Source organism: Topomyia yanbarensis, chromosome 1 (genome assembly GCF_030247195.1).
Source record: "Topomyia yanbarensis strain Yona2022 chromosome 1, ASM3024719v1, whole genome shotgun sequence".
NCBI classification, from domain to species: domain Eukaryota; kingdom Metazoa; phylum Arthropoda; class Insecta; order Diptera; family Culicidae; genus Topomyia; species Topomyia yanbarensis.
Genome location: NC_080670.1, coordinates 187,644,107 through 187,932,464, shown reverse-complemented (window position 1 = coordinate 187,932,464; position 288,358 = coordinate 187,644,107). Strand labels below are relative to the sequence as shown.

The 288,358-nt window shown below is 40.4% G+C and overlaps 9 protein-coding genes and 1 long non-coding RNA gene across 18 annotated transcripts in view; 5 read left to right on the top strand and 5 right to left on the bottom strand.

Moving 5' to 3' along the window:
• The window catches only part of LOC131684659 (protein doublesex-like), a 238,200-nt gene extending 201,534 nt beyond the window's left edge, over positions 1-36,666 (top strand). Inside the window, exon 4 of one of the 2 annotated variants that reach the window (XM_058967723.1) lies at positions 36,337-36,666. In XM_058967723.1, coding sequence (XP_058823706.1) covers positions 36,337-36,451 — 115 coding nt within the window. In that variant the 3' untranslated portion in view covers positions 36,452-36,666. Of the gene's footprint in view, positions 1-18,437; positions 19,216-36,336 lie in introns of those variants that run through there. The other variant, XM_058967730.1, reaches the window with a different exon arrangement.
• Positions 36,667-71,730: 35,064 nt separating this feature from the next.
• LOC131684582 (negative elongation factor D-like) lies at positions 71,731-73,879 on the top strand. Its single transcript, XM_058967588.1, has 4 exons — positions 71,731-71,935; positions 72,008-72,732; positions 72,794-73,154; positions 73,216-73,879. Exons 1-4 carry the CDS (start codon positions 71,861-71,863, stop codon positions 73,816-73,818), a joined length of 1,764 nt encoding a protein of 587 aa, XP_058823571.1. The 5' UTR covers positions 71,731-71,860; the 3' UTR covers positions 73,819-73,879.
• A 52-nt stretch (positions 73,880-73,931) lies between these two features.
• Positions 73,932-86,934, bottom strand: LOC131684643 (trimeric intracellular cation channel type 1B.1-like). Of its 4 annotated transcripts, XM_058967703.1 has the most exons (5): positions 86,802-86,934; positions 86,565-86,666; positions 75,030-75,473; positions 74,806-74,972; positions 73,932-74,735 (listed from the first exon to the last, which is right to left on the bottom strand). In XM_058967703.1, the coding sequence occupies exons 3-5, from the start codon at positions 75,411-75,413 to the stop codon at positions 74,459-74,461; spliced, it is 828 nt and encodes a 275-aa protein (XP_058823686.1). In that variant the 5' UTR covers positions 75,414-75,473; positions 86,565-86,666; positions 86,802-86,934; the 3' UTR covers positions 73,932-74,458. The 4 variants fall into 4 exon arrangements, with proteins under 4 accessions (XP_058823686.1, XP_058823666.1, XP_058823676.1 ...); XM_058967683.1 differs by lacking the exons at positions 86,565-86,666; positions 86,802-86,934 and adding an exon at positions 85,422-85,567; XM_058967693.1 differs by lacking the exons at positions 86,565-86,666; positions 86,802-86,934 and adding an exon at positions 85,180-85,387.
• Positions 86,935-91,196: 4,262 nt separating this feature from the next.
• Positions 91,197-93,793, top strand: LOC131684672 (synaptobrevin homolog YKT6-like). Its single transcript, XM_058967753.1, has 3 exons — positions 91,197-91,378; positions 91,660-91,819; positions 91,907-93,793. Exons 2-3 carry the CDS (start codon positions 91,695-91,697, stop codon positions 92,379-92,381), a joined length of 600 nt encoding a protein of 199 aa, XP_058823736.1. The 5' UTR covers positions 91,197-91,378; positions 91,660-91,694; the 3' UTR covers positions 92,382-93,793.
• Positions 93,794-96,955: 3,162 nt separating this feature from the next.
• Positions 96,956-116,161, bottom strand: LOC131684591 (longitudinals lacking protein, isoforms H/M/V-like). Of its 5 annotated transcripts, XM_058967633.1 has the most exons (7): positions 116,021-116,160; positions 109,034-110,117; positions 108,852-108,974; positions 108,673-108,777; positions 108,552-108,605; positions 106,974-107,193; positions 100,638-100,897 (listed from the first exon to the last, which is right to left on the bottom strand). In XM_058967633.1, exons 2-7 carry the CDS (start codon positions 110,085-110,087, stop codon positions 100,882-100,884), a joined length of 1,572 nt encoding a protein of 523 aa, XP_058823616.1. In that variant the 5' UTR covers positions 110,088-110,117; positions 116,021-116,160; the 3' UTR covers positions 100,638-100,881. The 5 variants fall into 5 exon arrangements, with proteins under 5 accessions (XP_058823600.1, XP_058823591.1, XP_058823582.1 ...); XM_058967617.1 differs by lacking the exons at positions 100,638-100,897; positions 106,974-107,193 and adding an exon at positions 96,956-97,868 and having other exon boundaries at positions 116,021-116,161; XM_058967608.1 differs by lacking the exons at positions 100,638-100,897; positions 106,974-107,193; positions 116,021-116,160 and adding exons at positions 98,076-99,040; positions 114,618-114,735.
• Positions 116,162-116,236: 75 nt separating this feature from the next.
• LOC131684620 (transcription factor grauzone-like) lies at positions 116,237-118,485 on the top strand. Its single transcript, XM_058967643.1, has 5 exons — positions 116,237-116,543; positions 116,603-116,934; positions 117,000-117,393; positions 117,459-117,655; positions 117,718-118,485. Exons 1-5 carry the CDS (start codon positions 116,421-116,423, stop codon positions 118,262-118,264), a joined length of 1,593 nt encoding a protein of 530 aa, XP_058823626.1. The 5' UTR covers positions 116,237-116,420; the 3' UTR covers positions 118,265-118,485.
• A 1,337-nt stretch (positions 118,486-119,822) lies between these two features.
• Positions 119,823-123,503, bottom strand: LOC131684686 (uncharacterized). The gene is made up of 4 exons (XR_009304676.1): positions 122,784-123,503; positions 122,311-122,679; positions 121,689-122,255; positions 119,823-120,925 (listed from the first exon to the last, which is right to left on the bottom strand). It is a non-coding gene; the product is annotated as an uncharacterized LOC131684686 (long non-coding RNA).
• Positions 123,504-132,768: 9,265 nt separating this feature from the next.
• LOC131684573 (transcription factor grauzone-like) lies at positions 132,769-145,682 on the top strand. Its single transcript, XM_058967577.1, has 8 exons — positions 132,769-132,944; positions 133,000-133,329; positions 133,388-133,968; positions 134,056-134,527; positions 134,591-134,787; positions 134,844-135,377; positions 143,800-143,905; positions 145,563-145,682. Exons 1-6 carry the CDS (start codon positions 132,822-132,824, stop codon positions 135,373-135,375), a joined length of 2,235 nt encoding a protein of 744 aa, XP_058823560.1. The 5' UTR covers positions 132,769-132,821; the 3' UTR covers positions 135,376-135,377; positions 143,800-143,905; positions 145,563-145,682.
• Positions 135,532-137,006, bottom strand: LOC131684638 (zinc finger and BTB domain-containing protein 24-like). The gene is made up of 3 exons (XM_058967668.1): positions 136,788-137,006; positions 135,891-136,711; positions 135,532-135,828 (listed from the first exon to the last, which is right to left on the bottom strand). Exons 1-3 carry the CDS (start codon positions 136,923-136,925, stop codon positions 135,675-135,677), a joined length of 1,113 nt encoding a protein of 370 aa, XP_058823651.1. The 5' UTR covers positions 136,926-137,006; the 3' UTR covers positions 135,532-135,674.
• A 12,442-nt stretch (positions 145,683-158,124) lies between the features above and the next one.
• LOC131684565 (zinc finger protein 1-like) lies at positions 158,125-271,807 on the bottom strand. Its single transcript, XM_058967565.1, has 5 exons — positions 270,383-271,807; positions 225,224-225,330; positions 224,597-225,151; positions 172,028-174,482; positions 158,125-159,553 (listed from the first exon to the last, which is right to left on the bottom strand). The coding sequence occupies exons 1-5, from the start codon at positions 270,459-270,461 to the stop codon at positions 159,354-159,356; spliced, it is 3,396 nt and encodes a 1,131-aa protein (XP_058823548.1). The 5' UTR covers positions 270,462-271,807; the 3' UTR covers positions 158,125-159,353.
• Positions 271,808-288,358: the final 16,551 nt, after the last annotated feature.

The following is a 288,358-nucleotide window of genomic DNA, read 5'->3' as shown; positions in this document are numbered from 1 at the left end:
GAAACGACCAACCCCATGCTTAACTAAGTCATCAACAGTCAAACTCGATTCTGTGATGACCCCATCAATTTCAATTTCTTTTGAAGGAATATACGCTCTATATTCACGCGTAAAAAGCTCGCAAGAAGCAATTGCATTGGCTTGTTTGAGACTACCAACGACAATGCGTATTTTATCTTTATTAACTTTGACGATCTCTTTTACATCCGAGAATCGCGAAGTCAAATCTTTAGAAATTTGAATGATATTTAGCGCCTTTGCTTTACGCCTAATAAATACAATCCATGGTCCCGTTGACGACTCTGGGTAAATTTTAATTCTAGTCGGATTTACATTTTCAGCATAAGGCTTAGGGGGAGGGTCTGTTACTCGTTCTCCCATCTCTTCATCCATTTTACCTAGTAAGAAAAACTATCACAAAAAGGAATGAAAAATATACCTGTTATCTGCTATCTATTAGGTGACGAAGACACCGATAGAACACACCTCATGTATTACGTTGTAAACTCGGTGCCCGTTGTTTGACAATGTGACACTTGCTGTCCTTCTTCGTCGCGTTGCTTCTTCAGTAGAGAAATAGTCCTACCTGCAACACTTCAAAACTCTCTCCGATTAAGCTGCTCGTCGGTATCACCACCACAAGCGCGCTCTCTCCGTTTCCACCACCTCGGTAGACAAATGTGGCTATCTGTGGCTTGCTGCGAAAATCCCACTGTCGATGCGGCACTTTTCGGTGCCACTTGTTTTCCTTATTCGTCGTACCACTTCTGCGGTAGACAAATAGAGCAAATGGGCTACCTGTGACGCTTCCCTCTCGTCGATTAGAATTGCCCGACGACACCAATACACTATATTTTTTTCTGTGTGTATAGGCACGATCACTGTCGATTTCTGCCACCGCGGTAGGCAAATTCGTCTACCCGCGGTTTGCTGTCAAAACACCACTTGTCGAGGATGCCGTTGACCACGCCTCCGACGTATCAACTGTCGACTCACACTTAACAAACTGGTCTCTCTCTCTCTCTCTCTCCCACAATAACGCATACAGCGTCTCGCACTCCGTCACTCTCTCGAGAACAAAACCTTCCACCTGGAGGCACAACCGTCTCGGTCGGTTGCAAAAACTGTTATGTCTGTTTAGCTTTGATTTATACAATTGATCCGTAATGATAATTTTACTAGAATTGCTCTTCACAACTGTTGTTACTAGACTGTTTTAAGTTCTTAGTTTTATAGTACCGTTATTTGGTAAAATCAGTATTGATGCAGGTAAGGTACAGTTAACCAGGATAATATGCCAAACGAATACCAAATTCGTTACTGATACTTTTTGCATGTATCAGGCAACTAGCAGTTGGGAAATTGGAATCTGAGATGATTATGACTTTCATTGGTTTAGTGTTCATAAAAATACACTGAAAAAAAATTCAATTTGGACAAGAAAGTTTTGTTTGAATAACTTTTTTTTACCTTAAATGCCCAACCTGAATTTTTGACGGTAGGTAGGGAACATAATTACCTATCTTCGAACAAAATTTTGTTCAAATCATGGCTGACTTCCACCTCGAGTGGCTCTACTCACTGAGAAGCCCAAAAAATAGTATCAAAATCGTTGAACGCGGGTCCAACGATGGACGTCTGTTAAACGGTTATTTGGAAGTCGTCCGACGTTGGTCCAACAAATATCCATCATTGGATGATTTTAAAGCCAAACGTTCTTAGGGGATGGTCACCAAATTACTGGCAAAAATCGTTCCGGCAGATTTCTTCGCGTATCTTGTGGATTAGCAGAACTAGGGCTAATTTGGTTTCGTTCGCGTTTTCTGGCAAATTTTGATAGGAACAGAGCCCCCGCATAACTCGGAAATAAACCGTGCAAAGATCCTGGCAATTCCTACCTTGTAGAATTTAGCACAAATCGAGCAAAACATCTGACAAAGATGTGGCAGAAAGCGTATAGAAATCTTAGCCGTACATTCCTGGCTGGATTCTGGCTAATACTGAGCAGCATCGGTTAGTTTGACCGCTTCTGTCAGAAACGGTTGTTGCATTCGAGCGAATTCTTTGCCAGAATTCTCGCACAAATCGCCCAAAATACTGGCAGAAATGCAACCAGAATCAATTTCGCTTTGCTTAACTTTTGCCAACTTTTTGCTTGCCACGGTGACTGGGAATGCGTGTCCGAATACCCTCTAAGAACGGTTGGTTTCAAAATCGTCCAATGAAGGACGTTCGTTGGACCAATTTGGACAACGTCCAAATAACCGTTCAACGAACGTCCATCGTTGGACCCGTGTTGAACGATTTTGAAACAATTTTTTGGACGTCTCAGTGGGTACGCTCAGTCACCGCCCACTGAGACGTCCAAACAATTGTTTCAAAACCGTTCAACACGGGTCCAACGGTTGACGTTTGTTGAACGGTTATTTGTACGTTGTCTAAATTGGTCCAACGAACGTCCTTCATTGGACGATTTTGAAACCAACCGTTCATAGAGGTTGGGGAGGGGTTTGCTCGGATACCCAGGGGTGCCAACCTTCCAGATTTATCTGGATTCATCCAGATTTTCAAGCCTCGTCCAGACAAACAGATTTATCTTTGTCTGATACAGATTTCAGGGCATTTGTCCAGATTTATCCAGACATTTTAAAAAATAACAAAATAAGTTTCAATAACTCTTCCTTGATACATAAACCACTTTTTAAGAAAACTGGAAACACAACATACCACAGTTTTTTCTCTGAAATTCAACAAATTTTTTGCCGAATTTTATCAGCTAGAAGTTCCAGCAGTCCAAGATTCTGGAAACTCTGAGATTCAAATTTAATCAATGTACTCTATACTGAAAATCAAGGATTCTGGCGTTTCCAGATTAGCAGCGCAATCACCGAATTTTTAGTAAGCCGATATAATTACTAATATACAAACATGTTTCATTACTAAAATGTTACAAATACAGCCCATCGGTGAGGAATGCACCTTTTCCTAAAGAATTTGGGTCATCCAGACAATTCCAGACTTTTAAAAAAAATATTACAGATTTTTTGGAAAAACACTTGACATCCCTGCCTGAGTTGGAGGAGATAAGTATTATACATCTTTAAAAAATAAATTTCAATTTTCGTCAGAATTTGGTTCAATCGTGATTGTGAGGTGCATTCTAGAGTATATGTATGAGTAAAAACAAGCTTTAGAATTATTTCATCTCTTTGTTTCGAAATGCGCAACATTTGATAAACAAATCCAACGATCGACATACGGTTTGTTTTCAAAATATAATAGGAGTCATTTAAAGTGCTGCCTGTGGAAGCGGTTGCCAAAATTCTAGTGTTGAAATAATTATAAAGGGAGTGTTGCAGTTTTGACTGATTTTCACTCTTCGTGTCTTTCCCTATTCTCTTTGGTGCAGACGGGTTTTTCATTTTAAAGACAATTTTTTCGGATGTTTTGACTGATTTGACAGCGGTTATTCCTCTACCCAGTCAAACTAGTCCGGAACCGATTCGGACTTCCAGCATGAATTCCAGCTCAAATGCATCAACCGATATAGTCGGAATCGGTTGTTTTCTTTGAGCAAGATTCCATACAGAATCCATGCAGGATTTCGAATCGGTTCCGGAATGGATTTGACGGATAGTTGGGATAGATTGGTGTGGCGGCGCTAGTGTTTATCATATATTAATTCAAATGTTTACACACGTTTTTTTAAATATTTTTGTTCGATCATGGATGTCTGTTCTCTGTGTATTAACGATCATGTTGTCAAATATCAAAGCTGGACAATTTTGGTAGTTGCTAAAACAAGAAAAAACATGGATTTTGTTTATATAGTCTTGCTTTTTGTTCCGTGCTGTAGTGTTAAGGACGTCACATAGCTTCCGTTTCGGATTCGCTCTGGACAACCGCGATAACTTTTTTTTTGGCAAGAACCGGTAGGAAAAACCAAATCAAAACCGTTAATAGCCACAAGGCGAAACTGTCGGGACCGTTGTTGTCTTACTACCGTCCTCGTGGCAGAGTTCTATCAGTCCAAAAAAAAATCTGCCAGATATTGTTTTCATTACCCGCACCCTAGGGGGATCATTCTGTTGCAGCGAGTACCGGAGAACCCTTATAAAAATAGTCTATACACGTACTATAACCCATATGGTAAAAGCATCCAACATATATGGTTTGAATGATATCCTGAATCCTGTCGTTAAGCTATTTAACCATAAGACCAGCTATTTCCCGATAGGTGTCCTTATTTTGTTCCGTTTCAGTCGGAATCATTTGAACAGAGTATTTTCATCGTGTGGTGGTATTTTACATATACCTTTACCCAACAGACCCAAACATCGTTCTCTGCTAGACTTGCCAAAAATCCTCACAAGCACTAAGGTTTCAAGGCTCGTTTACGTTCAATGGACTGTAAAATAGGCGAATTATAGCTGCAGGGTACTTGTGCAGCGGCAATTTTCCGTTCAGTGCAAGTTGGTAATGGGATATTTTCTGCATTATCTCTATCATTTGCAATTTATTCTTCCCATAGCACATCACATCACATCAGAGAACGCTATGGACCGAACCGAGCGTTCCTACAATCTTGCATCAGAAAACAGAGAAAAAAAAACTGCACTTTTTGAGCGTACGAGCTGTGTACGGTTCAACGGTTGGTCGGTTGTTTTCGTAATTGTATAGAGTACACTCCTAAAGTGGGTGGTAAAATATTTCAATTTTGACTGGTCTTCGAGTGTTTTGTTTTTGTAGTAGCTCTCGGACCAAAACTAGGATAAAAGGGCAAATTTCGAGATTGGCTTATGTCCAGTGTAGAACATAATAGAGGGAAATAGTTGCCTTCCCCAGTAAGAGTATAGCCGCACATACCAACCAGCTTCTGTGCTGTGTTGGTAGAGACGAGCAAGGCCAAGGGAAACAACATCAAAATAAATTTAATTTTATCAAATTGATACGGCCACTTTGCTCAGCACAACTTTGAAATAAAAAGCAAAAATAACTATTTGGCTTGGGGGAAAATTATCCGATGATAGCGATAAAGTGAAATGGATGAGGAAATTTTCTGTATCACTATGCTCCGACCGTTTCGAACCAGAACTAAAACGATGTTGGAGAATTTTCGGTTTTCTGCATTCGAACACGATCTTGAAATATGTAAACGGAGTTCTTCCACCGTTTCTAATAAAAGCGAGTGGTTTCGGAAGGCAGACAAAAAACCCTCATCAATTGAGGTTTGAAGTGTGAATGGTACCGATGGCGTGCGAATTGATTTGATTTATCTCCGGAACTTACTTAACCGGCATTACAGCTTTCAATCAATGACGCGGGGATTCTTCCGCATTTCCGTGCCATTTCCGAATCACCAAAGTGGACCTGTATTGCAATGTTTCTGCGTGCACGAATTGATCGATCTCCCCCACGTTATGTTCTGTGTGTATTTGTGTATATTTGGTGTGCGTTGGTAATAGATTTTCGTGCGTCGCTATTTCCAATTATGATCAAATTCCTGTGAAGCGATGGGAAAAAATGTTCGGCAGTAGTATATTCAAAATAGTGCTAGACCGGGCGTATAATTGGGATCCAATCGTGATTTTAATTTATTTTTCCGCTATGCGGAATGGTTTTTGAAGGCTGGCGTAATTTCACAGAACGCGGGTAGCAAAACGCGAATCACACAATTTTCTGTTGCGTGTGCGTGTGTGTGACGAGGCGACGTAATGCGGAAATGAAGCACGGTCGAATGCGGTATATTGCTTTCATTGAGTTTTTTGTTTGTTGGTCATGAAAAATTAACGCAACTTACAATATGGAATCACAGAGAACAGACATCCATGATCGAACAAAAATATTTAAAAAACGTGTGTAAACATTTGAATTAATATGCGATAAACACTAGCGCCGCCACACCAACCTATCCCAACTATCCGTCAAATCCATTCCTGAACCGGTTCGAATTCATGCTGGAAGTCCGAACCGGTTCCGGACTAGTTTGACTGGGAAGAGGAATAACCGCTGCCAATTCTGTCGAACTCAGCCACAAAAACATGACGACAGTAGCGCACCTGGTTTGGATATCCCAACTACTTTGGAAACCGTTAGAGATTTTACACGTCTGTTCTCTGTGATGGAATGGTTTTATACAATTTATAATACATGCTTGTCGGATACAGTGGTGCTGCTAAAGAATGGCCCTGCCTATTAAAATCAAAAACATTACAGGGGTGTTTTCGTTTTTTGAGGTATTGAATTGAACTTATTTCTGGAATGAATGATTTCTGAAAGTGGAGGTAAATGGAGTCATGAGTTCGTTTTGCGGTTTTCTGGTGTCTGGATCTTGTTTTCTTCTGTACAGCTAAATCTGAAATCTATCCACTATCCGAATAATTTATCTCCTTGCTCACAAATTCTAATTTCCTAGTCCCGAGTACTTTACTTTCTGCACTCTAAAAATGGTTTTTATTCTGCCTTTCCGCTTATGCTGTGCATGCTGTGCTTTCCGTCATCTGTCAGCATGACAGCTACTTTGCTGCATCTGTCAATTCGACACGAGTGCAACCTTGCAAATGCCAGTGATGCCAGAACACACCTGTTTACTGAATCAAACTGTGGAAATTGGGATTTCCGATAATCTGTCCATATGAAGGGTAGATTTTTTTATGTTTCTTGAAAACCACAATCTTCAATCAGAAAAATACCCCTCGATGATGATTCAAAAGGTTAACGCTCTAAGTTAAACGCAAATTGTGAGTTACTCGGGGATTCCACCTTTTTACTTCAACCAAAATCCTTGAAATCAGCATAAATAATACAGCTGATGCTCCCACAAATGGTTTCCCATTAAGACTGAAAGACCTCTACAATTAATGTTGATGACTTTTGAAACAATGTAGACTGAACCAATAAACAACTCCTAATCGACAGTCACTTCAAAGTTGTTAATTTGATAATCCATAATCAACGCACTCTTCTTCTTAACTCAATGTTGTTCCCGCAAATTCGCAACTAAACTCTTTCTTACGGAAGAACAAAATCGGAAAATTTGCGGCGGCACGGTTCCCTGGTTCATCTTCTACTAGAATATTAAAGGGACAACTTTCTGTTTGAATTATTCTCCGTTGTATTTATTCTCGCCCTTCCGGTCGCGAAGACAAACAAGCCGTTCCAAAAGAATATAAATTTTCGATTTCGCGATCGCCACGTATTTGACGTTTCCATTATCTGCGAGACGATTCACGATTCTTTAATAAATCAGCCGGACGAGGCAGACAAATGTCAAGGTGAATCAATTATGCCACCGAAATCCCCATGGTTACCGCCGAAATTATTTTCGAACAACAATAAACTTTCGAAAAATAATTGACTGATTTGGCCAACACAGGGCTCCGCGAAACAGCCATCAATCCTGGCGCGGGTTAATTAACACAGCTCATTTTCCACGTTCAAATATACATTAAACTCAGCGGAAAACTTTTCCCCGTCCACGGAAAAATGATAAGCATCTCCGGCAGAAGCAGATGATAATAAGTCCTGAAATACGCCTGATAAGCCGTCGAGATAATGACAAAAGAGAACGACCGACCGACAACCAAGCACCGGCAGCGTACGGCGGCAGTGTCTGTTCAAAGAGACCGTGTTCTGCAGAAATAAAACTTTACCGAACCGTGCCCGCCTGGTCGAATCTGCTTCAGAAATTGAAATTAATTTTACGATTGTTCGGTATCAGATATGCATTATTACGGTGAAAGAGAATGGCTTCATAACAATAGATGAGAAAAAATCACGCGCGGAGGATTCATTATTGAAAAAATGCTTAGTTTCAGATAGGCGTTCGCTGATATTGTAGGAAAATAGTTGATATTTTATTGCTGTTCACCAGCAGGACACAAAGGCATACCAGTCAGAATTAAAGTGAAAACTAAATAGCAGAATGTCTGCCACGTCCGATGAAAGCTGCGGGATCAGTTGCCTGGAGAAGGTTTGTTATAAAGATTTTCTTATATCATTTGCGGGTTGTTTTTTTTCCAATTTTCACAAATTATAGATTTTTGAAAATATTTCCACAGAGAACAGACATCCATGATCGAACAAAAATATTTTAAAAAAACGTGTGTAAACATTTGAATTAATATACGATAAACACTAGCGCCGCCACATCAACTTATCCCAACTATCCGTCAAATCCATTCCGGAACCGGTTCGAAATCCTGAATGGATTCAGTATGGAATCTTGCTCAAAGAAAACAACCGATTCCGACTCTATCGGTTGATGCATTTGAGCTGGAATTCATGCTGGAAGTCCGAACCGGTTTCGGACTAGTTTGACTGGGTAGAGGAAAAAACGGCTGTCAATTCTGTCGAACTCAGTCACAAAAAAACATGATGACAGTAGCGCACCTGGTTTGGATATCCCAACTACCTTCGAAGCCGTTAGAGATTTTTACACAAGTTGAATGCTGAAGATGGACGTGTGTTCTCTGTGCATTTACGAGTGACAACTCTCTTGTTCGTTTGGAATGATATTGACAGATAAATTGGAATTCCAAACGAAACATGGCATCTCTTTGTAATTATAGTCTCTTTAGTTTCTACCCTCTAAAAACGGTTGGTTTCAAAATCGTCCAATGAAGGACGTTCGTTGGACCAACGTTGGACGACATTCAAATAACCGCTCAACAGAAGTCCAACGTTGGGCCCGTGTTGAACGATTTTGAAAAAAAAATTTGGGCCTCTAAGTGGGTAGTGAAAATCGGTTGTGTCACTGGAGTCCGAATACTAACCAGGAATTTTTTGTTAGGGGAAACTTTGCTACTGCAACCACTATTCAGGTTATCTTTTGTGGCTGCTCCTATTTGCTCTACATGTTACATATTACCCGAATCCAATGTAGATGGAAGCGATTTGTTTTTATGTATAATGTAGCTAAGGATCCGTTAAGGATAGGTACGCCATACCTCGTGAGGCGTCATAAGATGCCTTCCGAAGTATCGCTCCCTTCGATGACATAGTATTGCACAATGGCAGAGAATATGTTCTGAGCTTCAGGGCTTCGCTCCTAACTGCGGTCATAAATATAGGTACAACTCCCTTGTTACATACATTGACATCATTTGACGACAGATATTCTAGTAGGTACTCACCTTTGGTATTTATATCCGTGCTGCTTTCCCATAGCCGCCGGGGCGTCCACTGTTATTACAACGACCCGTTTAATGAATCCAGTAATTTGGGGGCAATCCTACGTCCTCTTTATTGTACCGACGGCTAGTCACAGGCTGTGTACCGTTCGACGTTCCAGTGGCCTTTTCTGGTCCAATATTTGCTTCGGCTCTTGCCGTTTGCGCATCTTCGCCTATGGGAGGTTTTCGATCATCTCCTTGCGTTTCAGTTCGTGAGCCGCATACGGTAGGGTGCTTTTGTGTATTGCTCGTGAGATGGGCTGCCACCGATGCACTCGTTACCGTTGCTGCAGGCTTGCTATGATCAGAAGTCTGTCGTGAAGTGTTCCGCGTTGAGTCACCCACAGGAGCTTTTACAGTCCATGCTTGCCAAGAACGTCCACGTTCGGCGAAAACCGGGCCTCCCTTCAACTGGCACATTCTAGCCTTTCCGAATACGTAGTTCAGCTGGTTGTGTTGGGAGGTTATCAGTTTCACTGAAGCCTCATCTACCGCCAACAGGACCTCTACTGTTTTGAGGACCGTCGTTCTTTTCACGACCCTCCAGCACTCTGTGCAGAAATTGTCGCTCCGATTCTGCACCAGGTGGAGGATGCTCCCATCGGACCTTTCGAAGCTGTCAGGGAAATACCCCCCTGCGACGCTTCATCGGCTTCTAATGAAGCGCCTTCCCAGGGCTTGATCGCAGCTGTGGCATCCTGCAGCCACTTAGTTGTATCTTTGTCTACACAGGCGAATTTGAGATACACTTGTTTGTAGGTGCACTAAACTTGGGTTTCGTATTGTTTGAGCTGTGCTCCATGATGTCATTGATCAGCGCGCATCGGGTAGCATTCAGCTGTTCATGGCTGAGGGTATTCTCAGGATACCCAACCGGGATAATGGCCATCGCGTGCGACTTGGCCATTTCGTTGAAGGTTGGGCGCTGCTCAGTTTTTAGTGTCCGTCTGGGATCCTGACCCTTGATATTTTTCGGTTGCGGTTCCTTCCTGCACCCATTATTGTTCGCCGACTCCGTGTCCGTCGAACGCTGTTGCTTGGATGGTGTCTTCCCTATTAGGATTTTTGCCAACTCTAGCGCTTCAGCGGGTTTGTGGCCGTTTCTCAGCAGCCTCCCATAGTGTTTCTTCGTCGCTCCGCTTAAGTGATGAGTTCTTCCTGTTCCTCTTGTTTTATTCTAGGAACCCTCCGACCCACCGTTTGCTTCGCCGGACTGGTCTGTGTCCTCCCTGGTTACTGCCCGATCGTCGTCTCTATCTGGTGAGTTGAGAATGGATGAAGTGCAGGACACATCATCCTCCAATGAACCGCTATTCAGCAGCTCTCCAAGTTTGCTTTCCACGCAATCTTTTTCCTCTTCCACCGCCATCGCCGCAATCTCCTTCAAACTCATGTTTACAGTGTCCTTAGTGTTTTCCGTTTTGTTCCCACGAATAGCTAGGGAAAAGAAAGTCAACCTTGTCAGAGCACCGCTTGACAGGGTAGGGGCAAAAAAACTGTGGGGTGCGCCCTGGTGCCCCACAGGCTCTATGCGCGTATTGGTATTTGTCAATAGCTCGGATCCCAGTCCTAGTTTTACGGTTCGGGTTTCGGGTATATTTTTCAAATGTCTTCACATGTCGTAAAAAATGTCTTCATCACCGACCATGATTCGGCATCAATTTTTTATTTTGAGCCAGAATTCTGTCAGAAATTAGTCAGTTATCCGAAAAAATAGTCTTCGAAATGAAAAACTAGTCTTCACAACCTTTCAAATGTCTTCAAAATGAAGACATGTTTACACATCTGGCATCACTGATACTAACTCGAACCAACCTAAGAGAAGAGACGACAACAGGCTTCTTGCTCTTCTTAATTTTATCTACCAGGCCCTGTCGTAATTCCAAAGACAACAAGCATCCATCGTTGCCAGATTCCATTTGCATGATTTTCACAACTGCTGAAAATAATTGTACCTCAAATATCGACCCTCAGTCAAGAATTCACAATACTAACTGCATTTAAAAATTGAATTTTAAGTTTATTTGTGTCTTTCTTAACAATACGCGTAGTTATATCGTCATTCAGGGTATTTATTCAATTTGCATGAAATGTTCATGTATATGAAATGTAGCCAAAATAAATTCAGCAGCACTGTTTTTCATCCGGTTTGAAAATATTATGAACGCTCTTGACTGGCAAAACGACCAATCAGAAGCTGGTTCAATATTGAGGTTAGGACTGGATCATATTGGCTACGCGATTGTCTTCTCTTCTCTTAGGAACCAACCACAATTCCGGCCAATTTCCGACAGAATTTTACTGAGACGGTATTAGTAACTGCTGTCAAAAATCTCGTTTGTCCGCTCGGACGTGCCTGGCGGAATTCCCTCCAAGTTGCCACCCAGTTAAGTCAGAATGGACTCCAAAGCAAATGCAACAACTGGTTCCTACTCAATCGGTTTCAGAATCAATCGTTGCATTCAGGCTGGAATTGGCTCATTAAATGAGAAAAAAAAGTCGTTTTTTATTACTTACATCGATAAAGCTGATTTTCGTGATTGCAACAATGTTTTTTTCCAGCTCAGAAAACGTGAAAATAGTATTAAAATTTAAAATAAAGAAATATGTTGACAGTCTGGATTTGACACTATAGGAAGGATTTGACATATCGAATTTCACGACAAATGATGCCCTGTCAGAAAAAATTAAGGCATGTTTTCTCGGTTTTCCCGCAGGGTTATTTTTATTTGACATAAACACCATCCATTGCATAGTTTTTCATATTGGGTTTTGTCCTGATAACCCACTGAGACGTCCAAAAATTTGTTTCAAAATCGTTCAACACGGGTCCAACGATGGACGTTCGTTGAACGGTTATTTGGACGATGTCCAAATTGGTCCAACGAACGTCCTTCATTGGACGATTTTGAAACCAACCGTTCTTAGATGGAAGCCAGATGTAAACAACCGCAGTTTTCCTATATATGGTTGCCAAGTTTACATAAGATTTATTTTAAAAAACAAAAAAATCGTTTTTACTTATTACAACGAATTTTTTTTTTTGAAATAATGTTATATTATGTATATTAGACCTAAAATTTATCGAATGGAACGGAAAACTATATATAGCTTAATGACCCAATTCATACTGGCTCCATTCAAGATTCCGAATCAAATTCCGAATGGTTTGACCGGGCAGCAGCGGAATAATGTCAGTCAAAAATTTTACCGGCTCAAAGCCAACAATCGTTTCTGGCAATATTTGATCATTCTAGTTAGACTGTGGCCACGAGGAAGAAGAAGACACATGACGTATCCAAACGAGCATGAAATTTGAAGTATTTCTATTGTGAAAATGTCAAATTTCATGCTCGTTTGGATACGTCATGGTCACACTCTAACGGCCAATTTCTTCACCGGATGAAAACCGGTTTTTACTGAAAACCAATTTTCGGGTTGCTGGTGTCCAGTTAACCGAAAACCGGGTTTCAGCGAAAACCTGTTTTCATCCAAGTGAAGAAATTGGCCGTAAGAGTGCTCTAGGAATCCATACTTATTTTCGTTCAAAATTCCGAACCGGTTCCAGAATGGGTCCAACTGCGCAGTTGAACGGTTATTTAGACGTCGTCCAATCCCACTGAGACGTCCAAAAAATTGTTGCAAAATCGTTCAACATGGGTCCAACGATGGACGTTTGTTGAACGGTTATTTGGACGTTGTCCAAATTGGTCCAACGAACGTCCTTCATCGGACAATTTTGAAACCAACCGTTCTTAGAGGGATGTTAGTCCAACGAACGTCTTTCCACAGAGAACAGACGTCCATCTTCAGCATTCAACTTGTGTAAAATCTCTAACGGTTTCGAAGGTAGTTTGGATATCTAAACCAGGTGCGCTACTGTCGTCATGTTTTTTTTGTGGCTGAGTGCGACAGAATTGACAGCAGTTATTCCTCTACCCAGTCAAACTAGTCCGGAACCGGTTCGGACTTCCAGCATGAATTCCAGCTCAAATGCATCAACCGATAGAGTCGGAATCGGTTGTTTTCTTTGAGCAAGATTCCATACTGAATCCATTCAGGATTTCGAGCCGGTTCCGGAATGGATTTGACGGATAGTTGGGATAGGTTGGTGTGGCGGCGCTAGTGTTTATCGTATATCAATTCAAATGTTTACACACGTTTTTTGAATATTTTTGTTCGATCATGGATGTCAATTCTCTGTGGTTGAACGGTTATTTAGACGTCGTCCAATGTTGGTCCAACGAACGTCTTTCTTAGGACGATCTTGAAACAACCTTTCCTTAGTGGGGATTTTGCGTAGGGCCTCCCTCTAAGAACGGTTGGTTTCAAAACCGTCCAATGAAGGACGTTCGTTTGACCAACGTTGGACGACGTTCAAATAACCGTTCAACAGACGTCCATCGTTGGGCCCGTGTTTTACGATTTTGAAGCAATTGTTTGGATGTCTAAGTGGGTTCTCAGTGGGCTTCTTTGTCTTTTATTCCTGCGCACCCCTGGTGGTGCAAAGGGCCGTTGTGAAAGATAGCCATCCTGGGCGAGTGCTCGCCATCGCCTTGACCTACTGCCAGGTCAAACTTTCGTCGACTTCTTTTATTTCCTTGTTGAGGCCGCGCCGCCATGAGCCTCTGGGTCTGCCTCTGCTGTGATATCCTGCTGGGTTACAATCTAACGCCTGCTTGCAGATTTTGTTTCCGCCCCTGCGCAGAGTGTGGCCGACCCACCTCCACTTTCGTTCCCGAATTTCTGTCGCTATCGGCTTCTGGTGACATCGACGATGGAGCTCAGCATTAGAGATCCAGTTGTGAGGCCACCATGCACGAATTATGTACCGCAGGCATCTATTGATGAAAAATTGCAGCCGTTGCGTGTTCTCCACTGATACGCATCAGGTTTCACTGGCATATAGTAGTACAGATTTCACGTTTGAGTTGAATATTCGGGTTTTGGTGCGTCGACTAATCTTATTGTTTTTCCAGATATTTCTTAAACTCGCAAAAGCAGCCCTCTTGATCCTTGCTCCTATGTCGATCTTGGTGCCTCCGTCAGACGCCATTTGGCTACCAAGATACTGGGAGCTTTAGACACTCTCCACTGCTTGCCCAGCTACCGTAAAGCTGGAAGGTTGACCGTTTTTTATCCAACGATTTGGTCCTGTTGATGTTGATTTTGAGACCTGCCGCTGAGGAGCGATCGGCAAGATCATCAAGCTTACTCTGCATGTCAGAGCGCCGTCATCAGCCAATTCGAAGTCATTCAGATGCTCCATAGTAATAAGTGGCCACATCAACCCACGATTTGGTTCACGGTCGATCGCTCCTACCAGGATCTCGTCGATTACGATGAGGAACAGTAGCGGTGATAGAATACATCCTTGCCTAACGCTAGTCACGACCCGGATGGGGTCAGACAAGACACCATCGTGCAATATTCTGCACGAAAATGCCTCGTACTGTACTTCAATTAGACCGATGATTTTCTCAGGGACTCCCTTGCGTCTCAGGGCTCCCCACATATTTTCGTGATTGAGACGGTCGAAAGCCTTTTCGTAGTCGATGAACACTAAGTAGAGAGACTCGTGGAATTCATTGACTTGCTCCAGGATGATACGGAGCGTGACAATATGGTCCGCACAGGATCGTCCGGCACGGAATCCTGCCCGCTGCCGTCGGAGAGTTGCGTCAATCTTCCCGTGTATCCGGTTCAGGATCACTTTGCGGAGAACTTTGAGGACGATACACAGTAACATGATCACCCTTTTTGGGTACCTTCACTAAGACGTCTTGCATCCAGTCGGCCGGAAAAGTCGCGGTGTCCCAGATAAAACCTCAAAATTTTATTTTGGATATTTCACGATTTAAAATTTTACTCTGTTTGTAAATAGGTTCACTAGAGTCTTCTCAAAATATTAAGTCTTGAAAACGAAAGATAGATTTTTACAGAACTTCAAATGTGGAGTAGATGATCAATTCTGTAAAAAAATGAATTCAATCCTATGTTATGCAAATGAATATATCTTTATAGTTAAGATTCCGATTACAGTCAAACTGGTTTTTATTTGAAAAGTTATTTGCTGGACTTATAATTGCTATCCGATTTAGTCCACACATGCCTTTCTTCTCGCTCATGAAAAACAAATAATAAATCATACATTAAATTAAAATTATAGGGTAAGGTGGGGTAAATCCGACATAGTAAATGGTTTTGGCTGTAAAATACTCATTTCTCATCGGATCAAGTCGTTTTATATACCAAATTAAAGGTTGGACTCCTGGGCAACTTTCTATATACAGTGTTTTATTCGAATTTTGGGAATTTTTTGAGATACAAGCTTTTAACGAAAATGTTCATTTTTGCTGTTTTCAAAAATGGTGGGGTAAACCCGACCCCCTATGTTTTTGGTTTATTTAGCGCAGATATTACCCAAATTTTATGGTTTTTCAATGATAAATCAATGAATGTTGTGTTATTGAATTGTAACATGAAGAAAATGGAGTTCAATGTCAATCTTGGAATGCTAAAATCACGAGCAGTAGCATGTAATGATATTCCCATTTGCATCGGAGCAATTGCTTGACGAACACCATAATCATCACGTTTTTGTGGCCTTCATTTGTAATAATGAACCATTTTTCATAAAAATAATATAAAATAACAATAAAAATATATTTCAATTTGATAAATTAACATTTTCTTAGCAAAAAAGCGGTCGGATTTACCCCACTATTTAGAGGTCGGATTTTCCCCACCGCGTCATTTTTCATTACGATGCAATTAAAAAAAGTTATGAAAAAGGTTGAACTAAATTCATCTACACACTTTGTAGGACTTTATTCAAAGAATTTAAATCCACTTACATTTTTTATGCAATCACTTTAACAATCAGAAATATCCTGTAGGCAATAATGCACAAAAGTCAAATAAAAAGTTGTAAAAACACACTTTTTGTCGTTTGAGCATCACAATGTAGATTAATAAAATGCTGTCATGCCACCATTATGATTATTTTCGATGCTCTACACGACACCATTGATATTAGTTCGCGTAGTGCTTCTGATTTTCGGTAACAGAGGGGGGTCGGGTTTACCCAACGGTCGGATTTGCCCCACCTTACCCTAATGTTTAAAGTGGCTGTACTATTTTTTAGAAACAATTCGGAAAGATCACTTGTAGCTAATGATACTTGAAAATTAGTGTACTTTCCGAAAATGAATATCTTTTTTATTTATTTTATTTATATATTTACTTCCAAAAACTTAAGACTGCTGTCTTTTATGTTCAAGTACTAAGGTAAGATGAGTGCGCCAGATTATTCACAATAGCAAAAAAATATCAAAGCATTACAAAAACTATATATAAAAAATATACTAATTCCCTAACTAAAATACTCTAAACATGCTTCCTTAAATCCCTGTTTTGCCCCTTTTTGCCCCGAGGTATGAAAGAGGTGATTTTTCATTATATGTCTGAAGGAGGTGCATGGTAGTGTTTGATTCCCCAAGGTTCGAAATATAATTTATGAACGTCTCCCAGTATTCTCAGCAATTGAAAAAAATGTGTTTTCTGTTAAAAATTCACACCATTTTTTTTGAAAATTAATTTTAATTTTTTTTTTTTGCAAAATGCACTTTATATTCGTAAATGTTGAATTTTCGAACCACCCTAAGTGCCAAAATCTTGAGGTAAAACAAAATAAAGAAATAACATCAAATATTAATTCAGCGCCACAAAATTACCTCAATGTAAAGTTTTCATCAAATTCGGAACACTTGAGGTTTTGTCCGACTTTTGTATGGAAGGTGATCACTGTGCAGCGTTTCAGCTGCCCACTGAGACGTCCAAAAAATTGTTTCAAAATCGTTCAACACGGGTCCAACGATGGACGTTCGTTGAACGGTTATTTGGGCGTTGTCCAAATTGGTCCAACGAACGTCCTTCACTGGACGATTTTGAAACCAACCGTTCTTAGAGGGTGGTCAGCACGGTCGGTTTACAACTGTCCAGACGTGTCTTTCACGGGCATCATAGCATCACAGAGAACAGACATCCATGATCGAACAAAAATATTTAAAAAACGCGTGTAAACATTTGAACGAATATACGAAAAACACTAGCGTCGCCACATAACTTATCCCAACTATCCGTCAAATCCATTCCGGAACCGGTTCAAAATCCTGAATGGATTCAGTATGGAATCTTGCTGAAAGAAAACAACCGATTTCGACCCTATCGGTTGATGCATTTGAGCTGGAATTCATACTGGAAATCCGAACCGGTTCCGGACTGGGTAGAGGAAAACCGCTATCAATTCAGTCGAACTCACCCACTGAGACGTCCAAAAAATTGTTGCAAAATCGTTCAACACGGGTCCAACGATGGACATCTGTTGAACGGTTATTTGGACGTTGTCCAAATTGGTCCAACGAACGTCCTTCATTGGACGATTTTGAAACCAACCGTTCTTAGAGGGCAGCCACAAAAAACGTGACGACACCCAGTTAAACTCATTCCGAAACCGGTTCGGATTTCTGAATGGAGTCAGTATGGATTCCAAATCAAATGCAACAACCGATTCGGAGTCGAAATCGGTTGATGCATTTGATTTGGAATCCATAATGACTCCATTCAGAAATCCGAACCGGTTTCGGAATGAGTTTAACTGGGCAGTAGCGCACCTGTTTTAGATATCCCAACTACCTTCGAAACCGTTAGGGGTTTTTACACAAGTTGAATGCTGAAGATGGACGTCTGTTCTCTGTGGTAGCATTAATCTTTGTCCCACTAAGGCGGCGTGAGATATCGTAGAGGAGAAGGATGTCGCCAGTGTCAGTGGACTGGTAGAGACAATCTAGAAAACAAGATGCTTGTTGTCGTCTTTTCTCTTAAGACTAATTTGTAGTTTTGGAAAAGGGTACCGGGACTTCGCATGGGATTTGTATCAGTATTTGATCCGGGTAAACTTTCCGCGAATATCTCTCCAAACAGTCAAACTAAAAACTGCAGCCTCTAAAAAATACTAACAGTAAGCTTCATTTAAAATGCACATGGTGCCGAAATCCCGTGACACGTTTCCCGACCTGTAAACTAGTAACTAGTGCTAAAATAGTAAATAATTAAACTGGCTCCCCACATTTTATTTTGCGTATATAACTAATTAAATGAGCTCGGAAAAATGCTTCAAATGAAATACCCCAGCACTTCCAGAAACTCTCCACAACAAAATGTCACAGTGTGCTTGGATTATTTGTACGTATTCTGTTTCAGGAGAAAAAGAAAACCATTCCACAAAATCAAGAACACTACATCCCAAACTTCCACACAACAAAAAACGTAGCTATAGCAAAAGCAACAACTCAAGTGAGACATGTTAGTGTATATTTCGAATAAGAGAGAAAACATAAAATCTGCTAAGTAATGTTTTAGATGGATATTTAGGTAGATCTTTGTAAAAACAATAAAAAAACAAAACCCTTGAACAAAGACCAACCAACAACCACTAACTAACCAGCAAGCAGATAACAAATAACTATAGTGAGTAATGATAAAAAAAACATTAATTTCGTCTTCTCCTGCGTTTAAAACTCAAGGCGAATCGGAACGATTCGCTTTTGGGATCGATTTGTTGAAGAGACACGTGCCGGTAGTTACCGAAAATACAGCAAAGTGTATATTTCACCGGCAACAATGAATCATCATCATCATCAGGCTGCGATTTTGTGTGTAAGAAATACAACAACAACAAACAAAAAAACAATTAGGAGAATTAAACAAATCTCACCAAAGCAAATGATTGAGAAACTTGAAGTACTACTACTTTAAGGTTAGAGTTTTCCAAATACCAAGCATTAGCACAAAGTACGTGGCAAGCTCGTTAGAAGTTTGAACACACAATAATGTACGCGTGAGAATAAAATAACTGCGGTATGTGGAAAAAAATTAGCAAAAGATTAAATTTTATATTCCTCTTCAATGTGATATTGATAACGAGAGATAGTGAATTAGTTGTTATATGAATCAGATTATTTCAATAAAATAGATAATATAAGTCGTATAAAAATGAACAAGTATTTTATTTACGTCGAATCGAAATACAATTTCAGATAAGCATCAATATTATAACGATGACGACTCCAATCGAATCATCGGAAAAATGTACTTTATTTCGAATTAACTCAATTTCCGACCATCAAACGGACATCTTAATACAACCAGCAGTAAACATTGGCTACAAAATATGGCAACCGGGAATTATCGGCTATAAATCATTATCATTACCAGTGTTTAACTTCTCCAACCGCACAACCACAACGCTGTACTCGAGTTTTACTGGATGATAAAAGTAACAAATTATACTCACTTCCAACGACTTCCAGCAGCGAAATAATCTCGATCTCGGAGCCTGCTTGACCTACATTGCCCCGCAGGAAGCCAAAGGGGTTTTAGCCGCCCACGCCAGAGACTGCGGCTGCCTACGCGCGTGCTGGCTGCTGCCAGAACCAAGCGCGCCCTCACCTCTGCTGCTCTCTGGCTTTGATAATAATTCCACCAGTGTCGGGTCGGTTTGATATCATATAACCGACCATCGTGGCGCGACTAGCGCTAATACGCCAACCACCGAGCAGCGCTGCTTGCAGATGACAATTACGAATGGTATAGACAATACCATCCGCCTCCATTTAGTTGCGACCTTTCCGATTTGCCGCTGCATGCTAGAGCGGCGGCGGCGGTGTGTAATAAAAAGGGCGTAAAGGGTGTATTCGTACAAAATGGTACACAGACATAGTTGCTTACTGACGCCTTTGGTGGATTCTCTTGAAATTTTCAGCAAATGAGGAACCAATTGTCATGACCTTTTAATTTGATTTCTTACAATCGCTTTTCTTCCTTTCAACAGTCGTACGTTCTTAGAAGGATTTGAGTATGTAAGAAACGACGGTGTTGGCGATTCCATTCCAACCTTTATAGCGATCCTTTAATGAGGTGTTTGTTGTAGTTTCATTGTAAGTAAACACAACTTGTTTACAACCGGCTAAAATATATGATCTGCTATGAAGCTTGCCAGATTTACACATGACGTTGGCTTTGATGGTTTTCAGTTTTTTTCCTGACACGGCTACAAAGCTGCATACACATTATTTTTTACGAATATACCCTTTATAATCGATCGCTTTTCCTATAATAGTTCGCTACTTTGCTTTCTAGATCAACAGATTTCATTCATCATACGAGATACTCGTGGGAAGTGACTTCTTAATGGCATGGTTTGGTGGATTTTAGCGGTTGCTATTTAGAAGTATATAATTCCAGTTTAATTCTCCAAACATTGAGCTGGAGATATTGATTCACACTTATTTGCACAATTCCGCAAAATTTTATATGAAACTAGGAATTCATATTTTTGAATTGCCAGTCCGGCATTTTACAATCTTGAGTTGACCCGAGACGGGACTCGCGGATGTTTTTCTTCCGTTTTTATTGGCGTTGGTGGGAGCGACGAGCTGGGTTCAAATCTCATTGGATGCTTCTGACCTTTCCCTATTTCCAGGCTTGTCCATGGCTGCGATTCTAACATGATTGGTGTAGCTGTAGGTCAACCGGTTATCATTTTTCCAAGCGATGTATATTGCACATTACAAATTAAACCACTGGAATAATTTAAGATTGTATTGGCATGTGATTTGAAAATACGAAATATAGCTCCGGCTTTCTACATTCAAGTTTTTGACAACTACGAGATCAATGCAAGTGCCTCCAAATGTAGTCGCTTGTGAAGAATCAAAAATCAGACGAAGCTTAAGACAGCTCCCGAAACATTACCGCTGACCCACTGCCGCTACATTTTCGACTATCACAACAGAAGCAATTGATTCGATAACAGCTTTCCATTATTAACCCGCACGGAGCAAACGAATAAATCTGCAGTAGCTTCTCTGCTAATCCATCAACAAAGAACAGATTGATTAGACTGCCGAAAATCGATAGAGGCTTCTTCTTACTGTCCGTATTGATGTGCAATTTGCAGCCACACACTACTGATACGGTCGGCCATAAACGAATAACGAATTTTCTGACAACTGTGTTGATGTACGATCCTAAATCTTTTTTTTTTAATTTACTTTGCAATTTCATCATGAAAAAATATTCGCATGAACGTTTCCAAATTTTTCCGGATTATCAGCTTTTGTCAGAAACGGTTAAACTAACCGATGCTGCTCACTTTTAGCCAGAATACAGCCAGGAATGTACGGCTAGGATTTTCTGTACGCTTCCTGCCACAACTTTGTCAGATGTTTTGCTCGGTTCTGATGACAGATTTGGTCAACGACAACAGAAACAACGTGTGAAGTTGCGGATAAAGCAACGGTAAAAGGAAAACACGCGCGAGAACTGGAAAAAGAACAAATTTATCGTAAACGTATTATACACACGTGTTAACGCAACAACCGCATGGAACGTTATGACACATTGGTTTACTTCTCTGTTTTTGTGCTCGAGGGGGAGGTCAAAGGTATACAGTTACTGTAATGCAAGGGGCACTTGGATGCGCAAAGATGTAATTATTGTAACTCTCCACACTCCTCCTCAATAAGCGACTTCTTCATATCTATTTCACTAGACCGAGCATTACACAAAACATCGCGTGCTTCTGCGGTCCCAGGGGCTTTGTTAAAACGCTACCATAAGATCGGTCGGGCAGAACTCCAGGACGATTTGCTTCGTAGCACACAACTCCTGCACAAAAAGTTCGTTTGTGTCAGTATGTTTTGATCGATGGCTGCATCGTTCGGTCTTCACGAATGCCAGACAACCTTGGTTGTCCTCCTTCAGTACAGTTGGCTCCTCCTGATTTTCGCCGAAATCACGTAGAAGTTGTCTCAGCCAGATGGCCTCTTGACAGGTTTCGCAGAGCGCCACATATTCAGCTTCCATAGAAGACAATGTTACGGATGATTGTCGCCGACTTGCTCTCGAAATAGTACAACCTTCGAATGAAAACACGAATCCCGAAGTTGAGCGTCATCTATCGACGTCGCCGGCCCAATCAGCGTCCGAATAGCCGATGAGTGGTTTAACGAGGAGTCCACCCATGCAGAGGTATAATTCCATGGTAGCTTTTGCAGCCGTCCAATCGGACTCCCTTTGGGGCCGAAAACTTTGCCCTAGAATGGCAGTACTATTGGCTATATCCGGCCGTGCAACAACAGCTAAGTAAAGAAGTCCACCAACCAGATTGCGATACTTCGTTGCATCCTCCAGGACTCTTCCGCCAACCTTAACCTTCAGGAATCCAGGATCCATTGGTGGGCTAGCTGTTTTTGCTTCGTTCATTCCGTGTTTCATTACTAGCTTGTCAATGTAACGAACTTTGTAAACACCACCCTCACGAACCATCTCCATGCCCAGAAAGTATCGAACATCACCTAGACACGTTAAATCGAACTCATTCCGCAAACTGTCGAAAATTGTCTTAATTTCCCTCTCATCCGTCGAGCCGACCAACATGTCATCGACATAAACTAACAGAAACACTTTCACTTGCCCTGTATCCTTGATGTACAAGCACGGATTGGCAGACGATGGTTTGAATCCAAGTTTAACGAGAATGTCATGAAGCTTTCGGTTCCAACAATGTGCAGACTGTCGCAAGCCGTAGATACTGCGCTGAAGGCTGCAGCTAGCTGCTCCTTTCCCATAGCTTCATACCCCGGTGGCTTCCGCATAAAAAGCTCCTCATCCTTAACATCAATATGCTTAATCGCTAAGCCATGCTTTGCAGCAACAGCCAAAAATGTGCGTAAAATTGCTTGTCGAGTGATCGGTGCGAATACCTCGTCGTAATCAACACCAAATCGCTGTGTATATCCCTGCGCCACTATTCTGACCTTAAACTTTACTTTATTAGACCGATGAAATGGATCGACTTGATCCTAACAGTCAATTGGCACTTGCTCTGCTTGGTGGATTCACCTATATCAGCTACTGCGATATCCACCTTGGTGCGACGAAGATTCAGGGAATTTGCAGGCTTGTTGGTGATTAAGTTGCACATGGATTCTAAATCTAGGAGTGCACGTACGTTTCATTGCCGTTCTGATCTACGATGAGGAGGCAAACCGTTTCCAGCAAAACTGTGCTGTACTCAGCCTGGACCGATAGGCTCACTTGGCTGCTCGGCTTCATCGAACTGGAAGGGCCAGCGGTGGCGGACGTCGAGGGAATCGACTGGCTTACCGCGATGACAGGAGTAGATTGCGTTCGACGGTGCCAACTCATGCATTTCATGGCAGTTACGGCTGGAGAACACGGAGATACAGTTCCTGGCTTGGTGTCCAGTACGGAAGCAATTCCAGCATAGGCGTTTCTGGGAAACCAGCTTACGACGCTGGCAGACGGGCATCTCGGAAAATACTGGACATTGGAAGAGGAAATGCTTCTCTAGATAGACGAGACATCGCAGAGTACTGCGGTTCGATTCAACGGTAGCTGTTCTGTATGCCACCTTGAACGGCTTCGGGGTTGGTCGAACCGGTCATCTTGGCTGTAATTCTATCAGCATATCGTAGGTCACATCGTCGTTGTTGCTGGTTTTCTCCTTCCAAACACGTAGCGTAGTTGGATCCAGCTTGTAACAAAGGAGCGTGACGAATGAATAAAAATTTAAAGTCGCGTTAATAAAAAAAATGTAACAAAGAAGGTTGACTAACGGTGTGGCCCAATAATCGACGGGCTCGCCTAACTATGCCAAATCCCTCACATGCCGGTGGAAATCGTCAGCCAAAGCTTGAATTTCTTGGGGACTTTCTTGATTGACCAATGGGGGGTCATACAGAGCTCGGAAGAGCTGACGCTTCAGGAATGCGTAGTTGTCCGCTTCAATGTCTATGGATTCGAATGGTTTCCGGGCTTCTCCGTCCAGCGACTGCAGCAGGTACTGCAGCTTCATAACCGGAATATTTGCATTGCTATGGATCATAGACGTATACGTGTCACGGAATGCGAGCCAACGCGAGAAATCACTGTTAAACTTGGGAAGATCGATCTTGGGTAAGTGTAGATGGAACGATGACGAAACATGAGCAAATACTGTCATTGTGCTCTTTCAGCATGGTTGGGTTGCACGATTGGACAACAGAAATCCTTTAACCGCACAATAACGCGTCTCGAAATCCATTCTCGCTTCCAGGGAGAGGGGGTATCCAACATCTCCGGCTTATCGTACAACTCGATCTTTCCTTATACCTCCAGAAACTCCTTGTAGATCCGGTCCAGTGAATCGAGGCGAATTGGAATTTGGCAGGCATCCCGATCGCAGTCGAAATTTTCCGCATAGTTCTTCACTGCCTTCTGCACTACAAGGATCCCTTTCCGTTGGATTACGTACTCTGACAGTTTCTTTTCTGTCTTAGTCGCCACTGTTGTACCACTTCACTGATCTTCACTACTACCACATTAAATATCGAAAACGGGAAAACGGTACAAATTGAAAAATCGGACTCCTTCCTTCCTTTTCGCGGAACGACCGAAAAATGGCACGCAAATCGATCGAAATATTCTTCCCGACGCGAGCGTACCAACCTACGCGAAATTGCCACTCACAACCATCTTAGCAAAAGCATGCAATTTTTTCGAAAACAAATTATCCAAAAAATTCTGTTCCGACTTGGCGCTAATAAGCCGCGATGGTAAAAATCGCACTGAATTACAGCGAATTCCCAGTCAAACCATTCGGAATTTCATTCGGAATCCTGAATGGAGTCAGTATGGATTCCAAATCAAATGCAACAACAGATTCTGAGTCGGAATCGATTGTTGCATTTGATTTGGAATCGATAATGACTCCATTCAGAAATCCGAACCGGTTCCGGAATGAGTTTAACTGGGTTATAGCATCGAAAATAGGCACGTTCGGGGGGTTGGGACGGGCAGTGTCTACGCCATAGCATCGTGTCAGCAGAAAATACCAATTGTGTACTCAACGCACTGATCCAACTGGTTGAGGTTTCCTCCCATCCGGTTCGAAGGACCAAATGTTGGGCGACTTACGTTGGTGGTTACATATTTCGGAGGATTTTCTTCGTCACACCTTTCCCTCCTTCAACAGGGTTCTGCTACAGTGAACAGACATTCATGATCGAACAAATATATTAATAAACATTTGAAATAACATACATAAAACACTAGCGCCGCCAGACCTATTTATCCCAACTATCTGTCCAATCCATTCTGGAACCGGTTAGAAATCCAGAAAGGATTCAGTATGGAATCTGGCTCGAAGAAAACAACCGATTCCCACTCAATCGGTTGATACTGAATTCACTCAGAATTCCGAACCGGTTCCGGAATGGTTTGAGTGCCGGTTGGTTTCAAAATCGTCCAATGAAGGACCACAGAGAACAGACCATCTTCGGCATTCAACTTGTATAAAATCTCTAACGGTTTCGAAGGTAGTTTGGATATCTAAACCAGGTGCGCTACTGTCATGTTTTTTTTGTGGCTGAGTGCGACAGAATTGACAGCGGTTATTCCTCTACCCAGTCAAACTAGTCCGGAACCGATTCGGACTTCCAGCATGAATTCCAGCTCAAATGCGTCAACCGATAGTCGGAATCGGTTGTTTTCTTTGAGCTAGATTCCATGCTGAATACATCCAGGATTTCGAACCGGTTCCGGAATCGATTTGACGGATAGTTGGGATAGGTTGGTGTGGCGGCGCTAGTGTTTTTAGTATATTAATTCAAATGTTTACACACGTTTTTTAAATATTTTTGTTCGATCATGGATGTCTGTTCTCTGTGGGTGAACTGATTAAGTACGATTTAGTATTATGTGAACGTCAACATGTGTTGAATACATTTCTTTGTTCACGATGGACGACGTCGTGAATAGTTGCAGCCGCGAACAACGATTTCATGCTCAACTCGCAGTTTAGAGTATTTTGTCAGAATTGTATATGGAGGCGAACGTTCGTTGCGAACTGCGATGACATTACGCATCGATTCCGTCTATCGCCGCGTTTACAGTTCCGGTGAATATATTCCACTGCGAGCATATTTCATTGTGAAATATTTAAAATAATCGGGGAATATGAATATTAATCCATATTGATTCAATTATATTGAATAATTCGACGAGGACATTTCAAATGGGTCCATTAGCAAAACGTAAACAAATCCGGTTAATACTTACTTAAAATGGACATTAACAAAGCTTTATACATACCTTAAATAAGCCGATTATGAAGTCTGGCTGTTGGCGAAATTATAGATTATCGAAAAAGCACATAAGCAAAATAACTTGTTTTGTTTATGTTCCCTTTCACTTCCCCTAAAAAATTAACGGTTCATAATATTTCAGGGTCCCTTTTGTTTATTGAGATATCTGACGTTTAAAATACGCACACTGAAATCTCGCATTTTTATACTACCGCCCTCTCCTCAAGCCCAGAAGCGGTTTGTTTGCCTCCCAATTCGCCGCGTAAAAGTTTTATTTTCCTCCCAATTTAAACGTCAAAGCAGCACAATACCACAGAGAACAGACGTCCATCTTCAGCATTCAACTTGTGTAAAATCTCTAACGGTTTCGATGGTAGTTGGGATATCCAAACCAGGTGCGCTACTGTCGTTATGTTTTTTGTGGCTGAGTTCGACAGAATTGACAGCGGTTATTCCCTACCCAGTCAAACTAATCCGGAACCGATTCGGACTTCCAGCATGAATTCCAGCTTAAATGCATCAACCGATAGAGTCGGAATCGGTTGTTTTCTTTGAGCTAGATTCCATGCTGAATCCATCCAGGATTTCGAACCGGTTCCGGAATTGATTTAACGGATAGTTGGGATAGGTTGGTGTGGCGGCGCTAGTGTTTTTCGTATATTAATTCAAATGTTTACACACGTTTTTTAAATATTTTTGTTCGATCATGGATGTCTGTTCTCTGTGATTCAAATGTTTACACACGTTTTTTAAAAATTTTTGTTCTATCATAGATGTCTGTTCTCTGTGACAATACCAACTCAGCTGGATAAGTCTATAGCAAATGATTATGTGACGTTTATTTTGATCCCTTTCTTGGTGTCGGGATGTTTTTGCGTTTTGTTTTGTGTATAATATACACAAAACAACAAAACGGAAAAAAATGTTCATGGCCCCTTTTCTTATTGAAAAAGACTACTTGAAAAGGGTACAAAAACATCCCAACACCAAGAAAGGGATCAAAATAAACTCACTTAATCATTTGCTATAGACTTATCACAGAGAACAGACATCCATGATCGAACAAAAATATTTAAAAAACGTGTGTAAACATTTGAATTAATATACTAAAAACACTAGCGTTGCCACACCAACCTATCCCAACTATCCGTCAAATCGATTCCGAAACCGGTTCGAAATCCTGGATGGAATCTGCATGGAATCTAGCTCAAAGAAAACAACCGATTCCTACTCTATCGGTTGATGCATTTGAGCTGGAATTCATGCTGGAAGTCCGAATCGGTTCCGGACTAGTTTGACTGGGTAGAGGAATAACCGCTGTCAATTTCAATTCTTTTCTGATTTTTAAATTTAGAAAACCAAATTAAATTCAACCAACAAACTGACAGTTATCCTACTAAATGACGTATCTGCAAATATCTCATTCGCCTCATTGTTAACCGGGACAGCACCCCACACAGCATGATCTGGTACTTTTGCAATCCGCTAGCAGCCTGCCATCCCAAGTTTCATATGCAAACTATGGTATAGATCTGATAAGGCAACCTACAGAGTCGTGCAAGTCAATGGGTTTGGATGTGTTATTGTCCTAAAAGGAAACAAACTAAAAAATGCCTTTTTCAATAGTTTCGGGCCTAAAAATTGAAAAAGGACTGAGATATTAACTCACGGTACTATTCTGCATCAGAATATGCCTTAATCCGCACACCCCTAAAGGTCCCTATTGGACGATTTTGAAACCAACCGTTCTTAGAGGGCAGCCACAAAAAAGATGACAGTAGCGCACCAGGTTTGGATATCAAGTTGAATGCTGAAGATAGACGTCTGTTCTCTGTGGTCACACCTTTCCCTCCTTCAACAGGGTTCTGCTACAGTGAACAGACATTCATGATCGAACAAATATATTAATAAACATTTGGAATAATATACAATAAAACACTGACTCGAAGAAAACCAACCGATTCCGACTCAATCGGTTGATACTGCCCACTGAGACGTCCAAAAATTGTTTCAAAATCGTTCAACACGGGTCCAACGATGGACGTTCGTTGAACGGTTATTTGAACGTTGGTCAAATTGGTCCAACGAACGTCCGTCATTGGACGATTTTGAAACCAACCGTTCTTAGAGGGTGAATTCACTCACAATTCCGAACCGGTTCGGACTTCCAGCATGAATTCCAGCTCAAATGCATCAACCGATAGAATCGGAATCGGCTGTTTTCTTTGAGCAAGATTCCCACTGAGACGTCCAAAAAATTGTTTCAAAATCGTTCAACACGGGTCCAACTATGGACGCTTGTTGAACGGTTATTTGGACGTTGTCCAAATTGGTCCAACGAACGTCCTTTATCCCAGTAAATGAAAAGGCGGCTTGGCGGGTTAAACTATATGCTGGCGATCGGTAGGCTATTGAAACCTTGTTCTAGGCTACCCGCAGTAACTTGCCGTTTACTGTAAAAGTAGTGTGGGATTGGACAATTTTGAAACCAACCGTTCTTAGAGGGTTCCATACTGAATCCATTCATGATTTCGAACCGGTTCCGGAATGGATCCCAGTTAAACTCATTCCGGAACCGGTTCGGATTTTTTAATGGAGTCATTATGGATTCCAAATCAAATGCAACAACCGATTCCGACTCAGAATCGGCTGTTGCATTTGATTTGGAATCCATGCTGACTCCATTCAGGATTCCGAATGGTTTGACCGGGATTTGACGGATAGTTGGGATTGATTGGCGCGGCTAGTGTTTATCGTACATTAATTCAAATGTTTACACGAATTGTGCATGGACTTGATAAGCATATTAATGTTATTATTGTTCGATTTCGATCAATTGAGTAAGGTACTAAAAAAAATATTTTCGTGTGCTTGATGTTCACGTTCATTGTCACCGAGGGTGTAAATAGGCCTTTAGTGTATATGCGTTGATGAAAAAAAAATGTAGTTGATGATAACTTAATAACCTTTATTCAATAACAACTTATAACAATATTTACAGATTTTACAAATAAATAACGTTTTCTTCTTCTATATACACCCATTTGATATTCACAGTTACAAACTTTGAACTTATTTGTTCACCTTATCCTCGGCATCTCACGTACATTTTCATGAGCATAATTTTCGAAATAACTGATTAACCTTTTCACTTTGTTGCCTTCTGCATTGGGCTGAATCCTTTTAACGACACCATGTTTTGGGCATGTCCCATCGGTTATTCGTGTTGATCTACTGTTCTCTACAGCATGCGAACGCATAGCTAATTTTGGGATCACTCCAACGATTTTGGGAGTCGCATCTGCTAATGGAACTCTAGTACCATTAACCGGTATCCGCTTCGGTACCATTCCAACAATTTTTGGTTTATGTTCCAGTGGAATTTTACGGTCAGATGGCACTTTGCTTTTCCAGTGATGATGCCCGACAAAAGTTTGATAATCCTGCCTCAACTGAAGCATTTTAATTTTGTACTCGAAATCGTATTGTGAATAGTTTTGTTTTGAATTATTGACACTCGATCGCACTGTATGATTTTTACGTTCTTGACACATTGCTACCTGTTGCGCGTTATAACTGTTGTTTACCTCAGGATAGAATTTGTGAATGAAACATTTTCGTTTGTGGGTCAGGTATTTATTCCGATTTTTGTGGGTAAAATTTGTCAATTTCGCAGCATTTCCAACTGATATAATGGTTTCTACCTATATGATTGAACAGTTGTAGAGTATGTTTATTATGTGCATAGATCATGGTAGCAAATTATTAATGAAAGCGAGGCTGTGTTAGTTTTTGCTGTATTATACTAAACGAATTGTACCTATATTTATTTCCACACATCTTTACATTTTGAGCTTTTTACGAGCCATAACGGCATGTTCAGGAGCGTTTCAGTTTTAGATTCATAATTTTGACAGTTCTATAATATAAAACTGAAATTTTTTAAAACTGTAACTTGCTGTCCCCAACAGCAGTTTTAGCGGGTGTTCTATTCAGTTTAAAATTCATGTCTCGCCATGCCTTCAGCGTTACTGCAATCAAATTTATTTTTCCCCGGTATATCGGGTCTAAGTGTCTGTGCTGAATACTTTCCATGTATTTAAAACACAGTTCTAAACGTGTTTCAAAATCAGCAACAAATAGAACGGAGTCGTATAACAGTTTTAAATTTTAAAACAAAACTGTTCGAAATTATAAAACAAAACGCTCTGCTGGGGATGTGAATGTTTCAGTTTCAATTCTACTTTGAAACTCCTATACAAAATAAAACGCTCCTGAACATGCCCTATTAGCCATTATTATTGTATATCACTTTAAAGACGGCTGGGTTCGAGTTTTTAGACCCGAAACCCGGACCCGACGGGTTTTGAGTTGGGTTCGGGTTCTACAAATTTAAGCTTCTCGGGTTCGGGTCGGGTTCCGGGTTTTAAAATTTGAAATTCTCGGATCGGGTTGGGGGTTTTAAAATGTTGAACTTTCGGGCTCGGGTTCGGGTTTTAAACAAAACAACCCAACCATTTCTTGACGCTGTTTGTGTCTATACACAAAACCCAGTCTCTTTATACTTCGTGATGCGAATGGAAGACACATATAACCGTGCCAAATGGTAGCACCTTTAAATCGCTAGAATTCGACGTATTTTCTGGTACTCAAATATAGTATTTTTTAATTCTTGTATAAAATTCTGTCTCTTCAGATTCGCAAACTGTCTGAATTATTTTATGTTTTAAAAGAACATTCATGAGCGAGCATTCAACAATACGTGTTTCACATCTAAAATCTCTTTGTGATTTATTTTTCATGATAATTAGTAATTAGTAATCAAGTCAACAGGAATTTATCGGAGAATATTGGTTCAACTTTCTGTTTTAAAACATTAATTTCGACAGGTGCTTTAAAACCGATACGTAGGCCGCGGTCGGAGTAAACGCGTAAAACTCGGCTAAAGCGTACAGCAAATAGCATCTAAAGCAAAGCGAGTTGAAATCTACGGGAGGTAGAAACAATTAAAACCAATCTATTGATCCGCTCCTGATTGTTCATTTTGACAATCGCGAGAATTCGAAACATGAGTGTTGCGAGTGCACTGAATGATAGTACTTCAAATTAAAATTTGTCGAGTTCGGGTCGGGTTCGGGTTTTCAAATTCGGGAAATCGGATTCGGGTTTTACAAAATTTTCATTCTCGGGTACGGGTCGGGTCCAAGTTTTCTAATTTTAAAATTTTCGGGCTCGGGTCGGGTGCGGGTTTTTCAAATTTTATAATTTCGGGCTCGGGTCGGGTTCTTCAATTTTCAGGCTCTCGGGTTCGAAAAAATTGATACCCGACCATCTCTATACCACTTGTGTGACACATAATTTTTTTTCTTCGGTCAGTCGTCACACATACTAAGGCTGTCCGCGACACAAATGTATTCTATGTACACACTTAAAATCCATTACCTACCAGTAGGTAATTTTAATTTGCTATCCTTATTTCACTGCCGGAAAACAAGGGAGAGGAAATGAATGATTGCCTGGCGCTACTTTCGTCAGAAATCCAACTCGCTTACGCAAAAAAAGAACAAATGGCGTCTGTGTTCTTAGACATAAAAGGAGCATTCGACTCTGTTTCCATTGATGTTCTCTCAGAGAAACTACATGAATGTGGTCTTTCATCAATGATAAATAATTATACAATTTATTGTCAGAAAAGCACATGCATTTTTCATATGGCGATTTGGCAACATTCAGAATAAGTTACATGGGTCTCCCACAAGGTTCTTGTTTAAGCCCCCTTCTCTACAATTTTTACGTGAATGACATTGATAATTGTATTGTCAGCCCATGCACTCTAAGGAAACTTGCAGATGATGGTCTCTGTTACAGGACCAAAAGCCATGAATTTACAACAACCACTGCAAGATAGTTTGGATAATTTATCAAGTTGGGCATTGAAGCTAGGCATCGATTTCTCTACGGAAAAAACAGAGTTGGTTGTTTTTTCAAGGAAGCGTGATCCAGCTCAGCTTCAGCTTCAGTTGGTTGGTAGAACGATAGCCCAAGTCATGACCTTTAAATATCTCGGAATTTGGTTCGATTCTAAAGGTACATAGGGAGGCCACATTAGGTATCTGATAAAGAAGTGCCAACAAAGGATAAATTTTCTCCGAACAATAACCGGATCTTGGTGGGGTGCTCATCCAAGTGACGTGATAAGATTGTATCAAACAACGATACATTCAGTAATGGAATATGGGTGCTTCTGTTTCCGTTCAGCTGCAAACACTCACATTATTAAATTGGAACGAATACAGTATCGTTGTTTACGAATCGCCTTAGGTTCCATGCAATCGACACATACGATGAGTATTGAAGTACTAGCGGGAGTTCTTCCCTTAAAAGATCGATTCTGGGATCTCTCCTCTCGTTTACTTATACGTTGTGAGGTTATGAATCCATTGGTAATTGAAAATTTTAAAAGACTTGTCGAGCTTCAATCCCAAACCAGATTCATGACAGTGTACTTCAGTCACATGTCACAAGAAATAACGCCTTCTAGTTATGTTATGACATGTGTTAATATACTAGATACTCCCGATTCCACTTTATTTTTCGACACGTCCATGCAAGAGGAAATTCGTGGAATCCCGGATCACCTGCGCTCTCTGGAGATCCCCAAAATATTTATAATTAAATACCAACACATTGACAGCCATAAAATGTTCTACACTGATGGGTCACGAATCAATGAGGCCACTGGCTTCGGTATTTTCAACAATAACACCTCGATCTCTTTCAAGCTTGCAGAACCTGCCTCTGTTTACCCAGCCGAGCTAGCAGCAGTTTACTATAGTCTGGAAATCATTGATACTTTACTTCCGAGCCATTATTTCATTCTCACAGATAGCCTCAACACAATTAAGGCACTAAGCTCATTAAAGCTTGACAATCACGCTCCGTTCTTTTTGAAGAAGATACGAGAATACTTAACTAAATTAACAAATAAATCTTATCAAATTACCTTAGTGTGGATTCCCGCTCATTGCTCCATACCGGGTAATGAGAGAGCGGATAATTTAGCCAAAATAGGAGCACTGGACGTTGACATCTATGAAAGACCTATTGCCTTCAATGAATTTTATAGCGCTTCTCGGCAGAGGACGCTTACTAGTTGGCAAACATCATGGGACAATGGAGATCTGGGACGGTGGTTGCACTCAATTATCCCTAAAGTATCAACGAACACACAGAAAAAAAATATTGGTAAAAGTAAGAGTGTTCCGCTCATAGCAAAAAAACAACTAACGCCTACTATCAGGTTGAAAGTAAAACTTTTAAATTAATCAAGAATAATAATCAAAATAAAAGTTTTCCTTTTAAGCTAATGAAGAATAGTATTCAAAATAAAAGTTTTATTTTCAAACTAAGAGTATGCGTTGGTTCTTTTTTGCTAAGAGTGAAAAACTTATTTTTACCAACATTTTTTTTCTGTGTGAAGGCATGGTTCAAAGGATTGGATGTAAGTCGAAACTTCATTCGTGTAATGTCTAGGCTTATGTCCAACCATTATAAATTGAATGCGCATCTCCGCCGTATTGGGATCGCAGAAGATAATCAATGTGCTTGCGGAGAGGGTTACGAAGACATTGAACATATTGTTTGGTCTTGCACTGAATATCGTGAAGCCAGATCCCAATTAATAGACTCCTTACGAGCCAGAAGAAAACCACCGTATGTTCCTGTTTGTGCTATCCTCGCTTTACGAGATCTTACATACATGGGCCATATTTATCATTTCCTGAAAACAATAAATATTCAAATATAATTATCCCCACAATGTTTTGAGTTTTTTCCCTTGCTACCCACAAACAATTTAGATTTCTTTGCAGTTAGTTAAGTTAGATAAAATGATATAAATAAAGAAAAAAAATAAACAAAAATTAGAGAAAAACTATCAATAGGTTTACAATGAAATTCAAGAAAATAGAGTATAAATAAAAATATTCAAAATGATGATTATCCTCAGTGTTAGCATTAGAAAGTGAATTTTTATTATAACGTGATAGTCTTAAGAACTTTTGTAACTTGTTATATAAAAAAAACCCCGGCGTAAAAAAGCTTTTGCAAATGCCGTATCAAATAAACGTTTTATGAAAAAAAGGGGGAGGAAATGATTTTTTTACTCAAAATTAATGGGATGAAGTTTAGTCGGCTTTGGAGAATATCTCATTATTTTTGGGTAAATTTGGACTCCCTCACTTTCGTTTTCCATTGGAGGTAGTAGGATACACAGATTTAAAATTACCTACGCCTAGGTAATGCAAGTTTTCTGTGTAGGCAGTCCCATTTCGATCGCAATGCTGAGAATCAGTTCTATTTTTCGAGTACTATCTCAGAGCAGATTTGGAACAACTCTACTATTCTGTTTTAAATTTTGTACGATTTGAAACACGAATATAACACTGTTTCAAATATTTTTCACTGGTATGTGTGTCGACTGATAGCAGAAAAAACCATATGTGTGACATAAGTGATAAGCAATGACAAAATCAAAGAAACAATATTTAGCACAAATGGCTGAATCATCGCTTGCAGCTCAAATGCAACAACCGATTCCGAAACCGAATGAGTCAAAATCGATTGTTGCATTTGAGTAGGCATCCATACTGGCTTTATTCAGATTTTCGAACCGGTTTCGGAATGGGTTTAACTGGGTATTCATGTTTCAAACCGTAGAAAATTTAAAACAATAGTCGAGCTGTTATAAATCTGTTCCAAAAAAGTGCTCGAAAAAGAAAACTGCATCTCAGTGTTGCGATCGATCTGTTTTAGTTGGTGATGTAAAATGGATTAGCCGATATAGAATAGTCCAGTGTTCGCTAAGAAATAGATGTTTCAAAATCGTTCAATACAGGTTCTTGAATGGACCAACATTTGACGACATCAAACAGATCGTTCATTCCCACGGATACGTCCGAAAAATTGTTTCAAAATCGTTCAACACGGGTCCAACGAAGGACGTCTTTGGAACGGTTATTTGGACGTCGTCCAGCGTTGGTCCGACGAGCGTCCGTCATTGGACGATTTTGGAACCAACCGTTTTTAGGGGGTTCCATCATAAAAACTAGAAAAACTCTAGTAAGAGAACTGCGGAGAGAAAAACAGCATTTTTGGCAACGTATGCCTGACATAGTATGGCAACACGTCCAATGTTATAACCCGGTCAAACCATTCGGAATTTTATTCGGAATCCTGAATGGAGTCATTATGGATTCCAAATCAAATGCAACAACCGATTCTGAGGCGGAATCGGTTGTTGCATTTGATTTGGAATCCATAATGACTCCATTCAGAAATCCGAACCGGTTCCGGAATGAGTTTAACTGGGAAGGATAGGCAATGTTCGATCCCTCTAAGAACGGTTGGTTTCAAAATCGTCCAATGAAGGACGTTCGTTGGACCAATTTGGACAACGTCCAAATAACCGTTCAACGAACGTCCATCGTTGGACCCGTGTTGAACGATTTTGAAACAATTTTTTGGACGTCTCAGTGGGATTGGATTCATTTTTTGACGCTAAACGCGAATCCAATCGATCCAAAATGGAGTCTCCGCAGTTCTCTTTCTAGAGTTTTTCTAATAAAAACCCAAAATAGTCCCGCTAAGAACGGTTGGTTTCAAAATTGTTCAATGAAAGACGTTCGTTGACAACGTTGGACGTCAGTTGTCTCAAAAGCGTTCAACACGGGTCCAACGATGGACGTCTTTGGAACGGTTATTTGGACGTCGTCCAACGTTGGTCCAACGAACGTCCACCGTTCATAGGGGGTTGAACAAACTTCGAGTCCCAGTAAGTTCAGCCGGAATAAAACTTTGAAATGCAAGTAGTTTTTCTAGGATTAGAATTAAAATTTAAAAATACGCAAATTTAATCTAAACCTTTTCTAATCCCACACTACTTTTGCTAGAGATAGCCTAGAACAAAGCTCCATTAGCTTACCGATCGCCAGCATCTCGTTTAACCCGCCTAGCCGCCTCTTCGTTCACTTGGGAATGCTGCCTTGCCGGTCGTGCCTGATATAAAACCGTAACGTTTCCAGCAGGAAAAACCTAAAGAAAACCGCTAAACAAAGTTTACTGTTTACGAGTCGGAGTGCTGACTGGTTCTAGTTCGAATTTCGGCTCCAGCGACACAACCGATTCTAGCCAGAATTGGTTGTCATTCGAGACGGATTACTAACTAGAATTTCTCAGTTCTGGCTGTTTAACCTCAACTGCTGTCAAAATATACTGTTAAGTTCTATCGATGTATATTTCAAAAGAAAAAACTTTATTAATAATCTTTGCAGTCTAATAATATTTCTTATTAGACTGCAAAAATATTTGAAATTTTCCAATGGAAGATACATATTCTTCCATACATTTGAGCAACGGAAAATTCCAAATGCTAATATACCCTAGATTATATCAGTATTATTACCAAACATACCCTCGCAATCAGAAAGAGACAATGTGTCACATCATTGTCTCTTTCTGATCACGAGTACACACCTCTTATTGTAACTATAATATTCAATATGTATCATTTAAAAGAACACACGAGTAGAGAAAGATAAATAACGATGCGTTTACAACTACTAATGGTAATTTGAATCTGTTTACCTGTCCAATATCAGATGTCCGCCGAAGCAAAAAGAAACGAAGAACGGCTCATACACTGCATTCCATAACTCTTTTTGGGTAATCAAAAAACCGACTCTCGTAACAGGTAACTGATTCTAGGTGCACCAATAGAAACTAGAATAGAGCCGTTATAACACGAAAAACTGCCAACATTCCATCACTTAATCCAGTACAACCAGTAAGGTTGACATAGATATCTGTAATACGACTTCAGTTTAGTGGAAAAAAGTTACAATGGTCGCGCAAAAGCTACTCAACCAGTATCATACATTCGAGGGCGTCGCCAACACGCATCGAGTCACCGTTTCGGGTCCGGACTTCGACATGAGAATGAAGCTGCTGCAATTGGTATACCGACGCGCAGTTGTGAATGATTCCGCTGTACCGTCTGCTCGCCATTCGATGCCAGTAACAACCGGAAATGTGTGCATAACACCTAAGAACCGTCCAATCAGTGAACCTGCACACCGCCCAAGGATCTTGGCCGTTGAACGGAAGCCGACGGTTGACCAACGAGCATCCAGCAGTAGATGGCGGATCAGTGTCAAAAGTGCCACTTTACCTTCCCAAGCTCCGAAAGTCCTATCAGTTGCATTGAAACCGGAACGTGAACATGCCAAAACAACTAACGATGCAAGTGCTTTGGAAAGAAGCGAAGAACACGTGACGGAGCAAAACAAGGTAAAACGATTGGTCAAATACTTTGAAGATACCAGTAGCAGTAGCACCTTGAGTAGCACTGTGCCACGCAATACAATGCGATCAATTAATAAACATCAAAATATCATCCAGAAACAAGTTACGACGCCCGTGATCAAAGTGCAACAGTCAGAACAACCGTTGGAAACCATGGTGACGATGGAGGAAAAACTCATACCTCAAGATGATGAAATCAAGGCTGCACTGAAACAACGTAAGAAGGTGAAGGAGCTTTGCAAGTTTTTCGAACAGAAGAGTCAAAATTGAATCAAATCGATAGTATATGAGAGAGTACTATTTCGCGATTGTTACGATTGCATGTGTACATAAATCGTTGTAAGTTTTATTTTTTTAAACAAGGTGTTTTATTGGATTGACATTCCCTATACGAAGCCCTTACATGTGCAACAAAAGTATAATTACTAAATAATTACATTACTGGAATTGTATGAGAGCTCCGTTATTACACGCTTTACGTGTTAACTTACTGCTCAGTAATTATATTACTAACACCTCGTGTAAGGGCACCTATCGACTTATTCAACTGCGTTGGTATTGAGATAAATGTTGTAAATCAATGTACCACTATTGCCATCCATGCAACTGTTAGCTACGCGTGTTTGATAGCTGCATTTTATTTGTGTTGCATCGATCACGGCACCACCTACAATCGTTTGCCGAACGTGTTTCAAACGTCTGATTTATTCGTAATTTCAGTTGCGGGAGTTTACACACATTTCGAATCGAGTCTAAATCTGTTATTTGTGATTGTGTGTTTGCTAGTTAAAAACTGCACACAAATTCATCCATTTTGTTTCATACTTTTTGTTTGACTTAGTTGTCAACTTACCGATTACCAACAATCCTAGAAAGGAGTTTCGAAATTGGTTAATACTATATAGGCAATTTTCTCGTTTATGCTTATTTTGTTGTATAATATCGACAGCTTAACATACCTATAAAATAGAAAGAAAGAAAAACGAGTCAAATGCTATCTTTCTCTCGTTGAAAGCTCAGTAAAAATTACTGAATACCTCAAACACAGAGAGAAGACATCCATGATCGAACAAATGTATTAATTACATTTTCTGTGAACTTTTGAATAAATATACGTTGAAACACTAGCGCCATCACTCCCACTTATCCCAACTATCCGTCCAAATTCATTCAGCAACCGGTTCAAAATCCTGAATGGATTGAGTATGCGCACTGAGACGTCCAAAAATATGTTTCAAAATCGTTCAACACGGATCCAACGATGGACGTTCGTTAAACGGTTATTTGGACGTTGTCCAAGTTGGTCCAACGAACGTCCGTCATTGGACGATTTTGAAACCAACCGTTCTTAGAGGGCGGCTTCGGAATGGTTTGACTGCCCTCTAAGAACGGTTGGTTTCAAAATCGTCCAATGACGGACGTTCGTTGGACCAATTTGGACAACGTCCAAATAACCGTTCAACGAACGTCCATCGTTGGACCCGTGTTGAACGATTTTGAAACAAATTTTTGAACGTCTCAGTGGGTGTGTAGAGGTATATCCCAACTAGAAAAACTGTAGTAAGAGAACTGCGGAGAGAAAAATAGCATTTTTGGCAACGTATGCCCCGGCATTGTATGGCAACACGTCCAATGTTATAAGGATACCCAGTAAAGCTCAGCCGGAATTGAACTGGAATTCTGGCTGGTTCCAGTTCGCACACGGGCTCCAGTGACACAACCGATTCTAACTAGAATCGGTTGTGTCACTGGAGCCGGAATACGAACTGGAACCAGCCAGAATCCCGGTTCATTTCCGGCTGAGCTTAACTGGGTAGGCAATGTTCGATTGGATTCGTTTTTTGACAGCTACCCAGTGAGCAAATTTTCTGACAGAGACCGCTCTACTAAATTTCTGTACACGCTCGTAAAAAGTTACTCAAAAATGAGTTTAATCCCACCCATTTCCAGATAAAGTGGAACAACCCTTAAATTGAGTAATTCCGGAGTTACTCAAATTTGAGTAAGCCAGCCTGAACCAAAAACTGAGTAATTATTACTCGGTTTTTGAGTACAATATTATCTACACTAAACCCAAAAGTGCTTCACTAGTACTCAGATTTTGAGTTCAACATTGCTCAAATTTTGAGTTCAGTACAAATTTAACAAAACCAAAAATTAAGTAATTATTACGCAGACTTTGAGTTGAACATTACTCAAATTTTGGGTTCAGTAGAACTTCAACAAAACCAAAAATTGATCGATTTTTACTCATATTATGAGCAGAAGCTTACCCAATTTTTGAGTAGACAACAAAGCCAGTTGTAATTCCTCAGTTTTTGGGTAGAATATTACCCAATTTATGAGTGCAATATTCCTCTAAGAACGGTTGGTTTCAAAATCGTCCAATGAAGGACGTTCGTTGGACCAATTTGGGCATCGTCCAAATAACCGTTCAACGAACGTCCATCGTTGGACCCGTGTTGAACGATTTTGAAACAATTTTTTGGACGTCTCAGTGGGATTTCATTAAAACCCAGTAAAGTTCAGCCGGAAATGAGCCGGAAATGAGCCGGAATTGCAGCTGTTTCCAGTCAGTATTCCGGCTCCAGTGACACAATCGATTCTAGTTAGAATAGGTTGTGTCACTGGAGCCGGAATACTGACTGGAGCCATCCGGATTATGACTTGCAATTCTGAATGGTTTCTGTAAGAAGAAATGCAACAACCGATTCCTATTTAAATTGGTTCATGATCGATTGTTGCATTTGAACTGGAACTAAACCGGTTTACATCCAGTGAAGAAATTGGCCGTCAAAATTTTGTTTTGGATACAACACAATGCAGTCTTTCTTTTCTTATGGAATATTTTTACAATAATAATTAAAGAAACTTCTGTTTATTAAATTTTATGGTTTTTAGTAAGTATTGTATAAAAAAGTTGTCCTTTTATTTGTTGTCAATACGTGCGCGGGAAACTTCAATAAAAGTTTGGACGAGTCTATTCACAGTTGTCCTCTGACTGTGCGGAATTATATTATATATGGCACATGCCAGAAAGTCCCAAAACATTCTAAAATTAGGTGGCACCTCCACTCCGAGAACTGCGTGGCATTTGAATAAAATTTCCACTGCATGAATAGAATTGTTAGTCTCGAATATAACTTTTTTCTCACAAATGACGGCATAATTTCCTCTTTTCATCGGGCTTGCTACGCACACCATGTGTAGTTTGGAATCAGTTGCGGGGGATGCCATGTATGTATCTAAGCACTCCTAATGATGATATAAAATCATTACATCTAACCTTATGTATATTATATTGCATTTACCCCAATCCAACGAATTAAAATTGAAGCCGAATGTTCTTCGCCTACAGTTGGACAGCCTACCAGCGTTCTTTTTTGTCCGCGAATTGGCATATGAGAAATTATTCTCAAGCATCCTCGAATGTGATCTGTGAATAGTTTTACAAATTTAAAATTTTATGACAGACCTTTGGGCTAAATTAAAAAAAATTATATCTCACCATCTTCTACTCTAGAGAATCTGGACGGTGAATAAGATAGACACTGAGAGAAGACATCCTCGATTTTGAGACCTTCTGTTCTGTTAGGATACAATCTCTCAAGCATTTGACGAATCTAGAAAAAGTGATATGATATAAATATTCATATGTTCCGTGAATACCATAAAGTGAAATAGTAAATAATAAAAAATAAACATGTTACCACCAATCCTTCATATGAACACAGGTGTGGAAACATATCCAAGATATCATTAACGGGTTTCTTTTCTTTTAATAACAGTTTGAGGACTGGAAAGCATCGGTCCATTTCATCACAAATATGTTCTGCTACTGATGCCGATGCAAGCATTACTCGGAGCAATTGAGCCCGCTCTACAAGTTCAGTTGAAACGGACTCTTCTACAGGCATAGTTCCTCGATTATATTTATGTTTTTCTGCAGGTAGCTGTTTGATGACATTCCGGATGCGATGAAATATCATGCCAGTATGAGCACCCTTTTCCTTGCCTCCGTTGCGCCAAAAGAAAAATGACTAGCATGAAAATAATTATAATTATATTAGAGAAATTAAATAAGCATAGAATAACAAACCTCATCAGGAGCAGTTGGTGTGACTCGCGTATTACTAAGTTGTGGAAATAATTTTACGATTTGAACAGCTGCCGCATGCTGTTGATCAACAGAAGGATACCTGCGCATTTAGAGATCATTGGTTCGTTACTCCGAAAAAGACCAAAAAGATTCCGTGAAAGATTAAGTTCTAAATTTCTTAAAAAAAATCTAAATGGTAAAAGTATGAACGGTATTTGATTCGTAATTCTTTGCATGCTGGGACACATCTATTATTTTCTGAAGAAAATCGGTCAGTTTATTACTGTTTTAAAAGTCTGTAAATGTCTGGACCAGGCATACGCAGAACTTTTTTTTAATCACCGATATCATACTTTTTGATCTGCCTCTCGTTTCTTCTGCTGCAAATTTTGTGTATTGGACGTATTCGGTCTATCCACTCATTGAATATTTACTAGAAGTATATGCTAGAAAATGCATGAAAATTCTCGACAAACATATGATTACGGCCTAAAAGCCAACTGTCAAAATCCACTTTGAATGGAAATTCCGGACAAACCGTTACACGCCAATCACAGATGTTGGTAGTAAACGAAAGAGAAAAGTTTTCTCTTTCATAAACTGTTGTGAGCTGTGTTCGACTAGTAACGGTTTGTCTGGAATTTCCATTCAAAGTGGATTTTGACGGTTGGCTTTTAGGCCGTAATCATATGTTCGTCGAGAATTACAGCAAAAGAGACGGGAATGAAAGTATGCTAATTCTGCATATTTTTGTTTCTCAGTGCAGCAAATCTGTCCACAGTCTGTAAATCTGGCATCGCTGTTGCTCGATTCAACGACATTGCGGCTTAGTTAGACCCTTTGGTCGATTTACGATTGAACTGTATATGTAAACAAATAAACACGCTCGCTATAAACAGAAATTGTATACCTTTAAATTCTGTTGGTTTAAATGTTTAAGTTATTATAATTCGTCGTCGTCGGTCGTCTTTATAATTTTGTGCCGGAACATGACGAATTACTTTTTCTAAGTACCACCGTCAAAGACGCATGTACGTTCTTATGCCGAAGTTTATAAATCGAACCAGATTGAAGATGTGAAAAGAATGGTCAATATTGAAATCAGGATGCGAAGAACTGATAACTATGTGGTTTCCTCTAGCAGTTTGTACTGTGTTTCATACATTTCTTTACATTTATAATCAGAAGTGAAGTTGTTTGGCCGTGCTTCATTACTATGCATACTTCATAGTTTCATAGGCTCAATGAAGTAATAATGCATGATACTGATTGACTACGATGTTTTTTGAAATAGAAGCTTCACAACGAAAGGCATTGCTTTTCTCTGCTCATAGACAGTGTTAGATCACCTGCATATTTGCTCGAAGGACTACTAAGGGCCGATTTCTTCATTCTCGCCTAACGTCTTAACCAGGTTTAAACGTACTGGTGAACCCGGTTTAAAATTTAAGCGAGGATAAAGAAATTGGCCGTAAGCCCTATAAATATGTATAGGCATTGCGCATTTCGCCGCAAGGTTGCTCTAGCGGAGAGACTCGTGCGGTTCAATGTAAACAATTCATTCTATCACACTTTAAGGAGTGTTCATAGTTTGATGCACTAGTAGAGTAACAAATAAAACTTTCTACTTGCCTTTGACCGTCCATTATTTGAGTCTCCATTTGCTTGCATGCGACTCGTGTAAGATGATTTAAACCGTCCTTATCTGGTACGATCCCTTGATCCAAAATTGGATACAAAATTTTCATTCGGAGTTTTGCGTCATCTTCGAATGTCGAACGGTTAATCTGAAAACGTTAAATATGTATAGTACGACAAGCGCTTACAGTAATTATAGTAGAAAGTTTACCAAATTTTGAACATTAGTGGAAGTCTCATCAATTTTATCTTTGGTCGGATTAGCTTCAGAACTATAGTTTTTTATTATGTTAAGAATTGTTAGACGGGATCCTTTTTCGATTATCCCCATTTCAACTAGGTCGGCATCGTTGAGCAGAACTAGGTTCTGATCGTTTATTTTTTGGGCTGAAAAGAGCGAATAAGTATATATAAAGGTTTAAAGTGACATCTCAAGTTGTTTGCACTACCTTCTTGATTGTTGTTTATTTTATTATAAATTTATTTCCAAGTTTATTTCCCTACTAACTATCTACATATTTCAAACTTATATAGTAGTTTTCTTCTGAATCTCCGTATATACTCCATAAGTTGTATGTTTTTTTCGTTTGCAAGTTCTTGTGTGATATGCGAATAACTTGACTGTCAGTTTTGAGTTTGTAACTGTTGTATTGTAAACAATATTCGCATTCGAGATGCTGTATTAGGCAAACAATTTGATTATCCGATTGCAATATATCTATTATCAAACCATAGGACATTTCGTTGCATACTTGGTATTTCGCTATCAGTCCCGGCCGAAAGCTTGTGTTATTTATTTTCATATGGTTTATATATTTTATTGAATCTGGTAGATCCCGGATCAGGAGTAAATTACTTAGAGATTTTTTGTGTATGTGCTTTGACGAAACGATATCTACCGTACCGATTTCGTATGAATGGTCAAGAATAGTGGTTATCTGTGCTAGATTCAGGCGCTTAGCAAAGCTGTTTGTTAAATTGATGAAATTGTTGCATGTCTTCGCTTGGGATTTCGACTCCTTGAATTTCGCTTCGAAGCGTAAGCAACTATGATTAACAACTGGCCCATCCTGACGAATTATGTAGGGATAATGAGAGATGTGATGGAATTTATTGGTAGGGTTGATGGCAGGGAAGCAGGATTTGAACAACTTGTAAAAACATTCGATTTCGTTTTCCAGATCGTTAATCTGATTCAATGTTAGCTTATTGGAGAAACTATAATAAGTTATTTTCATGAGAGCTCTAAGCAATGATGATAAATTTGAATTAAATCCGAGAATCTGGTTGAACATAAAAGGGAATGCTCAAAGGAGAAGCCAACATTGCGAAGCTGACTGAGGAATAGCATGTCCACGTGCTTTTAACTTCTCGCAAGTAAAATTAGCGGTAGGTTTATCAGCCGATTCAGTTATACCGTATTCGTAATGCTGTATAATTTGGTTGACTTGACTAATCGTTATCACTTTATGGATATTTACAGCTTCGTTCAAAACACATTTGATTACGACCATGACGACGCCTTCCAAAAGATCATGCATTGGATCAAACGTGTTATTTTCCGCTATGTTGAAATATTTAACTTCATTGAGTGCTGATTTTCGAATGATTCCGCATTGTGAAGGTGTTTTAGTTCCGCTTTGAAGAGCATTTAAATCACCTTGTATGCTTTCTTCAGTGCGATGAGGGAAGGTATCACCAATGTTTCCACAATGAAGTGCAGTACGCGTCGCATAGCACATTCTACAGAATAGACTTGATTGGGGCCCCATTAACTCGAAAATTTCATGAATTGCCAGCGTGTCCCCCAAAACATGCACTAGAACTGCCCTCATCGTAAACTTTTCACTCCCATATTGTACTACAACACCATCATCTGATTCAAGCTCACGCAAATCTTGAATCAGCGGTTTCATAACGTTATTGTAGCCATATTTTTTACATCTCTTGAGCGAACTGTAAGCGTTAGATATATCCTGTTGGAGGATGAATTAATTGCGGGGTGGAGATTCTCAATTTTAACACTGAAATTGGTAAGTTTTTTTTTTTGATTTGCGTGATCCCAAAGGGTTCAGATATTCGACATCGTCCAGATGAAGCGAGAGTCGTAATGCATCGGGAAACCGTGTCAGGAACGGGTGTGTTTTGAAACGTTGACCATCTTTGAAACCGCACAAGATATCGTCATTCACTGCTTCTTCTGCTATCATCTTGCGAGCTCCGGGATTCTTCATAACCAGTGCTAAAATGCTGGTTAGTGGAATATAGTGAGCAACGTCTTTCACTATTTGTACACTTTTTCTTTTGCCTAGTTTGGTAATCGCAGGGACAGTTTTAGTGATTCTAGTTCTTCCCAAGACTTCTTCCCTAGGGTTTGGCACAGCACAACCCGCAACTCCAGACAAATATGCTAGGTTGTCTTTTGGAGAAGCTACGTCTGCAAAAATTCCATCCAAAGATGCGTCGTTTATAAATTTCAAAGCGTCGGTATCGTTTAATGGGATCGACTTCGATTTCAAAAATTCTCTGAATAGATTCAACATGTAACACTCGTAATCTTCTATAAGATTCGAGGTAATCTGTAAGAACTTTTTGATTTTTGTCTCGGGAAGAGATACATCTTTTCGCAAATCTGTGGCGAATTTACTAATTTTCTTAGTAATTTCATCCAACGACGGCGCCGTTTTAAAGAATATGGTATTCGTTATTCTCAACAGATAATCATCATCTACGAGCATATTTTCCGGATGATTATTTTGAATTTGTTCAACAGCGTCATGGTCGTATGAAATATTTGTAGAATTTTCTGTAATTAGTGGATGAACACTCTCTATGTGCCGTTTCAAGCTCTTAAACCTCTGGTACAGTGAACCACATTCTGAACAAAGGAAAGGTTGAGCGGCTGCTTTGCTGGTGTTCAAATTGTGTACCAACCGGAAGTGTTCCTTCAATTCATCCACGTGTCCAGGAATCATCTTCCCACAATTTGGCACATGGCATGAGAAACCTGAAACCTTACACTTTTTTCCAGTATATATATATATATATATATATATATATATATATATATATATATATATATATATATATATATATATATATATATATATATATATATATATATATATATATATATATATATATATATATATATATATATATATATATATATATATATATATATAATATAACGTGAATATTACCTCGCAACTTCATTGCAGTTTCAGCATCCACCTCTTCCGAAATCTTCTGCCTAGCTTCAACTATTATAAATATTTGAACAAATTTTTATTTGTGAAAAAGTTATGAGCGATAACTAAACGAGCGTGTACCTACTAATGGAAAATGGCGGATGACGCTTGGAATTTTTAACTTGGCGAGAAACGGCTTTTCCGTTTGGTAACTCCAAAACGGTTTCTTGTGTAATACCCAAAAATAGAGTCAGAGTTACTCAGAGATATTATACATGACAACTCAATTTTTGACGTTTACGAACATCATTCAAAACTGAGTTAAAAGTACTCAGAATCTGAGTAACTTTTTACGAGCGTGTAAGGCTTGGTTTGGCAGCCCTGTCAGATTTCTGGGCGTATCCTGTTGGGTTAGTTGAGCTAGGGTGAACTCGGTTTCGCTCCCGTTTACTTGCAAATTTTGACAGGAACCGAGCTAAACCCATGCATAACTCGGACATAAACCACAGAGAACAGACATATAAGCTGGAACAAACTTTCCCGAAAACCCTGTGTAAACATTTAAATGAAAATACGTTGAAAATCACCATCGCATACAGGTTCGCATGCATGAGTCACCATTGTATCCAAGTTTGCACACAAGTCCCGTGCAGCGATTGCTGGCCGATCGAAGCGCCGCCAAATGGCAAGTTGCTACTTGCTGTTGTCATTTCAAAGCGACAGTTTTATTTCTTACACAAGTTGAAAACTTTACTTGTATGTCAGTTCTCAGTGCATAAACTGTGCAAAGATCCTGGCAATTCCTACCTGGTAGAATTTAGCACGAATCGAGCAAAACATCTGACAAATATGTGGCAGGAAGCGTGCAGAGATGTTGGCCGTACATTTCTGGCGGGATTCTGGATAAAAGTGAGCAGTATGGGTTGGTTTAACCGCTTCTGTCAGAAACGGTTGTTGCATTTGAGCGAATTCGTTGCCAGAGTTCTCGCACAAATCGCGCAAAATGCTCTTAGAAACTCTGCCAGCATCAATTTCGCTTTGCTCAACTCTTGCTAACTTTCTGCTTGCCTCACCACCTTCTTTGTTTAATTTTCGCCATATTTACATTTTTTAAATATCCCATTGACCTTTCTATTCCCGTTAAAAAGAAAACCCAGTTAAACTCATTCCGGAACCGGTTCGGATTTCTGAATGGAGTCATTATGGATTCCAAATCAAATGCAACAACCGATTTCGACTCAGAATCGGTTGTTGCATTTGATTTGGAATCCATACTGACTCCATTCAGGATTCCGAATCAAATTCCGAATAGTTTGACCGGGAAGGTGCTGAATTATTTCGTGATGAAAACAAAATATTTTGCGCTGCAACAATTGGTTGAGGTTGGGTATATCGTGATGAAAACATTCCAATTTCCTTTGCATATGTCGTGAACGATTTTGAAACAATTTTTGGGCTTCTCAGTGGGTTCTTTATTTTCACACGGTTTTATACTAAAGGTTCATTCTTGATTAGTTTTTCAACAAGCTTCATTAAGGTTTCAGTTTCATTTTTCGGTTGGGAATTTGCATTTGTTTTATATATTCAAATATATTTGAAGCGGGTTTTACAAAGCATGTTTCGTCCTTGCGAATTTTATTGGCTGTCGCTCATAATTCAAATTTCGGTACAATATTTCATTCGAACCTAAATTGGAACCATCAATCCAAAGCATACTCTACATCGCTTCGGATAATACCAAACAAGTTTTTGACGTAGGACTTACGTCTTTCTTTACTATACTGGGTGTCATTTCAAAATTTTCAAAACGGATGCGTTACGTACACTTTGAACCTTAATAACTTTTCTCCTACTAAAGGAATTACTAATATTGTTTCATAAATCGAAAGGAAAACGTTCAACGCTTGCTATTGATACCTTGTTTGCTATGTAAAACTTGTTTAAAAAGTTCAAAAACTACTTTTAATGCGAATCAACATTAATGCTAGAACCTATAAATATGGGTGTCACAGTTTTTCTTAAAGCCAGACGTGTCTAAGCCACAGAGCAGAACACACGTACGTGTGCTGCTCAACGAGAAGCTGCATTTGGACTATCAACCAAATCATAGCTACTGCCTTATCGCTGCCAACCAAATTTATCGCTCTCAGAAGTGGACAGAGTTACTAATTCACAAGCTGCTCTTCCAGTGCCTGGTCCGTGAGATTGCACAGCATTTCAAAACCGATCTACTCTTCCGGAGCTCGGCCGTAATGGCCCTCTAAGAAGCCAGCGAGGCCTGCCTGGTTAGTTTGTTACAAGATACCAATCTGTGCGCTATCCATACCAAGCGAATAATCATCATGCCGAGCGGGAAACGGCGAAATAATATTCACAACAAACGGTTCTTATTAGGACCACAAAATCGTTCTCAGAAGAATTACAATTGAAATTTCCATTTCGTGCTTTGGAAAATAACTTCCCTCTTATCGGGTTAGTTATTTTCTATAATAATATCCGAAAAATGTACGATAAAACTAATAAACTGACCAATTGGACGGAAGCAAGAAAATACCTACAAAAATTTGAGTCAGAAAAGTGACATTGACGGAAAAATGCTTCGATCGTTTCTAAGTGTTTGGCAGCTGAAGTTGCCGATTTGTTTTCCAACGTCAATTATTTGCGCTGTGTTGTACGGAACAAACAGATTTTTGCGCGATTCGTTGGGAAATAATCAAAACAATTGTGTAGTAGATTCCGTAGATTTTACCATAAATTTTGATAGATTTTGTAAAAGCATTAATTAGCCTGCTTTGATTGGTGGTTTTTGATAATCTTTCAAGAACATTAGTAAATATGGCAACCCTGCTACTAAGCGAAAGCTACACCAAAAAGAATGATGAAAATATTGCCATTTGTCGCACAAAAGGATGGACTTCCATCTGCACTAAGAAGTTTATAAAAGAGATCGCATTGCGATATACAATGCTCATTCGATGTGAGCTGCGAAAGGGGTTCATGTATATACGCAGCAGAAGCGAATTCGGGGGCAAGGTTCGAATCGTTAGAAAGGATTCTCGTCTGGTATCACCAAAAATAGTTATCTGCAAACCGTTCTTATTAGGATGAAAACATAATGGAGAAAGAATTGAATTAGAAAGTTCCATTTAATAACTTGGATTGAGTTTGCGCCTGTCAATTCTTCTGTACATGTACCAGTGATTCATATAAGCAAATGTTTATCAAATTAATCTACAAACCCGAAGGTTTTTGCAAGTCCTAGAAAATCAGTGAATGTGGCAATCTCATTCGACATGAAATTTCCGTAAACATTCATTCAAAAAGTGCATTGGTTCAAATTATCCATGAATGTCATATGATATGCCCAAGTTTAGTCCTACGTCAACACCGCGGTTATGTCCCGGACATTACCCACTCCTAGTTTTTTCTTTGTGCCAATCATGTTAGTTACTAAATTTATCCGATAGACAGTCCAACCCCCGCCCCACAAACTTTAAAGACATTGATTGCTTTCAAGGTTTAAGGGGTTACACCGCCCCTCCTACACATAAAACTTCAATTGAAATAAGTACAAACTCTCTCTCTCTCTCTCTCTCAATATCGTCTCTTCTGTGGCAACTGTAAGTCTCAGTAACAGAACGATGTCGGATGACGTTGAAAGAAGAAGGTTTAACAGTTTCCAACAATGAGATCCTCATCGTCCTCGGCACAGAACGGAACTGGAAAGCAAAAACGTGGGACAACGGCAAATCAAACACAGGCTTTTATATTTTATTTGTTTAGTCATTTTATGACTTGTGCAAATGTTACTCCAATCGACATTTGCTCTTATATATACTGTATGATTCGAGATAGTCGCGCTGCAGTGTTGCCACTTTGAGGTTATGTTATATTTATAGTGACTTGAACATCACCTTAATTAAATTCATTCTTTGACAGAACACACAAATAAGTCATAAATTTCGCTTTTTTAACAACATATTTCTATCTCATCAATTGCAGACCACAGTTCTGTCACAGAGAACAGACGTCCATCTTCAGCATTCAATTTGTGTAAAAATCTCTAACTGTTTCGAAGGTAGTTTGGATATCCAAACCAGGTGCGCTACTGTCGTCATGTTTTTTGTGGCCGAGTTCGACAGAATTGACAGCGATTATTCATCTACCCAGTCAAACTAGTTCCAGCTCAAATGAATCAACCGATAGTGACGGAATTGATTGTTTTCTTTGAGCAAGATCCCTCTAAGAACGGTTGGTTTCAAAATCGTCCAATGAAGGACATTCGTTGGACCAATTTGGACAACGTCCAAATAACCGTTCAACAAACGCCCATCGTTGGACCCGTGTTGAACGATTTTGAAACAATTTTTTGGACGTCTCAGTGGGATTCCATACTGAATCCATTCAGGATTTCGAACCGGTTCCGGAATGGATTTGACGGATAGTTGGGATAGGTTGGTGTGGCGGCGCTAGTGTTTATCGTATATTAATTCAAATGTTTACACACGTTTTTTAAGTATTTTTGTTCGATCATGGATGTCTGTTCTCTGTGGTTCTGTATTGCCAAAACTCAGCAAATGGATGGTATAATTGAAGCCAACAACTTTAATTTTTAATGCGGCATTGTAATTAAATAAGAAAACTATTTGAATGTTGACAGCATTAAACGCAAATTTAATTGGAATCTGCTTGAGATAGCTTTTGCTGAAAGTGTTCGGTTTCAACAAAAGCTGTCTCTGACAGATTTCAATTAAATTGATTGTAGACCATTGTATGCAAACCATAGAAACTATTTTTATTCCACATTAGTTAATATTCTAAAAGAAACTCTAGCTACAACGTTCGCAATCTGGATGAATTAAAACTAATGGCAACATCTATTACAGCGAGTGTAGATGCAGAACGCTCGTTCCTGCAATTCGCGAGACGGGGAAAGTAAACTTTATCTGTGATGGAAAATACGGTAGCAAACTGCGAGATATCGGCAGGGTAGGTAAGCTAGTTATGGATCGAGCTATATCTTCAAAAATATATTTGATTAAAAATTTACTAGTAACTACTAGTAACTACAACACAATATAAGAAATTTAACATTGTAGTTGACAGAAAGTAATCGTTTAATGGTGAGTGTGGCCATAATTGGCAAAATTGCCATAATTTATTACCCTACCCTATAACGGGTAGCATTGTAGCAAGTAAAAAACAATCGATGCTCTCTTTACAATGTTTGCACTCTTCTATACAGTACCCCGTTAAGCGGACGTGGGCTCGGATTTGGATTGCTGCTACGGTTTTACTTCACCCAACCCGAACAACAAGCGGAGTCTGGGGCCACATAAGCCGGTGGTTTGTTGTTGGTTTCATACAATTTCAGAAGCTCCAGTCCCCAAGTTGATTGGTCATATGATACTGATTGTGAAGTCATGATAGTATGGAGAAAAAGGACACAGAGGCAGCGGGAGCAAATCCGTTGTTCATCCGTTGGATCCATCGCGTACTAGCTATGTATGCTCAATGGCAGAACCCTTTACCCGTGCTCGAGCGACCGAATGTGGGTCAAGTTTTATGCGCTGTCTGTGCCGAGATTGTAATGTTTTATCGGTGGGAGTTCGTCTAGGAAACGATTACTAATTGCTGCTTACTGCACAATAAGTGGAGGAAGGCAGCAGTTTGGCTTGGTTGACGAAAAAAGTTTAATGATTTTTCGGATGGTCGCGTATCCAACAGTTACTAGTTTGAGTTGGATCTCAGTCAACACTGTGTGTATTGAATCGTTTGCCCAGTTGTCTCATTTGAGCAATATTGGAATCATAATTATGTTCGCGAAACGATTTTTAGGAAACCTTAAAGCCCAGAGAACAGACGTCCTTCTGCAGCATTCAGCTTGTGTAAAAATCCCTAACGTTTTCGAAGGTAGTTGGGATATCTCCACCAGGTGCGCTGCTGTCGTCATGTTTTTAGTGACTGAGTTCGACTGAATTGACAGCGGTTATAACTCTACACAGTCAAACCATTCCGGAACCATTACGAACTTATGAGTGGATTCAGTATGGATTCCAGCTCAAATACGTAAAACAAAAATGAAAATTACATAAAATGGGGCTATACATTGAATTCAACCATATTGATCACAATACTTTTCCAAGGTCACCAATGCTCACCCATCTAGCTAAAACCTCTGTCAAGTATATCCTTAGTTTCAAACAAAGGCGTGTTTTTATTTTCATAGATTGCCAATAAAAATCGTTTTGGAGTTGTAAGGGTTCGACGCATATATTGTTCCCTTTCAGAGTGATGAACTTTAACGATTTATGTAATCAAAGATGAATTTAATTCTTCATTTAGCGACCAGATTCTTCGACAACATGGAAAGCACATACCATGAAGTAACGGATTTAGTTTAAATTCATACCTGCGGGCAAAATTTAGTTCAGTCATCGAAACAGCATCAGTCACGCTCAATTGTTGACAGGGAGTATTCAGTTGAACGATACAAAAATATCACAAAATATAGCCAACATTTCTTTTAAATTGAAATTCATCCCGCTTTTTCATTCAAATACCGCACACTGTGCATCATCAGCTTCGCTCGAACCCGCTGCTCGCTCACGGATTCAGATTCGCGGTTTCCTCGTCCCAATAAAAGCAGACGGGCCACAGGAAAATATTTATCGACTGGACCCAAACCAAACAGTGGAGAGTGGTAAAACGTGGACGGGGAAATATATTGATTAGGATAACAGAAGAAACATGATTTGTGAATATTCGGTGGTCATGGTTGGCACATGTTCCAGCCATTTCTATCGAATATTGTTTATGTTTGATATCGCTATTCTCTCGCGTCCAATCTGGTTGAATGTTTTATTGACCAACTCTTGCGTTGATTCTGTGCTCCACTTGGAGTATCTGGTTTAAATTTGACCATAGAAATCTGCTTAAGGGAAGAACTTTTTCGACTGTTTGTTTTACGCGACTGATGCGGTTTTTGATGCACCCTGGGGTAGTTCGGTGCACTTTTGAGCAGATGTACGAACAACGTTATTATTTCATTGACACTTTTGGTCGAAAGTGTATAACCACTCCACAGTATAGGTGTACGACCACCGTGCACAAACCGAGCTTCCGGCTAAAATGAAACAACCTATTGGAAGTGGAATTTCTGATGAAACCAGCCAGTTTTTTCATTCCAAATAAAAATGCGGTTTGGGTTTTACTGGGAAATATTGCAGACAGTATATTCATTGGAGTGTTACGAACTTTACGCACATTTAATGCAATACACATTGCTATATTTTTAAAATAATGGGGTGCAATATAAAAGCGAGGTCACATAGCGATGCAGTAATTCTTTCAACAAGCGAGTAACACAATTTTTATATGAGATGACGAAATGAAACATTACCCAGTTAAGCTCAGCCGGAAATTAACAGGAATTCTGGCTGGCTCCAGTTCGTATTCCGGCTCCAGTGACACAACCGATTCCAGTTAGAATCGGTTGTGTCAGTGGAGCCCGTAAACGAACTTAAAAAAAAAACAGCCAGAATTCCAGTTCATTTCCGGCTGAAGTTTACTGAGTAGTCTAAAGGAGACCCTCTAAGAACGGTTGGTTTCAAAATTGTCCAATGAAGGACCTTCATTGGGCCAATTTGGACAACGTCCAAATAACCGTTCAACAAACGTCCATCGTTGGACCCGTGTTGAACGATTTTAAAACAATTTTTTGGACGTCTCAGTGGGGACAGTCATTAGTCGCCCCAAATTTTTGACAAAACATATTGCGCACTTCCTACCAACCTGGAGTTCGCACTTTCAAAGTGCGAGTGTACTCAAAACTGCGAGCTGTCAAAACACATATTTCAAGTGATAGAGATGTTACTTTGATAGACAGACCAGTCGAACTAACCAGTCTATGAGAAGAATTTGAAAGAAGTATAGTAAGTGCATAGTGCGGTTAGAATCCAGTTTTTAGTGCCGCAAGCAATATCCAATTCGCAATTTAGAAATTTACATATATACATATTTTTCGATGTTTTACAGCATTTATTACCAAATGCGCCAATTCAATTCGTCGCCTCAAAATGATTGGATGGCGCGTTTCCAATGAAACGTACAATACCGCCCAGTCACCAAATTTTCTGGCAGAGCCCGGTCAAACCATTCGGAATTTGATTCGGAATCCTGAATGGAGTCAGTATGGATTCCAAATCAAATGCAACAACCGATTCTGAGTCGGAATCGGTTGTTGCATTTGATTTGGAATCCATACCCTCTAAGAACGGTTGGTTTCAAAATCGTCCAATGAAGGACGTTCGTTGGACCAATTTGGGCATCGTCCAAATAACCGTTCAACGAACGTCCATCGTTGGACCCGTGTTGAACGATTTTGAAACAATTTTTTGGACGTCTCAGTGGGTGGGAGACCGCTCTGCTAGATTTCTGTCAGTCTTGGTTTGGCAGCCCCGTCAGATTTCTGCGCGTATCCCCAGTTAAACTCATTCCGGAACCGGTTCGGATTTCTGAATGGAGTCATTATGGATTCCAAATCAAATGCAACAACCGATTCCGACTCAGAATCGGTTGTTGCATTTGATTTGGAATCCATACTGACTCCATTCAAGATTCCGAATCAAATTCCGAATGGTTTGACCTAGAAAAACTCTAGTAAGAGAACTGCGGAGATAAAAACAGCATTTCTGGCAACGTATGCCCCGGCATTGCATGGCAACGCGTCCAATGTTATAAGGATAGGCAATGTTCGATTGGATTCGTTTTTTGACAGCTAAACGCGAATCCAATCGATCCAAAATGGAGTCTCCGCAGTTCTCTTTCTAGAGTTTTTCTAGTTTGACCTGGTCCTGTCGGGTTAGTTGTGCTAGGGCGAACTCGGTTTCGCTCGCGTTTTCTGACAAATTTTGACAGGAACTGAGTAAAACCCTGGCATAACTCTGACATAAACTGTGCAAACACAGAGAACAGACATCCATGATCGAATAAAAATATTTAAAAAACGTGTGTAAACATTTGAATTAATATAAGATAAACACTAGCGCCGCCACACCAACCTATCCCAACTATATGTCCAATCAATTCCGGAACCGGTTCGAAATCCTGGATGGATTCAGCATGGAATCTAGCTCAAAGAAAACAACCGATTCCGACTCTATCGGTTGACGCATTTGAGCTGGAATTCATGCAGGAAGTCCGAATCGGTTCCGGACTAGTTTGACTGGGTAGAGGAATAACCGCTGTCAATTCTGTCGCACTCAGCCACAAAAAACATGACGATAGTAGCGCACCTGGTTTAGATATCCAAACTACCTTCGAAACCGTTAGAGATTTTACACAAGTTGAATGCTGAAGATGGACGTCTGTTCTCTGTGGTGCAAAGATCTTGTCAATTCCTGCCTGGTAGAATTTAGCACGAATCGAGCAAAACATCTGACAAATATGTGGCAGGAAGCGTACAGAAATCTTGGCCGTACATTCCTAGCTGGATTCTGGATAAAAGTGAGCAGCATCGGTTGGTTTAACCGCTTCCCTCTAAGAACGGTTGGTTTCAAAATAGTCCAATGAAGGGCGTTCGTTCCCAGTAAAGTTCAGCCGGAAATGAACTGGAATTCTGGCTGGTTCCAGTTCGTATTCCGGCTCCAGTGCAACAACCGATTCTAACTAGAATCGGTTGTGTCACTGGAGCCGGAATACGAACTGGAACCAGCAAGAATTCCGATTCATTTCCGGCTGAGCTTAACTGGGTTGGAGCAATTTGGACGACGTCCAAATAACCGTTCAACGAACGTCCATCGTTGGACCCGTGTTGAACGATTTTGAAACAATTTTTTGGACGTCTCAGTGGGTTCTGTCAGAAAGGGTTGTTGCATTTGAGCGAATTCTTTGCCAGAATTCTGGGTGACTGGGCAGGGCGCTAGTGTCGTCATGTTTTTTTAGTGGCTTAGTACGACTGAATTGACAGTGGTTCCGTCACCGTGACAAGCAGAAAGTTAGCAAAAGTTGAGCAAAGCGAAATTAATGCTGGCAGTTTCTGCGAGCATTTTGCGCGATTTCCCTCTAAGAACGGTTGGTTTCAAAATCGTCCAATGAAGGGCGTTCGTTCGACCAATTTGGACAATGTCCAAATAACCGTTCAACGAACGTCCATCGTTGGACCCGTGTTAAACGATTTTGAAACAATTTTTTGGACGTCTCAGTGGGTTGTTCGAGAATTCTGGCAACGAATTCGCTCAAATGCAACAACCGTTTCTGACAGAAGCGGTTAAACCAACCGATGCTGCTCACTTTTATCCAGAATCCAGTCAGAAATGTACGGCCAAGATCTCTGCACGCTTCCTGTCACATCTTTGTCAGATGTTTTGCTCGATTCGTGCTAAATTCTACCAGGTAGGAATTGCCAGGATCTTTACACAGTTTATGTCCGAGTTATGCCAGGCTTTTGCTCGGTTCCTGTCAAAATTTGCCAGAAAACGAGAGCGATACCGAGTTCGCCCTAGCTCAACTAACCCGACAGGATACGCGCAGAAATCTGACAGGGCTGCCAAACCAAGACTGACATAAATCTAGCAGAGCGGTCTCTGCCAGAAAATTTGGTTACTGGGAATGCTTCAACCGATTGAGTCGAAATCGGTTATTTCCTTTGAGCTGGAATATATACTGAACTCGATCAGGATTTCGAACCGGTTCCGTAATAGGTTTGACGGTTAGTTGGGATAGCTGGTGTGGCGGCGCTAGTGTTTTACTGGATATTAATTGAAATGTTTTATGTTATGTTAATTAACAAGTTATGTTAATATATTTGTTCGATCATGGATGTCTGTTCTCTGTGGATTTAGGTTCCAACAGACCATCATGTGTACGGTGCATGGTACAACGAGTATGAGTATGTCGTATCATAACTTCGCTGACACCATTCAACGCACCCGGAGCCTATAAAACAATCGCGTAAATCCATTCAAGCTTGTCATTTTTTTTAATGTATAAGCAATGAAATAAAAACGGTATCATTCAACACAAGTTCATTTCAATCCTATATGAAACGAATTACCCATAGACACAATTTCGATGATGATGGTTGAACTCTTAAACGTCCGATGTTGTAAATAAAATAAAACATTGTGAAAAACTTCTCAAAATGAACGTGATGACTAATAAAAATCAATGAGACAAGTTTAAATTTTTTTAAAGTCATGATTTGCTCGTTTAAGGGTTCATTTTCATTTGAAATCATGCATAATAATTTAAATAAAGCCTTATTGGAACGATTCAATCCTATAGCCGTTGGCTTCTGTAATTGCTACCATCGGGTAAAAAAATCTCGCTGGGTGCTTTTGCCTTATGAAGCCTTTGTTTCGCAAATATTGTGGTATTTTGTTTTTGTTCAATTATCCTAACGTAATAACGCACTATGAATAACGTAACTCAAAAAACCGATGAAAAAAGTTATGTACCAAAATTGAGTACGTTTACCCCTCGTTTTAATTGCCAACAATTCATTTGTGTTACTTAAACACAGCCGCTCAACTGAATGACCACTCAATCAGGATTAATAACGACCAACCAAACCTTTTTCCAGGCAAATTGCAGAAAAGCCCATTATCATTAATGGTGGTCAATCATTAAATGAAATAATTTATGGGCCGTTTGAGCGAGGTGTTGACAGAATATTTCAACTGGCGCGGCAAATAAATTTGTTGTCGCGTGTTATGAATGAGAATTTCAAATTCATCGATTTTTGCATCCAATTCCTACTAGCGCGAATGCTGGCTGGCTTCTGCCGGGTATTCCGGCACAAATGACAATCGATTTTGACTCGGAATTGGTTAGGGACCATTCATACACCACATAGACCAAAATTTCACACTATTTGATTCCCCTCCTCCGTCGTAGACTTCAGTAGACTTTTACGTCGTTGCTTTTACCGGATTGTGCATGCTGATGAAGTCATGAAATCACTTTTACTACAGAGGACAGACGTCCAACTCCAGCGATAAAGTTGTGTAGAATGTACTTAGGATTTCATCACCAGGTGCGCTATGTCCAGGGTGGTCAGATAGAATTCCTTAATATCGGTAGGGTCACTAAAAGTTTATCGGTAGGCCGGGTTGTTGTCCCAAAAACGTAGTGTTGACATCGTTGACATAGAATTGTAAAATACTGAAAACACAGATCTCAGACCAAATCCAACCCAAGAAAGGAAAGTTGAGTAGGATTGGTCCAAAATCAATAAAAATCGGTAGTTTTCGGTAGGTATAATAAAATATCGGTAATTTTGCCTTGATCGTCTGTGAATCGGTAGGGAAGACCAAAATCGGTAGGACTACCGATAAATCGGTAGGTCTGGCTACCCTGGCTATGTCGTCATTTAATTTAATGACTGAGTTCGACAGCGAGTCACATAGACATTTCAAAATGGCCGACATTATCATACCTCTACTTACCCTCTAAGAACGGTTGGTTTCAAAATTGTCCAATGAAGGACGTTCGTTGGACCAATTCGAACAACGTCCAAATAACCGTTCAACAAACGTCCACCGTTGGAACCGTGTTGAACGATTTTGAAACAATTTTTTGGACGTCTCCGTGGGTACTCACTGAGAAGCCCAATAAATTGTTTCAAAATCGTTCAACACGGGTCCAACGATGGACGTCTGTTGAACGGTTATTTGGACGACGTCCAACGTTGGTCCGACGAACGTCCTTCATTGGACGATTTTGAAACCAACCGTTCTTAGGGGGCAGTCAAACCATTCCGGAACCGGTTCGGAATTCTGAGTGGATTCAGCATCCCGGTCAAACCATTCGGAATTTGATTCGGAATCCTGAATGGAATCAGAATGAATTTCAGCTCAAATGCAATAACCGATTCTGAAACCGATTGAGTCGGAATCGGTTGTTGCATTTGAGTTGGAAACCATACTGACTCCATTCAGAAATCCAAACCGGTTCGGAAATGAGTTTAACCGGGATGAATTCCCAGTCACCAAATTTTCTGGCAGAGACTCTGCTAGATTTCTGTAAGTCTTGGTTTGGCAACCCTGTCAGATTTCTGCCCGCCTTGAACTAGAGCGAGCTCGCCCTCTAAGAACGGTTGGTTTCAATATCGTCCAATAAAGGACGTTCGTTGGACCAATTTGGACATCGTCCAAATAACCGTTCAACGAACGTCCATCGTTGGACCCGTGTTGAACTATTTTGAAACAATTTTTTGGACGTCTCAGAGGGCGGTTTCGCTCGCGTTTTCTGGCAAATTTTGACAGGAACCGGGCAAAACCCTGGCATAACTTGGAAATAAACCGTGCAAAGATCCTGGTAATTCCTACTTGGTAGAATTTTAGCAGCAATTTCAGCAAAACATCTGACAACGATGTGGCAGCTAGCGTACAGAAATCCTGGTCGTATATTCCTGGCTGGATTCTGGCTAAAAGTGAGCAGTATAGGTTAGTTTAACCGCTTCTGTCAGAAACGGTTGTTGCATCTGAGCGAATTTTTTGTCTGAATTCTCGCACAAATCGAACAAAATAATGTCAGAAACGCTGCCAGAATCAATTTTGCTTTGCTTAACTTTTGCTAAGTATCTGCTTGCCACGGTGACTGGGTTGCAGCTCAAATACAACAACCGATTGAGTCGCAATCAGTTGTTTCCTTTAAGCTGGAATCCATTGAGGATTCCGAAACGGTTTCCCAATGGATTTGACGGTTATTTGAAATAAGTTGGTGTTGCGGCGCTAGTGTTTACACGTATAATGTGTACACAAGTTTTTTTTTAAATATATTTGTTCGATCATGGATGCCTGTTCGCTGTGCTAGAACGTTCAATAATTCCGAATTCAATTTATAGTTGAAGCAAATTTAACACGATATCGTCATCATAACCGTCTTTTTCCTGCGTCCTACGACTGTGATAACCATAGTGAGCTGTGTTTGAGGTGATGATATGTGGAAGCTAGGAACTCACGCTTGTTGCTAGGCACCGACGCGCTTGTTTACATTGAGAAAAAAATGGAATTCGAAGTGAAAATTCAAACACACAAATGAGAGTTTTCGGACATTTTCCTTGGGTTATCTGCACATTGGCAGAAAAATTGATGTTTAGTTAGTAAATGATTAAAGTTTCGCGGGTGTTTTTCAGTGGTGTGTGATTAAAGTGCATTTGAAAAAGTGCTCTGAAAATGAGAAGAAGAAAAATAAGTCTTTCGAAAAGAAACCCCAAGTGAAGAGGGGAGATATTTTCGCACAAAATAAGAGCTACAGATGGAATTTCGTCAAAAACTCGGGTTGATTCGTGGTACACCGGCAAGGCTAGTGTATTGAAAAACGTATTTTTATATTTGCTCATGTCATATGCATGGTTAGGCAGGGGAGAGGGGTGTGTGCGGCGTAGGAGCTATGTTGTGGCTCGGATGTATAATGTCCTTAATTTCAGTACCGTTGCCAACATCAATCTGATTAGTTGATCTCTACGACACGATAAAAAATACACACATGTCACAAGTTACAAGTAGCTACGGTCACAGATCGCATACATGCCTTTGAAGGGCAAAGTTTTCAACCAAGCTTTGGGAAATTTTCCATCCAGATTTAACCTCTCAAAAGCGACAGATTATCATCGTCAATTAGATTCATCTAGCTTTTCAAGAAAGAGGAGCACTGCTCGTAAAAAGCATTCTGCGAATATACGATAACTGGGGATAATTCCCTATACACAGGCAACTGGAAACGTATGACTATTTTAATTAAAATCATATTTCATCAATTCAAAGTACAAAATCACTTTGACTTGTTGTATGTGTGTGTGTGGTACGCTGGGGACGTGTTCGCTCTGCTGCTGATCCGAACAGAGTTTTAACTAACCTCAGTTTGACAGAAGGGGTGTCTGGAAATGTTCTGGTTGAAACAACACCCGGAAACGATTTATCAAATTGCTTGCTAGATTGGGTTATCAATTCAATACAACAAATTTCTATAATTAAATTGCTTGTGATTTTGATCTCAATTATAAACATAATTATGGTTTTTTAACACAGTGTTTTAAGAGAAAATTAATATTTAAGGTTTCTATTTATTTCTATCTTAATGCTATTAAGATAAAAAATTATGTCGTGCGTGTTTTGCAAGAAGCTTATTTTCGCAGCTATTTTCTGAATTCGCTTTCTACATCAGATAATCTAACAAAATATTGCGAAAATTTTCTGAAAATGTCGAAAATTCTTATGAGCGAATATAATCAAAGTAAGCGACAATCGCACTTCATGCAGTTCTCCTTCAACAATCTACCACGCTCTCCACGTAGATTGCTTTAGCGATGGAGACGGTCGTACTTCATTCGTTAAATGCAATATGTATTTCCTTCAGTTGAAGTTATTCTATAACTCATTTCTCTGTGACCTGATTAATCCACGGACTTCGCTGAAAGAAACAAATTAAAAGGGGTTTCTTCAATACCTATAATATCCGGCTCAAATCCGTACACAGCATCAGACCACTTGGCACCACATGTATTCTCATTCAACGAGAAATATGATTGACTGATAGCCCGGTTGCGTTACTCCGGAACACGCTGAAAATGTGTCCCATTTGCATAAACATGTCTATGAATTGCTGCTTTCGGTGCGCCCCAACTTCATCAAAATAATTTGTCGCACATCTGTCGCTGGCACTTGGAACACGACAAAAATCCTAACATATTTAACCCCCCGAAGTGTGCGGAAACCGAATGGTCGTGCCTGAAGGTGAGACCAGACCAACAGAAACAGCACGATGCCGAAGGATGTCAACCTTTGTTCTTTTGCGTTTTCTTAGCAGCTGCTCTAAACACCATCACCATGACTGACTTCAAGCACATTTTGTCAACAGTTCCAACTTGCGAGTATCGGTATTTGTGTTGTGTGGTTGTGTGAGCACGACAAATGAACTCCCCTCGAGTGATATGAATGACAGGCGACAGATTTGAATACTTAATAATTGAGGGTGTGATATATTTACTTTGGACTGAATATTTCAGTTTGGAATACTAATGTAAGTAGGCTAGGAAATAAGAAAATCTGTTTTAGTTAGAGCTTTTTTCTTCCGTGCAGCAGACTGCACGCTATTTGATTGTGGCAAATGATACCGGAACCGCATGGCGAATGTTCGAGGAGAGAATTATGATGAATCGTTTTGGTGGCACCAGGCACCACGTCGTCTTGTGCCATTTTTTTCCCCGGTTTGTTACCACTTGCCGTCATCCGTTCCGTAGAAAGGGATTCTTTTCCAACCCGATTCCGGGATATTTCCCTTCTGGCAACTCTGTCATGTGTAGGATTTTGCTGCCATCCATTAATCCCTTCGAGATTCTTGATTGAACTTTTGATCGAGATGATTTCGTGACTTGTTAGCACAATAGGAGATTATACCATCAATGCCGCTGGGCAGCGTGCTGTTGTAGGCCATGGTATTTACATTTGCGAAAGCGATGAAATGTTAGACTGTTGTTGTATGATAATAATAATGGTCACTGTGTACATTTTACTACAATACAATCATGATTATCTGGTTGGATCACAACTTCTGTCCAACTAACGAAATTGATTCGCTAGTTTTCAACGACTGATAGATGTCAAGAACTGGCCAAAGATGATGCTTTAGTAGTGAAAGCGTCTGATCACATCTCGAAATCTTGTCATTTTTATTACAGTCGTGATTCGCTGGTTGGACACTTTAACTGGACCGCTTTTTAATTGGACCTTCGCTGGTTGGACCATTGTCCAACTAAAAAGCATCTGAACGCCAAAATCTCATGTCAAATTTACTTTGACAATCAATCTGACAATATTTATAGATGTGAACAGATGCATTTACACTGCCAACATCTCCTTTGGAGAGTTTTTGACATTTGTCAGTCGGTCCAACTAGCGAATCAAATTCGTTAGTTGGACAAGGCTGTGGCCCAACCAGCGAATCACGAGTGTATTATAGAATTTTGACATTCAGACGCATTTTAGTTAGAAAATGGTTTCAGCCGGAATTCCGACTCAAATGACACAATATGGACTTTAATGTGGAGTTGACACCAACTAACGAGTTTGACTCGCTAGTTCCCGGTCAGCGTGGCAAGCAGAAACTTAGCAAAAGTTGAGCAGAGCGAAATTGCCCAGTGAGCAAATTTTCTGGCAGAGACCGCTCTGCTAGATTTCTGTAAGTCTTGGTTTGGCAGCCCTGTCAGATTTCTGCGCGTATCCTCTCGGGTTAGTTAAGCTATGGCGAACTCGGTTTCGCTCGCGTTTTCTGGCAAATTTTGACAGGAACCGATCTAAACCCTGGCATAACTCGGACATAAACCGTGCAAAGATCCTGGCAATTCCTACCTGGTAGAATTTAGCACGAATCGAGCAAAACATCTGACAAAGATGTGACAGGAAGCGTGCAGAGATCTTGGCCGTACATTTCTGGCTCGATACTGGATAAAAGTGAGCAGCATCGGTTGGTTTAACCGCTTCTGTCAGAAACGGTTGTTGCATTTGAGTGAATTCGTTGCCAGAATTCTCACACAAATCGCGCAAAATGCTCGCAGAAACGCTGCCAGCATCAATTTCGCTTTGCTCAACTTTTGCTAACTTTCTGCTTGCCAAGCTGACCGGGTGATGCTGGCAGTTTCTGCGAGCATTTGCGCGATTTGTGCGAAAATTCTGGCAACGAATTCGCTCAAATGCAACAACCGTTTCTGACAGAAGCGGTTAAACCAACCGATGCTGCTCACTTTTATCCAGAATCCAGCCAGAAATGTACGGCCAAGATCTCTGCACGCTTCCTGCCACATCTTTGTCAGATGTTTTGCTCGATTCGTCCCGCTCGGACGTGCCTGGCAGGATTCCCCCCAGATAGCCGGCAGCGAAATAAAAACTCTGGCAGAATTTCTGGGGGTCTGGCTGGCAGAGCGCTGCCCAGCCGGCCGGCTCAAATGCAACAACCGTTTCTGGCAGAATTTTTCGCCTTACGGTTATTAACGGTTTTTTCTGCCGGATTTCTGCCAGGCACGCACCGGCAGGACCGGTTTTGTACCGCTTCAGGTTTTGCTTGTATTTTTTCTTAATTTTTTTTAAATTTTATGTAAATTTATAATAAAAACATGTCTGGAGACATGAAATCCATATTACTTACCTTGTTTGAAACCTAAACCTTTGTTTCTTCCTATTTTTTCATCTGCCAAAACTATCCTTCTTGGAAAAATGTAAATATGGCGAAAATGAAACAACGATAAACAAAACAGAACCGGTGAGGCGAATCTGCCTGCCATAACTGGAAGGAGTATAGCTGAATTCTGGCAGCGCCATTTTGATAATTTTGACAGCTGCCGGAATCCTGGCGGATTTTTGCTGGCTGCCCGTTTTTCTTCCAAGCGGGGTGCTAAATTCTACACGCAGAAAAAAATTAGTAAATATAAACAAATTTTGGTTTTAAATAACAATTTTCCCGTTTGATATAGTGACAAACAAAGATTCAGGTTTGATTCAATCAATACTGTTGGTTGAAATTACCAACTAATTCGTCTGTTAGCTTTTCAGTAGTTTCAACAAATATTTCGTTTGAAACAACAAAATCATGTTAGGTTTAACCGAACAAACAACTTTGAAGGAACAAAAACAAATCTTTTGTATCAACCAAAGGAGAGAACAACTCAAATTTAGTTGAAATTAAACAAAGATTCTGTTGGTTTTTAACAAAGGGATCAGTTAGATTTAACAAATTTTATTTTGATTCAACAATGTTTCTATTTAAAATGTAAACAGAAGTATTTGTTGAACTAAACCAAATACATGCTTTTGAAAAACGCCCATTTCAGTTTGAAACAGTCATTCGCCACGTTTTAGATTCAACAAAACGTTTTGTTGATTCAAAAAGGCCTGATTCTTCTGCGTGTACCAGGTAGGAATTGCCAGGATCTTTGCACAGTTTATGTCCGAGTTATGCCAGGGTTTTGCTCGGTTCCTGTCAAAATTTGCCAGAAAACGCGAGCGAAACCGAGTTCGCCCTAGCTTAACTAACCCGACAGGATACGCGCAGAAATCTGACAGGGCTGCCAAACCAAGACTAACAGAAATCTAGCAGAGCAGTCTCTGCCAGAAAATTTGCTCACTGGGTTGGACCGACTGATAGATATTAAAAATTCTCCAAAGGATATACCAGTAGTGTAAGTGCACCCAGTAAAGTTCAGCCGGAAATGAACTGGAATTCTGGCTGGTTCCAGTTCGTATTCCGGCTCCAGTGCAACAACCGATTCTAACTAGAATCGGTTGTGTCACTGGAGCCGGAATACGAACTGGAACCAGCCAGAATTCCGGTTCATTTCCGGCTGAGCTTTACTGGGCATCTGTTTACATCTTCTATTATTGTCAGTTGGATTGAAAAAGTGATTTTGGCATATTTTGATATTCAGTTGCTTTTTAGTAAGACAATGATCAAGTTGGCCTAAAAAGTGGTCCAGTTAAAAAGTGACCAACCGGCAAATCATGACTATAGAAGAGTAGGAATTGACACCAAAAAAAAAAACAAGACAAATCACAGCGGCACAGACAAACATTTCATTTTAACTGCGAATTTCACAGAAAACAAAGCAATTTTAATGGCACGTAACAATTATAGACACTTTACCAATGCCAAAAAGTTATTCAAATATTTGCTTGCAAATGCTTTACATTCGAGGGCGCTTCACATCACAACCTCCAGAATCAGGGGAAAGGCGCGGTAGATTGTTTTTACTAAACGTCACGCGGAAAACATTTTTTTAATCGCCGCATTCGATTTCGTGACGTGACGAAATTTTTTATTTAATTTTCCCGCCCGCCTGCGGAAGCTGAACCAGCGTTGGAGATTCGGTTGGGATGGCGAGATAGACCTGTTGCTCCCTATACCATCACCACCATGCCGTACATTATTCGGCAGCAGCCGCTCGCTGTCAAATGTGTAGATAAAGTTTTTAATTTGCTATGATGTTTCGTAAAGGGATCCGACGTTACTGCTAGGGCTGGGCGGAAAAGTTCACCATCGTTTGAGTTGAGTAGATCAAAAATTTCATCGTTTAGCACGCTTAAGGAACACTTTTCAGGTCTTTTCAACATTAAAAATGATTAACTCTACTATGTGGGGTCATGTGTCGTTTTTAAATGAAAAAGTTTCCTGCGTAACAAAACCATCAAAGGACGTATTTAACGTATCTGTATTGAATTTACTCAGATTTAAGAACCGGTTTCGGAACGGTTTGACTGGATGGCTAACAATTAGGTAATACTTTCATGAAAATATTAAAGAGATTGCGCTGCGTTAACGTGAATTAAAATGTATGGGAAATATATTAAAACTTTTGATTTTGGAGAAACTATAATATTGTAATTGTAAAATAGATGCATATTTGATGCAGAAATGATAGGGGAGCTGTTTGTAGAAGATTATCACAGAGAACAGACATCCATAATCGTACAAATATATTAATAAAACGTGTGTAAACATTTGAGTTACTATACTATAAAACACTAGCGCCGCCAGACTTTCTTATCCCAACCAGGGATGCGAATGGTACCGGCACAGAGAACAGACATACATGATCGAACAAAAATATTTAAAAAACGTGTGTAAACATTTGAATTAATATATGATAAACACTAACGCCACCACACCAACCTATCCCAACTATCCGTCAAATCCATTCCGGAACCGGTTCGAAATCCTAAATTGATTTAGTATAGAATCTTGCTCAAAGAAAACAACCGATTTGGACTCTATCGGTTCATGCATTTGAGCTGGAATTCATGCTGGAAATCGGAACCGGTTCCGGACTAGTTTGACTGCCCACTGAGACGTCCAAAAATTTGTTTCAAAATCGTTCAACACGGGTCCAATGATGGACGTTCGTTGAACGGTTATTTGGACGTTGTCCAAATTGGTCCACCGAACGTCATCGGACGATTTTGAAACCAACCGTTCTTAGAGGGTGCCCTCTAAGAACGGTTGGTTTCAAAATCGTCCAATGAAGGACGTTCGTTGGACCAATTTGGACAACGTCCAAATAACCGTTCAACGAACGTCCATCGTTGGACCCGTGTTGAACGATATTGAAACAATTTTTTGGACGTCTCAGTGGGTGGGTAGAGGAATAACCGCTGTCAATTCTGTCGAACTCAGCCACAAAAAACATGACGACAGTAGCGCACCCGGTTTGGATATCCCAACTACCTTCGAAACCGTTAGAGATTTTTACAAAAGTTGAATGCTGAAGATGGACGTCTGTTCTTGTCAGAGATGCCAGATTTGCAGACAAGTCTGCAAATTCGCAGACTTTTAATTTAAGCTGCAGATTTATTAGATGACGCAGATATTTGCAGATTTTTTTAGTTTGGTCACAGAGAACAGACGTCCATCTTCAGCATTCAACTTGTGTAAAATCTCTAACGGTTTCGAAGGTAGTTGGGATATCCAAAACCAGGTGCGCTACTGTCGTCATGTTTTTTGTGGCTGAGTTCGACAGAATTGATAGCGGTTACTCCTCTACCCAGTCAAACTAGTCCGGAACCGGTTCGGACTTCCAGCATGGATTCCAGCTAAAATGCATCAACCGATAGTCAGAATCGGTTGTTTTCTTTGAGCAAGATTCCAAACTGAATCCATTCAGGATTTCGAACCGGTTCCGGAATCGATTTGCCGGATAGTTGGGATAGGTTGGTGTGGCGGCGCTAGTGTTTATCGTATATTAATTCAAATATTTACACACATTTTTTAAATATTTTTGTTCGATCATGGATGTCTGTTCTCTGTGGTTTGGTTGCAGATATTTGCAGATTTTTTAGTTTGGTTGCAGATATTTACAGATTTTTGAATATAAAGGCTTTTGGTTACACTAGCTTTCCTGGCATTTGTTCTTCCCAGACTAAAATTATTATTGCAGACATTTGAAAAAAGTACCTGGCATCTCTGGTTCTTGTAGCGTATACGTTTAAATTCTGTACAAGACCTAAGAGTAAGCATGAATCTAGCGTTAGCAATAGTGTAGACAGTCTTTGCAATTAATGTCTTCACCGGCTGACTGTAATCGCCAATCACTAAGCCCCCCGTATGACAACAAGTCAATGTCACGTCCGTTCAGGGGAAACGAAAATGTTGCCAACACCACCACATAAATGCGAGCAAACCAGAGCAGAACGGAAACAGCAGAATTCTACTGGGACTGTGCTGGTGACAAGGCACTAAGCAGACGTCACATTCCGCCTCGAGGATCGGCCGCATTTTCATCCAGTCGAGGAAAAAACTCGAGCAAACGCGAAGTTGGCCGAGTATTTTGGCAATTAGCGTTGCAGAAAATTCGATTCTCCGCGAGAAGTAGGCAGCGAAGAAACAACCTATCGATCTCGGTTTCAATCGGCGACGGAACCACACGGAAAACGTCGGGACAACCTATAGCAGTAGGCTCCATTCCAAGAAGCATTCAGACGACGGCGAAAGTCAATTCTAGCGTGGATCGAACAAAAATCGGTGAAGAAATCGAACATTCCCGTAAGGAACGCACGACAAGCAGGACATCAGGTCAAGTTCGGGTTCGATCTCGTAAGACAGCACTATTTTCGGAAGAAGGAAGAGGCTACTGCACAAGATTGATTTGCGCTTTCCGTGCGCAGAGTTAATTGCGAAGAGGAAATATCCAATAAAACGGAACAATGAAACTAGGATCGTCCAGGTGAAGGACGTGGCCGGTAGGACGAATTCTTGAAGCTCTCCGAAGTCGGAAGTTCGCAGCAAAAAACCTTCGAGTGGGAAGGTTTTTTTTCTTTAATTGCCAGACTCAGCGGAAACTGCGAAGGAGTGATTTTCTTCTGCTACACGCAGTGCACCCTACGAGGCAACGGTTTTGTCTGCTAAACAGAACGGAGACAGTGACGAAGGGAGGTTCTCCAGCTGGAGTGAAAGCCATCACGGAGTGACTGAGAAACACAACAGTGTCAGTTGCACCACTGGAAGATCGCCGTTGAAGTTTTCCTTCGAAGAGTCACGGTGTCGGTATTCGTCAAGGAGGTGGAAATGTTACGGAGGACCGAAAGGTCACAATGGCACAGGAAGGCTATGCAAGTCAGGGAAATAGAAGGATGGGCCCATCATACGTGAGTAGTAGTAGCTAGGAAGTTAAAACATCAATGGTTAAGCAGGAGGGTGTTGAATAAATGTAATAAGTGCAGATTTGGGTTCATGTTTTGTTGGTTGCGTTCAATTGCGAGTTTCGGCCTGTAGACCGGGTACCCAAAGCATCCCAGCTTAGGGGGAGTAAACCGAACATTCTCTGTGATTTTGGGTTTACGATCGAACTGAGTCTCAGTCCACTTCACATACACCTTAATGCAGTCAATGGCTTCTGCTTTGCTCTTCAACAGGTAAGTCACAGTAAATCTGCTAAAATCTATTATGTTCATCACGTACCTGTTACCATTCGGCGTTACATTCCTCATCGGCCCACAGAGGTGCGTGTGAACGATGTCCAGAATCTGCATCGACTTGCGTTCCGTAACAGGCGGGAAAGGCAATCGAACCGATGCTCTCGCTGCAGATTCTCTAATCTTCAAGCAATATACACCACCATACCGACATCCCGTCGTAACAACGGTACTACTTGGGTTTACAACCCAACAACCATCACTGTTGAACGCAACCCGGTAAAAAAAATGCGGACGAACATAGTCAGGCGATTTAAACAGTTTGACGTTTGACTCAATTCGCCTGTGCTAATTGCCCCTAGGAGCACATGCAATTTGCGAATGCGATTTAAAGGCAATTTCAATACTTAGACAAATTTTCTGGCGGCTGAAATGGACTTGGTTGTTTTTTGCTTTTTTCAAACATGGCGGTTCATGTTTGGCTTAAGCTTAAAATTGTTTTTTTTTTTAATAATTGACGTGTTCTCGCTTGTATTTTGTTTGTTTAGTGCACTTCATTTAGCCAACGAATGTGGGAAATTGTGAAATCGTGTGGAAGTATATAAACTCATTCTTCAATTTCGTAACTGGAATCAAGCTCGAAGCAAGTCCTGGCACATATTTCACATAATTAATTGAAATCGTTATCACTTTTTCTTCGTAATCGACACCAAAAAATGACGCCACTAGCTTCGCCCATTATTTGGGTCTTCTTTCCGTCAGCCAGTGTGATCCAACCAAATTTTTTGTTTACTTTTTGGCTCGCTTTTTGGGAATTTGCATGAGAAACTCCCCTTGGCCACCCTCTAAGAACGGTTGGTTTCAAAATCGTCCAATGAAGGACGTTCGTTGGACCAACGTTGAAGGACGTCCAAATAATCGTTCAACAGACGTCCTTTGTTGGACCCGTGTTGAACGATTTTGAAACAATTTTTTGGACGTCTCAGTGGGCATGGACTAACAGAAATCTGGCAGTACGAATTCTTCCATCGTACTGGCAGATTTATGGATTTGGAATGGCTAAACAAAACTAAATAAATTTAATTAGTAAATAAATAGAAGTTAAATTCCTGCTGGGATTGGCTCATTACCAGGCCTTTAATTTATTGCCACTCATAATTTAGTCGAACTCAAAGAGAATAGGGAAAGAGACGAATAGTGTGAAGCCAAAAATACCTTATTGAGCAGACCAATCGTGCAATGTAAATAAACATTACTCATGCCTGAGTTGGAGGAGATAAGTATTGTACTTCTATCAAAAAAGAAATTTGAATTTTCGTCAGAATTTAGCTCAATCGTGATTGTAAGGTGCATTCTAGAGTATATATATGAGTAAAAATAAGCTTTAGAATTATTTCATCTCTTTGTTTCGAAATGCACATCGTTTGATAAACAAATCCATCGATCGACATACGGTTTGTTTTCAAAATATAATAGGAGTCATTTAAAGTGCTGCCTGTAGAAGCGGTTGCCAAAATTCTAGTGTTGAAATAATCATAAAGGGAGTGTTGCCGTTTTGACTGATTTTCACTCTTCGTCTCTTTCACTATTCTCTTTGGTCGAACTAAATAAGTGTGTATTTTACGCTATCCCACTTTTATCCGACGTCCTTGAACTAATTTTGACAACTCGTCCAAAATAATATACGACGCGCTTATGATTTCATTTGGCTAGTTTCTGTGCTGTTTTATATTTTTACATATAATTTAAAACAATTTACATTTATAGTATAAATATAGTGTAAAATATGAGCGCAATGGGTGAGGAGTTCGAGGAAGAAAGTTGGATGAACCGCGGTGGTAACCAGCACGGCGAAGAGGAGGTAAACATGAGCACTTGCTTGTAGTATGTATCTGGTATTTATTTTGTTCATTCATTTATCATTCCCAATCAGGCCGATGGACACGACGAACCGCTGGAAAACCCTCAAGAGGTTCTCACCGAATGTCTGGGAAAGTTTGCCACCTCTGACTACATTATGGAGCCAGGAATCTTCGCTCAGCTTAAAAGATACTTTCAAGCGGGCGGAACACCGGAACAGGTCATCAACCAACTATCGGCAAACTATACGGCCGTGGCTCAGATGGCAAATCTTCTCGCCGAGTGGCTCATTTTAGCTGGTGTACGCGTTACCGATGTTCAGGCGATGGTCGAAAACCACCTGAAGGATATGATCCTCAAAACGTTCGATCCGAAGAAAGCGGACAAAATTTTCACCGAGGAAGGTGAGACCCCCGGATGGTTAACGGAAATGATCGAGCATCACACGTGGCGGTCACTGATTTATCGGTTAGCCGAAGAGTACCCGGATTGTCTGATGTTGAACTTTACCATCAAGTTGATTTCGGACGCTGGCTTTCAGAGTGAAATCACGTCGATTTCCACAGCTGCCCAGCAGATTGAGGTGTTTTCGAGGGTACTGAAAACGTCGATTGCCAAATTTTTGAACCACCCGGAAGACTGGCAGAATGCGATACACGAGTGTGCCAAAATGGTTTGCCACGGACAGCATACCTACGTTTACAGTCAGGTGTTGATTCAGGTGCTGTCGCAGGAACCGAAGGGAGGGTTCATTATGAAACGGTTGGCGCAGGAAATTACGAAATATGCACTGAAAAAGTTTGTTTTATAATTGAAATCATTTATTGGGTTATTGCTAAATTTGTTTGTTTTATTACAGCAATCACAACGTTACCCCCATTACAATGGCTCTGAACGGGTCGGCCCGGCATCCGCAAGCTTGCGAAGCTCTAACTTCTATGCTGACTAGAAACGCATTGAATCCGGCCGACATTACGGTTCTTTACCGTAACTACTCATCGCCGGAGCCACCACCAATCGATCTCATTCGCAATCCGCAATTTCTAGACCTGTTGGTTGATTCACTTTTCAAAGTTGGAGTGAAGATCAATCAGGAGCACAAGTCGAAGTATATCTATCTGCTGGCGTATGCGGCTAGTGTTTGTGAAACGGCTGGGAAAAAGGGACAGCCAAAAGGACAACGTACCACCAACAAGGACGAGCTGAAAGCAACTATTCAAGTAACTGTTTAGAATAGAACGTCGATAAAATCCGTTGTTAACGTTTTTCTTTTACTCGTAGGCTGTCGAAAAAGTGCACGCCATATGCAACGTGAACCGCGGATCCACGGAACTAATCGCTGAAATTTCCACACTGTACAACTGCATTCGCTTTCCGGTGGTCGGTGTGGGTGTGATTCGATGGGTGGAAAATACCGTTACTGAACCCTCCTATTTCAAACTGTGCACTGAAAGTTGTCCGCTGCATCTGGCCCTTCTGGACGAGGTCGCCTGTGTTCATTCGTCGTTGCACGACCAGATCCTTCGCCTGTTGATCCAACTGTTTGAATCCAAGCAGGACGAGCTGGAGATTCTGGTTCAACTTGAAATGAAGAAAATGTTGCTGGATCGTATGGTAAATCTGCTAGCCAGAGGGTGCGTCGTGCCAGTTGTGAAGTACATCCGGCAGTGCTGTACCCGTGGCGATACAGATATATCGCTGATTAGATACTTTGTGACCGAAGTGCTGGAGACTATCACGCACCCGTACTCGCCGGAGTTTGTGCAGCTATTTTTGCCAATGGTGGAGAACGAAGAAATCACCGGTTCGATGAGAGGTGAAGGCGATAACGATCCGGTTTCGGAGTTCATTGTTCACTGTAAGGCCCATTACACGACGATCTAGACCAGTGAAGTGAACAGTAAATCTACGTGGTTAAGTAATGAATTTTACGATGAACATAAAATATTGAATTATGAATTCCGAATGCATTTAGGTTAAAATTGAACATTCAACTGTCTGGATTGAATCATTTGTATATTTCACTCGCATTTTGTTTGTAGTTTGAGTCATTTTTGCGTCTTACCTAATACTAATTTACTTGTTCTCAAATTTAAAAATGGTCTCAAAGTTCACCTAAATATTGCCACTCGAATTGCTAATTTGTTCGAGATAAAGGACAACCGAATCTCACCCACTGTGATTTGATTGTGCTTTTGTCTTCCCTTCCATGTTGACTTTTTCTGCGTTGAAAATCAGGTTACTCTTATGAAGTATGATAGTTAAAAGCTGCCTCAAGTCGTTCGTCCATGTCTTCCTTCTCATCAATCTCACTTTGTCACTTCTATCGAATTTGGTATCATCTGACTAGAATGCATCATTCTATTTGTTCTTATATCTAAATTGTTGCGTAGTTGTGTCGAAAGTGCATCGATCTGTGCTTTGAACGTTAAAATAAATCGCGAAAAAAGGCGCATCTAAGCTAAATAAAGTTTTTCAAAAGAAAATTGCCCGATATTCAAACCCCCCCTCCCAAGTTGTGCGTTTAATTAGATTTCTTAGCGTCCTTCGATTCTTCCTTGGCTTGTCCGCGACCTAGGATCTTAGCCAAACTATCCCAGATGCCACCGAAGAACAGTGCACAGCTCAGGTTTTCGAAGGGTACGAACGGATCGTGAATACCCAGTAGCAACGACGACAGCTTGAAGTACACAAGGAAAATGACAATGCCAAAGTAGACCAGGGCGTGCGGTGCTGAGATCAGGTCGGTCTTTTTGTCCAGAACGAAGATGATGGATGCAATGAGCGAGGCTTTCGTGTAGCTAAAATACAGTAAGAAGAGTATATGTTAAAACGGACTCTTTCAAAATTGGTCAGGGTAAAAATACTAACAAACTAGGCTGCAGGAATTCCATAGCGGTTGGAGTCCATACACCACGAATCAATCGCTCGAGCAGCTTGGTGAAGCCAGCTCCATTGCCCTTCAGTGTGCCAATGATGATCATGATGATAAAAGCATTCGGGTACAACTTCGCAGCATGTGTCACGCCATCATGTATCTGATAAGGAAAAGATATAAATTTTGAACAATGCAAAACTGGCACATCGCCACGTACCTTCTTTGCACGATAGATTTCTTTCATGGCACTGGCTACCAATTTAACCGGTAGGAACTTTGCCACCTTGTATCCAACGTCGAAGGGAGTGTAGAAAACGATATACCAACAAGCGGTAGCCACCAGCAGCTGTGGGGTGTTCTTCAACGGCGCCAGGATTGGCTCGCCGAGCAACCCATTGGCGACCATACCACCTGCGAAAACGACCAGCATAGTCGATAGCCAGCAAGCGAGCGGGTGTTTGCGGGAGAATGCTTGCGCCCCCGCACCAAGATCCTCTTTTACCGACAGCGCACACAGTAGGCTGTGGGCGATGTCAAAGTACGGGAACATTTTCAGCTTTATCACCTGATTGGCGATATCCAGGAATGCTTCCGGATCCATTTTGGGTGTCGGTGTGTTGGCCGGTTCGGGTCAAAAAACTCCTCGCGCGCAGGAACTTATCTGTGGAAGATTTGTTTGCCTATATTTATTGGAGACTTTTTTCAACGGTTACAAATATATAAATAAAAGGTGGGAACATCAGCTAGCGGCCGGAGGGCGCCGCGGAACGTAACACATCTTTTTTTTCGTCACCGTAATGTGACAGGCTACTGGCTAAGGCCAAGGATGGCCCATCTCGAGGTGTACAGTTGTCTACATTTTTTTCTACGCCTGCGTCGGCTGTTACTTTTTTCGAGCAAATTTCTTATCTTTGGTGAGCATGTGGCCAGAACGTATTTTGCTAAGATTTTTGTTCTCCCTTGCGTTATGTGCTTGAACCATGTCGTCTTGAGTGGTTGGGGTTTAATGGTTTTATACCAGAGTCTTTGCGAAGCAACTGGCATGTTCCGAGTGAGTTATTGCTGTCTTCCGAGGCATCACTCGGAACATGCCAGTTGCCTAGTTCATACAAGACGTATGACGTTTCGGATTTAGGATTGAGCGTCTAACTAGTGCTAATTTTGGTGCTAGTTTAGATTTATCCGCACTAAGATGGTGCTAGTTACTGATGAGGAGAATCCGAAACGCCAAAAACTAATTTTAAGTTAGGTATTGTGCCCTCCTGCACGAAAAAACTATTTTTTGCATAGCGTACATTGTTACTCCGCATTCTAGTTTGTTTTGTATTAGTGCGTTTCCCACTTTGATCGGGGTTGCCGGATTCGAGTAGCTTTGTCTTCTTACTAGTACCTTCAGTAACGGCAGCTTCCTTTTTCACAAGCGTCCTCAATGTTCGATGTCTCATTTTCCTATCGATAGTGTAGTATTTGTGATTTTCTGACCGTTGAGCTCGATTTTGAGGTAGAGATTAAAAAGAACTGGCGACAGCGGGCATCCTGTGGCAAACCTTGATTGACTGTGGTCTAAATTTTTCCTTGTTCCGTCCTCAGGACCAGGGTTCTCTCCTTCAGGTAACTGTATATTCATGTAATTAGTTTTCCAGGAATCTTTTGTTTCACCATAGCATTTCCGTTTTGACCGAGTCGAACGCTTTCAAGGCATATAGGAATACTACCAGACATTCAAGATTTTGTTTCTTTGCTTCTGGGACTTTGTTTACTACAAAGTTTATGCATGTGGTTACCGAGCAGTTGCTCCTGAACCCGAACGTGGTTTCCGACATTAGCGGGTTGATTTCTGGAACTGAGACTAGCCTGCCTTTCACTGCAGAATTTAACAACTTCAAATTGACGCTCACAAGAGCAACTGGTCTCTTTGAATTCGGGAGGCAAGGGTCTGCTCCGTGTTTAAGGATCGGTTTGATTTGTTATTCGCCATCTTTCCGAAATTCTCTCCCCTGCGACAGCATTTCGACTACCTACTTTGAGAATCTCCATATTTTTCAGCGCAAACTAAAAATCCTACTATTTTTTTCGTCTGAACTACTGGGCAGATTAAAGGGGAAAGAAAAAAGTCAAGCAAGTTTGAATTTACGTAAAGGTAATTATTTCATTAAATCAAACTTATAGTATTTTGGTATTATATTTTTCAGTGAAATAAACTAGCATAAGTCGTAATCAGCTGGTTGAGTTGGGCCACGGCTCTGTCCAACTAACGAATTTTATTCATTAGTTGGACCACAGATAACAGACGTTTAGGCTAGAACAAAATTTCTACAAAAACCTGTGTAAACTTTCAAATTGATAAACGTTGGAAATCCGTGTTTCACTATTGCCATCTGCGCAACTGTTTGCTATACGTGTTTGACAGCTGCTCTCTAACTGCATTGCATCGATCATTGCGCCATCTACAAACGTTTGCCAAACGTGTTTCAGACGTCTGATTTATTCGGAATCTCAGTAGCGGGTATTTACACACGATTCAAATCGAGCCTAAACGTCTGTTATCTATGGTTGGACCTACATACATCTGTTCACATCTCAAATTATTGTTAGATTGATTGTCCAAGTAAATTTGACATGAGATTTTGGCCACAGACAAACAGACGTAACACGAGATGAATTTTCATCGCCCACAGAAAAAAACGGTCGATTTGAATTATGAAAAACCCGCTTGTGAAGCGATTTTGACACATAGCCATAATGCGTCACTTCGTTACCACAAGCACCCGAAAACCAAGATAAAGAGAAAGAAAGGTGGGAGCATTCGTGACTTTTGAATGTATTAGTTTTATACACCTCAAATTGAACATGGCGTCCGCGACCCATAAAATAATTAAACATAAAGATCCGAACAAGCATCCTAATTCTTCTGCGCACGATGAAAAGAGAGAAAAGGCTGAACTTCACCACGGATCTTCCGATTCGAAGACTTAGTGATACTTTTTTATCTCGAAACTACCGATAAAAATAATTATGACTGAACCGAATCAAAACCTCTGTCCACAGAAAAGCCCACCATGTTATTTGTTTATGTTTTTCTTATTCATATTCGTTTGTTTTATCGAAGAACAATGATAACATTGGTCCAGAAATGTGAAATGTATTCCTGTCGAAGAGTCCAAGGCAAGAATTGTTCAAAATCATCTCGTAGTTACCTGCACGATGTCGATCGGTGAGCAGATACATTTTAAGATCTTGCCAATTTAACTGGTTCGGTGTAACGAAACTACCCGGATGTAGATGCAATAGATTCGAATTTGCCGGTCCCCGGAACTTACGGAGAGTTTCAACGTTGGCGGAGTGCAGGAGCTATGGAAACTAAAGATACGCTGAGACCATATTCAATCTGGATATATTTAATGATCAGTCGCAACCCATCAAGCGATAAAACATCAAGTCGTGGGATTATTATGAACGATAATAACTACATATTTAGGTTGCGTCAGGATACAGTTCCGTAGAAGACCAAAGATCAAAGATTTCGTTGAAAGGGAAAGTAGTTTCATGTACTCGTATGCAGAATCATCGTGGCGAAGCATCAGTTTAGAATTTTATTAAATTAAATTCTCCCATAGATCAATTCGCATCAACGATTTCATTTTTAGTTTTCCGTAAATGAAAACTCACTCATTTACGGAAAACTAAAAATGAAATCGTTGATGCGAATTGATCTTGATATTGGCAAGGAAATTTTAGAAGTTGTGTCTCTGCGATCTTGATCCAATGACCTCGATAACAGCCAACTTTTTGAAAATACGCTACATAGCCTTGTTTTTATAGTAAAAGTAAACGCCAGTTTGAAAAATAAAATTAAGAGTTTCTAATGTCTCCTGGATTCCAAAAGAGCGACGGCAAAGAAGAGTACAAAGAGACAAAAATCAATCATACGACCAATTAACGATAAGAATTGATTTCTTCACAGGAAAAGAAAAACAATTTTGGCGTTGCCTAATTTCCTGTAACAATAAATGGTTGAGTTGGATTTTAAAAATGCAGACGTAGCTCTGCATTCTTTTAATTTGTCAATTGTAATTATTATGATGTGGAAAGTGAAGTACGTGATATAGGCGATTTTCCTATTTCGCTCTTCAAATTTAACAACTGCAACAATGCTCCTACCTTTCATCTAGCGGTGTGGGCATTGTTGCCAGGACTTCGGTTGAAAAAAAATTATTTCCCATGGTTGCAAGAATCATATTTTGTGCAATCGGTTCCGAACTAGTTTGACTGGGTAGAGGAGTAACCGCTGTCGCACTCAGCCACAAAAAAACATGACGACAGTAGCGCACCTGGTTTAGATATCCAAACTACCTTCGAAACTGTTAGAGATTTTACACAAGTTGAATGCTGAAGATGGACGTCTGTTCTCTGTGCATAAATGTATGGTGCAATTTTCCAAGAAGAAAATATGTGCTCTTGAAGAACAGCTCATGAAAGAAAGAATGATGTATTTCATTACTTATTCAACGAATATAAGAATATTGCTGCTTCAATATTGATTATCACCTATATTTTCAAGTTCTATTATTATAGTTTAGAGGCCATCAAAATAGAACTGCGAAAACTGTCTGATACGAGGAAGAGTTTATTTGTGTACTGTGACGAGGTACTGAAACGAAAAAGGTATCGTCACAAACGTAAAATCTGTAGCCTAAGGCTAATGCTGTGTATAACATTGCAAGTTTCCATAGGCTCCAAAACTTAATATTTTTCATTATTTGGCTTTTTTAAATATTTGATCCAACTGTATTGGTTATACATATAATAGGTTAGAAATATGCTTGTACCAAACTGTTGACTTAACCCTAAAACTTGCGTTTTCCATCCTAGAACGTTGCACTGGAGTTATGTACCCCACGCGTGTGATCGCAATTTTCGCAGGTAAAAATGCAAACAAAAGAAATGTATAATACATCATTTTGGTTTGAACCAAATAAAAAGTGAAAAAATCGCGGGTTTAACTTTTTCACTAAAATTACTGTAACTTTGCGAATTTTCAACCGATTTGAAAAAATAAAATGATTCTAAAAGTTGAAAGAATCATCTTGAAAGGGTATAAAACGGAATTTCGCGATTACTTTTATCATTTTGTAAATTATGCCTAACATCCATTATCCGGAATACGTTTTGTTTATCGGCCCATTTGAAATGTTCTCGTCGAACTGTGTTTTAAATACATGCAAAGTTTTCAGCACAGACACTTAGGCCCGATGGAATGGAGAAAAATAAATTTGAATGCAGTAACGCTGAAGGAATGGCGAGACATGAATTTTAAAATGAATAGAACATCCTCTAAAACTGCTGCTGGGGACAGCAAGTTCTAGTTTTAAAATTTTCAGTTTTGTATAATAGAACTGTAAAAATTATGAATCTAGATCTGAAACACTCCTGAACATGCTCTTAAGGTTCAAGTTACCTTTTTTAAGCATGTGTTAGAATTGAACGCTTGGTAGTGTGCGTAGGAAAATTTGTGTTCAGCTTTGCCACCGAATTATCCATTTAAACCTTTTTAAAACTCTAAAAGAAGAATATCAGTCGATTTATTAGATCATCACGATTCAATTCATGCAAAATACCTGCTGGAAAAACCATCGGCTTAGCTAAATGGTGCTTTTGAAAAAGTGGCTGTGGTTTTTTTATTGCGCAGTTGTGTTGCGTACCCTAGCTCGGTGTGGTAGTGTGATAAAAAATCACAGCCACTTTTTCAAAAGCACCATCCAGCTAAGCCGATGGTTTTTCCAGCAGGTATTTTGTATGAATTGAATCGTGATGATCTAATAAATCGACTGATATTCTTCTTTTAGAGTTTTGAAAAGGTTCAAATGGATAATCTGGTGGCAAAGCTGAACACAATTTTTCTTACGCATACTACCAAGCCTTGAGGTAACTTGAGCCTTAAGCCACGTCTTTGAATTCAGCTGTCCGATTAGAATACGATTCAGACGATACATCAGCTTCCGTCAACGTCAACGGAACGTCACCGTTCCGTCAGGATAAAATACATGCAGTTAAATGGAGGCATTCACACACAACATCAACGGCACGGAACGTTTTGACGTACGGCACGTGTGAACGAGCGCAAGAGAAAAGTATTTAACTTATCCTGACGGAACGGTGACGTTCCGTTGACGGAAGCTGATGTACCGTCTGAATCGTACTCAGATCTTCTCGTACTCCTGATGCTAGTAATAGGTCTGTTCCAGTACCAGGAGAAACTGGAAGTACTCCGGAGAAAATCGTTCCTGTACTCTCTTCTTCTCTTTTTTCTTCTTCTGGTAGCAAACCGGAGTAAAAAGGAGCAAAGATTTTTTGCTCCTGTTTACTCCGGATTGACTTCCGTGTACTGGAACAAACCTAATGTTTCCACTAGTATTGTGTTGTATACCTGCTCTTCATTGTTTACCGGTAAGTGAACCCAGCCGTTCCAGCTGCGATTTGCTTTTATTCCTCTTTGGGTTCTGTTACCGGATCTCTTCACTAGCAGTCTTGTTTTCTGTGCTTCGATGTCTTCCATTCTAGGGAATTCCTCTTATGACACTATGTCCAGTAGCGAATACCTGTTGGTCCGCTTCGGGTAGTGCGTTTCTGCTTCGACATAGGTCATTCTCTGCGTCCTCATTGTTCTGAGAATGTTTTCCCTCCGTTTGCGTTCCTTGCATTGTCCGTCGTTTTTTGCTGCAGTTTACTTCTTGCAAGGATCTCTTCTGGATGAACCTCCGAGCATTTTTCAAATTTGTTTCTTCCTCTGCAGACCTTCTGCGAGTGCGTAAACCTCCAGGAGTTGTGGCACTGTTTTACAGGAAACATACAGCTCCACTCTCAATAGAGTTCAAAATTTTCCGCCTTTGACAGTGAACATGATGTTGTTTGTTGGCATTAAGCTTACTCCTGTTTCCAACGGGGCTCGGCGCTTAATCCTTGCGGTTAAGTTGTTCTGAATTTCCTCTTCGGCGTACTCCTTGGGGTCTCTTTTGACGAAGCAAAGCGTTTGCGATGATAGGTTTGTTCCAGTACCAGGAGAAACTGGAAGTACTCCGGAGCTAACAGGTAGAAAATCGTTCCTGTATTATCTTCCTCTCTTTTTTCTTCTTCTGGTAGCAAAACGGAGTGAAAGGGAGCAAGAATTTTTTGCTCCGGAGCAACAGGGAGTAACTTCCGTGTACTGGAACAAACCTGATATCGAACCTGGTGCCAACAATTTCCTATTGTATTTGTCGAATTGGATTTTTTCCAATAGAGGATACATTTCCTTCCGCTCTGGAAGGATCTTGAACCGCGATCGCCCTAGTTTGACGATGTCCTTTTGCTTGGGGAAGCCTTCTAGGGCCAGTGTTCTTCCAACCGCGACCGGAGGGTTGGGCATCTCCTTCTCAAAATCGAGTGGTTCGAGAAACGCCACTTTGGATAGCGTCTGGAGATTCGTCGTCGAGCGATTCGTTCTAGCGTTTTCCTTCCAAACTGAGGTGTTGTTTGTTATCCGTTTGCCCGCCATAACAGCCGTTTGGGAATCTGTCACGCTGTTAGAAGTCAAATCAAAACTCGTCGAAGAAGGAATATGAGCTATTGCAACAGAACAAGATCATTCAATGGCAGCTAAAAGCAGACGAGTGCCAGTTGGATGAAAAACGAAAGCACGCCCCAAAAGGAGCAGAACCTACGTGACATCAAACTGAAGGAAGAGCTAAAAGAGCGCTAAAAATTATGCAGCAACAAATAAGAAAGGAATCCTTTAAAAAGTCGCAAGAAATCATCCGTCAGTGGGTGCAAAGGAGAAGCAGAGACAGTTGTTTCAGATATGGGAAGCAGGGTGCAAAACTGGTTGGATTCCCCGACAAATACTGTCGATCCAGACCGCGAAAATATGCCCAACAAAGGATTATTCAGCAATTCCAAAAGTAACAGTACTCTCAAAGCATTCGCGCCGTCTAAAACTACTTTATCCTTCCGCACCGGTTCGCAGTAGTTCAACGCAAAAAATCCCACACCGCGCCGACTGAAACCCGTTCCGCCGCTGCAAAAATTACCGTACTTTCCCTGTTACCGAACAAAACTCTAACACTAGAGCAGACTGCCATCCGGAAGGCGGGATCCAATTGTCCGATCGATGATGAATAAAATTCAGCACGTTCCGGCTTTAATGCATGGAGTGCCATCAGAAACATCTTAATTGCTCATCCCTTCCCACCGAACACGTGGGCGTAGCGGTTAGTCACATGTTTTCTGGTGACCTCAAGTGGACACTCTTTCACATCGTGCATGTCGTTCTATCAAGCGACAAAGACCGTTTGAGCACTTTCACATTCATCGATGAGAACTCTTCGTATACTCTATTGAAAAAATCTGCTGCAAGTTCACTGGCGGTCGAAGATCAGTCCGAACCACTCACGTTTCAATGAACCGAAAATATGAGGCGGATCGAGTCGAAGTCGCAACGTGTGCAGGTTGATCTGGGATGAGGCACTCAGTACAATTAACTGCCTGATCCTGCCATCCCACAGTGGTCGGAAACGCCAAAAACGCGAACTTAATTCACTAGAGGCCAAACCATCGAATATATTCACAGGGTGTCTTTGGAAGAATTGTTCGTATGAACCATTTTTTGTTGGGAAAATCATCCGACAGTAAAATCCTTATAACGGAATCGGTAGACTGTCGTACAAGCCCCAGAAGCAGCTGGAAATTAGCGAGACTTGTCATCGAAGATTCCCAGCTCTCACACGCAGATACAAGTGGTTTCGCGACGTTGAGAATCGTGCTATGTTATGCTAATCATCATCATACTAATCAGCTTTATCAGAAAGCCAGATGTAAACATTTTCAGCCGCTCTTCATTTTGTTTCACTGAATCGCACACCGGCTTAAAATCCACATGGTGATGGTGAGCCCGCAAGTTATATTCCCGGATTTCATCCAGAATTTGTGCCAGGATCTTTATGCCTCGACAATTATTGCACTAGAGTTTGTGTTCGGGTTGGAGGGATCACGGCGGAAAACTTTTCATGTTCAAAATCCCGTGCTAAAATCCGTAATCAAATTTTGAAGGGGTACGGTTGACGTATAAATTGAAGATCAACGAAGACACCTAAAACGAATATTACTTCAATAAGTGGAAGAAAATGCCGAAGATGGTAATTACTGACCATTTTTCACTATTCATAGAGGTAAACTGTTTTATTAATAGGTAAAAGCTAACCGTCGGTAAAAGACAACGGATCTTATGACAATGTGACGCTTATGAGACGCACGCAAAATATAAGCTAGAACACCAAAGGCACCAACTACATAATTTAAACTTAACCGTCGCACTAACACAACAACATAAGATTATAATGCGAGGCGGAGAAAATGTCAGAGGACTCACCCACGTGGTGTTAGGGCCTTTCCATATTAAATTTGAGCTAAAATTCAGAACCACGAAATAATACTCTCGTTGGTCTCTGTCCACAATGAGTGCTAATCAGCGACGTCACATCGGCATCCTAGCCCTAGACATCGAGCCCCCGATAGTTGGACTAGGACAACCACCGTATCGTCCCTTCCGAAAACGGGACCAGAACATATTCAACTTAAAAAACTTGAACGACCTCGGTTGGGATTGAATCTAAACCACTAAGGATAGAGGCAGAGCCAAGATTAGAAGATAAGATTTGAAAACTGTGGTTGTTGGAATAGGATTGACCAACAATTCGGACAAACCGGCTCAGATCTGAAAAAACTAGAAAATACACTATATACGTCGAGTGTCACTTAAAGCTCAGATTACCCCATTACCGACGAAGCGGTCAGGCTTAAAAAATCTCCCGAATTCGATGTACGTTAAATATAAATTAATGAGTCACGTTGTTTTGAGCACCTATCCAACCATTGATTGCTGTACGTATGAAGTAAAGTTTTGAAATCATTTTAAATTGGATCTGACGCTGCGTCTAAGACACAGTATTCTAAACGTGGCTTCAAAATAGTTGGCAGTTGTACACACAAGCTTTAGGAAGCAGCACATTTCCCCTTTGCACCATAACACAGTCATCATCAACCGAGACAGGTCTGACAGAGACAGTTTGCTGTACGATCACCTCATGAATGTGAATAAAAAAAAAATAACACAAACATCTAGACGGAAAATTGACCGTGAAAATGATTTCACCTCACACTTGACTTTCGTGATTGTTTCGTAGCAAAGCCACAATTTACTGACCCCTGCCCAGTGTGCGGGCTCGCCAACTGAGGGGGGCAATTATTGATCACGCAAACACATTTTCAAAAACTCCAACCAAAAATGCAGGGGTTAAATGGTTTCCCTTTCATTGAGCAGATGATATACGCACTCTTGAAATACACACACACGATTATCCCGGGTGGTCTAAACTTATTCAGCTGGCCGGGGATCACCAGAAAGCTATGACGTTCCGCACACGTCCACACTGCCCGAACTCCAGGGGCGAAAAGAGCTGAAAACTATTGCGGGATCCTCGATCACGGTCCCGCTCCCCTGTCTCAGCTAGAACATTTTTTTTGTTGCTACTAGCTACTTTACCAAACTGCCACAGAGTGAAAATAAGTAACGTACTTCTCTGGATATGCGAGAAAAAGCCTCTTGGGAAGGAGAAAAATTTTCCTGCTACCGCCTGCTAGACGAATTTTCCTTACACTGTCCGTCACCACGCATACGAACGCACACCGCGAGCACCGTAGCCCGGCGACGGTGTCTTCTGGGGGTGCTATATTTAGAATTGTACGGATGAAGAGGTTACCGCCTGCAAAGATAGCTCCTGTTCGTGTATACTGCACCGAGAACTTCGTTTGATATTTACACATGATCGTTTGGAGGGAGAGCGTCCGAGGTATGCTCGCGAGAAGGTATAAAATCTCTGGGAAGATCAATTCGCTCAATCTTATATGTTGTTTGATCTTGTGTAACATGGTATTTTTGTTACACTACCACTTGAGAACTTAGTGACCATTTGATTTTATTATTCTTGTTTAACATAGCGTACATTACATTATAAATTTTAGTAATGAGGTGCTCGTTCACAAACTGTGACCTTTCAACCCTATTGTCCACTAAATTGACCATCATTTAATTTTTATAAGATATAAGCACCGTAAAAAATTATGTGATTGGCTTTAAACAACTAAGTTGTGCTACTAGGTTCATCCGGACACGACAGTCCTCAGTAAAGACAGAAATTGTACTGAACTAGCATAAATACAAACTATGTGTAAAAAGTTATTGACGGTTGCAACACATTAACTTGATCATCATGACACTCATCAGACGTTTTTCTAGCGTTCTTCGTATGTAGTTCAATATTCTGACGCTCCAAAAACACTTGATGCTTGTTTTGGTGATCATACTTGCTGGGCGGTGTTTAATAGCAGAGCTGTTCTCACGTGATGCCGTTACATGTTCAGGGTGCTATAAATGGTTACCTAGCACATTTGACCGGATTCCACAAGGATGCTGGTTATAGTCCTGCATCTGAGGCGATTTTATCGCACAAGTCATTCTCATAGGTTTTTATAATTGATAGGCCATCTGTTTTCCGTTGAACATTGTCAAGCAGATTTTACTATGCTTTCTTGGGATTTCTTGTTTAGAATAACCAGCTTGGAAATATTAACCCTTCTCGTATGTAACTCTGTACCTGAATTGCGCTCATTTCTACCGTAACCACTTGATTAAATGGTTTAAAGAAATAAAAATACTTACCAAAGCCGTTTAGGCCGGTTTGTGCGATGTAGTATAAAAAAGGTTCCCTCTAACAGCCAAATCCCTTTATGAGCGAAAATTTACTGATCATCTGGGTTGGTGCTGATTGATGGAAAAATCGTGTTTTAATATTATGTAGCATGTATGTATACTGTACTTATAAGTAAATATAATGATCAGATTAATATAAAATAACGAAACAGATTTTAATAGAAGATCATGGGGATGTTTACTTACCTCACATAAAAAATAAACAGTGACAAAGTGAAACACATGCTACCGAATGCTCAAGAACCAACAACCCCGCAAACATAAACAGTGAGCATGCGTTGAACCTAGAGCATAAAAGGGCCAAACGTGTGTTTTAAATAATTTTTTACACTGAACTCAACTACCATGCAGCTAAAATATTTTTGTTCATTTCTCGACAAACATAGACTTATCCAGCTGTGTTGGTATTGTGCCGTTTTGACGTTTGAACTGGGAGGAAAACAAATCGTTTGCAGGACGAATTGGGAGGAAAACAAACTGCTTCTGGGTTTAAGTGGAGGGCGGTAGAATAAAAATGCGAGATCTCAGTGTGCGCCCGAACAGAAAGCAATATCGAAATTGATCGTAGGAACGTTGAATTTACAACAGTTTTATTTGTTAACAACAAGTTTTCTTGTGACATCAATGTACTTATCCTTCATGCCTCCAAAATCTACAACGGAAAAACAATGTAAATCGATGTTTTTGACTTCAGAATGTATGGGAAAAGATCAATCTTTCATTGTTACATCCCTTAACGACCCCCCTTTTTCCATGTAAAAATCGGGTTTACAATGAAATTGGATGAACAAATAACAAATGTGATTTTATTTCCATTATAATTTTCCAGAATAACATTGTTTTTCGTTGCAATGTAACAATAAAAAATGCTGTAATACTGTTGAGCATTTCTATTTGGGTATACGGCGCAAATTCGTTATTTGGATCACGACTGCGCCCCAACAAGCGAATCGTATCCGTTAATTGGGGCAACTGACAGCTGACAAAAATTATCCGAGGGAAACGCTGATAAACAAATAAAAAAATAAACAGTTCGGTTCACGAAAGTTAGCTGTTTCCTCCTAGTTTAAAGTTGATCTTTGCGATAAAGTATGTCATTAGTGTTTCTTACGCGATTAATTCTTTTTTTGAATAGTTCCTTTACATAAAACAGTAAATGGATACACCGCCGAAAAAAGCCGCATATATGCTACGTTACCACCAGAGTCGGAAAATGTTTTTTTCATTTGCCAAAATCAGGCGAAAATGACGAAAGAACGAAGCTTCTTTCCATACCACTAGCACTTTGCGAAATCGAAAATGAGACAACAGGCTAGGACAAAGCAAGCATGTAGCAGAGCGTTTTCATTATTCTCTCCACACGCTCGTTTTCGCTTTGAGATTCAGAATGATATTGGTACATTCGATATTGAACTTACTGCTGGGGAAACGAACATACACTAGCAATGATATTTATTTGTCGATGCTCGATTCTGTAGATTTGCGAGCTAATGATGGTATTGTAAGACGGAAGCCTGGTCGGTGTACATATTTCTTATTTTAATTATGTTCTCGTTGCATTATTAGATGGACATTGCATTAATTTCATTTAATGAATGAAAGTCGCAAATTACTGACCATGCATCAAAACGAAATTGCAACTTCGGATTGTCATAGGAAAACGAAAGTCGCTGCTGCTGCTACTCGTTTTCATAGAATCGAGAGAGGAGGGGACATCGCCTTTATTGTTTTATTTTTTCATGCAGTTAGCGACGAAAGAGGCAGGGAAAGGACGAAAATGAATTCTCTGAATTTCGTCGTTCATTGAATAGGTATGAGAATTTTAGGCTCTGGTTACCACTAACTAAAAATCATTGGATAATGCGACTGAATACAGCAGAGCTGACCTCCAATGGGGTTTTCGATTGATTGACACCGGTGTAGTGGAATGCACTGAAACTGCACCGTTTCTGCACTTTCTAGCAGAAGTGCAGAAAACTGGATATGTTCCAATGACACTTCTGCTAGAAAGTGCAAAACCAGTGCACTCCAGTACACCGGTGTCAATCAATCGAAAATCCCACAAGAAGTTAGCAACTAATGGGATTTTCGATTGATGTGCACCGGTGTAGTGGAGTGTACTGGTTTTGCACTTTCTAGCAGAAGTGTCAATGGAACATACCCAGTTTTCTATACTTCTACTGGAAAGTGCAAAAATGGTGCAGTTCCAGTGCACTCCACTACACCGGTGTCAATCAATCGAAAATCCCATAACACACAACGACACAAACTAATTGATGCTGATTGAAAGAAGCGCAACATATAACAAATTTATTTCTCTAAAAAAATACCGGAAGATGAATTCAAAAAATAATGTTCCATTGGATTTCAAAGTATGTTTTTTCTATATCACCACAGAAATCAACCAATGAGCCCCTTGAAATCGATAACTTTCAAACGTCAATCACTTTTTGACTTTCAGTTTTGACATAAGAGTGTCTTTTAGTTGGGGCATGCCCCAACTAGCGGGCACCCGACTAACGAATTCGCGCTGTACTTGAAAAGAGTCCAATCCAAAAACATCCCAACAACAAGAAAGGCATCAAAATAAACGTCACATAATCATCAGCTGTAGACAAAAGGGTTCACCCGCATGAACTAGAAGTTAACGTCTCGCCAAAAAGGGTTTATGAAAGAAGGCACAAAACCAGTGCGATGTTTCACAAGGGACCAAAACATTTATCTGAAAAAACCGTTCAAAATACAATTTTTTAATAAATCTGGTATATTATCCGGAAAAAAATGGTCAATTGGGTCATCTATATATAGTTTTCCGATCCATTCGATAAATTTTAGGTCCAATATACATAATATAACATCATTTCAAAAAAAATGTCGTTGTAATACGTGAAAACGATTTTTTTATTTTTCAAATAAATCTATAACATCATTTCAAAAAAAAATTCGTTGTGATACGTGAAAACGATTTTTTTATTTTTTAAAACATAGACAACCATACATAGCAAAACTGCGGTTGTTTACATCTGGTCTATCAAGACAACACCCAAAATGAAAAAAATATATGCATTGGATGGTGTTTATGTCAAATAAAAATAACCCTGCGGGAAAACCGGGAAAACATGTATTCATTTTTTCTTACAGGGCATCATTTGTTGTGAAATTTGATATGTCAAATGCTTCTGATAGTGTCAAATCGAGACTGTCATCATATTTCTTTATTTTAAATTTAAATTTTATTTGCATGTTTCCTGAGTTGGAAAAAAAACATTGTTGTAATCACAAAAAGCAGCTTTATCGATGTATGTAATAAAAAAGATTTTTTTTCTCATTTAATGACCCCATTTAAAAGGTCATTATGTTGTTTGGTCCTTATATTAAGCTCCTGTTCATAAATGGAAACATAAAGTGCGAGGTAATTTTTCAGACGCCATTTTCTCAACAGGAGCATATTGTATTTAATGACTTATGAAATGTTGACGTCGATTTATTTTAATTGAGGGCCAGGGGTGCTAACCTTCCAGATTTATCTGGATTCGTCCAGATTTTTTAGTGTCGTCCAGACATACAGATTTATGTTTGTCTTATCAAGATTTCAGAAAATTTGTTCGGATTTATCCAGACAATTTGAAAAATTACCAAATTAGATATCAGAATGCATTGTTGATTTTTAAACCACCTTTTCGAGCTACGCTTTTGAAAACAAGGATTTTTAGAATAGTTGGAAACACGAAATTAAATGCATTTCTCGAGTACTTTTTCAAATGGACGTAAGTAACATTGAGAGCCTCTCTTTGTTTACTTTCTCTTTCGTTTATTACGACGTCATTACAACACTTTGTACTAATTTTCCAGTACATAACGAAAGCCGACGGTTTTTACTACAATATTATGCAAAGCGTAGAGTAGTAAATGTTGAAATGGCCGAGTAATGAACAGAAGAGAAAGACCTCAAAGAGAATCTCTCATTGTTACTTACGTCCATTTGAAAAAGTACTCGAGATTTCTTTCCATCAAAATAGAAATTCGTAATGCATTTTGCGTTGCGTGCAATGTATTTTGGGTTGCGTGTAAGACGTCAAAACCCTACAAAAAACAGCCCTACATTCAACAAAACATCGAACAAAGTGGATCATCGTAGGACGATTGTTAAGTAATCTTTTCTGCGAGGGAGTGCAAAGTTGATGCAAAAGTGGAAATTAAATGCATTTTTTTCTAAGTTGATGCAAATTTGTTATACATTCCTAGAGTGATCTGCCCCTAGTCGCAACCTCAAATTCAATCCTCAGCTTTTTCCAAAAATTAGGCAATCCAAACAATCCCAGACATTTTTGAAAATTATTACAGACTTCTTGGAAAAACACTTGGCATCCCTGTTGAGGGCCAATTTCTTCACCCTCGCTTAGTGCTTAAGCGAGGTTTAAACGTACTGGTGAACCTGGTTTAAAAGTTAAACGATGATGAAGAAATCGGCCCTGAGTGTGTGGAATATGGTACTGTTACGTAAATTTCAATCCACACTACGCCCTTTGCTAAATAATGTAGACTCCTGACGTTTGTAAATGACTTTTTGATTTCTTTTTTGTTAATGTTGAAAGTGTTGTCAAAAGCAGATCTGGTTGAAAGGATTAATAGCAGCCACCCAACCAAAGAGAGATAAGTTTTAATTTTTTGTCTACTATAGAAACATAACGGATTATTTCCTCTGCTGATAACGTAGTCAACTGATTGCTCTCAACAGTTCCACGCACGGATCTGTATATGAGGTATGTAAGCAATAATAATGTAATGTTGCATCGATGACAAAGACGATTTTGAAGCTAAGTGAAAAGGAAAGTGCGTAGGAGAGACAAATCAACAAGGACCAGTCTGGTGGGCGCTCAATTATCGATTTTTAATCTTTATAATACGTAGAATTACAATCGATAATTTGATGTCTAGGGGAATGTTCCTTGCTGGTTTTTCTCATCTACGCACTTTCCTTTTCCATAAGGGACATGGTTGTCCATCGATACTGTGTGATGTTATTGACCGCATCTTATTGTAGGTACCTGCACGAAGATCGACCCGCAATACATTAAAATGGTCAAACTATACGCGATCAGTGTGTTCTATAAAGCACCAAACGATGCTCGAGTGCTAAAATCGACTTACGACCTACAGAGTTTTTCCTTTTTTCAAAGAGGATCAGTTCAGGAATTTATCAGGTAACTATCCTTTTCATATAAGTTTGTCACGATGCTATTTAACTTTTTTAACCAATTTACAAGTTATTAATTCAAAATTCAATCCAGTTTTGCCAGCAAAACACTCGTCGAGCGGACACAAGCAGCGGCACGCCAGTCGGTCAAGCAGGATGTCTACATGTGCCACGTCTACGTCCGAGCGGACAATCTCGGTGCGGTGATAATCTCCGATCACGAGTACCCCCATCGGGTAGCGCATACACTGTTGACCAAGGTTTTAGACGATTTCAGCGCCAAAGTTAGTTCAGATCAGTGGCCTTCCGGTAATGAGTCTTCGATCGATTTCAAAACTCTACCGGCTCTACTCAGTAAGTATCAGGATCCACGCGAAGCAGATGCACTGACGAAAATGCAAGAAGATTTAGATGAAACAAAAATTATCCTCCGTAATACAATCGAAGCCGTGCTGGAACGGGGTGAAAAGTTGGACGATCTGGTGTACAAATCGGAATCCCTTTCAATGCAAAGCAAAGCGTTCTACAAAACGGCTAAGAAAACTAACTCCTGCTGTAACTTTGGCTAAATCCTAAGCGTCGCGAAAGGCAACTTCCACTCAACCCACCAATTGTGCTGAGGACTAGACGATTAACTTTTAAAACACGATTTGGTCAGTGCATTTTCCATGTGCGGGTTCTCCGGAGTGTATTAGGATCAGCATGATTTTATAAATTATTTTATGCGTTTAAATGTTCTGCGGAGAGATTTGCCTAAATGTATTGCAAATCGTTCCATATTTGCTGAAGCAGAAGCGAATTCGTTTTGGGTAACATCTGAGTATTTCCGGTGTTAAAATTCTTCGATACAATGTCCTCGATGGTTATATAATGATCGAAAATGCTGAGTGGCAAATTAATCAATTACATTAGCAACTGATTGACATTCTAAACGAAAAAAATGAAACTATTTTCAAAAATATATAACGAATGATGGAAGTTTCACGGAGAAATAATTCTAATTTTAAATTGCATTATTTTTAAGAGCATCTCACCAGTGCTTTATTTGAGTGAGTTTAATCAGAGTAAATTATGATATATGAGATTCTCTGCATAAGCACAGACTAAACACGACGACTGATTATTCCACAGAAAACACTCCATATGGCATAATATTTATTGCAAGACAGCGACATTTGCGTTACGACGTAATGATTTTTCGAACAAATATGGTATCAGTCATTATTGAGAATGTAAATCTCATTCATGAAAAGTGGTAAAATATCCAGGAAAGCATTCAAAAAGATTTTGAACCATACAAATAAAACGAAATGTAGAAAATCTATCGGGGAATTTCTACTTACAAAATGCGTTATACCAAGCGTCCATGTCATTTCTTCATAACTATTATGCCATAAGAGGCACACCAGAAACAACAATTGATAAAACCAAGGAAAGTTTAAGCGGCGAGTAGGGATTCCATTCACCGATTACTCTAGGGTAATTTTGAAAGGAATCGTGATACAAAAAAGGTAGATATTTCAGTGATAAGTATTATTGTTGAAATGGATTGATCAATGACTGAGTTCCGAGTTCGTTAAACCGTGATATAGCTATGGGAACTTAACCAACATTATATTCTTTGTTGAGTAAATCCTGTCATTGAAAGATTTCTATATGTAATCACCGTAAATTACCAATATTGTTTCCAATTGGCCAAAACGAGCTCTATGGACAAATTATGATATACCCACTATTAGACCCAAGAACATTATATCTTACTCATTTCAAATCTCGCGATTTGTATCTGGCCGCTTTCAAGCTACTATAGAAATGAATTGAATCATCACCTAAAGCCAGCCATTGGCAATAAGGCAAGGTTAGGCATCACGTGTGCAATGTTCAGATGAAAAGGCAAACAATAAACGAAATGCAACAATAAAGCTATTAGTTTAAATGTGAAACGTTAATATTGTAAGAAAAATACATCAACATAGTTTAACCGCAGTCTATATGTTTTGTGAATTGAAATCAGAAATCTAGAACCTTCGAAAGTTCGTATATTTGGCACGACTCAATATGTGAGCCACTGGGGGCTCGTTGTGTTTTCATAGCGCCGCTTTCTTTTGCACACGAGTTTTTCGCAAGAGCCTCACTTGATCCGTGAAATGGTTCGTCCTTTGAGCCATTTAGTTCTCGACTGATCTATTGCATTCCGTATCCATATATTACGCCGCTTAGAACCTCTGCGCTCTTGAGTCATTTTGCCCCGAACTCTGTTCGGCAAATTCCCTAGCTTCGGATACTTTGGATGCTACTGTCTTTGACTGCTAGCTATGGAGGAAAGCAGTGCTCTGTAAGCTTATTCTCCAGAGGAGAGTGGCTGGGGTTTTTGTTTTTTTGCAGTTATCTACGGAAGCAAAGTGCTACAACAAATTAAATCAACAAAACCGTTCACGAATTCGCATGAACTTACATTACCGTTCAGGCTAGAGCCTTGTTTTCTCTTGCTGTGTGCAGAAGCCGTCTCCACTCCACTCGGTCCATTGCTGCTTGTCGTCGCAGTCTTCGAAGGGTCCGCAGGTCGTCCTCTATCTGATCGATTCACCGTGCTCGCTGTCTTCTTGTTCCTGTAGGGTCGCCCTCAAGAACCATCTTCACCGGGTCGTCGTCCGGCATTCTTACGTCGTGTTCAGCCCACCGCAAACGTCCTATTTTTGCGGTATGCGCGATGGATGGTTTTTCCAGCAGCTGATGCAACTCATGGTTTACTCGCCTGTGCCACGTTCCGTCTTCCATCTGCACGCCACCATAGATGGTACGCAACACTTTTCGTTCGAAAACTCCAAGAGCGCGTTGGTCCTCCACGAGCATAGTCCAGGTCTCGTGGCCGTAGAGGACCAGCTTCTTGTAGATAATCAACTTCATGCGGTGGCGAATTTTCCGGAGTCCAAAGTAGGTACGATTTCCCCCCAAGATCCGTCTCTGAATTTTTCTGCTGGTATCATTGTCGGGGGTTACCAGTGAGCCCAAATACACGAATTCGTCGGCCATCTCGATTTCGCCACAGTCAATCTGACCTCGGGATGGGAGGTTCACATTGTCGTCTGTAGAACCTCTTCCTCTCATGTATTTTGGCTTCGAAACGTTGATGGCAAATCCAATCCTGCTGGCTTCAGCTTTCAGTCTGATGCACGTTTCCGACATCGCCTCAAAGTTCCATGCCATTATGTCAATGTCGTCGGCGAAGCCAAGAAGCTGAACGGACTTCCTGAAGATCGTGCCACTTGTGTCTATCCCCGCTCTCCTTATTACACCTTCTAACACAAAGGGACTCGAGAGTGTCCCTGATACTCGAACAACGCACATCACCCGATCCATCGTCGCTTTGACTAACCGTGTTAGTTTATCCGGAAAACCGTACTCGTGCATTATCTGCCATAGCTGATCTTGATCGATTGTGTCATACGCCGATTTGAAATCGATGAACAAATTATGTGTGGGCACGTTGTATTAGCGGCACTTCTGCAGCAATCCAACTTGTCACCCTTTTTGTAGATTGGACAAACGACACTCTCCATCCACTCCTCCAAAAGAATATTCTCCTTCCAAATTTTGGCGATTACCCAGTGCAGCACTCTAGCCACTGTTTTACCACCGTATTTTAATAGCTCGCTGGGTAGTTGATCTACACCGGTAGCTTTGTTGTTTTTCAGCCGACCGATCTCCTCCTTGACTTCTTGGAGATCAGGGGCCGGCAGCCTATCGTCTTCTGTGCGTGCTTCAGGATCCGTTGCCATACCGCCTTCGTCCTCTGCTGCTTCACCGTTGAGGTGATCGTCCTTCTACCTCTTAATCATCTCACACTTGTTCGTAAAAAGGTTGCCGTCCAGGTCCCTGCACACATCGGCTTGCGGAACGTAGTCTTTGCGCGAACTGTTCAGCTTCTCGTAGAACTTCCGTGTATCGTTGACGCGGTACACTTGTTCCTTCGCTTCGCGATCTTGTTCCTCCTGTTGGCGCTTCTTTCTCCGGAGGACCGAGTTTTACCTGTTCCGTGCTTGTTTGTATCGCTTCACATTCTGTCTCGTTCCGTGCTACAGCATCCTCGCACGTGCTGCATTCTTCTCCTCTGCTTACATTCGTCATCGAACCAGGCGTTTCCTCGATTCGGAATCGCTGTACCTAGTGCCGCTGTAGCAGTACTTCCTATGGTGGAACGGATCTCCCTCCAGCCATCTTCAAGAGTAGCTGCGCCGAGCTGTTCTTCCGTGAGTAGTGCTGCTTCTACTAGGTAATGGTCCGAATCTGAATTCGCACTGCGGTAGGTACGAACGTTGGTGATATCAGAGAAGTATCGCCCGTCGATTAGAACGATGCGTTGGTCAGGTGATCTCCAGATGGCTTTGTGGATATCTTTGTGGGGGAAGAAGGTACTTCGGACTACTATGCCACGGGATTCAGCGAAGTTCACGTATCGTTGGCCGTTGTCATTCGATACGGTGTGCAAGCTGTTTGGCCCGATTACCGGTCTAAACATTACCTCCCTTCCTATCTGAGCGTTCATATCACCGATGACGATTTCGACGTCCCGTTGCGAACAGCTGTCATACACCTACTCCAGCTTCGCATAGAACGCTTCCTTCTTGTCGTCGGGTCTCTATATCTGAATGTTCTAGACTGCAACTTCATGAATGAGTCCGGGCTTTGGAACGTACCGATTTTGATTTTCTTCAAGACGGTCGATAGTTGACAAACAATAAGACCAGCAAATTAGACGAGTTCAAGATCAAGGTCAAATTTATTACGCGATGTCCAACCATATGTGTAAAAACCAGAGCCTAGTGCTAGGTGCTAAATATTTTTGCGGAACATATCTTTCTATTTCTATAAATTTGACAATCCTTCGTGACGGGGGTCGAACGTACAACGAGAGCTGTATGAGATCAGCGCTTTACGCTCTTAACCGCCAGACTAAAGGGATGAGGTTGTGCACTATACCACAAGTGCGACCCAGTCTCAAATCAGATATTTAGCCCGTATTTAAACTAAATGGACCACATCAAATATGGAAACCGAAATGGAGGTCGAGCTGATGCGACTATGTAGTATCTTTTTCAGATGAAACAAGAACATTTCTTTCGAATAAACTCGACGGTCGGTGTCGCATAAAGAAGGAAAGCTTTATACTTACGAATAGTTCACTACAGTTATCGACTTAAAATATACGAAAATTTCAGCTACACTGATATCGTTTCTGCCTAACGCTAAGTTAGTTTACAATTTAAAATGGTGACCATAATACCTATAGAGCTAAGAAAATCAATCGATGGACAACTGTAGCTACTTTTGTAACTAGTAGTGACACAATACATGTTACTAACGAATTTCTGTCGGAAACGAGCTTCAAACACAGTCATCCAACTTAATAATAGGATTTGAAGGGGGCACGTTTCCTCATAAAATTAGGTGTCCATGCTAAAAAAAATCTACCAACATACCGTTGAAAATTTAAAGATTCGGCTTCTCTCAGGTGCAATAAAATTGCGATGTACAAAGCGTGTCTCAACCATTCGGTTATTCCGATGTACCTTTCTCCCCGTCCGTTTGCTGGTCATGCTCCGTTTCAGATTCCAATGTTTTACCGGAAGGGAGAGCAGTAACCACAACCGGATCTCGCTGATCTCATGGTGTTCCACCGGAGCTTAATTGTATGGACTTGCGAATGTTTGCCGGCGATATCGTGGTCTGGCTGAGCTTTCGCAATGCCACCGGGACTGCCGTTAAACCGCTACTTACGGTTGTCGTTATAGCCGTAGTCGGAGTGGATGGTGTACTATCGGTAAGTTCCGCCTTAACCGGCAGAACCATCACCTTGTCCCGATGATATTTGCTCTTGTGGGTTGACAGTGACCATTTAGTTTTGAACACGGCATTGCACATCACGCAGCTGTAGGATACCTTGTTGTCTCCGTGTTTGGCCAGCTTGTGCCGCTTCATTGCATTCATCGAGCAGAACTGCCGGTGACATTCGGTGCAGGTGTGCAGTTGTTTGCTCTCCGACGAGACGTTAGATGCTGTAATTGTAAAACAATAGTGGGAAATGTTTAAAGGAACTATATGTATATAAATTACTATTAGCCAGCGGGAACATTTCTGAACAAGAGATGCTCGGAGAAGAAACGTATTTACCAGGGTTTTGTCTACCTTGGATGAAAGTCTATGAGAATGTGGCTTAAACGTTTTCAAAATGTGTTAATATTCATGAAACTTTATTACAAATTCAAGATCATTAGTGGTTATAATAATTGGTTTCGACCAAATCGATCTCCGGAAGCATGTTTAGAAAGTAGTGATCTAGTTGACAGACATCATTTTGTATAGTTGAAGACGAACGAAAAAGTACAAAGCTTGTTTTTGGAATCTATTAAGATGGTTTATTTACAGCGTTAATCAAGAGATTCATTCTATTATAAACTATTCACTAATCATGGATCTAGTACCTATATAACATTAAGAATAATTTACGAATATCATACATAGACAACACTCCACAAGACTTCTATTCTCATGTATCGAACTCATTAATCGCTATGCCGTAACGTATTTCTGACTACTTATGCTGATGTACATATCCCGATGAGCAATTTCGCTAAAAGGTACAATTTTCGACAACAAATCGCTTCAGGTGACAATCAGAATCACGATCCTTAAAACGTTTTGTGATGCTGCAGCGTATCAAATTTACTTTGTAACTAATTGCACCTAATGGATTATACATTTTGTACCACAAATCAATTCGTTCCATCCGTTCTAGATAAACAAATTCCTTAGAACTGCAATCAAAACAGCTTCATCGTGGTCGCAGCCGCCAGCTGCGCCGCGGACAGCACGGTCAACCCGGCTGCCGATGAAGCATCCACAGATATTCCCGGGCTGTTGTTTTCCTCCAACACCGAACCCAAGGTTAACGAACTAGTTCGCGGCGAGAGGGCTTCCCCGCTGACTGCTGTTGTCATCGATTGTTGCTGTTGATGCGGCGGCTGCTGCTGCTGCTGCAGTTTGTTCTCGTGAGCCATGCGCACGTGCTCACGCAAACTGTACTTATTCTTAAACTGTTTGCTGCAATGATCACACTTCTTCGGTTCTTGATTCGTGTGCTGCGTTCGCATGTGCCTCCACAGATTGACCGAGGTAATTACCAATTTACAGATTTGACATTGGGACCATTTGTTTGTACTAACAATATCTAGAAGTAGAGAGGAAGAGAGAACAAAGAGAATGGGATAGCACTATTTTCATTGGTTTTTTTTCCATTGCTTCTAATTTAGTTTTAAGTTGTGCTGCAAGATATGATTTTTTAGCTAAATCTGGTCGCAATTTTTTTTTTGAATTATCTACTAGCACGATGAATGAGAATTCAAGGGTCAAACTACAGCACAATTGAAAATAATAATCTAGTACTTTCTCTGTTAACTCTTTCTCGTAATAAAAAGCATTTACAAATGAGTCTGTCGACGGGGCACAGCAAAACGCAGCCGACTATCTTTTAAAGTAGTCGTCAAAACAATACCTATTAAATACGTCACCATTATGCGAAGTCCATTTATTTATTTTTTCAAATGGTGCTTTAAAAAAATCGATTTGCAGGCCTGTGTTATTTTTAAAAATGGTTCACGCATACGTATTTCATAGAATGTATTTCCGTAATTCTTCTCGTGTATTGTTTAGTACTTAGTATTGTTATCATCAAACACCGCTATGTACACTGGTTAGCCCGTCGGAGTGATGCAGCACTGTTCCTCCTTGGAGAATCCATCGGCCGGCAGCAGTTCAACTTTGGGGGCTACTGTTTTGTCGTGTTTCAGCTTCATGTGTCGCTTGAGATTAGCCGTCCTGGACAATACCGCTCCGCAGATTGTACACTTGGTGAGACCCCGGTGGATATGGTTATGCATTGTCAGCGATTTCCAGGCTGCGAAGCTTTTGTCACAATCTTTGCACTTGTACTTTTTCGGTTTCATTTTTTGCTCAAACACTTCTGCGAAATAGAAAGAGAGAAGAGGAAAGAAGAGGTTGTATTAAATTCACCGTTCTCTTTCATACTGTTCTAGTACAGCGAGTTGTACTTCGGTTTTTGGCACCACAGAAAAAGGGGGAAACAAATTGGATTTACTACCGAGTGGAACCGTGGGCATATCGAGTTTCATTCGAAAAGGTTACAGTGAAATCTGTTATAACTTCACAATTGTTTGCGGAGACAAAATAAATGAAAAAAAATCGAAGAAGTGTTTGAGCAAATGTGAAACTGGAAAAATACATCGATCTAGTACCCAAGTAAGTCACCAAACAAAGTTTGGCTGTCACACACAGCAGTTCTCGAGAGCATTAAATCCAGCAATCTGTTCCCCTTTTCTAAATAAATAACAGTTGGTATTTTACAGTATTTCAGTTAATGAAATTGAAATCATAACATTTCCGATTGCAACAGATCCATTAGTAGTACTAGATTACCCTTAGCTTAGCGTATGCCAGTCACATTTTGTTGGTGCATAATTAGTAATCTCCAAAGAATCTTCTGGGACTCTTATTAAACTGCAATTTATTAATAAATAAAGAGTAACTAAAGCTAGGGGTATTTTTACGATCACTAATGGAGTGTTGTAAAATCCACGAATTCACAACTCTCAATTAAAATTTCGGATCTATACATTGAGGTTATGAACAGTTAGCCTAAAATGTCATATGTTTTATGTATGCTTATATAAATAAGATAAACTATTTGTCTATAAAAAGTAACTGATTTATTATTGATCTTTCTATTGCATTGCTAGAATAAATAGTCTCTAATAACATTATGATCAGTCTGCTTTTTGTTATATACAATGCATTTATTAGGTCTACAAAAATAGACACGCCTACAAGATTAAAGAAATTGAAACAAAATGTTTTACATTTTCAATGCTTCTATGAAGCGTTTCTGAAGTCATTACGATTAAACTATACTTGATAGCATTCATTCTTCCTTCAGGACCGCTCATCATCTTACGGCTTAACGTTGAATCTTGTGGCAAACGGTGGTCAGCATTTTCATATCAACTCGCAACTATTGAGAATAACCGTAGATTTAATAATTGCACTCCGATAAGTAGTATTGTAGACAGACGTACTAGACACCAAGAAACTGTTTTTTGTGTGTTAACATAAGAAAATCCTCTAACCAATTAGTAACGAACAAACAAGAATCCCTAGACCTCTGCATTCAATTGTGATTCAAAATTGTTTCAACTACCGGTCCTTGGGTCAAGAAAGGCTCTTGTATTGATACATAGAGTTTCTTCGACAAACTTGTCGACACCCGCCCATAGGTTAGTGTAAATTGCATACGTTTCATTCTTTCCACTATGTTTGCAGTGATTTGAGATGTTAGACATAGGGCACAAATCTCCGATCAGCATGGGGATTGTGCAATTTGAGCCAGACGCTAGACATAGGGACAGTTTGTAGTGATCGAGCATCTGAGCATGAAATCCCTCTTGCATTGTTAGAAATGTATGAAAAGAAACCCGATGACAACTTGTTTAAAAGTTTTAAAACAGGTCATAGCGATTTGATTCCACGAGAGCTACTGAAGCCATTTTTTTACTTTTTTATGCGAAATATCCTTCGATAAAAACAACTAGAAAAGATGAAGAAGCAGGTAACAGATACGATGCTTCAAAAGAACGCTCGATATTCCATCGGGTTCGCCAGTGAGATAACTTCAGCTAGCGGGATGGTCGGGTAATCGCCAGCGTTCAGTTGACCAAAGGTCTAAAAGTCTGTGTTTGCAAAGGGGCATTTGTGGCATGTTCAGGAGTTTAAACTGGAACTTGTGGTAGAAGATACAACAGATTTCATCGTTCCGATTTGAGTTCGAAAAAAATATTTTTAGGAAGGAAGAGAGCCTCTTGCTAAAAACAACGATTTTTAGCTAAATTTATAAGATTTAAGTAACTTTGCTGACGGTTTCCAATCAAGGATAAATTTATTCTCTAATAAAAGTTTTCTTTATCCACATTTTGGAATACACTTTTTCTAAATGTTGTTCTAGCCGCATTGACGGCGTTCATAACACATGTAACAAAACACGCTTTTTTCTTGAAGCTTTTTCGTTTCGTTGTTCGTGGTACTCGTACAGAGAAGGCATACTAGCGCCACTATCAAATCGGTGGTACATATATGAAACAAGCACTATCTGTCAAGTTGTCCCTGGGTTGATTGTTCCAAAGCCCAATAACCGGCAGACGGTCAGTCATAGCCATCAGGACCATTTGCTTTGACTAGATTGTTGTATTTTCTCCTTTCTGCCAACATACATGACATATGATGACGGCAATTTTGCTGACAATTTAATACGTTGAATGGATAGTTACTATAGTCATAGCACAGAGAACAGACGTCCATCTTCAGCACTCAGCTTGTGTAAAATCTCTAACGGTTTCGAAGGTAGTAGGGATATCCAAACCAGGTGCGCTACTGTCGTCATGTTTTTGTGTGGCTGAGTTCGACAGAATTGACAGCGGTTATTCCTCTACCCAGTCAAACTAGTCCGGAACTGGTTTGGACTTCCAGCACGAATTTCAGCTCAAATGCATCAACCGATAGAGACGGAATCGGTTGTTTTCTTTGAGCAAGATTCCATACTGAATCTATTCAGGATTTCGAACCGGTTCCGGAATCGATTTGACGGATAGTTGGGATAAGTTGGTTTGGCGGCGCTAGTGTTTATCGTATATTAATTCAAATGTTTACACACGTTTTTTAAATATTTTTGTTCGATCATGTATGTCTGTTCTCTGGCAGCTCTTATTCCAGGAAGAAAACACTGGCATCCCATACAAATGTTCAAGCTCTAGCTTAACAGTTTCATTGTTGATGTCGTCAGCAAGAACTTTACATGCACGAATCCGATGATATGATGTGGTTTCATACTTGTACGAATATGTTTCATACTTGAACGAATATGTTTCGATTATATCACGCCTAGTTATATATAGGAATGGATGTATACATGTATAAAACAATATATAAGTAAAAGTATATATAGTCATTTAAATATATACATACTGATTTACATATCCATACTAAGATACGTACCTATACATATGTACACACACAGATACATGCATACATATATGGATATATAAGCGTGATATAATCGAAACATTACTGTATTTTCGTTTCTCTACGCTCGATAGCACAAGGAACATCCGAAAAGAACATGTTATGTGACGTCATGCTCGATTGGTTCCGGCGTTTGACATGTTCAATTGGCTCCGCACAGTGTCTCCGCCTAACTATGAGTATAGTAACTATAGTTGAATGTGGGTAATCATAAATATAAGGTAAAAGATAAGAGCGCACATTCGAAAAGGCGGGCGAAACGTGAAAGCATCCCATCCGCGTTTGGTTTGACAGTCGCCTGATGACGGCATTTGGAGCTATCAAACAGGAAAAACGGAATGGTTAGAAACTGTTGAAGCTCCCTTTCCGAGTGTCCAGCTCGATAACATTCGTTAAAAAAAATTTTCGAGTTTGCATCAAATCTCGACGACTTCATGCATTTTAAAGTCATTTGGCATCAAAAATGCAAATTCGATTTTGAAATTTTCCTTTACTCCCCCCTTTGAACAAAAATCGCCAAAAAAGTCAATTCTCGTTAAAAAAAATTTCGAGATTGCATCAAATTTTGACGCTTTATGCATTTTGAAGTCATTTGGCATCAAAAATACTAGCTCGATTTTGAAATTTTCCCCCCTTTGATAAAAAAAGTCCAAAAAAGTTAACTTTCGTTAAAAAAATTTCGTCAATATTTTTTTTCGAGATTACATCAAATTTTAACGCTTTATGCATTTTGAAGTCATTTGGCATCAAAAATACCAGCACGATTTTGAAATTTCCCCCCTTTGAACAAAAAAGTCGAAAAAGTTAACTTTCGTTAAAAAATTTTTTTCGAGTTTGCATCAAATCTCGACGTTTCATGCATTTTAAAGTCATTTGGCATCAAAAATGCAAATTCGATTTTGAAATTTCCCTTTGAACAAAAATCGTCAAAAAAAGTCAATATTCGTTAAAAAATTAATTCGTTAAAAATCACTAAATAACAAAATATCAAATACAGGTTGGAACTGAAATCAATTTTTTAAATTTAATATCTTGCATTTATTTGATTTTCACTGGAAGGTACACGATGGTGAGACTATGAAAGGGGGTGCATGTGACGCAAATTACTCATCCTGAAGCAAGTGGACAAGCTTCTTCGTATGCTGCTACTATGAGTGAGTTTGTTGTATCCACGACTTCATTCAAATAACCTGGAGATTCAGTGATTGGAATATACCCATTAAATCTAGTCGCTAAGCCCTTATTCGTTAAAAGTCCCGGCTGGTCGAATTGGGATTACGAAATGAGACAATATCTAAGGAAACATGCAGTATTTATGATCAGATAACGATTGGGCGAGCTCGTTTGGAACAAACCAGTTCGCCAACTCATCGAAATTCTATCGGAGCAGAGTTACATCTAAAACATCTCTTCCCAGAAAATGTAAAATACACGCGTTTGAACGGAGCTGAAAGTCGAGTACGCACTCGCATTGATCCTACCAATTGGGCTAATGCGTTGAATAGTTACGACAGACACTGCTTTTACTATTGTATCCAAATGGTTTGGATGAATAGAGGTGCTGAGATGAGTTAGGGCACAGTAACCCTAGCGAAAATCTCACCCTCAAACCATGTAATAAATCCCTTTATTTATTCCTATTTTTTCCCTCAGTAAAAAAAGATTACGCCACGTTCTAGCTTATTCCGCTTTCACTTGTATCACGGTCATACCACTTCAATATACGTTTTAACGACATTCAATTAGCTAGAGATTACTGGGTAGGGAAAGTTATGAAACTTAGAGCCATAGTACTCAAGTGAGAGCAAGGATGTGAAGTAAACAGATCGGAAAACTAGAAGTGGCAGGGTCATTAGAACAGGCTTAATATCGTGCGGGCTTAATTTTTGCCTTCTGATAATGAGGGTCGAGCTTAGGCAGAATAACTACGAATCACTCGAGTTCACTATCATGTGTCCTTGATAAAGGTAGACGTATCTATCTTTACCGTGACAACCGGCAAAAATTAAGCCACGCAAGATCACCACTGAAAACCTGTCGACGACATTCGTTTCATAACTTTCCCTACCCAGTAATCTCTAGCTAATTGAATGTCGTTAAAACGTAAAAAAAAGAAAATGTGACTAACATAGTCGAAATAAAAAAAAGGGAAAAAAGAAAAAGAAACTGATGGGATTCCATCGGCAGCGGTGGGTAGCCGCTGTAGACACAGCCACTGCCTTACACAATGTAGCAAACCCGCCACGACTGTGAGAACAGTGACAATAGTCTAATAAAAATCTATCCCGGCATTCAAAAGGCATACAGAGATGAACAGCAGCAATCATCATTCAGATTGATGCTAATCGTCGACAGGTTTTCAGTGGTGATCTTGCGTGGCTTAATTTTTGCCGGTTGTCACGGTAAAGATAGATACGTCTACCTTTATCAAGGACACATGATAGTGAACTCGAGTGATTCGTAGTTATTCTGCCTAAGCTCGACCCTCATTATCAGAAGGCAAAAATTAAGCCCGCACGATATTAAGCCTGTTCTAATGACCCTGCCACTTCTAGTTTTCCGATCTGTTTACTTCACATCCTTGCTCTCACTTGAGTACTATGGCTCTAAGTTTCATAACTTTCCCTACCCAGTAATCTCTAGCTAATTGAATGTCGTTAAAACGTAAAAAAAAAGAAAATGTGACTAACATAGTCGAAATAAAAAAAGGGAAAAAACACTTCAATATATTTTGTTTGATCTGTCGTTTTCGAGTATTTTTGCTGAAAACGAGTAAAAAAATATAGTGAAGTGCTTCTATGCCCTATTTATTTTGACACTAGTCAATAAAATGGAAATCTCCGTCGAACTACGAAATTGACAATTCGAATCTACGGATCCGCAGAAATCGACTAGTTTAGTTGGTGATGTTTCCCGTTTCCTTCGTATTTTCAAGTTTTTACAACGGACTTTTTATTATCCAACGGATTGATCCCCTGGTGAATATAAAACTTTTGAGCATGAGGTTTCTATGGAGACGATTATGCACAACATGAACGGATCGAAACGTGCGAATGCGCGCACGAGAAATGCATTCAACGTACACGGATAAATAAAACAACCTATAGAATAAGTTATTTTAACTTACTTTTGAGTTGTGCGTCGCTTTCGCACTTTTAGTGTTGTCAAAAACAAAACGTATACTCAAAATTAGGCAAATTCAACTTAAATTTGAGTATACAAAACCTATCAATGAGTTGTAATTTTTGCCGTGGTCAAATGGAAACTACCTTCAACACGGTTTACCTAATTTTACCTTCCTCCACGATACCCCGAGATTGAGTCAAAAGAACTCAATTTTAGGTAGTTTTTCGTTTGCGTGTATACTAACGAAACGGTGACGTTATGTTGACGTTCTTTGCCGTTCACGGAAGCGGATGTATCGTGTGATTGGTACTGATAAACAAGGTTATCCGAGCGCGCGGAACCTGTCTTAGTTTTTTCACCCTTTAGACGACAACCCCAAAAACACGAAGTTATCGTACTTTTCATGTACTCTCATGCAAACAGCTATCACATTTGTCACCCTGAACTATTGTCTAGTGTCGAATATTGGAGTTCCATCATCTGCACCATCAGAACGTTTGGTTGTCGTTGGCAAATAACTACGGTATGTTTCTTTTTTAAGATAGAATCAAATCGCTAAGGATGGAGGAAGCTTAAAATGTGAGCGACCGTTAGTTACAAAAATACCCTAAAATAAATTCAATTGTTATGACACGCTAAGACTTTAGTTTTCGATTATCTTGGACATAATAAAATGTTAGTTCAGCATAGACGACGCTTAACCGGTTTTTATACAACGCAACAACTTTAGGAAATCCCGAAAGAAGAACGGAATGACGAGTTAACTGTTTAAACTTGTTAAATGAAAACCCGTAAGGTAATATAAAAGCCACAGGATTGCCACTACGCATTCGAACACATACGTTACACACAAGTTCATCCCATTCTCACTCTCTCTCTCCCAGCCTTACTTCAAATTGCTGATGTTCTTAATGTTCAGCTTGGCATCCAGCTTGAGCGTAATTTTGTGTATCTTGCTCAGATGAATGCGCATGTCATAGCTGCGTGAGAACGAACGCAAGCAGACAGGACATTTGGTTTTTCCCGAATGCAGATCCTTGTGCAGGGTTAATGACATCGGGTGCTTGAAGCCCTTCCAGCAGATACTGCAGCGGAAACGGAGCTCAGCGTCTGGAAGATAACAAGAGAGAGAGAGAGAAGAGCACAGGTTAGACGCTTGCCTGGCAGTTCAGCAATAAAACAGTTGCCATTCGAAATGGAATGAAGGGACAAACACAACGGATGAAGAAATTTTGAGTAAACATGAAGCTATGTCAGTTTGAAATTAATGGTCAAATTGTCCCTAATGTGTTGGGTAAGCTATAAAGGTGTTTCAGCATCCTGATTCAAACCGCCAAACAAGCTTATACGGTCGTTTTAATATTTTTTTCGACTTGAATGTAAGCAAAACCAGACTGCTAAAATAACCTTAAAACAGCTTATCTTCAAGTGTAAAAACAATAACCTAATAACATGACGGGATTAATCACAACTGATGAACGAAAATAGAATAAAACAAGTGAGTGATCCGAGTGATAGGAACAAATGCTTCTTAGAGTTATACGAAACAATAACAAAGGAATCTTTAAGAAATATACTATGAAATTAATGAACAATAGTATATGTGCACATACTTGATCGTTTACGTACCTAACGAGCTCCGGATCGAATTCACGATAATTTTATTCTATTTCCATTCTATAATCACTCGACAGTTACCGGAAAATATCACTAAATCTTAATATTATCACTCGTGTAAAGTGTGCACATTATGCGAGCATCTTTCATAAACGGAATTTCACGCAGCATTGAGACAAAACTGGCAAACATGTTTTTAAATATAACTTAACGGGAGAATACCGGCGTAACCTTTAGTAATGATGGTCTTATAAAATGCAAATTTCCGACATATAAACAATAGTTCTCAAGTAAAACGAAATCGAACAATTTATAATCAAAATCTTTTTTCCCGAAACACCATCATCGATCATGCATTAAACGCTGAGAAATTATCAGAACGATACGTTAGAATTTCGACATACCCCACGGAATGTGACTTTCTATTTCAATAAACTTTGCAGCTGATTATAATCGTATAGGGTCGACTCAAGGAATAATTCAAGTCAACTTGAAAGGCCTTTTTTGATTGTGGTTTTAACACACACGACCAATATCTTACCCCGGATTTAAGTTTTGAAGATTTGTACACAAATTCCAAAATAAATGAAAATCACAGAACCCCAACCAGTTCAATCGGGAAAGTTACTGTCATTCTGCACATAATTGTCCCATGGATGAACATAGGACAGTTATGCGTAAATCAGCAGTTAATCACCAATGTGCTCAAATCCCGAATAGTTGCCATTTTAATTTATAGTTTAAAAATTATTGCCATTGCGAATTGTGATTAAATGGTTCAATTCGATTGGAAACCCTTTTCAAATATCCGAAGCATCACACTGAAATGAACAAATAGTTAAAACACTCACCTTGTAACAAAGTAGCCTTGGTCTGATCATCTGTCGCTCCTTGGAAAATCCTACCTGAAAAAACGACAAACGGAATAGATGAAAGTTCAATTCTAATCTGGCTTCATTAACCGAAACTTACTCATATCCATATCCGATGCTTCCATTTCGATACCGTCCTGATTCATATCCTCATCATCCTCGTCCTTATCTTCCATGTTCTCGCCGACCAGCTCGTAGCTTTCCTCTGGAAATAAATCACATACAAGAAAAAAAACCACTTACAATCTAGATCCTTCAATTCAATCTAGTTTCAATTACCTTGTATGTAGGAGGTATTGTTCGCACTCGAAGCATTAATTGCCTCGCTACAATCGATGTATTCCGGTATTTCCATCTTCAGAGTCGCACCACTGGCCTGGGCTGCTTCCACATAGGTTTCAACTGCGAAAACATAACAGCATTAAGTAGATGTTACAATTCTCCGGGCTAGACCAGAATACCTTGCTCTTGTTCCTGCACCCGATGCTCAACCGATTCCGCCTTAGCCGTCGTAATGTGGTAGGTTTCCGTGGACGTCTCGTAGATTTCCGTGTCGCCAGATCCGCCCGCTGCACCCTGGGGCACTTGAGTCGTCACAACAGTCGTAGTCGGGCCACCCGATTGGTTCGGGGTGGACGTAATAATCTGTTGTACTTTGATCTTCTTTTTCTTCGGTTGACTGACTACACTCTCCACCACTTCCTGCAGGGTTGTGGCTTGGGTCTGCTGCTGCTGGGGTTGTGATTGCTGATGATGCGTTTGGACATGCTGCTGCTGCTGTATCTGTGGTTGGTGCACCTGTACTTGCTGTTGTACGGTTGCAGTTTGTTGTGGTTGAACCTGGATCTTGGCAGCAATGGTGTGCTGTTGGGGTTGGGAAATCGGGACGGTGATGGTGGCTCCGGTAGCAGTCAAAGCCGGCATTTCGGCGGATGCAGCTTTGATAATGGTTTTGTTCAGAATCTGGGGAGCTGTCTGAATTTGAGCCTGCAGCAACTTTGCAGGTTGATGTACGATGGTTGAATTCGACGGCAGAGTAAGATAAACGGACTCGGCCGTCGTAATCGTTGCTTTGTCCAGCAAACTTTGATTCTGCGTCTGAATGATTTGCTGTGCCAGCGAGGATGTTGGCTGCTGGGTTTGCGGCTGTCTCGTATCGCCACTGTTGTCGGTTAAACCGCGGATCGAGAGCAGCTCAGCTGTATGCAGGAACGATGGTAGCGATTCCTGGACTACGCTGACCTCTCCCTGGTACATGAATTCCACAATCGACATCAGGTCGGTGTATTTCACATTCTTGAATATGATCACCGGATGTTGACAGGGGTTCTCTTTGAAAATCTCCTTGAAATAGGCGCTACATGCTGATAGCAAGATCTTGTGAGCCCGGATTTTTCTGCCCTCGCAGCAGAGTGTTACGTCCACGAGATCTTCCTCGTAGCGGAGCGAATCGAACGCGCCGGTAATGTAGTTGGTGTAGTTATTCCACCGAAGTGAAAACTGCTGAGCCGACATTCTGATGTGGATGTCGGACTCGATCTAATGCTGGAAAAAGATGGAACGAGAATGTAATTATTACTTGAATTGCAATGCCGTCGGTGTTTCTATAAATGTGGAGCAAATGTTTGCTTTATCCAAGGCAGAATTCCCATGAACATAGACAAGTTTGTACCTGTGTACAAAATTGCGTGCACGCGTTCAACTTCGAACATGCCGTCTCGAGATGCACAGGTACGCCTCGAACATCGAACTCAAGCAAACGATGTACAAACTACAGTTCGAACATACGTGTACGTACGATAATGAGTGAGAGAGAAAACTGGTGCCACGAACCAATGTGTACGCACACCGTGTACGTACATGGGGTTCGGTTGTGCAGGCGAACATGTGCACGTGTTTTGGTACGAAATAGCTTGTTTGAGTTCGTACTCGAAGGGTGGGTTTAATATGAGCACAGAACCAGAGCGAACATTGTGTACAATGTCCATTTGGAAAGACTGATCCAGGGTCATCAAATTGGCTGAAAGCAAATTGAGGACATGTTGAATCTCGACCGAGGGTTTGTATAAGGTGGAATGGTGAACCCTGATACATTGTCGCAAGGCATACTATTCAGGGAATTTGTGAAGACCAAGAACATATGATGCCCGCAGACCGAATTAGTTTCGCCTTCAGAAGAAGCATGCAACCAGACCCATCAACCAACAGGTCGAGGATTCCGAAAGATTGGTAATATCACTATATCAACCTACACTGCTATTATGGGACGCAACGCAGTTGGTACTATAGAAGTCCTAGATTCTCCGCCACAGCAAAGCCCTCACGCCAGCGTTCAGTCGCCGTCTCGGTCCTGCGTGAGCGGGCGGTGAAGGTGTTTCCTAAGTTGCCATTCTCGGCAGTACTATTTGAACTGTAACGATACAACATCTGAATAGTTCCGCGCTTTTAGCTAAGCTGCTAGCTTTCATCGTAGGCTACTACTGTTCTGTTCCTGCTCTCCGTATCGCACCATCGGTGTTCAATGCATACTGAGACGCACTACTGTTGACATTATTCGTTTCCTCCACCAGCTCTGCTCACTAGGGGGAATTCGGGCAGTGGTAACGACTTGGTGGAACGAACGATACATAATGTGTTATCTCTTGTAGGTATGCGTAGAGTGTCAAAATATTAGATCACAGTAGAGGGGTCGGCAAATAGGATTTGTAATGTAAAGGGTAGGAAATTGACATTCCCATCCCGTCAATTTGCGAAATCCATCATCCCTAGATTTGCTCGATGTTTATGAAAAATTCCAATGCATATAATGACCCATGGTCATTATATCCGCCATCTGATCGGTTATTGGAGCGTACTGCAACCCAACGCGTCCTTCTCCTTTCGCACGAACATTTTTTCACGTCAACATGCTTCAATCGACCCACTCCGCGCTTATCCTCTGCTACACGAATCGTTGATTGGTTGTACTCGAAGTATATAACTGGTTTCTTCGTTTTGATTTTTAGATCTCCCAACAGTCGCAAAAGTCATGTTCCATGACACACCGCTGTACTTAACGAAACATGCTCCTCCTCGGTGGAAGATAGAGAAATCGTCAACTGCTTCCGAGTAAGCCAACAAACGGTACTGCCACAAATGTCGTTTGTCTAGTCTGCGTCTGCACAGGCTTCCAGCACCGATGCGCCATCATTCTCTTGGTAAACCAGTTCGAGATTAAGCGTTCCTCGAACATATCGCACAAATCTTTTTACTTCGATAAGCTCTATCGTGAGTTCCGACGAACTCACGATAGGGCTTACCGGTCTGTTCTGCTTGCTTTCCTCGCTTCAGGCCCAGGCGACATTCCATCGACGACGAGACAGGCCTACAATTCCGCAGATTGAACCGGCAGCAAAGACTTTCCATGAACCCGCGTTGATACTCAAGATCTGCTTCCTTATGTCTCGCTCCACCTTCATTCCGAGAAAGTTCTTCGCTTCACCATCAGACACTCCAAACTCCCCGAGGGAACGACGTTCTACTGCCTTCACCAGCGATCCGTTTACATAAAGGCAATTATTACTGGAACCACTCCTGAATTCCACCCCTTACATAAACTGATCCAATCGTAGATTCCAAACTAGTGCTGACTGTTTTTAACCAGAAAGGGCGCAGTTCAGGAGACATACTAAGTCGTCTGCTGGTGGCATCATATAGACTTCTTCAGTTATTATTCCGTTAAGAAACACAGTTCGTCCATCCATTTGGTGTTCGTGTTATTTTTTCTGGTATGCTACCGCTATAAACACTCGAACCGTGTCTAACTTGGCAACTAGAGAATACGTTTCAGAATAATCGAATTAGCATCTTTGAAAAAAACTCGCGCCACTAGACGAGCCTTGAAGCGATCACTCATGTCATCGACAGATTTCTTAACTTACATAAGATCGGCTTTCTTCCCTCTGGCAGTTTCATTGACGTTGACGTCATTGACGAGAAAAATTGGGTAAACACCAAAATTTCTCATTCGGACGAAAATGTTTGGTAAAACCGGTCTTTGCACTTGAAGGGCACAAATCCTTACTTATTACTTGGGTGCGTTTCGACTTTGTCTCATCAGAAACCAACACTAACTTTTTGTCGGAATAGATTAGCGCCGGCTAATGCTCAATCGTTACGTCGCCAAATCCAGTTCAACTACCATTTGTTTTGTGATTGTAATTGTTGTTTATTAGCTTATGATAGCCACATTTGTTCGACTCTAGCATTCATAGACACTCTCACGACAAGGATCTCGAAGTCATCATGGATTCTAACGTTCAAACCTACTCCATACACTGTCTTAAATCGCTTCCATTGTGCGTTGTTCCGCTCAACGCTAGAATATTGTTCTGCTGTTGGAATTCCGTACTCCCACAATGGTCCAACACTGGTTCATATGCTTTGCACTTCGACATTGTGAGACAGATTTCAACTGTTGAACTACGAAACCAGGTGTCAACTAATATACTCTCGAGCCCTAATCGTCTCGCACTTACTGTCTAGCAATTGCTCTACAAGCCTTGAACACCTGGATCTTCGAGCTCTACGCAATGATTCTCTAATGTGACTACCTTTCAAGAGAACCAACTATAGTCGTCGGAGCGCGAACTTCAGCGTATTTTGAACAGTACTGCATTTGATTTCCACTTATCGAGGAAAATGATTAATTTTTGTCTCTCTCTCTCTGAATGTAACTAGTCTATCCCTAAAAGGCGGTGTTTAAAAATTTCTGTAGCTACATTTCTCTGAAAAATACATATCATTGACTTGCCTACCATCATACAACAGAGACGTTAAAATATTGGTCCTTGCTGATGTGTATGAGGAAATGAAAGAAAACCCGGCCTTCGTGATATGTAGTCTTCGATTTCACCCGACAAATTTATAACATATAATCAGCAAGAATTATTAAACCAATTTTGAATGAATAAGAAAAACCGATTTCGGAAAACGAAATTTAAAAAAAATATTAGCTCGTTTCGCAACCCTGCTTTCGTTGCACACGGAAGTCCAATAACTTCAAAAATAAAGGTAATGATTAAAACTTTAAATTTATAAAATGTCATTAATTCCGGCCTGATTTAACATCAACCTTTAGGATGCCTAGCTGGGGGCACCCTAAGATTCAAGAAACCCAATAGTTTATTGTCAAAGCCATGAATTGATCTTCATGAGAGTGGTGTAAACAGCATGCGAAAAAACTGATTTTGCCGTTTTCAAAGATGTCCGCTTTTGGAGGTTTTCTCATTTAATGTATTACTGTTTTGGTGGCATCCAAAGGGTAAAACATATCGAAACATATGGAAAATCACCCCAAAGCCAAGGTTCGAACCTTATGCTATCCCTGGGCTATGATGTACAATGTATAAATGTTTCTGCATCGGGCCGAAGTCCCAAGGGTTGCAGGTTGGTATACTGCCTCTGGGACTCCTCTATAATTAAAATAAAGAAAGGCAAACAGGTTCTTCCCGCGACTGTGATTTTCAAATTTTGAGAAAAATATTGCAAATCAAAAAAAAACAACTTTTCTCCATTAAGGAGAAAATTGAGTAAAGACATTTTCGCGCATGAAGGGCACAAAGCCTAAATCATAAGCTGTTTTATGGAATTCTAGCCAAGCTTTTTTTCCTTGGGGAGAAATATAGCAATGCTTAACGCATTGGCTGGCCAAACCAAGCTTCGATTTCACTGGTTCTCAACAGCTTAAATCTTTTCATGCGGGAGATCGCAATTGACTAGATGTTTGCGTTGGAGTCTCCGCCTTTGAAGCTAGTGTCGAGCCGGCGCTAGCTTACTTTTGTAATTAAATTAGTGTCGCATTCTGAGGAGACGAAGTCGAAACGCAAATTCCATAACAAATTGAAAAAATTTGCGTTATTTCTAACATAGACATATAGCGCACTCGTCCTGTTTAAACGTTAATATCGCGATTAAACAAAAAACTATTCCAATCAAACGAAGAATCAGCAATTCAACATGCTGGGAAGTTGATAGTAATAGAATTAGCCTTTTTATTTTACTTACATTACTCCTATGCCTAACTATGGATTGCAACCCAAATAAAAAATAATAATGATTGTTCATTGAAATAACTAAAACTGACATCGCTGATATCAACAAAGCTGGAAGTGTCCACTTCAGAGAAAAAAAATCGATAACCACCATTCATAACAAGAGTCGCTCAAAGGAAATGACACCAGGCAAATCAAAAAATGCGCACAAGCACTCAAATTCAGCCCAGTATCGCTAGCAGTGCAGCCTAGCACACGACGAAAAAAAATCGCTTCGAGAAGATGGACTCCACTCACGAGCAAACGCAAAGCGATGTGGCGAGACCGCGCGACACTCCCGCCCACTTCCCCATCCACGAACCGAAATAACAGGCTTGTGAACCAGTGTTGCCACATGCACAGATTTATTGCGTTTTAAGTAAAATTTAATTTTTTTTATCGAAATCGGTTTTCTCTGGACGAATTGCTTTTCCTAATAAACATCTTATGAGTCAAGAGCCTAGCAACCTGTTCAGGATATCATCCAAACAATATGTGGAATCGTATGGTTAAATCACGAAAATTGTAATACGCACCACCACGCCAAATGGATCAGACATGAATCGCCGAAACCCGGTGCCATCCCAAAGAAACTCCTTCTCCTGAAAATCGCATTTGTTTCGCCTTGTTTTTCGGGTTTCAAATCGAATCCAAGTGAGCTGCGTACAAGGCAATCGTCTTACCAACTACGCTATGTTCGCCCCTAAGGTTGGACAGAGAATGCGCAAAATTCGCAAACGAAAAAAGCAGTTTTTTTTCCACACCGTATGTCAGATCTTCATAAAAATCAATCAGCGTATGTAGCATGTTGTTACAGTACTGCTGATTGATTTTTATGAAGATCTGACATACGGGCCCTATTCTCAGTCACGTCACCTAGTGACTAGAAGGAAATTTTCTTCTAGTCACTAGGTGACGTGACTGTGGGAATAGGACCAACGGTGTGGAAAAAACTGCTTTTTTCGTTTGCGAATTTTACCCTTTTTCTGTCCAACCCTAATGCCTTCTGAATTTGACATCTTGATTTATGAATTATCTAATAATGAAGCGTGTTTAGGAATTTCAAAACTTTTGCAAATCGCGATTTAAGAAAAACTATATTTTGGTGCAAATCATGTGGAACTGCAAATACCATTCGTTCGCAAAAGCGTGCAATCGAACTGTTGAATAAGGTTGAAAATGCGGCAACACTGCCCGGAACATTTCATCGATGGAACCGAGACGGGGAATGAGAAACCACGGGGTACGAGAGTGAACACCAGCAGTGGGAAAACCTCAGAGCACAGCGAAGAGGTTGAAAATTACTGCTGCTTCAGCTTTTGCGATGGGACCAAATTTTCGAAGCATTTTCTGCCTCAACCAACAACGGGTACTTACCAAATTATATTGCAAAATGTTCTGCAACCTTTCGGGCGCACTTTTGCACTATTTTCGGCCGAAAAAAGACAACTTTTGCACTAATTTTCAGAATCAAATAGGACCAGCACTCACGAGTCACTTGTTTGTGGCATCAAAGGCGGAGAGAAAATTTTTCCTCGTTCCGTGAACTTGTCAAGCAGCGTCACGCAGCTCAAGCAAAATGAGCGCTCGCAGGTAGGGCATCACAGGGTGGCTTTTAAATATTTTTAGCTTAAAGTTGCTCAATTGTCGACCACAAGAACTGTCAGATTACTGTTTGTTTATTGTCTACTTATGTCGCGGAAATTGATCAACCTATATCATTAATTAAAATTATTTTTGTATGATAAATGTTCTGACTCTGATTTGAAAAACTAAAATGTTTAAGGGTGCACCATGCTGCATGATTTGCAGCGAAAGATCCGAACGATTTTTATCTATATCAGACAACTTTGACGGTCAAAAAATCGAATCCATCCTGATGAAACACTTTTGGTTTAAGGTAGGTTCGTGCATTATTTACGCAACATATTTTATCTTCTACTGTAAACTATGCTAAAGACCGCAGATTGCCAGAACCAGTTCGTGTGCTCTAGTTGCTGGAAGAGGATATCGGACTTTCATCAGCTATACTGTGCGGTCGAGACACGCTGGTTCTATGTTAAACCAGCTTTACTGTTCCGTTGCGAAAAGTGTGACCACTCAAAGGCCTTCAGCACTGAAACTGACCTGCAGTTACACATTCTGTTGCTTCACTCTAAGGATACCGACAAAGTACACAACTGCGATCAATGTGATAAATCTTTTGCCACCGAATGGCAGCTTTCTAGTCACAAAGCATGGCACCAGGATGTGGATAATTTGAATATTTCGTGTACTGTATGCAACAAACAGTTTAGTATTTTCAGCTATTACGAAGGTTGTTATCTGTAACTTATATTAACTTGTTCGATTTCAGATTTGCATCAATGCACACCCGAAATGCTCATGTGCGAAATCAACATTTGGATTATTCGATAGCCAACATGGCAAAGGTAGTGATGAATCATGAAGGGGACGTAGCTGATAGTACGCTGATAGCGACAACAGAGACAGAAAAAGAAACCGCTAAGAAAATACAAAAATCGGCTGAAACAATAGCGCAGGAGGATGAATTGATCCGACAATTTTGCAATTTGTCCTGTAAAAGGTGTGAGTATGTTGGTGAGAATCTCTATCAACTTTTGAAGCACTATACAACCGATCACCAAATGCGTGGCTATGCGGAGTGTTGCGGAAACAAGTTTACCAAAAAACCTCGCTTGTACAACCACTGTCAATTGCATGTGAATCCGAATATGTTTCAGTGTGAGGTGAGGACACCTGACCTAAATTACTTTATATTTAATCGTTTATTGATTTTACTACACCCTGATAGATATGCAGCAAAACCTTCTCTCAGGGTGAAGCGCTGGAACAGCACAATCAATGGGTACACACTCCTGACTCTGCAAAGCCATTCAAATGTGATATTTGTGATGCTGCATTTTGCAAAAGTTTTCAGCTCCGGTTTCATATGAAGTACCACATTGCCAAAGAACAAAAAAATTTCCAATGTAAAGATTGCAACAAATCGTAAGTGTTATTATTCACTTGCGATCTTCATTCATATGGCATGTCTTTTAAATTTATTCCAGCTTTGGCACCAATCTTTTACTTCAAGCTCATCGCCACAACCATCACGGAGCTTTCAGCAATTGGGCTTGTGATATTTGCGGCAAAGGTTTCACGCACAAGGCACTGCTGGAAAAGCACTACCTTCTGCATTCGGAGCAAGGCGCTGCAAGTTTAATGGTACAGTGCGGACACTGTAGCAAGTGGCTGAAGAACAAGGACACCTATCAGAGCCATGTGAAACGATGCCTCGCCAGTGGCTCTATTACTTGTGATGTTTGCGGGAAAAAACTAGCGAATGAGCCAGCCTTGGCACGACACAAACGAGTCATACACCGGCATCGTCCAATGCTTGCATGTAGTTATTGCGGTAAAGCGTACAAGGAAATTCGGCGATTGAGAGAGCACGAAGCAAACCATCGTGGGGTTGTTTTGTACACGTGTCCTTACTGCCCGAAAACGAGTAATTCAAGTTCAACCATGCACAACCATAAGAAATCGGCTCATCCAGAGCAGTTTGCCGCTAGAAGGGCGGAACAAGCATGCATACAGTCGGATACATTGTTGTAGTATATAGCATACAAATTTTAAGATTCACAATATATCTGTAAAACGTATGTCCAATTTAAATTCCTTCATTCATCATCATGCAGAATTTATATTTACCGCCCTAACCCTTACTTGACCAACTTTTTTCTATCATTTATCGGATTCCAAAGCTAATTCGACACATATCCTTCATTAGGACCTAAGTCGCAATGTACTGAAATGGAGAAAAATCAGTTTCAATATTCGGTGATGCTTTTCTAGATGTAGTTTTTATTGTAGGTATAAATTACTTTATGATCATGTTTTCCCTGAAGCATCTTTAGTTAAACCTTATGACAATATAACAAAGAATTTAATTCCTATGTGCTTTTATTGGGTAGAAACTAAAAAAATGCTTACGCTCAATTTGTATTCCAGTCGTAATTTCGCCCTTCAGCAACCACCATTTGCGAAAGGGGTAAACCGTGAACGTAATTTGCAGAAGGGCGCGGTAAATGGGCTAAACTGACTCTGTCTTGCTGGGTAGGGCTGGGTAAATGGGCGAGCTTGACAGTATACTTTTTAATAGGGCTCAGCAAATGGGCGCATAGAAACCCAATGCAAATGAAAGGGCGCGTGCATCTTTTCTTCAAATTTCATGAAAATATCGAAATATTCGAATGTTTATGTGCAATAACTATCGAGTAGACATGATCATAGTAGATATTGCTTATCATTTATAAAATAGAACTGCCGTTTAAAGAATAATTTTATGAATAACCGTACGCCCTGGTTCTGTCTAAAATGTAAGTTTAGCCTTTATATTCCATATGAGAAGAAGGGCCTAAGTCGAAATCTCGTAGAAAATGCATGTTTCGCCGTTTTGTTTTCTTTAATTACAAATCGAGCTAAAAACCATTTTAACTAATTTTCACTTCAATCTTGTAGTATTTTTGTCGCATAATGTCATAATAGCGAAAACGCAGTTTGTTTACATTTGCGATTTAAGCCCTAATGAAAGATCTATGTCGAGTTGTCATAAAAATGCATTGAGATATCTGACGTTTAAAATACGCACACCAAGATCTCGCATTTTTATACTACCGCCCTCACTGGAATCAACACAGCGGGGAAAAAAGGCCAGCAGGAAAAACGATCGCTGCGCCACCTACATGTCAAAAATTAAACTACAAAACCACGCCTTTTCCCGCTAACTTCACACACTCTGGCAGGAAAAAATAATATATGCTCCGCCTTTTCCCGCTAACTTCACACATTCTAGCAGGAAAAAGTAATATATGCCCCACCTTTTCCTGCTAACTTCACACAATCTAGCAAGGAAAACAACAGTATGGCCCGCCTTTACCTGCTAACATCACACAATCTAGCAAGGTAAACAAATATAAGGGCCCGCCTTTTCCTGCTAAGTTTACAGAATCTAGCCAGAAAAATAAAAAATTCCTGCTATCTTCCACAACATGGTAGAAAAAATTGAAAAAAAATCTCGCAAATTTTCCTAACTTTGTGTTTTCAAGAGTACCTAAATGTATACTGCTGGTTACATACTTTCATTTTTCACGCAGATGAACGGCGCATTCCATCAAATTAGCGGCAGAAAAAAATTAATTTAGTTGTTAGGGGGCAAACAAAAAAGATAACAAATTAGACATTTAATGATACGACGGATTGATTTTTGGAAAAAACGTAGTTCTAGATAATCAAACTGGTGTTAAAGAAAATGGGTCGTTAGACCAAAAGGCATCGATTCAATTGAAAAATATATGCATTATATAGTATTTTGGCGTTTTATTTCTGCAAATATACTGGGTCCATATGGAAGAGTTAATTTTTGTTATAACTAGTTTCTTTTTCCCTCTCGTGAGGCTTTTTCCTACAGCTCAGTTGGTTACATGTTAAAGGTGGTAAAATCATGAAGCACTTCAGCACCAATATCTTCCTCATTGGAGTCCAACCTATCACTGACATTCACATTCGAAATTGATTAATTCTTAATACTTCTTTAGCAGCTTTCTAGTTCCCTCTTGAGCGTTCCCCGTAATTCGGATTGCTAGACGGAAACTTATATTTTCATAAACCTCATTAGAGTACAGTTCGAACGCAGACCCTATCATCCAATGCAGCGACCAAAACAGGCGTAGGCTTTCCATGGCTTTCTGGCTTACTGTCAGCAATCATTGCACTACGGCACACAGTGGGACGGAATCAAAAAAAGCCGGACATTGATATTTGGGACGAAATTATTGGTTAAGGCACTTTAATGTCTTCGGAAAGATTTCTTTATTTTTTAAGTAGTTTAATATAATGTTGGGAAATTTTTATTTAAGGGGGTATATACACAGTTTAATATAACATTATATTCAACTACTTAAAAAATAAAGAAACCTTTCCGAAGACATCAAAGTGCCATAACCAATAGTTTCGTCGCAAAAATTTAAATGTCCGGCTTTTTTGATTCCGTCCCACTGTGCGGCACTGGAAAATCGAGAGAAAAAAATATTAGAACTCCGACACATATCTTCTCGATTCTCAACTTACTGTCAATGATAACCGCGTTATTCTAGACAACTTTGCGCAGCTCTGACGGTAGTCGTATAACATTCGTTTTTGGGACACTGGCGTATTGTGCAGTACTAATTAGACTCTCCTTCCTGCAGTACGACCGCTTCATATTGCTCGACGAATCTGGAAGTAATCACCAAGGTTACAGGTTACTATGCATCGATTATTTCAAGCTTTTGCATCTAACGGATGTAGTTTTTTCGAACAAACCCTGCTGATCATTATTTCTATTTATAACAATTTTAAAATAATCTATAGGAAATAAATGTTTGGCAATGAAATAACCATGCTTCTAACAAAACAAAAGAAAAAGCTGACAGTTTTCGGATCGGTATTCTTGCGAGCCTGATCTTGCTTCTGGTTATCCTCCTTGTCACAACTTTTTTATCATAGTCATCCTGTTTACTATTCCTCTTATTGTTTCGTCACGTAAGACTCAGCTGCAAGGCCAAGGGAGTGGTATCTTGGGGGCGCTTGAGCACAATGTCTTTTATGTTGAAATCCTGTATGTAGCTGACCATCACCAAAGTCGCTAGATTCATCATACTCCTTAAGCAATTTATCAGTTCCTTGCTGAACCTTCCCCAACCCTAGAATGGTAAAGGGTAATGCGCTGGTTTCATATACAGCTCAGCGTATATTCAAGCTCTATCCAAGAAGGATTTTTAGTGACAAGAGGCGTGACACTCCCAATATATTATATCTTAAAAAATTATGTTTTGGTAGAAATATAATTTTATAGACTATTATGATTTCAATAAGTTTCGAAGTTCTATTCGAACTTATCCTAATTAAATAAGAAATCTGGATACCGCAGAAGCTAAACTATTTATGAAACAGTGGGTATGAGTAAATATGTAATTATACTGATCGTCAGACAACTTACTATTTTTCTACTCTTCCAAAAGGTTGAACGAACATCGACGGAATTATACATGGAAGGTGAGCACCACGTTTCGGTCATAAGTCGATAAGTAAATGTTGTTCACGAGGACAAAAATGTAGCTTTGAAGGCATGACACTCGGTTGCGATTCGACAATATTAACAGCTGCAGTACAGGTTAAGCTCAATTCGCGTGAGCATCGAACACACCCTTTGCAGCACTATGGCGTCGAATTTTATGTTCAATCGCAGAAGGGGCGACAAATCTAGAGGTTTCGTAGAAACCGTTTTACCGTGACGGGAACGAACAGATCTTTCCTACTCGTTATATCGCAATCGAGGTCCATTCTTTACAGATGGTACATAGACGAGGGTCAAGTGCAATTCATCTTCATCTGAAAAGAATAGAGACTTTTGCGCATCGTTTGTTTTTATGCGCTCGTAACCACTTCGGTGTGCATGATGAGGTTCTCCAAACTCTTCGTCATCAGAAAAGGTAACAGCTTTGGTGCGAATCTTTTTCACTAGTATTACATTTGGCGTGCTTGCAGTTATTTTTCATTCCAGCATCTAAAAGTATCAAAATTTAACCTAGTTATTGAAACGAACAAATCTTAAAAAATACCAGCATGATCGGTGCATTTTTAAGAATTCCTACAGATCCGGCTAGAATACTCCATTTGCCGGGAAAATATCAAACAAGACGAATCTTCTCCCTCTGATTCCCGGAAATTTTAGATGTAGGCTCGCAGATTTCATCATTTTCATTGTCATTTCTCAGTCCGAACTCTGGCAGACGTTCATCCGCCCATCTAGACTCTGTCAAGATGAGACCCTACAAAGCCTAACTGTTCGCATGTGCTAGTCCGTATAGTACACCAGTTTCTTCTTCAAGCAGGCGCCGGCTGTTAACTAGTTCCACAAGTTTCAGATACATTACATAGAGGATAATCGGAGGCAAAAAATTATTAGATAGTAGAGAGATTCTGGTTTGCTGAAACGAGACAAGAAAAGCATAACTTTTGTGAGTAGTATCGTAATTATGAGTATAATCAGTAAATAAGGTAATAAATAAATAAACGATTTTTCTTCATTTACCTATTTTCTTGTGCGTAGTTTTCCTTCTTGTTGCTGATGTATTTGGGCTATTGTTTTTTAGTCGTCGCTTCCTGTTGCATCGAGTTGCATATATTGTAACAAAAGAAACAAATAAAAATAACGGGTGTGATCAGGGATACCATTATGCCAGATTTATCTGGCACAGCCAGAGTTTTTGGCAGCTTCCAGACAAAAAGACAAACCTCTTATTCTGCCAGATTTTTAAGTTTTGGAAGCTGCTCACACACACACATTTTGGAAATTTGGGTAATAATGTCCCAAATTTTACAAAAATCCATTGATGCAGGTTCTATGAAACCTAAAACGTATACCAAATTTCGATGATTTTGAGGTCGCTGTCAAATGCCAGATTTTGCCAGACATTTTTAGTTGAACTACCAGATTTTCTTTGAAAAATAGTGGCAACCCTGGGTGTGATTAGTGTTCGTAATTGGATTTATATGTTGATGGATCATAAAAGTGTATGAGGAATGAGGATGAAATGTTTTTATTGCCATTTGTTAGTTTTCAGTTTTGTGACGTCGAACAGCTATTCTAAACAGATTTTCGGGGGTCATAATTTTCTTTTAGTTTTTTCTGCGTTAAACACCAATTTATTGAGTTACCGTTGATAACAGTTCGTTATGAGGTATGGCTCACAATCAGGGATCCCAAGTGTTTTTCCTAGAAGTCTGCAATAATTTTCGATAAAATCTGGAATTGTCTGGATGGCCAAAATTTTGTTTGAATGAGCTTCATTTTACATCTGTGAGCTGTATTTGTTACTAATACTAATTACTATAATACTAATTACTAATGAAATAAATTAATATCTTTGCAATATATCTCGCCTTTCTGAAAATTCAGTAGGGGCCATTCATAAATTACCTAACGCAAAAATTGCCCAAAATTGACTCCTCCCTCCCCCCATGTAACAAATTGTCACAAATTTCTCCACCCCTGCGTGCGTTCTTGGATGATCGCGCGCGGACCGTCAATCTAATACTTAATTTTTGGTATACGGCTTAGATGCTAGAAGAAAGTGAGATCTTCCATATCACCAAATTCCCGATCATGCCGCCATGGAAGGTGTTGTCTAGTGAATATGAGCTTTATTTTTTAATTGGTCCTACTGAATGCATGGACCTGAGTTCCCAGGGTAATGGTTTCCGGACATAACCGATTCATGATCCCGTGAACACGGACGTTTGTAGGTGCGCGTCTGAAACTTCATAAGTGCTAAAATGTTCACCTTATTACCGGGGTGTTATCAGATTTGCGCGATCGCGGGTGTAGGTGTGCATTGTTGATCGCGAAGGGCGGGTTTGACACGTGTGGTCGCGTGCATGTGACTTCGCGTGTACAAAACTGGATTTTGTAACCGTGTGGCCATTCATATATTCACGTGCATTCTTGGGTGATCACGCGGACCTTAATTCTTATAATTATTTTTTGGTGCACAATTCACATTCAAACATGGAATGAGTTACCCCATATCCCTAGAGTTCCCGGTTATGTCGCCATGGAACGTATTGTCTAGTGGATATGAAAGCTTTCTTTTTTTAATTGGTCCAATTGAATGCATGGACCTAGTCTGCTGATACCAAGGCGTAAGTATGTGTAGATTATTGCAATTGCATGGTCGCGTTTGTGACCAGGTTTGTGTTAACGCGAACGCCATGAGCGTTTGTACGTTTGTACCTATGTGAGTATAGATAGAGTATAGTAGATATATACTAGTAAATAGAATCAAAACATGCCGAATAAAGAAAAAAGATGCAAAGAGCTTGATTAGAAGTGTAGAAATTGACCGATACTATTTTGATATACATGTAACTAATAGATGTACAAAAGAAACAGACTAATGAAGTAGAATAGAAAAACAAAAGTAACATGCAATCAAACTCGTCTATATGCAGAGAATATTGTATATTTACCATTAACGACAATGCATTCTGTTAGACTTTCATCATGCTATGCTGGCCGGGAATGGATGACTCACGCACGTCAGTAAATTCATTGTACCTTAATTTATCCGATCCGGTCTTCCCGAATGAATAGATCACAAATTGAACACCGGAAGTGTTAGACACTATTCTATCATATACGCCAGTTTTGCATCCATGCCCTGGCCCAACTGTTACAAATACACAGACGAACACATAGGGTAACCAACCAATTTTGGACTCCTAGAGGAAGTGAAATTACGTGAACGTCAAAAAATATTTGCTTGCCTATGTTTTTTATTGGAATACATGCACGAGTCTGCTCTAAAATTACTGTTGTTGAAAGAAAACTGTCAATGGATGTTTTATACATTGACATAAACTCGAAAATGACATTTCTTCACAGCATGAATTTTTCACATTTCGGACCCTTCCACACTAATTTGGACAGTGTTCCAAGCATATTTTGGACACACTGAATATGACTGAATATATTTTGGAAACAGTGAAGTTTTTTCTACTAAACTGACCTACTAACTCGTTCTCTTTGCAGTATATTTAATGCATGAAAGAAGAACATAAGCAAATCAGTGACTGGTACATTAATCTTTATATGGAAGGCTGACTGCATGAAGTATTTTTTTAGTTCTATTATTTTGAGAAATAGAAAAACTTTCGGTACAATTAGGTTACTGCAGACTAAACAAAGCAGTATTAAATGTTATGCAATAGAGTTAACAATAACATATTTCGTGTAACAATTCATCTGTAGCAGTATTATGGAGTAACATCCTCAAGTGTGTGTGTGTTAACCATCCTATCTCCCACTAGCTGGTAGTGATTTACAGAAAAAAGATGTTTGCATATATTTAAACATTCATGCAAATAACTTGGTTCACGGATTTAGGAAGGTGTTAGCTCAATTGACTTTCCGATGACCCATTTCGTGTACAGCGCCAGACATGTTCCGAGGTCATCGTTCCATCAACTAGCCCCGCCTTACTGTAATGTTTGTATCAATTGGATTGTAACATTACAGTAAAAGTTTCAATTCCATTTAAGCAGGAAATCGACGCGTATTTAGTATATTGGTTCAATTTGTATATATAACATAACACATGTGTACTAGAAAACTTACTATTTTTGCAGTTTTCTACCTTCATTCCTATCTCTCATTTATGTCTCCTTTGACTCTCATCCACATTTCTTGAATTCCTGCTTATTTAAGAAAGAAAAGGGGAAATAAAAAAAGAACCGATAGATTCCGGGTTTTCCTCAGCGCGTTCGTTTCTCTTAGTCTGGTGCACTGCCTGTTGGACTTGTGTAAGTTGTTCCATTGGAGATCTTCGAGGGGCTGTAATTGGAGGAAGATCTGACTTCTATCCAGAAGTATCAGTTTTTCACATTAATAGTTTATATATGTGCACTACAAAACAATCCCGTGTATAATGCAACCATTTTTTGAACATTTATATGTTCATATACACACATGTACACATACGCATATATAGATATATAGATACACACATGTATACATAAAAAATATACACATACTTTCATACACACATACATATACAAATACCTACATACATATACGCATTGTAATACATGTATACATATATACACACACTTTTTTTCCTTTTTTATTTCGACTATGTTAGTCACATTTTCTTTTTTACATTTTAACGACATTCAATTAGCTAGAGATTACTGGGTAGGGAAAGTTATGAAAATTAGAGCCATAGTACTCAAGTGAGAGCAAGGATGTGAAGTAGACAGATCGGAAAACTAGAATTGGCAGGGTCATTAGAACAGGCTTAATATCGTACGGGCTTAATCTTTGTCTTCTGTTAATGAGGGTCGAGCTTAGACAGTATAACTACGAATCACCCGAGTTCAATAACATGTGTCCTGGTATAGATGGACGTGTCCATCTTTACCGTGACCACCGACTCACAAGAGATTATTACCACATCACTGGGTGAAAGGGCAGAAGTTAAAGCCTTAAGCCCGTAGACAGTGATTATGTGTAGAGACCAGGATGATATCAGAACTGTGAACGAGCTGAAAGGTGCACTGAAGCTGAATTTTAATCTAAGCGAGTTGCACATGACGATCCGGTTAACTAACAACCCATCCTGACGTAAAGGTGACGCTACGTTGACGTCGATGGAAGCCGATGCATCGCCCGAATCTTGCTTTAGGATGTACGACCCTCAACCACAGCCTCAGCCTCCACTCTGCATAGAGCCACTCGGCTCTCCAACACGGAAGCCCCCGCTCAAACGCCCCTCACGCTCACTCCTGCAACAAGCAACCGAAGATGTCAAAGAATGCAGCAATTAGTCCTGACTAGCACCTCTACATGCAAAGACTCTCAGAGAGGCATTATGGAGTAACATCCTCAAGTGGATGACAAATCAAGGTTCAAAGTTTGTCAGGAATCTTCTTGTACTAAATATTAATTTTTAACTATTTTGTTTGCGAGGTGGTTTCTTGTTATTCTTTCTAAGCTCAGTTTTTCTTTGTTTCTCTTCCTTTACTTTCCTTTTTCTTCAGTTTTCGCCTTGTGGTATTCAACTGTTCGGCGCAATGTTAAAACAACAGGACTACGTCGCTTGAATCGTGATGTTCGTGTGAGTGTTTCAGGCGATTCTAGGAATTCAGCAAACACACTCTTATTACCGTTATTTAGCTGTGATATGTCTGTTAGATTTGTCAACATGTAGCTCGTCGAATTCAACAAATTCGAATTACAAATGTTCTTCAACATGGATTTCAGAAGTCTCCTCTTTGGTCATATTATGGTCTTCAATGAAATATTCTTTAATCGTTTGATTTTCGACATTGGTTTGGACATTTTTAAATAATTTGACCAAAAAGAGCAGGCGACCTACCGTTACGAAATTTTTCACTTTTTGATTATTCTAACTCGATAAACAAATACCTGTCAAGAAAGAAAATCGAGGGGTGTTCAAAATAAGTTGATATTAATTTTTTAAGACATATTGTGGACACCATTTATTTTAGATTTTTTAGATAAAACATTACGAAGAAACCTTTTCAAACACGTAACATGAATAATACAAAATCAGACAAACTAATTAAATCGATTAAAAAATTTATAATTTTACATTTAAATCCAATTTGAAAATGTATCATTTCCTCCTGTTACTCTTGGCTATCGTTGAAACATGAAACGTTTTCAGTGATATTTTTGGAAACTGTGGATTCTGTTTAATTTTAAACAATTAGAGATGAACTAATGATATTGAAACTTAATAGACAACCCAAGGAATGTAATTGCTGCATCAAACCAAACAAATGCAGAGAAACTTGGCAGTGTAGGAGGCAAATACATTAGCAGGGTCCAAAATATGTAGGGGTCCAAATTAGGTTGGTTACCCTACACAGATAGACATACGACTAGCACAAAATTGTACACTAGTTCGAAAAACTACAATTTTTACCAAACGACAACTAATAGGTTTCTACTTATGTATTTATTAAATTAATTTAGTTAGCCTATGCACGATGACGAAGCCGACCAATAAATGGACACACAATGACTTCCACTATGAGCCCCGTCCACGAATACCGGCATTAAACTGTGAAACAATGTTTGCAAACACGGTACACAGCAAAAGTCAATCCACGTCGACCCGCCAGTCGGCCACGTCACCGCGCACAGACTAGTGGTTGAGTATTAATATGCGCAGGTGCAGAGTATGAAAAAACCTGTTTTAATCCACCTAGCGGTGCAATTGTGCCTTTCTCAATCATGAACACGAGAATGTTTGCGTTGTTCATATTCATTAAAAGCTTTCAAATGCATATATTACATTTTATTATTATACATCACATAACTATATACAGGAAAATAAATCATAATTCGAGTTCTAAAATTTTGAAAAAGTAAAAACAGCGACGGTAATATTGAACTGAAAAAAGGTGCGAAATCGGCAGTCCCAAAAAGTCGATTTTCGTAAAAAAAATTTAAAAAAAAATTGAGTTCCGGCTTATATGGGAATTTCATATGTGACCGGACGAGTTAGTCTATATTTCCGGACCCATACAAGCGATCCGTACGAAATTTTATAGACATCTACGGGGATATTGTAGCTATCATTTGGGACTAAGTTTGTGAAAATCGGCCCAGCCATTTCCGGGAAACTGATGTGAGTTCGTAATTTTTTTATTTTTTTTTTTTTTTTTTTTCCCGGGCACTTCCGGAACCGTCTATGGTGGTCAATGTAGTCAACGAAAGTTTGGTTGGCCGTCGGTGACCTAGAACAGCAAATTTAAGTTGTTTGAGAGACATTTTAGCGAAATTTTTACCTTTTTTGCTTGCATCGGAGTATCGGTTTGAATCACAATTTGCTATGTGATCGCACGCCACAACCTGTAACTCCGGAACCGGAAGTCGGATCGGGATGAAATTAAATAGCCATTTACGGGGACGTAATACCTTTCATTTTAGGCCAAGTTTAGTCGAATCGGTCTAGCCATCTCCGAGAAACCGATGTGACTGTTATTCTGAATTTAGATACTTCCGCCGGGGCTTCCGGAACCGATGATTGTGGCCAAATAGACTTTGAATGGATGTTAGTGACCTAATACTACAAATCGAAGCAGTTGTGGTCATATTTTGGAAAAAATTTCACCTTTATACATTCATTGCAGAATTTATTAAAATCGACATTTTCTGCGTGTTCGTACTCATCACCCTGTAATTCCGGAACCGGAAGTCGGATCCATTAGAAATTCAATAGCAGCCTATGGGAACGTTGCACCTTTCACTTGAGACTAAGTTTGTCGAAGTCGGTTCAGCCATCTCTGAGCAAAATGAGTGACATTTTCGCTCACATACACACACATACGCACATACACACACATACATACATACACACAGACATTTGCCGAACTTGACGAACTGAATCGAATGGTATATGTCACTCGGCCCTCCGGGCCTCCGTTAAAAAGTCGGTTTTCAGAGCAATTGCAATACCTTTCTATTGAGAAAGGCAAAAATATTGCTTAAATGTTGCACTATTGACTGAATAGACTAACACTCTAGTTCTCGCCAATTTTTTTGGGTACGATATTTTTTTCAACAATAATCCTACCCCCTTAAGTAAGAACGGATTTCATCAGTAGGTGTCAACTAACGGGGAAAATTTGACGAAGATCGCCGACCACTCCACCAAATATTCGATTGGTTCTTTTTATGGGTCATCGTGAATTCGTCCTATATAACAGTGTTGCGTTCTGTCAGCATTTTGCTTACACTCGAATTTTGATTGACATTGTAAGTAACGTTTTCCGCAGGCGCAAGATTGAGTGGCTATTTTAGGGCATTTTTTGCAATTTTCAATTTAAATTTCGACAAATTCATGCAATTCATCAGTATTATATTGTTATTCGCGTAATAGATCTCTATCAAATAAATTCTTACATTTCCATTTATGTGCTGGTAAACATACATGCAACAAAATTTTAGATTTTTGAAGTAATTGATAGATATTGCACCAGAAACCCTCCCTCTTCTTCAGATTCCGAAACCAACAATTATGTCCACCTTCTTGGTGGAAGAAATACGTATGCCAAATCATTTATAGTATATACAGCTAAAAAAAGTTCTTCAGTACATCCCCTCTCCCTTTCCTCGGCTTAGGTACTTCTCACCCATCGTGCACAAAAACCACCCCATGACCATCTCCTTAGTGGAAGCTTATGTCAAAATTGAATTGAATTCATCGCTAGTAATCACATTGAATGAATAGAACCCTCTTCCCAACTCTTTCGTGGTCCACTCCCATCAACCATTGGCTCAGTGGGAGAAATACATATATATATATATATATATATATATATATATATATATATATATATATATATATATATATATATATATATATATATATATATATATATATATATATATATATATATATATATATATATATATATATATATATATATATATATATATATATATATATATATATATATATATATATATATATATATATATATATATATATATATATATATATATATATATATATATATATATATATATATATATATATATATATATATATATATATATATATATATATAGATTTCTTCAAAAACGTTAGTAAGTTTCAGGACGCGATAGTCATAAACTTTATTGATTGTATTCTAACGTCTGAATTTCACACTTAAGTCAAACCTTTAAGTAGAGTTTTAGTGGGTAACAGTTGGACTACTCAAATAGCAAAAAATTATCCAGATACAGCAAAATAAAAATCAAATTTCTTTACTTGTAAATAAAACAAAAATTTCTTCACATAATTAAACGCATAATTGAAAATATTGCAGATTACTATTCTGACCTTACCTTCTATGTGAATACAACGTGGTTGCTAGAAGTCAGATAAGACTAATAGGTACTCATATAAACATTTTTCTGATCAGCCAAGTGATACGGCAAGACGTACCCTAGCTTCCTCGAGAATTTCAAGGAAAAAACGTGCACCCACGAGTTATATCAGCGTGCCTTCTATTTTTGAACAAAATGGAAGCCAAAACTTCTCCAATCTTCAAGCTGGCCAAGACGTGAAACTGAGATAACGATTATGGAGCCTGAATCAGAAAACTGGATGCAGCGAAAGAAAATTTAATAAGTAAACTTTTTTTATATAACACAGATATGTATTGTATAAGTCCAGATAGATAGTATAAACCCAATTAAAGTCAAGATAGGTAGTTTAAAGCTAAGAACGACAATCAATTTTTTGAATAGAAAAGCTCACATTAGCTAGCTATATATTCAGGGGAATAGTGTTACTAGACGGTTGAACGTCGTGCAACAGAGATTATTCATATAGATAATTCATGTGGGTTAAAGCACATTAGTAACCAGAGGTGTAGGCAAAGGTTTTTGAAAAACCCTTTCTTTTAAGTTAACACTTCCCTTCACAGAACCAGTGTGTCATGATTATACTCCCCAAATAGTGATAAAAGATTAAATATTTATTTCACGCAAATTATCGGTAATAAAAATATATCAAAATAATATGTGAATAATACCTATCAATCCTATAACAATATGAGCCTCGTAAAAACTGTTGTACACAGACGCCTCTGAAATCACCCAGAATCATTCAGGAATGAGTGTGGTATGGCACATGTAACGAAATAAGCGACTTAGCAACGCTGCATGTTCAACATAATCGTTTACTCGTTTTGCAGTGAGGATCCCATCATAAAATTTATCCTGTTTTTCCTGCAAATATAACAATTTATTTGATCCATCCACCACAAGTTGATCCAGTTTTGTCTTTTTGTTCCAGCTCACTTCACGAACCGTGGGGGGATATTTTTTTTTAAATTTTTGCTCAGCTCACAATCCACTCTGTCATTTTACCCGCTTACTTCACGAACCTAGCGGGGAAAAATATTGTTTTTGTTTTTATGCTCCGCCCACTAACCAATAAGTCTCCACCTTGTTGTTTTTTCCGGCTCACTTCACGAACCTAGCGGGAAAAAATATTGCTTTTGTTTTTATGCTCCGCCCACTAACCAATAAGTCTCCACCTTGTTGTTTTTTTCCGGCTCACTTCACGAACTCGGCGGGAATTTTTTTATTTTTTTTCAAGCTTTTCATTTTTTTCCTGCGGACTTCACACTTTTTACTTCCAACATTCACATGTAGATGGCGCGGTAGTAGAATATATTTTTTTTCCTGCTCGTTTTTTCCCGCCCGTTTGACCGAAGTCCGCCCTCCCCTTAAGCCCACAAGCGGTTTGTTTTCCTCCCAATTCGCAGTGCAAATGATTTGTTTTCCTCCCAATTTAAACGTCAAAACGGCACAATACTAACGCAGCTGGATAAGTCTATACTCGTCGAAAGACGCGTTTCCAATGCAAAAAATGTCACACAAAAATGAGTAATAATATTATTATATTATATTATAACAAACGTGCACTGTTGTGTCAAAGCTTAGACCTTTTTGGCAACACTGCACGTACGAAGCGAAAAAGAAGACGATTGTTTACATGGTAATGGTTTTCAATCGGATGTATTTTCCGGATCAACTGCGAAAATGACCGATAATTTGCAGAACTGTTTAACCTGCCGCCGACAAACAGAAAATTTCCTTCAAATACTGGATGAATCAAATGTGGAAAATGTAGAGGCTATACTAACAAAGCATTTCTGGTTTAAGGTAAGTTTGTACGCTTTTTTTTTGCACAATCAGTTTTACAGTCTGATCTTTGAAGACGGCAGAATACGAACATAGGGTTCTTTGCATCAGCTGCTGGGAGAAGATTGATGAATTTCACAAGTTTTACTGTGAAGTTGAGGAACGTTGGTGCAGCAAATCTGACTTGTTGGAGTCTGTTGTAAAGACTGAGCAACTTTTCGACGAGAATGAAGCACAGAGTGAGCTGTTTACTTGCGAACTGATAAAGGTGGAAGAAGAGAACACAAAATTGAAATCTGTTATCGATGGTAGCGAATCAGAGGAAAACAATATTGATGGGAATGTTACAGATGACGATGATGATGATGATTATCTGCCAATCGGTGAGGACGCTATCGATTCAGAGGTATTATGCATTTGACAATGTCGGTAGTCCACTGTTTATTTTTTCTTCCTTTCGTTAGTTTAAACAGGAAGATGAATCGTCGGAGGTTTCCACCGAAGAATCGTCCATGCCAATTGGAAAACGACGAAATATTACTCGTATGATGTCAGCCAGCCTAAAGGAACCGGCCCAAAAGAAACGGCATGTTAAATCTCTAAAAAGCATGAACCTCAAGAGAAACGCTTTGATAGCGAAATACGTTCAGCTTGTTTGCGATTTGTGTGGACACAAGTCGGAAACTTTTTCACGTTTACTCTTGCACTATCGAAGAATACACGAAATTCAAGGATATGTAACCTGTTGCAATCGGGCCTTCCAGAAGAAGTCTGGATTGTTCGAGCACTTGAGCCGGCACGAATCTGGGGCAAGGGAACCATCGCCGCCACAGATCCGTTGCGAGCTATGTGACGCTTCGAAAACGTTCAAGGACGAAGAAGGGCTACAGCTGCACAATGTGATATATCACTCCAAACAGGAGAAAACCTTCCAATGTGACCAGTGTGATAAGGCTTTCAGCAGTGAGTGGCATCTTTCGGGGCACAAAAGTTGGCATCAGAATGTGGCTAGTTTGAATATTCATTGTGACAAGTGTAATAAGTAGTGAGTATATTTCAGAACAAAACTTTCATTGAAATAATTTTCAGTAAATTCAAGCTAGGTTTGGATTAATTTTTGATTTTTTTACAGTTTCAATTCGATTCGTACACTCAACACGCACATGCGGGCACACCACGCAAAAGTAACCACAGCTTTGACAACATCAGCCAATTTATCCAACACAGTCAGCGTCACAGCTGAATCAACTATTCCGGAACCAATTATAGCTTGTGAAGAGCAAGACTCTACAATGGAGTATGCCACGCTAAAGCCATCCAATGTGATACCTATAGCCGCGAGTGTAACTTCAGAACCCCCCAAGAAAGGGGGAAAATCCGCAGAAGAAGTTGCAAAGGAAGATGAGTTCATTCGCCGGTTCTGTACTCTTGTTTGCGACAAGTGTGACTTTGCAGGAAGAAACTACTACCAACTCGATAAACACTTTAGAACCGATCATAATATGCGCGGCTATGCGATTTGCTGTGGGCGTAAATTTTGTAAGAAACGACGACTGTATGAGCATTGCCAGCGACACATCAATCCGGACATGTTTCGTTGTGAGGTACGTTTTCGGTAGATTAACAATTATAATTTCTGTTGTGTTGCAAAGGTACTTTACTTCCAGATATGCAATAAATCGTTTACCGAGAGTAAGGGTTTAGAAAAGCACAATAAATGGGTTCACACGCCTGACTCGGAAAAGCCATTCAAGTGTGAAATTTGTGATGCTGCATTCTATAAAGACTATCTACTGCGAAATCATATGAAGTATCACATATCGATGGAGCAGAAAATTTTCAAATGCAAGGAATGTGACAAGTCGTAAGTTTTTTTTCCATTGACATGATCCGATCGGTTAACGAAGGTTAAAATTTCAGATTTGGTACAGCAGTCCTACTTCGTGCTCATCAGCAAAATATTCATGGCGCTGTGTCCAGCTGGGTCTGTGATATTTGCGCCAAGGGATTCGTACACAAATCACTGTTGGAGAGACACAGAATCTCCCATTCGCCGGAGGGTGCGGCTAGTTTGAAAATGCAGTGTGAAAATTGTAAAAAGTGGTTGAAAAATAGAGACACCTATCAAAATCATCGGAAACGTTGTCTCGCTGGTGGTCCCGTGACGTGCGACGTTTGCGGCAAGGAAGCAGTGAACGAACTGGCTCTGGCTAGTCATAAACGGTTCAATCACGAAGAGCGACCCGCATTCGCGTGCAGCTATTGTGGAAAGCAGTTCAAACGAATCCTACGGTTAAAGGAGCACGAGGCGAACCATCGGGGTGAGGTACTGTACTCGTGTCCGTACTGTCCCAGAACGTGTAATTCCAGTTCCAACATGTACACCCACAAGAAGGTGGCCCATCCGGAGCTGTGGGCGGCCAAAGTGGCCGAGCGATTCTACAAGAAGTAAGGGTAAGCTAGGCTCAATATAGAAATCTGATTTTAAATTTAATGTTTTGGTGTTCTAAAACTGCCGAATGGCTTGATGCGTCGTTTCATCTCACTTTATAGGCTAAAAGTTCGGTTTCGAACTGTTGAATTTCTCTGCTATGACCCATCTAATGAATTATCGACTCTAGTGAAGGTGTTGAACCTTCCAAACTCCGCCAAATATATTTATTAAAAATCTTAGCAAAAATAGAACCAGTCTAAGACTAGATTATCGGTACACGATCGTAACACCAAACCACGTTCATTTTTAATTTTTTACTAGTTATTCCCCGTTGGTGGATGCGTCCCATTTTTCACATGCAGCTTATAGTGCGCGGTAAGATTATGTTTCACCGTAAAGTACTTCCCACAGAATAGGCAAGGAAACTCTGCGATTCCCGAATGGACCGTAGAATGAAGCTTCAACTTGCATCTGAAAAACAAAAAAAGACGATGACAATTCATTTCATCAACCCATCCGAGCGGGGAACTCACTTCCGTCTGAACTTTTTTCCACAAATTTCACATGAAAAGCGAGGATCTTCTGTATGTATCTTCCGATGAATTAACCAGTACGCTGTCCCTTTGATCCTCTTGCCGCACACTTCACAATCGTAGTACCGATTGGCAGACTTGTGTCTGCTTCGGTGTTGCTGAAGGGCAAACTTTGAATGGAGCTTCGCATCACAACCTTCGAAGTCGCAGGAAAACGGTTGCACTCCAAGGTGTCGATTCATGTGCCCTTCCAGTACTTGTTGGGAAACCAACTCCCCGCACGTTGAACATACCACTTTTTCCGGTCGTTCTTTAGCTCGTTCAGATGTTTCTTGTTCCGTTCTTTTTGCGTTAGAACTCGGGTCGTTTCCTCCATCAGATTCAGTGTCGTCTGATTCATCTTCAAGTACGGTGTTTTGATCTTGATTATCGCGCTGAAATAGATACGAAATAGAGTCCCCATCAGGTTCTTCTTCTTCCTCTTTGACGCAGACCAACAGCTCAGCTGATTTTTCGTCAATGGCTCGTTCTGATACTGTCGGTATAAGTTCTATTGCTCTGTGGTCCTGTTCGATCAAGCCCAAGCTATCGTGCCTGCTGATAAAAGCATCGATTTCTCGCTGATGTGCTTTAACTAAATCTTTGGCTTGTCGAATGATGTTGCCACTATCCGGACACGTCCAAGTGTCCGATTGAAGCACACAGGCTTCATTTGTGAGCAAAATTTCACTCTGCTGGCAAGCTTCCTTGAAGCATTCGATCAGCTCTACAAGGTTTCTGCAGTTGGTACAAATACGGGTGGTACGATCCTGTTGACTAGGCTGAAAGATGCATTTTTATGTTGGCAACAGCTTCGTTTCATCGCTAACCATTTTCTATATTAAAGTTCAAACCTACCTTTACAGCAACAGCAGCTTCAATTTTGCTCTTAAACTTGGATCCTTTGGCAAAGATATCTTCTAGCTGGGATTTGTTGTACTCCCGCAAGCACAGTCGGCATTGACGGCCTCGTTTCCGATGAAACCTTCTCTCCATTTATTTCCTTTAAAGCTTATACATTAACTAAAAAAATTACTTCCGTGCCTTATTTGTAATAGCGATTCTACGTTTCTAGTTTGTATATAAAATATTTTGTTGGACTATTTTGACAGATAGAACGAGGATGTAAATAAAGGTGAAAGCTTCCAGCTTTCAGAGCTTTCCTATCGATCATCAGAGTGAATAGGAAGAGAGGCGCAAACTGTGAAGTAAAAAGTACCGTATTGAACCGTTAACCTGCCACCCTCTCTTTAAGACGTGACCGTGTATTTTATATTGTTTTATAAGCGTACCTTTTCAAAATTTCACGAACCGAGGGCGTTATGTTAACTTAAGAGGAGATGCATTGGCTAGATCACTTAACTGGGTGAATTAAAAGATCTGGCATGAGGAGGTTTTACTGGAGGATTGCATGGAGGGAGTATAGTCCCCTCTATAAAGAGGATGCTAAGCTGGATTGCTGCAATTAACGAGCATAAACATTGCTGAACGCTGCATACAAGGTGCCCTCCCAAATTATTCGTCGCCGTCTATCACCATTAGCAAGGGAGTTCGTAGGCCGACATCAAACAACTTTTACTGATGCGCCACAACGGACCAAATATTCGTGATTCCACAAATTCTGTAAAATGTGAATAAAACGTGCCTATTCATCACTTATTACCTGTTCATAGCTGCATGTGATACTATCGATCGGGATCAGTTATAGCAAATAACGTACGAATACGGGTTTCCGGACAAACTGGCGAGCATGCCTTCAGCTGAGCTGTTCTTGTCCACATGAAGACTCATCTATCAAATGTACATATAGGGTCTGTTGGATTATGACGCCAAAGCAGTCGATGTTTTCGCCGAATTCGAATCTGGTCAGTCTGGCCCTTTCAACGGTATCGTGTTGAGCGCGATTCCATCTAACTTGGCCACGGCCTTGCAGATGATCCGAATTTTCGATGACTTCTTGGGATTGATGACCACGCCTAAAGTTTAGTAGCATGTACGCCGGGGACTCAACTCATCGAACTCCTTCTGTATCGCTTTGTGTATGTACCCCTGCACTGCTGAGATTCTCTGAAACAAAGTCCTCAAGGTCGGCACGCTTATCCTGGAGTTTCACTGGTGGCAAGGAAATGCCTGATTAGCCGATGCAAACTCTACTTTTATTCTTTACATTTCCACAAACCTCTATTCTACTTCTTCCTCTTTCGCTTCTTATATCAATCTGACCTTTATCGGGGCCCCTTATGTTGCTCCTTCATAACCTGGTTCTTCTTCTGCTGTTGAACTCCCGATGTCCTTTCAACCGCGTCTATGGCCTTTACTGTCTGCTGCATTGAAACCGATAAAGGGGGGGGGGTGATCTTGGTTTTCGTTGGGCCCCACCAAGGATGGTTGGCACCCTTGGTCGTCGGCCAACCGTCGCGGGCAAGCCGGAATACCCGGAACAACGGTGTCGGCATGAGGTAAAGGTGTACCTTCAATAGGCCTGCTCGTCTCTCATTGCATCAAACTATGCTTTTAAAATAAAAACTGAAGGCCTTTATGGGGAATTACTTATATTAGGGCCCCGTACACGAGGCGTTAGTAATGTTATTACTGAGCAGTAATGCCACTTTTAATGAACGTGTAAGACGAGTAATGTGGAATTCCCATACAATTCCAGTAATGACACTACTTAGTAATGACACTTTTATTGCGCGTGTAAGGGTCCCTATTGGGACTTGAAATTCACTTCTATATGGAGAACTTACTTATCTGTTCAACGTTCTTCACGTTTAGGTCCAGTTTAATTGAACGAAGCTCAAAACGTGTACAAAAGCATCATTCACTGCTTTGCACAAGTGGTGCCAGGTCTGCCTCCGATTCCAGCCAGATCAGTAATGAATCAACAGCTGCGAAGAATCAAAAGTCAACCAAGGTGAAAGAAGTAAAACAAGCGGATTTTGAAACAGCATATATCACGGATCTCTGAACCAGTTGCTTTGTGAACTTTCTGAGTTTTTACCATGGACTGTAATTAAGGTGTTGGGTAAAAACAACGTCTTTCACGAAGTACGTGCATTGATCGACCCTGCTTGCATGAGTTCACTGATCAGCCTTTAAACGTCTTGGCCTGGAAAGGCGCAATGCCAACACTCTTTTGCGCGGTATCACCACCGTGAAACCCAGCAAGATAATTGAAGCAGTCATGCTGCAAATATCATCGCGATTCGATCGTCATTGTGGTGGAGGCTTTAATTTTAAATCATCTGATTCCGGATCATCCGAGTTAACAGCACAGACTAACAGACATAACACTCAAAAACAAAGCTTCGCCCGCTTTAACGGTCATTTTAAAAATAATTGTAGTTGGGACTGTGGCCACATTTGAAATTATGGCGCCACTGACATATGAACAAGCATATGGGGGATAGACCACTAGTGAAAAATTGTTCCCAAACCTGAAGGCTAACCCACCAGTAAATGAGTGTTTGGGACTGTGAATAAAAGGTGGAGCTAGTGTTCTGGGAAAATTGTCGGATCGATGTTTTTGAGGGAATTCCCTCATAGTGTTATGTCTGTTAGTCTGTGTTAACAGTTTGACGTTGATATTACTGCTTTGACTGAGGCGCCTCTCGCCGATCCAAGCTACAACATGTGCGGTAAGATCGACAGTCTGTTGGGTAAGAAGCTCTTTTTTTCTATTCTAGAACCGGGTAAGGTGTATGACGGTTGAGGCATACCAATAGTACAGAATTCTGTCTTTGGCTGCCTGGTTGGTGGTCATTTCAATACATCGGATACCAACAAACGTCGTGCGGTACTCGGCTTAACGACAACAATCAACCTGGACCAAACACTCCGGAAATTCTGAGAAGTGGAGGAGATAACTAAAACCAAGCAGCTCACCCCAGACGAGCTTCATGCAGCTGAGCATTTTAAATCCACCATATCCCGGAACGAAGAAGGACGGTTCGTAGTTTGCATACCCTTCGACCGTAACTCCGCTAGCGAATGACGGATCTCAATAGTAGCATGTCTGTAATAATATACGTACATGGAACTATTGAGAACCAGAGCTACAGGTCCAAAGCCCTGGTAAAGGAGGATGGTTGTGATGATCTGGGCCGCGGTCACCACGTAAAGCAAGATAGGTCATAACCCCAATTCCAAGGCGTGAAGCGACCCGTGCCGAGGGATGAGTGATCGAGGGGGTGAAAAAGATGCTCGATCGTTAACGGAGCCTGTGGGGTACCTGTGCAACCCCCACAGTAAGCGTCCCTTACCACGTTAATGCGGAGCTCTGGCGTGGCGGACATTTATTCTCGCGCTTCTCGTGGGATCAAAAATGGAATCAACTAAAAACAAAAACAAACAAACGGAGGTGCCAAACCCCTTTGCTAGAGGTGGTTTGGCGAGGTCTCCCCCCCGTGGGGAGAGTAGTGGAGCGACGAGTGCTGCATCTGATAGCACCAGTGACCCCCCAGTAGTGGTAGGAGATAGCCCTACCATCGCACTGGACGGGCCACTATCCGCGATGCGCAAAGTGGTGGAGCAGCTCGATTCAATAATCGAGTTCACTAGCGCAAAGCAAAACATAAGCAAGGAGTTAAAGCAGAGTCTCCTGGAGCTCCGGAAAACTGTTCGTGTCGCAAGACAGAAACAGCAGGCTTATGCCAAGAGGGTGGAATGTCGGGAGAAGTCCGACAGAGAAACCCAGACAGTGGCCTCCAAGAGGGAGGGAAGAGAGAACGTCGATACAGGCACTCAGACAGTGGCCTTCACCTTCTATGGAGCCGCCGGAACTGGGCGAATCGACCACTGCTGGCATCCGGCGTTTCAAAGCAATGGAGAGAAAATTTAGCATCGATACAGAACTAAAACAACACTACACTTAAAGTTTATGGCTGAGTATGTAGCTCTCGGCCACATGGAGAAAGTAGCACCATGCGAGGCGGCGGTTGCACCGGAGAAATCATACTACCTTCCGCATCACGCTGTCTGGAAGATGGATAGTACGACGACAAAACTTCGTGTCATGTTCGACGGGTCGAGCAAGAGTACTTCCGGAGTGTCATTGAATGATTGTCTGCTTGTGGGGCCAAATGTGAACGAGCCGCTCTTCAACGTACTCTCCCGCTGGCGTACGTACAAGATTGCATTTTGTGCCGGGAACTTCTTGTTACCAAAGAAGACTCCGATTTCCAACGCAACGTAGCGCATCATTCTGGAATAATCTCTAGAACATTACCGTTTGCTGACCGTTACCTACGGTACGGCGAACGCGGCGTACCAAGCCTTGGCGGCCTTGCAACAGGTTGCGCTGACAGCCGAAGGGATTCTGAAAAACTTCTATTAGGATTATTTGCTCTCTGGATTCCATCGACAAAGCAAAGCTTGTTCGCAGCGATATCACTGAAGTTCTGGCAAGCAATGGTTTTGTTCTACGAAAGTGGTGTTCTAACGTTCCGCAGCTTTTGGAGTGCGATGCTATAAAAGAAAAACCTATTCCGTTGAAGCTACAACAAGAGGGCGATTCCGTCAAGGCTTTCGGGATCAAATAATCCTCATGGAGACACATTCAGTTTCAAAATCACCTCCGGCAGCGCGAATAGTAAGCGTCAGCTGCTGTCCGATTCGTCGAAGTTTTTCGATCCTTTCGGTTGGATGCGCCGGTTATCATACGAATGAAGATATTGTTCCAACACCTATGGCTCTATGACATGAGTTGGGACGACCCACTTCTAGCGTACATTTTGGGGGAATGGATTACTTTGAAAGAAACGCTGCATCACATTGAAAGGATTCGAATCAAGAGATGGATTCCGCACTCTGAAGGAAAGCTGCAACGTCATGGGTTTGCAGATGCTTCTAAAGCTGCGTATGCCGCTGTCATCTATGCACGCTCGGTTGACCAAAATGAAAGGATTTTAATCGAATCTAGTGGCGGCCAAGGCTAGAGTAGCTCCTATTCTTCAGGTACCACTACCACGCTTAGAGCTGATGGAGTTGTTTGCTTGGAGCGTTTCGGAGATCGTGCTCCACTGGCTTTCGTCGCTACCGAAAAAGTGGAAGACATGCGTGGCCAATCGCACTTCTAAGATCTAAGTGGTCGACTCCAAAATTCCAGCCAACCGTACGACGTCCCCCATCCAGCGTTTTTACCCAAGGAACATCGATACACCACACTGGTTCTGTCAGAAGTTTCAAAATTTGCACGCAGCGTCAATTTTGATGAGCGCAATGCTAAACCAGAGATACTGGATCGAAAGCTGTCAAACGGCAGTGCGGGTTTGTGTAGCGAACTGCAGGCGCTGGGAAAACTGCAATACCAATCGGAAGTTTGCATGAAATCTGGACGACTCCAGCTCGTCCGTTCATATACTGAGGTGTGAATTGTGCGGGCCCGGTACTTCTCCGTTCATCCAATCTACGAACTGCAAAAATAATAAAGGGTTATGTGGCTGTTTTTGATTGCCTCGGAACAAATGCATTCTACCGCAAAGTTACGAATTTGTCCACAAGCGCTTTTTTAGCAGTTCTTAAATGCTTCTGTGGCCGAAGAGGATGTTCATCATTCCCTCTGTCCCTTATATGGGTGGAATTTGGGAGACGGCGGTAAAAAGCATGAAGGAGCATTTCCGCGCGACTCTCAAAAATACGACGTTGACGTACGAGGACCTTTCGACCGTCTTAACACAACTCGAGGCTTGTTTAAATTCACTTTCTTTGTGTCAACTCTCCAAATCGACAGACACCTACCACCCAGTGAGCAAATTTTCTGGCAGAGACCGCTCTGCTAGATTTCTGTAAGTCTTGGTTTGGCAGCCCTGTCAGATTTCTGCGCGTATCCTCTCGAGTTAGTTGAGCTAAGGCGAACTCGGTTTCGCTCTCGTTTTCTGGCAAATTTTGACAGGAACCGAGCTAAACCCTGGCATAACTCGGACATAAACTCTGCAAAGAACCTGGTAATTCCTACCTGGTAGAATTTAGCACGAATCGAGCGAAACATCTGACAAAGATGTGGCAGGAAGCGTGCAGAGATCTTGGCCGTACATTTCTGGCGCGATTCTGGATAAAAGTGAGCAGCATCGGTTGGTTTAACCGCTTCTGTCAGAAACGGTTGTTGCGTTTGAACGAATTCGAATTCTGCCAGCATCCATTTCGTTTTGCTCAACTTTTGCTAACTTTCTGCTTGCCACGCTGGCCCTCACTCCGGAGCTTATTATTATCTATCAGCTTCTAAACTTGCTGCCAGAATCAAATATTTGTTACATCCAGTTGATGAGATATGGACACAATGGAGGGACGAATATGCCGCCACACTTCAGCCTAGAACAAGCGGTAAGCAGTACAACAGAATCTAGATTCCGGGCAATTTGTCCTGATTAAAAATGAGAACGCATCACCTGCGACGTGGGAAGATGCCAAGATAGTCACCACCCGTCCGGATCATTACGGTGTCGTACGCACTGTCACTGGTACGTCGAGGACAAAATGAATATCAGCGACCGGTACAGAAACTAGTTCCACTCTCCCTGGATTGAGGCTTTCGACTCAAGCGCCGGATGGATATCCGCGCGCAGTTCAGCCCTGCGCTCAACCAGACTTTCGTTTGAGGTCTTACCCCTCGCATAATCGGATGTCAAACCACGTCACCACGCGCTGCCAACATAAAATTTTTTTTTTTCGTTAATAGAAAGCACAAGGAAACCAGTCGAAATAACGTGCTGTGAATAAGAATGTTAAACAAAATAAATGTTCAGTCCATTTCCATTATATTGCAGTCCGCCGAGTTTTAATTCGTCCCGCTTGCTATCTTTCACTATAAAAAACGGTACGTTAAGATTCATTACAATAATGAATAAAAATACCTTTCTCTACATTATTTTAGATCTGCTGCTGAGTACGACAATCAAAACGACGAAAATAACAAACAAGCAAAAATAATCGATATCCAGACTATGTACGAGAAGCTAACTTCTACGATGTTGAACGAGGTGAGATCGAAAAAATGGAGCAATAAGAACAAAGAGAGAAACGGTAAAAACGACAAATTAAGCAGGTACAAGCTGAGTTAGGAACAGCTCGCCAGCCACTTCTATCGAAAGTTTCGAGTAGTTAGTGCTTACGAGCAGAGTTAAAATTAATCGAAGCTCCTTTTTGATGGCTGAAAATGAACCTGACGCGACTCGCGGTGAATAGAAAAAATATTCATTCGAATATCCATCCTTATTCATTCAGTTCACAATATATTCATTTCACTAATTATCTAGGAAAATGTTTTCAAATGCCGGTAAAGTATATGAAACAACAATCATCATCACTTACATTATGCCAGGGCCTACTTTGATACGTTTGATTTGTGGCTGCACGGTCGCTTCGTGTAACAATCGGAGACGAATGAAAATCTGCATGGATGAATGGGCGGTTTGTTCGTTTGACGTTTTCAGCTGCGTCACTGAATGTTGAAAATGAATGCGTCTGAATATGATCAATTTTCATTCAAAGAATTTGATTATTTTTAACTCTGTTTACGAGTAGATTACTACAACCAAATATAATACTCTAGGTAAAAATATTGTTTTATTCTAGTGCAATGCTTCTCTCATGTTCGATGGTACGCGATCTAATTTACGATGAATGGAATTGTTGCTTTGCAATGAATTTCAGAATTAATCCGGAACACAAATATCACAAATTATTTGATATAAAGCTCGTAAAACCAATATCCCTCAAAACAATACTAAATTGAGACAAACACATTGAAGAATATTAGTCTATCATGACGAGCAAAATCGCATAATGTCTAAAGCGAACAGAAAAAAGAGTTCCACGAGGTTACCCGTACCGTCAAGTGGTCTTGGATATCTCCTAATCTTAATAACCTCATTTTAACCGATAAGTGTCTAAAAGTGCGGTTATTAATACATTTTTCTGATCCGATACATATTTTTGCTCGGGTACGCTAACAGGTAGAATTCCTTCCACACAGATCTCTCATTTCTGTTTTTGTTTTGTGTCGATCGTGTCTGTATGCGTGGTGTACGATCACTTCACTTGTCAGAAGAAATCGTACCACGAATAGAAAGGTACACATCGCTGGAGCAGAATCAGTCACAGAATAAGATTCAAAATTGTGACTGAACGTGTTTATATTTTCGAAAAAAAAAATACCATTTCCATTTCAAACGTCTGTGATAAACCAATCGCATCGGATTCGAAAACAGTCGAAGCAGTAATGTGGAAATCGTCGGAATTTGCCCTCTTGTCGTTTGGATTCGTGCTACTTTCTAATTACATTGCTCAAACGGATGGTAAGAAACTGTAACAATGCCAAAAACTGATGCAAAATTTAGTTCAGAAATGCGTTTAAGTACGGTGTCATTTTATGATTCATATAGTGAAAAATTCTTACTAGACGGGTTCGCTGTTTGAACAAGCGCCCCATCATTCGAATCACCACCAGTCGTGAGAGAGCGAATGAACCAAACCTTAAAATTGCTCAAGGCCATCGCACTCTGCTTATGCTTTACATGCAGTCGACGATCGATTCCACACGTATTGAACGCGCGCACGATTGATCGCTGATTTTCGATTCTTTAATATACAATAAAGAATATTGATTTTCCTGTTTTTTTTTTGGTTTTGTTGCAGCTCTAATTAAACGATGCTACCAGTGCCGGTCGCGGGGAGAGCTTGGAAGTTGTAAAGATCCGTTCACGTTCAATGCGACGCAGGCAGAAAGCGAACACGGTGTGACGGCCGTTCCGTGTGCTTCCGGCTGGTGCGGAAAGGTGATCGAGGGCCAAGGATCGTTCAGGGAGGATGGTAAGTTTTGTTAGCGAATTCAATCGGCTAGTAGAGATGAAGACTTTTTGGAAATGACAACCATATTAACGCTACTTAAGCAATACTTTTAATTAGATAAAATATGGTATCTTCAGCAACGTTTTAGAGCTTAAATCCACCAGTTCACTTGCTAGGACATCTAATCTTTGTTTTAAACTAGTATTTTTGATTATAAGTGAAAGATGATTCTGACCCTTTTACTTCAAGCTATTTACTGTCTTTCTACGAACAACCAAGAACGAGACGTTCAAAGGGTTTTTTCCTTCATGTTATCTTATTTTCCCCCCGATTATCGCCAGGTTTGAATGGACGAATTGCTGCCAAACAATCAATTCAATTTATCTAAAACCTAACCCAGTAATTGGGTTGTACTCGTTGGATAAGAAAAATTTGCGATCTAATATAAAACCCACTCTTTCATTTATTTATAATAGTCCTATACATTCTAAAATTTAATACAACATTTTAGTAACTATTTTCCATTTAATAATACAAAGAAAACTTACGGTTTGCTATTAAAAGGTTAAATAACGTTTGATATGATAATGAAACGAGTTGTATTGTGGACTGTAAGCCCTAATTACATTAAACAGGTTAATTATTTCTATTTCCGATTGCAGACTACGACATGGCCACTCAGAGAATGTGTGTTCAACGGGGTCCATCGGATTCGGAAGATCGGTGTGCCTATACGGTGTACAACTATAAAAAGGTGTATATGTGCTTCTGCCAGGGTGATCTTTGTAATAGTGCACCTAGTTGGAGAGCAACGTCGAGTGGCAGCTTTCTCATGACGATACTGATAACACTATCGTGTAGCGGGTTGCTACCGCTGCTTAGATTTCGTTGAAAGTTAAGACTCGATTATGGAAACATCTTCTGGAAACCGTACTACGTAACACGTGCTACCTGTACAGAGAACCGGCTACCATGTCCATTGTCCGAAGTAATACGTATAAAATCATCTGAATGCACAAATACTAAAAAAAACTAGCGCCACGATATCAGTACATCCCGAACAAAAGGTAAAGTTATAGGTTATTTTGACTTTTCTATCTGATTAGCTTTCAAGCTTGTACCAAACTAAATTTGAAAAGATCGTTAATTTAACCATAACTCGAACACTCGAAATTGATGTTTGTTCTCTGGGGTACCACTGTTGAGTATTGTTCCAAATATCATTGATAAGGTACTGCTAGCTCTTCATACCATATCTAATTTATTTTTAGACCGTCACCACGACTTCTTCGACATATCATCAATTGTTAATTTAGATAACATGTTATGTTATTATTGAAGTATCATGCAGTCCATTCAAATGCTAAGGTCCAAATCAAAATAAAATGTTTATATTCGGAATACATGTGTTATGCAGTTCAATGCTTGCTGTTTTGGAATATCACCTTTTGTTCGACTGTGGTAAAGAAGTAAACTTTGAAGTAAATTTCGTCTACGATTTTAAAAACGCTGACTACGACACTTTTTGGATGGATGGGAACAAATCGTTAAAATATATCTAAACAAAACCAATTCTCATGACCCCGTTGGCTTAGTACCACTCCAGACGCTTCTGTAGACACTCCTTGAGGTCCCCCCGTTTATAGTCCCGGTAGTCGCGAACGGCGCACCCCGTGAGCAGATCGCTTACCAAATCAAGTATTTGTTGGCAAACGTTGAAATTTTCTGCTTCCTTACTTCCTCCGGAACACCAAACTTGTGCTGGGCGGTGAAGAACAGTAGCCCCGGAAGCCGCTGGAAGTCCGCCTTGCCGTAAGTCTCATCATCCATGATGTGATAATGAGGCTTCGTCAGCATCTAGGTGTACAGTTTCCGTCACTTTCTCACCGTATTTTGCCGTTTGTTACGATTTGGAACCTTCTGCACTTTGTACGTATGTAGTCCCTCCTGGTCTTTGACGCTCTGAACGAATCGCTTGGACAGATTCAGTTTTTTGGACACAACATTGACCGAAGCATTGGGATTCCGCTTAAACGCTTTCGCTACACACTGATCGCTGAAGTACATCCATTCTGACCGCATTTCTTCTTTCGCTCGATGCTCAGAGTTTGGTAGTAACGCTTAATCACATGACTCACACTTGCACACAAACCTATATCCTGTAATGCTAGGGTATCAAGTAGAATGAACGATTTTAGACTAGCAGGCCTTGGCTGTTGTGACAGACAATCAAGCTTCAATTTTTGGAAGAAAGTAGACGGTTACGGACACAAATTGGCATGGCCCCGTTCACGATATTATCGATGTGCTTTCATGTCACCTCTTTGTTTTACTGACGACTTTTCCAGGATTGACTCGGAGCCTCGCTTGATCTATATATTTAGCTCCCGCTGTTTCTTTTTGCATTCCATCATTCTCTCCATCTATAACGTCATTTCAATGCTTTGCGTACTTGGGCCATTGAGCCACTTTACTCGGATCTTCTCCAGCGGTAAATTACCGCAAGCCATTTAGCTCCGGATTCCATAAGCTATTTGGCTTCGATTTTCGTGAGCTATTTCGATCTCAGCTTTGTCGCGATCTACTCGGACAGTTCCCGGAGGTGAACTCACCTTACTCCGACTGAGAGTTCCACGGTGGCGGAATTTCTCCCGATACCGGTACCCGTTTCCTTTGGATTTTTCTCTCGGCACCTATGTCCGTTTAGTGAGCCAATTATCCTCGGCGGTGTACCTAGCCTACTCAACGAGTTTACCGGTAGGTACCGAAGTCTGTCGCCAATTTTCACTAAAAGTAACTTATAAAATATTCTTAGAGGACAACTTTTTCAAAAGGAACTTAGCGAATTCTATTTTAAACATAAGGCACATTTTTGACGAACATATAAAATTTTTCAATACATAAAAAATTTGGTGGGAAGTGTTTTGTCCTTAAAACACCCCCGGTTATTACGACACTGAAATATCATATCTAGAGATTAACCTTTGCTGAACTTGTAATATAATGGATTACAATCATTTTTTAGGGATAGTGTATGAGCCGTTGTCTCTGTTCACAATTTTGACCTCGTTTTGAGAGATTTTCGACGACGCACCGAAGAATGTAGTGCTTTTCAAAATTTCCAAATTAAGTTTAAACAAGCTCGCTCCTTGGCGTTGTAATGGATAGCTCACCAATGAATTGATAAAAAACCATCTCGTAAGACAAAGAAGTGTGTTTCCAAGTGCACTTGTTTATCCTATAGACTATGAGTAAAGATAAACTGTCAATATCCGGAACCAAAAGAGCATGACTTCATACAATGCAATCAAGCGGAACAAGTATTAAGATTTCGTTGAAAAAATGTATTTTGTATTTCCCAGTAGGCTTCACTTTTCATGTTCTTATTTGTATTTAACAATGTTATTTAGAAAGATGTTTATTGCTGCATAAAAAAAACATTTTACTTATGCTGTTTTTCATCAATTTAGTGTTTTTGAAGAAATTGGATAATTTTATTGCTTTTCTTTATTTCAGATGATCGAATACAGTCGAGTACGTTCGACCTTGCACCATTTTTGGTGCTGCCAGTTTAACATGCGTGTTTTTCTAGTTGCCAGTTTTGCGATTTTTACATCCACGAGTTTATTACAACGAGTGTCTATAATTTATCCATCAACCGTAACAAAAATTAAAGGGTTGTGTACAGGACACGACCACGGTGACATTAAAAATATAGCTTTTTTATCTATCACACATATCGACACACATTCTTGTTCACTCGCCTGTTTTCATATGTTACAATTTGCTATATACCCTCCCCATTAAAACATAATTTATTGAAGGTCTTTTAACGGTAATCTATTAATTAATCAAGTATCTCACTAGGTGATTGGCATTATTTGGCTGATCCATCTAGTAAAAATAGGCTGGTCTGTCCAGAAAATATATTCAAAAGAAAAGTTCCATATTGAGAGCTGTGATGAGGAAACCCACGCCCGCCAACGGAAATATACAGATTCTCCATAAAATATGAAATTTCATTTTCCATTTAAATTTTCAATAATGTACTAATGAACTTAAGTAAACAATCTTAAGTGTAAGTATTTCTTGATCGATTAGTGGTGGGAAAATGAAATTATTTGATAAATTACATTGTTATGCAACGTTCGCACTACCAGTTAAAACGGGTTTTATGCTATCTTGGTGACATTTTTCTTGTTGCTAATTATTAAAACGTGTTATAACTCTGTAGTGTAAACATTGTATTATTAAACCAATTCTGCAGCGTTTTATGTTATATAGGTGTTTTATGTGGTAATAGAACTGACATAATTATATCTTCAGTACAGCGGTTTGTTTCATAATTTAAAACAGATTTATTTTAAAATTTAAATTAGTATACCCAACCGTATTTGTTGTATACCTTAAAACGCAATTAGAACTGTGTTTTAAATACATAGGGTAGGACAGATATTCTGACTGGTTAAACTGGGAAAACAATTTTAAGTCCAGTAACGCTTAAGACATGGCTTGAATTTGAATCGAAAAAGAACACCCGCTTCAACTGCTGCTGGGACGGTAAGTTCTGTTTTAAAATTTTCCGTTGTGTGCAGTACGAAACAAAAGTGTTTGAAATTAGAAAACAAAAAGTTCTGCTGGGAATGTGATTGTTTCCGATGCAATTACACTCAGATTTTTCACGCAGGGGATACAGGCCGTGTAAATGAAAACCGCGTAAATTTTATAAAAACGCGTTAATGAAAACCGCGTAAATTTCAAAATCCGCGTAAAAAACCTGAGTGTACTCTCCTATATAAAATACTACGCTGCTGAACAGTGTAATAACTACAGAAGCACGTTGTCAGATGCCTTACTGATAAAAAACATATAACCGAAATATGAAACATGAAAACCAATTGGCTCTTTACCCTACGCAGCTACAAAGCGCCGTAAACATGGATTAACAAGTTACAACGCACACGCATGCATAAAAATAAATATATTTTTTTCAAACGCAACACTCTTAAGCAGCACACACCGTATTGAATTAAATCCAAACCACCCCGCCCACCCACTTTGCAAATCATTCTGTGACACCATGCTGGTACCCGACAAATCCGCACACGGCCACCGGTGCCGAAAATGCATAGCGTCTACCGCTTATTGTAGTGCCCAGACGCTGCAGTCATGATCTTACCCGTTCGACATAAGAACAAAAACTGATTCAAACGGGTACGCGTCACCTCTATTTATAAACTAACCGTATATGGTTTAGTCACTTAGGTGCGAGTGTGTGCAAATGCCAACGTTACCGAAAATCGATAGCGCTTATTGCATCGCCCGGAGACGACGTTGCTCGTGTGGGATAAGAGCAACAACTGATTTAAACGGACTTGCGTTGCTTCTATTTATGACTTTTCGTGTTTCATTGAGCAACTAAGCTGCCCTCTTTTGACGGCTGTGTCTGAGAAATCTGCCTCACGAATGGTATTTTTCCCGTTTTTTGTGAACTTTTTAATTTTACCAATTTCCAAAAGTCTACTTTTATTGGGGAGATATTAAATTATTACCAATATTTAAGTTAGGTGTTTCTGAATCGGTTGGTGTATGAATGATTAAAATCCATCTAGTAATATCGGAGTTATAAGCGTGCAAACCTTACATAGTTTCGTTACATGGGAGATAGTTTAGATTTTAGAATGACACCTAGCCCCAGATAGTGGAGTAAGACATTTTTAATGTCAAAACTCCAGAATGCAATCAGTGCCTCTCTGAAAATTATAACATCGAAGCCTAAGAGCTAGGTGGTTGCATGCGAACATCCGCCAGATTTATAGTCGCTAGTCCCAGCGAAATTTCGTGCAGTTTACGGCATGTCATCTATTAAGAGGTTAGTAACAGTCTATTGTCTTTATCCGGACGAAATTAGCCTAGAAGCCGTGTGGCATCCTGCGACTAGAATTATCTTCGCAAAGAATGGATCTGCAGGATACCTGCTCCGATGTCGTAAAAGGCGCGAGAAAACTCGAGTCCTAATTTCAAGTATTTCCGTGCCAAGGATTGAATGGCTGGCGTGACTAAAATATGCTAGTCGCAAACGGAATGCCATAAGCCCCATTTCTGTGTTAAACTTGTTACGTTTAAAGTGGGTAAAATGGTAATTATAAGTGCAATAAAGAGGTATTAGACGGGAGTGTGTAGCACGCGCGTGAACGCACTCCACCCGCGATGGGTTGTCGGAATAACGGTAGCACTGGAGCTGTCATAAAGCAAACCGCATGGTCATAAATTTTCTGAGCCGGTGGAGTGTGGACGGCACACCACGTGAAAATTCGGTCTTTTGGTTGAGCGCTCGTGAAGCTAGTCGCCAGTGTCGGTATATCGAGGAGGAGCATGTGCGCGAGGACGGTGCTGTATTCTCCATGGTTTAATTAAAACAACGATATTGTGTTTGTGTGAAATTAGTGCCAGAAAAGGCGAAGGGAAGCGAATCTCGGGAGAAACCAGTTTTTGTTCACCCGATTTCAAGGTGACCGCTCCGTTTTATGGTGCGCACACACACGCACTAAAAGTAATCAAGAGACGAGTTCAACGGGACGACATCGGAGAAGTCATCAGAAAATTTTGGTGGTCTGCGCTGCTGTGTAACGAGACAACGTCTAGGAGGCGGCGAACGTCAAGAATCGCTCTCGGATCGAGTGTGACAAGCAGAAAAATTAGCAAAATTGCCACGTGCGGGAGGTGGCGGATAATCTTGTGCCCTGGCCGAACGCCGGAACCTCTGTACCCAAGGTACGGACGAAGAACCTCAACGGCTAAGCGGTAAGTCTGCACATTTCTCATCTTACCTCAGGCACTGTTCGCTTTTGTTAGTGGGTCAGCGAGCCTTTTTTCTCTCAAGATAAACTAGAAACATAAAAAATATGTAAGAAAATCTGCATCGAAAGATGCACCTGGAATCCGTTGTCGCAGATTCACAAATGAAATATAGACGTGGAGCGATGGACCTAGAAAAAATATGCTTGGAGTATCCACACAACGGGCAAGATAACCATTGACGAGTCGGTGAATATTCCGCGTGTAGCTATTCTATTAAATGCGAATGTTAACTTTACACCAATTACTGAATTGATGAAAATAAACATACTTGCAATAAAGTTAAATATATCGATAACGAGAGGGGGGACTGATATTGTAATCGCTTCTACATGCTTCACAGGGGAACCAGATGAAGCCTCACCACAAGTAACTCAGATTGTTGGATTCTGTAGGAAAAGAAAAAAAAACTGTCGGAATTCCGGCACTCTTCAGCCAGAACTCAGGGTCTTATAGCACAACCGATTCTAATTAGAATCCGTTTGTGTCACTGGAGCCGGAGTTTTGGTAGAAGCCATGACTAATGTGAGAAAGCATCAGTTTGATATTTATACAATAAATTAGATAACTATCACATATCAATTATGACAGTCTGATCGCCGTCGATTCCTTCTCCAAATTGTCCCTAGCAGTTTGGAGAAGGATTGAAACGATCCGTATAAAATAGACCATCAGCCATCAATATTTTCAGTGGGTTCTTTGCTCGACTGGGTATGCTTGTTACGCTAGTCAGCGGAAACGGTACCCAATCCGTGAGTGCCGATTCTTACGCCGCGGAACACTGCACTACAGGGTACGACACTCGAAGTGTAACCTTAAATTAAAAAGATCATAAATTCGGTCTGGAATAGAGTTAAAAATAATCGAAGCTCTTTTTTGACGTTTGATTCGTTGCTGCACGGTCGCTTCGTGTAATAATCGGAGCCGAATGAAAATCTGCATGGAAGAATGAGCGGTTTGTTCGTTTGACGTTTTCAGCTGCGTCACTGAATATTGAAAATGAATGCGGCTGAATATAATCAATTTTCAATAAATTTGAATATTTTTAACTCTGGTCTGGAATATTATTATTTTCTTCACCAGGACAGATGCAAACAATTGGAGAGCGCCTATCTGCGGTTCCAGCGGCATAAACCATTGTTTGTGTCGGGTGCTGCCTTCTGGTGGCCAACTGATGATTCAAATGCTCATATGAATGGTGGGTCAAGTAAACGCTATCGTTTTGAGAGTTTACGAATTGCTTAATTTAAAAAAAAATCGTAAGAAAACAGGGGCCCCTATTCTCAGTCACGTCACTTAGTGGCTAGAAGAAAATTTCCTTCTAATCACTAGGTGACGTGACTATGAGAATAAGGACCACGATGTTCGGAATTGGACCGCTTTTGGCCAATGACTTCTTCGCTCTGTGCCTTTTGGAACTTGCAAGGGCTGACCGTGAGCTTATTTTCCAATATGCATCGGATGCAGCAGTCGGATAGTTTTCAGTTCTTTAGCGATTTGATTTTCGTCGTGGATTTCGTTCAAGTCGCTTTTTCACTTTTCGAACCATCTCTGGTGACGTTGCAGTCTTTGGATGACACATTGCGTTTTGCGATGCTACATTCACAGCAAGATGTTTGAGCTCATGGACAATCGCTGATTGTGATTTTTCGGCTAGATAAAAAGCAATTCCGCTATCACGTTTGTATTCCATCCCTGATCACTTTTTTTTGCATTCATTTATGGCAAAATCCTTTTGTACGTTTGTAAACAATACTCCGAAGTGTTATTCAGCCAATTTTAGACAGCTGCGCGAACGGTCTGAAGTTGGTTACACTTCGAGTGCAGGATATTAGCGTTTCATTCACACTAAAACTTTGGGATGAAAACTCAGCAAATCAAAAAGCGTAAAGCTCAGCAAATTAATTTCAACTATTTGACAGACTGATTTTGTTGAAAATTCAGCAATTGATTTGTCAAAATGGCAGTGGGCTGGATTATCGAAAAGTCGGCGATTCACGGCTCACAGAAACAAGGCTTGCTATTCCGCGAATTGACAGTTTTTGGCGACGTCAGAGAAATCGTTGAGATAAACAAACGGATTTCTCGAAAGTTGATAATTAACAATATGTAAGCTCTTACGGCGGGGAAAAAATGTGCAATGGATTCTTGATGTAAATTACGCCATAATTACACTAGACACAGGAGATATTCAGTGCGTCTATGTGTTTATTAGCGAAAAACGGGAATTTGGCTGCTGCCATAGAAAACATATCTAATCGTAATTTTCTGTTCCCAGCAAAGGTTTTGGACATCGGGATAGCTTCCTTGTGATCTACCAGGTACCGATCATCCATTAGCAGCAAAGAATATATGAGCGAACGAGCTAGCCTTGAATATGTAAGCCGTATCGGTGATTGAGCTGTCAATTTGACAACTAAATTGCAAAATTTTTAGTAAAAAGAATTTGTCACCGTACCGAAGCACACTCAACCAGGCTCTATCAAATCAAAAGTTTCCATCCGAGATCATCCGCACCTGTCTGAAACTCATACGCGGGTTTAATGGCATCTTCAACGTTCTTTTGAAGAGGATGGTCGTATTTGAATGAATCCAGCTCGCCTTTCGCCTCCGCCGCACGCAACTTGCACCAGTTGTTGACACCTTCTAGACACTTCCTAAGCTGCGGATCCTTGTCAGTTGAACAGTTGTGGAAAAAAGTTGTCCATATAGCATCCATCATGTTCGATGCAGAGTCGGGATGCCTTCTAATCGACGGTCCATAGTATGTCGTTGAATCCGATATTAGCATCCCCTTTTGCACATGACCCACGCATTCCTTTTTTAGCAGAGTTTGAGTATGGGTTCAAGTCCAACAGAGGTTTTCGAGTCGCCTTCACCATTTCTTTCATAGCGTCCACCTTCATTTTCCCTGTATTGTCAAGATTATTCGCAGCGCAGCTTTTGCCATGAGAGTCCAGCCATTCGTTGTATTCTGCCGTCCCTTTCTTCGACGCTAGGTCGCGCAAGATTGACAGAATGAAGATTAGACAACGAAGTCCAAAACCTTGAAGGAATACTTCCCAATCAGTGATGATGAGATCCCAAAAGGAGACGAAAACACTCGTTTTTTTCCAAGAACCGTCTCCAGAAACGCTCAAGTGTGTTGCTTCAATACCAGTTTCAACATTCAGGTTCATTTCCTCGTCCACAGCTACAGTGAATCCACCGATACAAACTCAAGTGCCAACGTTCGACAACTGCAAACAACCGAACGTAGCAATTCAAATCGTCGCTTCAAAATGATTGAAAGGCTCGTTTCCAATGAAACGCGCCATTATTGACATTGGAAAACGATCGTAGCAATCTTTGACACAATAACTGTGTTACTATTTCCTATCAAATCGCGCATCAATTCTGCGAGTAAAAACTTCCAAAAACTCAAAAGGGAAATACCTAAATATTTTTTTCGGATCAAAATTAACAACTCCACAAAACTTTTCATAATTATTTTATATTTGTATATATATTTTTTATTTTTTTCATATACTTAGGGACATACTTTTTGTTCTCCGGTTTTCTCTTATTTCAGAGTTACATTTTCCTTAATATCGGCAAAATACACGAATAACTTGTATTTATTTGATTCGTTTGTTTGCATTTTACCTTCTTTTTTCGGCGGCGTTACCCGGCTTTACTCTTTGCATTCACAAGAATAATAGTTTGCTGGAAACGCTACCTTGTTTTATTTTTGGCACAAATTGCACACTAATTAGTAAGTGAACTAATCTTTGGAAGAATGAAATAATAAACCTCTTAATAAAGTTAATACAATTTTTCAACGGGATGCTATCAACTAAAAAAAATATACGTACAGTCAAAATAAATCTTAAACTAATCTAGAAATTACAGTTAAACGTTTTTTTGGCATTGGTTCTACCTTCTAGTAGGCTCTTGGTTTTCTTTCCCTTTTCTGTACAGTGAATTTTGAAAACAATGGTCAAAATCATACGAAGAGCACTAAAAAAATTTCTTTGGATTGCTAGCTTTAAAGTCCGAAAAGTTTTTTTTCCTTTCTGTTTGTACAAACAATTTACTCGGCTGTAACTTAAGTGTACGGATTCTTAAGGTCTAACTATAGTTAGCAGTAAATTCAAAACATGCTTAAAAAGAAGCATCCCTTCAAAGTGAGCCGCTGAAATTCGGGAGAAATTCGTTGTTTAGGAAACCCGGTTCTGGTAGCTGTTTGTAAAACAAAGAACATGGATAAACGCTTGAGCAAACTTGTTAAATAAGGCAAAGCTAGCTACGATTGGTACACAATAACTGATACGCTTCCACCACTAGCACACAGCGGCACGCACGTATGCAGGAGAGAGTGCACCGGTGCTGGTTTTGAACGTTTCTTTGCTTCACGGTGAAACGGTTCGCGGTTGTTAAGCGTTTGCATTAGGGTTCGCACCTTGGCTGCGCTTTGTCGGAGTGTTCCTGGCACACTCAAGCGCCAGCAGCAGCATCATTTTACTCGTTCCGATTAATTTTTTTTGTTGTTGTATATTTATTGTCTGGTAACAAGATTTCGTTTTGCAGCTGTCCATTCAGCAGGCCGCAAGAATGCGTATTGTAATTTGTCTAAAGTAGTTCGATACTTGTTGCTCGTGGAAAAGTTTCTTTTTTCTCTATCTGTTTGGCTCGAGAGTTTTTCCCCGTCAATCAGCTTCGTTGAATTCATCTTCTTTTTAATGGAATGGTTATCTGTTATTTTTCTTGTTTTGCAAGTTTAGTTTTTTTTTATAATTTTACGATTATTCGTAGAAATATTTAACAGTACATTATCTTTAAATATAATATTTTTGTGAGTTTTCATCTTTTACCTTTCTTAAGTAATAATTCAATAACTAAATAATGCTCAATAATAGTATTCAGTAGTAATAATAAAAATAGCAATTCAAGTTAATGTTAATTTAAAAGACACTTGTTTTGGTGCCCGCAAATTTTCCGCTTTGGGAGGAACTTGAGGCAATACGTTTTGCTAAATTAACAGTTTCGTTGTTCGCTCGGTTAGGCTATTTCTTACACTGTTTTTTTTCTTCTTGTAGTCTGCACATTGTAAAAAAGATTTCAATATAACTCGATGTACTATTTTCCATGTTCTCAACCAGCTTTCCACGACAAATACGCCTTACAAATGTATAATACAGCTTACGATGATACTTTACATTACTCTTGTTGTGTTGGTTTGTCCTTGCGCACATATTTACAAACGGTACGGTCTATGATAGAAACATTATAAATCTGCATTGAATGGAGCTTTGTTTTTACATTTGCTTTGAAAAAAAAAAACAGTTCAAACGTCTTTTCTCTTCTTGTCCGCGACAAGGCCTACTTCGACACGTGAGCATATCTGAAACCATAATGTGATGTCGGTCGAAGTAAGGCTTGCGGCAGACTCAGTTTTGAACAATTTTTCTATACAGTATTTGTTGCTTTTTCGATCATTTTCTGTTTAATTTAGCTTTTAGCGAAGGAGAGCTGCTAGAGGATGAAATTTTAGATTGGGAATCGTGAAGTAGGGATTTTTTTTTTAATAATTTGGAAGATAAAGTTAGGAAAAGAGTGCTTATTTTGTGTTAGCGTTCTAGAGTTTGGAAATTTAATTATTAATACATTTTAAAGGTTAAATTTACTTTATTGTATTGTCTTGTTAACACCGTGTGGTCCAAAAATGCGTATATGTTTGTCTGGTTTTCTTCTAGTTCACTTAGGGATAGTTGCGTAGTTTGTAGACGTAAAATAAAATTAACCAAAATGAAAAATTGCTAGACCCAGCCTTTGATGACGCTTTTATTCGAATTTTGTAACATAACTTCATTTTGCTTTCAGGTATGGCAACAGAATTCACTTGAGTATTTTACAGGTTGCACGCACTACACTTACACCTTCTTCGGTGTAATATATAATGCAATGCAGCTTAAAGACTAAATTACTTAAATGTTACAGAAAAATAAGTAATCCGGAAAATGTAACAGATTAAGTTTTATACGCTACACAAAATCCTTACCGAAGGGAATGAGATTCAAGTTGCTTGCTTAAGAGTTTTCCTTTTTTTGTTTGGTTATTCAAGCTGATCTTGTGTAGAACTGCTTTCAAGAAACGCTAGATAAAGGAATTAAATGCACAGCTTCGTCAAAACGTTTCGACGCAATACATCGCCTAGTCGTTTACGATACTAATCAAATGTTAGTAACTGGGATCAGTTCACTGCTGGGTTGGTTCTGTTGTCGTATTTTCAAATTTTAAGTACGATTATTCGTTGACTTCTCTGCTTTGGATCGCGAGCCAAAAATACCTCGAAAAACTTATTAACCAATAATCAACACTAACTACAGGATGTCCTTACTGGCAAGGATACTTCTACGGAGCTACTACAGTAGATATATACAATTTTGTTCAGTGCACACCACCGAGTCCGCTTCCATAGTTCAAAAAACCTGGATTCAGATAGCTGTCTACCAGTAGGCGCCGATCAAAGTACGATACCGGTGGAAATGGTACCGTGGGCGGTCCAGTGCCCAACACAGGTGCCGTTGGTGGTTGTGGTGGTGGCGGCGGCGGAGGTGGTGGTGGCGGTGGTCCAGGATAACCTAACGAGGCAACCGATCCTGCCCGGCGTCCACGTCGTCCTGGTCGGTTCTGCTGGTGTGGATGCTGCTGGTGGTGCGAGAGGCCAGACGAAACGGCCATCGGCGGGTAGAGCCCGTTAATGGCCGGGGACGGAACTTCCCGTCCCTGGTCCTCATCTTATTTGCCCTCCCTGTACGGTTTGCAGTACGAGTAGCGGTGGTTCATGTGTTGGCTGTAGGAGCCCGAATGGGAGAACCGCTTGAGACACTTGCAGCACTGGAAGGGCTTCTCGCCGCTGTGCAGGCGTTTGTGTTCCGTCAGGTGGTGCTTGTGTTTGAATGCTTTGGGGCATTCTACGCATTTGTAGGGGCGTTGTCCTGGAAAAGGGAGAGGGAAGAAGAAGAAATGGTGTAATTGGCGGTCTCCATTTTGATTTGTTTAAACTAGAGCAAAAAGTATCTCAATATAGAGCAGACCCTAGGCGAGTTTAAATGTTGATAATATTGTCCGTGCTTTTCCAAGGGAGACGCGACGATTATTTTTCGGAGCGATATTCGGTGAGCGAATCGTTGTAATGCTTTTTTTTTACAGTGATGAATGACACGTATAAAAATGTAGTGGCATTTTGTGTAAAAAACAACCGTAACTTTACAGTCGTGATTCGCTGGTTTGGCCAAAACCTCTGTCCAACAAACGAATTATCTGCTCACATCTCTAATTATTGGCAGTTTGATGGTCAAAGTGGATTTGACTCGAGATTTTGACATTCAGATGCTTTTTAGTTGGACAATGGTCCAACTAGCGAAGGTTCAACTAAAAAGCGATCGTCCAATTGAAAAATGGCCAGCCAGCGAATTACAACTGTATAAGTCAGTTTAATTGACAAAAACAGTTAACGTAGCCAATTAACACGCTTTAAACTTGGCTAGTACATATTTTTTCGACGTTTTTAGGATTTATTACCGAACGCATCAATTTAAATCGTCGCACAGTGGGAAAAAAGTATCAAAAACGCGACTTTATTGAAAAGCGTGGTAGGACGTCAAGTGCAATTATCGAAAATTTACACTCCTTATGTAAAAATATCTGGAAAATGACCGCAAAATACGCTATCATGCTTGTTTTGTCCTAATTCTTTTTTCCCTCTGTTTATTTTTATTACTAGCTATAGAACTTGGAAGAAAATTGAATGCGGGCAACCGTATTTAGTGTTTCTTATGCAAAAAAGTCCAAAGAATCGATTGAAGATGGACAGAATGACCGCACGGAACGTGTGAACCCGTTTTATCCTAATTTTCCCCAAAACTCAATAACCTAAACATGACAACATTTTTCGGAAAGAGTCGGAATGCAGTTGATCAATAGTAGTTTTGTTTATGTAAAAAGGTGTTGTGAATCGACTGCAGAGTCGAAATGTCCGCACAAAATGTGTTAACCCGTTTTACCCTTATTCTTCTCATAATTCAAGATTGAAGTTTAACCCGGTTTGACATTTAGGGAATACGGCTGATTCAAAGTCGTAATTTTTATATAAAAAGCTCGGGAAATCCATGGAAGATAGTTAGAATAAGCGCACGAAACGTGTGTGCCCGTTTAACCCCAATTCTTCTCATGAATCAAGTTTAAACTTAACCATGGCTCTACACTTTAGAAAAAAAGCTGTGTGTGTCTGTTTAAAAGTAGTATTTTTTATTTTAAAATCTCCATGAAATCGATTGAATATAGTTAAAATGATTGCACGAAACGTATCTATTTTACCCCAATTCTTCTCATAATTCAAGCGTAAAGTTGAATCTGGCTTTTCATTTCGGAGAGAGAGGCTGAATGAATGTATGAATTCTTATATAAATAAATCAGGGGAATCGGTTGAAGATAATCAAAATGACCGTACAAAACGTGTGAACTCGTTTAACCTCACTTCTTTCCATATCTCGTATACTCAGTAAAAACTGACTCTACATTGCGGAAACAGGCTGAAGGCGATTTTTTTTACATTAAAAATTACTACTTTTCATCCAGCCACGTTCCTGAGAAGTATAGTCAAGTTTAATTTCATACTTAAGTAATGAGAGGAACCAGCTATATTTAATCGATTCCCTGGACTATTTAGCATAAAAAATACTTTTGAACAGTCGCTTTCAGTCTCTCTCTCTCTCTGAAATGTGGGGTAAATATAATTGCACACTGGTATTTGAGGAAGAATTGGGGTAAAACAAGTAAACACGTCTCGTGCGATCATTCTAAGTAAATTCAATCGACTTCCTGAACTGTTTCGCATAACAAAAACTACTTTTGATGAGCCACTTTTTGAAATGTTGAGTAAAGTCTAACTCCACACTTGTATTATGTGAAGAACAGGGGTAAAACGGATACAAATGTTTCGTGCTGTCATTCCGCATTCAGCCTCTTTCTGAAACGTAGAGCCAGGTTTAACTTTATACTTGAATTGTGGGAGATGGGATAAAGCGGATACACGTTTCGGGCGATTAGTCTAACTATACTCAAACGACGACCAGAACTATTGTGCATAAGAATTACCACTTTTGATCAGCTACCGATAACCTTTTACCGGAATATAAAGTCAGTATTAACTCCAAACTTTAGTAGTGTGAAGAATTGGGGTAAAATGGATGTATACGTTTGGTAAGATTCTTCTAATTAGGGTGACCATATGAGGCGAGTAAAAAACCAGGACAGTCGAAAGGGAACTGCCTTCTCCCGTTACCTATCAATCGACCGTGCTTTCTCCACAGGTTTTCGACAGTTACAAAGATCTTGGGTCGGGCAGGCAGAGCTTCGGCAGTAAAAAAGTTCTGTTGGCCTGAAAGCAAGAGCTCTACCAGAAAATTTTTAGTGGGAATTCGATCACCGTGCTTTTTAGGATTTATACAAACACACACACGCGAAGTTCTTGCTACACCACCACCAGCGAAAGTTTCATGCTGTTGTTGGAGAAATCGGAAATCCTGAATTGAGCAAAAGAGACGAATTATTATGAGATCGTCTGTGCAGGAACAGGCGAGAAGTTTTCAGCACTAAATACACGTCATTGAAGCAAAGCAGAAACATCAACGTTCGCAAGTAGCTTCCCTGCGCTATATCTGGCAATCTCGAATGACAATCATTGGTAAGCAGTATCACAATGATCGGACACGCTGTGCGTAGATTCTGTTGTTCCAGCATTCGTTGGTAGCTGACTTGCAACTCCGGTTGTTGGTGATTTAGTTAATGTTGTTGGGTTTGCTCGCAGTTGATGTTGTTTCATTAGAGGCTTTCACACATGGTTTGGCACATAGGGATCTGTCCTTGATATGTGCGCAGCGTGATTTGAGATTTGCTTCTCACGATACGAACAACATTGGATATACCTGGAAAAAAGTTTCTCCAGGTTTCAAACTTTCACAGTTACGTACTTCGACAGCAATAGTGAATTTATTGGTTGTACGCGGGGATAGGTCGTTCAGACTCACACCAGTCTTATCTTCGTCAATCTAAACGGGTATCTTGATTCTAACATTGACATGCGCAACGGCGTGTTGCATGTTGTTTCCCATAGCCAAACTTTTCGCCATGGCCAAAGTTTTAAATGCTATCAGTGCCGCATTACGAGTATGCGCTTTTATTAATTGTTCCACTTCGCGCACACAAGGGCGGATTGGACAAACGACCACTGTATTGGATCGAAGATTGTTCAAATTTTGCTGCTGAGTTTCTATCATTTTTAAATAAACGATCGATACCGCATCAATGAAAGTAACGGTGCATTATTTTCCACACTGGCTTGGGACAACTGTTATTTTTCGATTGCTTTGCTGGCGCGCTACATATAGACGGCAGACTGTATGTAGAAGCGTTCGTATGATTCACTGCACTTTTAGCGCGAGTGTAGCTTCCGATCCGATTGAGATGGAAAAGTAGACTGATTAGGAACTGGTATTGATCCTAAAGGGATTCCATAATTACCAGCTCGAGAGAGCGCTCAATAAGGTTATTCCACGACAGTTATTGTTGTTATTTTCCTTTTTATGAAATGGATTTCCAGTAAAACGAAAAACAGCCACTTGCAAGAGAACTCTAGAAGAAGCAGAATCGCCAAAACTTCGATGTGTCTTCTTAGAGGTAGGCACTAGAGGAAATTTTTCGGATCCCGGAATCATTGTTTCATCGACATTGCTAGCGACCAGAGTTTAGTCCACAACTGGAATCGGTTCGATTTGTTCGATTGCCAAATATTGTTGCAAACAGACTACAGCTCATTCATATGGTACGTACATACGAACGCCTCTTTCTCTTTTCAATTTCCATGTAAAAAAGTAAGTTGGAAAAAGAAATAACGAGGTACTATCGAGAGATTAAAAATGCATCGGATGGTACAATTGAGAGATTCGAGTGTATTAAGTTTTGTTTGTCGTACTCTGGAGCAGAGTGAATAAAGCGAAAACTCAATAATTAGAAATATAACGAGTGTTCAATAAAAAATGAGAATTATTTCAATATCTTTCTGTGATTAAAGAAAAGAGCGTAATTTTTTTTCTCTCCAAAACAATTACTCTCTGAACTTCGTATAAATGGGAGACATGGTTCATTTCGCTCGGGTGCTGTCAGTTCAATCAAAGATGGCGTCGAAACAGCAAGTACTCCGCGAGCGTGTTGTGCGGTTTTACGAAACACTTGGCCATTTTGGAAAAAGTTTACGGTAGACCACTTTCGAGACGAAAACGTGTCCATGAGCACAGTTTACCAAATTCTGGCTTCCCTGAGCGTGGAGCGGAAGGCCGGTATCGGCCGCCGACGAAGATAATGACGAAGAAGAAGAAGGAAGCGTTGAAAACGCTGTTCGACAACAAGGACGAAACGAGTTTGCGTGATGCCGGCCTTGATTCACCGAGTCCTCAAGATGGAGGACATCGTCTGTCGGAAGAAGACTCGGTCCCCCGACGACACGGACGAGCAGATAGCGATCGGAAAATCGTAGTGCCGGTGGATGACGAACAACTACCGCGAAACATCGCCGCTCTCGAACACCCACATTCCAGGAAATGACCCACATTCCAGGAAATATTCCAGCGACAAATCGGCCACACACCCCGAAGTAAAATATTAGTTTAACCATAAATTTAAAAGAAATGTTGTGCTGTACATCGCCATATCGGACAGAGGAATTTCAAAACCGTGGTTCAAGTCGAGCGGTCTGGCCATCAATCAACAAGTGTACCAGGAGGAGTGTCTTGAGTGTATTCTTCTGCCGTTCTTAAAGGAGCATCATGTGGTTGGGAAGTACGTCTTCTGGCCGGACAAGACGTCTTCCCATTACGCCAAGAAGACGCTGTAGTATCTTGAGCAGAAAAAGATACCGTACGTGCCGAAGGAAAGAAACCCCACTAACTTGCCCCAGTGCCGCCCCATTGGGGTTTTTCGGCTCCCTCCCCGAATGGGCAGCCGCTGGTGCTGGAAGAAGATTTCGCTAGAGTTTCGGAAGGTGTTGCACAAAATACAACGGCGCGATTGCCGGAGGGTTAAGGATCTTGAGTTGCTTGAATTCATTTACCAAATTGTAACAATAAACAAGGCAAAATGCCTTACGTTACAGGAATACAATAAATCAAATCAAATCAACGACGCCAGCTGAAAGGTGTGCTGACAAATTGAAGACTATCGTGGCGGGTCTCTTACCGAAGCACGACCCGTCCACATGGCCGCCTTCACTGTACGTTGATGCAGACGGTGGAAATGCTGGTGTTTATCAAGTCTCCAACGACAAGCTTCTTATAGTGGTAAAAGGGCTTAGAGCGAACAAAGTTCCCGGTCCAGACGGTATCACCATCCTAGTATTGAAGTGCACGGTCCCAGCGTTTCCGGACATGTTCAGGATAGTTCTACAGAAATGCCTAGGCGAAGGCTACTTCCTGCATAGATGGAAGCTCCAGAAGCTGGTGTTGCTAGAAAAACTGCGGAAGCCAAAGCCATCAGAAGATCCAGCATCGTATATACCTATATATACTATATACCTGCTAGATGCTCTTGATAAACTTCTGGAAAGGGTCATACTCAGCAGACTGACATCGCAAACGCAGACAAGAGCATCGTATCAAAAGAGAAGGGGTAATCGCTACTGCGCCCTGGTAACGATCGACGTGAAGAACGCCTTCAACGGCGCCGGCTGGGCGGCTATCGCCGTGGCGCTGCTCGCGGACTATATTGGGTCAAACGTCGATTAGGGAAACTCAAGCATACTATTTTGTGGTATCAAACCAAAACTTGGTATTAATTGATTATTAATACCTCATTGAGGTATAATACTTTAGTATTATTTATGTATTCCCGTGATTAGTGAATTTTGTTATTGGAAGATTGAAAAGGTTCTATTATTATTTAGGTATTATAATAACTCGTTTCATTATCAACTAGTTATTCGTAGTAAATGTTTCAGTTATTATTTCAGATATTTTACCTCTTATGCAAGGATTCTCAATACCCTATTATGGTGTTCAAGTATTGGATAGAGTATACCTGAATTTGATATTCTGAAATTGTTTTCTTCTGCTCGGGTCGCTTCAAAAAGGCTCGTTTCCAATGAAACGTACGATTATCGAAAACGAATCGTAGCAATCTTTGACAACGAACGCAAACTGTTTTCGTTTTCGATTTACAACCAAAATTTTAATTCCTTCCAAAAAATTTTCTTGCATTCTTTCGCTAACAATAGTTGACCCGTAGGGTAGACGAGCCCTTATTCATCTACTTAGTCAGGATGTCAGATTATTTTTTTTGATGACTCGACTTAGAGTGACTGGATTGCGCTTAAAGGCAAGTTTACAGTTCGGAAAACATGCCACGGGATTTGGGTCCCTGTGTATTTTAAATGGAGCTCGGGATTTCAAATTCCGTGACGGGAAATGAGTCTACACAAAAATGACAGTTTTCATGAAGTGTAACCCAACCGCGGGAAACATCACGGGATTTTCAAACTCTCCACACAGAAATGCGGCCGGGAACAATATGACACAAATTGATTCCGATGGGGAAAATTGTATTTTTATTATAGGTTTAAACTTCAGTGCTATTTTGATACTATTGGTGTTTTTTAGAAGCAGCAGAACTTTTGTTTTGACAGTTTGGAGATCCCGTCGGAAAAGTTTCACTGATTAAATCCCGTGACCCATTTCCCGAACTGTAAACTAGCCTTAAATAGGTATCATCATCTCTGCTACTGCTTCGTTCCTAAGGAGCAGTACAGTTAAGGTTCAACTGAGAAAGCCTAAAAAAGCGGCCATCTTCAAAATCGAAAAAAGCAGTTTTTTAGCTAGTCTTTACACAACCTTTATGAAAATTAATCAACGTATTCGTAGCGTGATTAGAATGATATTGATTGGTTTTTACGAAAATTCTACCGACGATGTGCAATAAAACTGCTTTTATTGTTTTCAAAGATGGCCTCTTTCCGGGGGTTTCTCAGTAGAACCACAGACTAACAGACATAACACTATGAGTAGATTTTTTAAAAAATATCGATCCGCCAATTTTACTATAACACTAGCTGCACCTTTTATACACGATCCCAACCACCCATTTGCAAAAGAATTGTCCCTTAGGCTCGGGAGCAATTTTTCACTAGTGGTCTATCCCCGTATACTTGCGCACACGCGGAATTTTATTTATGCATCGATAGCATACTTTTCTATCTGCCTCTCGTTTCTTCTGCTGTAAATTTTATGCATTGTACATATTCGGTCTATCCACTCACTGAATGCTTACTAAAAGAATATGCATGAAAATGCATAAAAATCACAGCAGAAGAAAAGAGACGGGAATAGAAAGTATGCTAACTATGCATATTTTTGTTTCTCAGTGCATATATCAATTGCGCCATAATCTCAAATGCGGCCACCGTCCCAACTAAAATTATATTTAAAATGACCGTCAAAGCGGGTGAAGAACTGTTTTCGAGTATTATGTCTGTTAGTCTGTGGTAGAACCTTAAAGTTTTTGCCTGGAAAATGTAAAATGCTCGCGTTTGAGCGAATCGATAAGCCAAGTACAACGTACCCTTATTAATCCTACCATTTGAGCTAATGCGTTGAATAGAGGTAGCAGATACTGCGCTAACTAATGTGTTAGAATGGGTGGGACGAATAGAGGAGCTAAGATGAATTTGGGCGCAGAAACCCTATTTTTGTGTTGGCTGAAAATTATATTTTTTATGAGCTCAACTGAAAAAATTACGAAATTTTTTATCTGTTAAATAACTTACGTGATTTGCTTTTTTTTATAAAAAAATTGAAGCTTTTTCAAGTTAGACCAGATTTTTTTGCTATTTTTTCTTAAAATTCTAAGAATCATGCTAAAAAGATTGTGTAAAAATTTTGGAGTGGATCTTAAAATACTTTGCAAGATATCCCAACAAACAATTTAGCTGGATAATAGGTTAAACTGCTCTTGTTCAGCTTATTCTCTCGTATGAAAGGCTTGTTCAGCTTTCGTTGTTTGTTGGGATTACAATTATAACATTTAAAAAACACTATTTTGCACTAAACGCAAAATATTAGACCGAGGTAACCACACTCCGTGATTTGCTGACGAAATGAACTTATAATTAAGAATGCTGATTGTATTGATGAAGATTGGCATTAGCTAGTTCGGAAAGGATTCGAATTTCCAACATTACCTGATAATGGTTTGAAGTGGCCAAGGATGGTTTGAAATGTGCTATGAAAAAATGGAATTTTCGATTGATGTGCAGCGGTGTAGTGGAGTGCACTAGTGTTGCACTTTCAGTGCAGAAAACTGGGTATGTTCCATTGACACTTGTATTTTGCGCGATGTGTGCGAGAATTCTGGCAAAAAATTCGCTCAAATGCAACAAGAGTTTCTAGCAGAAGCGGTTAAACTAACCGGTGCTATTCACTTTTAGCCAGAATCCAGCCACGAATGTACGGCCGGGATTTCTGGTCGCTTCCTGCCACAACTTTGTCAGATGTTTTGCACGATTCGTGCTAAAATTCTACCAGGTAGGAATTGTCAGGATCTTTGCACGGTTTATTTCCGAGTTGTGCCAGGGTTTTGCTCGGTTACTCTCAGAATTTGCCAGAAAACGCAAACGAAATCGAGTTCGCCCTAGTTCAGCTAACCTGACAGGATGCGCGTAGAAATCTGACAGGACTGCTAAACCAAGACTGACAGAAATCTGGCAGAATCTTTGGTGACGGGCCCCTATTAGGTTGGATGTTGTTGGCTCGAATCAAAACTTGTCGAAAGTAAACAAAAGGTTTGTTCCAGTACACGGAAGTCACTCCGGAGTAAACAGGAGCAAAAAATCTTTGCTCCTTTTTACTCCGGTTTGCTACCAGAAGAAGAAAAAAGAGAAGAAGAGAGTACAGGAACGATTTTCTCCGGAGTACTTCCAGTTTCTCCTGGTACTGGAACAGACCTAAAGTTCATTTCATATCGTCAAACTGGCGCCCAGGTGGTGAAATGGTTAGAATTCAACGGGGTGCTGGAGCGTTGCCAGAAAATTTTTATTTCCCATATTAAATTTTAGGAAACTTCCCAGTTAAGCTTAGCCGGAATGCTGGCTGCTTCTAATTAGTATTCCGGCTCCAGTGACCCAACCGATTCTAGTTAGAATCGGTTGTGTTACTGGTGCCGGAAAACGAATTTGAGCCAGCTAGAATTCCGGCTCATTTACGGTTGAGCTTTATTGGGTTCCGGTAACCATCCGATACCCTTCAGGAACCTCTGTTTAAGGGGTACCACTTCGCTTAGCCGCATAACGGAGATCTAGGAACCGAAGCGGCGCAAAGCCGCTGAGGATCCGCCGGGCCAGGTGGTTACAGACCCGCCGTCGGAAGCAAGCGAACCTGTGATCCACTCGTTTGCCCGGCATACTCAAACATAGCGGTAGCGAAGTCGTACAGCACGCGCAAAAGCGATGTGCCGTAGCCACATTGGGTGGTGAAAACAAAATAAAATTGGCAACGCTAGCAAAATGTAAACACAAATGAACACTCCGGATGAACCTATTGTCAATTGACATTTCGACGAGTTTTTATTCGAGCCAATAATATGGGCCCCCGTAAAGCATTCAATTATTGGCTCGAATCAAAACTCATCGAAATGTCAATTGACGATACGTTCATCCGGAGTGTTCATTTGTGTTTACATTTTTCTAGCGTTGCCAATTTTATTTTGTTTCGACCACCACATCTACGCCACATCGCTTTTGCGCGTGCTGTCCGTACCGCTCAGTCGGACTTAAACTAGGGATTTGAGTAAGCCGGGCAAACGAGTGGATCACAGGTTCGCTTGCTTCCGACGGCGGGGCGGCGACCACCTCGCCCAGCGGAATCTCAGCTTCAACTCACGATAATTGAGTTTCTTGTTTGACAATTATTGGTAGTTTTTTTACTTCGTCAGTTGCGTGAGGTCGAGTGCGACGGGTGCTCAACTGTTTCATTCGATCTCATGTAACTCCCATGCAAACAAACCACCGAGAATTGTCGAACGAAGTTCATCCGGCTCATTTTGTGGGGTTATGTCGGTTAGTGTAAAATCTAATAGGTGGTTTACTAATACTAGTCGCATTTTTTACGTTGCGGAAAATTGAAGCGCAAAATATTGTCCGTACTTTTCCAAAGAAGACACGACGATTATTTTTTGTCGCAGCAAGACTCGTAGCGCTATTCGGCGCCCGATTCGTTGCAATGTATTTCTTATGGGATGAACGACACGTTAATAAAAGGTGGTACAATTTTGTGTAAAAACCAGTCATTTTTATTGACAAATTCAGTTAAAGTAAATAATTAGCACACATTAAACTTGGGTAATACATATTTTTCGACGTTTTTGAGCATTTATTATCAAATGCGTAAATTCAATTCATCGCCTCTAAATGATCGAAAGGCTCGTTTCCAATGAAACGTACATTACTTCGGCGAATCTAGTCGTCCATAAAATTTTAAATTGTAAACAGTACTAGTGAGCTGTCGAGAAAAGTGAAGTTTACTGTGTCAGTAAAAAACCTATTTCATACGCTTAAATTCAAGGTCCTTGGTACATTATTAGGAGACGTGTGAGAATCGGAATCGATTTGTATTCCTACCTCGTGCAATTTTTAATTTTTTTCCTTTAGATTTGACACCACCATTGGCAGCAGTGCTAAAACAAATAATTCAGTGATCACGACCGTCTGCGTCAGTTGATAAAATCGACATAACTTTCGCTGCGTGTTCCTCTTGTATACTTGGCTGATTCTTGCTGAGCTTTGTTACAGTAAAATGTGTAATTTAAATGTTAAAAGGGAGGAACAAGAGATTAGTGTGTACTGCAAGAGGTGACGGCCTGCTTTGAAGCAAAAGGTCATAGTAAAATTTGCTTGAAAACAAATTCCCCGAAAAACGGGTGACAGCAAATAAAAATGGGTAGTCTGAAAACAGGGTTGACCGTTGATGGTCGGGAGCGGTTTTTTCTCCCGGCTGGAGGAGGAAGAAAACAACCACGAGTGTGCGGACGGGTCGAAGTCCATCGTGGAAAAGGATGAATTTCTAGGCTGTTTTTCTTGTTGAACCGGTGTGAAAGTTCGCCGGAAGATTGTGTTTTGTGTTTGCCGAAATAGGAGTTGTCCTCGCGACGTCTCCGAGTGGAAAAATTGCTTCTGCGGCAAAGGGACACCCAACTTATGGTTGGTAACGGAGTTTTCTGGGGCCCCGCTCGAGCACGTTCAGGTATTTCGGGTCGCAGACGGACTTCCGGCGTTGACAACAGAGAAGAAAAAGTGTGAAAGTGAGGAATCGGTGTTGTGTGTGGAATAAAAGCCAAAATCTCGTCCGACAACAGGCTGGTCGTTGCCATCCTCGTTGCAGTGCTTGTTCGTAAGCGCGATCGCCCTTTTCCTCCTCGGCCGCACGGTGCAAAACTCTGTTTAATCCTGGAGCATCTTGGCGGCGGCGAGCTGTTCACGCATTTGGAAACGTGAAGGAATCTTTCTGGAGGACACCACTTGCTTTTACCGGGATGAAATCATCCTAGCACTGGAGTATTTACACGATATTGGCACAAACCATCGGGATCTGAAACCGGAGAACGAACTACTGGAAAGCTCAGGCGACCCGGACAATTGATGACGTCAGCATTATCGGGTGTGTACGCCCCTCCCCTTATTAGCCCTTGTCCATTAATTACATATGCTTCAGGATTACTATATATTCCATAAAAGTTGCTTTGTACACATACTTTCTGTTTATGTGTTCATCTCGAGCTAGAAGGGGGTACACATTCAAGTGAAGAAAACCCGTTTTTCGGTCACGATGATGATAATGAGTAAACAAAAGTATGATTTTTTTGTACCGAAAAGTAACAAACAAAAAGTTCTGAAGTAAACCTAAGGCGAGACTCGCGAAATGAGAAAACTCAATTTTAAAAGCAGCCATTGATTTTGTGAATGTGAATGCCAGAATGAGATAGTATGTGAGCAATAAAGGAAACATCTATTCGCGAATTTCGTCCCAGCAAAAAAAACCTAATCTAAATTTATTCCGAAAAAAAATCCCCTACTATGCCGTCAAACGCTATCACGTGCGGTTATGAGAATCCCAAAAGTACCACTTCGATCGGTCACAGAACCAGTTGGAGTAAATAACATACCGCGCAGATTACGTCGAAACAATCACTAGGTACAATCACTCAGTGCTGCACTTGTTTACAACCTCGCAAATAGCTGTCCCGGTGACGTCGTACGCCGTTAGCAAGTGACAAGTCCAGGTCAACCGCTTATCAGCTAGCAGCCAGAGGTCATGCTCTAGTTTCTATATACATTACACCCCGATTCGTACTGCGCGCATGAATTAACCACTTACCTGAATGTTCGTATTTGTGCCGCTGGAGGGAACTGTGCTTGCTGAATGCCTTATCGCACTGATCGCACACGTACTGTCCTTCGGCATCCGGTTGCTCTTTGGCGCCATGGTTTGCCGTCGAGTAGAGCACACGCTTCGGGACGTTCAACATCGACTGCATTTGTAGTAGTTTCTGTTCGTCGTAGGGGGACTGGTTGTGTAGCTTAACGGCGGCTTCGTACTGTTCCAGATCACACCAGGGCCGTTTTTCCCCTCTGGGACTGAGACTTTCCGCCCGCACCGGTGCTCGTGCAATTTCCGGAGAAAACTGCTGCAGCAATCGATCCATTCCAACGAAACCACTTGCCGTCGGTGTCAAGGACGGATAGTTGGGTATAGCCGGCGGTCGGATTTGCTGTTGACGCGGATGAACCGCTGCTTCGTTCGGAGAGGGAGTTTGACGAATCAACATTTCGGTGGAGAATTGGTTGTACGGATAGAAGCCCTTGTAGGGTGTTGAACTGCGGGAAGACTTCACACTGAGGTTCATCGCTTCGTCCAGCAAAGTCGCGGTGTCAGGTTGAGTCAGCGGTGCTGTTCCGTAGCGGGGAGAACTGGAAGGGATAGAATCTGGCTTTTTGATTGAAAGGTCCAGAGGTTGTTCGGCTTCGACGATCTGTCCGTTTGAGTGTGTTCCGGAGGGGTACAGTATGGTTCCGTCGGTTTCCGCTGGTATGGGAGGTCGCACGTTCACTAGATTACCCATCTTTCGTTCCCGTGATCGGTTGTTTTGAAACCACACTTGTACGACTCGTGCCTCCATGGCGACTCTTTTGGCAATCATTTGGAACTCTTCCCGGTTCGGTTTATTGTTCAAAGCGTAATACTTTTTCAACTCGTTCTGCTGTTCCTCGGAAATGGCAGTTCGTACACGAACCTTCCCACTTCGTTCCGAAACCAGTTTGGATCCGTCGAAATCTCCGTCGTCCTCACTGCTACTATTCATCGGGAGATAGTTGTTTGCGGCGGCAGCCGCCGCTGCTGCTGCCATCTGTTTATGGAACAACAAAGACTGGCACAAGACTTGCTCGTGCTGTACTAATTCTGCTTGATGATTGAACGTGGCTTTACACTGCTGACACTGAAGTACGGGAGCCTTACATTTCATGTTCGTTTCGGTTTCTGCTGGTTCCTTTATTTCTTGCTTAATCTCAATCACTGGCGGCGACGGAGGAGTTATCACACACGGACTGGGATTATCCGTGTCTATGTTGAGCTCGGGGGAAGCCGTTTCAGGGCGTTCAACTTTAATCTGTTCGTGTTCTAGGTTCGCTGAAGTTGCAGTTTGTCTATGCACTAGTTGATCCCCGGCTGACATACGATGAGCTACATCGAGAATTTTTTGCTTCATGTCGTCCAGGATGTTGCGGTATCCGTTTTCAGCGGAGATCTGCGGGAACGATTGTTGCCGTACCTCCCTTTCTACGGGTGATACCCGAAGCGGCTGTGTTTCAATCGGGACATTAATCTCGTCGTCCTCCTCTTCCTCTTCATCCTCGTCGTCATCTTCATCTACCTTAATGTCCTTTCTATCAGAATCATCAGCAGGATCGCCGTGAGCGTACTCATCGTCATCAACGTCCATCACTAATTTAGGCTCTTCTTCCTCCTCTTCGTTACCATCATCTACGATTTCATCAATCATATCTTCAGCGTCGGAATGAGTATTGGGAGATTTCGAAGCTCGCTGGACATCTTGACTGAGACCAGCGTTCAGCTGTTGTTGTGATTTCAGGATCAGCGATTCCATCGACTCCGTTTTCAGGGTTGATCCACCCGCACCAGCCGCCGAGAGCTCCAGCAGGCGCTGTATACTGTACGGATTAAATGCTGAATTGCTCGGATTAAGGGCGGCCATCGGATAGAACGGATTGTGGAAGGAAGCCAGAAAAGCCGCGTTCATCGCTTCGTAGTTTGGCGGATACTTCGGCAGCATTGGAAGAAATGCGTTGGCATTCGTTGAGCTGCCGCTAGTGCCGCTGCTTGGATTAAGTCCGTTCGGTAGCTGACCGTTGCTTAAACCAGCGGCAGCTGGACTGCCTCCCGGCAGATACGATCCGGATCGTCGGTTGTGTTTTTCCGATTTAACAGATACGGAACCGTTGTTGTTGTTATTGTTGTTAGCGACGGCCGAGCTGTTGTTGTTTAGCTTGAGACCCATACTAATGCACTTCTTGGAGGTCATGTGACTCGAAAAGGAACCCGAATGGGAGAAGCGTTTGCCGCAGTTGGTACACGCGAACGGTTTCTCCCCTGAATGTATACGAACGTGTTCCTTCAGGTGATGTTTGAACTTGAACGCCTTATCACAGTCGGTGCATTTGAATTTTCGAAGCAGTGTCGATTCGTCGTGGGAGATCATGTGGCGCTGGAGCCGGTACACGTTGGCGAACTGTTTGTGGCATACTTTGCAGCACTGTCGGGTGGATGAAAAGAGAAAAAAAAGAATAGTAAATGTTGTGGGTAAGTGATTTTTGGTTAGCTGTCAGAAATGTCTGAAACGTTTTTGATTTATAAACCGCTATCTTCACCGCATGCTTTTAAAAGCAGAGCTCGGCTTGGCTGGAGGAAGATCAGGCCATTTAATCGTCGCTGCTGCACGGATGAAAAAACCTGAACTAATTTCCTGCCAAGGCCCTGATTAGCGGCAGCAGCAGTAGCAGCAGGGTGGATGCGGTGAGAACAAGTATTACCTACTAGGCATGTTGATGCGCGGGTATTTGAGAGTAGTAGAGTGAGGTCGATTTATTTATAAAAAAACAGTGATTTGTTTTGAAAGATTCCGAGAGGTGCGAGAGAAGAAACATTGTGCGCGTTGTATGGCAATGTTGAATTGTGGTTGTAGAGGGAATACGGAGAGGCCGAGGGAAAAAAACCCGAACGCGAACTGATTGATTGGTTTATGATGGAAATTTTATATGAAGCGAGCGATAGTAATATTACCGGCCCGGCTTTCAAGCACGCGTGAAATGCACCCATGTGTGTACGGTTGGTTGACCGGGTTGATTCGGGGTGTCGATGATAGGCGCAGCATCGCACAGCGCGTAACGACTCGCTGTGTGTGTGTGCGCTCAAATCGATGATCAAATGGACGGGAAAATGTAATAAAATTCATACAATAAAAAATCCGGAGAGAGCAAAAAAAAATACTTTTTCACGAATATCTGGCGCGCAAACTACCGCAACGCAGCAATGCGCCAGTAATTTCCGTTTGCAATCAAAATATTTTTGTTTTTGCACGTTCGATTTTTGTATGTTGTAAATTAAACAAGTTGATCCTTTCGCTGACGACGACGCCACATGGACGGGAAGCAGGTGGCGGGACGAACTCGAACTCGAACCGTGATGGAGCGGCCATTATTTTCGATAGAGTGAAATGATGAAGCTCGAAGAGACTAGACTTCAATCAAAACCAACCTATCCGGGGGCTGGATGTTGGAAAAAGGGTGCCTGAACCTATTGTAAAAGGTAAAAATATGTATGCTCCAGACAACGGCTGCGGCTTCGAGACAAAGCAGATGTGAGTCGTATTTCTTAATGCATCTTTTTTTCTTTGCTGCCGTGCTCTTCAAGAATTTTTTAAAAATAAATATCCAAGAACGATGGAACATGGCATGAGCACGGCGAAAGATGCTCGCGTTGGTGTCGCACCTTTTCTTTATGTTGATTTCGTGCGGCGAACGGTGTTACGGAACGTTAGGTACTTCATAAATGCTCCAGTGGGATCGAAATTAATGGAAGGCTGTGCTTCCCCAGCAGTGTTTTCACATATTCATCTGACATTTGGGAGAATTTCAAATTATTCGGGTTTATAGATTGAATTTCGAAGCCGTATTTTAGCCAATTATCTTAGATTTTAATGCCAGGGTTTCAGCTTCGTTTCAGGACGTCATAAACTGTAGATTTGGGTTAATTCAACAGTTCAACCAACTGGTAAGGACAGTGTAGGATTTTCAATGTGAGTTCACTGGATCGATTAGCAACACGACAGTTCTGGCGACGTCGTGATGTAAACAAATAAACTTACTCTGACAAGAAATGCCTACTGTGATTCTATTCATATTTATTGAAATTCAGCGATTGTTTGAAAATTTATTCTCATAAAATAAATTAATGTCGTTTTTCGTATGCGCAGATTTGTTTCGGGTTTAACCGGTTTAACCTTAATTTTATTTATATTTACTAAGTTTGCTAATATCACTGGAATGTCGAAGATCATAAAAATGTACCTGGGAATTTTAGTTCGGAACCCTTGTTTGGAATCTTTTTTGTAGATCCTGTCCCTCGCGATCTGGTTCCAAATCACTAAATTTGACTCTCGGATAATGGTTCTAAAAATCTCTGCTCCCCGATGGAGCCGTATTGAACGAATTTGAAATGATTTTTTAGGCTTTTCAGTGAATGGTTTCATATTTTCATATTTCGGCACATTATCAAACACAAACAGTTTGGTAAATTAACGAAAATCATCTCGAGATACAATTTTTTAATTACGGAACAATATTTGAAAAAAGATCCTAAATGGATATCATTCCAGCATTCTTAGTTCTTCCTCTCAATTGGTCGGTGTTAAAGTCAGACCGGACTAAGTCACAAAATATTAAAAAATGCGATAATGATAGCACTGGATAAAGAATTTCCGCAGGTACACACAAAGGATGCTGCGATCCAAACTTTAAACTCGTTTTTCTCGAAATCAATGCAATGACACTTAGTTCGGTCTGACCTAACACCGACCAATTATGAAGGTTCCCTTTGCTAGTCGCTCGAATTGGTTTTCAGAGAGAGATTCAAGTCCCTGGCTCGAACTGAAAGCTCCGGCTAGGAATCCTGGAGATTCGGCTAGAAATATACAGTAATGAATTTACGGAGGATTTTTGTGAATCTGCAAGCTCTAGTCTAGACGGATCTGGTTCAAAGCCTTCAAGCGCAGTGTGCATTCATCAGAATAGCGAGAACTTAATGTGATTAAAATAAAAGAAATTTTGGGTAATCTGGAATTCTTACAAATAAATGTGGGATCCTTTGTTTGGTTCCGGAACCATGTTTTAGACATATTTCCAGGTGCATCTTGTATACGTCGAGAACCAGCTATCGACTAGAAATTGCTTGGTCCGAGAAATTCCAATTCATAATCAGCGTCTCAGATCTCCGACTCGTCATGTTCTGAACCTCGAGATTCGACTTAAGACTGGGTAGAAAACAATTAACTGATTCTCTAAACTTGCTGAAAATGTGAGAATTACATTATTAGCATTATTGACTTCCTATCGAATATCCAGTAAAACAAAATTCTGGACAATGATGATGTCAACACAGCAGTCCAGAGTCCTTTTCCAATGTGTTGAGCTATGCTTTTGATCGCTATATACCCAAAAGTACCGGGCATCACTCTAGGAGCTCAGCATGGCAAACGGCCGAGCAGAGACGATTAAAAGCGACCAAAAGAGCCGCACTGAAAAAGTACTCTAAGCATGGAAGGTTACGTGCTGCGACAACATGACGTATCTGTTAACCAAGTGTGATAAAAGACAGCTAAGCGGTGCTATGCCAATTAATACTAGCGGAGCGTGCAAGGTAGGTTGAAGTCCGATCCTAAAACATTCTGGAGGCATGTAAACGAGCAAAGAACGGAGTTAGGGTTACCTTCAACGATGGGCTACGGAGGGCGTATGAGCTCTAGTTCGCGAGTAATTTGCCAATTATTCTCTGAAAAGTTCGCGAATGTTTTCTCCAACGAAAATTTCGCACCAGGTTTCCCGTGCGGCACTTAATGTTCCACAGTCGTGTCAGTTTTTGAATTCTATCAATATCGACAATAATGTGATACAACTGGCGATGGGTAAAATGAAGGCCGCAACCTCGGCAGGCCCAGATGGTATATCGGCTATTACTCTTAAAAAATACTCTGTTCTTGTATTGGAACCTCTTTGTCATCCATTTCGTTTGTCGCTCACAACCGGAGTATTTTACGACCCCTGGAAATCCTCTTTCATGGAAGCATGAAAGTTTACAAAAAAGGAGATAAAAAAGTTGATAACTACCGGAGAATTACTACGCTAAAGGCAGTTCCAAAGCTGCTTGATATGGTTGTGTTGAAACCCATCTTTCATCACTGCAAACACTACATCACCAAGATTCAACATGGACGACCTACGTGACAGATGCTATGTCTGACGGCCTTTAAATTTATGTAATCTATATTATACATATGTATCACGATTAATCACGCAATTGCAGTGGCAAAGTTGGATAGACTTGGCTGCCAACGTACTCCGTTGGATGCAATCGTATCTCAGTAATCGTCGTCTGGCTGTCAAGATACGTGGTTGTGTATCCGAAGAGTTCTTCGCTTCATCTGGTATTCCGCAAGGCAGCCATCTCGGTCCTTTGATTTTTCTCCTGTGTTTCAACGACGTTAACTTTTGCTTAGAAGATTCACGGTTGTTATTCGATGATGACCTTAAGTTATACCACAGAATCCGTAATACTGACGACGTAGCTTTTCTTCGACTGGTAAACTTTGCGGATTAGTGCGAAATCAACCGAATTACCCTAAATCCTAAAAAATGCACGATTATTACGTTTTTGAACAAAAAAAAACGCCAATTCGATTCGAATAGTTTCCAAATATTTACTGCTTGAAGTCTTTTCACCCGTTCGATCAACACTGGAATATTGCTGTTGCATGGAACCCTCATTACCTTAACGGTGTCCACCGAATTGAGTCAGTACAGCGCAGATTTGTTCGGTTTGCCCTCTGTCTGGTTGTCTTGGAGCAACCCACACCAGCTGCCAAGTTACGAAAGTCGCGGACAGCGGACTAGATACATCGCAAATGCGGCAGAACCTATCCTGTGCTATAACGATTTCGGATATTTTAAACGATCGAGTTGACTGCCCCGAGCTTCTTACCCTCGCTTAGTGCTGAAGCCAGGTTTAAACGTACTGGTGAACCTGATTTAAAAGTTAAGCGAGGGTGAATAAATCAGCCCTTAGTGCGATAAATATGAACGCTTGCCCTCGTGCTCTTCGCAATTATGTATTCCTCCGACAAGCTTTTCGCCGGACTAACTATGGTGCCAACGGTGCCGTCATTGATTTGCAACGGACTTTCAACACAGTTTCATCCGAATTTGACTTTCACATCCTGCGTAGTACAATACAAATTAATTTTTTAACTATCATTAGGACCATACCGTATCTGTTGATATTAACTTTAAATAAATAAATTTCGGCACATTAGAATTCATGAAAATAATCTCAAAATTGGGTCCGGGAATACATCTATGGAAATGTTCTTAGGTGCTTAGCACTTTATTACGAATCTCAATATCTGAATGTCTGAATCGAGCCCTGGAGATCAGGCGCTCTCTTAGTTTCTCTCTGTGTACTATCAGAACGTGAGGGGTATGAGAACGAAAACGCAAGCTTTTTCTCTGGCACTCTCTTCCAGCGACTACGACCAATGTTGCTTTAGAATCTTCTTCGCAACGAAGCACGGTGAATATGAATCAGCTGCATTCGTCCCATATCGTTCTTCGCTCTTATATTCAAGTTGCTGTTGATATTCACCCACGAATGAAGCCGACGGCCAATCCGTGTTTATCCGAATGCCTTATCCACACGTTCTTGCCTTGCTACTCATCGAGCGACCGAATGAACTGCACGAGGAAGCTATGAAGTGAATGACGAATAAACGAAGCAGCAAACCATTCCTCACCATAGCGATGATCGTTTACAACAGGCGAAGATGACTACAATTTTATCTTCGCAGAATGATGACTGGCGAAGAAAAATATTTGTATTCTGATGCGTTGTACTGTTTGGAACAACCCAATGCGCTACTTGTTCTTAGTATGTACAAAACTATGGGTAAAATTAACTGGTAGCCGAATCAAGGCAATATATGTTATACATATATAGGACAATCTTAATAGATGCCTTGTTTATCAAGCATTCAAAGGAAATTGAATCCATGTCTGGTGATAAAATTCGGCATGAGGCAAATAAAATGAGGATGAAGTTTTGATTTTAATCTGCGCATGGTGATATACCATAGTAATTTAATCTGTTGCTGATGTTTTGCTAGTATCACGACGAAATCGTTCAATCAGCACGACTGTTTAAAAATACCACATCTTAAGCAGTAAAATGAACAGTTTTTGGGGGGTTAAATATGGATAACGCAAATATTATTTTTTGCTCCCTCATGCGGGAGACTTGACGAAGAATGTTGTGAAAAATAAAAATCATGCAAATAAAGGCATAAGAAAAAAGGAGCTGTAATTATTTTTTTCAATATTGTCGAGATCCTTAGATACCAATAAAAATATAAAATGGTTGCATTTCATGAAGTTAGATTTTTTAAATGCATTTCCTTTTAGGGATTAACTATACAGCATACATTGCATGCGCACACGTTTTAAATTCAGCCATCAGACTAACTGCTAACTTTGTTAACTAGTACTATAAAGATAGATTGATGTTTAGGGTGAGTTTTTTGTGACGTGGTTTTCATTAACAGCAGGTACAAAATTTTTGTATCTTTCTTCAGCCTATTACACAGTGGTCGGAAACGCCAAAAACGTAAACTTAATTCACTAGCGGCCAAACAATCGAATATATCACAGGGTGCCTTTGGAGAAATTGTTCGTATGAATATTCCCACAATCTGATAACAATTGAAATTAGGCATGGCTTACTATGATCGAACTAAAACAATTAACTTTTTATATTGATGAGGTATAAAGTTGGTGTCTTCGACAAATTTGGAAATGCTCGTAGTGAAGAATTTTGTTGAAGAACTTTAGCTTGTAGGACTAAAGGTAATCGATTTATAAGGCGTTTTCTATGGCAAGTTGTAATTGAATGGCTAGTTTTTTTAATATAACTTTTTTAATTATGATTTTTCGTGCAAACAATGTTCGAGACAAATGTGTAGGTATCAAAACTACATAATATTGTCGAAGACTGTACGTGAAAATACTCATTCGTTTCAAAGTTATTGAAGATTTTGACATTTATTTACACCAACTTCAACTACGTATAAGAAAGAAAGATGCAAACCAAAATGCACGAACAGGCTCTTTTTTCACTGTCTAAACTATGCACAATAAAGGTAAGAAGGTTTGGTGCGTGGCACTCTACAACCCTATGAATAGAGTAAGCTTACTTTATCTTTTATGATTTCAATTTTTATTAGATTGTGGGGAATATTCATGCGAACAATTCCTCCAAAGACACCCTGTGATATATTCGATGGTTTGGCATCTAATGAATTAAGTTCACATTTTTGGCGTTTCCGTGTATTGCCACTTGGTTAAGTCTTCCCATTAATTCTTGGCCATGTCTCCCCAACATTTCTTCATTGAACGCAAATTTTAGTAGTAACTATTCCAATATTCCGATTTATGTAAAATCATTTCACTACTTCATAAGTAATAACATGATATGAGTTCCATAAAAAATAATTTACTCGAATAAATACACAAAGTTTGATTTAAAAAATACATCATTGAACGCAAATTAATTGATTACAGAATATTTTCTATGATGAAAGGATTTTCCATTTCAAACTTTAAAAAAAACCTTGAGGGATCGAAACAAGTATAAAAAGATTTTTTTTAAATTTAAGTGCCAAATAGAATACGTTACAGCCAATTGTAGAATCTTCCGTCAAGTCTCCCTATGTTCCCCTACTCTATTGTCGGAGCAAATAAATTTACGTACATTTTCGAAATATATTAGAAGTACCAAGTTCCAATCAATCGTAAATCTAAGATTCACCCACATAAAATAAATAACTTGATCAAACTGATTTGAAAATACTGTTGCTGAGAAATAAAATCCATAATCTGCGTCCAATATAATTTGGCACCATTTTTTACGACATATTTTGAACACTATTTATTTTTTACTTCAGAGGTAAAAAATTACAAACGATCTTTTTCAAATACATAAAACTCACAATCCAATTATTGAAAATCAATTGGAATGTACTATCAAATCCAATTTAAACATGCATCATTTCTCCCGATTCCTCATGGCAATCGTGGAATTATGAATCGTTTTCTATAACATTTTCTCAACTGTGATTTTTGATTAAGTTGGAGAACTTAAAGATTAACTAATAATACTGAGACCAAACCAAACGAATTTGGAGGAATTAGCAGTAAAGGAGACAAATGTATGAAAAGCGTCCAAAATAAGGCGGGGTCCAAATTACGTAGATTATCTTATCAGTCGTTCTTCAACATCGTATTTCTATCTCTTGATTTTTGTGTAAATTTGCAATTTTTCTGCAGTCCGTTTTATAAGACTCCTTCTCAAAATGTATTCCACATAACTTTTTTTTCGCGTACGTCCATTGTTCGTCCAACTGGGAATATTTTCTACCAAATTAACAACTAATATTTTCAGTTAGGAGTATTTTGTGACTTTTTGAAACTAAAGCTTTCGAAGTTAGTGTAGGGTATTGCGGTGTTTTGTGTTTCTCAACGACAGTGATAATTGTTAAAGTTAGTCCAGATGCCAAATTTTGCAAAGGTTGGACAATTTTTAATCCCCGCCAACTTCAATTGAAATTTTTACCCTTGGCATTATGAAAAAATATTAGAAAAAATACTATTATTAGCTTTTAGAAAATTACAGCTCATATATTTTTAAGAGAGCAATCTTAGTATTATAATAAGAAGACATCCATTTCTTGAAAAAAAAAAAACGAAGTTAGGGTTTTGGGGTATTTTGTTTCAAAAATTACCTTTGTAATAACATTTCTGCTGTATGCTGTGAATCATACATCTTTTGCAGTTTTTCAAATCTTCAACAACTCTATACCGGTTGAGATGGGATTCCTAATGAGATGTTATGTGTAGAACGATTTTTTCATCAAATATGGCGCCGTTCTTCTTGATAAAATCCAACATATTTTATGTCACTGTACTGGGATAATATATAGAAGTACTGGTGTTTTCCTTTAATTTTTTGGTGAATTTCCTTTAAGAATTTAAGGTGATTTTTACTACGAAAATGCGAAAAACGTTCATTTCATTTTCATGTGTCAAATTCATTGCAAATATGAAAATCGAAAGAAAAAAATATACAACTTCATTATTCCATTTTTTCAATTACCTGAAGGATAATAAATTAAAAGTCTTTCCTATTAACTGCAGCGGCAGAACGTTTTTGTATGTATAATGATGAAATACAGCTACATTTCACAGGACTGCAGTGCTATGCTAATATTTAGAGGAATGAAAATGTTTTACCTTGTTTCGAAAGTATTTGTCTAAAAATGTACGGCATTTTATTAATAAAACTTGCAAAGTTGAATTTTTTCATAAATGTTACATTCTGAGGAGTCCGTCAAAGTTAATTTTCGTGTAAATAACAATAAGATTTTATTATATATGGTTATACAAAATAAACGAATAATTTTTCAACACAATTTTAAAAAAATACATGAATTTTACCGCGCGGTGCGGTGCAGTAAATGCAGTGCGGTTGCGGTAAGCGGAGCGGTTTTATTATTTTTTTTTTGAGGTTGCGGTGCGGACTATCCATTTACCGCCCACATTCGCACCGCAACGAACCCTATTGGTTCGGGTTACTAATTTAATCTGACGATGATTCGGCTAAGCTTGGTTTAAATCAGAATGCATTGAATTGACAAAAACTTGTAAATGAGCTCGATTACACTTCTATGGACACAGAAATTGTTTTTGATTACCTCGACCATTATGATTCATTGAAGTTCCAATAGTCTAGTGGATTCATAATAGGAAACATGGTGTTGATTAGTTTTCACACGCGAGACATCCGCAAATTTACAAAAAATAATTGATTTGTTTTGCTTTGCTTACGAAGCTTCCCACTTCGACTCTGATCATTAACCAAAAAACATCAACAAGCAATCATTATGTACTACTAATGCTTCTTTATAACAAAAGTCATCCAATTTCGAACATATCAAGCAAGCATTTCTGTACAATTTCGGTCAAGAAACTGACCCTTCCAGCAATAACCAGGAATTTGTTTTTCTATGACGCAATGCAGGAGGAATGAAGAACGAAAAATCCTAAGCGAAGAATGGCTAGTGGCGATTATCATCTAGGCCATTCGTGTGCCGATCGGCATGATGCGTGAAGATGAACATCGCATGAATGGTTAAATTCAACAAACAACGATGCGAACAAGCAGCGAACAGCAGACATCAGATTCGAATTTTTTGTTTCTTTGTGTTGTTCATTTTCGGTGATTCGGTGCCTTCGTGCGGCGAACGGGGTAGCGTTATTCGAAGCATGGGTGAATAACACAACGAATATCGCATTGAGGATGAACGAATGAACTAATTTGGTGAAGAACATTTGCAACATTGACTACGACGTCATTGTTCTAACCGAGACATGGCTGCGCGATGATGTATTAAATTCAGAACTTTCGCATGACTATATAATAAACCGATGTGATCGCAGCCCAGCACCTAGCCATCTGCGCCGTGGTGGAGGCGTTCTCATAGCGTTGAAGAATTACCTTGCAGGTTCTCTGCTGAGCTTAAGCGGAGTTGAAAATTTGGAGCAAATCGCAGTACGTATTACCCTTCCGCCGCATCAATCTGTCTGTATTTGATGTATATACCTGAGGCCAAATAGCGACCCAAAGTAGTACAAAGAACAAGTTTAAAATATTTTGGAAAAAAAACAAACAACTCCGACAGTGTTCTTATCATCGGTAATTACAATCTTCTTCGTCTTCAGTGGTCGCTTGACAGTGATTTGAAATGCTATTTACCTCTTAACGCCTCGTCAGAACAAGAAGAAGCTGTCACGGAGTCTATGATTGCAACCGGTCTGTACCAGATCTGTTCACTTACGAACGTGAACGGAAGGATACTCGATCTTGCGTTCGTAAACAACATCGATGTAGCTGAGCTGCTTGAATCTCCGAGCGCTTTACTGAAAATCGATCCTCACCACAAACCTTTTGTGCTGCGGTTGGATGTATGCACTAATGCAGGAGAAGATTTTTTCCAGTCGATTGACGACCTTAACTTTGATTTTAATCGTTGCAACCTTGACGAAATGTCCAAATTCATTGCTGCTGTCGATTGGAGTGACTTAATGTGCTGCAATGAGCTAGACGAGGCTTTATGTATTCCTCCGACAAGCGATTTTCTACAAAGTTATCCATCGCATACTCCGCCACAATGTTCCAGTGAAAGGCATCAAGAAGAGGATGGCCCACAAGCACCCGTGGTGGAACGCTGAAATTCGGCGCTTACGAAACACTCTACGGAAACATCGCAAACGATATTGGTGCCATAAATCCGACGCTTGACAGAATAACGCTTCGTCTAACTGAGCAGCAGTATGAAACCACCAGAAACGACGTTTTTCGCGATTACATGAATCGAGTGCAAAGTAGTCTCCGTGACCACCCAGCAACGTTTTGGTCTTTCATGAATAGCAGAAAACGTTACGGTAGTACAACAACTGACGTTTTTCTAGGGAACAGCTCATCCTCCTCCACAGCTGAGGCCATGAATCTATTCGCTGATTTCCTATCGTTCCTATTCATAAAGCTGGAAACATTCACCGCGAACTATAGAGGTATCTCACTACTAAATTGTCTTGCTAAAGTCCTCGAAAAGTTAGCCTACAATGTTATGTATGCAACTGCTTCCCACTTAATCTCGGAATATCAGCATGAATTTCTACTATGAATCTACTACAGCTAACCTACTGGCTTATATTTCTTTGTTGTTTCCTGTCATCGAAAATCGCCAGCAGGTGGATACAATTTATATTGACTTTTCAAAGGCTTTTAACAAAGTACTGACTAATTGGCTGCAGTTCTGTCTCTCTGATCGATCCGTATTTATTTGGATAAATAACACGCGGTCAAGCATGTTTAATGTAACCAGCGGCGTCCCGCAAGGCAGTCATCTAGATCCTCTATTTTTTATCTTATTCATTTATGATCTCTGCAGTCTTATTCAAGTCTAGAAAACTGATGTTCGCTGATGATTTTAAAGTTTTTCGTGCATAGTTACGGTACTCTACTCTATAGTACTTCAAGAAGACATCTGCATGGTACAAGAGTGGTGTATGTTTAACGGAATGGGAGTTAATGTTAAAAATGCAATGTGCAAGTTTCGGACGTTTGCAAACACTATACCGCTATGAATATCGCCTACAAGGACGAGTTATAGAACGAGTCAATTCTATTCGTGACCTGGGAGTACCGTAAACCGGGGTGACATTGATCACTTTTCGAAGTAATGATTACATAATTTTAGACGCAACACATTTTTTTAAAGTTTAGTATTTTTAAACCATGTTTTGATGTATGGAGAACAAGATTGGATGGTTTTACCTAAAATTGTCCGCTTACAGCTCTTTTTCCAAAAATAATATCAAGTTGAAGCCCGTTTTTGTATTCCGGGGTGACTTTGGTAACCTGCATGTTCACCCACATTAAGTTACTGATGTCATTTTTTTTCATTTGAATATTTGTTTAAACTAATTCTGGAAAGGTACTCATTGTTAAATAGATGTTAATTGGTATTATACAAAGTATTTCAATGTACTGTAAAATTCGAGTAACCAAAATTCGTATAATTAGTGTCCAACTAGAATAAAAGATTCTGAAAACCTTTAAGACCACTAAAATTATTTATTTCGGTGCTTTATCAATATACAAAAAGTTTCATCCATTTTAACATGTTGGAATATTGAACAATAAAAAAATGTTGCGAATTTAAGCATAAAATAATTTGAAATAATTGCCAACTAGTTTCACAAAAATTGTATTTAAAATAAACAAACTCTTAAAAGTAAATTTGGCACATCCCACTCAAAAGGAAAATAAAAAATCGCTTGTAATTTATTACTCTTGCACAAATCTGAGATATATTTGTTTTATAAAAAAATAGACACTTTACGAAGCTTCTTAAAAATAAGGTAAAGTCAAATATCGGTTTTTTGTAGTTTTTGTGCCCAAAAACCGAACAATATACTCAAAAAGTATAACAAAACAGTATTTAATAAGTTTAGAATAAAAATCATTTCAAATTAAAATGATTCGGTAGACTATTCTGGTTTAATAAGAGATCTACGAAAAAAGTTTCGAGTGATCAAAGTCACCCCGGTTTACGGTATTCTTTGATTATAAGCTGAGTTTTTACGACCATATTACTGCAGCAACCGCCAAAGGTTTTGGAATGCTTGGCTTTCTAAAACGGAACACTGCAGACTTTGACGATTTCTACGCACTGAACTCTCTTTACTGTGCCCTGATTAGAAGTGTTTTGGAGTAGGTAGACCACGATTCTCTACTTACTGAATGAGTGTGCTGGATTCGCGAAGCGGAAGTGGACAGCGATGTCAGTGATGGAAAGCGGATAGTTCATGTAAAGTCCTATTTAGACTATCCGTGAAAATGAACGTGACCCTGTGTTGAATTTCTTTCTAACTTTGAGGTGGATGATATCGTGAACAGATGCAACTGCGAGCAAAGATTTCACTGCCAGTTTAACAGTTTGTCAAAATGTAATCTGGTATTCGGAGGCGAGCCGTTCACCGTGAACAGCGACGACATTTGCATTCACCAAAGGCGTTAGTATAAAGCTAAGACAAGACATGACAATAGGGGAGGTGGGTGTCGTTTTTGTGACATTTTTACGTCGGAATATTCCAGCTCCTGATGGCTTGATTCTGACTTTTTGCACCGTACGCAATGTTACTGCAGAGATAACGAAATGCGGTTTGGCCGTGTTACTATATTTATACCCCTTAAAAAGGCAAGCGTTCTCAGAGGCCCGGCCAGTTACAGTTCTCTAGTTTCAATGAACTTGTAATTTGAAACACAAATGATCGAGCATTTTCGAGCCTTCACTTCTCTCACTGATAAAACGACAAAAAAGAGGCTTACCATTTCATTGGGGCTTAGGAGCGATGCTTCTTGATGTCACAATTTTAGGTTGCATTTTTGAGGGTTATAAGAAAATATTGTCATTATTTTTGGCAAATAAAATTATTAACGTTAAAAAAGTAAAAATGATTAAATTGAACAGAAATTGTGCGGCAAAGTAGCTCCCCCGCAATACAAGAAAATTGGTTCAGATTAATTTTAATTTCTAACACCTTGTAAACAAGCTTGTTGAACTGTTTTATTGCTTCCTCATGCAATGTCCCACAGAAGGCGTACGGGGAAATGCTATTCAACGTATTAACAATCCAAGGATGCCCAGTTAGTCCAGCCGAAAAACGAGCTTCAGCAGGAATTTTGCCTCAAATGACATAATCGATTCCGACTCGGAATTGGTTGTGTTATATGAGCCGAAGTTTCGGTGGAAACCATCAGCCAGAATTCTGAGCCACTTTCTAGATAGAATTTACTGGGTAGAAGCGTTATTAAAAATGTTCAGAAAAGTTATGAGACTTTCCACTTGTAAGAACTATTGCAACATCCCAAAGGACTAAAAGAGTGACATTAATTTTTTTAGCCAAGTCACTCCCAACGATTTATTATATCCCCTTAAACTGAAACGGTCGGCACGGTTGTCCTCGTTTCTTCCTCCTTTAAGATTCAAAACAATTCGTTATTTAAATTATTCATTAAATGAATAATTTAATTGCCGTCTAATTTTGAAACATCTTCAAACCCAACTCTGCGCAGTAGGCCTGGCCGTTTTAATATTTGCGACATATGAAAATTTGCTTCGAATATTAATATTGACAAGAAAAACACTACAGCATAATTGCAGTGTTTTCCAGGATGCTTTTCAATACTGGCTGTGTAAGGGTTAGAATAGAATAGGATAGTAAGAACTATTGCAACTATGTTTGTATGTACCTATATAAGCTGATTGAAAAAAAAAAAAACAAATCAGAAGGAAGACACTACCCGAGCAGAAGAAAATAACTTCAGAATACCAAATTCAGGTATTTTTTACCCAATACTTTAACACCACAATAAGGTATTGAGGAGCCTTGCATAAGAGATAAAATACCTGAAATAATAATAATGCATAATTGCATAATTACCTCAATGGGGTATTAATAATTAAGTAATACCAAGTTTTGGTATGATACCAGAAAAAAGGTATGGTCGGATTATTGGCCAGTTTTTTTCTCCTGGTCGGGTAATGATACACTCAGGTTTTTTTTACGCGGGGGATACGAGCCGCGTAAATGAAAACCGCGTAAATGAAAACCGCGTAAATTTCAAAATCCGCGTAAATGAAAACCGCGTAAATTTCAAAATCCGCGTAAATGAAGACCACTTAAATTTAAGAATCCGCGATAAAGGGGACCTCATTGATGTATACCGCGTAAATTCCAAAATCCGCGTAAATGAAAACCGCGTAAATTTCAAAAACCGCGTAAATGAAAACCGCGTAAATTTCAAAATCCGCGTAAATGAAAACCGCGTAAATTTCAAAATCCGCGTAAAAAAAACCGCGTAAAAAAATACCGCGCAAAAAAAAACCGCGTAAAAAAAAACTTGAGTGTATATCGTGAAATATAACAAATGTCCTGACAGGCCCATCCAGATGTATCTTGTTACACTTTGAAAACTTTCCCGCCTGAGGGAAGTATTTATTCTTATCAATATTAATTAAACCTGATTCCATCTGATGGATTCGTGACACTCTGGAACCTTCAACCAACAAGATGACGCTTGAAACAGATACTGAAATGAACTCTCCTGTCCGGGTTAAACCAGGAGGAAAAATGAGCCGCTCAATTAACCGTTAAGGTTCGTATTCAACTCAACCCTCCTCACTACTGTACTTCATCAAGAACCTGAATCGAGTTCGAGTAAACCCTCTCTAAATGTGCCGAAAAGAACTCTCCTGAACGGTCAATCGGTCGGTCGGTGGTAAAATAAACAAAAACGTGGTTGTCGTTTTCGATTCCTGCCCTGGCCCCTATAGGGCGACGAGGTGAGACCGTTCGTTGTTTTTGCTGTGTAGGCGTATCGAACCCGTCAATCCCAGAGTTCGTCCGTCCAGTCCGAACAGTTGCGGGAGTATTTTTCAGTTTCCTCCGACCGGACTGGAAAGAGGCAAGTTTGAACAGGGCTGCGGGGAAAACGATAACAAGCTGATAACGTTGTCCCAGTGACCAAACCGGCCGTGTGTACAAGCCGTAAGTGGTGGCGTGTAAATAATAAACAGTAAAAAAAGCCAATTGACTACCGACCGACCGACCGACTCGGCTCAAAATCAGGGGGCGGAGAGAAACTCACTCACTGGCACTGAAGCGTAAGCGGTTTTACCGATCCATGGTTCGATAAAGAATATCGCCTACCATTGGAGCAGTTGAACAGAACTCCCTCAGGTTTTGGTGTTTGGTGCCTTTGTGCGCTTCCCTTGCCAACATGGTTTAGAAACAACAACAGCAAAAAAAGCATTCCCAAACGGTCACGGTTATCATCATAAACCATTTCACCAAAAAGTAGAGATAGGGGTGGTTCATCTGCCGCTCCGTGTGCGGGTGAATTTTGACAGTCAGACGTATCGCAGTTGAATGACAGTTTGCCCTGGCCGCTGTAAATCATACTGTCTAGCAAGCTGGACTGTCCGAGAAGATGAAAAAAAGAAACGTATCGCACGCCATTAGAACGACCGCGCAAGTGTTCAAATAGAGAGAGAGAGACTGAAAAAGAGAAGATGATAATCATAACAATAATCGTAAAAAATATTTATTAATATATAAACAATCCGTTACGTCCCTTTATTCACGTCAATTTTTTTCCGTGCTGCACAAACTTACTGTTTGTGGTGCATGGAACGGTGATCTGCCTGGAGGACAAAATATTGCTGCCCCCTTCCAACTGAACAAATAAAGAGTGGTGGTCGTCGCCGTCGCCGCCGTTGTCGTCAGTTCCAATGAAATGTGAAGGTGAAATGGCCAGAATCCTTTGGGCGAGATGATATGAGAATTTGCCAATAAAAAATAACACACACACGCCGTCTCCGCGTTCAATTGCTCGAGGCGCTACGGTCATTTGGATTTCTTATCCGTATTCACCGTGATAGGCGTTCTTGTTATTTGTTGTTTACTCCGGTGGATTTGGAATCTTACCCAGGGTTTTTTTTTCACTGGAACTGATTTTCTTTGTAAGTGACCGGGAAAGATTCTCGGAAGAAAGAGACATGTTGTGATATCGAGGGGCGTACTTTCCATAAACAAGGTAAACAACAATAGCCTGTCAGTGGACGAGTGAAACTTTCCTGATCACAGTATGTCATGGACTCATGTGACGGCATACGATGTGGCTTCCCGTAATTACACGGGAAACTCGATCCGTCGTACTCATCACCAACTTGCCCCTCTCCGCGGGGTCTTCGGAATAGCTTCGTGTCCAGCCGCCGGAGTCCGGCGGCAGTAATCGTCAATTAAAAATTCATTCGTCTAATTAACTGAAACCCCATCATGACGTTTTCTGTTTTTTTGTTTCGTCTGTGTTTGTCATACTGCGACTCTTTGTTTGGCACCGGGCGGGCGGTTGGCCAAGAGCAAGCGAGGGGTACCTTCGAGGAAGCTTTGCTCGGTTGAGCGCGCACGCATACCAAAGCTTTTGATTGAATTAAATTGCTACCAGTTAACCGTCGCGTTTTAATTGAGCAGAATTTCGTTCGGTGACCTCATCCTGTGGCGGTGGTACACACAGCAGGAGCTCTGCGAGGTACAATGATTCGCCGCGTTGACCATATCTTCGCCGTTATGATAGTTGAAGTCCGATTCCAACCGCTCGATGCAATCAATCTTTCGGTACAGTAAAAACTCACTCTGTACATGACAGGATGATTTAGAACTTGCTCCAGGCCTCCGTGCGATAAAATGCGTGCTCCGCTCCTGACTTAATTATTTTTAATTATGGTTCACATCTTCCAACAGCATAACTCCATTTTTTTCTCCTTCCCCGTACGTAATACTGGTCAACAATAAAGTAATCGCTCGCAGCTGGCCATGGATCGCCGCCATCATTGATCGATACTACTAATCGGGTAGATTTCGACCAGCTCTCGCATTCTTCTGAGGGGGAACAGCGATCGTATTTCAACTTATGAGGGTCTCACACCGCTCTGGCAAAGTCGACCACACGTCATCGAAAGAAGCACGGCAACACGGTCCATGCTCTGAGAAGTTAATGAATTTTCATTTTTAATTTATTATTGAGTGATTTATTTATCGTTTCGCTGTTCTCCGTTCTTTCTACACCGAAACCTTTGCCCAGCATATCGTCTTCTCTTCAGCTCACGGTAGACATAACCTCGCAAGCAACAGAGTGAAAAAAAAAGATGGCCATTCAGACGCATATGGCTGCGCGCTTGTGGCGCGTTCGTCGCCGCTGTGTTGGTGTCTATCTTTCCGAAAGATGTCTGATAAATAAGAGCACACAAGAAAAGGTCTGATTCACTTTCAAGGATACATTAATCTTCGTTTTTTTGCCTTCTCCGTGCTCAATACAAAACCTGAGCCCTCTGACTCATGGCGGCTCGTGCGTCGTTGTGTTGCAGCGGCCATCTTGATATTGGTGAAGTGTTTTCAAGGTGATCTTTTTCGACCACCCACTGGTACTGTCTGTTTGGCACACCAGAGTGATAAGGGAACCTGAAATTTCGTGCAAAATGACTCCGCTGCTGACTCATCGATAATTTCCCCTCGGCAAGCCAACAGGAAATATTTACGCTTGCATCTACCCGAACGTGCGATAAACAGAACAAAATGATTATTGATGAGAAAGTTGTAAACAAAGGCTCCGAGAACGATCGGATCGAGAGTCAACAGACGGCTCAAATGAGGTTATCTCTGCGCCCGTTCTTCAGTTGAGCGACCGTTCATGGCCACCTTTTCCCGCATTCCGTACCTACATACATACATGTATGTAGGTAGCAGGCGAAGCTGATCAATATGCGATGACGTTTGCGTCGCCCAAAACTGTTTTGTTTTAGTTCAGCTGGGTCAGTGTTTGGTATTTGTAAACAAATGCGAATCAATTGCGCCTGAGAAATGGGTGGAGCAGAGTAAGTACCTGCGCATTGACCGAGACCGGTCTTATCTTATCGATGTTTGTAAATTTCCCAGAAAATCCCGTTCGCCACAGAAAACACAAAGATGCACTTGACAAGTAATTGTGCTCCCTGAACGTTGAAAATGTATGAAACGGCGAAGCGGCAAGACAAGAGCGTTGAATGCTAATGAAAAAATTCCTTCGCGATCTTATACCGACCGCAAACTGGATACGCGTGTCCCGGTTCGGTGTACACAAATGAGCACCGCTGCCAGTCGAGTCGAGCTGGGCTCCCGCATTCTTGGTTCTCGTTCGCGTTTCTGTTTTGTAATTAGACAGTCACATTCCGGGATGTACAACTATACTTGAACTAAACGACAGCCTGCGGCCACCAACTTCGCACTGGCGGGCGCGGGGTATTGAAGCAGCAGCAGAAAAAAAAATCGTGGAAAAATGGTTTTCCGCACGCCGTCCACGCGGGAATAGAAAATGTAAATTCCTCGGATGCCTTCCAAGTCACAATGATGGCGATTAGTAGATGGAGCTTAGCCACCAGTACCACCGACTGGTTTGAAATGTATTCGGACAGCTAGATAGAAATCACTCGACACGATACGCCAAAGGTGACGGCGGCATTCCGCATCTGAAAATGGTTTCAAGTCCTATATTTGATCAACCTATAAACGAGTGTCTGTTTATGAAAAAAAAGTCTGGCTTAACTGCAATCCAAACAAAAGAACTAATGGAACTTGAGAATCGTGCTAATTTGGACTATTTTATTCACTTAATTCATCGGCAAAACCATGCTGAATCAGCGTATACTTTCAATTCAAAACAATCGCCATCTATCACGCTCGAACGCCAGCCACGGCCTACTGCGCTGCGCCTGTCGCTGTCACCGCACTGGCGAAATTCCGTCCGATTCCGTCAAATTGGAATGCACCATCAAATCGATGCGGTTCCGGGGCGAAGTCGCGCGTGCATTCGAGACACGAAAGGTAGAGAACTCGAAGTAGAGAGTAGGTAGCGCGTAAATATTTTTAGATCGATTACAGTTTGTGTCTCTCTAATCCGCACGCATCCGCACGCTAGCTCGTCTCGCGAGGTGCGACGAGAAATGTGGGCCAATAAAAAGTAACAAATTTCAATCTCCCAATTTAGTTTAATTCATTACTGCGCAGCGCTGAGACTGATAGGTGGTGACATGCGGGGAAAAGAAGGTCACCACGAGCGCAGCGTCGGTCGGTGGTAAAGCAATACGCGCAGCCAGCGGAAGACGTGTTCGCGGAGGAAAACATTGGACCAGACCGGGAGCCCGGACCACGAAAATGTATCGGGAATAGGAGCGCCGTAAATGCTGCTTTCCCGATAGAGTCGCGGTTCAGAGGAAAGAATTTGAATAGGTAAAAAAAGTGTGGATAAGCTGAAACAGGGGGACGAGATGATGTTAAGACATGTGTACAAGCCTATAATTAGCTTCTAGTTTCCATTGGAGAACAAGTCTAGAACGAAATTCTTTCTAGATACGGAGAGAAAGAAACAGTCAAACAAAGGATTAAATCCGACTGAAAACTCATGCTGCGGCATACCGGCATTTGCTTGGCAACTGGCTTGGCTATCTAGATCAACATATTTTCGTTTTTGAAGTGTCTTTGGGCGACAGCCAGAAATGCGTGAACCGCTCAGAATCTCGTCATTGTCTTTTGTTTTGATTCGATCCTATCAGCCGAGATGATCCAAGAAAAAACAAGCTACAAATTGTTCGTCGAAACGCCACCCACGTAGCACAGGTTTGGGGCCAGTGCAGAACCATTTCATTCACGAATTGCCATGTTGGACACGTTACACACTCGTTGACGCTGACGTCTTACACCGGGCGTCGTCATCCTACTACCACCTGTCATATTCGTCAAGATGAGGATGCCATCGCTTTGGTAGGGTGCGTGAACCGGCCAAACGTTTATCCCCAATTTATAATTCATCGCATTTCACCACCTGCTAGGGACTTTCACTCTCTCGCAACCGTTTCAATCTTTTTCCACTGGCCCCGTCATCCGTAAGCGATATGTATGTGCCCTCCCGCCGGGCACCAAAGCACAAAACCGCCTCGGGTATGGGTGCTCTTTTTTCACTTCACACCTCACGCTAATTATTTCCACTTTTAATTATAAACAGACCCAGCAAGATTCCACGGCCGGCTGGTGCGCGACGACGGCACAGAGCGCCACATGTGACACTACTGCGTGATCCGGGCGCGTGAGGTACTCACGCACGGTCTCTGTGACGGCACACGGCAGAGACGGCTAGGGAACCTCCAAAATGCAGCTAAGTGAAAAGTGTTAACAAAAATATGAACACTTACGCCGCCGTTAGGAGCCGCGGTCGTCAACCCAGAGGAGGTGTGACGGAACAAATGAGCTCGACGAAGTAAGCTTTGATTAATCAACCGTCGAAAAAAGACACGGATTGAACTTCTAAAATGGATGTTTATCATTTCACTCTCCGCTGCTGCCGGACTACAATACGGGATGATGGGAGCTAGCGTTGTGGACCATCCACCGCGCCAAATGGAGCGTTTGATGAAAAGTTGATTACGAGAGAGAATGGTTATAATGAGCTACAACCGGGACGAGTTGTTTACTTCGATTCAGACAACAGGTGCTGCGGCGTTTTCTTTTATTTTGTGCTAGACTGTTTCTTCGATTCATTGCGAATTTGAAGGTTCGTTAATCGTAAACAGCTAACACTTTCATATATTCAAGGATCATTCACACTCGATAGTTCAACTCAGTTTTTTTTTAAAAGTTTGAAGCAACTAACCTGGGCTGGTTTCATGGCTCCCAAGCGAAAACGACATAGAAGCTCTATGTCCCAAGTTCCCTTTAAGGTGAAGAATATGTGGAAGCCAGGAACGCACGCTTGTTGCTAGGCACCGACGCGCTTGTTTACATTGAGAAAAAATGGAATTCGAAGTGAAAATTCAAACACACAAATTAGAGGTTTCGGACATTTTCCTTCCGTCATCTGCACATTGGCAGAAAATTTGAAGTTTAGTTAGTAAACGATTAAAGTGCATTTGAAAAACTGTTCTGAAAATGAGAAGAAGGAAAATAAGAGTGTTTCGAAAAGAAACACCAAGTGAAGAGGGGTGATATTTTCGCACAAAATAAGAGCTACAGATGGAATTCCGTCAAAAACTCGGGTTGATTGTATAGAAAAATGTTTTTAACTTCCTCAAGTAACAGTTGCGTGGTACACCGGCAAGGTTAGTGTATTGAAAAACGTATTTTTTATTTGCTCATATCAGATACATGGTTAGGCAGGGGAGAGGGGTGTGTCCATGTCCATAATTCTAAAAAAAGTCAAAATCCGTCGCCATACTGTTAAAAATACGCTGAAGTCCGGTAACGACGCTCTGGAGATCATAGTTGGTTCTCCTGAACGGTAATCGCAAAAGAAAGTCATTGCGTAGAGCTCGAACGTCCCCAAAGTTTTTCGCTATTCGGAAGATGAACCCAAGCCGCGTTGGTACCTTATCCATGCTGTATGAAGTATGTAGCAGAGCATGTTAAGGACAAGGAGAATCCAAAACAAATCTGGGACGAGTTCCATGACGTGTTTGAGCGAAATCGCTTCAGTAATCGGTTTTGACTAAAAAAAAAAGATCAAAGACGCCAGTGCCAAAATGGAAGAAAACCAACTACAAAATGTTCAGCTAGATTGGTTTTTCGGACGCCTTTCTGCAGGTGGACATCGATGAGCAGTACCGTCCTATGCTGACTATAACACGCTTCTTGGTCTCAATAACTACAACCTTTTTCCACCTGGTGTTAAGGTAGTACCTGATGCGCATGAGCAGCTAACCTATACCACTTCTGAATACGATACGACGATATCATTGGTGGCAATCTACAAACAACTCTTCAGCGTATTCAGAAATTTGGCATTATCATCCGAGTCGATAAATGCATCTTTTGTAAGCAACACATTCTATAGCTGGACCATTTATTCGACAGTTAATCATTGCAACCTGAATCAATAGATATTGAGACAATAACCAAGCTAACCTCACTGACATTTCAGGTATTCGCTCTTTCCCTGGCGCGATCAATTATTACGGCAAACTCGTGCCCAATGGAGACAAAGCTCGTCGGGAATACGGAGTCCCAGCTGGTGTTCTAGCGATTTAAGCAGGTTCTCTCCTTGAGTAGACGCATCATCCGTTGGCCTCTAAACAATGATAAATGTAAAATTCTTCGATGGATTAATAAAGGGGGTCCGGTATATTCCCAGAGCACCCACGAATGCAGAGCAAAACTACAGCCAACCGGATCGCGAAAAGATTTGGCAAATATCTCTGTTAGTTGCCAAATTCCGCAAAATGATTTTCGGAAAGAGATTCACGTTGTGTGACGTGTTGTCACGTCCAATCAAGCGACACGTTTAGTCGGAAGAGGATTAAGTTATCGCAAGCTTTACAAAGATGTAAGTATCGAACACTTCATCCACTATCCAATGGCCAGGCTGAGCGTTTTGTGAATACCTTCAAGACGGCAATCAAGAAAATCCGAGATGGAAGATGATCAATTACTGAAGCTCTGGATACTTTCTTGCTGACATATAATGACAGGCTTAGCCATTCGGCTCCTGAAAAAAAAACAAATCACCTTCTGAATCGGTCGCCATATTCAAACATCTGGGTGGAAGACATCCGAGTTCACACATCAATCAACACCGTAGTCGAACTGTGGCCAATTCAACTACTAATACAGTAGGATATAAGTCTCTCGAAAGATTTCTCAGAACTTCAAGGAGATTTCTTCAGAATAACTCCTTCTAAAGCTGTACAGATTCTTTCTAGATTTTCAGGAAAATATTGCAATTAATCAAAAAATTTAAAATGACTCTTGTATCTTCATAGAAAAGGAGGCATTCTGAGAAGATCTCTGATGAGTTTCCAAGGCTCATTAATTCAATTTGATGGTGTTTCCCCCAAGGTTTTCAATAGCTCTTCCAAAGATTGCAAGAATTTTTTTTCTTAAATAACTTTTAAAGTATTTGTTTCAAATTCTTAGAACTTCACAGATATTGCCTCAGAATAAATCATTCGGGAATTTTAAAGACTCTTCTTAAAATTACATAATACAAAGAGCTTCATACGAAAGACTCAAGAGATTTGAAAAAGCTTCTTGTGTACACCGAAACTGCTCTAGAAAGTTTCTAGAAACTTTTACAACATTAGTTGCGAGACAGGTTCCTGAACACTTCAAGGAAATTGCTTCAGAATCAATCCGTTAAAAACTTTATAGATTCTTGCTAGAATCGCAGAAAATTTTTTTGAAAATGGTCAAAAGACTTTAGAAAGATTCTTGCAACGAGAGAATTCTAAGCATTTAGGTGTTCTACTAGGAGCTAAGATACCTGGAACAACTACTATTCCTCCAGTAGTAGTTACTGGATAATTGATTGACGAACTCCGAGAAGATCCCTCAAGAGTTTCTTTCGGTGATTTCGAAAGTCCTCCAAAACATGGCCGTTACGTTATTTTCGCTAAAATTTATTTATCTGTGCGGCCAAATAAACTCTTCTCCTTCATAATATTCCCCGGTGTTTCCTCCTTGGATGCTAGTGAGACTCTTGCAGAAGCTCTTCAACAGATTCCAAGAAAATTCTTCTACGAATTTCGGAAAACTTTTTCCAAAAACGAAAATTTCTTCCACGATTTTTTTTTTCGAAAAAACAAAAAAAACTAATTTTAGAAGATATTCGAAGCGGTTCCTCAAGTAGTTCCTGGAAGATTTCTTCTGGAATCTTCCAGAAATAACCTACTTTTCCATATCTTACCAAACATATTGGAGGAATATTTCAATTGAACCGAAAATTGTATTAGGAGACTTCCATATTTACTTGAAGTAAATTTCTCCACGAATTGGCTTGGATGTGGAAGATTCCACAATTGCTATATTGCAGTCATTGTCTTCCTTATCCTAACAAACCAATAAAAGCATATCTGATAGAGGGAATAAAAATGCTAGGACAAAAAAAATAGCCTCGGAATTTGTGCAGAATTCAAACATCCTTTGAGATTAAAGCTAAAATCTTACAAAAAAATAACAGTTCTAAATCACAACGACTAGAATGCTATATCTCGTACTGTATCGATGATAGTTGACAATATCTACCTTTGTATGGTCCGGAAAGCAATGTTAAATATTCTTGGACGCAAGATCCATTGTTCATGATAAAACATTGCTCTCCGAATCAGACTTCTATTCAGAAATCGTCAAAACATTTCTGTAACAAAACAGATAAAAATTACTTGCGTGGCAAGTAATTTCAATTTGTGACAGAAAAGTTTTTAAACACTCCAATCCCTATAAAACCAAACCAACCACAAAGCTAACAAACCAAGGAATCACAAACGATTACCAACTCTGACATCGCAATAACTTTCCCAACGTTGTTTGCATATTTAGGTAATTTTTCATCGCCAAACGAAGGCAGGTGTATCAACATAACAAAACTGCATCGAATCCGAGAAAGCAGCGTTAATTTATTTTGATGTGGGAAGCTGCGCGAATAAAAATCCAAACCGTCTCTGTCTCTTTTTTCGGATATACATACCTACACGCCGGACGGGCACGATGCGTTTCCAAAACAAAAAAGGATTTTTCTCGGAAAATTTTTACAAACGTTTGCCTCTCCTGTCATTGGTAGTTCAGTTACCTAGCGCCGGCGGTTGCTGTATCCCGCTTGGACACACCGAAGGAAACAAAAAAAAATCAAATTTATTTGCCTAATATTTACTTAATTATGATTATGTGTTACGATTATTTACAAAATATCGCATTATTTATGACAGCCGGCGGACTCCATTTTTCCTTCCATCCGAGCAGGCGGTGGCGGCGCGCGCTTTCGGTTGGAAAATTAGGCAACGCGAGGGAAAATAATTGACACCGGGTGCTACGAGTGGTGGTAAAACGCTTAAATCATTTGCGGTAAACTATACGGTATTATGCTTGGGTCGGTCCCCACTCCAAGATCGCGGGTTGTCGGGAACGCGGTTGTTTCTGCGAGGGGGTTTGGCGTGTGATAGCGTACCAGCTTGGTCCAGGGGACACGCAGAGGTTAACAAACCTCTTTCGTTTGATTGGGTCCATCAGCGAACGTTTGGCATCTTGCTTTGGTGTTTATTGGTTTGAAGGTTCAATTTATTGCCGATCTTCGAACGAATAGAGTAGAAGTATTGTGGCCAAAGAGCACGGAAAGTATAAATCATTGCGGAAAAGGAAACAAGGAAACTCGGGGATGGGGAAGTTGACGCTTTTTTTGCGTCGCTGTGCTGGAAGTTATGGTGGAGCAAGGCTTGTTGGACTGGTAGCATGTTATGCGTTGCACCTGTCAAAACAAAGATTAAGTTGAATAACTAACGTTTTTCGTCAGACAGTTTATTTATATTATTCCAACGGCAAATTTTTTTATTTTTTTCAACTAAAAACGCAATTTTCAGTTGTTTCTACGATTTTTGTTTCCATTTTTGGCTTGCAATAATTTTGTAAACAAATCTGCATTCTGTTCGAAAGACTGTCATAGGCTAATCGAAGGCGTATTGAATTTCTCTTAACGCTCGCGTTAATGGATTAGTTGCTGGCTTGCTCGCGATGATAATTCGAAATAAAAAATACCAAAATTGGTTAAACATTGCCACCAGCATATTCTCTAGTCAGAAAATTGACTTATAATCATGCTTTAGCGGAAATTTTTCAACAGAAAACTTTATAAGATCTCATCGTTAGATAGCGAACCAATCTCACTACTTGAATCGTCCCCCTAACGGTTTGTTCCAAATTTTTCCAGCATCCAGCACAACACGAAAGTGCCGATTTGGTTTGTTTTATAAAAAGACAACGAGAACATAAAGACTAAACTCGGTTTTCCATGATACGCAGGGAAAACCTTATACCAAACATCACCCGTTCTACCATCGAGAGACGATCAGAGTTTATTTTTAGACGTCTCGATTTTTTTTTGCTTCACTTCCATAAAGTCGTATTGGAAAAAAATATTACCTCCATCTCCTTGAGTTACGGTTGAATGGAATGGAAAGGCAGCAAACTCGATTGCAGGTGCACGACGAAGAGCTCTGGTCGGAATCGGTTCAAGCGATATGTGGGTAGGGAAGCGAGAGAGAGAGTGTATTAATAACTAGACGTGGCCAAAAAAATTGATTTATGTCGATGGAAAGTACGCGTTTTCAGTCAACGATGTCGTAATTTTTATGCAGTTTTTTTTCTAAGTTGTAAATGTCAGCGAGCGTGAATTGGTAGGAAAATGTTGAAGAACTAATAGACTATAAATTTTACTTCGATCGGGCATCAAAAATCGATATTCTTTAGTTATTAATTATTATCTTCAAACACTACAATATTTAGTGTACGACGGTATCGCTTGCACGCAATAAAATTTACGGGCAAGCTTTTTTGCATGTTCTAGGATTAGAACTTTTTCCATTCGCAGCAGAAATTCTTATAAAACTCTGTTAACTGCAACCCGTCAGGGTAACAATTTCGCACTAAGTGGAAAAATACCCTAGTTTGTAGTATGCACTCCGTAGAGTGTACTGTTTTTGTGACAGAATACTCCCCACACTACTTTTACACTCTTTTACATAACGACGCTGAATCCCTCTGGATAAAGACTCGATACGTCTATCGTTTGTTTATCATTTATCTGTCAGTGTCATTCCAATCGAGCACGAGACCTGTCAATGGGCCCTCGATCCAGAAGGATTCGAAGCGTTTTTCTTCGGATTGAGGGCTTTTTCCAGGTCTCGTCCCGAATAGAATTATACAGTAACAAAACCATGGTTTTCATTGTGACAGTACAGTAATTTTACAATAATTTAGAGTAAATTCTAGTATTATGCTATCACGCAAAAACAATAAACTTTAACGTTTCTACAGTAAATTTCAATGTAAGATCGATTTTTACAGTAGCAAAGGGGGGTGGTTATGTATCTTAACATCAAAAAAATTGATTTTTCTTCATACTTTTTTTTCTCGAAAACAGTCAAATTTAATGTGAATTTACTGTATCATTTTTTTCTGAACAGTAAAATTGATTGTTACATGAAATTTTATTGTAAATCTATTGCGAGAACGCTGCCTCGAACCGTGTTGAAACAGTAGAAACTATAATATTTATTGTTTTATGATTGTTTGTAGGGTAAATGCTATTGTAAAATTCTATCCGGGGTGCTCGATTGGAATGACACTTACAGATAAATAATAAGAATAAGATAGAGTTGGCGAATCTTTATCCAGAGGGATTCAGCGTCTTTACTTTTACGGTAAACAGCAAGTTACGGCGGATAGCCTACAGCAAAGTTTCAACAGCCTACCGATCGCCAGCATCTAGTTTAACCCACCTAGTCGCCTTTTAATTTACTGAGTCACCGTTGTTCTGTACCAAGACGGATACAGGTGTGCACATTTTTTTTCTGTGTGTGAGTGCGGTTGTCATTTTTCTTTGATGAAGCCGAAAAAACAACTGTTGACGTAGTGGGCCCTTCCGTTGCCATAAATTTTGTTTCGGTTCGGTCATAGTTAATTTAATCGGTTTTTTTCGAGGTAAAAAGTGCCCATAAGTGTTCTAATCGATAGATCCGAAGTGAAACTTGAATTTTTCTCACTTTTCATCGTGCGCCAAAGAATCAGGATGCTCGTTCGGATGTTTATGTTTACTTCAAGGGGGACCTCCGCCATGCCTAATTTTAAAAGTATAATACTAATACACTCAAAAGTGGCAAATGTTCCCACCTTTCTCTCCATCTTGGCTCTGTACCGTTCATCGTTTAAAACCATTTTCATTTTTTTTTTGTTTTCGAGTTTGAGAACATTTTTTTCGGATTAGATAGACTAGACAATCGTTGTTGTATATTTGTGTAGTAACAAGAAAGTAATATAGATTTAAATAGGCTACAATTTCATCTTGCTGATAAAAAAAGTACGACGTCATACACTGACAGCTGACGTGAGCGGGGTGTTTTTTTTGCTTTGATCGAGCGGCGAAGACAGCCATCTTGATTTGGCAGTTAGTGACAGACAACGGCCAATGAAAAGAGAACTCAAAGTCGTCGATAGTTTTCGAGATAGCTTTCCGCCACAAGAACAGCTGTGAAGTGAGTGTTTGTGTCAGAAGAAAACTCGTCGAAAAGTGCCAGTTCGTGGTTCGAACGCTAGTAGTAATTGTGGTGCTGGATTGCCAGCAATTGGAGAAACAATTTTCAAAGGAGTTTTCGCTTCCTCGGCTAACGGTTAAGGATCTATAGAGGATGAACCGAACGAGTCCTGCTCTCTACAGCTAAGGAGTAGAAAATAGGTAGGACAGCGACTCTGCTTGGAAAGAACATCGTGATATCTTCCGGGATTCCTTGCGGACGAGAATAGAGATGATCTTAGAGAATACGATGATTCTTTACCAACATCGCTAGGAACGCAGTTTGCCTTCCTAGCTAATAGATAAGAATCGCTGCTGGAGCAGGCTATGAAAACCAAAACTCGGCTGTTTCTGTCTCGGCCGGTTGGACAAAACCGTAGTCTTTCAACCCAATTTCAGCAGCAGATCAACGTTCAATGCACGCTGTGATGAGAGAAGTTAGAAGTGGAGAATAAATGTCGGTAAATTTGTAAACAAACCTTTTGTTGTTCGAAAATACAAAAATTGTGATGTGGTCGCCCTGTCATAAAGGGTCTGCTGACCAGGTACACAAAAAACTGTATAGAACGAAACCGACTATGTAGGCAACATGCCGGTTAACTGTAATTGCTCGTACTTAAGATGTATGAACGAATATTGGCTTCCGTGCACGGCGCTGAACCTGTCACTAAAACGGATCGAAAAGGTGTCAATTTGGCTTTATCCAGAGTGTGTTTCTGAGTAACGCAAGGAGAATATTTTGTGCCGAGGAACTGTTACTGGAAGGAAGCTCCCCTCACTGATTTTGTTGGCCGGAGCGTTGCCAAGGTTGAATCATTTTCTTATCAGTTTTGCTCCCAGTGACGCCGGCGGTGAATTGTGTCGCTGGATTTAAATTATCATGTCTGACTAGGATGAGATTTTTAAGTAACGATTGGCGTTTAGAAGTAAGTAGTTAATTCGCATTATGCCTAAGAAGAAAAAGTAATCAATGGAGGAACTTCCTCAAAATAGGATATATATCTTCACAGTGGCGTAGCTAGAAATTGAGTGTGGGGGGTCCATTTCCGTAGCTAGAAATTGAGTGTGGGGGGGGGGTTGATTTTTTGAAAATGCTAAAATTATTGAAAATTCAGAAACATAAGTAGCCTAACCGATGTCAATCCAGTCTTCAAATAAGGAGAATCAATATTGAACAGATCTCAAACTTCTCTAGAGCATTTTCTTATATAATATGTCAATGAAGTCACAGAATGTGAACTTTTAAAATGGGATAAATGTTCGAAAACGTTTTCAACGGTTAAGATCACATAATTTCGAAATCACCATCTTTGAAGTTCTAACAACTTCAAAGAAGTTTCCTAAATTTCCATTTTAGTGATAATTCTCCTAGAAATATTCGTGAATAATTAACTCTTCAAAAATAGAAAGAGACTTGGTGCCTTCAGCAAAGTTGCGTTGCGTAGTGACTGACTTCATCATGTTTGACTGCTGATTATCTATTAAGTGTTGCTTAGGCAATGGTAAGTAGGAATTCATACCAATCCGACCCATAGTAAAACCTCAACAGCATGATGACCATCATTGCCGGCCGCCCCCATCTCCATCGTTCACGAGGAAGGATGAAGGATAAGGTAGACGGGAAGTGTTGATGCTCCACCTACTTAACGGAAGGTAGATGACTCATCAGGCTCTTCCATAGGTGTCGCGGAGTTGGTCGTTTGGTAGGGTATAAGGTCTAGAATTCACTCCAAGCAAGCGATGCGACCTGTAAAGCATGGTTTATTGGGTAGTAGTTTGGTTGGTTTTCGAGTACACGATCATTCGAAAAAGAAAAGATCTTATTTAGTTTTTGGTTCTTTTTAAACTCTGGGTAGCCGCCTACCGAGAGTATAGTGTTTTCTAAACAAAAGCAATTTGAGCTCCACACAACCGACCGTGGGAGTATAGCCTAGGAAAGCTAATCTCATCTGCGTAGTGGGCCGGATCACTATTTATTGCGACAGTATTAAAAAATGCTATTCCTTCTCTAGGATATATTTATTGGGTTGAAAACTACCGAGTGACACGTTGCATAGACAGAGTTATGATAGCTCGAGATGTTATAAATCAAGGAAAGTGTTTAACATTTTTAATACAAATCGGATTATTTGTGAAATACGCGTATACGAATGATAATATCGAACAATGACGGGAAATACAAGGATCGTTAACCTGCTGCACGGGCTTGTTAGCAATGACGGAACTCGAAATTAGATTCATAAAAAGAGACGCCGCGGATTTTCAACACGTATTGACCCTTGATCATCGATATTAGTCAGATTTAAGTCTTATTGGGGCTGATTTCCGAACAACTTTTTATTGAGAAAAAAGATTAATCGAGGGTTGTATACAAACCGAACTTACAAAAGAAAACCAAGAAATAATTTTGAGCTGCCAAACTAACCATTAATTATACTGAAAGATTCACGGATACACTAGCAGTTTCACGCGGGCGTCGTTTGTCCCCCTTTCCCTGTCAGCATACGACCACAGATCCTAGACGATCTTCACTAATCCCGCTCAAAACAAAACTGAGACAGACTCCAATCCGTCAACCTGTAAAAGTGAACGAATTGACAGCGGTTGGAGATAGAACCCGACCCAGTCCCGAGTTAAAGCAAAAACGGCAGGAGGAGGCCTCTAACCCGGTTAGCACAGCGGGGAGGTAAAATATAGGAGTTCTGTATCAGAGGTGAAGCTTGGTGCCTTCAGTAAAGTTGTTGATAAAGTCATTTTAAAAAAAATTGTTGAAAACATTAAGGCTACATGAATGCAGCATATAATATAGACATAAAAAAATATTTGGGACATTTCTTTGAAACCAGTTCTGTAAACTATAACTTTTTGTAAGACTTATATCTTGAATACTATAATTCGATATTCTGTATATATGGAGTATTTATGTCTTCAACAAAGTTGTTTGAAATAGCTACGGTTATGTGAGATCTCGCTTTAGAGGCAGGGTACGATCACTGTCGCGATACTCATGTGTTCTTATTGAGACGTCCTCATAGCTCAGGGATAGCATAAAGGTTTGCGCATTGCGCGGGAGTCCCAAGGGTTGCAGGTTCGAATCCTGTCTCTGGTGGAAATTTTTTTCGCGCTGTTGCTTTCGTTTAACTTACCGTTTCGATCTGTTTGATTTCCGTTGGATACCACCAAAAAATTTAAATAAGGTATTGGGACTTACGTCAACAACCAAAAAAAAAATTATTATTTGTGATGACTAAGCTTATCGAGCGGAATAGTCGAATCCCTTATAAAAAACTCAGGAGCTCTCGACCTGTTTAGACAATGATCATATGTTCCCCAGGGATGACAGCGAGAGCAAGTGATCGCCAGCAATTAGCTCGCAGGTTATTGTTTCCAGTTGAAACAGTCGTTGGAGTCAGGCGGCGATAAACTGAGTGGGGCGGACAAAAGCACTGTTCGAAACAAGTATGACGAGACACTCCGATGGTTGGACGGAAATATGATGTTCGATAAGGTCGAGTTTGAGCACAACATGCAGGGGAACTGAGCCGAGTTTAAAGGAGGTGCGCACTCAGCTGTGGACAGTAGGCTAATGGATGTGAAAAGCGAACAGTTGTAATAGGCTCTCTAAGAGAACTGATCCTTAGCAGGTGGGTAAAGAAAAGATTGGACGAACGAATAATTCTAAATCATGCTAGTTATGTACCAATGTACGGTATTAAGAGTAGAATAAACAAGTTTAAGTACGACAAACGTTGCACTTGCGTTTTCCACCCTAGAACGTTGCACTGGGGTACAAATATACCCCACGCGTTTGATCGCTATTTTTGCAGGTAAAAATGCAAACAAAAGAAATGTATAATACATCATTTTCTTCGTTTTTTAATTGCGAAAACAGCTGTGTAAGTGAAAGTACGGAATCTATTGAATCAATGATATATAAATTGGTTTGAACAAAATAAAAAGCTTTGACTTTTTTCATAAAAATAACTATAACCAGTAATACATTGGTAATACGCAATGTTACTGTTACAGCAGTTATTGTGCGCAAATTATATTTGCGAGCCATTGAAAAACTATAAAAAACAATAAAGCAATAAAAATCAGCAAAAATGACAAAGATTTTTTTCTACTTCAAAATTAAATTAAATTAAAAAAAATAAATGATTAAAAACGATCATATAGTACTAATTGTTACTTCCATAGTAAAACAACCAGCATTTAAACTGGTATTGTCACGAATCACATTTCCACTGAGAGCACGAAACCTGACGAAACACTAGCGGCAACCGTACACTGGGGTAGAAATATACCCCACACCAACTTTAACACCTGCTTCCACAAAGGCTATAAGCAAACTGGCTATACCATCTTTTCCTACTCTTACTAGGAACTTTAAATTGAATTATGGTTAGCGTCCCAGGTCGGTAAACGCCGAATTCACGTTTTCATACGGCTCCAAAGAAGGCGTGGGGTACATTCGTACCCCAGTGCAACGTTCTAGGGATAATGAACTTCAACCAATTCCGCCAAAAGTTATGCAATATTCCTGGCACAACTAGCTCCACGTCGTCGAAGTATGGCAGTACGTACGCGCTACGTGCCGATATTCGATTGGTGGGATTGTAACTACCAGGTGTCGCCTTGCAATCTGCCAGTTGCGAAACTCCGGGCTAGTGGTTTTCATCAGGGATGCCCGCGGTGCGGGAGATGCGATGCAGTCGATCGATTTCACTGTCACCCAGAGACTAGGGTGACCATACGTCCTGATTTCCCAGGACATGTCCTGGTTTTGCATTGACTGTCCTGGTGTCCTGAGAAGTCGAAGAAAATGCTTGATTCGTCCTGGTTTTTCTCCTGTAAGCCAAACATGTCCAAACCTGAATGCACTGTGTCGGGAGAACGACGAATGACGAGGGAAACGAACCAAACATTTCATTCATCGCGACGGGCATGAATTGAATTTTGTTTTCTTTTAGGTTCACGCAGGGATGTCAATTTTTTCAAGCTAGGGCTCAAACTGATATTATTTACACCAATTTTCATACAACAATCTATCAAACGGAGAAATTTTACGTAACAACGGTAGGTTTTACAGCTGTCAAATCGTGAGATAATGGTTGTCATTGTAGATTGCCAGGCATAGCGCAGGGAAGCTACTTGGGATCGCTGATGTTTCTGATTTACGTTAATGTCGTGTTTTGAGTACTGAAAACTCCTCGCCGGTCCTGCACAGACCATCTCAGCAAGAAACGTTTATTGATGGTGGTGTAGCAAGAACTGCTTTTGTGTAAATCCGAAAAAAGTTCTTGGTGATCGAATTCCGACTTTGAAAGACTTTCTGACAGAGCTCTTCCTCCCAGACTGCCAGAATTTTTTTACTGTCGAAGCTCTGCCTGCCAGACCCCAGAACTTTTTAAATGCCGAAAACATGCCGAAAAGGCAATGCCGATTGAGAGATAACGGGGGGAAGCAGTACCCTTTCGACTGTCCTGGTTTTTTTTACTCGTCTGATATGGTCACCCTACCCAGACAGAAATCGCCTCAGAATGATTTCCGCGAGGATGCCCTCGAGCCTCACGATGCCTACTCCTCGGCGAACTTATAATTTATATCTCTGAACGGATTGATAAAGATTGGCATTGGTTAATTCGGTATCGATTCGCATTTTCAACATTGCAACGTAACAGCAGGAACGAATCAAAATAAAAACATAAATTTTGTTGCCAGAATTATTGAAAGATTCAAACATAGAGTATGCAGAGTTGGCAGTTACATTAAATTGGACGGAATTCGAGCAAAATTTGATTGAGATTTGATAGATTTGTTGCAATTTCTTCGATTTTTTTGGCTATTCTAACCAATCGGTTAAATTTCTAAATAAATTTAAATTTTCTAAAATTAACGGAAAAATGCGAATTTATGCAAATTTCAGTGGAATATAACAATTGTTCTGAAGTAACGTTTCCCTCGGCTTTTACACCAACAAACCTAACCCTACAAAATGAGACGGATGAACTCCGTTTGGTAATTGAATACTTTACGGTGACGTCACAAATGAACTGAGCGTTCATTTTTGACAGTTCGCTTGTACTGTTTACATGGACTTAGCAAAATTCTTTACGATTTGCTTCGAGCGAATCTAGTCGTCCACAAATTTTTCTAAGTCCATGTAAACAGTACAAGCGAACTTTCCAGAAAAGTGAGGTTAACTGTTTCAGTAAAGAACCTAATAGAACTCAATAAATGCTTTCGATAGTGTCGTTCTTTTCGAAGCGGAATGAAAGTGAGAAGAATGTCCGGTTGAACGAAACGACCCAATGAAATGAGTCAAATCTTTCTGGAATGACTTAAAAAGGCACATGGTTTCAAATTCCTCACTTGAAATTCATCCAAATGAGGTAAAAATATGAGAAAATGAAACAAGAAAGATCATCAACAAATGGGGTTAAATGAGTAGTTCGTAGTTTTTTTTTGCTTTTTTTCAATAGTTAATAAAACTCAAACATCGCGTCAATAAGGTAGGCAAGAAAAACAAAAATCAAAAGCCAAGTATTCGCCAGCGTCCATTTCAACCTGCCTAGTCGCCATTTCGTTTACTGGGCTTGCTTTGATAACTGTCAAAAGTACAAACGCCTGTGGCTGAAATCATTGCCAGGTAAAAAGTAAACCTGTTTACAGTTTCCTAGAAAATCAATTAAAAGTTATTCTGAAGTTCCAAGAGTTGGAAATGTTCATTGTTGGTAAGAAAAGGAGAATTTTATTCTTTATTCAATGACCCAATTGCATGATTGGAGCTGCTCTACATTTGCAGCGATTTCCACATCAGCGACATCGACGGACACAGTTTACATCACCGCTGGCTTGCGACATCACCCAACAAATTAGAACTTTATTGAATTCTGGGAAACGAGAAAAAGCATCTCTCAGCCCGTCACATCAAATTGTTTATAGTTTCATTATCAAAAACCCCACCAGCATAGACCTATAGGTGACATACTTCCACATCGATCAATTTTTTCCACTGAAAAACGTTAAAACCCGATCCGTTCGTCCAAGTAGCGATCGGTGGTGTAGAAGACGCGATGCATCGTAAAACTTGATTTACACGACAACAACGGATTGTTCCCGCTCCCCGGTCGGCAAACCCCCGGTGGCCGAATATATGTAGTGCCGGCAGCGGCACCCAAGACTCGGTCGGACGTTGCCGAAATGTTTGGTCTTCTTTTTTTTTCTCGGGGATATATTTATCAAAATAAACACACCGGTTGCGGATATGAAATTAAAGTTTATATAAAAAGAAACGTCCAACGCAATTTTACGTACACCACCACTGGCGGCCAATGGCGTCGACGGTGGCTGGAGACTAGTTTTGCGAAAAAAAAACCGGTGGCGGTGGAATCTGAACACGGTAACGAGAGCGAGCAAAAACAAAAAAGAAACATTGACATCGCCGGAAATCCTGATTAACTTTCGCTTTTTTGTTTGTTTCGTTTGATTGTGCGACTTGGCCAAAACCAGATACCAGCCGAGCGAAAGAAACGAAATGTGCCACAAATTTTATGGGATTTTTATTGAAATGTTTCGGCCAATTCTTCCGCTGCGATAATTATTCAGTCCTTCGGTTGAACTTTGCTCATTGCGTGAGCTTACTTTTGAACCCGGTAAATCAACCGAGCGGCAGCGGAAGTGTTTGTAGTTCGGTATATAGAAAGGAGCCCTGACCGGGCTAATGGGAAGTGAAGCCGACTGACGTACATGAGACTTCCTCGCTTATTTATGATCGTAGGGCATTGAATTAGGGAACGTGGCCCGCAGCATTGGCAGTCAGCGCAACTAGATTCCTTTGATCAAGCTGTCTGGAGGGAGTTAAATCATGTGAATTGCGGTTCAGGCGCGCAATCTGGCAGGACTGCGAGATATCTAAGCAACCACAAAACCGCATACTATGTTGATTTGGCTTCAAGAACAACGGCTGGATGTCGTTATACTTTGTGTGGTGGTTTGCTACGATTAAAAATGTGATGCGTTGTTTGGAAGCGTTGAGTTTGGTTTAGAAACATTACCGATTTTGATTAACTGGACAATGGGAACACAGCTGACACTTCAATTTTAGGTAAGAGTTTAAAGTTAGGTTATCGGATATGAATTACAAAAAATTCATCCAATTTTCTAAAATTATTTCAATTTGACATGTCCGTTTAAAAATTTATGGAACCATTTTGCATCGACTTTTTCATACAAGCTTGCATACAATAAACCTTTCGTTTCGAGATGCCACCCCAGGACATCTGTCATAAATGGAGCAATAATTATTAGCAGAGATGGGATTCGCGGATAAATGTTTATTTTCTTTATTTTTACTTATTTTATCTTTCGTCTCATATATTCCAAACGGTCTGGCTGCATTTGCAGTTCTAACTGGCTGCCATTGACGTTAAAGTTTTTTCTCGCATCCGCAAGTCCCGTCCCACATGATTAGTGTCACGGATTTGAGAGGTCGTTTGTTTGTAGGAATTGCACTGACAGATAATCATTATTCTAATTTTGACAGTTTCGTCGCTCTCCTTACAGACACAAGCGTCGTATCCCATAAAAACTAGACAAATGCAACCTCACTTGTGCGATTTATTTGTTGTTATAATTTTGTTTCCCAACAATCAGGGCAAACATTTCAATTTTGGTTACGTCTCGCGCGGAAATTGCTCAAGCAGCATCCATCCAAACTGTCAGAACTTATAAAAGTAAATGTCAAGAATGTCTTTTAATGAAATCATAGATCGTGAGAGAATTAGCGAAGTTAGTGGAATATATCGCTAAATTTGTCAATCTATAACAAAAGTCACAAACTGAATGTGAAGGTAAATTCGAGTTGTTTGTCTAAAATAAAATAGTCAGTTATTGCCATCAGTCACCTCATCTGTTGACGTTACGAAATATTTCTTAACGAGCCGGGGTGACTATGAGAATGGCTCCATCTTCTAATCAAACCCCTTAACCTGAAACACGGCCAGCTACAAATAAACCTATACACATTTATTAGTACTGTCAAAAAGGCGATTCACACTCACTGCCACCAGTCCAGCAGTATTTTATTGAACATTATTTATAACACCGACATCTATAAATGTCGCACACCGGTGCGAAATACACGCGAGGTGCGAAAAAGATGTCGGAAAAAGAACTTAACGAAACAAGTTGCCAACTGCCAGCATCGATAGCTACCCTGTCCTGCCGGTGTATCTCGCAAGCCACTCCTAGTTTCGCAAGCACTTCCATGTTGCACATCACACAGTAGGCGACGACAGAAGTGACAGAACAGGCCAGAGTGTAGTGATCGAACGCACGATTTCTGAAACATATCCTACCTACAGCACAGTGTGCAAATAAACATATATAAAATCTATAATTTATTGACCCTGTTCTGTCAGATGAGAGCAAGCAGTACAGTAGTAATAGGTAAGTAGTTGAAGTTCTAGTTAAAGAGTGAAAAACCGAGAAGGTGATTAGTTTTCATCATCGGCCGCTGTCCGCGGGTGAAATTTAGACCTATCGCAGGAATTTCCCTTTCGGCGATTGATGCTGTGCTGACTAATCGGAGGATTCTGTATTCGTTTCGAGGAAATCATGTTCCCAAAACAAACCAACGTATTGATGGGATGGGAACGATCGGACACGGTGCGTGACTAATGCTGCTTTCGTTGAGCCCAACGAAGTGGCGTTCCACGCGGAGTGGAAGCACTTAAAAGTGTTTATTAAAAATTAAATTAGACCATTCCCAGACTACGGGGTGTAACCGTTGGCCATTTATGTTTTGGAGAACCTTGTCTCGCGGCGGGGAGGTACCATCCGGAGGCGGAGGAGCGCACTGGAAATAATCATCATAAAGGCAGTAAAATATTTTTCCAGCTCTTCAAAACGATTATTGTTCTTGTGCGAAGCAAAGAGCAGGGAAACTTATATGAAGCGCGAAATGTTGAATGCGTTCTCTGACGTTCATCTTTGGAAACTTCTCGCCGCTTCACTCTCCGGGGGCCATCAATTTTTAAGGGATTTTTATGTGAATCAAACTGTTTGTTCTCGTTCGGGTTACGGCGAAGTGCGTCTTGGGATCTTGTGTGAGCGAGAGAACGAACAAAAAAAAATTGGACGAGCAATGATGCCGAAGAAAAATATGGCCTTAACGAATCGAGCGAGCGATTTTTTTTTTGGTTTGTTTTTGGTCGCCCGTAATCGACCTCGGTTTTGGCTGTTGGTTGACGGACGGTAAAGGAAATTTAAATCATTTTTAACGATAATCGTCCTGGACTGGACGGGTCTGGTCGGGCCGGGCCTGGCTTGGCCGCGTTGCCTCATTGAGCGATTAGAGATGAACAATTGCGCTTGCTTCGGTAGATCGGATACTTTGTTTCGTCCAGTTTGGTGGGTCCCTCGTTAACGTCAACGAATGGTGAACCATGGTAGTTAAAGGGCCACACTTACTATATATATAGAGAGAAGGAAGCGCCAGTAGAAAAAGTAAAACATTCCAACAAAGTTTTTTTTCTGTTCGCGTTTACTCTTGGCTAGTGGCATCGACCACACAAATTATGGCGAATAGTAATAAATCTTTATATCGTTATCGCTAGGAGGATGCTAGGTCGGTTTTTGTCCTATGTTCGGGTGTCGCAGCGTGCTCCACGGAGCGGCAATGGTTGAACGTACATATATTTGAGGAATGTCGTTTGGTTGCGATTGTTTTTGTCGCGGAATTCGACATGGCTTACGCTTGCACGAGTGATAGTTGGGTTCTTCTAAGATGGTGGTGATACACTATTTAGGTAGGCAGCTGTACTGCAGGAATGTGACAGGTGAGATGAATTTCAATTCAATTTATAATGAAGCTTCTTTTTGGTCGTAACTCATAGAACCAAAAAATAATTTATTGCTTCGAACAGCTTCAATATGAAATTAGTTATGGAATTTGCGTTTCGACTTCGTCTCTTCAGAATCCAACACTAACTTAGTAACAGGACTATGCTTCAATATGGTTCAGGAATAACATTCTAAGGAGCTCAATTTCAATGTGTGAGAAGTTGAACGTTATTGATACCCGACGCCTTAAACGGAATGGAATATTTTTGTATGCTCGAAATTAGGCGAATACTTTAATCATCTTTGAAGCTTGTACAATTGGAATAAACAAAAGAAAATATGGTTTAAAAAAAACCTTCGAAACTAACGCTCTGATCGGTTGATTAAGCCCCGTATTTGTTTTAGGCTCGAACTTTTCACCTAACGAACACCGACTTAGAAGCTATCCATTTTATTTTTGACAGGCGAGCGGAACAGACTGGAGCCCTCGATGCTGCAGGAAGGATAGAAACAGTCAAACAGCACGTTTCTAAGAGCCTGCTGGGAACTGACAATGAACGCATGAGGAGGAAGATCGATGCCTTCGATCGATCGGCCTTATTCTTTTTCCTCGTGACCCTCGACAATGGTAATTTATATGCTCAGACAACGCAATCTACGTATGTCAATCAGATCGCCACGTGTCAATTCTGTTTTACAATCAAATGTACAATATGAAGACAATAATACAACAAAAAACAAATTTAACCTTTATAGATCAACACTTAAAGTAAAATAGATTTTCGCCTCAATAAAAGGCAAAATTTTAAATTTTGAAAAAACAAAAAAAAAAATTTTCGAAAAAATATTTTTTCAAAAACCATTTCTCAAAATCCAATTTGCTCACAAAACTAAATTTTCGAACATGTTCTTGATACTAGGAAGGGACAGTCTGGTAAGTCTACACTACATACATTATACATTATTTTTTGTGTTTCGAGGTAGAGTCTCTCTCTCTCTCTCTACTGATTGAATACTTCTCTAAATTCTGATGGAAAACATTCTAGAACTTTGGGCTCACCCAAAGCAGATTCGCTGTGTGATTGAATCCTTGTGTTACTTCTGATGAATGATTCTGGATTAATCAGGTTTGTTATTTCTTCGCATTTTGTAGGGGGCAATGAGTTAACGCCGTAGTCACTAAGCATATTAGGTTATAATCCCACCCAATGGAGTGACATTTTTTCACGAGTTTTACTGACTGACATCGCCGCGTGAACGATTTGTTTTCCTCCAAATTAAAACAACACGCAGCTAGACTCCAAGATTCCATTTAACATAAAAAACATTGAACTGGGTTCAACCGTATTCGATCTTCTTACGGATCAAAGACAGTCCGGTATGTATTCTAACATTCCGCAAGACGCAGAAATAAATCAGCTTTGTCAGATATCTCGAAAGTTCGCTTAAGTAAGCTCAGAAATTGTGATATTTTGTCTAAAGCAAACAAATGACGATGCTGCCAGCAAGACTTTTATGAAGAATTAACGCGTTTACATACCCGCTGCCAAAGTTGCGATCGATGGAGTAGTTAGCGATTCGAGCTTGGCATGCGTGTATCTACTGAAGGACGGAGGCTGCTTTAAAGACCCCTTGCTCCAGTGAACGAAGACTTTGAATGGTAGTCGCACCGTACGGGGACAAAATGGTGTGTTCCTTCAAACTGGTGTCGGGTGACTTTTGGCGAGACTGCTTTGCGTCTTCTTCGAGAAGGATCGGCTGCATGATCAGTTTGTGCTGCGCGTCATCCATGTAGTATTGTACTAATTACAGGCTGCCAGGAACACCGAAAATTTCATGTATATTTCAACCAGAGATTCAAATCAGTGCAGGATTGGTTGGACCTAGGTTGGCAACTTTGTGATATTGAGAAACTCCTCCCGGCATTCAGGAAACTTTAATTTTTACGGTACGGCTTGGAATTATTTTGTTTCTATGAAACTGAGACAGCGAGCGGAAAAAAATTCAATATTTTTTACTATTTTTGTTGAAATTTCAAAGCTTTGTCTTGTGTGTTGTTTCTGGGGCCTTTGGTAGAGTCTCAGTTATGTGCCTTTTTGCTGTCTTCTTTGGATTCCTTTTTCAGTTCGACTTTTGAACAATAATTTTGTGGGTACCTGGGAATGATACTCCTATCCCGACTTATTTTATAACTTAACCTAACTTATTTTATAAAACAGACCAAGATTTTACCGCGCCCCTAAGATTGGTGCCCTTGGCGGGGGACAGCCAGGGCCGTCGAGAGCCGCGTCGGGCCCCAAGGCTTGTATTACTGCCGGGCCCTTTTAAACCTAAGTCGTCTAGTGCAGTATGACTTAGTATCTCTTCAGCCATGGGAAACTCGTGAGACCGTGGTTTCTATTAGACTCCGGTTGACTTATATTGCCACATTTACAGATAGCGTGCCAGACAGGCGAATTTCGACAGCTTCTTATTCCGCGGTATTCAAATAGGGTAAAATTGCCGCATAGTTACAAGTTTTTAAATTTGTGGGTATTCAGGAATCAGTAGCGTCTGGCTCAAATGGCACATTCCCCATGTAGATCGGAGATCTGTACCTTGCCATGAATCGTTTTTTCATCATTTCCCTGATGGGAACGATTGGTAATGTTAGGGATAAGAAAAATAGGATCTGCGGGGGCTACAATAGCAGGAATAATACTTTCAACCCACGGAAATATTTAGAATTTGTATTTTAACAGTGAGCGGATATATTTCGTTTCGCGAAACAAATTGATGGTCTGATACATAATCAGCACGCTATGTCTAACATGGTGAAATTGTATGGTGTAAACATTGGCCATCTTTAGCTCCATTTGTACTTTTAACAATAGGTCTCAAGATACGCCTCGAAAAGTAAATAGGAATATATTATGACCGCAAAAGGCCACTTTCTGCTTGTAATCGTCACTCATTTTTTTCGAGCTGTGAGAATATGTGGAACTCGACAACAATTTAGACACAGAACACAGTAATCAGACGCACATAAAACAACTGTGAGTACAGTAGGCAATCGAGCACTGCTGCTGTCGCATGAGCTGAACTGATTTGATTTCTTTATTTCGCACATTATAATTGGGTTCTTATAGACATCACACGCATCTTTGGTGAGACCCAAAATCACCGTTCTATCTCAACACAATGCATGTTTAGAGGGAAAATACTAGTACGTACTATAACAATACACAAATATAAAAATTAACTATTTTATTCAACGGTTAGTTAAGCTCAGTCTATCTTCTCATCTCGATACACAGTAAAAACGACTGCAGACGAATTGTGTTGCTATTGATTTTTGGAAATGTGCTGTAAGATCAGCTACTCGAGAAGTGAAACAATTACTAAACGTGCAGAGATACGCTTACATGAATTATCTCCACACCTGACATCGTGATTAACAAATTTATGTCAAGATACGGAGAAGCGCTTTTCATAACAGCTGAAACTTTACATTTTCCTGTATGTCCCTAACGTTGTTCTTATGGTGAGTACAAACCGTACAAACCAACTCCTTCATACTTAACCATTTTATGCGGACCAACCGAAAATGGGACGCTTCACCAGACAACACTGATTAATAATTATGCGCCCATGGAAGATTCCTATGCACGAATTCTGCAAAAAGACACTACACCATGGAAAACTTTGTGCAAAAGAACAAAAAGCCCACCTACTATAACCGTAAGCAGTACACCGTTATCTTATGCCAAACCACAAACGGCTACAAAATCAATATCTACGGCTCTGACAGGAACAAATATTCACTCAACAACAATCACGCCCAGTATCTCCACGCCAACAACCAGCACAACCAGCAAAGAAGAAAAGAAAGCGAAAGTGAACTGAAAGTAAAGTTTTACATAATTTATTTTCACATTAGTGCTACACTCGTGTAGTGTAGGAAAACAGATATATTTAATATACCCAAAAAGGACTGAGTTCCATCACCGTTCTGTTGAGTGCTGTCAAATCTACTAAACAAATGAGAGTGAAACTTATGTCGTTTATGCTTGCAGCGAAACTGAATCAGGCTCTAACCCCAACTGTTGCCAAAATGTATGAACTGACAGCGGTTGGGGTTAGAACCTAACTCATGTCGTTTTCGATTGAGAAACTTAGGTAGTTGCTTCAAACAAACGTTTTTTTATGGAACTGGGTTCCCGCAAAACAGCGGTGGTTGGAGCGAATCCGAAATATATTTCAGGTTAGAAACCCGGTTTTCAGTTCAGTGGTGCGAAACTGGCTCAAGGTCCAAAACAGAGTAAGTTTTGGACCTACTCGTTAGTTAGATGCTTATCGAGTCACGATTCTCACTTCAATGAATTGGTAATATTAAAGTGGTTCTCCTTCGAATTTTACTTATTGGAATCATTATTGAAAGGAATTGAAGGTGATCGTCGTTTTATTTACATTATGAATACACTGATAAAAAATCACACGATCAAACCATATAAACCAAATGATTTTACTTCGAATGTCACATGAAAATCATTGTGATGTTTGAAATTAACTTTCACATGAATGCGACGTATTTTGTGGTTTGGTTATGCTGTTGAGTTGTATAGTATGAACTTTCCAGCTTTCATGTGAAAAAGTTGTAGTGCATTTCACAATGTTTTCTCTGGTTCTGTGCTCATATTAAACCCACACTTCGTGTACGAACACAAACACGCTATTTTGTACCAAAACACGTGCACATGTTCGCCTGCACAACCGAACCCCATATACGTACACGGTGTGTATACACATAGGTTCGTGGCATCAGTTTCCTCTTTCTCACTCTCATCATCACTAGCGTTGACTCTTTTTGCCTTGGGCGAATCGTTCTCATGTACGTGTAAAAATTCCATTCTACTGAATTTTTGAGTAGTTTTCACGAGACTAAGTAGCTTTTGACTTGGTTATAAGTGGCCTCATATAAACGTGCACAGAGATTAATTTGTTTACAATGTTCAGCAACTTATTGAATAAAATGCACTTGTTTTTCATCTACAGATCAGTAAATGGAATGGTGCCGCAGTGCCTTCCAAGTACCGTTGTGTATGCAAGAGATGTGTATCGATACGAAGGGGAACAAACCGACCCAATGAAAATGTAAATCTTGAACAGTGTTTTGCTCGGCTCGCTGTTTTTCAATATGGGACTTTTAAGCTAAATTCACACCTTTGCGACCCGTTTCAGTAAAATGTCACTTAAGTAAAGTGACAATGAATGTAAAATGTCATAAAAAATCTATTATTGGGATTACGTGACTATAAAAGAACTTACTAGAAGGAAGCAATTTAGATTAAAGAGAATTGAATAATAAAATGAATCGTGATTACATTTAGTAACACGATTGTTTAGCTTCATCCGCAGAACTGTGAGTGTGCAAAAATTCCGAACACGTACTATTTAGTTTAAAAGTTGAGATGATAATTATTGCGACACTTTCAAACCGACCGAAATTAACCGAATATTGGCCCGTTTCTCTTTAGAATGTATTGTTTACATCTCAGCACAGTTGTCCGTGATATTCGTGGTCGTCATGGAAGAAAAGTGGAAAAATATTCGCGAAAGGATTTGGTTCAACCAAATGCAACATCCTAGGTTGTCGCATAGTGGTCCTTTAATATTTCCAGCAACGGATGACGGTAGACCACAAGCCAGGAGGTGAACAAAAACCAGAAACAACTGGCGAAAGAAAAAAACGAGAGAGCGCTGATTGTTTATTTCAAGCGGAATCCAAACATTTCGATGCGGGATTTGGCAAAAAAAGTTTGATGTTTCGCCAAGTTTAATCCAGCAAAATGAAAAAGAAATGATCAGGATTTAAAAAACTTCCAAAATCATGTCAAAATCCAGCAGTGTTGCCAAAACGCGAATCCGGAAAATCTAACGCTATTGATGGATGAGACCTACATAAAAGCGGAACTTAAGCAGGAATATTTCACAGGAAAGAACAAATTTCTTTGTGGATAAGTGTTTCAAACGGAAGAAGCAGTCGAAATTTGCATCGGAGTATCTGATTTGATAAACCATATGCAATTGTGGCAAACGCAGTGAGCGATTCGTGTTGAAAGACAGCATAAACGGTGCGATTTACAAAATTGAGTGTCAACACGATCAACCACCGTTGTTTTGGTCCGTTTTGGCTTAATGCAACTACTCCAAAACCATGCAGGATTGGTATGCGGCTAGTTTTGTTGATTTTGGGTTGAAAGAGATATGAACCCACTAAACTATTCCGATCGAAACCTGCTTAACTATGATGAAGCGCGAACTTCAGGAGACCAAAGAAGTGGTGAAGGACGAAAAGGAACTGATTAGAAAGTAGAAAAACTGAGAAAAACGTACCGGAAACGGCTGTGTAAGTTCTGATGGAGGGCGTCAATCGCAAATGTCGAGCATTTTACTCAAACTCTTCCTAAAATTTAACCGACGTATGTAAGCTGAAATAAATACATATACTGAGCTACTTTAGAACTTTGTTTTAGGTGATTTAGCAATCAATCTAAAGAATCGCAACAATTATCAACTCAACTTTCAAAGAGCATGAATTGATAACCAGGAAGAACCCAGTGTTCGTAGCATCGAAAGCCCTAGTTCCATAATTATCCAGTAGGTAGTAAAATGGCAGAGAAGTCCGTCGAAACAGACAATTACACCAGAATGGAACAAAACTTCGTTGCTTTGCATTCGCGCGAAATGTAGGTGATTGATCGGCCATAAAAATTTAACGAAACAATTGTGATAGATCGGTCGGTCACACAATCAGTTCCATTGGAGAGATACATTGTGCTGCTTTGACGAATGTGTTTTGCGATCAGGGCTGCTACTACGTCGCATTCATCTGGCAAAGCCAAAGGTTTCAAAGGTTTCTACAGCGCTGACAGAGTAGAGTTGAAAATAATGGAAACTTTTTTTTGATGGCTGCGCATGAACCTGATGCGACTCGTGATGAATAGAAAAAACATTCATTCAAATATCCGCCTTACTCATTCAATTGAACATCGTACAATAACATTCATTCCACTAAATATCTAGCTAGATATTGCTTGTGGCACTAATTCCAACTGGATTCTAATAGCACTGCACACTTACCATTCTTCTTATAGAATGCACGCTTGTTGCTAGGCACCGGCTCGCTTGTTTACATTGAGAAACATTGAAATTTGAAGTGAAAATTCAAACGCACAAATGGCAGTTTTCGGACATTTTCCTTCGGTCATCTGCACAGTGGCAGAAAATGTGAAATTTTGTTAATAAACGATTAAAGTTTCTCGGGTGTTTTTTTGCAGTGGTGTATGATTAAAGTGTATTTGAAAAAGTGAAATGAAAATGAGAAGAAAAATAAGAGTGTTTCGAAAAGAAAACTCAAGTGAAGAGGGGTGATATTTTCGCACAAAATAAGAACCACAGATGGTATTCCGTCAAAAACTCGGATTGATTGTATAGGAAAATGTGATAGTTTCCTCAAGCACCAGTTTCGTGGCAAGGTTAGTTTGCTGACGTAACGTATTTTTATACTTGCTCATGTCAAACAAATGGTTAGGCAGGGTAAAGAGGGGTGTGTGACGTAGGAGCTCATATACTGGTTAGTTCGACTGGTCTGCCTATGAAAGTACCATCTCTATCACTTGAAATACATGTGTTTTGACAGCTCGCAGTTTTAGGGTCACTCGCGTTTTGAAACTGCGTAGTTCAGGTTAGTGGGAAGCGCGCAATGTATGTTTTCAAATGTTGGTAAAGTCTATAAAACAATAACAATCATTGCTTACATTATGCCAGGGCCTACTTTGATGCGTTTGATTCGTTCTCGTACGTTCGCTTCGTGTAATAATCGGGGACAAATGAAAACCTGCATTAGGCAAAATACACGGTGTTACATAGCGTTACTTTCCAAGCCCCAGCTCGACCGAAATGTCATTTGCTGTGTTCTCTGTTTACTGGCTACTGACCAGCTGTTCTTTAGAGAATCTGTGAAATTTACAACAGTAAACAAAGAGTACATTCTTTTTGTCAATCCTAGAGAGTATTGACAAAAGCATTGAACGCGTTATGGAAAAAATTGGATTGACGATGTGCCTTTCAAAATGGGATTGACGTATTGAAGCAATATCGTCAATATTGTGTATTTGCAAAAAAGCCGATTTTTCTAAACTGAAGTATACAAGAGTACAATATAAAGAAAATTTGAGAATGCTGTGGGGTGGCAGATTTGCCAGACATGTGTTTGATCTTTCGGATTTTTTATCAAATATACTGTGGTAACCTTAATATGATTTCTACACGGACATTAACATTTTTCCAAAATAGAGTAATTTTGACTTAAAGTGACAACTCATTGCTAAATTTGTCATACTTTCCGTTGGGTTAAGTATACTTAAATTTTTATTTAAACCACAAAAAAACTTTTAAATTGATTGGAAGCTTTTGACGGAGTGGAATCTTTCGTTTTAGAACAACCCAAGTACCCAAAATTTATGTATTCTTTACATTGTGTCATTTTTCTGTTCATAGCGAACCGAATTTCATCCACACTCACCCGTGTCATAGATCATCTGACACAGACCCAGGACAGCCGCGGTAGCGCGACCGAAACTGAAATTAGCCGCACTCATTCGATTCGTATCGCACCACTGATTGCCTATCTTCCAGGCGACTAACTACTAGTGGTGTATGTGTGGAGGGGGGGGGGCATGCCAGTGACGAGCGAGCGAGCGAGTGGCGTCAATGAAGCACTCTCGGTGCGCTCCAACCAAGCCATATAAGCGTGACAAACGATTAGCGCCCAATCGAGCGTTCGCAGCCACGCGCCAGCCATGGCTGCTGGTGGGCAGGAGAGTGGCTACGCGCGGAGGACGACGACGGGTGTTGTGTCTGAAACAATATGGCGGCCTGTGGATGCTTTTAATGGTATCCTAAGCGCATACAAGGTGCCACCGTTTTGTTGGGGATAGTAGCAGCAACCCTGTCGATATGCTATTGATACGGATTCATTAAATTAAAATAAAATTAAATTAGTAGCAATTATCCGGTGCCCGCAAATGTTGCTCTTTCGGCTTTCCCTACGAACGTTTCACTGTGTTGCGTAAATAAAGTCAAATTGAATGTTAATTGAAGTGCTGAAAGTGTACCCCCGTGGTGGCAGATGCCGCTGCTGCTGCTGCTGTAGTGGCCGCGGTTTGTTTGACGGTTAATTTTGCCTGTTTATGCGCTGACCACCACCATCATCGGGCATGTTTTACTCTTGGTTTCTGCACGGGTGTTACGGGTCATTAGTGTCACGCCGGTTCAGCCAGTACCGGTGGATGTTGGCGGGGGGGCTTTAGCCCGAGTAAACTTCGGTAATTAACTAATGATCGGTATCAATTTCGCCAAGCCATCCACAAAATCTCGTCTCGGACCTGTCGACAAAATTATTTGTCACCGAAAGCGAAAGGTCGCCTTTCGATGAAACACCATTGTTTCGTTCGCGAGAAATTAGTTGTTGAAATTAATTTATCTTACATGGAAATGTTTAATTAATTTTCTTGCCCTTCCTCGGGCGGCATACCCATCCCATACTCGTGTCGAACGCACTTCAGTGGGAATACTCATCTCGCTCGACTGGCACTGCACATCTATCTAGCGGCTACGGCAGCGGCGGCGACTTCACGGGAAACCGGGCGACAAGTATCTCCTCGCCGAGGGTCTTGCCACGACTCGATCCTGGCCTGGGTGTGTGTGTGTACGTGCATATTTCACATAATTCCCATCATCATTTTCATTTTGTGTTTTTTTCAATTCTTTCTAGTTTGCATTTATTTTCCATTTTCTTTCGATGATGTTTTTCGCTGTCCTATCCCTCACTGTCTAAGGAGTTATGTTTTTCACAGCCAACTACGGTGGACAGAAAATGTGCTCATAAAAGGTGGTTTTCTTCTGTCTGAAGCAGCTGCCTGCGGCAGCGTATCATTTTGTTTCGTTTTCTTACCGGTTAGTTGTCAGTTTTTTTTAACGAAGTTAAGCATCAAGTTTTTGTTAGGTTTTAATTTGCCATACGAAAGGGTCCGTCGCTCACGAAGGTATATAAGAACTACTCAAGGTGTATAGGTGAGGATGAGAGTGGTGAAATCCGAAACACCGTATATAGTATTAGCGTACGTGTTTCTGGCGTGAGCGGCTGAGAGCGGAAAGAGTGCTGCGGCAAGAGTGTGAGAGTAGATAACGCAATTGGGTTCATTCCCTCTTCGCGGGGTGCGATTTCTCGGGTTGATAACGAAAAAGTGCAAAAAAAAGGTTTAAATAAAATAGAAAAGTGGTCTCTCCTAGTAGGTAGTAGTTGTTCTCGCTCGACACGTTTTGTAAGATAAATATTCACCGGTCGTTCAGACGGCGGTATAGTGTAGAGGTAACAGAAAGAGAAGAACTTACCACCAGAGCATTAGGTACGTGCATCAGCTCATGTTTCTCAAGTAAGTCACGATTTGGGAATGAGGCGGAGCATTGTAAGCATGCGTAGGGTTCTCCGCAGTTGTTGCCGGTGCCGTTGCTGCTGATGCCGTGAACACCTCCGCCAACCCCGATGCTGCTTCCACCACAAATACTGCTGCTGTTGCTATTCGCCGGACTAATAGACCGCCCACCTTCGCCAGCAATTGCGGCAACGGTGGCGGCACTGAGACCACCACCTGCCGAGGTACTTCGGCTGCTACTACCGTTACTACTACTACTACTGCTGCTGCTGTTGCTGTTGCTGCTGGTACTGCTGTTGCTGTTACTACTACTACTTCTGCCATTCGTCGCCAGCGATGTTGGCTCGTTACAGCTGCTGTCCAGCGCACAGGAAGAGACCGGTGGCGATGGCAGGGAAGCACCTATCGATTGGAACGATTGCTGGTAGAAGGCTGACAGTGGTGGGGATGGTGTCGCCGAGCCATGCTCCTGCTTAATCATGGAATGCACGGTTTCGAGGTGCTCCTTCAGTGCCTGTCAAAACGAAAGACGAGAGTAACATTTACTATTTTTGTCTTGTACTAGAGAATGAAAGAAAGAGCTCACCTGAAACCCCTGCAGTGTTGTGTGACACTGCGGACATTGTAGGAAGCAATCGGTTTGCGGTGTGTTACTTTCATCGTCTTTCGGAAGCCCGGATGCCAATGGTGGAACTGCAAGAAGAAAAAAAACGAAAGCGTCATAAGTAACAGTTTCCAGCTGCTGTGCTGCTGTCGCGAGCACGAATAATCAAAGGACTTGAAACCCGGCGGCCGATGATCTCATCAACAACCTTTCTTTTTCTGTCCATGTGCAGGAATCACACTCGATTCCACGGTACGCCAATTCGCACACCACTACAAATTCCGCGCACTGACTGCCTCGTGATGATGATAGCAATCATATAATATAATGATAATCTCATATTTTTACTTTTCGCATCAGCGACATCAAACGAACGTGGATGCACGGCTACGAGGAGGGCTCTTGACTCTTGTTCTCTCTCCCACCCTCCTCGTCCACGTCCATATCTACCTCGCTATTCTGTCTGTCTATTGAAATTCCACGACCCACTTGCTGTTGTAGTGCTCTCTTGGTCCGGGACCGCTTGCGCCTCCTCCTCCTGCTCAAACCAGGCAGCCAGGAGTGAGTCACACGCAACCACCTTAATTTATATCAATTAACTGGACCGCAACAAGAGTCGGGTCGTCATCATCGTCATGCTCTCTCTGGTATATGCTGGCTGAACGATGAGGGTACCAATCTAGAGAACTCTGCCACGTCTTCGTTTTCATTTATTGTTTCACTTTCCGATTTTTCTCCAGCCCTCCTACCCCGAACCAGCGAGTGAAGAGTTCAGTCTCAGGGACAATCTGTTTGTTTACTGTTTTACTTGCTGGTAGGTTAAACTTGTTGATTGCGAAAAAGAAAACCCCAAAATTCGGTCGAGTATTTGAAAAGTTCCGCAGTTGAAACAAGCTTAACTTTTCTCTGAACACGACGCACCCTTGGAGTGTCGGTTGAACGACAGAAAAAATTCCCGTGTGTTCCAATATACGCGACTAAACCGAACAGCAAGGGTAAAGCATAATAATATAAAATCATTTATTTCCATAAACTTTCACATGCGGGCGTCTCGTCGACGTTCCCTGTCAGGAATTGTCAACCTTGAAGCTGAATTCGCCACCACAATGTTACCCTCCACGCAAATAAAGCCTATTTTGACAGTTCGGATTATATTCTCACCGCTGGGAGTCATCGGTAGATGTCACTTTTCGTAGTCACCCGTGAGATCCGTCCCGCTGTTATTGTTTTCCCCGTGAGACATCAACAGTCGATTAAATCTGTTGTCTTTAGCATAGACAACAACCGATTTGTTCTTTTCTTACCACACACACGCGCAGACAGCGGGGGACAGACAGAATCTTCAACCAAACGCAGCAACCGAGAAAGTTGAATAATGAAGCTCATTATTTACTGATTTTGGTCCGCCCCCCCTTTCGAACGCACGAATTTGATTGCAGTTTCTACAAGCGGAATGAAAGCATCTGTCAACTGCCGATGGTAAGCGGCCGCGGCGGCGGCAGCAAACTTTTGTTTGGACAACCACTCTCTCCGGTAGATTTTTCAATATTCTAATAAAACTTTGTAATAATATTTCATTGCTCGCTCTGCCGCATCCAATTCACGACACGGCCGGCGGCCACCAAACGAAAGCGGGTAATATACATACATACACACACACGGTTGAAGCCAATTTAAAAATACGCCTGTCAAGCTGTTCATTTTTCTCTTTGTTTTCGCCCGTCGTCGTCCCAGCGACGGACGGAACCGGTTTCAAGGCTACGTGGATCCTCCTCCCGTTTTTTTTCGTTTCGTTCAGAAATACCTGTCTGTCAGTTTACAGTTCGTTCTGCCTAATTGACCTCACGTCGCGTTTGCTTCTTCCGTCCGATTTTTTTTCCTGTCCCTGATGGAAGTCATTTTTGGCAGCCATTTTTCAGGCCTAAATGAATGTGGAGGAACCCCTTCGCTGTCGTGACGTCATAGATATGTATTAGTCGAAAGAGAAGAAAAAAAAACTAATTTGTTATCACTGCTTCAAGTTGGCCGTGCTAATGTGTCGAACAATGACCTCTATTTTCATTTGTTCCACACGCACACACACACGCACGCACCCGATACGCACGGGGAACCGCGTTCGGTAGTTTCTTCGACACGTACTCGGACAAATAGACCCAGAGCGGTTTGATTGACGATTATGAAGTCGGCCGGCAGCGATAGCTGATAGGATGATCGCCAGCACCACGATACCCGGCCGATGCGATGGCAGTTGACACGATGATGACGAAAATGATTACACGTATCTGTGCGCCGTAAATTGCCATCGCCAGCCGGGTGTGGTGAAGTTTTATGATGAATGAGCTGGTTTGTTTTTTTTTGCCGTTGGTTGGTAGCCATCACATCAACTCAAGCACCGGTTGGGTCGAGTTTTGAACAGGCCGGGTGTCTGTAGACCAGAAATAGAACCGCCGTCGGTTCGCGTAAAGTGATCAATGGGGAAATTAATTGGCTGTGGTGATGTAGCTACTAGCCACTAGGGATGTCCGATTAGTTCTCGATTAATCGAACTAATCGATTATGGAAACTAATCGATTAATTTTTAATCGATTAACGAATTTGACGATTATCGGATAATCGATTAGTTAGCGTCGATTATTGGTCGATTAATTTTTTAATACGTTAAAATTTTAATTTTAATTTATTTAATTTATTTATTTCATCTTGGCGACAAGCGCTTTCAGACTACAACTTAACCTAAAATACTAATTAACATTGAAATTCATAGGTCTAAGAGCAACAATATATTGTGCTGCCAATTGTAACTTTGAAATTCACTTCTAGGGGGTGTTGAAACACCATTAACTTACGTTTTTGGAAGTCTTACATTTACGATCATATCTTTGAATAATTTGAACAGATCAGTTGGAAAAAGTAGATCAATCGCGGAATTACGAATTGAACGTTGTCATTCGTGCCGGATTCGTTCTATAAATACTCTTAGGTTGTCTTGAGTTCATGCAAAAAAAGGCTTAAAACAGTACCGGCCGCAAACGGTCTGAAGAGAAGGAGAGGTTTAAGTACACTATATGCGTCTCTCCTACAGACACTAGATCCATGAGAAATTCTTTGAGATAAAGGGGTCCTTTAAATTAAACTTGGTAGAAGCAATTCCGTCTTTATGCATGGGCAGACTGGGTCAAGCCCAGGGGCCCCGGGATTTTGGGGGCCCACACTTATCATAAATATAAAATCATTCTAAAGATTATATCTAGAGAAAATTTTCAATAGGACGTAAGTAACAATGAGAGATTCTCTTTAGGGTCTTTCTCTTCTGTTCATTACTCGGCCATTTCAACATTTACTACTCTACTGTTTGCATAATATTGTAGTAAAAACCGTCGGCTTTCGATATGTACTGGAAAATTAGTACAAAGTGTTGTAATGACGTCGTAATAAACGAAAGAGAAAGTAAACAAAGAGAGACTCTCAATGTTACTTACGTCCTATTGAAAATTTTCTCTAGATATTTCAAAAAATTGCTTCACTCAGATCAGTAGCAGCTCGAAATCACGCATTGCACCGTATCCCGTGTGATCGAAATGTTTAAAGAGCATCAGAGCGGCACGAAACGAAGCATTGCATCACTATCCAACATTTCCATTCAAGTTTTAATTTATTTTTAATAACAGTGAAACGTTTGGTACACCACGTATACAAAGTTTGAAAGTCTCCGAACCTTAGCCAACCAACCAAAAACCTTGCTTGGCAAGCGAACTGCGGATGTAGCAAAATATTCATTTTTCAATCGCATCTTGGTATTTCAACGGACAAATCCACCTGGAAGCGTCCAAACGTACGAAGACTCGACACTTGTTGGCCGGATTTGGCATGTTTCACTCTGCCCGGTCAGTCTTAGATTGGTACAGAACCAATAATGTTATTTTTGTACTACACTCTGCCGTACTAAAAAAAAGTCGTCATGAACGTAAACGTTCGTGAAATCTCAAAAAAGAAGTTAAATAGAGCTATTGTGGAAGTGTCTCCACGTATCTACCCTAGCTTTACCCTAGATTTGACTAAAGAGGTCATGACAAATGTGTGTGCATTTTGAGGATATTTGAAGAACCTCGGCTATTTGGTAGCATAAATATTTTTATAAATACTCAAAGTATGCTTCACACAAGCAGAATATTCTTGCAGTGCTGAAATAAAATATATTTAATTTTAAAATTCAGTTTTTCCTTGCTTAATTCAAAACTTCCGTTTATGAACACTCGGCATCTCTTATATTCCGAATGTTTAACATTACTGGCATTAAAAGGAATGATACCGATCATACTGATGGATTCGAGTAATTTTTATGTTTCGCTTTAAAAGTAATTTTAAACAAACTTTACGCGACATCTAAGGTATTGACCTCTTCTAATATCGAATAGCGATCATGTTATGGCTGTCTTCGACACAACAGTTTGTTGAATAGGGATTTTGTTATTATTATATAAAATTCGACTATCTGTTAGCAAAGTGGAATACTGGTCGGGTGGTCAGATTACACCATCTGGGAAGACTATAGCGTAGTTGGTAGGTCAGCTACAAACTCCCACCTCCGCAAATAGTGTGTTAGGCCGTTTGCTACTACCGGTCAGGAAAACAAATAACTTTTTAAGATGCACTCATATTATCTTTCTTTTTCGACGATATTTGGACATCAAGTTGTGAAAATCTGGGATAGTCTTTGTTCTCCATATATTTTGAATCCCTCTTTATATTTTGTTAAATATGTTCGACACGGTTGACTGATTTGGCTCAAATATGAAAGAGTGTCTCAGCATGGCATAAGGTAGAAGTGGTTCCTTGATGCTGGGAATTAGTTTGGATCATACTCATTCTCGACAGCTGTTTATACCTGTTCAATTAAAGGGGATCAATAGTGCCCAAGTGCCTCGAGTAGTCTAAAGACGACCCTGGGTAGAAGATTGTAAAGCCAGCATTAGCCATTCGCCGAAATTTTACTATATACCGAAATGAACGATCATCATAATCAGATTGAGATGGACGTTTTGTATTTTCTGTTACTGCTCTCAAAAAACTTAAACTAATCGATTACTTCGATTAATCGATTATTTCTTGATTTTAATCGATTACGATTAATAGCTATGTAAAAAATAATCGATTAGCTACTAATCGATTAATTGGAAAAATCGGACATCCCTACTAGCCACCGTTCGACAGAATTCAAGACTATAAATCTAAAATGGTTAGTCGGAAAAATTTGAACTGCTGCTTCTGCTTGCATTCTTGGTAGTCGGCTGTAATTTCGGCAGCAGCTCTCTGCCGCGTTGAAGGAGGGCGGAATTATGTTGCATTCTTTGTTTTGTGGCAGCGGAGAAGGGCGAGCATCGAACTGACTGCGTATCGAAGTAGGCCAGATGAGCGATTTGAAAAATATATGCGAGAGCGCCTGTTTTGACACTCATTTTTTGGTTGCTACCCAGTAAACTAAATGGCGACTAGGCGGGTTTAAATAGACGCTGACTAGCGGCTATTAAAATTTTGTTCTACGCTACCCGTCGTAAATTTCTGTTTACTGGAAAAAAAATTAGGCGCGGGAGTTTTATTTTAATAAAAGAATGAATCGCTTGATAAAATACAAGAAAATTTGGTTATTGATGCGACAATATTTCGTTTTGTCTGACAAAATGTCAGATTTCTACAGAATTTTAAGAATATTTCACAGATTTCATGGAACGCAACACGATTTTTTTAATGGAAACAAAAAAACTCAACGTGGTAGTTGACGATCCCATCAAACAAAACTTTTTCACAGGAAGCGCGATGATCAAAAGGTAAGCAACCAACATTTTTCGAAGTTTTATAATCCATAAAAGTGAGTAAAGCTACTGAATTTGAGAAATAATTAACTCTTCTTTTATTGAAACCCGCCTAGCCGCCTTTTCGTTTACTGGGATGCGATGACATCTAAAACCGATGCCGTGAGCAGCAATAATGCCGATAGGGCATTTCAACTAAGAAAGTGAGAACGGATTGAGGTGTAAACGTCAGACAGAGGAAGCGATGGTAAATAAACGTAGACAGAGGAAAAGTTTAGTCGAAAATAAAAGTTAGAAATTGTTTTTGCATGGTAAAAGTGGATTGTGAATGGGTTTATTAGTACAGGGTGAAAAATATTCTTGAAGATAGAACGGCACAGGAGTTTGAACTATCGTAAATTGTGCAAAAGGAGGCCAATTGAAAACATATCGAGGTGAAGCAAAATTTACCAAGAGATACCGCTTCACGTGAACTAGAAACGAGGTTAGAAAACGGAGATATGTAAGAATTGACATAAAACGAGTTTGACAAAATGTGTGTGTGGCATTTGATATTCTAACATTAGAAGTAGGACTAAAACGAAAAATCGCGCAATTATTTCAAATAACGACGCTGTATCTTCGAGTAAAAGCTCAAAATCTGAATTTTTTCGTTCACCATTTATCGGTCAGTGTCATTCTAATCGAGCACAAGACTTGTCCGAAGTATTCAGATCGGGCAAAATTTCTTGGAATCCATCAGTTCGCATAGCTCTCGCGGTCGATTGGAATGGCGCTGTCAAATAGATGGCAAACAAAAGATTGAGAGGTGGAGTCTTTATTCTAGAGATTCAGCGTCTTCAATTTTAACCTATCGTCTAGGTGAGTTAATCGTCAAAAAGGTAAGGAGTCTCAGAAGCCCGGCTAGTTACAGTTCTCTAGTTTCAATGGATTTGTAATTTGAAATACAAATGATCCAGCGTTTTAGGGTTTTCGATTCTCTCACTGATAAAACGACAAAAAAAAAAGTTTTTGATTTCATTGGGTCTTATGAGCGATTCTTCTTGAAATCACAATTCTAACTTGCTTTTTTAAGGGTTAAGCCAACGTTAAGTCGTTGGTTAAGCTCATCTAATGTACGGAGTTATAGAAAAATGATTAAATATTCGCATTTCAAATTTGGATTAGCTGCTACAGATGCTGGTTGTCCAGCGCGAGGTAAGATGTATCCGGTTTGCAAAAAGTTTGGCCATTTTGATAAGTAGCAGTGTCGTTTTAGGAAGAGGAAGTTTGCAGAGGAGCCCCAGCGATCGCTGCCACATTAGGAAGGTTCGTGCGGTACAGGAATCACCAATACCACAAATGATTTAGCAGGTCCGATCTGTGGTATGTGACAAAAGAGATGATGGCGATCGAAAGATCGACTAAGTGTTCTATTCCGGATGTGATACGTTGTGCAGTAGATGCTGTAGAAATTGACTTGCTGGTTGACTCTGGCGCGGAAGCTAATTTAATCCCGGATTCTGTATGGAGTATACTAAAGACTGGAGAAGGTTTACACGTGATTCGTTCTTCGAAACGTGATCGTATCCACAGAGGGCATGCCAGTGACAGCACAATGAAAGTGCTGGACACATTTAACTCCAACATTTCGGCGAGTGTAAGATCGGCAGTTGCGTTGTTTTTATTGTAGTTTAAGGTGGACAACGATGTTTATTGGGTGACAAACCCGGAACAGTTGGATATATACTAAGAGTGAGTGTTGACCAAGTTGATGCTCAATCAAAACAGCAGTGGAATACAAGTACATATCCATCAAGATTCTCAAGCCAAGCCGCTATTTCAATCAGTACGACGAGTTTCAGTGGCTCTAGAACAGACGGTTTTTCGGAAACTGGACGAGTTGAAAGATAGAGATAGCATTGAAAAGAAAATTGGACCTGCAACCTTTGTTTTAACGCTTGTCATTGTCGGTAACGCTAGTTGTGAACCAATAATTTGCCTGGACTTACGTAGAGTTAATGGATCGGTTCTAAGGGAAAGGCACCCATTGCGTACACTCGATGATTTCCTGGCAAGAGTTGGGAAAGACATGATTAGGAACAAACTGCATGTAGATGAGAAATTGGTCTTTTGATGGTTATAAAATGTGACACAGACCACATGTTGGGCCTTTTCATTACGCTGTGTAGTATTTGAACCCAGAAGACTTTGTTCAAGTATGTGGATTATGATGGAGAAGGAGTGGATTGAGAAGAATCTGTAGAAGCACAAGCGGAAATTGATGCAATAATAGAAATTGCTGGAGCATCAACTGGCAGCTAAACTGGAACAGATTCGTCAGCAGGTGAACGACAGCAAGATTAGAATGCTGGCCGACAATAAAAGTACTTTAGTGACAACTGTCAGAGACGAGATGATGCAGAATTGTCTGCAGGAGCAGAAATCTGCCCACCATCCGATATTTGGAGATGTACGAGGAACGTACGGTAAAGGAGGGGATCTGTTGATGGAAGAGAAGTTTCGATCAGTTCGAAAATCATCTAACTAGACCGAAGTCGATACTGAATCAGTTGGAAGAGGATCCCGATACTGGTGAGAGCAACAATAGTGAGGCAAATTTTCGGTCGTACTGTCTGGCTAAATTCCACCGAGAAGTCGACCTCTAGATGGGTTGGGAAATCCGTTTCGAAGTGTGACAAGGAGTAACTGCGGTACGGCAAGCAAGGTCAAAGAATCTGTCGCCGTGCGACGGTGTACGGGGAATATAGCTACAGTTTATTAGTAGCTTCGTGGACGCTACTGCGGCGGTTTAACCAACCTGGACAATCTGCAGAAATAGCTGGATAGTCGTGAAGAGAATGCACTCGAAACGGCTCGAAGTTGTTTCCGGATATAGTTTCGGGTGTAATAAAAGACCTACGAAGTTCGTTTGAAAAACAGTACAAACTACTTAGGAACCCTCCTCAGCGGGTGCGAAGAGCTAATCCAGAGCTAGAGACTTATCCACTTCAGAGTCACTGTAGAACAGTTCTGTGACTACTTGGAATCAGCAGGTATGAATAACCTTATACGCAACCAGATGGTAAACTAGATTGGGCCAAGCTTAAGTTGCAAAAGTAGAAACTCGATCGAGCATGTTCATCGATCTCAGAACAGACTTTGCGTCGAACGTGTCAGAAATAGTGGAAATCTCAACTCTTTCGCTTCGGGATCATCGTTGAAGCACGGAGGGTCAGGTGGGAAAGGTAGCAGTGTATGCTGGCTCTTCAAATAAATCGATCATTTGCTCATTAGTTGCGAATGACAATTTCAGAGCGGTTGAAAGTGACAGACTATCATGGAAAAAGACAAGTATAATTCAAGAATACGCAATTCGATGGCAAATTACCAAAGAAACTACCAGTCTCTGTTACACCGCTTGGAAAAGGATCAGTGCAACTACAGAGATCCGATTGCAATGCACACAAAAGCGAAATCCGTGCAGTGTTACACCGTATTGTTCTAATCATCTTGTACGTTGGGAGTAAAATCATCAACGCAATAGCGTTTCTTGACGATCCATAGTATCTTTTTCGTACTAAATGGTCTAAACATACAGTTTCCACATGCTCCGCACTCAATTGCCGAGTGACGAATGGGGTACAAAAAATACATGAGAGTCTCATAGAACCTCCCAATACATAATTGAATGACGGGTCGCTTAGGTATCCGTGATCAGAACCAGCCGTGATCCAATCAGAGCGACCGTCATACCAGTCGGCGACAACGGTGTCAGGCGCATCCTCTGTTCATGGAAAGTCCTGTTAATATGCATCATTTCCATATGCAAAGTACCCTTTATTGTACAGCAAATCAGTGGAAAAATATCCGTGTGCAGTTCCAGTAAATAATCGTTCAACACTCAGCGAACCAGCGATCCTAATTATATGGATGACGATAAAATTGAAGCACGTTTATACGCGCCGCGCATTAGACCAGACCACATTAAAGATTTACGTCAAAATATGAATACTTGCGGAAAAAAAAATCAGTGGTATTCTCAGCGGCGTTCGTGTTGTTAAAATGCGATTAATGCTGTGCACCTACCCTGATCAGATTCCTACAACCCCGTTTTTTAACCAGACGGCACATTACAAAAATCTAGAAATGGAATGGAAAGCCAGATTGGGTCCGGTTTTATTATGGCAAGGTCACCGATTCCGTACCAGATATTGTATTGGATGTGTGAGAAGTAGCGGAATCATCAAGTCTTTCAATTCGGGAAATAGTGTGGTGAAGTGAAGAGTTGGAAGAGCTAGCATGAATGAGTTCGTCAAGAGCTTCACGGATCATCGTCGAAGCACCTAGGGTCAAGTGGAAAAGGCAGCCGTGCCTGCTGTCGCTGCAAACATGGCAATAAGTTGATCAGGAATTACGATGAGATCAGAAGAATTCTGAGCTTCCAGAGCTGTTACAAAGTAGTAGATAGGATGTATACGCTTTGCTACGGAAACATCCGGTGCAATTCAAAGATGCGCAGCTCGATGGGATATCGCTAAGAAAACCACTCCTTTCTGTTACACCGCTTGGAAGGGTCGGTGCAACTACTGAGAACCAATTGCAGAACACACAAAAACGAAGCCTGCGCAATGATATTCCGCATGGTATCAATTAATGTGAGCAAAAATTCTTTTTACTAAACGATCTAAATGTACATTTTCGACATGCTGCTCGCTCGATTACCGAAGAACGAATAAGGTACAAAAATCTATATATCCAAAAGTCAATGTTAACCTAACCGATTGGTGTAAAAATTGAAACGTAGTAGACATTTGTTATAGCGCGTGTTTGTGTGCTATTTGTTTTAAAAATTATGTTTTACTACTATTTCGTTGAAAGTCGCAGCAACGCGCGCCGGAATATGGTGAAGCTGTTATGGTTTTGGTTCGAGTTGTTTAGTGTGCGAGTTTTCCGGAGTAGAAATAGTGGTCATGTGCCAAATTGCTCTCATCAAATCCTAGTTTGGTTGATGATAATTTCTGCGTTCACGAGCAGGTAATGGTAATTCATTCGTGTCACACCTGGAGCAGTGTTCCTACAAGTTGGAAGCAACTTTCGTGGATCTTTCTGCCTCCGCTATCCGGTTCGTTTGAGCACTCCGGTGAAGTTCTTCGTGTGCATTTTTGTGTGTGCTTCGCAACGGAGGCAGCCTTTTAGCGATATTCAAACGATCCGTGTCAATTGCAATAACACCGCCGGCTAGACTACTGTTTTTGTTGATTGCAATTAATTCTTGTTTAATAAAGGCTCCGGCTTGTTTTGCTGAAATGTTAGTTGATGAATCACTTCAGTATTCTCCTGTATTTGTTTTACCAGAAGTTTTTGCTTCATGTGATCTAGTTCCTTTTACAAAACTAGTCTGCCCATCTCCAATCGGCAATACCGTGCTCGCGCTTATGATTGGATGTTTTTCCTTGCCTTTTGCGCATACACGTCACAACATCCGCTCGAAAGATGCTGGCTGTACATGTAGGGGTGCTTGATGCTATGTTTGCAGTTGAACAGCTGTCACGAATTTGGTAACCTTATGTGGTTCAAGTAGTTGGAGGTATTTACCGTAGATGGCAAATCACAGTTATGTTTGATACTGCGAATAATTTCATTGAAGTAGATCGAGAGTTCAAAGAAGTCTGAGACTGTGACTTCCGACTTGAACAAGAAGGGCTAGATTCCCAATTTATTCCACCGTACTCTCCAACCTTCGGCGGTTTTTCGGTCCTTCAAAGATCCCTTTCGCAAGGCTATAGACACCTGAGCTTTGACCTATGCTTAACAACAAATAATTATTCAGCAAGTTCCGGTGATTCCTAAACCTTGGGGCCACATTATGCAACCAATTCGAATCGAGTTTTTCATACAACCTCGTATACAAAAAATCTTTCTCGTTTCGAGATGCGTAATGTCACCCCCCGACTCTCTTGAGTACGATCCTAACGACTGCACTGACTCCAGTATATTTCCAGGTGGGACAACCGCTCACGTACGGCGATTCCTGAACCAGGTCTGTAAACGATTTCCGCGACTTACGGTTGGCATGATGGTCCTAGTCAGTCTTCCCATGAACATCGATAAGTTTGCACCTGTGTACAAAATTTCGTGCACGCGTTCAACCTCAAACTTGCTTTGCCTGTGTGTACGGGTTCGTCTCGAACACCGAACCCAAGCGAACCATGTGCAAACTTAGGTTTAAACACCGTGTACGTACACCGTGTGCGTACACAAGAAAGGCACATACAAAACAGAATGAGTCAACACTAGTGATGATGAGTGGTAGAAAGAGAAAACGAGTGTCAAGAACCTGTGTGTACGAACACCGCGTACGTACATGAGGTTCGGTTGTGCAGACGAACATGTGTACTTGTTTTGGTACGCATTAGCGCGTTCGAGTTTGCATACAAAATGTGGGTTTAAGATGAGTACAGAACTAGAGCGAACATGGTGTTCGATGTTCATTTGGGAAGTCTGGTCCTAGTAAAAGAAGAAAACCTGCCTCCCCTAAAAATGGGGGTTGGGATGAGTTTACGAGCTTTTGACTGGTCAAAACGAGAAAATTCGACTTGTAGATGACACTTTAAAAAGAGACATTTCAAAAATTTGCGTCCCTTCAATATGAGCCAACAACGTGAAGTTGTCTACGGATGCGAACGATGATGCTTCGGCACAGCTGAGGTTTCTCGAGGTAGGTTCGTCCCATCCCAGTTAAGTACTAATGTATGCAGCAATGTATTGCAAAAAAACCTAAGGACTGTTCAGTCCCTAGCTACCCCTCTATTTTTGTCCTGGTCGCAATGAATATGAAGGCAGTATCAGTTTCAAATAGACTACGTACGCGTTTGCATCTAACCTCTAGCCTGAATCACTGCGGAGTAGGTCATATTTGAGTCATAGTTTCGGAAACAGGAATGTCAGGTCGTGTCGTTGTAAGAACTTCGTCTTTGCTTTAAGCATTTTACTTATTTATGAATACATCGCAAGTTATAGAAGATACTAAGAACACTGAAACCAAATGCAGCGGAAAGCTGCAAGAAGACAGAATTCGAAGTGGGCATCAAGGAGTTTCGCGATGAGACGATAATGATCGATTTTTTATTAAGGTTTTTTCAGCACACATTTAAATAAACATTTCTCGAGGGTTTGTCCAAAGACTTATCTAACAATGAGAGAGTCTCATTGTTTACTTTCTCTTCTGTCAAAAATTCGGTCGCTTTTAACATTTCCCTTTAAATTTTTTGCATAATATGCTAGTCAAAACTACCGTCTTTCGATCTACATTGTAAAATTAGTGAAAAGTTTTATAGTGACGCCGTAAAAATCGAAAAAGAATAAAAGCTCTAGATTTTCAGTCCATCTGGCAACCCTGGTGCTGCTTCTTCCCTCTTGCCCGGCTCGCAGGTAAACTCGAAGAGCAATCGCAAGCGAAATATTATACATATCCTAAATATTATTTACCCTTTCATCGTTTTCCATCATAAGCATAATAACAACAACAACGGTCTCATAAACATAAACATGTTTGAATTTTTTTTCCTTCTCGATGTGAAAACATCGAATCGCGTCGCGTCGCCTTGCTTACATATATGCAACGCCGCAGCAGCCGCGCCTAAATGGGATGCAATTGCCTCTGGTCCGTCTTCTTTCTTTTGGCTAACTTATCCCGCACTTGGGCAAGTGTGGGGTAACTGAATACGGGCAGATTTTTATAGGTCTGTTTTCAGCGTCCCTCACGTATGCGTGTGCACCTCAAAGTAACGAAAACTAGCAAACAAAAAAAAGATTCAGAGCAGTCCATGGCCGTAGCAAAGTAGCTATCTTTTCCGTCTCGTTTATGGCTAGTACCCCTAGCTACACCCGTGCAGCCAGCTGATCACCCATGATTGGACCGACCCTCGCTCGCTCGCTCGCAGATGCACCGTTTTTCAGCCTCCTATTTCCGGTGCAACGCACACACTCACACGCCATATGGCTTTGTACTGTGATGAACGACGCCGCCCGCCACCATCCCGCTTTCGGTAGGTTCGGTTGAACGCAAGAGCGTGACAGGTATTCCGCCGTGAATTTTCCATTCGATTCTCACAGATCAAGCAGGCTCTGGCTGCTGATGTGAGTTACCACCGCCTCGCCGTCCCTGACGACGATCTTTACGAATGTGTCATCTCGCTCGATCGATGCGTGTCGGGTTCGGGTAGGTAGGTAGGTAGGTAATTGTACTTTTATTTATTTAGAGGCGAAGCGACGATTTGACGCACACACACATGCGAGTTTTTTTTCTGTCACAAAGAAGGGGGGATCTTTGGAATTTCACATGATTCAATTTACGGCGGGGAATTGACACAATTTGTGAGACTTGTTTTCTTTTTAGAGGTGTGAGTTAGGAACGATTATTACTAGCTTTTCACGGCTCGAATGAAAGGTTGTCAATTCACCGTCCGTGTGTGCACCGAAGCAATATGTGATTGAACTGTTTTTGTTGTTGCTGCCATTGAGCGCAGTGTGACGATAAATCGTTCGTCTGACCTCTGTGTCCGCGCCGCGTACTGCTGTGGCGCGCACGGTGCAAAATTTATTTGTTTATCGCCGTTTAACCCAGCGGAGTGTGTCCCGGGCAAACAGTTTGGGTGGAAATTTATTTACCTATGTCACCGCAGGACGGGGTAAGCCTACTAGATCTGATTCCCAGCTACTGGCTGGCCAGTTGGACGAAAACAAACGCAGGGTCGCGAAAAGCAACCACATAAATCTTACCGCTTCTCGCCTGTGGGGCTCTCTGTCTATTATCATTTACAAAAATATGTTCCGTGTGAGCCGCTGCAACCCAATTACGAGTCACTGATTAATCACCACATTCAGCGAACTGACGGCCAACGAATACACCGGTGGTGGTGCAGCGTATCTTACGCCCGATACACGCGGTATGTTTACAAAACGTGACGTTCTGCGAGGTGCATAGGGCAGCTTGTTTACCGTTCACGTCTCAGCGTGCTGTGCCAAACCTCTCAATATTCCCGACGGCAAGTGGCGTGTGCGGTGGTGGGAACCTCAAACTGTCAAATGTGTTAATCCACGTGGTTCACTGTCGGTGCAGCTGTCACTGCAAATCATTTAATTTTGAATCGAGGAAATCTTTAGACTCAAATCACGCGAGGGAAAAACTCGAAAAAAAACTCCACCGCGTGACGCAATCCGGCCACTAGTGGCCGATAGTGCCAAACCGGAACACGGCCTATTTCCTAACGGGTAACCACTTTACCGCAAGCTAGGAGAACGCACAAACAGAACTTTTTGGAGCTGAGATGCCGCTCCAAGCGCCGTCCATTTCTTCGCCACAGCCAAACTCGTTGTCCACCACTTGTGTAAACAAACGTAACATTTCCCGCTTGACGGACTACTTGCCGCCTCTCGCCCCGACACCCCCATCCATATCCACACGGTCTGTCCTCTCGATATTTGTTTGGAAAAAGAATAACAAGCAAGAAAACAACGTTCTTACCACATTTTCCTGTCTTATTTTACGATCGGTTTGCCTCTCGACTTTTGCGCGAAGCGAGTGAGGCGAAAAAAAACTAACATCAAACTCTTTCACCACACCGAGATTGCCCCCAGAAATAGTCAGCTTTTTCTGAGGTAGGTATTCATGTTTACCTTGCCGGTTCGCATTCCATCTTTCAGCGTGCGCGCCCGTCCCGCTCTTCAGGGTCCAGCATACGTGCGCAAAGTCCTACACCACCCGCTAGGCCAAAGCCAAGCGCCATTAGTTTGCCCGTCCGCGCGCTTGGGGAACCGCACATATGCGTGTCAGTCACCTCAATCAAATGTCGATCGTCGCCAGCGCCGTCTAGGGCGGCCACGCACAAATCTGTAAATTGACGTTTGTTTTTTCACCTTTCCGCCGGTGATTGTAGCATGCCTTGGCGGGGACTGATTGATGTGTGAGAGCTAGCTAGCTAGATAGCAAACGGTATCCGAGGTCGTCACATTTTGACTAATTAAGTGTCCTTTCCCGGCCGCCGCCGTTCCCATCCATCATCATCGTTATTGTGGTGACTCGAGGGTTCAGTCACGAGTCGTGATAGAAAATTAGCTTGGAGTAAATTGACGTGAGTATTAAAAATCCATTTCACCACCCGCCCAAGATGACACACCACACCAGCGAGACGGCCATTACTGCGCTGGCTGACTGACAAACTGGTGGCAAAACTCCGAAGCAGGCTAAGTAAATATGTAGTCGTCCTCTCGGGTCGACGCTGACGCTTATTACCGATGACATCTTGGCTGACCATTAACAATTGTGTTTATTGTTGTAAGCTGTTTTTTTTCTTTGCTTTCTTTTTTTACTCGCTTCGCCTTGTGCTCTCTCTCCGTGGGGTCAACCCGACCCGGTGGTCAACGCCATTGGGGGGTAGTTATAGTTAAGAATATGATGATGGCAGGCGAATGTAGCAACACACGCACAGAAAAGTGCATGCACTGTTGCAAAGTCTAGGAAAGCTGGCGCTTATGTCGGCCTGCTGCGTTGGAAACCGCACCTGCCAGTCACATATACACACACACACATTACGGCCAGACGTGACCGATCGATGAGCGAAGCCTGCTTAGTTGTTTAGCCGAGAAATGATTTAAAAATGCATAAAATTAAATGTGTTATGGAAATTGCCAACGCGGAAGAAATGAACGACAGCCCCGTTGTAAACTACGATGTAGGATGGTAGCTAATAGTTTGTCGGGAGGTGCTTTATGGGAACTTGGTTCCGGTGCCAAGCCGTAGGCGAGGCAAAAAATCTTTTCCCAAAAAAAAAAAAACTGAAGATGAACCATTTTATTAATGTAAATCGTGAAAGAAATTTATTACCACGTGTGATGAAAGGTGGCCGAAGAGATGTGCGAGATGAAGTCGGTATCCGGAAAACGGAAGAGCGGTGATTTATGGAAATTTAATTGACTGCGTTTGTAGCTAGCTGACTGCGTATTTCGGTGTTCAAAGGTGTTTTTCTCAGGTTCGTAGTAAACAAGCAACGTCGGGCCGGGAGAGAATTAACACTACATTTAGGGTTTATGGGATTTAATCTTTTCCAATGCAGCTGCCTCAGGATCTGTCTGAAACACAAAACTAATAATATGGTTCTAAAGTAAAATAATCTTATTTGAGGAATGACTTAAGAACGTGTAAAAACTTCAAACTTGACGTGATGGTACGATCTTAAACTTTGAGATCGATTTTTAGCCCTTTTCCAATTTAAAGCTTCACTAAAAATAGTGAATACAAAGAATTTGTAGATTTTTTTGGTTATGCCTCCAATGAAAAAGGTTTTCTTTCGAAATATCATAAGATAAAGTCTTTAAAATGAACCGTTTTCAAATGAGATTGCACGCACTTTTGAAATAAACGCGTTCAAAGTTTTGAGAACACTTTCGATGAATTATTCGTGGTTGAATGTAGATTTTGTAACAATTACATGGAATTATAGGTTTTGGACATCGCCGATTACGAATCTGCCTCTACAGATTAAGCCGTGAAATACGTTTTTGAGCCATGTACACATGAAAAGGTTTCTACCTGAGGCGCGCGTCTCGAGCGGAGAGCGTCCCACGCCGCTTCGATCAATGGCCTGTGGAAACTTTTTTGATACGGGAAAAACCCCTTTAACACAATACTAGATACTCACATTCCCAAACTGTAACTCAAATATGAGTACCCTCTCAGTCACTCAGGTAACTGGTACTATTGAATTTGATATTTCTTGAGCGTTTTTTCAAAACGTCATATCTGCAATGAGTTACTCTCTTTGTTTACTTTCTCTTTCGATTTTTACGGCGTCACTATAACACTTTTCACTTATTTTACAGTACAGATCGAAAGACGGTGGTTTAACTAGCATATTATGTAAAGAGTTGAGGTATAAATGTTAAAGTGACCGAATTATTAACAGAAGAGAAAGTAAACAAAAAGAGTAACTCATTGCAGATATGACGTTTTGAAAAAACGCTCAAGATTTGGTTAGCAATGCATGAATTAAGCAGCACTGATGAATCTCTGCGGACTTCAACTACCAACTACACCAAAAAGACGAAAGGAAAAACAATGATTTCGAAACCTTATATTCGCTGAATTTCGAAAACTATAAACAGACTGTGCGAAGACATACATATATCGTCGGGAAACAGGACAACACACCCAAAAGAAAACGTCACCTGATGACCCGGACAGGAACAGTATTGTTCAGTCACGGATGCGATGTTTGACAATCGTCATTCTTAACCTCCTGCACAATAGAAAGTTTGCTTATATTACTGGTATAAATTTGGTTCTCGTATTATAATTGAGCGGGGCTTGCCGACGGGCAAATGATCACGGAATGTACCACTAGGTTTCTGTCATTTTGATCAAAGGGTCGTTGGCAAATCGGTAGAGCTAACACCTACTACATCTCGAAATCAAGTTATTTGCATGAGGTAACCAGACCATATGCAGAAAACTTGGGATTTGGCCAACTGAAAACGATAATTGCATACACTTTGTTAAGAGGCTTCAGTCATTGAGGTAGAGTAAGAATATGAAAGGTCCAAGATGACTGCTCCGAGAAACTTCAGAGCTGACAGCGTAAAATGGAGAGCAGTCTTCAGGTTTTACAACCATTTCACATTCAGATAGATATGGGTGAAGCCAATTCAAAAAGGGCCCCCGAAACCAAGCCTGTCTAGCTTCGAAACTGTTATCTGCTGGTTGATCTTGTCGAAGGCTACCGAAAATTCGGTACTTGTAGTTTTGCTTGCAAGAAACGGATGATGAAGGATAAGTATGATATTAAGGTAGTAGAAGTTGAACATTTGGGCATGTTAGGTCTTGTGTTGGATATGTAATCAATTTTAGGTGATGAAATGAACAATCTTTTCAAATAGCTTGGACACTACACACGATGAAGCCATCTCGAAACAGTTTGAAGCAACGCGTAGTGGTCTACCAAATAGGTATTGACACGACTTCCGGAATGTTTAATACGGTTTTAATTCAGTTATAGTATGGAGTTGCTTTACTTACAGTAAGCAGGCTCAAATTTAATAGCCGATACAGCGGAATCGGTTTCGGAGTCTTCCGGGTCAGTGAATATTTTCGGAGCAGGCGTTCGGGCAGAAATCTCCGCTTTGTTATTTATCCACTGCACAAACCGTATACCTGATTTGAATTAATGTCAAAGCCACTGAAATTGCGCCTACCACGGGATAATACCAGTGTCGTATGTTTTAACCCATTCATGCCCATGTTGCTTGTGGACAACAACAGCTATAACTTTTGCTTGAGACAAGATTTGCTCGCAAAAACAAGTAAGTCTAATAAATGGGACTATTGCCTTTCGTTTGAGCATTAACAGTTACAAAGATCAGCTCTAGAACTCATGTTATTGCAATTAGTTTGATTGGATTGCGCTGGAGCAGTGCTGCCAGGGACAGTTTACGTTGACGATGGAAAATGAATTTTTCATATATCTTCTTAATGGTGCAATATTTTTGAAAACTGATAAAACTTATATTTCAGACTGTCTTTGGCTACGTTTGTCATGCAATTGGACTATTGTAAATATTCTAGCAGAATTGTATTGAGAAAAAAGTTGGGCATGAAAGGGTTAATCAAGCTGGTAACAGTTACTAAAAGTTAACTTAAAGCTTAATCCTCATGAAAGTGTTCCATATACAACTACATCACGTGCGTAATGTGGTACTGATATTGTTAAGAAGTTTAGTCGAGGCAGAAACGAAGTTTCATTGTAAATAACAACATGCAGCATGATATCGAATACAACTATGCTAGAATCAAAGTCACTGTATAAATGAACACCGATAAAATTGAAGTAAAATTACGCAGTTTGGTACCGAGCACTAAGTCGGAGTTCACAAAAACATTGATATTAACGTACGAAGAAGGGAATTAGAAACAGTTTGAAAGGATACATCATTTTGTCCCGTTCAGTGTGATTGTCATTCAAAATCTTTGCTGGTTAAAGTAAGGGGTATTTGAAACAGCCCACTCCGTGCTTCAGTAGATCCACGCAAGACAAACTAGAATTGGTGACTACACCGTCGTTCTCAACTTTATGAGCGGGTATGTAGACACGGTTGTTCGTGATAGAAGGCTTGTCGCCAGTAAAGTAGTTTGCTTACTTTATTCAGAATAACACAATTCTGAACTTATCTGGGCGAACTTTCGAGATAGCTGTCACGGCTAAATATTTATACGTCAATTCGTTTGAAATTTTTAGAATACTTGGCGGGTTGTCTTTGATCCAAAAGAAGATCAGACATCAATGTGTATAATTTAAACAGAAAGTCAGAGTGATACTGAGCGTGAAAAAGGAAGAGGAAGAGGTAGAAGTTACGGGAGATATAATAAATCGATCAACAAGACAGAGAATAGTGAAGCAAAAAATTGGTCGGCTATCTTCACTTAATGTAATGCTACCGATTTTATTCGAAGTATGTATAAAAACCTTTGTCAACAATAGATCATAATCATCTTTGTTTTGCTAGTATGTTCAAAAAGATGAATTGTTAATTTCTGGGACATAACCGCAATGTCGTGATGGCACTTGGACTTGGTGATTCAAGGCTAATAATCTAAAATACTAATTCGAATTTTGAATATTCAAAAGGTCAACTGATTTTATGAATATACGGATTTGTGGCTGGAATTTACATAAAATGAGCATGACAGTCAAACACAAACGAGCATCGGTGGAATCTACTAGAAAACGGGTATTTCTGTATTTTTATCAGTTTCAGTTTAAATATACCGAATGGTTGGTGAAGAGGTCTTCGAATTGTTATGTGATAGAAGCGAGTTGAATTCCCTAATAAATCGTCAGCTCAATAATAATCTACACGTCCAGTCTTGCGGAGCGATTCTCCGTCCGTCGCCGTCAACTTATTTTTCAAAATCTTCCGAAAAAAATGCTTCGTTCGTCATCTGACTTTGAATGGTATTAAACACAAATCGACAGCGAACTTATATTTAAAATTTCACAAAACTATAGTGGTTTTAGGTGCTTCCTATCGATGGCATTACTTTCCGATTAGATTGGTTAGACAAATGCCGTAAAGAGTGGAGACTGAGACTTCATCAAGTGCACCAGAAGAGTCTGTTCACGGGAAGCCATTTCAAAAATTGTAAGTCGTTTAAATAACAAATGCTACTTTGGATACTAGTTAGGATACATCGTCTATCGTGGCTCCAAGTTGGTGCCGGTCACTGACAAGATAAATTCGAAACACAAAAATCAGCCTTAATCAGTTAAAATGTAAATTATTTAATTTCTCAAGTACTTTTTTCTTGGAGCAAATATGTGAATGATTTCTTCGCGAAAAAAATTGATTTTATATAATTTAACACAGTAATTCTCAATTCTCGTGTAAATGTTTCTGGAGGCTCACGAAGATGAATATTTTTGCGGTTGGATATTGAATTATAAAGATTTTTCGCAAAAAAAAAGAAAATAAAATATTGATAGCAAATAAGATCAATCTTCACAAACAGTACTAATTCGTCACCTCCGGCTGCACAACATAATGAATCAGCTACAAAAAATAAATGTACCGGTAGAGCGGGAAAATAAAATTTCGATTCACTTTAAAAAAAAATTCTTCAAAATTGGTTTACAAGACATTATTAAGGAGGAGGAGGAAGTGACATACATACAGTTACACCACGCGAGAAACTGTGTATAGATAACGTTTAAAAGTTTAACGCAGTCAGAAAACTTCATTGCGAAGAAAAATATGCAACACGGTGTCGAATATGACAACCTTAACATCAAGATCCTGAATATACGGATGTTGATAAAATTGTAGTGCGCCTACACGACCTAGCGTCGGGCATTAGACATTAGAACACTTTAAAAGATTTATGTTGAAATACGGAGAATTGGAATCCGTTACAAATGCTACTTGAAGAAAAAAGTTGAAGTTGTTAAAATGCGTTTGGCTAATAACGCTGTGCGTGCACCTACCCTGGCCAGATTCCTGTGTGCCAGCTTTGTAACCAGACGACGTATTACGGAAAACAATACTCCGAAGTCGCTGAGAAAAATCAACCTGTGACAACTAATACCAAAAAAAGTTTTTAACAGGTGTTAATAAAACACAATCAATTCTATGCTATATTTTTTTTTAAGGATTTGTGCCCTCCTGTACAAAGACTGGTTTTTACCAACAAATTTTCACCCTAGTGAGAAATTTTGGTTTTTACCAAATTTTTCTCCTTAGGGTGAAATATAGCATAGTGCTTTCGCATAAGCCTGCTAAGCCAAGACAAGTTTCGGCTTCACTTGTGTCTCATCGGCATAAACAGAACTTCTGCTCGAACGGGACATCACGTTTGATCAGTCGTTTGATTGAAACACATAGTGTGTTTTAGTTTTTAAGGGATTTGCGTCAAGCCGGCGCTAATCTATTCCGACAATGTGTTAGTGTCGGTTTCTGATGAGGCGAAGCCGAAACGCAACATAGTATGACAATCAATTCGTTAAAACAATTCCTAATGCGCTGTGTACATTGAAACTAAATTCCTGCACCAACAACTAAATAACACCGATTGGTCTAGTGTCTCCAAACCAACAACCAGTGTAATAAATGCCGATAAAGACGGATTAACAACAGTGACCCGTAAGACCAGGAAACAAATAAGAACTTCCGCCTTCGAACATCATGAAAGCAGTACGATCAAAACGTGGACGTGAATAATAACGCGAGAGTAGGGAAATGGGTAAATGGACTCCTAAAATCTTGAGCGTTTTTTCAAAACGGCATATCTACAATGAGGGACTCTCTTTGTTTACTTTCTCTTTCGATTTTTACGGCGTCACTACAGCACTTTTCACTTATTTTACCGTACAAATCGAAAGACGGTGGTTTTGACTAGCACATTATGCAAAGAGTGGAGAGATAAATGTTAAAGCGACCGAATTATTAACAGAAGAGAAAGTAAACAAAGAGAGTCACTCATTGTATGTCGTTTTGAGTAAAAGGTCTAGAAATGTGGTGGACAACACAGCTAACGCATCACCGGCAACAAAAAGGTTCTCAACACGTAGCAGCAAGCTGCACTTACAAGATCCTCCTGTCCGCAGTAACTTTGTGTTATTCTGTTATTTTCACATAATGTTAAAATATGAAAGCTCCACGGCTTAGTGGTGACAAATATAACAAAAATAAATATAAAAATCTCCGTAATATCCTAGGGTGATTTCGAAGGAGTCCGTGATACGAAAAAGGTTGCGAACTGCTGGTTTAACACAATCATTCTGATTTCTTATGAACTCAAAATATCTTAAATCGGCCGTGTATAGTTCTTGAGATAACCTCGGTCGGTTCCGACAGCATGAAGTATAAAGCTACTTTACGTTCGTCCGGACATGCCGCAGACTCAGGTAATTCGCATTTCTAACGCCAAAAGATCCTGACCCCTGCGGTAGCAGACAAAGGGTTAAGTCGCCGGGAAACTCTAAGCTTGCTAATATGACCCAATTCCACGCTTTTCTAAACTTTAAAAAAAAATCACACCTTCCAGTCCCTTGCTAATTAAATGTTGTTAAAAACATAAAAAAATGTTCTTAGGATATTTATATATGAAATACGTTGAAAATTTGTGCGAATTGAACTGCACAGAACTTTAAGTCATCGTTTGCTACGACATTTTTTCAAAATTAATTTAAAATTGATTTTTTTCGGATTGTCGTAAAATTTTGAGCTAATTTTATTCAAATTGAAAGAAAAATACAATAAAAGTTTTCAAAAGAATTCAAGACATTGATTTTGGGGGGTTATCGCACGTCAAGCCAAACTTTGTAACGTGATGCACTTGCATAGAATTAGAAGAAAAAAAACTCCAGAAAGAGAACTGAGGAGAGAGAAACAACAACATATTCTCTGGCGTTGTATGGCAACACGTCTATTGTTATAAGGATAGACAGTGTTCGATTGGATTCGTTTTTTTGGCAGCTAAACCCGAATCCAATCGCCACGGAATGGAGTGTTCGCAGTACTCTTTTTACAGTTTTTCTACATAGAATTGTTGTTGATTGTTGCTTGTTGAGTTTTCCAGTTTTCAACAGTACCGATAGTAATTATTGTTTAGAATTAATTGATTGATTTATACACACTTAGAAGTAATTTTACATTTAAATTTGATTAACTGTGAATTTGAAAACAAACAAAAACAATCAACAAACGGCATTTGATTTGGAAGCGCTGCCAGTTTAATTTTTCTTCGGCAACTCAAACCTGTCAAAACGAACCGAAACAACGGACACGGAGTAGAGTAATTTGTTTGCTTAGAGAGCCTGTTTGTAAGCGAACCTTGGCATATTTAATTTGTCTTTGACAATACCAAATTGATTGCGACCGGGCTAGGGTTCGCAGTACCGACCCTTTTTGGCGAGAACCGGTACTACGGTACTGAAGCCCTCAGTACCGGTAGTACCGGTAAAGTACCGGTACTAGAATATTTTTTTAAAAAAATCGAAAAAAGCTTCAAAGTGAAGTTGAATGATCAAACTGATGACCTTATTTTCAGATAATTGATTTGTGCTGATCAAAAAACATGTTTATTGCTTTTAATTTACTTGCATGACTCATTTCAGAAGATATTTTTTGTATGCGGCACCTTCTTTTATTTTGAAATCTAGGCCACTTTGAAATCGATAACTGCTAAGCGGTGCAACTTTCGTCGACTTCAACAGATGGTAAATGTAAGAAACCCCATTAACAACAGTAAATCAAAGCGAGAACACCAGTAAATCCGAACAGGTTGCTCGCATTTCCACTCTTGCTTTTTTGTAAATTGGTTTCGACCTTTATGTCGTTTGCCTACTATTCTCTAATGCATACCAACGCTCCTTGCTTTCCTGTAAACTATGGAGTTTTGCAGAATTTTCCGATCACCAATAATTACAAATCGCCCAATTTTAACCAGTTCACCAACTCTAAAATTGTTAGCTACTAAATCGCTGTTCGTTCTTTTATGGATAAAGGTTTAAGAACAAACCAAATACAGACATGACTTAGACCATAGTCTTATAACGCGCCACCTAATGAATAATGGAAGCAAATCAGAATGTCGCGAATAAAAAAATCATAGCAAATTTTTACGTCTCTTACGCTATATGTGAGTATTTTGAAATTTAGTACAAGATTGTTAAAATTTAATTTCGACAAAATAGTGCAGGAATTTAAACATACCGTTCAGTACAACGCGAGCTAGTTAACTTTTAGAATTATTATGATGATGGCCCCAACTCATTTCCCCACAAAGGTCTTAGCTCAACGATTTATCCAGAAGGTAACTAATATAATTAAAAGTCATCTTGCCGACCAATATTTTGATACAGGTCTCCCTAGAGAGTTCACATATTTTTCATAAAAAATTGTATGGTACCGAAAATACCGGTACTGGCTTTTGTTCAGTACCGGTATTACGGTACCAAAAATGGGTCGGTATTCCCGGGATTTTCGGTACCGGTATTACCGGTACCACAACCCTAGACCGGGCGGAAACCGATTCGATCCGAGCCGGGCACCTTCAAACCGGATGACCTTCGAAAAACCAACGATACCAATCGTTGGCCGCCGTGTCCCTATTTCACGCGCCCGCGCCTGCTTGACAACTCGGATGATCTCCGCGGAAATTTGATTTTCTCTCTGCGTCGCGCCCGGCAATTACTGCCTGTTTGCTGTGTACTGAATGTTCCAGATAATCTAGCCTCTTGAACTCGTCAAAATACCGCAATGGCAAAACACACACACACGCACACTTCCCTCCGATCGATCAATTTCTGTTCGCAACGTTCGACCGCCGCATTCCTTACTCGTAGAAGCTACACTTCAAACGCGTACAGGCAGAGCTACCTTTGATCACCCCGATTTCGCCCGATCCGATCGCCATGACGTGAGCCAGTAAAGTGTGACAAACGCGCCATCTTGGATCGGTGGCGGCCTGACCGCGTGTTTATGTCGAAAGGTAATAAAATTTATTTTTTTTTACTACCGAGCACTCGTTTAATAGACAAGACACAAGACACTTGGCGCTTGATTCGAGAGAAAGAGATGGTGTAGGTATAGAAATACCTCGCCGGAGGTTTTACGAGCGATCAATTAGGATTGATTGAGAGAGTAGAGCAAACGGGTGGCGATGATGTACCTCTGGACACAGTTTCCCGGAATTGCTCGGCTGATGTCAGAGCTTCCATTGAGTTTTGCTATGTATATAGTTATGGGGTTACGCTTAATGACACTGACTGAGTGACTGTGGTGATAAGCGGGGCAAGGTATGCTTGCGTTCCACATCTAAGCAAACCTTCTAGAATACATGTGTGTGCCTAGATGATAAGCCGAGATCGCATTTCAAATAGTTCCTGGAGCGAGAGGTGATAAGAGTTTGGCTCTGTAATGGAGTTAAAAATACGAGTTTCAAGATAAGGTGGACGAGTAACGATAGGGGATGAAACAGGTATGAACGCGTTGTCGGATGGGTGTCCATTTTATGTCAGATAAATACAAACTGATACGGTCAGAATGACTTTTGCTTTTCCCCTACTCTTTTTTCTGTTCGTCATGCTTCACGCGTAATGAAAGAAGTTTTGAAAATGATCTAAGTGTGCGTATGTCGCGTCGCACTGACAACGGGTCCGATTGACCAGTGTGTGCGTGAGAGGCGGAGAGCACTCAGCTCATTCTACACGCTTATGTTGGTACAATCAATTGAGGAAGTAATAATTTAATTGGGATGGGCAGCAGTGCCGTGAACTGCGACAGGTAAGCGCACTGATGGTGATTACGTAAAACCGGTTTTCCAAGCGGTAGTAGGAGGAGTTTGGCTTTCGTTCAACGCGTTCTACGTGGGTGGGTTTAGTTTGGCGCAAGAGCGAAAAGTTCTGGTTTCGTTTCACCTAACGAGTTCTGGACAAAATCTGCAAAGCTGACGTCACTAAATAAATCGAACGTTGGCCAGTGGCTTTCCTTATCTAGAATCGGAATCAAATTTACTCCGGCAACGTTGCGCTCAACCGAAACTGAATTCATTAAATCTCTATTCTAATCACATCGTGAAAATACCTTTTGTTCCAGATTGCGCACCCTCCTCGCTGGAAATAAAATGTTCCTCCGAGGGGTATCTTTATGCAAAACTACGATATTGAGGTGCGTGCCGAGTTGCACACGTATGTGTGCGGATTTAAATTATCGCCCTTTTATTCGGTTACGTGGCCAGCCAGATGAGGACACGCGTCACAGGAGCGCAATAAATCCCCGCTTTTTTGTTGAGAATCAAAGTAGATTTGAATATAAAAATAAAGTTGCTACCTAATTCCGGCAATCGCGTCATCATTCTCGTGAACGGCAATTCAACCCTACATATCTAATGTGAAGTTGTTTCAGATGCCATAAACCTGTTTGAATGTAGTCCCCTGTCGCCAATCTGCGGAAGACTTTACCTTCCGCGGTGCGTTTAAAAGGCTCAACCCCTCGTCAACCAGTCGGTCGGTATTCACCTGTCTACGTCGTAGACTTCAACAGAAAAAAAACACTTGTCCCCCTCTTCCCGGTATAGACTGACAGTCTCACCACAAGACGCCATCGTGTCGCCTCACCGAGCTGCATCAAAGCAAGCCAAGATATCAAGGTAACCCTCCGAAATTAGACCCATCCTCCTCTCGATTCATATACGTATGTCAACATAACTTTCCCCGGCCGAATTTTATTCCCTCGCACCACCCAGTCTGGATCTGAAACTCTCCCTCCAGCAGCACACCAAAACAACGAGAAAAATCCTTCCCTCTTCGTATCGTGCCGGAAAACGAAGGATGACGTAAGACGAAAGGTACAATATCTAAGAATCGTACCAGCAGTCGAATCCGACAAAAGTCTACCACGACCATCACCGTGAGTCAGTGAGTAAGTGAGTGAGGGGGAAAATAAATGATTCTCCAATTTGCGTATACAACAGGACTGAAGAATAGACTAAGAAGGGCGCCTAGCTGCCTGATTGCGGACAACCTGTGAGTCACTTCGGCGTCATTCATTCTCAGGTCAGGTTTCGAGTGCGGTTGTTTTTTTTTCGACATCACCTCAATCGAAGCAAACAGAACAGGAAAAATAACTATGACTACCTACTGGAAAATGGGAAGGAGAGCTGTTTTCCTAACTCCTCAGATAATTGAGTGTGAAGTGAGCTGTCACAAGGTACCGGCCCGAATCGGCCAGCAGGGAACCTTGGAAAGAGACAAGGAGTCGACAGGTCATTCATTGTGAATGTTGGTAGGCAAAATTAAGTCAGGTACGGATACAGCTCACTGACTCCTGGAGAGGTTGTTTATTTTCTTTTGCGGTCAAATAATACCTTTTCACACCCCCGGCCACAAAGTGATCCTGCCTGGCGTGTCTGGCTAACGATTTCCACTTTTGTGAGTGGAAGCAATTAGATTTGGTCAAACCTTTTTTTCTGTCGTTGTTGTTATTTGCTCTTTTCCGACAGTGAGCTACCTTGACCCGTGGCCTGCTCCGATCTCCGGATGGTTCTGAGTGGTGAACAAGATACCGAGTACGGAAAGGTTCACGTAATTAATTATCCCCAGCTTCAATCAGAGAACGTTCGTTTCGACTGAGCCAGGCCAACCGTAAAAAAAAGCGAGACACATATGACGCCGGATTTGTTTTCCTGAAACGAAGGCACTCGGCTCTGAGTACTTCTGTGGGGATAGAAGCGGGGGTTAACCTCAGGAGAACCGTAGGTTAACATTTTGATTTTCTGCTCCGCTGGGATGGGTAACCTGTGATTAATGCTTTGTTCATGAGAGTGCGAAATTGGTTTAATTAAATTTCGAGGAGTCCTGCGTTCGGTATCTTCAAGCGCATCTCTTTTGTTTTCCGGCTAACGCGATCATCTGTCATCGGTTTAATTAAAAAGTTCACCACAGAAGAGTGTACCTTTTGTTTACGGATTTTTGCAAACCATTAGCAATATATCGGTGGCCCATCTGTTACTGTACTCCGCTTACACAAACTGCTTATCGTCTTTTGAGTACCGCCAATACCACAAAAAACAAAGCAACCGGATTGAAGTACACAAAGGGTTCTCACCTTTTCTGCACCATCCGTTCAAGTGATCCGCCTTTTGTGTTTACAAGGAGTTGAATTACCTTGAAATTGCCCACACTTGGCACTGCGCGCACCTTGCTCTTTCCACATGTTTCCACCAACAGGGCGTCGGGTTTCTCTCCGTCTACACATTACAACACACCTCGACGGAATCGGTTGCAGCTGCTGCTGCTACTAAAAACGTCCGGCCGGTTTCAAGAGGCTAACCCCAACTCAGCGAACAACAAACGCACGATTTCGCTGTGTGGACGACAAGAAAAATGAGTTCCTTCACCTAAACTCCTTTCGCTGGCTCGCCGTTTTTTTATCATTGAAGAATGAAAACAAACAATCGAACTAATCAACAATATGGCAGACACTTATTAACTGTTAATTATTTCTCCGTCTCACCTCGCTACTCTTCATCTTCTCACATCACACACACGTCAAAATGCACGGCTTTTCCATTTAGAAGCAGCAGCAGCAGCAGTGTACTTCTTTCAGAACGTTTTGTTATTTATTTATTCGAGAAATTACTTTAGCCGTTTCTTCTTTTCGCTGGCTTTTCATAAAAGAATTGCATTCATAAACTCTTGCCACTCCTGCCGGCTTCCGAGAAGAGCAAGTTTCTATAAACATGCATGATGATTTTTTTTTCTGTTCCTGACTTGAGGTGAGTTACCGTATGCATCCAGCCGCTTGCGGGACGGCGGCGCGTTGGTGAGGTGGCGTAGCTCGTAAACATCACGTCTTCTCTGGGTGCTGCTCAGGGATGCCAGTTTTACCGACTTGTTTCTATTTTACGAATTTTTGATGTGTTCGCCCGGAAATGAAAAACTATAGCGAGAATCGCATTTCATCTCGAGTGTTTGAGCTGTGCATAAAGGACAAATCTATTCGAAAGCAAAAGTTGGATACGTGGCCGTCAGGTGCGCTACTGAGTTTTATTGAAATTTAAACTGATCACATTTAGAGATGTCAAAATAGTAGATAAAATTTCACACCTAAGTTTGACAGGCGCTGGAATGGCGACACCAGTGTTTTAACGAATATTCGTTCAAATTATCATACATGTTTTAATGCTTTTTTGTAGGAATATAGTCTTTCACTCTGCAAAAAGTTAGTACTTTTGATTCAATCTTGACGTTTAGTTCAAGAAGATAACACCGGCAAAAGTTATAACTGATTACTGTTTTTAATATTGAATTCTGGGCTAAGTATACTTGAATTTATGGAAAATTCACCTAATTTTGGGAGTACTTAAAACAACAGAAATATACCTTAGTGAACCGAAGATCTCAACTCCGTTTAATGTTTTGTTTTTTTGGTGAAAACGAATAACAAAACTTAAAAGTGTCCAAATTCAATTTCAAAACCTATTATTTAGTTTTGTAGTATTTCTGCGAATGCAGATATCTAGGATTTTTAAAGAATATTTATTTTCACCAACTGGATGCATTCAGTAAAGTTTATTGTGAAATATCAGATTGTGAAAAATATTTAGTTTCTCAAATTGTTTAACTTTTTTCTTACCATTGACAATTTTTTGTAATATATTTCAGAACAAATTTAAATATTGCGAAATTATTGCGATATCGAAAATGTCATGCCAATTTTCTTATAATGTTTAAAATTAAACCAAAATTTTAGGGTAGTTTTATACATATATTTATTTCAAAAATCAAAAGAAAAGTTAATCGATGGAGCCTTGAGTGTAAAATTGAACGCATTTTCGCTTTCGCTCTCCATCAAAGTCTTTACAGTGTCATCCGGTACCAGTTTCTCAGTTTTTTTTTCCATTTTCTTAACATGTCCTTCTCGTCTTTGACTGTCTTCTTGCTCTTCCGAAGTTCCCGCTTCGTCATTGCCCAGTACTGTTCCACCGGGCGCAGCTCCGGACAGTTTGGCGGATTCATGTCCTTTGGAACAAAATGGACAGAACTGGCCTCATACCACTCCAGGACAGTTTTAGAATAGTGGCATGATGCCAAATCTAGCCAAAATAGCGGAGCTTCGGCGTGCTGTTGCAAGAACGGCAAAAGACGCTTCTCGAGGCTCTCAGATTTGTAGATCTCGCCATTTACTGTACCATTTGTCACGAAAAGCTCACTCCTCAGTCCGCAAGAGCAGATGGCCCGCCAAATGAGATATTTGGAGGCGAACTTCGACATTTTCTTCTTCTTAAATTTGTCGTCCACATAGAACTTGCTCTTGCCGGTGAAAAACTCCAACCCCGGAATTTGCTTTAAATCGGCTTTTATATACGTTTCATCGTCCATCACACAGCAGCCATATTTTGTCAGCATCTTCTCGTAGAGCTTCCGTGCCCGAGTTGTAGCCGTCGATTGTTGCCGCTCATCGCGGTTTGGGAAGTTCTGTACCTTGTATGTATGTAGTCCAGCTCTCTTCTTTGCATTCTGGACGTAGCTCTGCGACATGCCGAACTTTTTAGCCAAATCACGGCTTGACACGTTGGGATTTGCTTTAATCATCCGCTTCACCTTTCCCTCCGTCTTTTTGTTCTCCGGTCCCGGTTTTCTTCCAGCTCCTTTGCCGTGGTCCAACGTCAACCGTTCCTGGAACCGCTTCAACACTCTGGAGACGGTTGAATGGTGAAGGTTCAACATTTTTCCCAACTGCCGGTGCGACAGGTTAGGGAATTCCAGGTGTTTGGAAAAAAATTGTTCTCTCGACTCGCGTTGGTTCACCTCTATTTTCGTTGAATCGAAAAACACGACTTCGAGTTTGACAGCATATAAACAATACACATCAATGAGAAAGTGTGCAAAATTTGGTTGATTTTTACGCAATGGTAAAAAAAGTTATGCCATGTTGAATGTGTCGCAATAATTTCGTGTTCGCCCTTTAGGTGCTTCATCTTGGTGGCTCTGCCTGAAAAAGACTGGGAAAATGTGGTTTCCCGCATAGCTCCCGAAATATTTTCTGAAAATCAGTTTTTGCGTTCTTTATAGAAGTCATACGTACTTCGAAAACTAATACAACATTCGTGCACATTTTTTCCGAATGATTACCGTTAATGAAACTTAAGTGATCTCAGCGGTTGGTACGAATTATAGGAAAATCATCAGGCGGGCGCTATGCTCTACAATGAAACGCAACTCGAATACTTTGACGTCAACGCTTCTGACTAGTAAACATACCGCGCCTTATACATTCCGCATCTTCCTGACGCATCTAGATCTAGTGAAGCCGAGGAGTATCAACGATCACTGAATCCAGGGGTGCAGTGCATCGATGCAACGGCCGCCCATGGGCCTAAAATCAATTCCAGAAAGACTGCCACCATGTCAGCTGGATTGAGTTTCGTTGCATCATTTTCGAATCTTTTATTAAAACACCCGAATTCATCGATTAAGCACCGTTTAACTGCCCTCTTCGTAGCTATACTAATGTGTTCGAAAGTCACCGGTGGTTCATAAGTTCATAAACATCGATTGCAACAGGCAAAGCATTATCCGTAGACCAAACTCATGGCTCACCATGTGTCGCAGCTAAAAAATGATAGGCTTTGCAGTGATACCGATAAGTAAGATCCATAATCTAGGCCCTTCTGAAAAATGGCCAGTTTTAAAATCATTGTAGTAACATATATGAAAGCTTAAAAACGGATATTCTAGAGCGAATTACTTATGAACCTAAAACGGCAAGCTAATGTGAAGGAACTTTTGTCTTCTGCTGGTAGGAGAAGGGCATCCCACTCTTCTTATTTCTTTTCAGTCATGCCCATATGAGCCATTTAGCTCTAGTTTTCCGTTCTTAGTTAATAACTGATTCGCTCTAGAACACCTATCTTTTGTTTTTCTTAGTTTTCAGTCGATAACAGCAGAAAAATCAATACAGTAGAGCGCTTGTGCTTCAATTTTAGAATGTGAGTGACTCCGATCTCTTCACGTTTGACTGCATTCACAGGCAAATAAATCTGAACAAATTTTGTATGGTAGGTGATTCTAGAGTTTATTGTGGGAATATGTTCACTAGTATACTGAAGTAAATTATTTACCGACGAAATCAAACTTTGGCAGTTTACGGTTGGCTATCCTATAAGCATACATTTTCGTCGACCAACTGTACAGTTTTACAATTCTTGAGCATTTTTTCAAAAAGACATCTGCAATGAGTTACTCTCTTTGCATAATATGCTAGTTAAAACCACCATCTTTCGATCTGTACTGTAAAATAAGTGAAAAATGTTATAGTGACGCCGTAAAAATCGAAAGAGAAAGTAAACAAAGAGAGTAAATCATTGCAGATATCTCTTTTTGAAAAAACGCTCAAGAATTGTAAAAATTTCTATGGGATCTCGTTCTGTTGCTGTTTTTTTTTCATTAGATACCTTCCATCGACAGCACGAGTGTCCTCTTTGGTCTGATGTGCGTAAAACGTCACGATTTGGTTTGACATTTCTAGGGCCCGTGAGTTATTTACTGGAGAATCCACAATGAACAAAAAAAAACGTTGAAGGCGAGGCCTTGGTAGAATCTTGCGGCAATTAAAACGTAGCAAAATGGCTATTTTCATAATACCGCTTGCTAGGTTCCAACCAACGAACAAATAACCACCAATCAACCAAACACTGCAAAGGTTTGGTTTAATCTATTTTCATCCTCGTGTTTAATAAGTTGAGCACTGAAGCATACTCTTACAGTGCTAGTGTCCTTGATTTTTTGTATTTCCCATCGTGCTGGAAATTGGTAAAAATTAACCCACTGCTAAAACCAGGGTAAGACCTGGACCTCTCCCGCAAGCTATCACCCTAAAAGCGTCTTGTCTACGACAATCAAACTTTTCGAAAAGATGCTGCAGGACAGAATTGTTAACCATGTGAACAACAATAATAGCCGTTCGGTTCGAATTCCGAGTTGGCCATTCAACAACTCAGCAACGAATTATACAGAATGATGGACATGATTCTCGGGAATAAGGCATTGGTGAAATCCACCGCGATGCCCCTGTTGGATGTTGCGATGGCCTTTGATAGATTCTGGCACGATTGCAAATAACCGTTACAAATTTCCAATTTATCTGTTCAAGATAACCCTAAGCAACGCTCCTTCAAGATTACGCTGAACGGTATACTCTTCGAAGGTTTCCACATTTCGTCAAGGTGTCCCTCAGGGAAGCTTACTGGGTCCTATGTTATACAACATATACATGGCGCATCACAATCGTCTGAACTCTCGATCGAAGCAGATCGTTTTCTTGTGCTGTGCATAGAGTGGATCAATATAAATATATACATTGTGAAGGCCAGTCATTGTTTGCGGCAGGCTTTGTTCGCCGGTGCCTAGGTTGGTGAAGTGAATAGTTCAATAACCGGACAAGCCGCTATATAAGCTAAGTATCTTTTTTTTCCTCATTTCCCTTTCCCCCGATCTGTCGCTACTTCTTAGATCCCTTTCCCCTGAATATAAGTTTCATCTCTCGTTTACACCACGCGCTATCCTCGTGCCTAAATGGCCGAGGGCGAAGTACCATTGGATGGGAATGATATTCCCATGGATATACCGGATAAACCCGAAATTACTCCCTCCCCTGATTCCCCCAGTCCTCCTCGTATTAAAACATACCCACCCAGTTCAACTGGGCCCTGGGTGGTCTATTTCCGGCCCATTACGAAATCGCTTAATATTTTAGAGATCTCACGGGAGCTGACTGCTAACTACCCGGCCGTAGCTCAGATAACACGTGTTAGAGCTAATAAGATACGCATATTAGTGAATGACCTCGACCAGGCAAACTAGATTGCTCGCAGCGAGCGCTTTACAAAGCAATTTAAGGTGTATATACCTTGTTTGGCAGTGGAGATCGACGGGGTCGTTGCCGAACCGGGTTTGAAGTGCGAAGACGTGTTGAAGTATGGAGTTGGTTGCTTTAAGGACCCCTCACTTGAACATGTGAAGATTCTGGAATGCAAGCAATTGTATTCAGCCAAAACTGAGAATAATAAGACAACTTATTCATTGTCAGACTCGATTCGGGTGACTTTCTCCGGGTCTTCCCTCCCCAACTATGTCCTCCTGGATAAGGTTCGTCTACCGGTTCGCCTGTTTGTACCGCGGGTAATGAACTGCAGCAATTGCAAGCAGCTGGGCCACACAGCCACCTATTGTGGCAATAAGAAAAGGTGCGGCAAATGCGAGGGAGAACATGAGGATGACACTTGCAGTGGAGAAACTGAGAAGTGTATTTACTGCGGGGGCCTTCCGCATGATCTTAAATCATGCCCCGCGTACAAACAGCGCGGGGATAAAATTAAGCGCTCCCTTAAGGAACGCTCGAAGCGCTCTTATGCAGAAATTCTTAAGAATGCTTCGCCATCTGTCCCTTCCGAAAATTCCTTTGCTCTTTTGGCTGGCGTTGAACAAGAATCTGACGACCCACAAGAGGGAACATCTTTGGTTAACCCAGGGGAGTCCAGGAAGAGGAAAAATCAAGCTTCCCCTAGATTGCCTCGTAAGGGTGCCAAGGTGTCGTCCACTCAGAGTGCGCCAACTACAATCAATAAATCCAACGGAAGTGATGCACTAAAGCCGAAGCAATTTACTCCAGGACTTGGAAATTTTAATTCTAACAAGGAGTATCCACCACTTCCAGGGACACCAAAAACCCCAAGTGTTCCCTTTTTTCAAACAAATACTCAGTCCAGTAGCGGACTAATGAAATTTTCTGACATAGTGGACTTAATTTTCACAGCTTTCAATGTTACTGATCCTCTTAAAAGCATTCTGATACATTTTCTCCCTATGGTGCAAACATTTTTGAAACAGTTGACTGCTAAATGGCCCCTCCTTGCAGCGATCGTATCCTTCGATGGCTAAGTCATCAAACGAGGTCACTGATTCGATCACTGTCCTACAGTGGAATTGCAGAAGTATCCTCCCGAAAATCGATTCCTTCAAATTCTTACTAAATAGTTTAAAATGTGATGCTTTCGCATTATGTGAAACTTGGTTAACTTCCGATATAAATCTCAACTTCCACGACTTTAATATAATTCGTCTGGATCGAGAAAACCCCTATGGAGGAGTACTTTTGGGGATCAAAAAGTGCTATTCTTTCAACCGAATTAACCTCCCTTCGACACCAGGCATTGAAATTGTCGCTTGTCAAGTTCTAATCAAAGGTAAAGACCTTTGCATTGCTTCCATCTACATTCCTCCTAGAGCCTCGGTAGGGCACCGAACGCTTTGTAATATCACGGAATCCTTACCGGCACCGCGGCTAGTTCTGGGAGACTTTAACTCGCACGGTACGGTATGGGGCTGTCTTCATGATGATAATAGATCAACATTAATCCAAGATCTTTGCGACAATTTCAACATGACCATCTTAAACACGGGAGAAATGACGCGGATTCCTACACCACCAGCACGCGCAAGCGCGTTGGATTTATCGCTATGCTCGACATCGCTACAGTTAGATTGCATGTGGAAGGTGATCCCTGATCCCCACGGTAGCGATCATTTGCCTATCGTGATTTCAATTGCTAACGGTTCAAGACCATCGGAAACAATCAATGTCTCGTATGACCTCACACGGAACATTGATTGGAAGAGTTACGCGACCGCGATATCCGTTAAAATCGAATCCACTCAAGAACTTCCTCCGGAGGAAGAGTACAGGTTTTTGGCTGGCTTGATTCTCGACAGTGCGAATCAAGCTCAGACTAAACCAGTACCCAGCGCGAATACCCATGGACGGTCTCCCACCCTGTGGTGGGATAAAGAGTGCTCAGAGCTGTACGCGGAAAAGTGCACTGCATATAAGGCCTTCCGGGAAGACGGGTTACCCGCTAGCTATCTACAGTACGCGTCGTTAGAAAGGCGAATGAAGAGTCTAATGAAAGCCAAGAAACGCAGTTATTGGCGCCGGTTCGTCGACGGGTTAACGAGAGAAACAGCGATGAGCACTCTTTGGGGTACGGCTCGATGTATGCGTAACCGTAATAGTACCAACGAGAATGTGGAATATTCAAACCGTTGGATATTCGCTTTCGCCAAGAAGATTTGTCCGGACTCTGTCCCGGTACAGAAAACGTGCCGCGCCGCGTCTCCTCACGATACCGCGAACGAAACACCGTTTTCGATGGTGGAGTTCTCACTTGCTCTCTTATCATGCAACAATAACGCCCCAGGGTTAGACAGAATCAAATTCAACTTGCTGAAGAATCTGCCTGACACTGCAAAAAGGCGCTTGTTGAATTTATTTAACAAGTTTCTTGAGGGTAACATTGTCCCTCATGACTGGAGGCAAGTGAAGGTCATCGCCATCCAAAAACCAGGAAAACCAGCCTCCGACCACAACTCGTATCGGCCGATTGCAATGCTGTCCTGTATTCGGAAGTTGTTCGAGAAAATGATCTTGTTTCGCCTCGACAATTGGGTTGAAGCAAATGGCTTACTGTCAGATACACAATTTGGCTTCCGCAAAGGCAAAGGGACGAACGATTGCCCTGCGTTGCTTTCTACAGAAATCCAAATGGCCTATGCTAACAAAGAGCAGATGGCATCAGTCTTCTTGGATATTAAGGGGGCTTTTGACTCAGTTTCTATCAACATTCTGTCAGAGAAGCTGCACCAGCATGGTCTTTCGCCAATTTTAAATAACTTTTTGCTAAACCTGTTGTCTGAAAAGCACATGCACTTTTCGCATGGCGATTTAACAACATTGCGGTTTAGCTACATGGGTCTTCCCCAGGGCTCATGTCTAAGTCCCCTGCTCTACAATTTCTACGTGAATGACATTGACGATTGTCTTGCCAATTCATGCACGCTAAGGCAACTTGCAGACGACGGCGTGGTTTCTGTCACAGGGCCCAAAGCTGCCGACTTGCAAGGACCATTACAAAATACCTTGGACAATTTGTCTGCTTGGGCTCTTCAGCTGGGTATTGAGTTCTCCACGGAGAAAACTGAGTTGGTTGTTTTTTCTAGGAAGCGTGAGCCGGCGCAACTCCAGCTTCTATTAATGGGTGCAACGATCAATCAGGTTTTCACATTTAAATATCTCGGGGTATGGTTCGACTCTAAAGGTACCTGGGGATGTCACATTAGGTATCTGAAACAGAAATGCCAACAAAGGATCAATTTTCTCCGAACAATAACTGGAACATGGTGGGGTGCCCACCCAGGAGACCTGATCAGGTTATACCAAACAACGATATTGTCGGTGATGGAGTACGGGTGTTTCAGTTTCCGCTCCGCTGCGAACATACACTTCATCAAACTGGAGAGAATCCAGTATCGTTGCTTGCGCATTGCCTTGGGTTGCATGCACTCGACCCATACGATGAGTCTCGAAGTGCTGGCGGGCGTTCTTCCGCTAAAAAATCGATTTTGGGAACTCTCATATCGATTGCTCATCCGATGCGACATTCTGAACCCGTTGGTGATTGAAAACTTCGAGAGGCTCGTCGAGCTTAATTCTCAAACCCGATTTATGGCCTTGTACTTCGACTACATGGCACAGAGCATTAACCCTTCTTCATATACTCCCAACCGTGTTCGTTTCCTAGATACTTCTGATTCTACTGTGTTCTTCGACACATCCATGAAGGAAGAGATTCGTGGAATCCCGGACCATATACGCCCGCAAGTGATCCCCAATATATTTTATAATAAATTCCGAGAAGTCGACTGTGACAAAATGTTCTACACTGACGGATCAAATCTCGATGGGTCCACTGGCTTCGGTATCTTCAACAATACTATCACCGCTTCATTCAAGCTCAATGATCCTGCTTCAGTTTACGTCGCAGAGTTAGCTGCAATTCAGTACACCCTTGGGATCATCGACACTCTGCCCACAGATCACTACTTCATCGTTTCGGACAGCCTCAGCTCTATCGAGGCTCTTCGTGCGGTGAAGCCTAAAAAGCAACTCCCGTATTTTCTGGGGATGATACAGGAGTCCTTGTGTACGTTATCTGAAAAATCTTATCAGATTACCTTTGTTTGGGTCCCCTCTCATTGTTCTATCCCGGGCAATGAAAAGGCCGACTCATTAGCAAAGGCGGGCGCATTAAATGGTGACATATACGAAAGACCAATCTGCTTCAACGATTTTTTTAGTATTTATCGTCAGAGGACGCTCAACAGTTGGCAAACCTCGTGGAGCAACGGGGAACTTGGACGATGGCTACATTCGATTATCCCAAAGGTATCAACGAAGCCTTGGTTCAGGGGGATGGATGTGGGTCGGGATTTTATTCGTGTAATGTCCCGACTTATGTCCAACCACTACACCTTGGATGCGCATTTGCGGCGTATTGGGCTTGCGGAGAGTAGTCTGTGCGCTTGTGACGAGGGCTATCACGACATCGAGCACGTTGATTCTAATATAATGCTGTTCGATTATCCATTATGGTTTTTCTCTTGAGAATTATATTCGGCATATTTCATTGCATGCGAACATATGTAACATATAGCCTAGGCAGCAAAAGCAGCGCACGTGCCGTGAAGGGCGAGGCAAGGTACCTATGTTCGAGACTTACTATAAAGGTAATTGTGGTAAAACAGTATCGTGTCAGAACCAAATTCCGTCAAGATTAATCTATTTATTCCATTGCATTAGAACAGTGGTTTTCAATATTTTTCGTTTCATGTACCCCTTTCTGAAAATTGCTTACCAGCATTACTCCGTCGGAAAAAAGGATAATAACCATAATTTTCCAAGTAGAAACTTGTTCCTGAACACTCTCAGTAAGCATCTCAATTCATGATACACTGAAACAATATATAAGGACACATATCTGACGGGAATGTTATGATAACAAGTTGGAATTTGCCCTGCATAATTCACCCCCTACAATAGCCAAATTCACCCCCGGTTGAAAACCACTGCATTAGAAGGAAGTGAATAACAGTTCTAAACAGTATTTCAACAATTACAAAAACATTGCGAAAAATGACAGCCTATCGGGGATTTCTAATAGCATGAGTAGTGCCGTAATGCGGCTTTCGATTTTGACATTCATACATTGATGCTATGTAATAGCATAGGCAATGCAGCAAACGGGCTGTCAATCTCTGCACAACATTTTGCCTTTTCTGGCATTATATAAGAATATAGGGTTTAACGGTCCTTTAAGACTGCCCTATACGCGGGTCTGAAGCAGATATTACGTTATAATGCTTATTGTTTACTTGGGTACTGCACAGTGGGACGAGCCCGGACTTAAGTCCATATATGAAGGTTATGCGATATTCTCACTAGTATTTTTCTCGTATCAGCTGAGCCATCAGAGATATTTTTGCGTGATTCTAGGTAATTTGAATGCAAAATGAATTTTTGACAGATTTTTGAAGGGCATAACTCAAGTGCTTTTTGCATTGTTTGACCATAGGAACTACATACGGTTATTCTCGATTTTCAAAGAAACGGTTGATTTTATGAATTGCATTACTTCACCAAAATTATCCGTGTGATAAAATTACATCGTAAAATCGACAAAAATAAGTCACTAGTTGGTTTAGTTAGTGCTTAGATAACTGTTTGTCATGAATTTTTATTGAATTCGAACTTCTAAAGCGATAACAACAACGACGCCCGTGAATGCCCGCGATCACACTATGCTCATTCGAAAGCTTTTCATTTTCTCTTTAAAATGAGCCTATGCTAGTTTTGCGATAAGCAGACAAAATTTGAAAAAACTGTAAATGGAGGCGCATGGTTATTACTGTTATTTAATTTGAATATTCACTTGATAACTAGAATAATGACACTAATTTATGCACAACTTCCAAATAGCATTTAGAGCATGATCTACAAGGGTTTTACTAGCGTTCAAGAGTAAGGAGCCGAGTGAGAAGTATGGTTTTAAGTGGTAAAGGAATTAAGAATGTTTAAAATTCAGTAAATATTTTCAATCATCTGAAATGTGTCATAAAATGTTTCATGAACTATTTTTGCTAACTTACGCAATAACTGTCAAATTGAGTGAACACAGTTGAGTTCTAGTCATTTGGTGAAACTATTTTATCCGAGTTTGCATAGCACTGATATAGCTTAAGGGTATGCGATATTGTCCAAATAAAATAAGACCATTTTTAATGAACCATATACGCGAAATAAACATTTTGGATTTATTTTATTTAATATATGAAATAAGCAATCTAAGTAACTTAAAACACATCTGCGAAAACAAAATCGTTAACCATCTTCTTGATTAGTGAATGTAAATCAATATTCCACTAAGACGCTCAAAATGTTTGTTTTGAAAATGAAAGAAAATGTAGTTGGTATGAAACCAAGTAACCCACTATTGAATTAAACGTTCTAAAACAAGTCGATCACATCTTATTTGATACTTAAAAATAATATAGTCATTTCTGAAACCCCATAATGAGATGTCAATCAATTCGTTTCAATACGGAAAATAAATTCCAAAGTTACAATTGAAAGAAATCTTTATAAAAGACAAAATATTTACTTTTGAGCCATTCTAATAAGTAATAAAGTTAATTTCTATTTTTATATCCAACATAGGAATTCAGCACACAAAAATGTCTTAAAAAAATTTTGAATCCTCAAACAAAATAATTATTTTTGAGCCACCCTAATACACAATGAGATTATTTTTACAAATGTTGATATCAAAAACAATTTAACACACGAAAATTAATATACACAAATTTTAAGAACGATTTAGAAAAAAAAATATTTTTGAGATTTATACCAAAAACACTATTTTTTGGGATTTTCGTCGCTAAGCAATCTTCTACGCGGTCGGATTTTAACCGATTTTAAATGTTTCGAGTGTTCTAGAAAAAAAAAGAAATTACCTTTTCAACGGTATGCTATGTTATGTTCTTTAGTTAAAAATACTACGCAGTTTTGGGACAAAAATATGTAAGTAACCATTATTTTGCTATTTTTGTCATGAACAATATGGAAATTCCTCTACATTTTATTTAGAAGTGTCTTTGTTTTAATAGAACTTTAAAGAGAACGTATAATTCCGTATCCAACGATCTATTTAATATCACAAACGGTTGAAAAATGGGAGCTATTATTTTTTCCCAAATTAGAACCGTGCTCATATGAACTTTTAAGGTGGCTGTCTCATATAAAATTAAAAAAAAGATCGATATTTTTGCTCGATTACGTGTACATTCAAAGGTATGTGTGCGAACTTTAAAGTTAAAACTGTAAAAAATAACGGAACATATAATTCTAGAGTTCTAAAGTGCGCGACCATACCTCACTAACCCCTTAAAAATTCATTCGAGCAAATTACTAATTTGGAAAAAAAAACATCACCCGGGACAAGTCAGTTGCTTTAGACGTTCACATGTGTCGTTTGAACTGTTTGGATTTTTTGTGTCAAACTAGTGCTAATTTGGGTACTAGTTTAGATACATCATCTAACTAGACACCCAGTTGGGGCTAGTAACTGACAAGATGAATTCGAAACATAAAAAATCAAACCTAATTTAAAAAAAATAACTTTTTTTAACCGATTTTAATATAAACAGATCGTTCGATGCGAAATTAAGGGTTCTCTCTAATTTTTTTATTAAAACAAAGGCGTTTCTTTAGAATATTGTTGAGCAATTTCCACAATTTTCATGAAAAAAATCCAAAATTCTGGTTGTTTTCATATTGTCGCCCCAAAACCGCAAAATAATTTTAGCGAAAAACATTACTTTTCATACCGCTGGAAATGTCATATCTTCTTCTTTCTAGAACACTTAAATATTGAAAATCGTTAGCAAAATGACATTTTTTTGGTGCGGAAAGTCCCGAAAAATAGTTTTTTTTACCATAAATTAAGATTTGGGGGTATACAACATTTTTCAAACTTCGTTTTGTGTTGCATTTGGCGAGATCTGTTATTGTTCTCCGGCCAAAACAGAAAACGATTGTCATTCTCAAAAAATCCTTATGAAAGTGTTTCATGTCGACTCTCTACCCGATCAGAATGAAATAACAATTTTTATTATTATAACAGAACACAATTTCTGTAACATATTGTGTTATAAATTAGGTCTCGTTAGTAGTTAAAATAACAAAAAATTATAACAAGAAACAATGCGAGATATAGTTGAAATATTCCTGTTATGTGTTTCTGATCGGGTAAGCGAACATGGACAACATAGCCAACCGAACCTGTCTGCTGCTAACACAATCCAACGTTTGACCAAACTTTGTGTGAGTACGGATCCTACATTCTGTTTAAGGTTAGACACTTTCTCTAGAGCAAAATTTGTTCCACCGGTCGAACCGATAAATACAGCAATTTTCTAGTGTAATCTCAACTGATTTGATACGGAAATCTACAAAATTTCACACATTTTTTTCACTATACGACGATCGTAATCTTTACTAACTTTTTTTATTTTCACGAGTACACTTGAGTTCTTGAACATCTTCAGGCATTGCCAAACTTCCATGAAAATACTATGCTGTGGCTGCCGGTTGCCATTTCACCTGATTTTTTCCTGTTCAGACTCTACCTAGAGAGCTCTAGTTGGATTAACCTTGTTCTAATTTACAGCAAATTGTTTCGGATGAAGAAACAGATGGGGCAACAGTTCCACCTAAAGCACTGCGGTATCTGTGGCAATAGGCCAGGTGTTTATTCACCCTGTTGCTAGGAAAATTCCAACAAAAGAACCAATCCACTAATCTAGATGGGCGACACAATCACGAATTTGAATTTTTAAATGAGTTGCGATTCACTTGTTCATTATGATCCTAACAATACGCAACGAATACGAATGGAATGAATTAGGTGGTCAGCTTACCTAGGTTATGAACCACATGAAACGCGTGTACACTTGTTTGCATCAATGGACTAAAAATCTATTCTAAATCAACTTCAAACAGACTTTTCATTAATCTCCTCGAATGAGTCAATAAACCGATCAAAAGAATCGATTCTTTCTTGTGACGGAATCAGACACGGTTTACTCTCGAAACTGAATCAGTTTGCCCATATCTACAGCAGATTAGTCTACTCAGTAGCAAACCAAAGCACTGGGAGAAGAATTGGAGGAAAATATACAGACTAAGAGTTTATATGGATCTGTTTTTCTTTTCTTAATTTATGTATGAAAATTCGAAATTCTTGGTAGGCACGTACCTAGACCGCCCTGTCTCCAAGGGTCTGCCGGGTAGATAAATAGAGAATCCGAGTAGTTACTAAACCGCTAATTACAAATAATATTAACAGAAATCATTGCGAAATTTTCCGATGAAATGATTATGATAAAATCAAAGCAAAATCGCTGATAAAGTTAGATTTTCGAATTTCGAATTCATCTCATCAGTAACTAGCACCTACAGACTATAAGCACCTAGCAGACTAAAAAATCAAACAGTGACGTAACTTGTGTGAACACGTTAAACATTCTGCTCGTCCTGAGTGATATCTTGGGAAGCTATTACAGAAGCTTATGAGTAACCAAAAATGAGCTCTTGTTTATTTGCTTGAGAACCTAACGCAAAATTTACTACAAACCGGGAAAAATTGGATTAAACCAATTTCTACATGAAAGGTAAACTTAGATAAAATTGTATTTTTGAGTTTCGAATTCTTTTCATCAGTAACTAGCACCAACCTGGCGAAGAACCCAAAAATTGTTCAAAATATTCGTGAACTGTAAGAAAATTCCACAGCATTAAAAACAAATCGAAAGTGAAATTAGTTCGTTTACTTTCTTGTTTAAAACAGAGTGATAATAGTACATATAATCATGACTGCCTCTAGTTACAAGTTACTAAATAATGTGGTTCGGTGTTATGATTTCTAGATGTCAACCGATTCAATTTCGTTCAGAATTAAGATTTATTTTCAGATACATTTCCAACAGAAGTTTGCGAGTGTCTTCGAATTAATTCTGAAAAATCCATCTCAGCGTTCCACAAATTTTCAAGCAAAATCAACTAGCTGTTACATCAGTTGAACTGAAAATTATAAATAAATAGAAATTTATCTGTGAGAAGCTAGCCAAGGTGATTTTTGGTGTATCCTGATGTATCCAAACGAGCTAAAATTGGATTGATTGCTATGAAAATTTGCTGCTCGTTTTGGATACTTCATTTTCTTCCTGTCCATGGTCTACTAGATCAATTGGGGACTCTGTTGATAACTACTCTCTTAGGCTAAACGAGGCACCCAAACACACCCAAAATTTAGTGCTAATAACAGTAGAAAAAATTGTTCAATACATACACTGCAGCGCAAACTTGGCCGATGATGGCATGATACTGTCTTCTTGTCCGAAACGAGGCGGCACCAGGCAAGACAACATTTGGAACCGCTTTTGTTAAGGGTATTGCCCTCTCTGCTTGCACCTTTTTCACGGGCTTTTTCACTAAATTTTCACCGTTTTCACTTGCTTGCCGAACAAAATCGAAAAAACAAAAACAAAAACCGCTTTTCCGAAGGTCAATCAATAACTATCAAACTCACTACTGCCGTTTGCTGCCTTCCCCGACCAAAGGTTTGTAATTGTGGAACCCGCTCATCGAGACCAACCGGGGACAGGGGAAAAACAACCTTCCATCAATTTTCCGCTAACAATCATAAATCAAACTGAAACCATTCACTAGGGTCAAAGTTTTTCGCTTCACTGCGGGTAGATTCCATTTTGTGATAATTTTATCCCAAAACAAGTCACTAGATATTCCACTGTCTAACTTCGGTTGTCGTTCCGCCGTGTATCACAACAAAACCGTTGGACACTACTATTTGGTGGAGGGCCTGAGCCGAGGATCGATCACCTTTTCGTTGTTTTGTTATCAATGTGTAAAACAGGATTTTGTCATTAGACGGTAAAACTTCGTTGTCTTCGATCTTCTTGTTACTTTCACTAAAAACCATTCGATCATTTGTACTTCTTCTACTCTGTATTCCTTTGTTCCAAGTGTGGCACCAAGCACAGCAAAGGTGTGCGCTTTTCTATTTGTTAAACCAGCATTCCCATTTTGTTCCACGGCTCACTTGGATGGATGTTTCTCCCTTTGACTGGCAAGGCGGGATTCTAACGTCCTAACGCGTCGCGAACCCTCCCGTTGGATCAAGTCAACTCAACAACCGGAAACGGATTAACCATAGGTAGGTGTATTCACCTAGCACCCGACAAAAACCGTGGCGCACCACCTTAACTTCCACGGGTCTGTCTCTGTTGTGTGTTCTATGTATATTCACTCTCGAGACACACTCTACACCTTACTAATCGCTGTGTGCCTTTTCGTAGAGAACCCGTAATCTCGTGTTTACGCTGCGACGTTTCAGTCGCTACTAAATTGTATGTACGATAGGTACGACACACCGCACCAACGCCAGCAGCCAGAGCACAGCAGGCATATATCTCACACGACGACGACGACGACGAAGCAACCATCAGATCGTCCTCTCCTGCTGCGCGCCTCTTCCCAATACGCCTCAAAAACACGTTTCCGACGAGATTGTGTGTACGGGAGAGTCACAATCCACCGTTGCGCTAGTCGCCTACGTGTATGTATCTGTGTGTGGAAGCACCGGTGTGCAGCAGCACCCTCATCTTTCGCGATCCTGCCTGCCCGAGTAGCCTCAGTGTAGTATATGTACAGAGAGACGGCAGAAAAGTAATTTACCAGATGATGCCTTTTTTGCCTGTGGCCTGAGCCTAACTGAACCGCATTGTACAATGTACAATCTATGCTAGCACTCATCGCTGCTGCCCGATAGCAGCTCACGGGGGAAAAGTCACTCACAATTCATTGAGTGCTCATTCATCGATTCATCCGCAAATAAGCAAAATAACGCACACTTTGACGACTGTTGGTCCAGCCAGAGAACCCTTCTACGTTTACTACGATGGGGTCGGTTTTTGTGAGCGTACGGGACGGGAGGCGGTGAGTGAACTTTCATTCAACATTTCCGACTGTGTTGATTGCCGTGCAAAAAGCTACTCTCGCTTGCTCTTCGCATAGTGTTTACACTTTTGTATTATTCATCAGCGAAAGAAAGGTGGAGTTTGTTCTAGCTGTATGGGTGATCTTCTCCGCTTTTCTTACTGTGTGGCGGTTTTCTTATCCGTACAGTGACTGTCGGTACAGCGAAGAAGGAGAAGTTGCGCATTCCGTTGTGCCCCGTTTCGGGGATGCTAATCTTTTCTTTCGGGCAAGGTGCACGGGTGTGCATTTTATTTCTTTACTTTACTTTATTCTTTTGAGGTGGTGGTGGTGCGTGGGATTAGATACAGAAGAAAAAGAGTGGAATACGTTTTATTATTGCACGTCTTGTTGAGGGCAAAGCAGTTTCTGATACACGCACAATCCTTCATGAAGCTTTTTGCAGAATGAATTTGAAGTGTAATGCTTTGAGTGAGCTTCGGATATGAAAGCTTCCTTTGAAGCTCATGGTAAAGTAAATGTAGGATTGGTATTTTTTATATTATTTAGCTCTATACTGAACAGATCAACTTAATTTTTAACACATTTTTGGTTCGTGAGCGGGCACTATACCGTATGGGAGAATATGAATAATAACGGAAATGAGATATCGCATTTTAAAGAAAAATAAATTTATTAGTATAAGCTCTTTTTTATATTTTTAGGAATGGAACGACTGAGAAGAATATCGGATAATAACATCCAAAACCTATTAAAGCGTAGATAATGCAGAAATCAATAGCGGATTGTAGAAGGTGCAGTATCATGCATGTATGTGAAGGTATCATAATTAACCAGGTAAAAAGACGGTGTTCGATCATTTGATGCAGATACGAACTTTGAGAACTACTTGACAGTTGATTATGTGAATAGGGTGTTTATCTCACTTTTACCCTATTCCTATTATCAATTCTATCTATAATGTCTTTGGGGCACTTGAATCGAGTTTTCGTTTCGCTTAAAAACGAGTATTTCACAATCTTATGTTCTTCGACATAGTTGTATGATATAAAATTTTTCATAAGAATCGTACACATGACGCTTGGACACTTTTTGTTGGCGAAAATCTGAATATTTTTTTTTGATAATTTGGACATACAATCTGCTTTAAGAATGTTGACCGATTTGGCTCAAATTTCGAATTGAGTCTCAAGCTCACATTGGGGACAGAGATGCCGATAAAATATGACTATGTTTGTAGCAGCAATCTGGCCGGATTATTTTCTGCTATGGATCAATTTAAAGGTTTCGAGTTGAAAGATGCTGGGACTTGGACTTGCCAATAAAAGACATTAATAGTCTTTTTAAATTTGATTCCGATATTTATAGACATTAATGATTATCAAAAAAATGGTTTAAACTTCGCGGTACCAGCTGTGGTACGAGCAACTTTTATGAAAATCGGGTAACCAACACCGGTGGAATCTGACAGGGAAGGAAAAAACCAAAAAAACGCTTATTAAGAGCGGCTCCAAACAGTATCTGTCCTTGAAAGGGCGGGTAAAGAAAAATGCGATGCCTCGTCTGCTGTACAAAAAATAACGTTCCATCGGGAACTGGTTGTCGCAGCCTTGATAAGGCGGACTGCTGAATAAATCAACCAAAAAATAAGACTTTAACCGTAACTTTTATTCAAGAATTCCATCGTTTAATCTCAGTATTTTGTTGCATAGACACTTTGGTTACTGTTGCGCAGAGGGTTAGCATGGAATTAACCAAAGTGATAAAACGATCTATTCCATATCCTTTTGAATAATAGGGCTAATAAGATTTGTAAACAAACTTTTGTTTTACTGATTGCTCTAATTTTTTTAAATTTTTTTTTAATTTTTTTATCCCTTTATGGGCAGCTAGGGCCGAGGGTGGTGGCTAGCGGGTTTCATACATCCTTGACCTGACGGACAAAGCTATGGTGCCTTGAACACAGGCAACGCAGATCCAAGGCCATCATTGAAATGATAAGTTCTGCGTTTGAAATGTAGGGGAGAGGGGGTAACAATGAAACACATTTTTTATACGATTTCATTTTGATGATAATACATGTTATTTGTGTAGCTAAAAGTGATACATAGTTTCACTCTGTTGTTAACTAATGCATATATTTTTTCCAGCTGGTAAAATTCATGGGAAATAACTTTTTTTGGGTAATCAACAGTCGGTGGTAAAATGTACCAGTGAGCCCCATGGGTAGGAACTATGAAACACGACGTCGTCTACAGTGAAATATTCTACTTGCGAATTTCATTCTTTTGTTTTGACAAATAAAGATCCTAAAGCTTCCTATTAAAGTTATTTTGAGACGTAATTTGTTTGTTTCCGCAAGATATCACTATATCATCGCGTAATATCGGACCACCATATATGCATATAAGATGCAATCCTGAAAGAGGCGATAATTTCTACAAAACTTGCCCAAATTGACAAACTTTCCATTTAATGAAATGTATTTATCGTGGAAAATCTGAACCCATTCACATTTTAATATAGATCACAAAGACAAGAAATTTTCACTGTTCCCCATATATCATCGTTTCACAGCTACCCAATGGGTCTATTTATGAAGATTGTCAAATTGCACAGAACCATGACAAGTTACCAAAAAACTTTGTTCGCGGCAAATGTTGAGCATAAAATTTGCTACAAATAGCAGTAGAATAAACATTTTTCTGGTGAACGGTAACTCATAAAAATGAAATAATGATTTTTATGGCAAATTTACTCTGACTGTTATAAAACAAACAAATATCCATTAAAAGAGATAGAGTTATGAGAAATCTTCCAAAATATAGTAACACGTGTAAAGAATTAGAAACCATGAAATATGAGGGAATGAGACGATTATGTTCATGCATTATGTTTTTATTGCGATTGTTTCATAGTTCCTGCTGATCCACCGTTACCCTCTCTCCCCTACTTCCCCCGGTTGCCAGACGAATATCTGTAATTATTACTTGTTGCTTTGTATGTATGAATCTAATGTTCAGTCCTGAGTGGTGTATCGTGGAAGGTGTGATTTTTAGCGTTCGAGTCCAGGAGTGCATATCTGTCTGGGTTAGCGTGGGCGTTTACTAATTGTGTAATAGTGTGATCGCTAAAGGCTCGAGCATTTGAATGCTAGCGTGTCTCCAACTTTGCGTGCATAAATTCGATTTTAGATTCGTGTGGCCATTTGCATATTCACGTGTATTATTGAACGATCGCGTGCGGACCGTGACTCTGATAATTGATTTTTAGTGTATGGTAGAGGAACGTGTTGTCTGGTGAATATGAGTATGATTCTTGATTGGTCCAACTGAAGGCACGAGTCTAGGCTGATCGAGAGTAGAGAATTCCGAACGTAGCCGGTCTATGATCGCGCGAGTGGTGGGTTAATGCTTGAGACCGCGGTTGTAAAGTTATAGGTGCCGAAAAGTTCACTTAAGTAAGGGGGTGTTTTAATGTTGGCGAAATTGCGAGCGTAGGTGTGTGTGGATGATTGAAATTGTAATGTAAGTTCGCATTTTTGACCAGGTTCGTGTTATCGCGAAAGTTAGAGGCGTTTGTGCGTTTTGGATGTGAGTGTATATGGGAGAATATGCAGTTGATTGTGTTAGTGAGTATTGGTATGAACCTAATTTAAGATATAGTAATAAAAGAAAAAATAACATGCCGAATATTTCTTTTTTGTGGGTCAGTAACCGTGCATTGAAGAATGCCCAAAAACTCTGAACTAGGCCCCGTCGAGTCCAGTCTGTCCGTTTCGTCCTGTCATGTCTGGGGTTTCCAGGTTACATGCATTCACCAGATGAGACTAGCTTATGTCAGCTTACTTGTGCACTGGTTTCGAAGAATCGAGGCGATCATCGAAATGGTAGATCCTACGAGTGAATGCACTTGGTCCAGTCACCTGTCAAGCATTTGTGTATTTGTGTGTGTTGAGATATGTGTGGAGCCTGTAAATAATATTTTAATATGAATAATATTTTATACGTTAAAATAATAAATGTGTAATATACTACTTGCAGTTTGCTGATCGTTCCTACTTATCTGATTCCATCGAGTATGATAACACATCTCCATTGTTTTAAAACCTGGCGACGTCGGATGGCAGAGAAGAATCATTGTTGGCAGCAATGTTGCTCTTCTTGGATGTATGAGCTCGAAAAGGTCATCACAAGAATATAACGCACGAGACCGAAAATTAATAAAAATAAAATAAAGAGAAGAGTTAGTATTGTTATTGAGTATTAATAATATGCCGATTTTTTTTTTCGAGAGTTGTCCTACTGGAGCTGTAGAGCTAGGTTCTCGGAAGGGCTCCCCGTCAGAATCACATACTACAATTTGCAGACGAGACAGGCGATGTCGCCCACTAAAACACTGCTTTAGGCCAATTGTAGCGGGCCGTGATTCTGAATGTGATATTCATTGTACGGTTCAGGTATGTGCGGGCATAGGGACTCGCGATCGCGTGTATCATCGCGAAGAGCTCGAGCATTTGTACGTTAACGTGTTCGATCGCGTGTGCCTTTGTATGTCGCGTGTGCTAACTTGTATGTAACTTCGCGTGCATAAATTCTATATAAATGCCGTTTGCTTTCGTATATTTGCGTGTATTCTGGAATGATCGCGCGCGGACCGTGAATCTGATGCTTGATTTTTCGTGTGCGGTTCAGATTCTAGAAAAAATGGGTTCTTACATATCACTAGAGTTCTCAGCCATGTCGCCAAGGAACGTGTTGTCCAGTGTATATGAGAGCTTTCTTTTTAATTGATTCAATTGAAGGCATGGACCCAGACTTTTGGAATCGAGGACGATTCATGATCGCGCGAGTGCGGGGGACTGTAGGTTCACGCTTGAGACCGCGTTTGAGTAATTACAAGTGCTAAGACGTTCATATCATCACCGGGATGTTATAATGTCTGGAAGAGCGCGGGTATAGGTTGCGTGGATGGTCGCGAAGGGCTCAAGCATTTTTATATTTGCTTGTCGCGTGTATGTGACTTTGTGTGTACACATTCGATTTTTATGTAGTTTAGTGGATATGAGCATTATATTTTTGATTGGGCCACCTGAAGGCATTGGACTTATGCTACTAGGGCCTAGAATAGGGGATTCCGGACGAAACCGATTCATGATCGCTCGAACACGGGCATTTGGAGGTTCACTATCGAGACCCGGACCATTCACTTAGTCACCGGGGTGTGATACATTTTACGATATCGTGGGTGTGGTCGTGCGTATATGATCGCGAAGGACTCGAGCGTTTGTATGTGGACGTTTTTGTCGCGTATGCTAGTATGTATGTTCAAAATATTTTTAAAAGCGTGTGTTCGCGTATTCTTCAATGATCGCGCGTGGACGTCTTGTCTAGTTTTTTTTTTCTATTGGTCCAACTAAAGGCATGAATTTGGGCTGCTAGGATCAAGGGCGGCGACTTCCGGACGTGACCGATTCATGATTGCGCGAGCTTAGGCTCTTAGGTTCCAACGTTCAACTAATCAATCGGGGTGTTTGAATATTGGCGAAATTGCGGGCGTTCGTATTTGTGACCAGGTTTGTGCCATCGCGTAGGCCACGTTTGTACGTTTGGAACGAGAGATTGCTAGTGTATACGAGAGAACAAGCAATTTGTATTAGTGAGTGTTAGCATGGATCCAGCCGAAAATATAGCAACAAAAGAAGGGTGCCTGCAGAGAGAATTGGGACATAAACCCATATTGTATATTATTTGACCATGGCAGTGGATAATAAAGGTCGCCAAGTTAAGTACTAAAATTGATCACAATGTAGCTTAACTAAAAAGAAAATAATTGTAGCCCAAGTTTCTGTGATATAATCACTGCAATACTGCTTTGGTGGAAAAGCCCCCGGACCAAATCAAGGTACAGTATCATGCCGAGGGGTTTTACTGATTTCTCTTAATTTGTTATAATTTCAACCCAGAAAACATTTGAAATTGATTCAACTAAGGGTAAAGATGTTGATTCACGCGTATTTTTCATGAAATTCAGCTCGGGCGCGGAATAATGAGCGAGATACATTTGTTTACAAAAATCGTTTTTAACCATTTTGAAGAATTAATATTCAATTGGTATTTTCACCCACTCTTGCACTCCTCTGGAAGAGATCATCCGGATTCTTAAAGTACGAACACGAATTCGTTGCTCGAGTTCCTCCCATAAGAACTCGATCGGATTAAAATTCGGGGATTGTGATAGCCACTCTAAAACAGACAGCCCCCGGGTATGTTTGGGGTAGTCATGTGCTGAAAAATCCACCCAACTTCCATGTTTGTCGAAGCATTGTGACTTTCAGCAGATCTCTATAAGGTAGAGCAGTCAAATGACGTACCATCAACATTTTTTTTCTGTTCGATTCTGTAAACTTTAACAAAAAACAGGACAAATGTTTATAGAAGTTCTATGAGTTTCAAGGGTACTTATCAAGCCATAAAATCATCGTGAAAATAAAAATAAAGCATAAAAAAATCATCAAAATTTAGAGATCTCCTACAAGTTTCAGGAAAGACCTATAAGTTTCAGGAATCTGCTAACTTAGAATGGAATCTTTAGAACGTCAATTTGTACGACACTTAGTTTAGTTATAGGTTGACAAAAAACTTCAGAGTATGTCAATTGCACTGAAGGTGTGTGTGTGACGCCACGTGATCATCAAAGCTCCGTCGCTTCATCAAATTTGTTTGGTATTCAAGCATCCAGTGTTATTCCATCAGCATGCAGCAGCATACTCCGTCAGGTAGTTTTAGAAGTAGTATATGTCCTGCTGAAGCTTAGAATGGTACTGCTCGTCTCTCAAATAATGATAACTTCCAGGCGTACGGGTTATCAGATGATCATCTTTGGAACGATGCGGATGAATTTCAGGAATCGACTAGCGACGAAGACTTATGATAAACTGACGATTTTTTATCAGAACGTCCGAGGCCTACGCACAAAAATAGAATAACTTTTCCTAGCGATCTCTTCTTCCACAGGATTCATTCTTTTTTGGCGATATATATGCTGTTTATAGAAAATCTCTAATGAATTTAACTATCCTCTCTGTCTCCGTTACTACTATACTGTGCATTGGTTCGGTTGATCCTAGAATCTAACTCCATGGTATGGTGTCCGTATCAATCAACATGGGTAGCCAGGATTGAATCAATATAAAGAAAATTCGTTCGTTATGCACTGAGACGCCTTCCGTGGCAAGACGCTATCAATCTTCTTCCATACGAAGACCGCTGTAGATTATTAGGTCTACAGTCGCTGGAAAAAGGAGAAGAGTAGCCCAGGTTGTTTTCGTCGCTAAAATACTTCTTGGTGAGGCGGATCCTCCGGAGCTATTGAGCCAACTACACATATATGCACCTGAACGTGCACTTCGTCAACGAAACTTTTTGCTTTTGGAACATAGGAACTCTTTGTTTGAAGTGTTTGCGGATTTTGACTCCAACTAGCCATCTACTACCTTCAAGAACCGGCTCTTAAGGAGTTTTTAATTTGCCTGAAATTTAGATCTATTATTATAATTCTTATTATTTTTTTGCATTGTATTGTAATTTTTAATTTTTAGTCACTTCTTTTTTTTGAATTTGTATTGTATTTTATTGTAGTGTATGGAATTGTATTGTACTGATTATTGGACCGAAAAGATATGTGGTATTTACGACAATTTGAGAAGAGTTTACATGAGGCTTCACTCAAACTGGCTTTTCCCCATCCTAATACTTAATACTTAATATTTAATTAAGACCAGCAAGGTTAGATGATGAAATAAGATAAAATAAAATAATGATTACCTTCGAAGGTCACATGGAATTTAGAAAATACTTCAAACTTCAGAGACTTTCTATGCAGACAATTTCTGGAACCGGATTCACACATATTTTACAAACTCGGTGTAAATCTCCAAACTTTTGAACATTCAGAAACATTATTACAGTTTCAGGATATCTACATCAGGGGACGACGTTATAAAATTCTTTCAACCTTAAAAAACATGACCCCAAGTACATTTCAGGGAACTCACAGATAACTTCAATGAAGTTTTTCGAAATAAACGCTTTTTTTCAATAGCTGGTTTGGCGTGTGGTTAAAAATAAGTATCCAAAATATTGGCGTGGTTCAAGGAATATTTTCTAGTTTAGTAAGACCAATTTTGTGTAGTCAAAAACTGAGGCTTGTTAATTTTGAAGTGACCAACAAGTATAAGGAATAACAAAATAAGCTATAATTCTTTACCTTAGAAGAATTGTTAACGCTTTCGCGCCCACAAAACGGAAGCTTCTTCTCGGAAGTGATTCGCGGCACCATGGATAATATCGCCATTTCACATTTTTTTAACCCACCGAATTTGGGCTAGGTTTACATGTTTGTTTCATGTTATTATTATACAAACAAAATAATCAAAAAAAAATTCCTGCTTTCTAGACGGCCGACTTAACAAAAAAACATGTTTTAATCCACCTAGCGATGCAATTGTGCCTTTCTCATTTCTCTAAACTATGGCACGGAGGCTTTTTATGTTCAACATAATTGTGGAAATGTCCATTACATTCTTAGTACACTTTGCACTTATACACAATAGCATGCCAGCCACGAACTTGATGAGCTACGTGTCGACGGTGAAACACTTGAAACAAAAAAAAAATACCATACTTAAGCTGACCAACTGTAGGCTTGGAAAAATCCGTACACTTTTCAGCTTAAAATTGAGAACACAAAAGTTGATTTATTGGGCTGTTTAGTATTTCTCACGTTCCCTATATTTTACCTCCGGCGATTGCATTTTTACAAAATATTTTCTGGATTCAGTGTGAGTGATGGATCACATTAAGTAAGTGTCAACGTTTGTGAGTTCTGAGTATTGTTATTTAAATATAATTAGTTTGCCGTCAAAACCTAGCTCGATCATTCCACGACATCGGAAGCTTTTGAACAATCCAGGAAAAATGTTTTCTATTTAATATTTTCCATATCAAGTAATCAAAATGAACTGAATGATATGACGGAATTGGAAGGAGATGATTTTCGGAAGGCTTGGCTATGAAAACTCTTGGAAAATGTTCCACCTGGCAAGTACCAAAGCGAAAAGACCCACAGCTGTAGCATTTGATATTACTTAAAAAAATATAATTCAACTTGAAAAATGGCCCTTGAACATAATTGTAGCATTCTTATGTCCACGATCTCGTAATAATGAAAATGTACGAATTTATGAACAATGTCTCAAGCGCCAACACACAAACGCAATCTTGAATCGTACTCGTTCGGGAGTTCCCTCTTTAAAATACGAAACCTATATACACTAGACAACAAGTCTCAAGGTGCCATAGTTAAAGACTTCAGTGAGATGGGGGAGCTCACTTTCTTTTTTCATCTGAACCGTACGCCTAAAATCATACCTCAGTATGACGGGCCGCGTAAACATTCGAAAGCCGCACGCAAACGGCTACAAGGTTATATAAACGAATTCAAATACGTGAAGCTATACACACACACCCACGCGATCAAACACGTTAACATAAAAACGCTTGTACCCTTCACGGTAATTTAAATCTAGTAACGCACGTGAACATGCAATCACCATCATTCGCGCAAACCCCTCCCTTAATTCCTAGCAGCCTAGGCCCATGCCTTCCATCTTGGTCTCAAAAAATTCAAATGCACTAGTAATATCAGGGCGTTATCGCCGGATACTCCAGTGATATGGGGGAACTTATTCCTAGATAAAAAGCGTGCACTCAAAATCGCCGTTCGTACAAACATTCAATAGCCTACGCGAAAATGCAAAAATTTACACGGTTGTTCAAAAAAAAAATTATACAGGCGACACAGACGCTCACGCTTCAAAACCGTTAAACTACAAACGTTTGAGCCCTGCGCAATAATACAACTCTCGTCACAAACGCGAACATACAATTGCGATCATCCATGCAAACCTACGCCCGCGAGGGCGCTTAACCTATCGAAGTTAAAGTCCCAATATACACTAGACAACAAGTTTCAAAGCAACAAAACCGGCCATTCTAGTAATGTGACGACACTTAATCTCTTCTTGCATCTAAACCGTACATTCAAAATTAAACGTCAGACTCGTGGTTTGCGTGAGCATTCAGGAGCTCACGCGTATATCCAAATGACCACACGGTTATGCAATCGAATTTACACGCGAAGTTACATACTCACTAACATATGCGACAAACAAACGCCTACGCTATCAAATACGTTAACATACAAACACTCGGTTCCTTTGCGATCATCCACACACTGTTACACCAGCGATCTCGCAAACATGAAAAATACCCCGGTGATTAAGTGAACGTTTTAGCACTTCCAAATTTATAAACGCAGTCTCAAGCGTAAACATATACTTTCAAATAACGTTACCGTACAGTTTCACTCTTTAACCTATTTCACCCCTGACCAAACCTTTTAGAATAGAAGCCCATTTCAAAACATTGACCTGCAAGATGGCATCATGAGAATAATGGTATTAATTCTTATCGTAGCGAACGGCATATTTTAACTATTTGGTCAAAATAATTAAATCGATATTTAAAGTATTTACAAGGAACAGAATGTAACGAAAAGCATGATTTTTTAGAATGTTTCATAAGCGAAGTTTCGCTTAATTTCCATTATTCGCTGTGTGCCGATGTAATTAGTTTGTGGCGTCACGTTTGTTTTTGGTGCACCGATTTGGTATATTTGGTACATAATTAAAGAGCCAAATGAAAGAACCAGGCAAATGATAATCGAATGAAATGAATTGCGCTGAATTATGTCGCTAAAAAGAAAGAGATAGTTTCTCGCATTCTTCGAAAACAAGAATATCATCGATACTGAGGGCTTCAATACCATGGCACCGATTCTCACAAAAAAGATTTCTAGGAACCTTCGACTTCGAGCCAGCTATCCAAATTCAAAAAATATAACCCAACTTGCGTGAATGGTTTAAATGACTGGTCGGGACGGATAGTTAGACAGATAACTGTTCATTTGTTTATCTGTGTTAGGGACAATTCAAAAAATATACTTGTTCTCAGAGCTCAGAAAAAAATACTCAAAATTCGATTTTTTTACTCTCATTTACTGGTTGCCTATTACCACAAAAATCGCAGTTTAGATCCTGCTAAGCTAGTTCGCAACCATATTTAGGACTGGTGGTATCTAACGGGGACAAACGAGCGAAAATGGTAAGTGTAGCTAAGCAATCATGTGAAGAAATTCCCCCAGAGACGAGATTCGAACTCGCAACCTTTGAGATTCCGTCCCAATGCATTAACATTATTTGGTTGTTTGTGGAAGAATTTGTATTTTTCCGGGAGTACATCTATTTCCACTAAGCTCGGAAATTCCGCACAAATTCCGGACAAATCCGTACAGGTATTTTTTCCGGACATGCGTCAGAAAATCCGTACAGTCCTCCCAAATTCCGTACGGTTGGTCAGCTTAACCATACTCCATTAGCTCACTCAGCACTAGATCAATGTTATCTGCTTGCTAACTCATTTTGTCATGCGGGGGTGGGTATGTGAGGAGGGCGAAAGTTCCATGAACGAACGACTCCCCAGCTTAAATTGGTATGCTTTGTGATATAGTGGTGGTTTAAAGATGATGGGATTGAAAGGGAGGGGTATGATGGGTTGGATGGTGGTCTGAGGGGTGATTTAAGGAGATTTTTAAGGGAGGGGAACAGTAGAGGGGGGGGGGGTGTAACCCCTCTCCTTAAACCATCAACTACGCCCCTGTTAAAACCCAGAAACCTAATGCGATTCAAAAAAAAATAGGTCGGGATTAGGTTGACGTTTTTCAGAGTGATTGCATAACCTTTCTATATGAGAAAGGCAAAAATGTGCCAAAATCCAAAAAAGTGAATCGTCGTCAAATTTTTTTTCGAGTTTGCATCAAATCTCGACGTTTCATGCACCTTGAACACATTTAGCATCAAAAATAAAAATTCTATTTTTAATTTTTCCTGTAGTTTATATGAGAAATTTCCGTGTGGCCGCACTCTGAAACCCGTAATTCCGGAACCAGAATTCCGATCGATCCAAAATTCAATAGCAGCCGATGGGAAGGTTGCACCTTTCATTTGAAACTAAGTTTGGGCAAATCGGTCCAGCCATCGCTGAGAAAAATGAGTGTCATTATTTGACACATACGCACATACATACACACACATACACACACAGACACACACACATAAAGACTTTTTCCGATCTCGACGAACTGAGTCGAATGGGATATGACACTCGGCCCTCCGGGCCGGTTGACGTTTTTCAGAGTGATTGCATAACCTTTCTATATGAGAAAGGGAAAAATATAAGAAAATTCAAAGCTCAAGATAATTTTTTGGAAATTTCAATGAATTTCAAGCAAATCCTCCAGCTTTTAGAAATTTGGGATCAGAGCTGCTAATGTTCAACAGGTTTGGTTGTGCTTGAAGGAGGAACAAATCTCAAATCATGTCACTACAGAGCAGATGACGGCTTTGGTTGGTGAATAAAAAACCATCAATTTGAAATGAAGGCGGTCGGTTTTGTTATGAAAATCCAGCCAACTTGAAGGTGAATGATTGAGGGAGGCTTTGAATTTTAAGCTTTATTGTGGTAGATTTAACTGAAAGTTGGCATTTGAAAATGATACTTTACACCACTGTTTGGGATAGTTTAAGAACATCGAAAAATTTCTATGAAAATCAAAAAATCTCACTATTATCTCCATTAATTTGGGCTAATATTTAAGGAAATGCTACTAAGAAAAAATCAGTTTGTTTATATTCATTTTATTTTATTTTTATAATTATTAAATTTATTTAGGCCCAAATGCGGTAGCTCAACGAGGCCGATTGTTCGTTTTTTACAATAAATAAAAAAACAACTATGTTAAGTTTTTTGTCTCGTTTAGACGCAGCTTTTTGCTGCGTGCTGAGATCCTTTTTCTAGGGGGCGAAATATTGCCAGTGTTGTCCACTGCCATTTGAGGTTCGATCCGTTTGTCTTCTTTTGCGTTGTCGTTCATGTCCATGTCCTCATCCGTACTACTTTCCTGCTGCTCGCGGTCAGATGTTCCAGTTTGTGTCTTACTCTTATCGGTCGTCATTGTATGTTCGTATTTTTCGGCATTCGTTTCGTTGTTGTTGTTGCTGGTTGTTGGTGCTTGATCCGAAGATGTTGGTTTTGTAGCTGTTAGTGGTTTAGCGTAAGATGGTTCTGGGCTGATTTCAGTTGGATTGGTTAAGTTTTCCTTAACAGTTTCTACGCAAGGTTTTCCGAGGTGCAGCTTCTTCGTGCAGAACTGGCACGTAGGAATTTGCCCTGGGTACGTGACTAGTGATGTTTGATGAATGAGAACATCGTCACTTCCTAACGCTGTGACGGTTATGTATGAGGGAATTGGCTTGGTCACACGCATTCTCACCACACGAACACCGTTAGGGATGCCCGGGAAAAAATTCCTCCAAATCTCATGTGTAACGGAGTCTACTTCTCCGTATTTTTGCAAGCATTTTTTAATCGCGCCGTCAGGGGTACGCGTAGCCAAATCATGGACCCGAACTTCTACGGCGCCGTTCTCGATGTATACGGGAATGCTATATTTAACATTGCCGCATTTGGCGCTGTGCTGCATGTTGTTTCGCGAGGCGAATGACTCAGCTTGGTTAATGTTGTTGAACGAAATCAGCACGCAATGTTTGATATGATGCATTTGTAGGGTTTTCACTTCAGCCAGATTGAGTTTCATCTGCACTTTTAATAACTGTTCCACTTCCCGAATGGCTGGTCTTACGGGCCATTTCGAAAAATCAACAGCAACACAGTTCGGCCGTATCTGGGTTGCTTTTTGCTGGGCACCGTCACTCATCACTAAATCGCACGGTAGGTATAGGCTATTGTTATATGAACTGCTTGTGTGATAGGCACCGATTGATTTTTAGGTAGAATTGACTGTTTCACTTGCGCGGGACGATTTTTTGCTTCTGCTCAGGGCGAGATGTGAAGACAAACGTTTATATTTATTTCAGAATACAGAAGTTATAGAACAAAAAAATCGTTTGATTTTCGACTAAAAAAATGGGCCATCGTGTCACATATGGTCGTGCTGGAATATACGTTTAATACACGAGATATTATGAATAGATATCATAAATGTTCAGTTCAAGAAATAATAACTAAAACCACTTTGTTTCATTTAACGACATCTATTAAATCAAATTTTCCAAAAATAACGTGAATAAGAATACGAGCTGCTGAATTCCAGATACATCCAGTAAAGTTCAAAATCTTGTTGTCCAAGAGGTCCGGCCAGCTGTGGATTAAATAGAAACAAATTAATCAATGGGAAATCAACAAAGAAACAAATATTTACGTGCCCATTCCAAAAGTTTGCAGCATAGTGCCAGACTTAAATCTTTTCCAAACATCTGGCTTGGAATAGAATGAGAAGTAAATTCTCATTTATTTAATGCGGTCAAGTTAAGATATTTACACAATAATATGGCTTTGAAAGTCAAATAATACGGAGATGAATTCCATAAGGTAAACTTATGAAATTCGCGATTAATGAACTCCTTAAATATGTTTGCTTCAGGGTAGCTTAGGTTATGCCGCCCTCCCTAGTAACACAAAAACAGACTCTTTACCTCAATTCGCATTCTCAATAACGACAGCAAAATCATGAGTTTGATTCGATCGAACCAGAATAACTCGTAATATTGTCATAGCTAGAAAAAGTTGAAGAGTACCTTACAATCAGCCTGGGATACGACACACACACACACCGAGATAGTTTTGACGCATGCTAGAATCACCTACACAAGGAGCTTTTATTCTCAGGTGATACGATCCTTAAAAACGCCGATCAGCCATGTTGGTTTTTAGAAACGACAGCTAAGAACATTGTTTACTAGTTATGATAATATTAGGCTGTGCACGCAGACGAAGACAACATAAGTAATGACTTTTACTATGAGCCGTGTTTACCAACACTGCCATTGAACTGTGAAGCAATGTTTGCAAACACGGCTCACAGTAAAAGTCAATTTATGTCGATTTGCTAGTCGACTTCATCAACGTGCACAGGCTCATTATCACATTTCTTGAGCGTTTTTTCAAAACTTCATATCTGCAATGAGTTACTCTCTGTTTATACTTTCTCTTTCGATTTTTACGGCGTCCCTATAACACTTTTCACTTATTTTACAATACAGATCGAAAGACGGTGGTTTTAACTAGCATATTATGCAAAGAGCTGAGGGTTGAATGTTAAAGTGACCGAATTATTAACAGAAGAGAAAGTAAACAAAGAGAGTAACTCATTGCAGATATGACGTTTTGAAAAAACGCTCAAGATTTTCTAGCTTGGTCGATGTACTCGGCTTAGTTACTTTTCATTGACAGAAAAATGAGTGCCCTTGTTATGACGCGAGAAAAACTTCGTGGTTTGCTTTGATATTTCGTGGGATCGTGACTCGTGAGTTACTTATTGGCAAATCCCTTGTGAACTAAATGGTGGAAGGCATGTTTGCGATATGTGAATGTCCGATTTAGAACATATGACGACTGGTCTATGAGTTCAGTACCTTACGAATCACGAAGTTTCTGCAAGCAGAACTCGATCGATTTGAAGATACCGAGGCTCCAGGCTAGTTTGTAGTGTTTACTAGGGTGACCATATTAGGCGAGTAAAAATCCAGGACAATCGAAAGGGTCATTCAACTGATTTCTCTTAATTTGTTATAATTTCAACACAGAAAACATTTGAGATTGATTCTACCGAGGGTAAAGATGTTGATTCATGCGTATGAGCGGAATAAGTTTCCCGTATAAATAAATACCATTCCAGAAAACTTCGGAACCATTTCCTAACTATTCATATAATACTCACCATATAGGGAATACTACTGATACATTCCATCATTATAATTCAACTATTATACTACCATACTTATTTAGTTACCATTTCCAATATCTTCCACGTATCCTATATTGGAGATTTGTATACTACATTGTACTTTTTCGTCATAGGTTAATATTGCTCTGGTGGTCTTTGTTATACGTATATCTTTTTACGCAGCTCTAAAAACCTGTAGCTTAATATGATCAAAAATCTTCGTCCTACAATATTACGGCGATAGCTCAGTTGGATAAAGCGTCAGTCAACATAGTGTCAACGAAACTCTCTTTAGAAGATGGCGTGTAACAAAATAAAACTTCATCAATCGATATAATTGAAATGTGAAGGGAAAGAAAAAAAATTTCTCCGCCTAATATTTTAC

Excerpts from the sequence above, each read along its gene's own strand:
- LOC131684565 (XM_058967565.1), bottom strand. The coding sequence starts at position 270,461 with ATGTTGTCTTGCCTGGTGCCGCCTCGTTTCGGACAAGAAGACAGTATC. Across the intron at positions 225,331-270,382 it reads GGCCAAGTTTGCGCTGCAGT|TTCCACCATTGGCATCCGGG; the intron begins GTATGTATTGAA and ends TTCTTCTTGCAG. Across the intron at positions 225,152-225,223 it reads CAACACTGCAGGGGTTTCAG|GCACTGAAGGAGCACCTCGA; the intron begins GTGAGCTCTTTC and ends TCGTTTTGACAG.
- LOC131684672 (XM_058967753.1), top strand. The coding sequence starts at position 91,695 with ATGGTCAAACTATACGCGATCAGTGTGTTCTATAAAGCACCAAACGAT. Across the intron at positions 91,820-91,906 it reads TCAGTTCAGGAATTTATCAG|TTTTGCCAGCAAAACACTCG; the intron begins GTAACTATCCTT and ends AATTCAATCCAG.
- LOC131684582 (XM_058967588.1), top strand. The coding sequence starts at position 71,861 with ATGAGCGCAATGGGTGAGGAGTTCGAGGAAGAAAGTTGGATGAACCGC. Across the intron at positions 71,936-72,007 it reads ACCAGCACGGCGAAGAGGAG|GCCGATGGACACGACGAACC; the intron begins GTAAACATGAGC and ends ATTCCCAATCAG. Across the intron at positions 72,733-72,793 it reads ACGAAATATGCACTGAAAAA|CAATCACAACGTTACCCCCA; the intron begins GTTTGTTTTATA and ends GTTTTATTACAG.
- LOC131684620 (XM_058967643.1), top strand. The coding sequence starts at position 116,421 with ATGTTTAAGGGTGCACCATGCTGCATGATTTGCAGCGAAAGATCCGAA. Across the intron at positions 116,544-116,602 it reads TGAAACACTTTTGGTTTAAG|ACCGCAGATTGCCAGAACCA; the intron begins GTAGGTTCGTGC and ends ACTATGCTAAAG. Across the intron at positions 117,656-117,717 it reads TGTAAAGATTGCAACAAATC|CTTTGGCACCAATCTTTTAC; the intron begins GTAAGTGTTATT and ends AATTTATTCCAG.
- LOC131684643 (XM_058967703.1), bottom strand. The coding sequence starts at position 75,413 with ATGGATCCGGAAGCATTCCTGGATATCGCCAATCAGGTGATAAAGCTG. Across the intron at positions 74,973-75,029 it reads AAATCTATCGTGCAAAGAAG|ATACATGATGGCGTGACACA; the intron begins GTACGTGGCGAT and ends TTTCCTTATCAG. Across the intron at positions 74,736-74,805 it reads GAATTCCTGCAGCCTAGTTT|CTACACGAAAGCCTCGCTCA; the intron begins GTTAGTATTTTT and ends ACTGTATTTTAG.
- LOC131684638 (XM_058967668.1), bottom strand. The coding sequence starts at position 136,925 with ATGGAGAGAAGGTTTCATCGGAAACGAGGCCGTCAATGCCGACTGTGC. Across the intron at positions 136,712-136,787 it reads AAGCTGCTGTTGCTGTAAAG|CCTAGTCAACAGGATCGTAC; the intron begins GTAGGTTTGAAC and ends TGCATCTTTCAG. Across the intron at positions 135,829-135,890 it reads GGAAAAAAGTTCAGACGGAA|ATGCAAGTTGAAGCTTCATT; the intron begins GTGAGTTCCCCG and ends TTTGTTTTTCAG.
- LOC131684573 (XM_058967577.1), top strand. The coding sequence starts at position 132,822 with ATGACCGATAATTTGCAGAACTGTTTAACCTGCCGCCGACAAACAGAA. Across the intron at positions 132,945-132,999 it reads CAAAGCATTTCTGGTTTAAG|ACGGCAGAATACGAACATAG; the intron begins GTAAGTTTGTAC and ends TGATCTTTGAAG. Across the intron at positions 133,969-134,055 it reads TGTGACAAGTGTAATAAGTA|TTTCAATTCGATTCGTACAC; the intron begins GTGAGTATATTT and ends ATTTTTTTACAG.
- LOC131684591 (XM_058967599.1), bottom strand. The coding sequence starts at position 110,087 with ATGTCGGCTCAGCAGTTTTCACTTCGGTGGAATAACTACACCAACTAC. Across the intron at positions 108,975-109,033 it reads GGTGCAGGAACAAGAGCAAG|TTGAAACCTATGTGGAAGCA; the intron begins GTATTCTGGTCT and ends ATGTTTTCGCAG. Across the intron at positions 108,606-108,672 it reads AGCATCGGATATGGATATGA|GTAGGATTTTCCAAGGAGCG; the intron begins GTAAGTTTCGGT and ends TCGTTTTTTCAG.